Source organism: Doryrhamphus excisus, chromosome 11 (genome assembly GCF_030265055.1).
Source record: "Doryrhamphus excisus isolate RoL2022-K1 chromosome 11, RoL_Dexc_1.0, whole genome shotgun sequence".
Taxonomy (NCBI): domain Eukaryota; kingdom Metazoa; phylum Chordata; class Actinopteri; order Syngnathiformes; family Syngnathidae; genus Doryrhamphus; species Doryrhamphus excisus.
This window is the reverse complement of record NC_080476.1, coordinates 12,324,022-12,574,899: the sequence shown is the minus strand read 5'-3', so window position 1 is coordinate 12,574,899 and position 250,878 is coordinate 12,324,022. Positions and strand designations below refer to the sequence as shown.

Genomic DNA, 250,878 nt, shown 5'->3' with positions numbered 1-250,878 from the left:
GGAGTCGCTAATTAACCTAGCATGTTTTTTTGGAATGTGGGAGGAAACCGGAGTACCCGGAGAAAACCCACGCATGCACGGGGAGAACATGCAAACTCCACACAGAGATGGCCCGAGGGTGGAATTGAACCCTGGTCTCCTAGCTGTGACGTCTACGCGCTAGCCACTTGACCATCCCTAACATATAGTTGTTTTTTAAAGGTGTAATATTATGACAAATATAAACAAAATAAAGACATAATATTAAAAGATCTAGCATGAAGTTGACACGTTTCGTTTCCTCTTGTCGTGACTGCCACCTAGTGGCGCTAATGATGGATGCTTTGATGCAGTTCTTTGGCTGCTCGTCTTACTATGATGCCTTCAGGGACCACTCAACAATGTAAGAAATCTCAACACTTCAGGAAAAATACATGATCTGTCATTATTTGGCTTCTGCTGTGACTCCTCCCTGATTCTGGGATGAGACTCAGCACCTCCAAATCTGAGGCCATGGTTCTCAGTCGGAAAAGAGTTGGGAATGAGATCCTGCCCCAGGCGGGGTCGTGAGTGAGGGGCGGCGGGAGCGTGAGGTCAACAGACAGGCGGTCCCTGTACCGGACCGTTGTTGTGAAAGAGCTGAGCAAAGCTCTAAATTTTACTAGTCGATCTATGTGGTGGCCCGGGACGCCCCCCTGGGGTGGCTGGCCTGGGAACGCCTTGGGGTGCTTTCAGTGGGGCTGGAAAAAAACGAATGAATATTTCTCCTGCGTCCCCTTTGTTGCATCCAGGTTGATTCATATTCCACCAGCCCCCCCACTGTGTGTCCCGTGTGTATTATTTGGATGACAGGGTGAATCGGGGGTCACCCTTTGCATGAGCCCCCCCACCAGAGATCATTGGGGCTTATCTTAGCTTAGCTTATCTCACCTTCCTCCTCCTCTCTGCATCTCATGCCGCCTGGTTGATGTTTTTCACCAGCAAGACCTGAGTGAGACCCGTTCTCTCTTGGAAGTGGGGGTGGGGTTGGGGTGGGGGTGACGGGGGGCATCAAATAAAACAAATGTCCAATCAGAAATCAAATCAATACAATCCTGAGATGTCGGCCCTCCATCTGATCTTTGTCACATGCTCTGCACCCCTCCTGGTTTCATGGGGGGGGGGGGGGGGGGGGCGGACGGATGAGGGCCCCCCCCCCACACACAGATTGCTGCATTATTTATGTGCCGTCACAAACAACGTCAGAGTATTATTTGCAGTGCCGTCTTTACACCCAAGCTTTAAATGTAAATCCCCTCCCCAGGGGGTTGGGGTGGGGTGTGTGTGTGTGTGGGGGGGGGGGGGTTATTTGAGTTGACCCACGGTCACGGCCTTGGAATCCCAAACATGACTCGTTGCTTTACACTCTGCCCACCCAGGAAGTCCTTTTTATTTCTCATTTGTATTGTTTCATTCATGTTTTTATTATTTCTTCCAAGCAGGAAATGGGGAAGAGTTAAAATGCAACACACACAAAGTGTGGGGGAGCCTGCACAATGTGGTAAACACACAGCTAGTATTGATGATATCATTTACTAAAAGTACTAAAAAAACAAACAGCAAAAATTAAAAATAAGCATAGAATAAAGCCCTACAGGAAAAAAAAGCTGGAATCTCATGAGAAATAACGAGAATAACATTATAATAAAAAAGTCTAAATAATAAAGTTGAAATATTAAAAAAAAACATATATGAAAAAAATGCTAATATTATAAGAAACACATAAAAAATAGATTATAAACGTGTAATATTATGATAACAACTCAAACTAAATAAAGCTCGAATTTTCATGGAAAACTAGGTCCTAATATTACAATAATAAAGAAAAAATATTAAACATAAACATCACTTCCTGCCCTACGGGAATATTCACGTCAACACTCCCCTCTAGTGGTCACAATGAGACACAAGCGATACAACAAGACATACTTCAATTATTCAAAAATACTTTTTTTGCTGTAATTTTAGATATTGTTTTAAAACATAATCAAAGTTTTGCAATGATTGACGTTGATAAATGAACTAAAAATAATAACACCACATAATAATTGTGTGGAAGTGCCGAGATTATAACAAGACACCGAATAGCAACAACAACACGACCCCATTCTCTCACGCTCACCTTATCCGGGTGGCAACTACTTCCCCCATTAATAGTTCCGGGGTGAATTATGTACTAACAACCTAGCATTACACGTACTGATTTTTTTTAAATTCACTTTTCTGCGGCTCCGGCTTAGTGGAGTGATTGGCCACTTAATAAAATAAATACAGAAGATAACCGGTAAATTAAATCGTCATCCGAAACCGATCCTAACTTAGTAGGATACTATTTTAGATACTATCGATGCTCGGATCAATCCGTGAACACGGTAAGCAAGTAAGCTAGTAACACAATGGCGGCCAAAATCAGCTCAAAAGCAGCAGGAATATGAGCTTAAATACAAATATATGGTGTATAAAAACACAAACATATCTACGGGATGTAGGTGATCTTGGACCAACTTCTCCAATTTACAGTTTTCCACACAGAGCTTTCCTCTCCCTGCGACACGCCCGGCTATGCCTCCCTCTAGCGGCGCCGCCCGTCACTGCGCCTCCCCTGCCATCCAAAGCAAGAGCAGAGAGCGGCTCTCCGCCAGTTTCTTCCGCAGCTCTTACTGGGCGGCCGGTCTGCGTTGATCAGATGTGAGCGTCGTGTGGGGATCGAGCCCAAGGTAGGAATGCTCAAGCTAGGATTGTTATGATGATGATTGTTATGATGACCCATCTTGGAAGGGGGGGTGTCTGTGGTGTCATTCAATGGTGTTTACATGGAAGCTTCCGCATTGCAGAATGCTACAATCCGTCAAACGGTGTATGGATTCTGTGGGAAAACATCCAGTATTTCTTTTCTTTTACGGGGTTGGATTGGTGCTGATGTGGCATGATGCACATCCGTGCACGGTGCGTGACGTGCATGGCGACGTGTGTTGTTACTATGCGCTCTTGCTTTTGCAAAGTAGCCTTGCTGAGATGGTGGTGGAGTCACACATGACATCTTGGACCGGGAATATTATCAGTGATGTCAATTCTGTATATCATGTTTGCACTAAAACATGCAGAGGTATCATCATGTCAGGGGGTGGCCCTTTGCAGGGGTGTTGGGGGGGGGGGGGGGTGCAGGTGAAAGTGCGGCACCTCCCTAGTGGAGGTTTAAAAACATTGTTATATTTGTTAATTGTTATAATGCACATTTTTCATGTTGAAATAGTTCATTCATTCATTTTCTACCGCTTATCTGGGGGCTTCAGCCCTCCTAAAATGTTATTAAGCCCCCCTGAATAATTTGATATTTTTTATTGATTTTTTACAAATTTATTATTGACAAATACAATCTTGACAAATTTCATATAATAGGGCAAAAGCAGGCTAATAAGCAAGCCAATAAGCAGCCTACTACTACTGGTAGTAGCAGTAGTAATAATCATTTTAGGGGGCTTCATATGTTCTTAAGCCCCCCTAAATAATTTGAAATTTTTTATTGATTAAAAAAATTATTGATGTTTTTTCCCCCCCAAAATTTTTTTCATTAAAATTTATTTAAATGTTCTTAAGCCCCCCTGAATAATTTTATATTTTGTATTGATTTTTAAAATAAAATTTATTGACAAATAAAAAACTTAAAAAACATTATAAAAACATAAAATAAAAAATAAAAACCTGGAAAACAATTTTTTATCTGACAAATTTCATATAATAGGGCAAAAGCAGGCTAATAAGCAAGCCAATAAGCAGGCTAGTACGAGCCTACTACTACTAGTAGTTGCAATAGTAATAATCATTTTAGGGGGCTTCAGCCCCCCTAAAATGTTCTTAAGCCCCCCTGAATAATTTGATATTTTTATTGATTTTTTACAAATTTATTATTGACAAATAAAATCTTGACAAATTTCATATAATAGGGCAAATCAGGCTAATAAGCAAGCCAATAAGCAGCCTACTACTACTGGTAGTAGCAGTAGTAATAATCATTTTAGGGGGCTTCAGCCCCCCTAATATGTTCTTAAGCCCCCTTGAATAATTTGATATTTTTTATTAATTAAAAGAAAAATTTTGATTTTTTTTTCCCCACAAAAATTATCTGACAAATTTCATATAATAGGACAAAAGCAGGCTAATAAGCAAGCCAATAAGCAGGCTAGTACGAGCCTACTACTACTAGTAGTTGCAATAGTAATAATCATTTTAGGGGGCTTCAGCCCCCCTAAAATGTTCTTAAGCCCCCCTGAATAATTTGATATTTTTTATTGATATTTTTACAATTTTTTTATTGACAAATAAAATATTGACAAATTTCATATACTAGGGCAATATACTAGTAGCAGTAGTAATAATAATTTTAGGGGGCTTCATTCCCCCTAATATGCTCTTAAGCCCCCTTGAATAATTTGATATTTTTTATTGATTAAAAAAAAATATTGATTTTTTTTTCTCCAAAAAAAATTATCTGACAAATTTCATATAATAGGACAAAAGCAGGCTAATAAGCAAGCCAATAAGCAGGCTAATACTAGCCTACTACTACTAGTAGTTGCAATAGTAATAATCATTTTAGGGGGCTTTAAGACCCCCTGAATAATTTGATATTTTATTGATTTTTAAATAAAATTTATTGACAAATAAAAACCATGAAAAAAACCAACATAAAAAACAGAGCCTATCCCAGCTGTCTTGGGGCGAGAGGCGGGGTACACCCTGGACTGGTGGCCAGCCAATCACAGGGCACATATAGACAAACAACCATTCACACTCACATTCATACCTATGGACAATTTGGAGTCACTAATTAACCTAGCATGTTGTTGTTTTTTGAATGTGGGAGGAAACCGGAGTACCCGGAAAAACCCACGCATACACGGGAAGAACATGGAAACTCCATACAGAGATGGCCCGAGGGTGGAATTGAACCCTGGTCTTGAAGCTGTGAGGTCTGTGCGCTAACCACTTGACTACCGTGCAGCCCTGCAGTTATAGCATACCGTCATTTTAACTCTAAAAAACAAGCTTACAGTACGACTGGGATACTGTAAACATCCAGCAGCAACACAACTCTGCGTTAGCTGAGGGCGTGTCACATCGAGGAATGGATTATTATTTGATTACATGACATAAAAATAAGCATTTATTTACTGCCAAAAGGGTTATGAATGTCGCTGCTGCCGCTGCCGCTAATGCATCCTCGTCCGTGGCGAGCAAGTGCGCCCCGAGGACAGCCTGAACCTACAAAAGTAGGTTAAAGTAGTCTTTGAATGTTGTAATAAGTTTGTCGGCATGCATGGAAGGCTGCTGCAGGGTGTTGATGCTTTATGAGGTTTCTCTATGGTTGTCACAACAAATGACTCAACAGAACGCCACATTAGGACAATCCCAGAGTGCTTTTAGGTGATTCTATGACTTTCCACATGTTCTTCTCATCCCCGGAGCCAAAGCTTGAGATGAAGAGACAAATAAAGATGCTAACTGTTGTTAGCTGTGCTATGCTTTGGATCGCTTGGCTGGTGAATAGCTGAGTCATCCGTGGTAGCATTTCCATCTCAGGCTGCATGATGGCCAACATGGCGGATACAGGAATATGAAATAATCTCGTCTAAATCGTATGTCACGTGCAGGAAACCAACAGTTATAGATATAATCGTTCCTCGTTTAGGTGCTTCATTGGTTCCAGACCCGACTGTGATATGTACATTTACACCAAGCAGTATTCAATATTAATCAATGGAATATTTTGGTACTGTGTTTACCACACTAATGTTTACCAAATAAATAAATATAAATATAATACAAAATAAATCAAAATTAATATAATATAAATATAGTGTATATATAATATATATATAAATATATAATATATATATTAAATACATTATATATATAAATATAACTTATAATATCTAAATATATTTATATAACATATAAGAAATATAATATAAATATATACATATATTATAATATATTATATATTTATATAATATATAAATATAATATAAATACATATAAATAAGGACAGAAATATATTGTATATATTAAATATATAATATATAAATATACTTATAATATCTAAATATATTTATATATTATCTAAATATAATATAAATACATATCAATAAATATCTAAATATATTATATATAATATATAAATATACTTATAATATCTAAATATATTTTTATATAATATATAAATATACCTATAATATCCAAATATATTTATATAATGTCTAAATATAATATAAATACATATCAATAAATATCTAAATATATTATATATAAATATATAAATACTTATATATCTAAATATATTTATATAATATATGAATATAATATAAATACATATTAAATATATTATATATAAATATATTTAAATAAATACATATTAATAAATATCTAAATATATTTTATATATAATATATAAATATACTTATAATATCTAAACATATTTATATAATATCTAATTATAATACATATCAATAAATATCTAAATATATTTATATAATATATGAATATAATATAAATACATATTAAATATATTATATGTAAATATATAAATATACTTATATATCTAAATATATTTTTATAATATATATATATAATATATAATACAAAAACAAAATTTTTAACATTATTAGAGCCCTCTAGACATGAAATAACAACCCCATAGCCACCTTGCCACTTCTATTACCCAATATAGTATACACAATAAGCTACTGTATTATGACTCACAGGTTAGCACTTCTTGTAGTATCTCAAAGGTAACGTGGGTCAATTGCATGTGATTAATAAATCAAGTGTACATCAGGAGCCGAGCAGCTTGACTCGTGCGCTCCGTCAGACACGGCACGCCCAACCTACTGCTGTCCTCGTGCTGGACAAATGTCTCCACTTTATCCCCATCCTTGTTATAGACGGAGCCTACAGTTTGCAGTCAATAGCGAGATGCACTCATGGTACAGTTGGGAGGCGGAGACGTCACATGACGTCTTTGGCAGCAAACACAACAGACAGAGTCGTCCTGTGTTCAAGCCCGAGGAGGAGAAAGTCCCCGTTTGCACTTTGTCATTCAAACGCTGCTGCTGCTGCTTACACAATGTTGGGAAGAATGCCGACGGTTAGAGCACAGTTGTGTTGTTCAAACCAGCCTGCAAAGCACACAAGAAACAAGAAATCTTGAAATCATACTCTGCTTGCTTATGTCACGGACTGAAATTCCCCTCAGTGAACCACAGCTCACCAGGTGCTGGCAGCACTCATGCAGTCCCAGACCATGACATTACCACCGGCAGGATCCTTGTGTTGTCAAGTCATACTCTGCTTGCTTATGTCACAGACTGAAATTCCCCTCAGTGAACCACAGCTCATTCGGTGCTGGCAGCACTCATGCAGTCCCAAACCATGACAATACCACCGGCAGGACATAATTATTGCTTTGGTTTCGTGTGTTGTCAAGTCATACTCTGCTTGCTTATGTCACAGACTGAAATTCCCCTCAGTGAACCACAGCTCACCCCGTGCTGGCAGCACTCATGCAGTTCCAGACCATGACATTACCACCGGCAGGATCCGTGTGTTGTCAAGTCATAGTCTGCTTGCTTATGTCACAGACTGAAATTCCCCTCAGTGAACCACAGCTCATCCGGTGCTGGCAGCACTCATGCAGTCCCAGACCATGACATTACCACCGGCAGGATCCGTGTGTTGTCAAGTCATACTCTGCTTGCTTATGTCACAGACTGAAATTCCCCTCAGTGAACCACAGCTCATCCGGTGCTGGCAGCACTCATGCAGTCCTAGTCCATGACATTACCATGGCCACTGTTTTTATTTTGTGTATGTCATAGAGCAAAGCACTTGCATACAGGGGGTGGGGTTGCTAGCCGTTTCGCACAACAATTAGTGCTAAAGCTAACGCTAAAATGCTAAAGCTACTTTAGTCTTGAAGTAAAGTCTTTTCTTGAGATGCATCACTGTAGGAGCGGAAAAAAAAGCACTGCCGAAAGTACAGGCAGGAAATGATCTTTAGCATATGCAAAAACGACTCCTAGCACAGGTGAAGCAGGGAACCAGAAAGTAATACGTAGGCAGAAACACAATGCAAGGGAAGCAGGCAAGAATCCGGGAAAACAATCTGGCTCTAAGCTGCTGTGGACGACCAGCCTAAGATGGCTAATTGGCATAACGATGATCCTACAGCGAGCTGAATGCCGCCCATGCGTGCATATGTTGTTGTATTGTAAGATGCAAATGTTATTGAACTGCCCATTCACTGATTCTGTGTTTCTGTTGGTGCCACTTAGTTTTTAAGTGCTTTTAATACCCGCTTTTGTAGGATTAATCATGCAGCCGCTGGAGTAAATCAGCTCTACTGATTTGCAAGCTTTGGTTTTTATGGCGTGATTAAATTATGTTCTTTTGTTGGGGGGGGGGGGGTATGTGGTCAAAGATATTTATAGTTTGGGACATGATATCTCAGATATTGTCATTTCATCTATTTATAGAAAAGGTTGTGTGTTTGGCAAGACTCAAACTCTCTTCATAACAAAATGTATAGTTGTAATAATAATAATAACCTTGTCGTTGCTGAAGGGATGTGTTCAACAAAATAAAGAAAAGATGTTTATGAATATGAAACATAAACATGTGTAAAAAATAGAGCTGGCAATTGATTAAAATATTTGCTCGCGATTAATCACATTTTTCTATAGTTAATCAACAAAATGAGGAAAAGATTCTTATGAATATGAAACATAAACATGTATAAAAAATAGAGCTTGCAATCGATTAAACAATTTGATCGCGATTAATCGCATTTCCCCATAGTTTATCAACAAAACGAAGACAAGATACGTATGAATATGAAACATAAACATGTATAAAAAATAGAGCTGTCCATCGATTAAAATATTTAATTGTGATTAATCGAATTTTTTCCATAGTTAATCAACAAAATGAAGAAAAGATGCTTCTGAATATGAAACATAAACATGTATAAAAAATAGAGCTCACCATTGATTAAAATATTTGCTCGCGATTAATCACATTTTTCTATAGTTAATCAACAAAATGAGGAAAAGATGCTGATCAATATGAAACATAAACATGTATAAAAATACAGATTGCAACCGATATTTGATCGTGATTAATCACATTTTTCCATAGTTAATCAACAAAATGAAGAAAAGATGCTTCTGAATATGAAACATAAACATGTATAAAAAATAGAGCTTGCAATTGATTAAACTATTTGATCGTGATTAATCGCATTTCCCCATAGTTAATCAACAAAATGACGAAAAGATACTTGTGAATATGAAACATAAACATGTATAAAAAATAGAGCTCGCCATTGATTAAAATATTTGCTCATGATTAATCACATATTTTCCATAGTTAATCAACAAAATGAAGAAAATATGCTTATGAATATGAAACATAAACATGTATAAAAAAAGCTCTCAATCGATTAAACTATTTGATCGCAATTAATTGCAGTTGACCATAGTTAACTCACAATTAATTGCATTTAATCGCAGTTTTTATCTACAAAAAGTAGGGGAAACCCCGCCTTCTGACACGGAGCGTTTTGAGCCATCCCAAACTTTTTTCAGGGCTCACTTCCAAATGTGCAAACCTAATTTTTATGAAACTTTGACATTGTTTAACACCAGAATACAACATTCTAACTACTACATTTATAGGTCAGAAAAGTGGAATAAGTCTTTTTTATGCCAGATATGAGTTTCGTGGTTACCATGCAGTGGAAAAGGGGCATTAGTGAAGACGCCCAGGGTATTTTTGTGCATGTCATGCATGGTTAAGTCCTCCTTGACATCACTAACACATGGTGATGACATCATCCGTCACTATTGATATTCTCGCTAATAGCTGGCATTGTTTTGGAGCGCTAATCCCCGTTCAATCTGCGTTCATGGCAGGAGTGTGCAAGCTTTCAGATACACGCTGCTGTCCTTCTGCGATAAAGAACGAGACGGGTGCCCAATTAGATGGAGGAGAAGTCTCAGTGGGCCGAGAGCCACCCCCCCCCCCCAGGCTGTGGAACAACGGCCTGTTGCTATGCCAGCATGTGTGCAAGACAAGCGTCTGCTTGATGAGCATTCAAGACCGCCATGCATGATAATGGTGTCGTTTCACGTGTGTCGTTATGGTGACGGCGACAGAGTTCTCGGGGAGGACGGCGCCCAAAGGCTACGGCCTCCTCCTGGCACCCTGAGTGAATACCGAGGAGGCCGACCTCCCGGGAAGCCTCATTATACTTTTAGGAGCATCTTCTCCGGACAGCGAGACGGCTAAACTGTTTGTGGATCAATAGTTTAGCTTCCTGGTGGAGCAACAGAGTGAGTGAAGTGCATTTAAAGCTTAAGGAATCCTATTAGGCTTGGCAGAGATGGGAAGGATAGCGCTAGGGGCCGTCAGCATTTTACATTCTGCCTGTTGCTTTGCCTGCGCTGCCTCTGGAAGGACCGCCCCTTTAAACAATACATATACATATATATATGTAAATGATTCAATAAATACACTGGCAAATATTTCAACCCCAAGCTCTTTTCCCTCAGTGAACCACAGCTCACCCTGTGCTGGCAGCACTCATGCAGTCGCAGACCGTGTGTTGTTAACTCATACTCTGCTTGCTTATGTAACGGACTGAAATTCCCCTTAGTGAACCACAGCTCACCCTGTGCTGGCAGCACTCATGCAGTCGCAGACCGTGTGTTGTTAACTCATACTCTGCTTGCTTATGTCACGGACTGGAATTCCCCTCAGTGAACCACAGCTCACCCGGTGCTGGCAGCACTCATGCAGCCCCAGACCGTGTGTTGTCAAGTCATACTCTGCTTGCTTATATCACAGACTGAAATTCCCCTCAGTGAACCACAGCTCACCCGGTGCTGGCAGCACTCATGCAGTCCCAGACCGTGTGTTGTCAAGTCATACTCTGCTTGCTTATGTCACGGACTGAAATTCCCCTCAATGAACCACAGCTCACCCGGTGCTGGCAGCACTCATGCAGTCCCAGACCATGACATTACCACTGGCAGGATCCGTGTGTTGTCAAGTCATACTCTGCTTGCTTATGTCATGGACTGAAATGCTCCTCAGTGAACCACAGCTCACCCAGTGCTGGCAGCACTCATGCAGCCATGACAATACTACTGGCAGGACACAATTATCGTTTTGGTTTCGTGTGTTGTCAAGTCATACTTTGCTTATGTCACAGACTGAAATTCCCCTCAGTTAACCACAGCTCACCCTGTGCTGGCAGCACTCATGCAGTCCCAGACCGTGTGTTGTCAAGTCATACTTGGCTTGCTTTTTTCACGGACTGAAATTCCCCTCAGTGAACCACAGCTCACCCTGTACTGGCAGCACTCATGCAGTCCCAGACTGTGTTGTCAAGTCATACTCTGCTTGCTTATGTCACAAACTGAAATTCCCCTCAAGGTACCACAGCTCCCCCAGTGCTGGCAGCACTCGTGCGCACTATCACCCCCAAATATACCACTTGTTTTGCCAGGTTTTGGCTGTGTTTTGGTACTACATAAATGAGAAGGCATATTATCATGAGTGTTGAGGGCTGTAATCACTTTTAGAGACTATAGATGTCAAAGGAACAGGAAGTAATCACAGGAAGTGATGGTACCATTTGCGTTGTCGTCGTTTAGCGACAAACGCCGGGATGGACAAATTATTCATGAGTCGCCGTTCCTTTCGCTCTCCTGGCTCTCGGTGTGGAGCTTTTGTTGCTAATTCATGCTGCGGACATCACCGGGCACACTTTTACTTAGCAACAGCACATTGGCAACCCCCCCCCCAACCCCCCCGGTCAGACCTCCTATTGTGTTCTTGCTTATTGATCGTGTTTTGGAGGAAGCTAGCAGGCTAACGATAATAAGAAAAGAAGAAGAAACCCCACAAACACTTTGCATCTAAGCCAATACCTCCTGTCGATTAGACCATCTCTGACTGGACTACATCCTTAAAAACAGCCGAGCACTCCTGTCACGTACAGAATCTTTGACTGGAATTTTTAAAGTAGGTGAATGTTCCTGTCGCATTGAGGATCTTTGAATCGTGTTTTTGCCAAACACCACAGATCAATCCTCCTAAATAGAGGATCTTTGACTCGTGTTTCCGGAACTGAGTGCTGTGGTAATGAAGATCTTGACTTGTGTTTTTGCTCTTCTGTCATGTAGTCAATAGTCAGTAATAGCAGAGCAATCTTCTTGTATAGAGGATCTTTGACTGGAAGTTTTACCCTTGCCGCTTTAAAACAGCAGAGTGGTCCTGTTACTGTTTGTTGAAGATCTTTGATTGGCATTTCTGAAGTAGCTCTCTGTTTACATGGAGGTTCTTTGACTTGTGTTTTTGCTGTAAACAGTTAAAAACAGTGTAGCGATCCTGTCAAATAGAGGATCTTTGATGATGAGCTGGTTGCTCACGATAGCTAGCTTTGGTATTTCAGTTAATAAGTTAGTATTACATGATGAGATGAGTATTACATTAAAGTGTCTAGGGGGATTGTAGGGGGATGGGGGGGGTGGATTGTAGGGGGATGGCGGGGTGGGGGGGTCGTGTTGTCCTTGGAAATGTGTCAGTGTTACAGTGCAGTGACTGCAGATGGATTATTCATGAAGAACGTACACTGGCACCGAGTGCTGGATTCAAGACAGAGTGAAGGGCAAACTGTGACCATATGTCATTTCTCATCTTTTTATGCTAGAAATGATTGAAAATAAAGCTAATATGTTTGATAATTCTACGTATTGAGTGTGGAAGCTCTGGCATGAATTTGCATATGGCTGCTGCACGCGTCGGAGCCTTTTAAACGGCTTAGAGTTGTGCCACAGAAATGTCTGCTAGACAAATCTGCGTCGGTTAAAAGCTTCCTGTCAGTTACGGCTCCTCCCTTATTTAATGACTTATTCATGAGCAAGATCATAGCATGTTTACAGCCCGCTTGTAGCTCACTTGTAAACAATCATTCACTTTAACAGGAAGGGTATTGGACCAAATGCTCCGTATGGCGTCACAGGGGGCTGCTTGGAGCGTGTGCCCGAATATAGTGCACCCGGCTGGGCCACACTAGGTGGCTCCTCCCCCTCTATACTAGAATATCTATATACGATATATATGTATATCTCAATATTTTTTCCATGAACTGAATTTAGACAAAAGTCGAAGCCATATATGTGTGCAAAGTTTTATTAAAATGTAAACAATCTTATACTAGAAAAAATTTAACCATAATATAATATCATATCATACAATACAATATTATATTAAATGTAAAATTATTTTTTAATTATATATAATATAATACATATATAATAATATAATTATAATATAATTAAATCTTCAGTCCAATCATGCTGGATTAGCACCGTTAGCGCCATTAGCGTTGTTAGCACGTTAGCGCGCTACTCCCGAGTGTAAACAATGGCGTTAGCGGCAAGCTACAAACGTAATAAGATGGACATCCATAGCTGCACACTTACTTAATGGGTATTTAGAAAAATATCGATAAATCACCCAGCCACATACAGTCACTTTTGTTGCAAATGTTGATCTGAAATTAGAGGCAAGGTGAGCAACATCTAAGCTAGTAGGAGGGTTTGGAAGTGTGGTCTCGGAAGGTAACCCACGTCATTGATTTAAAATCCCACAAATATATCATTCATTATTATATGAAAACCGTATTTGTATTATTATATTATATATTATTTTTAATATTATAGAAAAATATTCTTATTGTTTATTTTACTAATTTTAGTGTAATTTTTTTTACTAATTTTACTAACTTTTTTTGCTTAACATTTAGACTTATTCTATTAAAATTACTGCCGATTTTTTTATTCTTGCATTTTTGCTGCTATTGTGTTAAATTTAGATTTATGTGTTATTCACACCTGGCCTACAAATCAGTGGTTTGAACCATTTAATGATGCTCATTTAGGGTGTATTTTCAGTTTCTAATAATAATAATAATATAGCTGGTTTACACGATGCCTAGCATGGGCTTAATAAATGACAATTTTGGCCTGAATTGTTGTTGATATTTCTTCATATTTGCTCTCCTTTCTATACATTGTATGCTCAGTAGGCGTGAACATTGGCCTATTTAATGACACCCTGCAAGATGCAGTAAGGGAATGAAAGCAACATCCGTGTTGACCGCCCCCCCACCCACCACCACCAAACCGAGGCCCCCAACTTCTTTTTCTTTTTTTTTTAAAGAGAGCAACAACGTTTTGGTCTTTTGTTGCCAACATTGTTGCTGTGCACCGATGCTGCAGGCCACAAGCGACTGAGTTCAGTCCCGTCCTAAAAAGAGCAGCAGTGTTCAGTGCCTTGAATGCCACAGCTGACCTACATGCAGGATGAAGACCTGGTCCAAGTCCGGGGGGGTAGGGGGGCATGCCTCGACTACACTCGAATGAGCCTTAACGCATGCATATGTGATTTCTTTATAGCTTCTGAAGGTATTTACTTCAAGCTCGTCAGTTTGCATTAGACTGTACTTGTGTGTCATTTATTGGAGTATTCCACTACTATACTATACTCTACTATTTACACACTAGTTACACACTTTAGATGCAGTTTTATCAGAATCCCTCCTGGGAATACTTCATGTGTGTCTGCAACGATCTATATCTTCCAGCATTGGTTAGCATTTCACTTGGACGTATACACTGTAACTTTGGTTAACATTAGTTCATCACCAGTTCCTCAGTAACTACTCTAAATGTATGTACCAAGGTCATTAGTTCATCACCAGTTCCTCAGTAACTACTCTAAATGTATGTACTTTAGTAGTTAGTCCATCACCAGTTCCCCAGTAACTACTCTAAATGTATGTACTTTAGTAATTAGTCCATCACCAGTTCCTCAGTAACTACTCTAAATGTAGGCACCTTAGTCATTAGTTCACCAACAGTTCCTCAGTAACTACTCTAAATGTATGTGCCTTAGTCATTAGTTCACCAACAGTTCCTCAATAACTACTCTAAATGTATGTAACAAGCTCATTAGTTCATCACTAGTTTGTCAGTAACTACTCTAAATGTATGTGCCTTAGTCATTAGTTCATCATCAGTTCCTCAGTCACTACTCTAAATGTATGTACTGTAGTAATTAGTCCATCACCAGTTCCTCGGTAACTACTCTAAATGTAGGTACCTTACTCATTAGTTCACCAACAGTTCCTCTATAACTACTCTAAATGTATGTAGCAAGCTCATTAGGTCATCATCAGTTCCTCAGTAACTACTCTAAATGTATGTGGCGTAGTCATTTGTTCACTGACAGTTCCTCTGTAACTACTCTAAATGTATGTAACAAGCTCATTAGTTCATCACTAGTTTGTCAGTAACTACTCTAAATGTATGTGCCTTAGTCATTAGTTCATCACAAGTTCCTCAGTCACTACTCTAAATGTATGTGCCTTAGTCATTAGTTCATCACAAGTTCCTCAGTCACTACTCTAAATGTATGTACTGTAGTAATTAGTCCATCACCAGTTCCTCGGTAACTACTCTAAATGTAGGTACCTTACTCATTAGTTCACCAACAGTTCCTCTATAACTACTCTAAATGTATGTAACAAGCTCATTAGTTCATCACTAGTTCCTCAGTAACTACTCTAAATGTATGTGCCTTAGTCATTAGTTAATCATCAGTTCCTCAGTAACTACTCTAAATGTATGTACCTTAGTCATTAGTTCATCATCAGTTCCTCAGTAACTACTCTAAATGTACGTATGTACCTTAGTCATTAGTTCAACATCAGTTCCTCAGTAACTACTCTAAATGTAAGTGCCGAGGTCATAGGCATAATAAAGAAAATACATACATGATACAGAAATATAAAAAATGATGGGAATCATTTATGTGGATATTCTGTTGGATGGGATGGGATGGGATGGGATGGGGGGGGGGGGTGCAGGAAATGCACTACAACCCCAGAGCTGATTATGTTTACCTTGTTGACTCCAGCAGGGATCGATATAGCTCCATCCCAGCCATTAGGAGGTGGATCTCTTCAGTCAGAGCATCCGTTATGGATTTATGGAAAAAAGAAGATGGAGTCTTCATTGTGAAGTGTTGTTATCAATCAGATGTTTACTTTGTGTTTCATGTGTGACATGCTGTAAACAGTAAACAAACATAGCATAGATCACCTGTTTGTTTAAAGGGAAGCTATTATGCTCATTTTGGACCCTTTGTATTGAAATGTAGGCTCCTATAGAGCAGCTATACACAATAAGCTTTCTAGAGCTTCCAGAATCTGCACCTCTTTCTGTTGTGTTTCCATAGATAGAACCTGTGCTGTGTTTTGGTTCACATGTGGGAACATGTGGGAGGAATATACAAATATATAAAAGACAGCTTTCTTTGCTGGGAGGGATTTTTAGATTAGTGGGTCGCACCAAATGACAAATTTAGCAAATTAGTTGGGGGGGTTGTGATGGAGTGATGATGATTTTAGCCTGGACGTTCTGCTGCATGCTATTCTGTTTGCTAAGACTCATTCATTCTAAGATATTAGCCTAAATGCGCCATATATATGAAGGCCTATTGTCCTTATATTAGCCTAAATACGCCATATATATGAGGGCCTATTCTCCATATAATAACATAAATACACCATATGTTAGCCTAAATATGCCATATAGATGAGGGCCAATTGTCCTTATATTAGCCTAAATACGCCATATATGTGAGGGCCTATTCTCCTTATAATGACATAAATACACCATATATTAGCCTAAATACGCCATATAGATGAGGGCCTATTCTCCTTATAATAACATAAATACACCATATATTAGCCTAAATACGCCATATAGATGAGGGCCTATTCTCCTTATAATAACATAAATACACCATATATTAGCCTAAATACGCCATATATATGAGGGCCTATTGTCCTTATATTAGCATACATACTCCATATATATGAGGGCCTATTCTCCTTATAATAACATAAATACACCATATATTAGCCTAAATATGCCATATATATGAGGGCCTATTGTCCTCATATTAGCCTAAATACGCCATATATATGAGGGCCTATTGTCCTTATATTAGCCTAAATACGCCATATGAGGGCCTGTTGTCCTTATATTAGCCTAAATGCGCCATATGAGGGCCTAACATGTCAACAACGTATCAGCTTTTACAATTACATCAGAATTGTTTGTGTTTTGGACTAACATTAGCTTGCTGTGCTAAATAATACACACAGTAATCAGCGCTATCTTCTCCAGTTAGCTTCTATTCCAAATGCTCTAATGCCTCGATTCAATTATGTAAGCACTCAACAGCACTGTAAACATTAAGAATGGTGAATATACGTATGTGCATTGTACGTGGCAAAGACTTCTTTTTCTCAATCCTCTCATCATCATCACCACCATAGTTCTTCCAGAATCTGCACCTATTCCGCTGTATTTCTTTGGATTTGGTGCGAAAACGGTTTGTTTTAATGTATCCCAACCACTGCTCGCCACATTTGTTCACTTCCTACCTTTCTCTTTAATTTAATTTAATTTAATTTAATTTAATTTAATTTAATTTAATTTAATTTAATTTTATTTTATTTTATTTTATTTTATTTTATTTTATTTTATTTTATTTTATTTTATTTTATTTTATTTTATTTTATTTTATTTTATTTTATTTTATTTTATTTTATTTTATTTTATTTTATTTTATTTTATTTTATTTATAGGAGTTGATAAACAGTTTAGGACTTGATAATAAACTGTGATGTATCTTTTTAAAATGTTGGCTTTTAACATCCAGCCGTATGTGTTGGATCCCGAATCCGATCCAGAAGTAGAGACTGGACAGTCCCAAATTTCCCAAGAGAAGAGGTTACTTCAAGATGTCTCTCAGTGGAAAGTAGCTTTAGCATCTTAGCGTTAGCTTGTCTACAGCATGGGTCAAAGTGGCTACTAATTGTGGTGGGAAACGGCTATTAACCCGCTTCCTGTAGACAGTTCGGACACTAATAAACTCTTACTTACTGCTGGCTCTTCCGACTCTTCCAGACCACCAAGTAACATTGGAAAGGTGTCGTTAACAAGCCATAGCATTTCAGTATGTGGAATCAAACTATGGAATGGATTGAGGAAGGAAATCAAACAATGCACAACGATGAGCCAATTCAAGAAACAATACAAGCAGTTGATGTTAAAAGTTGATGCTAAATACAAGGATGAAGAGTCTTGAACCAGTCATGATGTGCTACGTATATATATCACTATATTGACACTTACTATGGTACACATTATGGCATTGGATGCTCATATCACCTTGTACTTCGGGACGTGGCAAAAAATAAAATAAAATAAAATAAAATAAAATAAAATAAAATAAAAAATAAAAAAATAATAAAATAAAATAAAATATCTCGCCCGAAGACAGCTGGGATAGGCTCCAGCACCCCTGCGATCCTCGTGAGGAAAAAGCGGTAGAAAATGAATGAAAATTAAATTAAATTAAATTAAATTACATTAAATATCTCGCCCGAAGACAGCTGGGATAGGCTCCAGCACCCCCGCGACCCTCATGAGGAAAAAGCGGCAGAAAATGAATGAATGTAAATAAAATAAAATAAAATAAAATAAAACAAAATAAAATTAAATTAAATTAAATATCTCGCCCGAAGACAGCTGGGATAGGCTACAGCACCCCCCCCCCCCCCCCCCCGCGACCCTCATGAGGAAAATTTATTAAATTAAAATAAATTAAATTAAATTAAATTAAATTTCTCGCCCGAAGACAGCTGGGATTACAACATTTAGGACATAATGCAGAGGTGTCCAAAGACTTCTTTTTCTCAATCCTCTCATCATCATCATCATCATCATCATCATCACCACCATAGTTCTTCCAGAATCTGCACCTATTCCGCTGTATTTCTTTGGATTTGGTGCGAAAACGGTTTGTTTTAATGTATCCCAACCACTGCCCGCCACATTTGTTCACTTCCTACCTTTCTCATTAATTTAATTTAATTTAATTTAATTTAATTTAATTTAATTTAATTTAATTTAATTTAACTTAACTTAACTTAACTTAACTTAACTTAACTTAACTTAACTTAACTTAACTTAACTTAACTTAACTTAACTTAACTTAACTTAACTTAACTTAACTTAACTTAACTTAACTTAACTTAACTTAACTTAATTTTATTTAATTTTATTTAATTTTATTTAATTTTATTTTAATACATTATACCCCACCTCCTGAATCTGCCCTCAAAGCATGATGGGAACTGTAGTTCTGTAGTTCTTTTAGCCATAAATTAGTCTGGAATTCATGGTTGATACACTCAATGTCAACACTAAAAACTCCATGAACATTGACAAAAGTAGAAATGCTGATTCTGTGTCTGGACCACTTCTTGGCTTACGTGTGTATAAGAAGCTGGGGGGAGGGGGGGGTGTCTTATGACGACGTGTATGTGTGTGTGTGTGTCAGAGGGGAAGAGAGGGGGCTTAAAAGATTAAACAGCAGCCTGGCCACGGACAAGGAGGAGAAAAGACCCCTGACTGTGGGAGGCGTCTTCAGTTGCCATTTGCATGGCTCCTTGTTCCTCTCTGGGAATTATCCTTTTATTTCTACCTCCTCCTAGATGAACATCCATCCGTCCATCCATCCGTCCATCCATCCATCCAGGGGCATTGCTCATCTTACAGTGGCAGACAATGGAGTGCAGTATTTAGGACACTTGGCAGGGTGGGAATGGGCGGGTGGGGCCCGGGGGACGTGCTGCTAAGTAGCTCATCTCGCTTTTGTAGCCACGGGCGAAGGAGCCCTGCACTGGTAAGGTAAGCAAGGCCACCATTGGCCACCCAGATTGTGCAACACGGAAAATTCACTGATTTTTGGTCCAATGGCGAATTTATGAAATGTATAAGTCGGACAATGTATACGTTTTGGCTTTTTTGTGGGGTAATAATGAATAAATGTGATAATAATATAGGTTAAATATACAGCATATGTACACATGCTACATTCTTTGTGCTTCAATTATAATGTTTTTATAATGTGTCCTTGAACACATCATAAATATATTTTTCTAACTAGCGTATAGTAATCCGTTGTTATTCGGTTCCAGGCCCTATCACGTTAATTTCCACGATATACGAGTACAAAGGTCATTATTATATCACCAGTACCTCAGTAACTACTCTACAGGTACATGCCTTAGTCTTTAGTTCATCATCAGTTCCTCAGTAACTACTCTAAAGGTATGTACCTTAGTCATTAGTCCATCACAAGTTCCTCAGTAACTACTCTAAATGTATTTACAGAGGTCATTAGTTCATCAACACTTCCTCAGTAACTACTCTGAATGTATGTATCTTAATCATTAGTTCACCAACAGTTCCTCTGTAACTACTCTAAATGTATGTACCTTAGTCATTAGTTCACCAACAGTTCATCTGTAACTACTCTAAATGTATGTAGCAAACTCATTAGTTCACCAACAGTTCCTCAGTAACTACTCTAAATGTATTTACAGAGGTCATTAGTTCATCAACACTTCCTCAGTAACTACTCTGAATGTATGTACCATAGTCATTAATTCACCAACAGTTCCTCTATAACTACTCTAAATGTATGTAACAAGCTCATTAGTTCACCAACAGTTCCTCAGTAACTACTCTAAGTGCATGTAGCAAGCTCATTAGTTCATCACCAGTTCCTCAGTAACTACTCTAAATGTATTTACAGAGGTCATTAGTTCATCAACACTTCATCAGTAACTACTCTGAATGTATGTACCATAGTCATTAATTCACCAACAGTTCCTCTATAACTACTCTAAATGTATGTAACAAGCTCATCAGTTCACCAACAGTTCCTCAGTAACTACTCTTAAGTGCATGTAGCAAGCTCATTAGTTCATCACCAGTTCCTCAGTAACTACTCTAAATGTATGTATCTTAATCATTAGTTCACCAACAGTTCCTCTGTAACTACTCTAAATGTATGTACCTTAGTCATTAGTTCACCAACAGTTCCTCAGTAAATACTCTAAATGTATGTAGCAAGCTCATTAGTTCATCACCAGTTCTTCAGTAACTACTCTAAATGTATGTACCTTAGTCATTAGTTCACCAACAGTTCATCTGTAACTACTCTAAATGTATGTAGCAAGCTCATTAGTTCACCAACAGTTCCTCAGTAACTACTCTAAATGTACCTGCCTTAGTCATTAGTTCACCAACAGTTCCTCTGTAACTACTCTAAATGTATGTAGCAAGCTCATTAGTTCATCACCAGTTCCTCTGGTGTGATTGGCTGGCCACCAGTCCAAGAAAATGAATGAATGAATCTATCATGATTAGGGATGTCTGATTTTGGCTTTTTTTGCCAAAAATCATTTCCGATACCGATATCAGCTGATACCGATATCGATACACGGTATGTAACATGACACATCTCCTTTGGTGTATACATCATTTTTTCAATATCAGTTTTCATGATCAGGGGGAAAAAATCTGATACCGATATTGACCGATATCACATTTTTACACTGATATCGGATATCTGTAATTATGATATTCATTTTAATACAACAAAAATATGAACTTTTCACAAATACATTTAGCAAGAATGAGTGTTTATGATAAAAAAAATATAACTGCGACAGCGACGGAGCATTCAGGGGTCACATGGTATCACGCTCATGCATGATGAAGTGTTTGAGGAGGGCACAGGTTGCGGGGAAACGTCGGCTCGATTACATTGAGTAACGGGTTTAATTGCCGCACGCCGCATCTGCTCCATTAAGATATGAGATCACGTGTTTCTGGAAAGACATATTTAATACGGCGACAGAGTGAGGTGATACTTTGCAAGGTAATTGACCTTGTATCGTCATTGGGGGGGGGGGGGTCCTGTTTTGCCATTAATAACCATGAGACTTTTTGATAACATTTTATATATTATATACATTTTAATATATCTTGTTTTAATCTATTTTATCTCATTTTTTAAAATCTTTTTTATCTAGTAAGCGTTTTTTTTTTTTTAACGGTGACAGTGAAATTGATATTATGCAACCAGGAGAGGCTGGAATGACGCAGTGGGCTTTTGGATGGTCAATATGGAGGGATGTATTACATCATGAATAGTTCATAGTCTCAAATCCAGAGTTTTCCGAAGTCTAGAGACTTCTGACAAGGTCGGAAATGTTGGAAAAGCGTTTTCCATCTTCATGTGGATCCACACCAAAACCCTGTGGGTTCAAATCCAGTCCATACATAATTCTTCCAGAAAAACAAAGAACTACCGCCTCCGTTCATTCCCATTCCAAGATGGATAGGACTAGGATAGCATAGAGGAGCTTCTTTCCTCCATTTCTGCTTCATTTGGGAATCAATACTTTTCCCATCAATAATTCACCACGCAGACTTAAACACTCGTGGACGACCCAGGAGAGATGATGTCTCCCAACTGGTCTGGGAACTGAAAGTCCAGGCTTCCCCTGCTTAGGCTGCTGCCCCCATGACCACCTCGGATAATCTTGATGTCATCCACGTCTGGAAAAAGCATCCCAAGACAGAAAGTGGTCTTTCCTTCTCCGTCTGATTAGGACCAATCTCGCCTTAACCCCATCCTGGATTATTCTAAGTCTGATGTGAATGTGGATGTTGATCATATGTGAATGAGGGTGGGGGTGGGGGCAGGGTCTTGCTTTTGATCCCCTCTGAAGCCATCTTCAATGGCGCCCCCCACTTCTTACTCTTTAGGACGCAGAATCTGCGGAGTTGATAAGGAATCTTAATGGAGACTCCCGGTTGGGGAGCTGAATGAGGGGACAGACAGGAAGTGACATCGGGGTTCAGAGTTGAGTTTTAGTTTTGCGTGGGTTATGAACTCAACAGTCGCCGGTGTTGGGGATTGAAATACAGTTGTCTCTTGCTAAGTCGGCGTTCGAACATTGGGCCTTCACTATATGGTATTGTTTTCATTTCGTGGTTGACTATGGTAATGGTTTTATTTCATTTGAACATGCATCAGATTACAATTGAATGCATCCCATAATCAGTTCCCAGTTCCACATGTCCAAAAGGAGTAGGAAGAAGCAAAGCTTATTAAATCCTACCACTCCATCTGGTACTTTTACAATCAGTAACTGTTACATTTGTTCACTTCCTGCTTTCCTAATATAGTTTAAGGTTTTAATTTAATTTAATTTAATTTAATTTAATTTAATTTAATTTAATTGTATTTAATTTAATTTAATTTAATTGTATTTAATTGTATTTCATTTTATTTCATTTTATTTCATTTTATTTCATTTTATTTCATTTTATTTCATTTTATTTCATTTTATTTCATTTTATTTGTCATTATGCCATAATGGGTACCATAGTAAGTGTCAATATAGTGATATATATAGCACATCATGACTGGTTCAAGACTCTTCATCCTTGTATTTAGCAAACATCAACTGCTTGTATTGTTTCTTGAATTGGCTCATCGTTGTGCATTGTTTGATTTCCTTACTCAATCCGTTCCAGTATGGACTATGGACTATGATTGGTTCAAAGGCATCAGTATTGTTACATTGATACGATATTACCTTACCGATCTGCTCCCATTCTGTGTGGAAGTGGTTAAATATTTGCCTATTTGCTAACCGCCAAATTCAAAGCACACAGTGGCTAGGGATTACGATCTTGTGTTATTTCCAACGTTCTTACTCCCAACACCGATGACGACTAAAAGGCTTTGTGGCCTTGGTGTGATTAATGGGCGTGGCCATATTTAAGAGGACGTCATTTTATGATTTATGATGACGGGGCGTGATTAGAAAAATGCTGCCTGCCTTCTTCCAATGTATCAACTGACCAGCAGCGCCCCGAGGCGATAGACGGGATTGGCTGCCTTGCCACGCGCTTGTCATCTCCCCTAATCTGTTAAGTGGCAGGGGGGGGGGAACGGAGGACCCAGGAAGGGGTTGTCGGCGCTACGGCAACGGGAATCAAACATTTGCATTGTTGCTCCTTTTTTTTCTTCCCGGATGGATACCGTTGCTAGGACACACGGCACTCCAACACATGGATGGACACGATGAGGTCAAATGACTTTTCACGCTTGTCTTTATACGGCGCGTGGTTGCCATGACGACACAGGACGTCACTGTGTTCACATTATGTTCATTTTCAGCACCTCTCGTTTTGGGGTTAGCTCCTCTGATTAACATTCCATTGTACTGCATAGGGCTTTAAATACAGTAGAATATACATAGATTAGGATGTTAGGATGTTAGGATGTTAGGATGCTAGGATGTTAGGATGTTAGGATGTTAGGATGCTTGGATGTTAGGATGTTAGGCTGCTAGGATGCTAGGATGTTAGGATGTTAGGATGTTAGGATGTTAGGATGCTAGGATGCTAGGATGCTAGGATGCTAGGATGTTAGGATGTTAGGATGTTAGGATGCTAGGATGTTAGGACGTTAGGACGCTAGGATGCTAGGACGCTAGGGCGTTAGGACGTTAGGACGCTAAGACGCTAGGACGTTAGGGCGTTAGGACGCTAGGACGCTAGGACGTTAGGACGCTAGGACGTTAGGACGTTAGGACGTTAGGATGTTAGGATGCTAGGAGGTTAGGAGGTTAGGATGCTAGGAGGTTAGGATGCTAGGATGCTAGGATGCTAGGATGTTAGGATGCTAGGATGCTAGGAGGTTAGGATGTTTGGATGTTTGGATGCTAGGATGTTAGGAGGTTAGGATGCTAGGATGTTAGGATGCTAGGAGGTTAGGATGCTAGGATGCTAGGATGTTAGGATGCTAGGATGTTAGGATGCTAGGATATTAGGATGTTAGGATTTTAGGATGCTAGGATATTAGGATGTTAGGATTTTAGGATGTTAGGATATTAGGATGTTAGGACGTTAGGATATTAGGATGTTAGGATGCTAGGATATAAGGATGTTAGGATGTTAGGACGTTAGGATATTAAGATATTAGGATTTTAGGATGTTGAGAGCTTGGTGGAGGACATAGAGCTTATCTGGCTTACAGCCACGCCCATATAAGGAATTCGGCTCCTCTGTGACATCACAAAGGGACAGTTTTTTGACGCCTCTTGAAAGCGAACGTTTTGAGCCATTGGAAGTCATTATTTTAGTCATTTTTTCTTATCAGAGAATAAAATGTTTTTCCACCTTTCAATGTCCCACGTTTTATGCTCCCTGGCAAAGTATCCTATATATATGCTATATACTATACTATATACAAAGTATACTATATATACGTATATACTTAAATATGCCTGATTGGATCTTTCATTAAATGTCATTTCCTCGTCTTTACCTTTCTTGTCTTGTGTCTCCTTCAGGAGAACCAGGCAGTCCTGCTAATGTTCCACCAGCTGAGCGTCTAGCTGAAGCTTGTGGTTGCCATGGAGACGATGCTGCCCCTCAGCCTGCTCCTTCATCTCCTGCTGCTCTCCGGCTGCCCTGCAGGTGAGTGACGAGATAACGTGCCTTTTCACAAACATCCAAATCTCACAGCCGCTTCTGGATGGCTTTTATTTTACTTTGCTAGCGACCTTGACTATGACCTTCTTGGAATCCCTCATCTTGCCAGTAGCCTGCATAAAGAAAAAAAAATCTGTTAGTAATTTTAGTTGAAGTCGTTGTTCATTTTTTGCATCGATGCAGGATAAACCGTTCTAATGACAGACCACCTAAAAAAAAACAAAACAGAATTTTTCAGGATCTTACTGACTAAGACACAATTTACAACAGGGGTCTCAAACTCAATTTACTTGGGGGCCACTGGAGCTAGGGTCTGGGTGAGACTGGGCCACATCAGGTTTTCCAAAAAAAAACCCCAAAAAACGCATTTATTAAAAACAGAAAAAACAAAATCCTCACGGGGGTGCTGGAGCCTATCCCAGCTGTCTTCGGGCGAGAGGCGGTGTACACCCTGGACTGGTGGCCAGCCAATCACATATAGACAAACAACCATTCACACTCACATTCATACCTATGGACAATTTGGAGTCGCTAATTAACCTAGCATGTTTTTTTGAAATGTGGGAGGAAACCGGAGTACCCGGAGAAAACCCACGCATGCACGGGGAGAACATGCAAACTCCACACAGAGATGGCCGAGGGTGGAATTGAACCCTGGTCTCGTAGCTGTGAGGTCTGCGTGCTAACCACTCGACCACCGTGCCGCCCCAACATGAACCAAAAAAACATTGAATACGTGACTTGTTTTTTATTTCCAACATGCTTCCATCGGAGTACACGTACTCCAAAAAAGGAGAAGGCTTATTTAATCATACCCCCTTTCCGGTACATATCAATTGCTTCTGCCACAACCAAACAAAACAAAAACAAAACAAAAGCTTAAGGTGCCGTAATTGGCCCGCGGGCCGTAGCTTGCCCATGCACGGTCTTGTCCAAAGGCCAAAAGAACATTGGCTTGACGTTTCATGGTGGGTGAAGGATAACGGTTGATGGTCAGCGCCAACGGCTACCGTGCTAGCACCTAGCAAGACAGCCTCAAGTACCGAAAAGGTTGATGCAGTCCCATAGTGTCCCCACATCATGCCATGTGTCTATTTGCCTTTAGAAATGAGAAAATTAGCTAAAATGCTAACATGCTAACAGTCATCATGCTAGCACCTAGCAAGAGGGCCTCAATTTTAGAAAGTGCCAAGTTTGTCCTATAACCTTCCTACATCATGCCATGTGTGTATTTGCCTTTAGACATGAGTAAATTAGCTTAAATGCTAACATGCTAGCAATTAGCATTTAGCCACAGGGAGAGTTGAGAAGTTTATCTCTTATCTTATCTTATAATGAACAGAGGTGTCTTTGCCTGTTACAGGTACATCCATGCTTGGGGAGGAAGCTGACTTCTATGGAGGTAAGAGAACTCACTTGCTCAGTTCCATCACGGTGGCTGAGGGATCTGGGGTGGTCAAAATGCGCCTCGGGGGTGCACGGATTTCTATAATATAGAATATAATAACGGTCACTGGACCATCGTGGGGAAAAGAGAGCTGGGTGGGATTTATGGTCAAGCTGATTGACAGCTTGATGATGCTTTGACCTTCAGATGACGACTCTTTAAGGTCAAGTTTAAGGTCAAGGACACAAGTGTAGACCAATGGAGTGTAGCCAGCGCACTTTGCAAATTTTGTGAGCAGTCTGGCGCAGCGCCGCGCACCCATGCCTCCATCCTTCACACTGGTAAAATTAAATAGTGTTTGCGGACATAGTTTTTTTCACTGAAATGTACGCGGCACAAGTCTGCTTGGGAGGTTTTAGTGACGTATCTGCACTGTGCGCCTCTCAGTCAATTTGCATTACACAGGCTGCGCTTCGCCTGCGCCCTGAATAGACCGGTTCGCAGCTGGCGAGCTTTCTACGCGCCTTTGACGGGCTGTTTCAACAGCTGTGAACTGTTCTATTCAGGGCGCAGGCGAAGCGCAGCCTGTGTAATGGTAAATTGGCTGAGAGGCGCACAGGCAGACTTGTGCTGCGCACATTTCAGTGGGAAAAAAAACAATGACCACAATTTCATTTTACTAGTGGGAGGAATGGAGGCGTGGGTGCGCGGCGCTGCGCCAGAAAATGTCGCTGCGCCAAGCTGAAAATGTGGACTCCTCCCTTTTGGTGCGCCGCCACAGCCATCTCGGCGCAGTCCAGTTTACCAAATTATCTAATTGGCTGCGCACAGTGGTTCACTATGCCACGTTCCACGAAAATTAGAGCCTTCATCTTCAAGAATCTGGCTATATGCTTAACAAATGAGGTGGTGGTTTGATTCCAACGTCTCTCCAAGTGCTTCCAAAGTTCACTGCTGCATTTTTCATAGATTTCCGAAGCTCGTGCAGCTTTGTGTCCTCATTTTTACTGTGACCAAGTATTTACCCCGCGTGTTTCTTTGCAGTCTGCATGAGCCGATGTTTTATGTTTTAGTGTGTGTGAGGAATGCTGCATATTCTGTGGTATTTTTAGCGGATGACACAGTAAGTCGGCACACAAGGTTGGAACGACGTGTAGGTGGTCTCCCCCGCTGAGACGCACGGCCGAGCGCCGTTCTTTTGCTACGAGTGAGATGTTTATCATCTGCTCTCACCCGACGCCCACCTGTAACCATGAAAGTCTGTCCATCGATACGTCGTCTCCTCATCCAATACAAAAACATACTCCCAATTTGTACAGTTCATTTGCAAGTGGTGTCTTTTTCATTAAAAACGTTTCCATGCGAGGTCAACACTAGCATGCTAACAGCTAGCATTGCTGGCATGCTAACATTAACGTGTTAGCATTAAGTGTTATAAACTTATATAGAGTGTTAACATGCTAACAGTTAGTATGCTTGTGTGATTAACAGGCTAATGTTAACATGTTAGCATTTTAGCTATGAGTGGTTAGCGCGCAGACCTCACAGCAAGGAGACCCGGGTTCAATCCCACCCTGTGTGGAGTTTGCATGTTCTCCCCGTGCATGCGTGGGTACTCCGGTTTTCTTCCCACATTCCAAAAACATGCTAAGTTAATTAGCGATTCCAAATTGTCCATAGGTATGAATGTGAGTGTGAATGGTTGTTTGTCTATATGTGCCCTGTGATTGGCTGGTGACCAGTCCAGGGTGTACCCCGCCTCTCGCCCCAAGACAGCTGGGATAGGCTCCAATTTTTTGCTATTTTCTTGAGCATACATATATAAACACCATTATAATGCTATGCATTAGCATGTTAGCGCACTAACATGAGCATACTAGCAATTTTTGAGACATTCATGAATATGAACTTAAACACAAGCGCTATCATGCTAGGTGTTAGCATGCTAATGTTAGCATCCTGGCAGCATTGTAACATTAGCATACTAGCTTTATTGCTATTTTCTTGGGCAGACATATTTAAACACCACTATCATACTAGACATTCGCATGTTAGCATTGCTAGCATGCATAGCATCCTAGCAGCATTGTAACATTAGCATACTAGATTTTTTGCTCCTAATTTGTGCATTGCTAGTTATACAAGTGATGCACTGTACTTTTTTCAGTGTAGGCAGAGAAGATTCACTCTTTGTATCCCAAATAAGCCCTCGCTTGTTCAGTGTTCCCAAAAGAGGAAACCGAGAGATGCCTGATCCGTTAGTCCATTAAAAGAGACTGGCGGTAAATAGAATTATGTGTGCAGCTGCATCCTGTTTTGTACTGTCTCACACTAGAATCAATGGCAACTACATTATGAAACATTCATTCATAGTAATAATAATAATAATAGTTCTTAACAGACTAGTTCCGTGTAAAGCAGGATGAACGTTGTAAAAGCGGTGTTATATGCCAGCATATTAATATGCAAATGAGGGGGCTGTGTGGGTTACAGAGAGGACAGAGGCGAGTTAAACGCAAGTTGGAGACAGACCATGCAGGAGGGCTGTAAGGCCTGGAGAGACCAGCAAACTCCTCCACCATCTGTCATATCCCACATTGCAGCAAAAGTATTGGAACGAAGAATTGAAGCTCTCATCGCTGCTGTTTTATTCTACCTACCAATAATTGATTACCGGCAGGAGGAGGAGGGTCGCTAATGTTCTTTTCGGCTCCTCGTTTCATTCATTCATTTTCTACCGCTTATCCTCACGAGGGTCGCGGGGGGTGCTGGAGCCTACCCCAGCTGTCTTCGGGCGAGATTGGTGGCCAGCCAATCCCAGGGCACATATAGACAAACAACCATTCACACTCACATTCATACCTATGGACAATTTGGAGTCGCTAATTAAGCCAACATGTTTTTGGAATGTGGGAGGAAACCGGAGTACCGGGAGAAAACCCACGCATGCACGGGGAGAACATGTAAACTCCACACAGAGATGGCCGAGGGTGGAATTGAACTCGGGTCTCCTCGCTGTGAGGTCTGCACACTACCACTCAACCGCTGTGCAGCCTTATACCCATGAAAATAGCTAAAATGCTAACATGTAATGCATGTTTAGCACGTCAATGCATTAGCTTGTTAATAACACTAGCATACTAACTGTTAGATGGCCGAGGGTGGGTTTGAACCCGGGTCTCCTAGCTGTGAGGTCTGCGCGCTAACCACTCAACCGCTGTGCAGCCTTTTACCCATGACAATAGCTAAAATGCTAACATGTTATGCATGTTTACCACATCAATGCATTAGCTTGTTAATAACACTAGCATACTAACTGTTAGATGGCCGAGGGTGGGATTGAACCCTGGTCTCCTAGCTGTGAGGGCTGCGCGCTAACCACTCGACCACCATGCAGCCTTATGTAAGGTAATACCCATGAAAATAGCTAAAATGCTAACATGTTATGCATGTCAATGCATTAGCTTGTTAATAACACTAGCATACTAACTGTTAGATGGCCGAGGGTGGGATTGAACCCGGGTCTCCTAGCTGTGAGCTGTGAGCCTTATGTAAGGTAATACCCATGAAAATAGCTCAAATGTTATGCATGTTAGCATTTTTAGCACGTCAATGCATTAGCTTGTTAATAACACTAGCATACTGTTAGCATGTTGGCCAGCCAATCACAGGGCACATATAGACAAACAACCATTCACACTCACATTCATACCTATGGACAATTTGGAGTCGCTAATTAACCTAGCATGTTTTTGGAATGTGGGAGGAAACCGGAGTACCCGGAGAAAACCCACGCATGCACGGGGTTGCGCTATTGTTCAACCCCAAAGTTGGGTTTGACGTGTTTGTCACCAGAACCTGATTGTTCCTCTTCTTCTTGCTTACCTTGTTGGGCCTGCTTTGGTTGTGGCCTGCAGATGAAGCCACAGGTTACGGGCCGGTGTTTGAGGAGCAGCCGGTGGACACCATCTACCCCGAGGAGTCGCCCGAGGACAAAATCACCATGAGCTGCCGTGCACGAGCCAGTCCACCTGCCGCATACAAGTAACATATGTTCCCCCTGTAAACACAACACCATCATTCACACTCTGATCCTTCATGTTCCCATGACGATAACTCATTGTTTTATATGTGCCAAGTCCTGGAGCATGACTGTTATGTCCTTGATGCGCTCTGAGAGTTTACAGGGATCATGTGACCATCTGCGGAGCAAGATGACGTTACAAAGAATAGCAGCATGCTAGTCTCAGAGAAGAACCCTTAACCCTTAAATGCAGAAGTGGGTCAAAAATGACCCGTCAGGTTGTTTTCTTGAAATATCTTCGTCATAAAAATAGTTTTATCATTTCATATTCCAGGTATTCCTATCATACCATTCACATTTTAACTTACCTTTTATGCATTTTAAGAAATTTTTGTTTTTGTGTTACTACCCCAACCTTCCATAAGTGGGTCAAAAATGACCCGGTCAGGTTGTTTTCTTGAAATATCTTTGTAATTAAAATCTAACAGTTAGTATGCTAGTGTTATTAACAAGCTCATGCATTGGCGTGCTTAAAATGCTAATGCTAAAAATGCTAACATGTTAGCATTTTAGCTATTTTCATGGGTATTACCTTACATACGGCTGCACGGCGGTCGAGTGGTTAGCACGCAGACCTCACAGCGAGGAGACCCGGGTTCAATCTCACATCTCAGCCATCTAACAGTTAGTATGCTAGTGTTATTAACAAGCTCATGCATTGGCGTGCTTAAAATGCTAATGCTAAAAATGCTAACATGTTAGCATTTTAGCTATTTTCATGGGTATTACCTTACATACGGCTGCACGGCGGTCGAGTGGTTAGCACGCAGACCTCACAGCGAGGAGACCCGGGTTCAATCTCACATCTCGGCCATCTAACAGTTAGTATGCTAGTGTTATTAACAAGCTCATGCATTGGCGTGCTTAAAATGCTAATGCTAAAAATGCTAACATGTTAGCATTTTAGCTTATTTCATGGGTATTACCTTACATACGGCTGCACGGTGGTCGAGTGGTTAGCACGCAGACCTCGCAGCGAGGAGACCCGGGTTCAATCTCACATCTCGGCTATCTAACAGTTAGTATGCTAGTGTTATTAACAAGCTCATGCATTGGCGTGCTTAAAATGCTAATGCTAAAATGCTAACATGTTAGCATTTAAGCCATTTTCATGGGTATTACCTTACATACGGCTGCACGGTGGTCGAGTGGTTAGCACGCAGACCTCGCAGCGAGGAGACCCGGGTTCAATCTCACATCTCGGCCATCTAACAGTTAGTATGCTAGTGTTATTAACAAGCTCATGCATTGGCGTGCTTAAAATGCTAATGCTAAAAATGCTAACATGTTAGCATTTTAGCTATTTTCATGGGTATTACCTTACATACGGCTGCACGGCGGTCGAGTGGTTAGCACGCAGACCTCACAGCGAGGAGACCCGGGTTCAATCTCACATCTCAGCCATCTAACAGTTAGTATGCTAGTGTTATTAACAAGCTCATGCATTGGCGTGCTTAAAATGCTAATGCTAAAAATGCTAACATGTTAGCATTTTAGCTATTTTCATGGGTATTACCTTACATACGGCTGCACGGCGGTCGAGTGGTTAGCACGCAGACCTCACAGCGAGGAGACCCGGGTTCAATCTCACATCTCGGCCATCTAACAGTTAGTATGCTAGTGTTATTAACAAGCTCATGCATTGGCGTGCTTAAAATGCTAATGCTAAAAATGCTAACATGTTAGCATTTTAGCTTATTTCATGGGTATTACCTTACATACGGCTGCACGGTGGTCGAGTGGTTAGCACGCAGACCTCGCAGCGAGGAGACCCGGGTTCAATCTCACATCTCGGCTATCTAACAGTTAGTATGCTAGTGTTATTAACAAGCTCATGCATTGGCGTGCTTAAAATGCTAATGCTAAAATGCTAACATGTTAGCATTTAAGCCATTTTCATGGGTATTACCTTACATACGGCTGCACGGTGGTCGAGTGGTTAGCACGCAGACCTCGCAGCGAGGAGACCCGGGTTCAATCTCACATCTCGGCCATCTAACAGTTAGTATGCTAGTGTTATTAACAAGCTCATGCATTGGCGTGCTTAAAATGCTAATGCTAAAAATGCTAACATGTTAGCATTTTAGCTATTTTCATGGGTATTACCTTACATACGGCTGCACGGCGGTCGAGTGGTTAGCACGGAGACCTCGCAGCGAGGAGACCCGGGTTCAATCTCACATCTCGGCCATCTAACAGTTAGTATGCTAGTGTTATTAACAAGCTCATGCATTGGCGTGCTTAAAATGCTAATGCTAAAAATGCTAACATGTTAGCATTTTAGCTATTTTCATGGGTATTACCTTACATATGGCTGCACGGCGGTCGAGTGGTTAGCACGCAGACCTCACAGCGAGGAGACCCGGGTTCAATCTCACATCTCGGCTATCTAACAGTTAGTATGCTAGTGTTATTATCAGGTTGTTTTCTTGAAATATCTTTGTAATAAATTTTTTTAAGTATTAGGTATTCCTAAAAAACATATTTTTAATATCATGCCATTCATATTTTTAACTTCACATTTTCTATTGTTGTACGGGTTCATTTTCTTTTTCAAAGATGTAAAAAAAAGTGAAAAATTTATTTCTAACAGGAAATCATTCTTGTGTGGTCCTAAACATAATACTAAATATCATACAAGTGATTATTTCTAAAATAACATAATAATTAAATAATATTAAATTTAATAAATTAATTTTTAATAAATTAAAAATTAAATTTTAAATATTCATAATAATATTATATAATAATAATTAAATGCAAAATGGAATTTTTGACCAACTTATGGAAGAGTATAGGGTCCAGTCACTCGTGCATCTAAAGGGTAAATAATGACGAAATGATCTCCTCATCAGCCAACAACACATGAAGGACATAAATTATGCAATCCATACATAAAACAATGAAATCTAATTGATTGTTTTCATCATTTCCATGTATGTTTATCAGTGGTGCAGCCTGCATTAGCATACTTCCATTATGTCATGTCGGCCTTATTATGCTTTTAAAATCCACTCATGTCCTGCTTTTCCCGGCAGGTGGATGCTGGACGGCGTAGAAATCGACCCGACCACGGTGGAACACAACCATTATGCTTTGTCGGAAGGCAACCTGATCATAAACGAGCCCGTTAAATACCAACACGAGGGGAAGTACTCCTGCTTGGCCAGCAACAATTACGGGACGGTGGTCAGTCGAGAGGCTTGGGTCCAGTTTGGATGTAAGCGCCATTTTGGAGCCTCTGCAGTCTTGCCAGAGAAGGAAACTCATCGTTTTCAACTTCTTCTGCTTAGATTTGGACCTTTTCTCCCCAGAGGAAAGGGAGTCTGTGCATGTGAAAGAAGGCCAAGGGGCGGTGCTTCTCTGTGCCCCTCCTCCACATCATCCAGGTGAGCTTGGAAGGCATATTATTACAGCCGCTTGATGGACAAGTGGTTAGCATGTAGGCCGCACAGTCAAGACATCGGCATCGATCACCGATCTTCAAAATATTGCGAATTGAAAGCCGATCCAGATTTTTTCAAAGTGTTAACATGCTAACAGTTAGTATGCTAGTGTTATCAACAAGCTAATGCATTGACTATTTTCATGGGTATTACCTTACATAAGGCTGCACGGCGGTCGAGTGGTTAGCACGCAGACCTCATAGCGAGGAGACCCGGGTTCAATCCCACCCTCGGCCATCTAACAGTTAGTATGCTAGTGTTATTAACAAGCTAATGCATTGACGTGCTTAAAATGCTAATGCTAAAAATGCTAACATGTTAGCATTTCAGCTATTTTCATGGGTATTACCTTACATAAGGCTGCACGGCGGTCGAGTGGTTAGCATGCAGACCTCACAGCGAGGAGACCCGGGTTCAATCTCACCCTCGGCCATCTAACAGTTAGTATGCTAGTGTTATTAACAAGCTAATGCATTGACATGCTAACATGCATAACATTTTAGCTATTTTCATGGATATTACCTTACATAAGGCTGCACGGCGGTCGAGTGGTTAGCGCACAGACCTCACAGCCAGGAGACCCGGGGTCAATCCCACCCTCGGCTATCTAACAGTTAGTATGATAGTGTTGTTAACAAGCTAATGCATTGACGTGCTAAACATGCATAACATGTTAGCATTTTAGCTATTTTCATGGGTATTACCCTACATAAGGTTGCAGGCGGTTGAGTGGTTAGCGCGCAGACCTCACAGCTAGGAGACCCGGGTTCAATTCCACCCTCGGCCATCTCTGTGTGGAGTTTACATGTTCTCCCTGTGCATGTGTGGGTTTTCTCCGGATACTCCGGTTTCCTCCCACATTCCAAAAACATGCTAGGTTAATTAGCGACTCCAAATTGTCCATAGGTATGAATGTGAGTGTGAATGGTTGTTTGTCTATATGTGCCCTGTGATTGGCTGGCCACCAGTCCAGGGTGTACCCCGCCTCTCGCCCCAAGGCAGCTGGGATAGGCTCCAGCACCCCCCCAGGACCCTTGTGAGGATAAGCGGTAGAATGCTATTAAATCTCATAACCATTTAAACTCAATGGATTTAGTCTAAGTCCCCCATTAGCATCGCTAGCTATAATTCCATCCATCTATATCTTTATTAACCCACCCCCAGCTAGCAGAATTATAGCATTTGCATGTAAAAGGTTGAGAAATGAATAATAAATCTGCATAAATTTGCCGATGATTCACAGACGGTGTTTTCTCATGTCCGTGCAGCCGACCTGTCATTCCGATGGATCCTCAACGAGTTCCCCATCTTCATCCCGCTGGACAAAAGACGCTTTGTCTCACAGATAACGGGCAACCTTTACATCTCCAAAGTGGAGGCCTCAGACAGCGGCAACTACTCCTGCATCGCATCCAGCGCCTCCATCTCCAAGAGCGTCTTCTCCAACTACATCCCCCTGGTGCCCCACAGCGAACGTCAGTACCCAGTTATCTGCCCACTTGCTTGTCTTTTACACCCAAATCCTCCAATTGCCGCATTTTCCGGACTATAAGTCGCAAAAGCCAAGTTATTCAATTACGCAACAGAACATGAAATAGATGAGTCTAACAAGCAAGTTCACCAAACTCACAATCTCATTCCACATCACTGCTCTGCCTGTGAACATTATGATTCATGCAAGGCATTGAATCCATTCAGGCGCTTTTAGGAGGCCTTCTGTTGTCGTCATAGCATTTCAGTATGTGGAATCAAACTATGGAATGGATTGAGTAAGGAAATCAAACAATGCACAACGATGAGCCAATTCAAGAAACAATACAAGCAGTTGATGTTTGCTAAATACAAGGATGAAGAGTCTTGAACCAGTCATGATGTGCTATATATATCACTATATTGACACTTACTATGGTACCCATTATGGCATTGGATGCTCATATCACCGAGTACTTCGGTATGTGACCAAAAAAAAATATATATTTTTTAAATACTTATATTAGGAAAGCAGGAAGTGAACAAATGTACCAGTTACTGATTGTAAAACTGCTATATATCACTATATTGACAGTTACTATGGTACCCATTATGTCATTATATGGTCATAACACCTCTTACTTCGGTACGTGACAAAAAATAAAAATAAAAATAAAAATAAAAATAAAAATAAAAATAAAAATAAAAATAAAAATGAAAATGAAAATGAAAATGAAAATGAAAATGAAAATGAAAATGAAAATAAAATGAAAATGAAAATGAAAAGTTAATTAATATAATTAATAATAATAATATAATATATCACTATATTGACAGTTACTACGGTACCCATTATGTCATTGGATGATCATATCACCTCGTACTTCGGTACGTGACAAAAAATTAATAAAATAAATAAATTTATTTATTTAAAAATTAAACTTAGACTATATTAGGAAAGCAGGAAGTGAACAAATGTAACAGTTACTGATTGTAAAAGTATGAATGAAATAAAACCATTAACATTACCATTACCAAATATTGGCCCAAGCAAAATCGGCCATTGGCTAAGGGTGATGGTAAAAAATCGGTATCTGCATCGGCCTGAAAAAAACCACATCGCTCGATCCCTAATGGGTCTATACGTATCTATATATATATACAAATAGATATGGAGACATGAATCTTACGTTACTGAATTAGCAAGCTAATCCGTTTAAGCATTGGTTCTGTTGCTACCGTCTTGTCCATAAATGAGCATGTGTTCAAATCGAGCTCGGTTTTCCTTCCCACTTTTGTCATGCACTCCACATCATCAATTGTTATTCATACAACTTTGTACATAAAATGAATTTTCACATTTTGGAATAAATGGCTATAATTCTAATTATAAAATTAATTGTTGTTTGCACCCTCACAGGCGCCAACAAGAAGTACCCGGCTGACCTCAGAGTCAAGTTCCCAGACACGACGACTCTGGTGGGGCACAATGTCACTTTGGAATGCTTCGCTTTGGGGAAGTAAGTGAGCGGCGTCTGGTCTTGTTGAGCGACAGTGGATAAGCCCACATAGCGCTTAACTTTGAACAAAACATACATATGACTTCTAGATGACGAGGTTCCTCTTTTAGTATAAATAATAACGCTTTGGTCACAGAACGTTGGTTCCACATCCATCCATTTCCTATGCCGCTTACACTCATTTGGGTTGAGGGGGCATGCTGGAGCCTATCCCAGACGATTTAGAGTCACCAGTTAAGCTAGCATGTTTTTGGAATGGTGTCGGAAACCGGAGTAGACCCAGGCTGTGATAATTTCATTCCCACAAAGTAGGATTCCTTGTTTCTAAATGGAATATTTTGGTAGTTGGAGAATACAAAGTTCTAAATACATTTTTTTAACATGATTAGAGCCCTCTAGACATAAAATAACACCCCTATAGTCACCATGACACATATATTACCCAATATAGTAGACATAATCGGAGAAAATAAGACATAAATAAGTGTGTGTATTGGTGTAAATGTGGTCAGGTGCTATGGGAGCCTTTGGAAAAATAATATATGTATATGTAACATATTAATATATAATATAATATAATATATGTGCGTCTTATATGTCTTTGTATACCACGCAGTAATGCATCATTATGCTATATGTGCGTCCATTGTTGCGTCTTGTCCAGCCCTGTGCCAGAGATCCGCTGGAAAAAGTTGGACGGCGAACTGCCCCCCAACCACGAAGTGCGGACGGCGGGGGCGCACCTGCACCTGTACAACGTGCAGGTAGAAGACGGCGGTCCCTATCAATGCGAGGCGGTCAACTCAAAGGGAAAGGATTACCACAGCGCACTTTTGTCCGTGGAAGGTAATCCGGCACTCGTAGTGCTTTTGCTGTTTGATTGCGTCTTTAACTCTTGTCACGTCCACATTTTCCAGCTTTTCCCGAGTGGGTGGAGCACATCCGGAGCATGGAGAAAGACCTGGGTAGCGACTACACCATGTCCTGCTCGGCCACAGGAAAACCCAAACCGCACATCCGCTGGATTAAGAACGGCGAGCCAGTAACGTTCAATGACTTATTATTTATGCATATGTTTCATAGATACTTTTTTATAAGTAACTACGAATTCTTTTAAGTAGGTTACACAAATCTGCAAAAAGTTCATATTAATCAAAAATTACAAGTTAAATAAACAGAAAATCATTTATAAGTAAGACTTTTAAGAAAATTTTAAGTTAACTATACTTATACCAATTAATTATATGGAGCAATCAGATTTACAGTGTCTTAAGTTGTATGTAAATTATGTTTTTAAGTTAATCTTACTTAATATAGCCATAGTTCTATTTCATCAAAACATATTAGTTAAAAGTACTCAAAATGGAACAACAAGTTAAATGAACTTGACTTAAGTAAGTTATTAGAACTTTTTAAAGAACTTTGAGTATGCATAACTTCATTTATTTAACTAATCTACTTTGAACATTCGGGTTCCCAGTTCCACATGTCCAAAAGGAGTAGGAAGAAGCAAAGCTTATTAAATCCTACCCCTCCATCTGGTACTTTTACAATCAGTAACTCTTACATTTGTTCACTTCCTGCTTTCCTAATATAGTTTAATAAAAAAAAAGAAATTAAATCAAATAATTAATTAATTATTTTTAATTTTTTTTTTGTTTTTTGTTTTTTGTCATTTACAATGACATAATGGGTACCATAGTAACTGTCAATATAGTTATATATTATATTATATTATTATTATATTATATAATTATAATTATAGTGATATATCAGCAAGTTGAAGTATTTGTGATTTTAGAAATAAGGAGTATGTTCTCTGTAGGCGGCATTATGAATTATCCTTACTGACCTTTTTTGCAGTACATTTAGCGAGTGAAGATTGCTTTTATAGTTATTAGCCCATATTTCCACACAATAAGTAAGATATGGTAGAACCAGAGCGCAATAAAGAGTGTAGAGTGATTTATATAAATTTAATTTTTTTTAAAATATTTTTTTAGTTTAGTTATATTTTTATTTATTTTTTTATATATTTTTATATAGTTATATTTTTCGCTTTATTTTTTTTAAACAGCCATGTGCCATAAGTGGTGCCCCTGGACACCCCTGAATTAAAGACCGGTTGTACAATTTAGACTACATGAAAATGGGCCATTGTTGGTGTTGTTCTCCACAGTTGGACAGGAAGGAGATGAGGTTCAGCAGCCTGACGTTTGAGGATTCAGGGATGTACCAGTGTGTGGCCGAGAATCACCATGGAGTCATCTTTGCCAACGCCGAGCTGCGTGTGTTTGGTGAGTCAAACGTCACACTTTTCGTCTTTGTTTAGTTTAGTAGCACGCCATTTGCGCTCCATCCTCCGACATAACTGTTTCAGCCTCCGAGTTTGGGACGAGTCTTATATCTTAAAGGTGCTACGGTATGAAGAGTATTACATAAAACCTTGTTAAAATCATTTATAAGATTGTAAATAGGACCCCTAAACGAGGAGAAGTTGAAGAACTAATGTTAGCATTAGCACTGATTCCAGTCAGAGCGGTGTCATTGGGTTAAAGGTGACCTATGATGCTAATGTTTCAACCATTTTATATTGAGTGGTGGACTCAGATAGAGCAGCTACACACAATAACCCGCACAGAAAACCTTTTAAATTTGGCAGAATCTGCAACCTATGTATCTTGGATTTGTGATTCCTGTCAAAATGGACTGTTTTAATTTATTCCACCCACGGCCCGCCTCCAGGCATGCCCACTCCCTGCGATTGGTCACATGCCCATACAAATACAGTACTTTTCTGACCTCAAGAAATTCAAATACTCAAAGATGCTTTACAGTGAAAATAAAATAAAATAAAATAAAATAAAATAAAATAAAATAAAATAAAATAAAATAAAATAAAATAAAATAAAATAAAATAAAATAAATAGACCTCACAGCTAGGAGACAAGGGTTCAATTCCACCCTCGGCCATCTCTGTGTGGAGTTTGCATGTTCTCCCCCTGCATGCGTGGGTTCTCTCCGGGTACTCTGGTTATGAAAAAATTACAGTTTAAATATTTGTCAAACTGGGAAAAATGACAAAAAAAATTAATAACATCAATATACTGTCATGAAAGAAAGCAAATTTGGACAATTCACAATCTTCACAATAGAAAATAAATAGTAAACATTTTTTGTGGGAAATTATTTTGCAGGATGACTGGAATACTGTGAACATCCGGCAGCAACGCAACATTTTTTGGCATGACTACTATTGGACCGAACCAAGTCCGCCATCAAAATGGAACAGTGTAGACCATAATTACAAACAATATATAACATATATGTTCGATGGCGTTTACATGTTCTCCCCGTGCATGCGTGGGTTTTCTCCGGGTACTCCGGTTTCCTCCCACATTCCAAAAACATGCTAGGTTAATTGGCCACTCCAAATTGTCCATAGGTATGAATGTGAGTGTGAATGGTTGTTTGTCTATATGTGCCCTGTGATTGGCTGGCCACCAGTCCAGGGTGTACCCCGCCTCTCGCCCGAAGACAGCTGGGATAGGCTCCAGCAACCCCCGCAACCCTCGTGAGGATAAGCGATAGAAAATGAATGAATGGGGAAAAAAATGAATTAAATAAATAAATATATAAAATACAATTTAAAAAAAAATAATTAAATTATATTTTTATATATATTTTTTATGTGGAACTGTGAACTGATTATGGGATGCACTCAATTGTAATCTGATGAAATAAAACCATTACCATTACCATATCTATGGGAAAATTTGCTTTGGTTAGTGTCCATTTTGGTTTTAGTCGCAAAGTCATATCACCTCGTACTTCGGTACATGACCAAAAAAAAATACATAAAAAACAAAACAACAACAAAAAAACGTAAACTATATTAGAAAGCAGGAAGTGAACAAATGTAACAGTTACTGATTGTAAAACATCACTATATTGCCAGTTACTATGGTACCCATTATGTCATTATATGGTCATATCACCTCCTACTTCGATACGTGATAAAAAATTTAAAAAAATAGAAATAAATAAAAAAAAGTAAAAAAAAATGTAAAATTAAAAAATTAAAACAAAAAAAACCCCGCAAAACTATTTCAGGAAAGCAGGAAGTGAACAAATGTAACAGTTACTGATTGTAAAAGTACCAGATGGAGGGGTAGGATTTAATAAGCTTTGCTTCTTCCTACTCCTTTTGGACATGTGGAACTGGGAACTGATTATGGGATGCACTCAATTGGAATCTGATGCATGTTCAAATGAAATTAAACCATTACCATTGCCAAAAGTGGATCAGGTACACAATAACACCCACTCTACTGTGCCGGGTGCTCGCACGGGCCTCCGCCCGCTTCTAATAAGCCGTCTCATGTTTAGCAATGTATCAATAATTGATGCTATCTTGCGTGATAACCAATATCCCGTCCTCTTCTCCCAACCAGACTGCGTTCCCACATTTGAACACAACCCCGTCAAACACGTCCTGGCTCCAAGAAACGGGCGGGTGGTGATTGAATGTCGACCCAAAGCCGCCCCCAAGCCGACGGTGTCGTGGAGCAAAGAAACGGAGCTGCTGAGAAACTCCAGCAGGTGAGCGAGACTGTGAATGCGTCGTCGTTCGTAGACAGGACAGGTTTGTTGTGGGTCAACACGGGTCTACTCTATGTGGGCCAAAGGATCAACACGTTAGAATCCCTTCTCCCTGCGTAATGTGCGAGTTTAGGATCCTCAGCTAAGCTGTGGATCGTCTAAATCTTCTAAATGTGCGACAAACGCGTTGTTGATTTGTGTGCAGCGCTTTTGATGACGTTAAGCTCATTCCCTAACTCATCAGACCAGGATGACTGGATGGGTAAACCCCTCGCTGACAAAACAAGCCTAATCTTGGGGGGGGGGGGGGGGGGGGAGGCTTGGAGACCCCCAACCGTCTCCCCACCCCCACAGAAGGGTTTAAAAGGCTTGCGGGGGGGACAGCAGTGGCTGAATTACTATGCAGCATATGCCTCTTCATATGGTGCGGAGCGCTGATGCTATTTTTCATTCATGAGGCTGAAATATGCAAAGAAATGGCTTTTTTATTGCCTTCAGCTCACTTTCATACTCAAATACTATTTTTTTCTAACTTTATTTGATAACAAGCACACAATAGTTTATTATCCAGTGAAACACTGTGGACTTGTTAACCCTTCAATGTACAATAAAACACTACCGGACTTGTATTTGGAATATTTGAATCAGTCTATTGTACTGGTCATGTGACTTTTACAACAATTATTTGTTGTTTTTCTTTCAGGGTTTTCATCTGGGAGGACGGCAGCCTGGAGATCTTGAACGTGACTCACGCGGACGAGGGCAGGTACAGCTGCTTTGCGGAGAACGACCGCGGCAAGGCCAACAGCACGGGATCCCTGCTGGTGACAGGTACACCGACGGGATCGTCATAACGGCTATTTGATGTGGCGGCGGTGCCGCCACGCTCGCGTCGAAGTGAATTATCAGCTGTTGAGAGATAGGATGATGCTTCACTGGTAAGCAGCTCTTTTCTGCCCCCTTGTGGGTGACTGTACACACTGCAGGGATGCCATCTTTTCTACAGTTAACATGGATGGATAGATGTAGATAGATTGCTTTCGGCAGTGGTTTGTTTCGGATCATTACGGTTCATTCAGTAAAAAGATCCGTTCATTTCGGTCAATAGGTCGTTAGCCTTTGATATCCACCTGTGCATAGACCGTGTCAAACGTGTCGAGTCAGTCGGTTCACTCATGTTCACGTTCGTTCCGACTCAACAGTGCAACAACACGTGATAACTAGTGTGTCGGTTATGAACGAACGGGTCAAAAGAACCAGTTCTTTTTTGTGAACGGAATGAACAAGGTCACCGACAGCGTCAGTCAATCTTTGTCTTTCGGTCAGCTAACCCCACCCACCCACAGAGCGAGTCCCGCCCTGCAAAGTGAACTGACTCTGCAGCCAATCAAAGCATAGGACTGAACGGGTATTTTAGAGGCGGTGACCTTCACAATCCATTCACAAAAAAAGACCTAGTTCTTCTGACCCGTTCGTTCACGACCGACACACCACTCGACAAAGTGACACCTTTGCGTGTAACCACCCCCATCTCTTGGCCCCCCGCCCCATCCCCCAGACTCCACCAAGATCACCTTGGCCCCCTCCAATGCTGACGTCAAAGTGGGCGAAAACGCCTGGATGCAGTGTGCCGCGTCACATGACGCCTTGCTGGACATCACCTTCATCTGGTCCTTGGACGGCCACGTCATCGACCTTGACAAGGACAGCCAACACTATGAACGCCCCCTGGTGAGGGAAGTGAAATATGAATGTTAATGGCGCGTTTTATTATTTTATTCCTGCTCAAGCAGTGTGGACACAATCTGGCATTTGATTGGCTGACATAAAGCCAGCTTTCCCCTCCTAAAATGTGTACAAATTGGCATATTTGACTCCTGAAATGAGTTTAACTTGCTAATAAACTCGTATTAAATTATAGCTCTTGTCTTCTAATTGAAAGATGAAGGTCATCACCAAAATTTTGTTGTTTTGTGTAGAACGGAAGCTCAAATGGCGAGCTGATGATCAAGAATGCGCAGTTGAAGCACGCCGGGATTTACACTTGCACCGCACAGACGTCCGTGGACAACATCACCGCCTCGGCAAGCCTGGTTGTACGAGGTGGGCTCAAATTAGCTTCCGGCAAAAGAATAAAGGAGACAAACAAAGACGTAGGCTAACGTTAGCTTTAGCTGTGTAGTACTAGACCAGGGGTGGGCAAACTACGGCCCGGGGGCCACATCCGGCCCGCCAAGTGTTTGAATACGGCCCGCCCAATCTTTCAAAAGTATTTAATTTAAACTCAACATACAACCTGGCATCATGGCCTGAGCCAACCTTTTGATGGTTGTATCAATTTCGTTGTTTGACATGGTCTGTTGTTTACAAAGTGCTCCTGAAAAAAGAGACACAAGCACATAATAATAATAAAAATTAAAATAATAATTATTATATTATCATTATAACTATTATGATTATTATATTTATTATATTAATGCTAATTATTATATTAATTATATATAATAATATTGTTATATTTGCACATTTTACATAATAATAATATAATAATTATTATTTTAATTTTATTTTAATTATTATAATATTTTATTATTTTTAAAATATTTAAATATAAATATAAAATAATAAATAATAATAGCAGATTGCATGACAATTTTACAGATACAATAATACCAGGTGGACTGTTACGTGTAAAATATATAGTCTGCCCCCCCCCCCCCCATCATCTCCTCGTCTGCCACTCACCCCAGGACCCCCTGGCGCCCCGGCCGGGCTGCGAGTGATGGACAAAAGTGACAGGAGCGTAACGCTGCAGTGGAGCCGAGGAGCAGACAACCACAGCCCCATCTCCAAATACACCATCCAGTACCGGGCCGCCTTGTCGCAGGAAGTGTGGAGGAACGCCAGCACATGTGAGAGCACCAAATAAAAGCTGCTGCTGGTCTCGGCCGGAATATCCAACACGTCTTGTCTTTGCAGCTCCATCAGATGTTGAAGGCAACGCCGAGACGGCCACCGTGATGGACTTGGTGCCCTGGACCGAGTACGAGTTCAGGGTGATCGCTACCAACACCCTGGGCACGGGGGATCCCAGCAGTCCATCGCCCAAGGAGAAAACCCTGGCCTCAAGTAAGACCACCAGTTAGTTCTAGTCACGGTCTTTATTTCTTTTTATTGATTCGACATCTCATGTGTCACTCACTCTGCTGGATTCATCATTATGGCATAGAGTGAAAACTGTCAAAAAAAAATACACACAATCAATTGTCTATACACCTTCTAACATGACAATACATAAACTAGTGATGTTACAAGAGGTGCCGGGGCTTCAAAGCGTGTTCCGAGGCTTGATTCATTGGGGGGAGGGGCCAGAATTGATGACATCCGAAGCCTCGCTGCCCGACTATATCACATGACGAATTCGGGCAAAGTTCAGAATTTGCCGCAATGTTTACCTGTTACTCCGCGATATCAACCCCTCAGGCTTCGACATTAAAATGTGATGTTTTGTGGTGAGAGTCAGTCAGTTGAGCGTGTGGAAAGGGAGGGTTTGGTTACTACGGTTACGTTAGTCTGGAGTTCAGAGAGAGACGATATGGACTCAGCTACAAAGAGGAACATTTTTTTCACGAACATAAAGATGAAACTGGTCCTTCACCCATCCATGGTAAGGTTAATAGTACTACATTATAATATTAATATATTACAGTATTACTAACACAACTTATGTTCATTGTGCAAATGAAAGATCAATGTCAAAAATACACAACACTAAATCATAGTGGAGATGTTGTATCAAAAAAAGAGGAATCGCCTCAAACCAAATATTAAGAAAAAATTATCGTTGAATAAAAATCAATTAAATCTCCCATATTCTGTCCAAGGTACACAAGCATACATCTTCCTAGTTACACAAGCACTTTCCCTGAGCCCATGCCAGCTAGGTAACATAAAACCATGATGAAGCTAGCCATATCACATGATACATGGCATTTATGGACAAGAAAACATTCAGTATTTTATATATAATGGATATTTTATCTTACACTTTGTAGATTAATCATTTGGTTATACAATTTTTTGTAGTACATAATCATTTCCAAGAGCCAAAACAGATCAGCATTCAATGCATCACACATGAAGATACAGCCACCTGTAATTGTATCCAAGGCCAGCAGGTGGCTTTGTGTGCACATGAAGCTTCAAGAAATGAATCCAATCTATTATATTGTTTTGTACATTGAATTTGGAATAAAAAAAATTAAAAAACAAACAAAAAAAACGCTCACAGTGAAAAAAATGACTCAATTTTCGAAATAGTTGACTGAAATGGTTTAAAGCCTCATGGGCCATCACTAGCATAAACCCAATGCAGCTTGTATTAGCATTAGCGATTTTAGCATCTTTTTAAAACACAACTTATTGAACATTTTTATAAAATAACAATTCAAACATTCTACTCATTTACTTATTATATCTACTTACAACATTGTTATGTCCGTCCTGAACACCAGAGGCAAACAAATGAACAGGTTCCTGTGGGCTAATGGCTTCCCTGTCTTTTTTAGCTAAAACAGGAAGTGATGTCACGATCCTGAAGCTAGCTTTATTGACAACCGGAACATAACAAAAATAGCATAGCTGAACTAAAGACAGTTTTTAACATTGCTAATTATTTATAAACATGACAGATGGATTTAAAATATTTAAGATTGAAGGAGCTAAAAATGCTCCTCTATCTATAACTGTCAACAATAAAAAAATACACACAATCAATTGTCTATACACCTTCTAACATGACAATGCATAAACCCAATGCAGCTTGTATTAGCATGTCCAATTTTAGCATTAGCGATTTTTGCATCTTTTTAAAACATAATTTATTGAACATTTTTATGAAATAACAATTCAAACATTATCTACTCATTGATTTATTACATCTACTTACAACTTTGTTATGTCCGTCCTGAACACCAGAGGCAAACAAATGAACAGGTTCCTGTGGGCTAATGGCTTCCCTGTCTTTTTTAGCTAACACAAGAAGTGATGTCACGATCCTGAAGCTAGCTTTATTGACAACCGGAACATAACAAAAATAGCATAGCTGAACTAAAGACAGTTTTTAACATTGCTAATTATTTATAAACATGACAGATGGATTTAAAATATTTAAGATTGAAGGAGCTAAAAATGCTCCTCTATCTATAACTGTCAACAATAAAAAAAATACACACAATCAATTGTCTATACACCAGGGGTGGGCAAACTACGGCCCGGGGGCCACATCCGGCCCGCCAAGTGTTTGAATATGGCCCGCCTGTTCTTTCCAAAATATTTCATTGAAACTCAACGTACAACCTGGCATCATGGCTTGAGCCAACTTTTGATGGTCGAAGTAGCTGTTTTATCAATTTCGTTATTTGATGTGGTCTGATGTTAACAAAATGCTCCTGAAAAAAGGGACACAAGCACATAATAATAATAATTAAAATAATAATAATAATAATACATTCATTTTCTACCGCTTATCCTCACGAGGGTCGCGGGGGTGCTGGAGCCTATCCCAGTTGTCTTGGGGCGAGAGGCGGGGTACACCCTGGGCTGGTCGTAATAATAATAATAATAATAATAATAATAATAATAATAATAATAATAATAATAATAATAATAATAATAATAATAATAATAATAATTAATTCATTTTCTACTGCTTATCCTCACGAGGGTCGCGGGGGTGCTGGAGCCTATCATAGCTGTCTTGGGGGGAGAGGCGGGGTACACCCTGGACTGGTCGGAATAATAATAACAATAATAATAATAATAATAATAATGATAAATTTATAACGCACTTTACATCAAATAAATGATCTCAAAGTGCACATATAGCAGACTACATGACACTTTTACGTGTAAAATATGTGTAAAAATATACGTGTACAAATGGACTGTCACATGTAAAATACTAAACCGTCTGCCCCCCCCCCCCCCCCCCCCCCGTCAATTTTATTAAATCAATGTGGCCCGCGAGTCAAAAAGTTTGCCCACCCCTGCTATACACCTTCTAACATGACTAGGGCTAATGGCTTCCATGTCTTTTTTAGCTAACACAGGAAGTGATGTCACGATCCTGAAGCTAGCTTTATTGACAACCGGAAAAGACAGTTTTTAACATTGCTAATTATTTATAAACATGACACATAGATTTATAATATTTAAGATTGAAGGAGCTAAAAATGGGAGCTGTTCTTTGAGTTTGAGTTTCCCGATCCTGAATCTAGCTTTATTGACAACTGGAACATAGCAAAAATAGCTTTACAGTGAGAAAAAAAAATAAAAAATAAAGCTGAATAAAAAACAGAGTAGAAAAGCACAACATTCCGAGCTAAAAATAGGCATGGCAGTCATTCATTCATTAATTAATTTTCTACCGCTGGAGCCTATCCCAGCTATCTTCGGGCGAGAGGCGGGGTACACCCTGGACTGGTGGCAGGAGTGACGAAGTGAACGAGTCAACCCGGTACCCATGAGTCCTGATTCAGTTACAAGCTTGCGAGTTTTAAACGACTGCTTCATGACAAACCTTGAATTTGTGTTTGGTGATGAAGGCTCTGCTTTTTCAATGCTGCTTTCTCCTTGCAGTTCCTGTCGTGGCTCCTTCAGATGTGGGCGGGGGCGGAGGGACCAGCAGGGAGCTGACCATCACGTGGACGGTAAGGTTGGACTTTCCTTTGGGGCATGAAGCTCACAAGTTCTGAAACTTTTACAAAAGAAAAATGGCCAAGTATTAATAATTTTGGCAGCATTTATTTTGAATACACTTTTCAACATTATTAGAGCCCTCCAGACATGAAATAACATTTTCCCTTATGTCTGCTATATAGGGTAATAGGGGTGTAAAGGTGACTATAGGGGTGTTATTTTATGTCTAGAGGGCTTTAATGGTAAAACATTATATTTAGAAGGTGGTATACATGGTTTCTATGTGTTATTTTCTCTTATTATGTCTACTATATTGCGTAATAGGAGTGTAAAGGTGACTATAGGGGTGTTATTTCATTTATAGAGGGCTCTAATCATGTTCCAAAGTGTATTTAGAAGGTGGTAAACAAGTTTTCCGTCTTATTTGCTCTTATTATGTCTACTATATTGGGTAATAGGAGTGTAAAGGTAGCTATAGGGGTGTTATATCATGTGTAGAGGGCTCTAATCATGTTTAAAAGTCTATTTAGAAGGTTGTAAACAAGTTTTCTGTCTTATTTTCTCTTATATCTACTATATTGGAGTGTAAAGGTGACTATAGGGATGTTATTTCATATCTAGAGGGCTCTAATCATGGTAAAAAGTGGATCTAGAAGGTGGTAAAAAGGTAATGCATGTCTCATTTTCCCTTGTTATGTCTACTATATTGGGTAATAGGAGTATAAAGGTGACTATAGGGGTGTTATTTCATGTCGAGAGGGCTTTAATGGTAAAAAAAATATATACATTTAGAAGGTGGTATATGTGGTTTCTATGTGTTATTTTCTCTTATTATGTCTACTATATTGGGTAATAGGAGTGTAAAGGTGACTATAGGGGTGTTATTCCTTGTCAAGAGGGCTCTAATTATGTTACAAAGTGCATTTAGATGTTATAAACATGGTTTCTATGTGTTATTTTCTCTTATTATGTCTACTATATTGAGTAATAGCTAACCCAGCTAGCTGAGTTTCAACGATTTTTTTGCCGATATTTACTGTACCTGTGTCGTCATCATAAGATGTGATTAGGACGCATATAATAATATTTATCATATATAAAATTTTCACATTGTTGTCCCTGCAGCCTGTCCAGGAGCAGTACTACTACGGTCCTGATTTTGGCTACATTGTGGCCTTCAAACCCCGAGGAGGCCTGGAGTGGACACAGGTGACTGTTTCAGACCCCGAGGCCAAGCGCTACGTCCACAAAGATCCCTCCATCCCTCCTTGGATAGAGTTTGACGTCAAAATCAAAGCGTTCAACGTCAAAGGGGAGGGCCCCTACAGTTTGACGGCGGTGGTTTACTCTGCTCAAGACGGTAAGCGCCGGACATCAAACCCGGATTGTAAAACCATATTCACGATATATTTCACAGATATATTTCTGTTGGTTTTGTCCAATGTCCAGGGATGTCCCATAATATTGGCTACCAATAATTATCAGCCCCAAAATCTCCTTTCCTCTTACAATACAAAACAATACAACCAGTCATGATGTGCTATATATATCACTATATTGACACTTACTATGGTACCCATTATGGCATTGGATGCTCATATCACCTCGTACTTTGGTACGTCACAAAAAATAAAATGAAAAAAAAAAATTTATAAAATAAAATCGGAAAGCAGGAAGTGAACAAATGTAACAGTTACTGAATGTAAAACTGCTATATATCACTATATTGACAGTTACTATGGTACCCATTATGTCATTGGATGGTCATATCACCTTTTAATTCGGTACGTGACTAAAAATAAAAATAAAAATAAAAATAAAAATAAAAATAAAAATAAAAATAAAAATAAAAATAAAAATAAAAATAAAAATAAAAATAAAAATAAAAATAAAAATAAAAATAAAAATAAAAATAAAAATAAAGATAAAAATGCCGCATTAAGAAGCCATACAAACATTTGTAAAAAGAAAAATTAAAAATTAAAAGAATTAAAAAAAATTCAACCTTATCAGGAAAGCAGGAAGTGAACAAATGTAACAGTTACTGATTGTAAAACTGCTATATATCACTGACAGTTACTATGGTACCCATTATGTAATTGGATGGTCATATCACCTTCGGTACGTAAAATAAAATAAAATAAAATAAAATAAAATAAAATAAAATAAAATAAAATAAAATAAAATAAAATAAAATAAAATAAAATAAAATAAAATAAAATAAAATAAAATAAAATAAAATAAAATAAAATAAAATAAAATAAAATAAAATAAAATAAAATAAAATAAAATAAAATAAAATAAAATAAAATAAACTTACACCATATTAGAAAGCAGAATTATATTGACAGTTACTATGGTACCCATCATAAAATAAAATAAAATAAAATAACAACCAAAAAACCTAAACTATATTATGAAAGCAGGAAGTGAACAAATGTAACAGTTACTGATTGTAAAAGTACCAGATGGAGGGGTAGGATTTAATAAGCTTTGCTTCTTCCTACTCCTTTTGGACATGTGGAACTGGGAACTGATTATGGGATGCATTCAATTGGAATCTGATGCATGTTCAAATAAAATAAAACCAATACCATTACCATTACCAAAATCTTTTTTGCCTTTCATTTCATGTTATTTTATTTTGCCTGTTATTTCAGCACCCTCCGATGCCCCTGCTAGTATCAACGGCAAAGTTCTCTCGGCCACAGAAGCGATCATATGGTGGTTCCCTATCCTGCAGAGCAACATCGATGGATACCAGGTGAGTGGATGGCGTTACAAGCCCATGAAGATGGGTCCAGATGAAGCAACTTTGGTAGAAATTGTGTGTTAATGCAGAAATGGGACCTATTGTGCTCATTTTTCCATTCTTTGTATCGAGTTATTTAGTCTATGTTCATTTTTATTGTGTGCTGTCAGGTGAAGTATTGGAGAAAGCTGGAGGATGGTGAAGGGGGGGGGCACAGGGTGGTGGTCTCCGGCAGAGAAAACCAAACCAGACTGGACGGAATGAGGCCGGACTCTCTCTACCTGGTTGAGGTCCGGGGCTACAACTCGGCGGGATACGGGCCGGCCAGCGATCGTCTGGAGATGCACACCAAGAGAGCTCGTAAGCTCGTCGTGTAAGTTATGGTTAAAATCTCCATGTAAATATATTCATATTCTTCTATTCCGCAGCGCCGAGTCAAGCCCCAACAATAATCGGTAAGAAGTTCAAGGGCAAGTCAGTCAACATTGTGTGGGAGCAAGTGGAGACGCTGGCCAACGAGTCGCCGGTAGAAGGCTACAAAGTGAGTGCGGTCGTCCTTCACATCGTTTGTTAAACATGAGCAAAGACTTTTTATGGCACGCCGGAAAAACACAACAGCGAGTTTGTGTTCTGTTTACGAATAAATTACGCAATTCATGACCGCATTGGGATGAAATGACCACACTCGAATTATGGTAATGGTAATGGTAATAGTAATGTTTGTATTTCATTTGAACATGCATCAGATTCCAATTGAGTGCATCCCATAATCAGTTCCCAGTTCCACATGTCCAAAAGGAGTAGGAAGAAGCAAAGCTTATTAAATCCTACCCCTCCATCTGGTACTTTTACAATCACTAACTGTTACATTTGTTCACTTCCTGCTTTCCTAATATAGTGTAAGTTTATTTTATTTTATTTTATTTTATTTTATTTTATTTTATTTTATTTTATTTTATTTTATTTTATTTTATTTTATTTTATTTTATTTTATTTTATTTTATTTTATTTTATTTTATTTTATTTTATTTTATTTTATTTTATTTTATTTTATTTTATTTTATTTTATTTTATTTTATTTTATTTTATGATAGGTACCATAGTAACTGTCAATATAATCCTGCTTTCCTAATATAGTGTAAGTTTATTTTATTTTATTTTATTTTATGATGGGTACCATAGTAACTGTCAATATAATCCTGCTTTCCTAATATAGTGTAATTTTATTTTATTTTATTTTATTAATTAAATTTTTTTTTTTTAATTTTTAACACCTTCTCAAGTCATGTTTACATCTCGTGCGCACACTTTTTCAGCATCATGTCAACATGATTGGTCTCTTACTATAAAACATTTACACCATCAAAGTTTACAGGAAGTAGTTGATATCGTTCAGAAATAATTCGCCATGTAACATCATGGACACCAAACATGATCTCTTTTCATGTGCACTTCCATCATCACCTCTTTTTGCCTCTTGCACAAAAAAAAAAACGATGTATGATGTATGAATGGTTGCGAATGTAACATTGTAACATTTTCTGGGACTTAGAAAGCTCAACTTCTATTCTGTTCACAGCTAGCGTCACAACCCGCTTTTATTTTATTTTATTTTATTTTATTTTATTTTATTTTATTTTATTTTATTTTATTTTATTTTATTTTATTTTATTTTATTTTATTTTATTTTATTTTATTTTATTTTATTTTATTTTATTTTATTTTATTTTATTTTATTTTATTTTATTTTATTTTATGTCACGTACCGAAGTAAAAGTTGATATGACTATACAATGACATAATGGGTACCATAGTAACTGTCAATATAGTGATATATAGCTGTTTTACAATCAGTAACTGTTACATTTGTTCACTTCCTGCTTTCTTGATGTAGTTTCTTTTTTTTTATTAAAATTTTTTTTTAATGATAATTTTTTTAATAAATTTTTTTTTTTTTTTTGAATGTTTGAATGTACCCATTATGTCATTGTATCACCTCGTACTTCGGGACGTGACAAAAATAAAATAAAAAGATAAAATTAAACTATAATAGGAAAGCAGGAAGTGAACAAATGTAACAGTTAGTGATTGTAAAAGTACCAGATGGAGGGGTAAGATTTAATAAGCTTTGCTTCTTCCTACTCCTTTTGGACATGTGGAACTGGGAACTGATTATGGGATGCACTCAATTGTAATCTGATGCATGTTCAAATGAAATAAAACCATTACCATTACCATTACCATTACCATTACCATTACCATTACCATTACCATTACCATTACCATACTTTGTGACATTGTACAGGTGCTGTACAGGCCACAGGGCCACTCCACGGGCACGCTATACATGACCAACAGGCGGCACATCGAGCTCCCCCTCTACGAAGACGAGACCTACGTGGTGGAGGTCCGGGCGTACACAGAGGGCGGAGACGGGGCCGTGTCACAGATCTTCATCACAGGTATGACAAAATAACCGGAAAGGCGATCATCATAAGTGGCCTCATGCACGCTGTGTGTCTCCCAGGAGGAAGCGTCATGGCCGCCCGGCCTCTCAGCACAACGGGCCTGCTCCTGACGGCTCTTTTCTGCCTGAACCCCTGAATGTAGCACCATCTTTCTCTTCACCCTCGGACGTGAAGGACACTCTTGATGGGCTTGACGCCTATAAGGACTTTTGGGAGTCTTTCCACGATCGTTTGGTTCCACTCTGTTCCCCATTCCGACTTCTCCCAGCTATGGAAGAACTTAGTGGAAGTAGACAGGAGCGGGCATCCCTCCTTTTTATCCGCGGAACGCCTCCTTGGAGGAGAGTCAACTACTCAAATATGCCTTATGTAAATGTCTGCACGTATCCTTCACAATGACCAGACTTTCATTTTGATACAAATAAAGCCACATACTCACATAAAGTACGCTAATACTTTCAGGCCTGTGAAGGATAAGTGTACACGTTTAGGAGTATCTCTGTATATTCATTTTTATTTACGTGCACTTCTCTTTCTTTTTATTCTTGTTCTTCCAAAAGTGTAGCACAGCCTCGGTTGAGAACCGTGGATACGGTCAAAGCAAAAATTCCTCAACATTCTCATCAGTTTCCACTGCCCGTTGGTGTAATAACCCAAAAAACCTGCGTCCCTGAAGTGTACTTAATGTAGCGCTGGCCTTTAAACAGCAGCTGGACAACAAGGCGACAAAGTGAGGGCAAAGATTTTTTTAATGGCACGCCGGAAAAAACGCAACAACGAGTTTGTGTTCTGTTTACGAATAAATTACACAATTCATGATCGCATTGGGATGAAATGACTACACTCCCTTACGACTTATGGTAATGGTAATGGTTTTATTTCATTTGAACATGCATCAGATTACAATTGAATGCATCCCATAATCAGTTCCCAGTTCCACATGTCCAAAAGGAGTAGGAAGAAGCAAAGCTTATTAAATCCTACCCCTCCATCTGGTACTTTTACAATCACTAACTGTTACATTTGTTCACTGCCTGCTTTCCTCATATAGTTAAAGTTTTTTGTTTTTTTTAATTTTTAAATTTTTTATTTTTAATTTTTTATTTTTTATTTTTTATTTTTTATTTTTTATTTTTTATTTTTTATTTTTTATTTTTTATTTTTTATTTTTTATTTTTTATTTTTTATTTTTTTAATAATAATAATAATAATAATAATAATAATAATAATTATTATTATTATTATTATAATATAATAATAATAATAATTATAATTAATAATATTAATAATTAATAATATTAATAATAATAATTATTATTATTATTATTATTATTATTATTATTATTATTATTATTATTATTATTATGATTATTATGATTATTATGATTATTATTATTATTATTATTATTATTGTTTGTCACGTACCAGGAAGGAAGTAGGAAGTAGGAAGTATTTGATATCGTTCAGAGATAATTTGTCATGTAACACCATGTACACCAAACATGATCTCTTTTCATGTGCACTTCCATCATCACCTCTTTTTGCCTCTTGCACAAAAAAACATAGAAAGCTCAACTTGGAATTCCATTGGCAGCTAGCAGCACAAACTGGAAGTCCTTTTATACACTCGGGAGTGTGACCAACCACAACGCAACCTGGAGGTGCAAATGAAAGGCAAAGAAATACTTGTGAATAGCTGCAGATTCTGGAAGAGCTGGAAAGCTTTGTGTGCTGGTTATTGTGTGTCGCTGCTCGATAGGAGTCAATACAAGTCAATACAAAGAGCATAACGGGCTCCCCTTTAACAGATCATTTTGCACCGCGTTCATGTTGTATTCACCAATAGTTCGATACGATGCAATACGATGCGATACGATGTGATACGATGTGATACGATTCACCCTCTTCACGAAGCGATACAATGCAATACGATGTGATACGATGCGATGCGATACAATGCGATACGATACGATATGATGCGATTCACCCTTTTCACGATGCCATACGATGTGATACGATGCGATATGATGCGATACGATGCGATACAATTGTGATACGATGCGATACGATACAAAACGATTCACCCTCTTCACGAAGCGATATGATGCGATACGATTCGATGTGATACGATGCGATACGATATGATGCGATATGATGCGATACGATGCGATACGATGTGATGCGATGTGATGCGATGTGATACGATGTGATACGATTCACCCTCTTCACGAAGCGATACAATGCGATATGATGCGGTATGATACAATTGCGATACGATGCGATACGATACGATACGATGCGATACGATGCGATACGATACGATACGATACGATACGATGCGATACGATGCGATACGATGCGATACGATGCGATACGATGCGATACGATGCGATACGATGTCATACGAAACGATTCACCCTCTTCACGAAGCGATATGATGCGATATGATGCGATATGATGCGATATGATGCGATATGATGCGATATGATGCGATACGATATGATGCAATATGATGTGATACGATGCGATACGATGCGATACGATGCGATACGATGCGATACGATGCGATACGATGCGATACGATGCGATACGATGCGATACGATGCGATACGATGCGATACGATTCACCCTCTTCACAATGCGATACGATGCGATACGGTGCGATACGGTGCGATGCGATACGATGCGATACGATGCGATACGATGTGATACGATGCGAAACGATGCGATACGATGCGATACGATGCGATATGATGCGATACGATGCGATACGATGCGATACGATGCAAAACGATGTGATACGATGCAAAACGATGCGATACGATTCACCCTCTTCACGATGCGATACAATATGATGCGATGCAATATGATACGATGCGATAATCATTTAGTTCAAATCGATATGATATGATCGATATTCAAACCGATATGATATGGTGCAATTTCTTATGATATGATGCAATTCAACATAATGCAAATAAGCAAAGGGAAAAAATGTAATTCAGTTATGATCCTACCAAAAGTATTTGGCTTTATTCCTTTGAGGTACTTGGCAGGAAATCCAACTAAAGTTCTGTTTGTCTTTTTTTTTTCACCACTTCCTGATTATTTATTTTTAGCACCGTGCAGCTCGTATGTACACAAACGGGCAAAAGAAGACTCAACAGATGGATAGAAGGATGGAATCGCACCCAAAGCATTCCGGCTTAAATTCAAAGGCTGACAGCTAGTCCGCACTGCCAAGGGGGGGGGGGGGGGGATACACAAGCAGCACAAAATGCTGGGACGATGCTGCCGTACAATCCAGTCGCTTACGCACAATCAAACAAAAACAATACCGATACTAATAATATTGTGCTTCCCAGATCCATATATTACACATAACAATAAGGGTAAGAAGGACAGGAAGAAATGCGGATTTGACCGAGTGTCCATCTTCTAATTAAATATCACGACATCACTACTACCAGGAAAACCAGAGTATAGAGGGGGAGGAGCCACCAGCTGTGGCCCAGCAAGGTGCACTGTATTCGGGCACACGCTCCGATCAAGTCCTGTGTGCAAAGCGAATCTACAGTACGGTGTAATGGCTGCTGTTTGCCATATCATATAATACTAATATCTATTGAAATATCATTTTTGCTTTGGCTGTATCAGGGTGGTATGAAATTGGTGTTTCCACCAAGCAATGTTGGGAGCGTTTGATACGGTAAACCCGACCCAGGTGACTTTCTGATATGGTAATGGTATGAATGCATCAATAACTGTTACATTTGTTCACTTCCTGCTTTCCTAATATAGTTTATTTTTATTTTTTTTTCATTCATTCATTTTCTACCACTTATACTCACGAGGGTCGCTGAGGTGCTGGAGCCTATCCCAGCTGTCTTCGGGCGAGAGGCGGGGTACACCCTGGACTGGTGGCCAGCCAATCACAGGGCACATATAGACAAACAACCATTCACACTCACATTCATACCTATGGACAATTTGGAGTCGCTAATTAACCTAGCATGTTTTTGGAATGTGGGAGGAAACCGGAGTATCCGGAGAAACCCCACGCGCTAACCACTCTCCTGTATTTACTTCCTAGCAAAAGGGAAGCATTTTATCCAAGAGGAGACTGAGGGCAGCAAAAAAATTGAATGCTGCATCAAAGATTGGGGACATACATACTATATAGTATCTCACAGTGGCAAAGAACAAACTAATCTGACAATTCTGGCACCCTTTTACCAGTTTGGTAATGGTAATGGTAATGGTAATGGTAATGGTTTTATTTCATTTGAACATGCATCAGATTCCAATTGAATGCATCCCATAATCAGTTCCCAGTTCCACATGTCCAAAAGGAGTAGGAAGAAGCAAAGCTTATTAAATCCTACCCCTCCATCTGGTACTTTTACAATCAGTAACTGTTACATTTGTTCACTTCCTGCTTTCCAAATATAATTTAATTTTTTAAAATTAATTTTAATTTTTTTTAATTAATTTTAATTTTTTTTTGTCACATACCGAAGTAGGAGGTGATATGAGCATCCAATGACATAATGGGTACCATAGTAACTGTCAATATAGTGATATATAGCAGGTTTACAATCAGTAACTGTTACATTTGTTCACTTCCTGCTTTCTGAATATTATTTTATTTTATTTTATTTTATTTTGTTCTGTTATGGCTTTTTAACATAGTATATGGGATAAATCGCCGAAAGTACACTTTTACCACTTTAAAAAAAAAAAGTTTTTACATTTGTTGTTTTGACATTATCTAGCTCCGCCCTACTTGCAAATGAAAAATGTTTATGGAAGTATTCTGCTTGGTGGAAACGCCACTCAAGCCCGTTTGTCTGTGGCTACTGTTGATTTGGATGATATTTCTATAATAAAACAACATGCCTAGCTCGTGTAATGGTGGACTACTATGTCTTCTTTTTACGAGAGAGAAGCTCAGCAAAGCCGTAGTGTCAGAGCCCCCCCCCCCCCCCCCCAAAATAGCTCATTGTGCTGTTTTGGGTTATCATATCAACGCTGTGGTCTGCTGTTGTTTGCCATTAGTTCACCATCCGCGTCCCTCAAACGAAGGACCAAAATGCTGCGTTTTGATGCTTCTTACTGTACGTTGTGAGCATCCACCGCCAAGTGCTTCTCCCGGTTTCCCGTCCATGCAGCAGCAAAAGAAAGGGTTGCCAAATGCATGACTTGCCTTGAAAGTTTTTTTTTGTTTAGTTTTTTGTTCACAGGAAGCTGCAGCTCGCTGCAGTCTCACCTGCATGATATATTGTACATTCCATCCTGTGTGGCATCCCTTTACGGCACAGAAAACTGTGCTTTCGTTACCAAAAGCTTCATTCCGCTAAGAAGGAGACATTTTGTTTTGGTTTTTTCCAGTAAAGTATGAGGTATGGAAACTGGAATGGTGTGTTGGCTGGAGAAGGAACAATAAAAGTCTAGTAAATAGTTACAAGACTGCTTTTGTTTATTGTTGTTTTTTACCATCTCCTGTATTTACTGCTTAGCAAAAGGGAAGCATTTTATCCAAGAGGAGACTGAGGGCAGCAAGAAAATGGAAATGAAAATGGTAATATAATTGTATACTATATATTTTTAATTTTTTATTTTTATTTTTATTTTTATTTTTATTTTTATTTTTATTTTTATTTTTATTTTTATTTTTATTTTTATTTTTATTTTTATTTTTATTTTTATTTTTATTTTTATTTTTATTTTTATTTTTATTTTTATTTTTATTTTTATTTTTTATTTTTTATTTTTTATTTTGTTATTGTGTTATTTTGTTATTTTTATTTTTTTAATTTATTAATTTTTTGTTTTAATATGGTTTTTGTAGGAGGACAAACATGTCACAAACACCCTTAACGTTTTCCAATGCTGTAAAAATGTGTAAAAAAAACATATTTTTTATTATTATTATTTTATATATATATATATATATATATATATATATATATATATATATATATACACACACAAGTATAAATATAAGTATATAAGTATATATAAATAAAATGTTTCAATAAACTAACAATCAGCATCAGGTGATTTGAGTAATGTGATTCTCTGCACCCAATCAGAGTTTCACCTCTTGATCACATGACACCCAATAGCCAATGAATAGCTAACAGGAAGACTCAACAAACACACGGGGAAACACTTGCTGCACAGCTAGTGTAGCAAATGTATTTCATACTAATATAATATATCATAAAATATAATAATATGTTTTAACACTGCTTCATTTAATACGTCGTAGGCACCAACTAGCACTGCCGCGACTGGGAGTACTACCTGGGAGCATTTCATGTACTTTATATTGACCGGAACTGGTAAGTGTTGCTAACATTGGCTTCACTTAGCTTAGTCACCCAGCCTCATTGTGTGGGCTGCTTAGCATGAACAGTGTAACAAGTTTAAAATGTCTTTTCATTTCACAAAATCATTTAAACCATTATTTTTTCTACTTTTTATGTGTAAAAATGTAAATAGGATATGTAGAGTTGTTTTGTGGTGCGAGTGTTGTGTCGGCGTGTGCGACGTGCGGTGACGTCATAGCGTCGCGTCTCGGAAGAGACAGTTTTTAGTTTTTGTAAAATTGCGTGGAACGATTGTTGAGCTGTGTTTGTGTTTAGTGAGAGTGCTTGTTTCTGTAAAGTTTACTGTGTGACTATAACCTGTGGGCGGAGGCTAGCTCCTTTAGCAACTTGCTAACATTGGCTTTACTAAGCTTAGCCACCCAGCCTTATTGTGTGGGCTGGTTAGCATGAACAATGTAACGAGTTTAAAATGTCTTTTCATTGCACAAAATAATTTAAACAATTATTTTTTTCTACTTTTTATGTGTAAATATGTAAATAGGATATGTAGAGTTGTTCTGTGGTGCGAGTGTTGTGTCAGGGTGTGCGAGGTGGGGTGACGTCATAGCGTCGCGTCGCAGAAGAGACAGTTTTTATTATTAGTCTAGATTAGTCTTAATTGTAGAATTGCACTTATGTTCCTGCAATTCTGCTTTTACTAGTTTATACTGTTTTGTAATTGAAGTTTTTAATAAAATATATATTTAAAAAAAACTTAAAAAACAAAAACCATAAACAAATAAGCATTAAAAGAGTTTGTGGGAACCATAATCCATAGAAATACTGCTGAATAGGTGCAGATTCTGGAAGCGCTAGAAAGCTTTCTGTGCTGGTTATGGTTGCTGTATAAATACAAAGGGCCCAAAATGAGCTTAACAGGTCTATCCCTTGAATTGGTAGGCAGGAATTACCCAGAATTCACCACAGCGTAGTGAGCAGAGTACATAAACAACGAGCAATATAGCTTGTTATGTAAATAAATTAAAATGTGTGTCATTGTTCTTATCACAAGCTTAATTATGTTGCACATGTACACGTGGTAAACTTGACATGTACATGTATGTATTGAAGAGGAAGTACAGATGATGGTGGATTTGCAGTGTACTGTAATGATGTATCTGACCAGCAGATGGCAGCAAAGACCCACTATGGACGCATCCCAAAATGCAAAGCATGTTTCATGGATTATAAAAGTGGAAAAAAGTACACACTACTCAGTAAAATTTAGTAATATTTGGGTTTTGGAATGGAATTTTAATGAGGAATTTAAAAAACATCTTAGAACCAATCTTGTGAATGGAGTGTTTTGTGACACCCCTCGGGCTGTTTGGTTTGGTTGGGCCCTGGACAAATATAATATAAATGTATATAAATATGAGTAAAGTATTCGGGAAACACGACAAATCTCTTAGCGAGTCCACTTAGTGAGACACCATGAGGACCTGCCGCTAGCAAGCAATGCGAAGGTACTTTTGTATACTACAAAATTAGTACTGTAATATTGCAGGTATTTTTTTTTTCTTCTTTATTTCGAACATGAAAATCCTCCAAAGCACAACAAACCAACCATAAATCAACACAATAAAAATACCTATGTACATATAAACATGCACATGTTTGAAAGGGAATGTTATGGTATTGTTTCAGTCAGATTGAAAAATAAATGTGAGAGTAAAAAATATATATATTCTTTAAAATACCTCAAATTAAACAATCACACTTGAGTCAAATTGATATCACTATTTAGTTAAATAATGCTTATTTCAAGCATCATAAAAGGACTTTTTACTGATGTTAGTTGCTTTGTTCCACAAGTCAGGGACTGTATACTCATATACTCATACTACATTTTTTCAATAAGCAATAATAAGATAGATCGACTTCCTTTATTGTCATTGCACAATAACACAGCAGTGAAATGTCGTTGCCTGGCTCCCATATATAATAATAATAATAATAATAATGTGGAGAATAGATTACATAAAATATGAACAACAATGTACAGCGTAAACAGTAAATTGCACAAATAATTAAAATAATTTTGAATAAATAATAAAGTTTTACGTGTGTGTGGGCAGGTAGGGGGGCTTATTTGGCATTCAGCAGTCTGATCTCCAGGGGGAAGTATTGGAGAATAAGTATTGGAGTATAGAAGTATAGATATTTAGATGAAAAAAATGATACCGTGCATCTATAAAAAAAAAAAAAGTAATCCTAAACATTGTGAAAAACAACCTTTTAATGAAGAAAACAAAATACTGTATTACGGATGAGCAAACATCCTCAAAGTCGGAATGCTGTATATTCCTTTCTTCATATACAAAGCAATAAAAAAAGCCAGACTCGGTCGTTAGGTTTTTATTTGTTTTGCAGTCTTTTCCCGTTCTTACAGCCCCTCTTTGTCTATTTCCTCCGCCAGACGAATTTAAAATCACAGATGCTTCCTTTGGGTCTTGTTTGGTGCAAAGTGTAGTGGTCAGCATCCTTTTGTTAGCTTTTATTAACTCTTTGCCGCTTAGGGAGCGCTTGGAAAAACATAGTATTTGCCTTGCATATACAGTATAAACCCCCCATTATTTGTGAGTTACTGTATGCGGCTGCCATATTGGAACACATTTGTTCTTGATGTGTTTCTCTAACTTTCTATGCCTTTTTGTGAATTTGCAGTAGTGCATACTATTCTTTGGAATGCTTAAACCTTCAATATCTAGGTCTCCAAAGTGGGGTACTGACCCCTTAGGGGTACGTCAATTGTCACAGATCATGGGTCTTCGATCGAAATTGATGCTACTGAAGCAAAATGGATGCTTCCCAGCAATTTCATTGGCTCATAATGGGTGTGCTGCCATGTTAACTGAAATACCTGAAGTCATTAAACTGCCGCTGTGATCGGCCCGCTAGCATAAATATGTTATTATATTTCCCATATACTTTAGTGTTAGAATAAAATGTAGCTAGAATGAATATAATGTTAGTTATCACCCTTATATCCATTTGCTTAGACAATAGAGTGTTTGAATGTGCTGAAGAAGGAAGGTTCCCGTGACCCTCATCAGAGACCCCCAGGCACCCCCAGAGTTTTTCATGTTAATCCTGAAAGAATGTGTCAAGATAAGAACTCGTAAAACAATAAAAGTAATTACTCTCACATATACACACACACATAAACAAACAATACAGCTCGTGCAAATGCCCCCCCCCCCCCCCCCCCCCCCCCCCCGCCCCTTAGAGGAGTGTGAACATATAGCATATTCAGCATATTCAGAGTGGAGCGGCATGTCACTGGGTATGTGGTTTCACTCTCCTCGCTGCGAGTAACTTTGAATATTGTTGTCTGTCTCTTCTGTGTTTAAGTGTTAAGTGTCACAGGAGTTTGAACCTGACATTTAGTCACACTGTTAGCATTTTTAATTTGTTTTCAACTACAATCTTTAGGTCTTCAGTCATGGCTCCAGTATTGACCCTTGGGGGACGCCACATGAGATATCTAAGCATGTTTTCCTAGCTTCTCATATTGTTTTCTGTTTGCGAAGTAGATTTTTATGTTTTGTTTGCTAAAATCACGTGATTTATTGACCGTATGAATTATTATTTTTTGGAGTTCCATGGAGTTGGAGTTTGTCGATAAATAGTTTTCATATGCACACATCTGTAAATCGATGATTACTTCCTGTTATGTTCTAACGTCCGTCAATAAACGTACCAGGCCTTGCGTTCCGCGTAAAATACAGTAAACCTCGGATATATCGGATTCAATTGTTCCCACTGGTTTTGTCCGATATAAGCGAAATCCGTTATATGCGTATACCGGAAAATGTCCGTTTTACGCATATATCGGATTTATATCCGGTATATGCGTAAATCGGATTTTATCCGTTCTAAAAAGGCACTTCCTTGACTATGTTTCCAATGTACCTGGACGCGCAGGCAACGCTGCAAACGCTGCAAATGACGTCGTATAGCGGCCTGTCACGATTCTGCGAATCGGAGCGCCACGATGCGGCCATCCGATATATGCGAGGGAAATTTAATGGAAATGCATTGGAACGGGACTGGAGATTTTGTCCGAAATAGGCGAAATCCGTTATAAAAAATCCGATATATGCAATGAATTTTTATTGGAAATGCATTACAGAAAAATTGGTTCTTTTTTATCTGTCCGTTGTGAGTGAATTTCCGATATATCCGAGGTTTACTGTATACTAAAGATTTTGGAGTTAGTGATATATTTATTGTGCATAGTGGTTATTAGCTTGATGATGCAGGTTGGCCGCTCGTCCATGAGCAATCGTTCCCATCCTGCAGTGACGACACCTTAGCATTGTGCTTGTAGTTGGATGACTTCAACAAATAAATTGCTGTGTTTCCCCAAAACAAAACCACAATTGAGATTCTGGATGGCAAACACTTAAAAACAAATGATTTTTAGTTTGTTGAAAAAGCTTCCACCCGCCCCCTTTTATACCCTCACGGGGGGAAACCTGGAGACAAATTTGCTTTCCTCCCATTAGTCTGCAGCAGCTGTTGATTAAGTTCCAATAGACCCTCTAGTTGGTTTCCTCCTCTTAGCCGCCTAATGAATGCTGGCCATGATTTGGCTGCCATTGTCTTCTCTCATCACTACAAATAGCCGCTGAGTGCTGCTGCGCTTTGGAATCAATAGTCGTACCAGCAGAGCCTCAGTTGCTAGCAGATTACCGATGAGAACAATTGCAGGTGTTTAGCTACGAGTGTGTTGCTTTTGGATGACAAATGTGTTTGTCCGCTATCATATTCCCTTGCATACATTCCGCAATCAATGGCCGCTTTAAGGAGCTTTACTCTTCATTGTTTGCAGGCTGGTTGTAAGTGGCTTGCAGTAATGCGTGCTGGGACAAATGGGAAGACATTGCACATGAAAATCCACAAAGAGCCAAGCCAACCGGGATGTTGGCCTTTCTCCATGTTGGGCGCTCCCATCATTCGCCATCTTCTCTGTCTTGAGTAAGAATCGACCGATAAATCGTCCGGCCGATATTTGGTAATGGTAATGGTTTTATTTCATTTGAACATGCATCAGATTCCAATTGAGTGCATCCCATAATCAGTTCCCAGTTCCACATGTTCAAAAGGAGTAGGAAGAAGCAAAGCTTATTAAATCCTACCCCGCCATCTGGTACTTTTACAATCAGTAACTGTTACATTTGTTCACTTCCTGCTTTCCTAATTATTTTTATTTTTTTGTCACATACCGAAGTACAAGGTGATATGAGCATCCAATGACATAATGGGTACCATAGTAACTGTCAATATAGTAATATATAGCAGTTTTATAATCAACTGTTACATTTGTTCACTTCTTGCTTTCCTTTTTACATTTTTTGAATTTTTTTTACAATTATTATTTTGTTTTTTTAATAAAAAAAACATATTTTTTTGTCACGTACCGATGTACGAGGTGATATGACCATACAATGACATAATGGGTACCATAGTAACTGTCAATATAGTGATATATAGCAGTTTTACAAACAGTAACTGTTACATTTGTTCACTTCCTGCTTTCCTGAGTTTAATTTTTTGACATTTTTTGACATTTTTTTACAATTATTATTTTTATTATTTAAAAAAAAAAATTTGTCACGTACCGAAGTATGAGGTGTTATGACCATACAATTGTACACTCGTTGGGGACGGACAAATAGCTCCTGGACAATTTAGAAAGCAGCGGAAGATCCACTGACCTGATTTGCTTGGTTTTTCCCCGGTGTCCGACAAAGAACTAGACGGGAGTGGGGGTAGACTTGTCCGTATTGTGGTGCCCCCTTTTTAAGGGGGTCTGCATGTTTATCGTGCTGCCATTGTACGGCTTCTTAACGCGGCATTCTTTGCAAATGACGGACGTTTTGTCTTTTGAGAATCCGTAGTGTTTCCGAACATGCCATTTAAACGTTGCAGGGGGGGATTAAATATAGAAACGTCCTTGCTGCTGCTTGCGTACGAACATCCATGCTGTTTTGCAATCAGTAACTGTTACATTTGTTCAATCCCTGCTTTCTTAATATAGTTGAAGATTTTTATTTTTTGGTCACGTACCGAAGTATATTGACAGTTACTATGGTACCCATTATGTCGTTGTATGGTCATATCATCTCGTACTTCGGTACGTGACTAAAAATAAAAAAAAATAAAAATAAACTATATTAGGAAAGCAGGAAGTGAACAAATGTAACAGTTACTGATTGTAAAAGTACCAGATGGAGGGGTAGGATTTAATAAGCTTTGCTTCTTCTAAAGTTGATAATGCCGCTTAATTGTGTGTTCAAGAAAGCTGAATCGTACTGTGTTCAGTGTTTACATTTCAGTAAATGTTTCTTTAAACTTGAGACCTGTAATATTTGTTATCGTAATTTTTTTTCATGTAAATTGAGGGAGTAAAAGCAATATCGGCCACAAACAAAACACAAACTAAATTTGAAACACTTCTATGCTAGGACTACGTTATGCTAGCCATAGCATTTCAGTATGTGGAATCAAACTATGGAATGGATTGAGGAAGGAAATCAAACAATGCACAACGATGAGCCAATTCAAGAAACAATACAAGCAGTTGATGTTTGCTAAATACAAGGATGAAGAGTCTTGAACCAGTCATGATGTGCTATATATATCACTATATTGACACGCACTATGGTACACATTATGGCATTGGATGCTCATATCACCTCATACTTTGGTATAGGCCACAAAAAAAAATTATTAAAAAAAAACAATTATATTAGGAAAGCAGGAAGTGAACAAATGTAACAGTTACTGATTGTAAAAGTACCAGATGGAGGGGTAGGATTTAATAAGCTTTGCTTCTTCTAAAGTTGATAATACAGTTTAAATGTGTGTTTAAGAAAGCTGAATACTACTGTGTTCAGTGTTTACATTTCAATAAATATTTGTTTAAACTTGAGACCTATAATATTTATCATAGTATTTTTTCATGTAAATTGAGAGAGCAAAAGCAGTATCGACCCAAGCAAAATCGTCCATCGGCTAAGGATGATGGAAAAAAATCTGTATCGGCATCGTCAGCTACCTTTTTGAGGACATGGCATTGTGATTAATCATTTTGCTCATTGAATTTTTATTCCACGTTTTTTTTTTTCCCTCCATTTGCTTTGCATTTGATCGGAAAGATGTCTCCATCTTATCAACGTGTGTGTTTGTACACAAGAAAAAGGCCATGAATCACACCTGCATTTGCACTCTGCATAATGTAGCTCATGTTGGGATGAGAAAATGTGGGGATCTTATGAATAATACAATAATACACGCTTCTCAGTCTGGGATTCCAGTGTAGATGATAATAATAATAATAATAATAATAAAGCCGGCTTCTATTAACGTCGGCCAACCTGGAGAGCCTCGGTGCATTAGCTGCTGGATGCCTGGTGATAAATCAGTGGTTCTCATGGCGGATTGCTGCCTGGCACTGTTGGGGGTGGGTGGGGGGGGGTGTTCTCCCCGCGGAGGCCTCCCGGAGCTGTGCCATATGATGAGGCGAGGCGTTCACAATGCCCTCCTTACCCGGCACCGCAGGTCTCCGGGGTGGCTTTTAATCGCCACAAATGGGCGGCGATAACAACTGGCCGTATTTCACACTCTGTCCGATAGTTACGACCTGCTGTAGGTTTTTTTACGAGGAGATGTCAGGTTCCTGGCATAATTGGCTCTTCTGTGTGGATTTTACGAGTCTGTTTACTCTGTGTAGAGCACTCGTTTCCGGGATGCACTCCTCGGGGCCCCGATGGGTTCTTCATACACTCTCAGCTTCTGTCTGATGGAGGTCTTGGAAGCATATCGTGCTGGATGGCCTACTGATTGATGCGGTGATGCTCAGGGTTAGCCGACAACAACTCGGACTACTCACATTAGCCATGTTTCTCTTTCCGAATGGGATCTTTCCGAAAGCAATGGTATACATGGAAAGGAATATTCCAATCGCGTGTCTACATGCGCCGCTATAATCAACCAGAATAGTCAACGGGGCATGCCCAGTAAAGCGTAAACCAACGTCACGTGATACCGACTTCCTTGAGTTTTTCTTTCACTTGTTGGAATAACTCCGTATTGCCAGTTTTTCCTTCATCCAGTCTTGAAATTTAGTTTGAATCAAAAACAAACTTTCCTTAGCAGTCCAGTGCCGATTTTCCAGTGCTACAGTAAACCTCGGATATATCGGAAATTCGCTCACAACGGACAGATAAAAAAGAACCGATTTTTCTGTAATGCATTTCCAATAAAAATTCATTGCATATGTCGGATTTTTTATAACGGATTTCGCCTATTTCGGACAAAATCTCCAGTCCCGTTCCAATGCATTTCCATTAAATTTCCCTCGCATATATCGGATGGTCGCATCGTGGCGCTCCGATTCGCCGAATCGTGACAGGCCGCTATACGACGTCATTTGCAGCGTTAGCAGCGTTGCCTGCGCGTCCAGGTACATTGGAAACATAGTCAAGGAAGTGCCTTTTTATAACGGATAAAATCCGATTTACGCATATACCGGATATAAATCCGATATATGCGTAAAACGGACATTTTCCGATATACGCATGTAACGGATTTCGCTTATATCTGACAAAACCAGTGGGAACAATTGAATCCGATATATCCGAGGTTTACTGTAGTAGTTGTTGGTGCCTCACGGCTTCCATCCGTTTTCAATACAAAATGCAAAGTAATGATGGTATATGGGGTGTTTAACATTAATAAAACAGCACTTGCATCGGATTTTACCGATACCCACAAACGCATCACGGTTGAATCTAGATTTCACCCGTCAATTGCATCCGTACCCAGTGAATGAGCCGATACACTCACATCGATATATCGATTATTTTCCACACCCTTAATGTGTAGCGCGCAGACCTCACAGCTGGGAGACCAGGGTTCAATTCCACCCTCGGCCATCTCTGTGTGGAGTTTGCATGTTCTCCCCGTGCATGCGTGGGTTTTTTTTCCCCCCCGAGTACTCTGTTTTCCTCCCACATTCCAAAAAAAAACATGCTAGGTTAATTAGCGACTCCAAATTGTCCATAGGTATGAATGTGAGTGTGAATGGTTGTTTGTCTATATGTGCCCTGTGATTGGTTGGCCACCAGTCCAGGGTGTACCCCGCCTCTCAAGACAGCTGGGATAGGCTCCAGCACCCCTCTTGAGGATAAGCGGTCGAAAATGAATGAATGAATGAACCCTTAACGTGCATACGCGCAAGTCGCCAACCCATCCAGAACCAAACGTGTCTTGTGACCTTATCACGTTCTTCTAGTGTTGATACTTCTGGAGGAGCCATTGTTACAGGAAAGAACGATGTGAGGCAATCATTTGATGTTCCCTCCCGTAATCACGCTGCTGCAGACTTGAGACGCCATTGTCTTTTGTTGCTTAAAGGTTAACCAATCCTCTGGAGTAGCGTTGGATTTCTCCCACAAATCCCTCCCACCGCTTTATCTTTGTGGTGGAACGCCGTGATGATTTTATGACTTTGTAGGTTTTTATGTTTGTTTGTTGGCAATAACCTTAAAGACTGAAACGTTTGGAAGTGATAAACGTGAAACAACTCAAGACGACAGTCCAGGCTGGTACTGGTGGATGGTGTCTCTGTATTCGTTTAGTGCTTTTCATTGGATATTGTTGATGTTTATGTTGCGTTGGGAATGACTGGTCGGATGCTGAAGAATCTGAATCTAGAAAAATGAGGAGTGCTGCGCGATCGTCTCGGTGTGACAGAATCTTCAAGGCTCGTCAACCCCCAGGGATGACGTTTGACAGGCGAAAGACGACGCCTCGTTTCCCAGGGATCTGTGCTAGCGAGTGCAGCGCAATAGTAATGGTAATGGTTTTATTTCATTTGAACATGCATCAGATTCCAATTGAGTGCATCCCATAATCAGTTCCCAGTTCCACATGTCCAAAAGGAGTAGGAAGAAGCAAAGCTTATTAAATCCTACCCCTCTATCTGGTACTTAACTGTTAGTAACTGTTACATTTGTTCACTTCCTGCTTTCCTAATAGTTTTTTTTATTTGAAATTAAATTTAATTAATTTGTATTAAATTAAATTAAATTGTATTAAATTAAATTCTTGTATTGAATTAAATTAAATTATTGTATAGAATTGAATTAAATTAAATTCTTGTATAGAATTAAATTGTATTAAATTCTTGTATAGAATTAAATTAAATTGTGTTGTATTGTATTCAATTAAATTGTATTAAATTAAATTCTTGTATTCAATTAAATCAATTTAAATGTTTGTATTGAATTAAATTAAATTCCTGTATATAATTAAATTGTATTAAATTAAATTCTTGTATTGAATTAAATTAAATTATTGTATAGAATTGAATTAAATTAAATTCTTGTATAGAATTAAATTGTATTAAATTCTTGTATAGAATTAAATTAAATTGTGTTGTATTGTATTCAATTAAATTGTATTAAATTAAATTCTTGTATTCAATTAAATCAATTTAAATGTTTGTATTGAATTAAATTAAATTCCTGTATATAATTAAATTGTATTAAATTAAATTATTGTATACAATTAAATTTAATTGTATTGGATTAAATTCTTGTATTAAATTAAATTCTTGTATTGAATTAAATTCTTGTATTGAATTGAATTCTTGTATAGAATTAAATTAAATTCTTGTATAGAATTAAATTAAATTGTATTGTATTGAATTAAATTCTTGTATAGAATTAAATTAAATTGTATTAAATTAAATTCTTGTATAGAATTAAATTAAATTCTTGTATAGAATTAAATCAAATTAAATTTTTGTATTGAATTAAATTCTTGTATATAATTAAATTGTATTAAATTAAATTATTGTATTTAAATTAAATTGAATTAAATTAAATTCTTGTATATAATTAAATTAAATTTTTTGTCACGTACTGAAGTAGGAGGTGATATGAGCATCCAATGCCATAATGGATGCCAATAATTTTATAAATGAGTTAGTATGTTCTCTGTAGGCGGCATTATGAATTATCCTTACTGGCCTTTTTTTGCAGTACATTTAGTGAGTGAAGATTGCTTTTATAGTTATTATCCCATATTTCCACACAATAAGTAAGATATGGTAGAACCAGAGAGCAATAAAGAGTGTGGACTGATTTCTGATTGAGAACAAATTTTGCTTTGTTCAATATTGAAATATTTCTGGTCACCTTATGTTGTATATTTGTAATATGAGGTTATCAGCTCATATTTTCATCTGTCGTGTTTTCATTTCCCTTTTAACGTTGACACACTCCCCTGTGCTTTGGAGTGTACACGTACACGTACATGTGTGTACTGGATGTGTTCGTCATTGTCGGTTTTGGATGCCACCAGCGTGGACTCCTGCTGTGCAGTTCTACACCTGCCACATGTCTTATGATGACAGATTTATGGTGGGGGGGGGTCGGCACACAAAACTCTTTATGATTGTCCCGGTAGAAGGGCTAATTTAAATCAATTATTTTGACGTGAAATGACAGGAATTTTTATTTTCACCTGGTATGCATAAACCATGATCTGTTTATAGCATAAGGAAGACCAAGATGGTTTCCGCAGTGGAAGTTGAACCCCGTCCATGCAAACAAACCTTGTGTGCGGTGAAAATGAAAGACGTGCGTGTTTGCATATCGTCGTAGCGCGTGGTGGGAGTGTAATGGAGGATGCTGCTATCATGGCAGTCAGACCGCTGAGAGCCATTAACGCTCTACTTTTTTTTTTTTTTTTATGACATTCTGGATTATGGATGCTTTGTGCGGGCGGCTTCATCTGAAGTCATAAACGTTGGCCCAGTCAGCAAAGTCGACTCATTATGAGACATTTAAATGTAATTATTTATTGATAACTCTTCTGATCTATTGGTGAGACGTTTGGTCGATGAGATGGGCCAGGTAAGCAATATTGGTCCTTCCTTTGTTAGCTAATGCGTTAAAGACGAGAACTTGTTCTCATATAACAAGCACTTAATATCGGGGTGTCCAAAGTGCAGCCCGGGAACCATTTATGGGCCGTAGCATTTGGGTCCTTCAACAGAACAACGCTGCAGTTCAATGCTGGCTTGACCGAGGACTTCTTCCCCTGATTGACATCCCATAGCGGACATTTGGGGATGGATGGCAAGGGAAGTTGATAAAAATGGCCATCAGTTCCAGACAGTTGATGCCCTTGGTGAAGCCATCTTGGAGCGATGTTCCCATTAGCCTCCTGGAAACACATGCATCCGTTATGGAAGTGATGAACAAGAACGGTGGAACTACTCGTTACTGAGTCCTACTGAGTTATCTTAGCTTTATGCATTATTTTAGCTGTTTTGAAAATGAACTATATCAGCAAGCTTTAGTATTAGTGATTTTAGAATTAAGAAGTTTGTATGTTCTCTATTGGAATCTATCAGATTCCAATTGAGTGCATCCCATAATCAGTTCCCAGTTCCACATGTCCAAAAGGAGTAGGAAGAAGCAAAGCTTATTAAATCCTACCCCTCCATCTGGTACTTTTACAATCAGTAACTGTTACATTTGTTCACTTCCTGCTTTTTTATTTTTATTTTTTATTTTATTGGACCTTTGAACCCAGCTGCCTCAAACAAGAGACCCAATCCGGCAGCCACCCAACCAAAACCCTCCAACGCCTTGGCTGCATTCTGTCCATTAAAGTAATGGTAATGGTCATGGTTTTATTTCATTTGAACATGCATCAGATTACAATTGAGTGCATCCCATAATCAGTTCCCAGTTCCACATGTCCAAAAAGAGTAGGAAAAAGCAAAGCTTATTAAATCCTACCCCGCCATCTGGTACTTTTACAATCAGTAACTGTTACATTTGTTCACTTCCTGCTTTCCTAATATAGTTGAATTTTTTTCGTTTTAATTTAATTTGTATTAATTATATTAATATTAATAATAACATAATTACATAATTATAATTATACTAATTATATTTAAAAATGAAAATTATATTTTAAATTTGTATTTTTATTTATATATTTTTTATTTATTAATTTTTTGTCACGTACCGAAGTAAGAGGTGATATGAGCATCCAATGACATAATGGGTACCATAGTAACTGTCAATATAGTGATATATATAGCACAAATATTTTTGTCAAGAAAGTGAAATGATCTCTCTAACTTAGTATTATTGCAGTCATATTGAATTGTGGAGGCAAAGATAGTTAGTATCTTTAAAGGATGTACATATCCATAATTCATAAAAGATTAAAAAAACATCACACATTTGACTAGTGTATGTACATTTGGGATAAATAGTTGATTTGATGGGGCATGTAAAGTTTTATTGGCCGTGTGATGAGAGACTGATGGAGTACCAATGAAAGTCTCCTGCTTGAACGTGGCCAAGCTGCAGTATAATAAAGCTGGTGAACCGTCACGCTTTATGAAAGACATTTTTGCTCACTTAAGCTTTTATTAGGTGACAGTAGGCTGCAGAGAAGATCTCACAGGCCTGGCAGAGGAAAAGTCATTAGGAGTTCACCGCGGGGGAGTATGGACTGTGGAGTTCTCCATAGCTGTCACCTGACCGTGGAGATTGGGTATGCTGGTTCTCTATCTTCATCTCAGTGGGGTTATTTAGTTCTGCCTGGACAAAACTTCAGTCTTTGTCCGGTACCCATGAGTCTGCGAAACGGGAGTCTTTGTCCGGTACCCATGAGTCTGCGAATCGGGAGTCCTTGTCCGGTATCTGGAGTCTATTAAACGGGAGTCTTTGTCCGGTACCCATGAGTCTGCAAAATGGGAGTCTTTGTCCGCTACCCATGAGTTTGCGAAACAGGAGTCTTTGTCCGGTACCCATGAGTCTGCGAAACGGGAGTCTTTGTCCGGTACCCATGAGTCTGAAAATCGTGAGTCTTTGTCCGGTACCCATGAGTCTGTAAAACTGGAGTCTTTGTCCGGTACCCATGAGTCTGCGAATTGGGAGTCTTTGTCCGGTACCCATGAGTCTGCGAATTGGGAGTCTCTCTCCGGTACCCATGAGTCTATTAAACGGGAGTCTTTGTCTGGTACACATGAGTCTGCAAATCTGGAGTCTTTGTCCGGTACCCATGAGTCTGAAAACCGTGAGTCTTTGTCCGGCTCCACTAAGTCTGCGAAACGGGAGTCTTTGTCCGGTACCCATGAGTCTGCAAAACTGGGGTCTTTGTCCGGTACCCATGAGTCTGTAAAACTGGAGGCTTTGTCCGGTACCCATGAGTCTGTAAAACTGGAGTCTTTGTCCGGTACCCATGAGTCTGAAAATCGTGAGTCTCTGTCCGGTACCCATGAGTCTGCGAATCAGGAGTCTCTGTCCGGCACCCATGAGTCTGCGAATCGTGAGTCTTTGTCCGGTACCCATGAGTCTGCGAATCGTGAGTCTTTGTCCGGCACCCATGAGTCTATTAAACAGGAGTCTTTCTCCGGCACCCATGAGTCTATTAAACTGGAGTCTTTGTCCGGCACCACTAAGTCTGCGAAACGGGAGTCTTTGTCCGGTACCCATGAGTCTGCAAAACTGGAGTCTTTGTCCGTTACCCATGAGTCTGTAAAACTGGAGGCTTTGTCCGGTACCCATGAGTCTGTAAAACTGGAGTCTTTGTTTGGTACCCGTCAGTCTGTGAATTGGGAGTCTTTGTCCGGTACCCATGAGTCTGAAAATTGGGAGTCTTTGTCCGGTACCCATGAGTCTGTAAAACTGGAGGCTTTGTCCGGTACCCATGAGTCTGTAAAACTGGAGGCTTTGTCCGGTACCCATGAGTCTGAAAATCGTGAGTCTTTGTCCGGTACCCATGAGTCTGAAAATCGTAAGTCTCTGTCTGGTACCCATGAGTCTGAGAATCGTGAGTCTCTGTCCGGTACCCATGAGTCTGCGAATCGGGAGTCTCTGTCCGGCACCCATGAGTCTGCGAATCGGGAGTCTCTGTCCGGCACCCATGAGTCTGCGAATCGGGAGTCTCTGTCCGGCACCCATGAGTCTGCGAATCTGGAGTCTTTGTCCGGTACCTATGAGTCAGCGAATCGTGAGTCTTCATTTGGCAAGGTGCTAACCCAGAACTGGATGCCCAAGAGTGTTGCTATACTGTTTACTAAGCTGGAGCCTATCCCAGCTGACTCTGGGCGAGAGGTGGGGCACACTCGGGACTTTGTCACCCAACCAGCCGACAGCACCCCCAAGAGGACCGTAGTTGTTCAACTTGCCTGTTCACAATGCAAGCGGACTGTAACAGCACAGCCTGCTAATTCCGTCAACAAACAAACGGCAGACAGAGCAATACTTTGCATGCTTTTGTGCACGGCGGAGAAATCTAACGAGTCTCTGCAACAGAATGAAGTCAGCCTGTGGAAATGTGTGCCTGGGGCGGCACGCAGGAGCCAAATAAGAGTTAGCGGTATGTGTGTTATGTTAGAATCCTTTTTAATGAGGCTATCAGTGGCAGTTGGAGCCTATTTACCATCTGCAGCGTGTGAGGCTCATTACCTAACATGCCAGCTTTTTTTTTTTTTTTCCCTGTCCTACGTCTGAAAAGAGACGTAGGCATACAAAATTCCTCGCGCGGGATCGTCTTAATGCACCGCCCTAATTGAGATGGATATGTTTTTAACGACCGCTGGCGTTTGCTTGACAGGAAGCAAGAGAGAGAGGGCGAGATAGAGGATGAGAGCGCTAATGCCGATGCTTTAGCTGAAGGTTGCGGTTAAAGTATTTAAATTTCATTGGAAATCTTTGCCATTTTCCTTTTTTAATGATGGCCACCGTAATTGCGAGTCCGACCGAGGAGGCAGCCAGTTAGCCGTGGAGGTTGTAGCCTTAAGGGAGACCAAGGCGGTGCAAGTCCAGACACCACCAGCTAATTTTGCTTAATGCTTCTTTGACAAGGTGCTAACCCAGAACTGGATGCCCAGGAGTGTTGCTACTGTTGACACTTCAAAGGTAAACATAATAAATCCCTGCTAGGTGGATAATTGGCTATATTAATGCTGATGCTACGTGGGGTCGTCCGGGGCCTGGAGTCTTTGTCCGGTACCCATGAGTCTATTAAACTGGAGCCTTTGTCTGGCACCCATAAGTCTGCGAAACTGGAGTCTTTGTCCGGTACCCATGAGTCTGTGAATTGGCAGTCTTTGTCCGGTACCCATGAGTCTGTGAATTGGGAGTCTTTGTCCGGTACCCATGAGTCTGCGAAACAGGAGTCTATTAAATGGGAGTCTTTGTCCGGTACCCATGCGTCTGCGAATCTGGAGTCTTTGTCCGGCACCCATGAGTCTGCGAATCTGGAGTCTTTGTCCGGCACCCATGAGTCTGCAAAACTAGAGTCTTTGTCTGGTACCCATGAGTCTATTAAACGGGAGTCTTTGTCCGGTACCCATGAGTCTATTAAACGGGAGTCTTTGTCCGGTACCCATGAGTCTGTGAAAATTGAGAGTCTTTGTCCGGTACCCATGAGTCTGTGAATTGGGAGTCTTTGTCCAGTACCCATGAGTCTGCGAAACAGGAGTCTATTAAATGGGAGTCTTTGTCCGGTACCCATGCGTCTGCGAATCTGGAGTCTTTGTCCGGCACCCATGAGTCTGCGAATCTGGAGTCTTTGTCCGGCACCCATGAGTCTGCAAAACTAGAGTCTTTGTCCGGTACCCATGAGTCTATTAAACGGGAGTCTTTGTCCGGTACCCATGAGTCTGTGAAAATTGAGTCTTTGTCCGGTACCCATGAGTTTGCGAATTGGGAGTCTTCGTTCGGCACCCATGAGTCTGTGAATTGGGAGTCTTTTTTCGGCACCCATGAGTCTGTGAATTGGGAGTCTTTGTTCGGCACCCGTGAGTCTATTAAACGGTAGTCTGTGTCCGCTACCCATGAGTCTGCAAAACTGGAGTCTTTGGCCGGTACCCATGAGTCTGCGAATCTGGAGTCTATTAAAACGGGAGTTTTTGGCCGGCACCTATGAGTCTGCGAATCGGGAGTCTTTGTTCGGCAAGGTGCTAACCCAGTGTTGCTATACTGTTTACTTTATATTAATGCTGATGCTACGTGGGGTCGTCCGGGGCCTGGAGTCTTTGTCCGGTACCCATGAGTCTATTAAACTGGAGTCTTTGTCCGGTACCCATGAGTCTATTAAACGGGAGTCTTTGTCCGGTACCCATGAGTCTGCGAAACTGGAGTCTTTGTCCGGCACCCATGAGTTTGTGAAAATGGAGTCTTTGTCCGGTACCCATGAGTTTGCGAATTGGGAGTCTTTGTCCGGTACCCATGAGTCTATTAAACGGGAGTCTTTGTCCAGTACCCATGAGTCTGCGAAACTGGAGTCTTTGTCCGGTACCCATGAGTCTGCAAATCTGGAGTCTTTGTCCGGTACCCATGAGTTTGCGAATTGGGAGTCTTTGTCCGGTACCCATGAGTCTGTGAATTGGGAGTCTTTGTCCGGCACCCATGAGTCTGTGAATTGGGAGTCTTTGTCCGGCACCCATGAGTCTGCGAATCGGGAGTCTTTGTTCGGCAGGGTGCTAACCCAGAACTGGATGCCCAGGAGTGTTGCTACTGTTTACTAAGGGAGAGCTCCATTATGAGACTTAAAAGATAAACATAATAAATCCCTGCTAGGTGGCTAATTGGCTATATTAATGCTGATGCTACGTGGGGTCGTCGGGGGCCTGCTGTTGTTATTGCAGGTAGGTGATCAATGTGTCGGCAGAAACACCACAAAATGCTGTTTTTTTTTTCCAGCCACGGTGCTATAATTGTAACCTGGAAAGAAATGGCTGTCCGGTGAACTATGGCGAGGATGTTTCGCAATGGAGCAGGCGTGTGTGTGTGTGTGTGTGTGTGTCACAGGGTCTCATGTAGCACAAGAGATACGGCGGGATGGCGGCAACACATCATTAGGATCCCACTGCTGGGAGAATGGCCTTCAGTCAAGCATTTATCTACGCTTGTCTTTGTCTACTGATGTAAGCCATCCCTTCTTCATGTCCAATGAAAAAAAAAAAGATAATTTAACAAACGTCATATCTTGTTTCACACACGGCTGCATTTAAAACACAACCATACCAGCATACCAGCACGAAAACACAACGTATTCCAGCATACCAGCAGTTACGGAAAACTCTAGTACTCATCAAAGTGCAGGGAAACTTTAGCCCAAGCTAAAACAATAACAGCTAGCTAAGTTTGTTTTAGCTTAGACAGCCTTAGCTAAAACATTAGTAGTTATAGTGCTAGCTGATGCAGTAGCAGTTACATAACATTTAGATAGCCTTAGCTAAAACATTAGTAGTTAGTGCTAGCTGAAACAGTAGCAGTTACATTAACTTTAGATAGCCTTAGCTAAAATATTAGTAGTTAGATAGTGCTAGCTGAAACAGTAGCGGTTACATGAACTTTAGATAGCCTTTGCTAAAACATTAGTAGTTAGATAGTGCTAGCTGAAACAGTAGCAGTTACATGAACTTTAGATAACTTTAGCTAAAACATTAATAGTTGGTGCTAGCTGAAACATTAGCAGTTACTTAACCTTTAGATAGCCTTGGCTAAAATATTAGTAGTTAGTCAGTGCTAGCTGAAACAGTAGCAGTTAAATGAACTTTAGATAGCCTTTGCTAAAACATTAGTAGTTAGTGCTAGCTGAAGCAGTAGCACTTACATAACGTTTAAATAGCCTTAGCTAAAATATTAGTAGTTAGATAGTGCTAGCTGAAACAGTAGCATTTACATGAACTTTAGATAGCCTTAGCTGAAACATTAGCAGTTACTTAACCTTTAGATAGCCTTAGCTAAAACATTAGTAGTTAGTGCTAGCTGAAACAGTAGCGGTTAGATGAACTTTAGATAGCCTCAGCTAAAACATTAGCAATTAGTGCTAGCTGAAACAGTAGCAGTTACTTAACCTTTAGATAGCCTTAGCTAAAACATTATTTAGTGCTAGCTGAAAAAATAGCAGTTACATAAACTTTAAATAGCCTTAGCTAAAATATTAGTAGTTAGATAGTGCTAGCTGAAACAGTAGCATTTACATGAACTTTAGATAGCCTCAACTAAAACATTAGTGGTTAGTGTTAGCTGAAACATTAGCAGTTACTTAACCTTTAGATAGCCTTAGCTAAAACATTAGTGGTTAGTGCTAGCTGAAACAGTAGCAGTTAAATTAACTTTAGATAGCCTTTGCTAAAACATTAGTAGTTAGATAGTGCTAGCTGAAACAGTAGCGGTTAGATAGCCTTAGCTAAAACATTAGTAGTTAGATAGTGCTAGCTGAAACAGTAGCAGTTAGATAAACTTTAGATAGCCTTAGCTAAAACATTAGTAGTTAGATAATGCTAGCTGAAACAGTAGCGGTTAGATAGCCTTAGCTAAAACATTAGTAGTTAGATAGTGCTAGCTGAAACAGTAGCGGTTAGATAGCCTTAGCTAAAGCATCAGTAGTTAGTGCTAGCTGAAACAGTAACAGTCTGCTGTAACACGAGAAACTAAAACGTTAGCAGTTTTGTAAAACACTAGCAGTATGCTAAGGCACTACTAATTCAGGGTAAAATATCAGTTATGTAAAAGACTAGCCTTAGCCGTAAATAGTTCAGTCAAAACGTACGCCGTGAACTAAAACATTAGCACTGTGAGATAATTCAATAGCAGTTTATCAAACACTTGCAGTAGCTAATTTGGTAGAAGTAAAGTCAAATGCTAACCCGTCTTAAAACCATAGCAGTTAGCATAAAAGAGATCGCTCCAGGTTGCCATGGTGGAGACCAACATTGTCTATGCGGGGTTCTCAGGTGGGTGGAAAGGGGATTGGTTGTGTGATGTTACCGGGTCAGAATACGTGGGTGCATGAAGGGTTAGACCAGATTGATTATTTTGGACTGCCATGGCGGAGGAGACAATGTGCTGGTGTCCAGCTGGTTCTACTGGGCTGTGATGACTCGGAATGGAAGGACAATGAGATTCCGGAAACAGGGAAGAGATTGCTTTCATCTAGACAAAAGGGTAATCCATGCCATCTGCTATCATGTGATGGCAGCAAACCCTGTGTTATTGCCAGTTTTTTTTTTTTTTTTTTTAGTTCCACTCAATGCGAAGGTTGGAGTGTGAGGTCAACTGGTGGATCGGCACAGCATCTGCAGTGATGCGTTTGCTGTCCCGGACTGTTTTGGGGAAGACAGAGCTCAGCAGGAAGGCAAGGATGTTCTCCTTTAGGATTTTTTTTGGACAGTAGAAGTCATGCTTCCATTTATCACAGCAAGTCTTCAAGGTCCCGAACCAACAAAATAGCCACAGACCATCACACTACCACCGCAACATTTTACTATGATGTTCTTTTTCTGAAATGTGGCGTTACTTTTACTTCAGATGTAATGGGACATCTTCCAAAAAGTCCAACTTTGTCCGGTCAGTCCACAGGGTATTTTCCCAAAGGGGGATCCTTAATGTTCTATTTGTTCAGCAGTGGTTTTGGTCTTGGACTTGGAACTCTGTTTTTGTCCAGTAATAAACTTTACATTAACTGAGGCAAGTGACCTGCAGTCCTTTGGATGTGTTGTGGGGTCTTTTGTGACCTCTTGGGTGAGTCGTGGCTGCGCTCTTCGGGTCATTTTGGTTGGTCGGCCACTCCTGCGAAGGTTCACCACTGTTCTGTGTTTTCACCATATTGGTAATGGTAATGGTAATGGTTTTATTTCATTTGAACATGCATCAGATTACAATTGAATGCATCCCATAATCAGTTCCCAGTTCCACATGTCCAAAAGGAGTAGGAAGAAGCAAAGCTTATTAAATCCTACCCCTCCATCTGGTACTTTTACAATCACTAACTGTTACATTTGTTCACTTCCTGCTTTCCTAATATAGTTGAATTTTTTTCGTTTGAATTTAATTTGTATTTTTATATTTAAAAATATTAAAAAATGTAAATTATATTTTAAATTTGTAAGTTTTTTAAACTTAAACTATATTAGGAAAGCAACTAAACTTAAACTAAAGTTAAAGTCAAAGCTCTTTAGTTATTAAATGAAATAAATGAAATAAATGAAATAAATTAAAAAAAACAAAAAAATTTTTTTTAAATATGTGATTTTAGAAATAAGGAGTTGGTATGTTCTCTGTAGGCGGCATTATGAATTATCCTTACTGACCTTTTTTGTAGTACATTTAGCAAGTGAAGATTGCTTTTATAGTTATTATCCTATATTTCCACACAATAAGTAAGATATGGTAGAACCAGAGAGCAATAAAGAGTAATAAAGAGTGGAGTGATTTCTGATTGAGAACATTTTTTTCTTTGTTCAATCTTGAAATATTGACTCTCACTGTGGTTTGCTGGAGTCCCAAATCACATTTTCAATCAGTTATTACGGACCTTGAGGAGTTGCGTTCAAAGACAGCAAGAAGCGTAGTTCCGTCGGTGAGACATAAGAATATCCACTGACTTCTTTTTAGAGCACATATATGTGCATTATAAAGATCAGTGACGATTTTCTGTTAACCAATCACATGTTTAGCTCCACCCCTTTATTCCATACTAGGAGCTATAAGATCATAGAATGTCATATCATACACTCGTATATTATGAATGTGTGAAAGTATAAGATGTTTTTCTTTTGAATTGGAGGCTACCTGAGCTGATGTTGTGTAGGATAAAAGCACACATCTGGATATTGAAGTGATATCACCGACAGATATGTATATAATATCCATACTGATGATATCGCACACCGAGGCTTCATTTCCCCGATATGCAAAGACGAGGTGAAACAAACTGCAGCTCACAAAGGTTTCTTTATCCAGCAGCCAGGGGAGTGCATTAGCATGCCCCCCGCCCCCATCTTAGTTAATTGAAGTTAATCAGAGACTGTGTTTCAGTGTGTCGCAGTTGTTACCGTCGCGTCGCTCTTTGTTCCCTTCAAACACCTCCAAGGTTCCTAATTAAGCACCCTGACACCGTGACACCGGGCCTCTCCTCCACGTTGGACTTGACAGTTAATTACACAGCCAGGCAGGGAAGTCGGGGGGGAAGTGCCTCGCTGGTGGCAGTGTCAGGCAGATGCGATAGCGAACGCACCTTTAACCAGAGTGAAATACACCACGGTAGAGAACATTGTTTGTTCTCGTTTGTCTTTTGGATGGGAAGTTGGACAAGGAGAATACGTAATGTAATACGAAATGTAAAATATTTTAGGATAGTTTGCTTTGTGTCACGGCTGCACGGTGGTCGAGTGGTTAGCGTGCAGACCTCACAGCTAGGAAACCGGAGTTCAATTCCACCCTTGGCTATCTCTGTGTGGAGTTTGCATGTTTTCTCCGGGTACTCCGGTTTCCTCCCACATTCCAAAAACATGCTAGGATAATTAGCGACTCCAAATTGTCTATAGAAATTAATGTGTGTGTGAATGGTTGTTTGTCTATATGTGATTGGCTGGCCACCAGTCCAGGGTGTACACCGCCTCTCGCCCGAAGACAGCTGGGATAGGCTCCGGCAACCCCCGCGACCCTCGTGAGGATAAGAATGAATAGAAAGGAGTGCCCTCATTCACCTTTCTCACTCGCTCACATTCAGCTATAGAACCAACACGCTGAGGTGTTGCGACTCTCTAGTCATCCAGTCATTTTGGTGATATAATAAGTATGAATGTGAGTGTGAATGGTTGTTTGTCTATATGTGCCCTGTGATTGGCTGGCCACCAGTCCAGGGTGTACCCCGCCTCTCGCCCCAAGACAGCTGTGATAGGCTCCAGCACCCCCACAACCCTCATGAGGATAAGGGGTAGAAAATGAATGAATGAATGAATGCTTCATGTCACATTAAGCATGGTCATGTGACCAACATTTGCATGTTTTTTGTAATATGACTATTCATAACCCCTTGTTTTCTTTTCTCGTTCACCAGAATCAAGTGGTGTCCCAATTCTCCTTGAACTGAGGAGTAAGTGCTAAGGGTTGTTCACCCCTTAAAACCAAGTGTGCTCGGGGACCAGACTTGAAACGAAGGGGAAGGCGGAGCTAAAACACTTGACGAGAAGATGGAAGTGCGGAGACGGACAGAAACATAAAAATGTAAGTAATTACTCATAATTATTGAGTTGCTACTCTACATAAATATTCTCCATGTTTTGAATAGTTTTGTACCACATCACATTACCACAAGGGGTAAGAGGAAGGGGATGGGAATTGGGATTCAGCCTTATTGTCTGTATGTCCGAGCTGGGACAATGAAGTCCAGCTCACAGTGGCTTTAAACTGATCCAAGATCTCATCTTAAATCTCTGGACGATAGAGCTTTTTCTGTCGCACATCCGAGACTTTGGAATATCCTGGTCCTAAACATTAGATCTTCACAAACACTGCAGTATTTTATTGTAAATCTTTATTGCAATCTTACAAACACCCAACTGCCCAGCAAACCCGACCCCAGGGCTTGTAAAATAGAGAGGGGGGTACTGTTGTAACAAACACAAAGGGCAGAGCAGCACATTTCCTTGTACACATCTCCCATTCCTGCATGTTTTGTTCTGAACCGAACTGCATCAGAGTTCTTGGTGTGCTTGTTTGGTGAGGTGATAGAGAGGGGGGGTACTGTTGTAACACACACACACACAAAGGGCGGAGCAAACACATTTCCTTGTACACATCACCCATTCCTGCATGTTTTGTTGTGAACCGAACTGCATCAGAGTTCTTGGTGTGCTTGTTTGGTGAGGTAATAGAGAGGGGGGTACTGTTGTAACACTCACACACACAAAGGGCGGAGCAAACACATTTCCTTGTACACATCACCCATTCCTGCATGTTTTGTTGTGAATCGAACTGCATCAGAGTTCACTTGTGTGCAGACCAATATCCATTTCTCAAGAGTTCTTGGTGTGCTTGTTTGGTGCACACCAGGGTTGTGATGATTGTGCTCGCACATCCCCAAATGAACCCACACTAGCAGATTTGTGAGAAGCGCTAACACATCCTCAAATGATTGCTAGCTTTTTACATCCAAGACTGGAATGGTTTTTTGGACAAATTCCTGAAGGGAACGCTGCCCCCATTACATTTTTAATGCTTCCACAATCTCTTGCCATGGAATCCCAAAGGACCCAAGATCTTTGAAAATTCCCAAAGGTGAAAACCAGCAGGAAAAGTCAAATAATAGAGAGAGGGGTACTGTTTTAACACGCACTCACACAAAGGGCGGAGCAAACACAGTTCCTTGTACACATCTCCCATCCCATTCCTGCATGTTTCGTTGTGAACCGAACTGCATCAGAGTTCACTTGCGTGTGGACCAATACCCATTTCTCAAGAGTTCTTGGTGTGGATTGCGATGATAAAATGAATCACGCTAGCAGATTTGTGAGAAGCGCTAACACATCCTCAGATGACTGCTAGCTTTTTACATCCAAGACTGGAATGGTTTTTCCAAAGACAGACAAATTCCTGAAGGGAACCCTGCCCCCATTACATTTTTTAATGCTTCCAAAATCTCTTGCGAATCTCTTGAGAAGTCAAATAATACAGATGGGGGTACTGTTGTAACACTCACACACACAAAGGGTGCTAGCTTTTTACATCCAAGACTGGGGTGGTTTTTCCAAAGACGAACAAATTCCTGAAGGGAACCCTGCCCCCATTACATTTTTAATGCTCCCAAAATCTCTTGCCATGGAATCCCAAAGGACCCAAGATCTTAGAAAATTCTCAAAGGTGAAAACCAGCAGGAAAAGTCAAATAATAGAGAGGGGGGGTACTGTTTTAACACTCACACACACAAAGGGTGCTAGCTTTTTACATTCAAGACTAGGGGTGGTTTTTCCAAAGATGGACAAATTCCTGAAGTGAATTCTTCCACAATCCCTTGCTATGGAATCCCAATGGACCTGAGATCTTGGAAAATTCCCAAAAGTGAAAACCAGCAGGAAAAGTCAAAGAACAGAGAGGGGGTACTGTTGTAACACACACAGGAAAAGTCAAAGAATTGAAATGAGTCGTACACACAAATCTGTCACTTCCCAGTGCTTCAAAATTCTGTGTTTATGCTAGCAAACGGACGACAACGACAAAGTGATATGACTTTTATCCTCATATTGAAATATTATGTATGTAAATCATTTAAAGCCAAGCTGCCATTTGTCTTTTATGATGCTTTAATAAGCCTTTATGGTGACATTTAGCAACATATGCCTTATAATAATTACATAAATGTGTATGTAGATGATAGGCGCCAGCATCCCTCCACCACCTCGGTAAAGACAAGCGGTACAGTACATGGATGGATGAGTGTATGGAGGTTTATGAGGTACATAAAAGTTGTAAAAACATGCTTTATGATGAATTGTTCATCATATGAATGCGTCTTATTAAGCACACCCGGGAATAAACACCAAAAATTACATATTTATATGCAGTACTCAACCACAAAGAATACCCGTGTAATGCTTTTTTTATGTGTACAATCCCGTTTTATTATTACATGAAACTAGGGCTGTCAAATGATTCAAAATTGTAATCAAATTAATCCGATTTCCAATGAATTAATCATTATTAATTATAGTGTATGAAATATGCCCATTTTTACTGTATTTTATACAGTATCTGTACAATATAAGGTTTGGAATAGTTGGACAACTGACTGAAGAGGAAGAAACCACAGCGAGCGGCAACAAAAGAGAGAGAGGCCGATGACGTGTGTCACAAAGGAATTATGATGCTGTTTAATTCTGACACAGAAGAGGAAGACTTTATTGTTTTTTATGAACAAAAAGATAAATGAGTCAAAAGATAAGACCGAACAGGATACGTATCTGTAAAGTATGTATTAAAGTACTCATTGTCGGACACACTTTGTCAGAAGCAATGCTGGTGCCGTGGAGCTCAGAACTGCAGACAATCTTGGCTCAACATCTTCAGTGAAAATGTGGTCATTACATGTTTTTTTTTGCGGGATTATCGTTTTCCAGACATCAGTTAGCCCTCTAATTCTCGCCATCTCCGGGGGACGTACAGGGTGTCGAATTTCGAGTTTCGAATAGCTGGACAAGTGACTGATGAAGAGGACGAAACTACCGAGAGCGGCAACAAAAGAGACAGAGAGAGACCGATGACGTGTGTCATGAAGGAATTCTGATACAGAATAGGATTTTAGTTCCCAAGAGGATAATGATGAGTGATCCAAAAGTCAGCTGGGATAGGCTCCAGCATAACCCTGTCCCATTAAAAAAAAAATGAACCAGGTTCCATACATTTTTCAGTTACCGGGCAAACATTTCCTTCACTAAAACAAAAAAAAACTTGCAAAAAACACACACTTCATGCTGGTAAAATATGTGTAAAAGGTTAAAAAAAATTAGAATAAAAAAATAAAAAAAAACATAAAAAAGTGAATTTGGAACAAATAAAACATATTTCATTGGGGCGGGCAACATATTTCAGTTACCGGGCAAACATTTCCTTCACTAAAACAAAAAAACTTGCAAAAAACACACACTTCATGCTGGTAAAATATGTATAAAAGGTTTAAAAAATTAAAATAATAAAAAAAAAAAAAAAACATTAAAAAATAAAAAAGTGAATTTGGAACAAATAAAACATATTTCATGGGTGGGGGGGGCAAAAATTCTAGCGAGCTTGATCAGATATTGTACAGTGAATGGAGTTCCTTCTATAGAAGATGGATGTGACATCCCATTAAAAAAATGAACCAGGTTCCATACATTTTTCAGTTACCGGGCAAACATTTCATTCACTAAAACAAAAAAAAACTTGCAAAAAACACAAACTTCATGCTGGTAAAATATGTGTAAAAGGTTAAAAAAATTTAAATAAAAAAATTAAACAAAACATTAAAAAATAAAAAAGTGAATTTGGAACAAATAAAACATATTTTATTGGGGGGGGGGCAACATATTTCAGTTACCGGGCAAACATTTCCTTCACTAAAACAAAAAAAAAAAAAACTAGCAAAAAACACACATTTCATGCCGGTAAAATATGTGTAAAAGGTTGAAAAAATTAAAATAAAAAAATAAAAAAAACATTAAAAAACAAAGTGAATTTGGAACTAATAAAACATATTTCATTGGGGGGGTAAGATGCATATGACATCCCATTAAAAAAAAATTAACCAGGTTCCATACATTTTTCAGTTACCGGGCAAACATTTCATTCACTAAAACAAAAAGCACACACTCCATGCTGGTAAAATACATATAAAAGGTAATTTTTTTTTTAAATGCAATACATTTTTTAAAAAAGCAATCCAAAAACATAAAAAAATCAAAAATAATAATAATTTTTTAAAAAATTCATTGGGGGGGGGGGCTAAAAATGGCAGCATGCCTAAAAAATAAAATAATAAAAAATAATTAAAAAAAAAAACATTCTGGTATAGAATGTGTAAAAGGTTAAAAAAATTAAAATAAAAAACAAAAAAAACATTAAAAAATAAAAAAGTGACTTTGGAAACAAATAAAACATATTTCATTGTGGGAGGAGGGGCTAAAAATGGCAGCAGACATGCCTTTTTAGAGCCAATGATGCAAAAAATCAACACGGAACAGGCGCCACTGTTCAGTTTCCGGGCATTCACTAAGCTAAAAAGCACACACTCCATGCTGGTAAATTACATATAAAAGGTTAAAAAAATAAAAATGAAAAATACAATAAATTTAAAAAAGCAATCCAAAAACATAAAAAAAAAATAATAAAAAAAAATATAATAATAATTAAAAAAATTTTGCAGCATGCTTAACAAAGCAGAAATGCCTTTTTAGAGCCAATGGTGCAAAAAAATCAACACGGAACAGGCGCCATATGTGGCGTCCTGAGGTGGGATGTTTATGAGCCCAAAGACGAGGATCCCCTAAATCACCTCTTCTAATCAGGGTTGTGGCGCATACCATGACTTATGAGTTATATTCCTAATATCGCTTGGCTGTCAGCCCCCTTCATTCACACACACACACACACACACATACACACACACACAGAGTCAGGCAAGGCTATCAGCAGCGACCTTGCCAACACGCCTGGGTTCCAGGTGGAAGTGATAGATACTCGGCCTCCATGACAGCCAAGCCTTTTCCTATAAGAAAAAGCCGTATTGATTCATGAACCAATAAATAGACGCACAAGCACTTTTGCTTCACTGGCTCCACCCCCTCCTTTTCAAGAACCAAACCAGTAAAATCCCTATCATGACATCAACGGCGTGCCAGGAACAATGGTCAGTCGCCGCGTCCTTATCGCCAGACGCCGATCCCGAAGGCTCAAGCCTCTCTGTTTATTAAATATCGATCATAACCATTGTAGAATGGAGTCATTATTTTCCCGTTATGTGCCCGTTATGGAGGTCGTTGGCACCGCTCCCGTGCCGCCGCATGACCACTTGAAGCAAATTTTGGATTGCTATCATAAGTCACGATGAAGGGAAGAAGAAGAAAATGAATATCTCTTCTGCCTGCTGGCTTTTCTTGCTTTCATTAAAGTCTCATCGATTTTATTGTCTGCTGTTCACACGAAGCCTCAGCTTGGCTTTAAATGCATTTCCTGCGCACATAAATCACGCGTGTGGCGCCCCCGACGGGATGTGCTTACGTTGGTCCGTAGAACAACGGCATGAGTGAGCCCTTTTTGTCAAATACAGTCTCTTTGTCAGATTTCTTGTGATTGGTTACAAAACATTACAGCAGAGTGGGGATGAGGGCAGGCCTACAGTAGTGTACAGTGTACCCAGGCATGCCCATATAAGGAAGATGGGCTAGCTGTGATGTCACAGGAAAAAAATATCCAGCATTTTAGAAAGGTTGCACGGTGGTCGAGTGGTTAGCGCGCAGACCTCACAGCTAGGAGTTCAATCCCACCGTCGGGCATCGGTACTCCGGTTTCCTCCCACATTCCAAAAAAACATGCTAGGTTAATTAGCGACTCCAAATTGTCCATAGGTATGAATGTTGATGTGAATTAGCATATTTGCCTCTTGTTAGCAAGAATATGAGCCAAAGAATGCTCGGTCAATAGCATGGTAAATCATCTGCATTGACGCCTACCGAAGTACGTAGCCAAACCTCAACTAGCTAACGTCATGCTAACATCGTTCTTTTCTGCTCACATATTACATACCTTTCCCACACTTGTCTCAGGACCTCACGTTGCTATTTTTAGCAACATCTACTGTGACGTTTTTTTTAGCCTCCACTGGCTAACTGTGTTAGCTAGTTGGCTAGCGACATGCTAGGTTAATTAGCGACTCCAAATTGTCTATAGGTATGAATGCGAGTGTGAATTAGCTATTTGCGTCTTGTTAGCAAGAATATGAGTCAAAGAATGCTAAAGTAGCTCGGTCAATAGCATGGTCAATCATCTGCATTGACGCCTACCGAAGTACGTAGCCAAACCTCGACTAGCTAACGTCATGCTAACATCGTTCTTTTCTGCTCACATATTACATACCTTTCCCACACTTGTCTCAGGACCTCACGTTGCTATTTTTAGCAACATCTACTGTGACGTTTTTTTTAGCCTCCACTGGCTAGCTGGGTTAGCTAGTTGGCTAGCTGCATGCTAGGTTAATCGGCGACTCCAAATTGTCCATAGGTATGAATGTGAGTGTGAATGGTTGTTTGTCTATATGTGCCCTGTGATTGGCTGGAGACCAGTCCAGGGTGTACCCCGCCTTTCGCCCAAAGTCAGCTGTGATAGGCTCCAGCACCCCCAGCGACCCTCGTGAGGATAAGCGGTAGAAAATGAATGAATAGAAAGGAGTTTCTCACTCGCTCGCATTCAGCTATAGAACCAACACGCCAAGTGAACTGTCTAGTCATCCAGAGGGAAACAAACAGGGATTAATCATCCGATATTTATTTATTTATCATGTGGTTAATTGATTTATTGATTATTGTGACAAACCTACTACGTCTGCGCACTTTCACAATGAAATTATATCTTAGCCACCGCTTTCCTCGACGCAGCCAATCACATTAGCGTGAGGAATGAGAAGGGGCAAATTTTCAATTACATATCAGCATAAAGGGATTGTTGATCCTGCCCCCCCCCCCCCCCCCCTTTGGCTGCCACAAGCTCTTAATGAATTTTTCTCCTCCTTTGAGATAAGTGATACGGGTCGTCTCTGCTGGCTTTGTCTTTGTCCGTTTCGCAGCAAGCGTATGCAAATCTATTCCCAGTAAAATGCTCGCTTTGGCTGATTATGCTTATAGTTATGGCCCCATGATGTCATGCTTGATTGGCTGAAGCGTATGTTGTCATTCTTATTGTTCTGCACAGGTTCTTTACAGTACATTACTCCATAACAGTATGATGATGATAGTCATATCATCTTTTATTGCTCTAAACAATGACCGGGATAAATCAAGTAAAGCTTCATTCATATCGTGCCTGTCATGCATAAACATAATGCAAAGCACTTCCTTTTTTTCCATTTCTTCAGATTTCACAACAGTTATACATACAGTATTGAATTAAATATTGAAAACTTTTTCAATATTTTATTTTCAATATTATTTAATATTTCAGTTTTACATTGAAAAAATAATGCACAAACATGATATGAAATGGAGAAATGAATATTTAATAGACCTGTTTTGTATTTATTTTATTTTATTTCATTTCATTGTATTTTATTTTATTTTATTACATTTTATTTATTTATTATTTAAGAATACAAAAATTAATGCACAAACATGTTATGAAATGGTGAAATGAATATTTAATAGACCTGTTTTGTATTAATTTAATTTAATTTCATTTCATTTCATTTCATAAGCATGAAAGAGCTGTTTGGAAGCTGGACTGAAACGCTGTGGAAGAACGTTAAATGAAAGTAAGAGTAAATTGGTAGTTTGACCTGAAATCGGGAATTGAACCGACTATGACCGACCTATTGTGCACCTATTATTATTTTTTTTTATTTTTTTGTTGAAGTTTGGGATGGCTCAAATGCTCGGTTTCCAAAGGCGTGGTAAAACGGCCCCTTTGTGATGTCACAGAGGGAAGGACTTCCTTATATGGTCGTGTCTGTAACTTCTCATTGAGAGACATCTTGAAGAAACCTCTTTTCTTGAGAAACTTTGGACTATCCAGTCTCTCGGATACTTTCGGATCGGACTGGACTGGAACTGGAAGTGTTTCTATGCACGCAGGAGTATGACCAACCACAGCGGAGTGGGCGTGCCTGGAGGCGGGCTGTGGGTGGAATACATTAAAACAGTCGGTTTTTCCCGGTAACCACAAAATCCAAAGAAAAAACAGTTCAACAAGTGCAGATTCTGGAAGATATAGAAAGCTTTCTGTGGTTATTGTGTGTAGCTGCTCTATAGGAGTCCAAAACTCAATACAAAAGGGCCGGGAAATGAGCATAATAGGTCCCCTTTTATTGTTTCTTGATGTATACATGAATCTTACGTTATAAGATTCACTCAAAGGTTCATCTTCCAGTGACCTAGCGACCTAGCGACCTAGCGTCTGGTCTCGGCCTTAACGCAGACGCTTAATAGCGTATCTGTATTGCCCATTGTGGAAAGCAGTCACCCGGGGAAGCTTAGAATGTTTACATTCAGCCACAGGAAGCCATTCTGTGCAACACAAAGACGAACAAGACACTCTCAGGGGGAATTGTGTCTGAGACTGAAAGGAAAGCCTTACAAAGGTTTTCTTTGACCAGTGAAATGCTTGCTCTGCCATCAATGACCGATGTTTTGCATCAATAGATAGAAAGATTGCGTGTAGTTGAATTAACCTTGGGGGGGTCAATAACATCAAGTTTTTTACTCAAGAAAATACATTAATCTGATTTGTATTCCATAAATAATGTTTATGAATGACACATGACAGATGATACCACTGCTTTTTGTTCTGGAGGGAGAACAGACAAAATCATTAGAAAGGTCAGAGAAGAAATGGTCACACTAATCAGAAATCACTCCACACTCTTTATTGCTCTCTGGTTCTACCATATCTTACTTATTGTGTGGAAATATGGGATAATAATTATAAAAGCAATCTTCACTCGCTAAATGTACTGCAAAAAAGGTCAGTAAGGATAATAAAAAATGAATAAAATTAAATACGTAAAAAAATAAATAAAATTTGAAAAAATAATTAAAACTAAAAAAAGGGAAAGCAGGAAGTGAACAAATGTAGCAGTTACTGATTTGTAAAACTACCAGATGGAAGGGTAGGTTTGCTAAATACAAGGATGAAGAGTCTTGAACCAGTCATGATGTGCTATATATATCACTATATTGACACTTACTATGGTACACATTATGGCATTGGCTGCTCATATCACCGAGTACTGCGGTACGTGACAAAAAAATATATATATATATATAAAATAAAGTTAAAAAAACTTAAATATATTAGGAAAGCAGGAAGTGAACAAATGTAAAATAAATTTTATTTAATTATACACAAGAATTTTATTTTATTTTATTTTAAAACTAAAAAAAACCTTAAACTATATTAGGAAAGCAGGAAGTGAACAAATGTAACAGTTACTGATTGTTATATATATCACTATATTGACAGTTACTATGGTACCCATTATGTCATCATATGGTCATATCACCTCGTACTTCGGCACGTGACAAAAAAATAAATAAATAAATAAAATACAGTTAAAAAAAATACTTAAATTATATTAGGAAAGCAGGAAGTGAACAAATGTAAAATTAATTTTATTTAATTATACACAAGAATTTTATTTTATTTTATTTTATTTTAAAACTAAAAAAAACCTTAAACTATATTAGGAAAGCAGGACGTGAACAAATGTAACAGTTACTGATTGTAAAAGTACCAGATGGAGGGGTAGGATTTAATAAGCTTTGCTTCTTCCTACTCCTTTTGGACATGTGGAACTGGGAACTGATTATGGGATGCACACAATTGTAATCTGATGCAAGTTCAAATGAAATTAAACCATTACCATTGTTATTAACCTCGCAAATTTACGCAGTAATATTCACATCGGCATGCCTACTGATGAAATGGCCACAAAGCGCTTGTCAAGAGGACGTTGCTCACCGGGTGGGAAGAGAGCGGCCTGCAGTGGCCTCAGTCGGCAATCATCCGTATTAATTCCACGTGAGCCGTTACCACAGAAAAAAAAAAAAAATCTGTCCACGGTGACGTATTGATTTCATAAGCCGGCGGCGACGCTCGCTGAGCTTGTCTCTCGGAGCGCGGGACTCGAGCTCAAGCGTGAAAACTTCGGCCGATTCTCATTCCAAATCCAATTTCACAAGGCCGTAATTGAAATGTATTTTGTCACCGCGGCGGAGAGTGGACATCATTTATTGAGGTCTGCTGCTGTCCCGCACGTCACTGCAGCGTTCCGGCCACATGGCGTGTTAATGAATGATCCAACCTGAATGCTGCTCTAAGACCTCCAAGGCCACACCTTTTGTCTGGTGCCTGCCCAACCAAATAGGGGGAGTGAGGGTTTGGGGGTTCGGGCTGCCGATGTCACTCAATGCATCTGATGTACTTCTCCTCTCTTGTAGTATGTATTCTACTACCTTGACATATTTCTTCCTGTTAGCTTGGGAGCTTTTGATTAGGGTTGGGCGATATGGACGTTAGCATATATCGCAATATCACAATATGACGATATAAAACTATATAATTCAGTATTTTTACATTTTACATTATTTTTAACTAGCATAAGTATGTGTATCAATGTGTCGAGAAAATAAGTTTAGGTAGCGTTTTAAATCATCAAAATACGGAAAGATACTGCAACTATGACATGTTGTGGTTTTTTTTTTTAGAGGGCTTCATAGTCCAAAGTATATCCCAATGTTGTGCCTTGTAAGCTAGCTCAAATTAACTAGTTTTCTCGTGTTATAATGCACAAAAAAAGGGTAAGAAATATGTGTTTATGTTTCACATAAGGATCTGCAAAAATTCCCCAAACCTATTATGCTAATTTTAGGCCCATTGTATTGACTTTACCTTGACATATTGCTTCCTGTTAGCTTGGTAGCTTTTGATTAGGGTTGGGCAATATAGACGTTAGCATATATAATATCACGATATAACGATATAAAACTATATAACATTTAAATTTAGTAGTCTACTTTAACTAATATAATGAACCGACACTCTGAAATTTTACAGCACGTTTATGTATTGGTAACAATCTGGCTAACGGGATGTCAGCATCTGCATACATTGCTACAAAATGTTTACTTGCGTGTAGTCACCCATGCAATTCCACGTCTTGTGCTGGAAGACGCAGCCATTCCATTGAGAGCTGCTGTTTTTGTTGTTGTTGACAGAACTAGCATAAATAATAAATTTCGGTAGCGTGTATCCCAACGATGTGCCTTGTAAGCTAGCTCAAATTAACTCAGATTTTTTGTGTTATAATGCACAAAAACGGAACGAAATATGTGTTCATGTTTCACATAAGGATCGGCAAAATTCCCCAAAAAGACCAATTCCCCTTCAAAGGGGACCGATTATGCTAATTTTAGGCCCTTTGTATTGAGTTGTAGACTCCTATAGACCAGCTACACACAATAACCCGCACAGAAAGCTTTCTAGATCTTCCAGAATCTGCACCTATTCAGCTATATTTTCTTAGATTTCCAAAGTGTTCTGTTTTCATTTATTACACCAATGGTCCGCCTCCGGATACGCCCACTCCACCATGATTGGTCAAACTCAGGCTGGGCTCATTTTCCAGGCACGAGAGTCCAACATTCTAACAACATTTATAGGTCAAAAAAGTGGAAAAAAGCATAGTAGGTCTTGGTCTCCTTTCACGGCAGAACCGGTCACATCCATCACCGTCCATCTTGATAAACCAGTAAGGTGGGAGGGGGATGGGGGGGTCACAATGTAGAGGCAACAATTGGATTGGCCTTCATTCCTGGCAGCCATGCCAGGAACATGCAGCATGAAAAGGTCCATTACCTTTACACCCCTCCTCCACCTCCTCCTCCACCTCCTCTACCACCATGGCCTTCACACTTCAGAGACACGGCGGCAGGAATAACCACCACGTACTTCAGCTTTGCTAACAATGAACAGCCACCTTGCGTGGAGCCAAATGAAGCCGCATATTAAACAGCCGGTACACCATTAGCGTGCATCGAAAGCCAAAGCCATCAGTCAAATTAGCGGTTTGGATTTCTCGGAGTTGGATTATACACTTGTCATCACGCGATGATCCATTCATTCAAAGCAGTTTACTGTTGTAGACTACTGTTCACGTACAAAAGACACTTTGACCACACGAACGACTCACCAAAGACGTACGTACCTGGAAAAAAACGTACGTGACACTCGTGTTGCATTCAAGAACCAGATTTGGCCGAAGACCAGGTCTTGGTATTGAGTTGTGGTCTCCTATAGAGCAGCTAATTTTAATTTATTCCACCCACAACCCGCATCCGGGCATGCCGACTTCGCTGTGAATGGTCACAAGTTGTTCCTAACTATGAACCATATAAGGAAGTTTGGCCTCTGTGACATCACAAAGGAACAGTTTGACCACGCCTTTTGAAACCGGGCGTTTTGAGCCATCTCAAATGTCTTTCAGGGCTCACTCTAACTGCATTTATAGGTCAGACCAGACGTACGTACCTGGAAAAAAAACCTACGTGACACTCGTATTGCACTCCAAAAAACAGATTTGGCCGAAGACCAGGTCTTGGTATTCAGTTTTGGTCTCCTTTTGAGCAGCTAATTTTAATTTATTCCCCCCATGACCCGCATCCGGGCATGCCCACTCCGCTGTGAATGGTCACAAGTGGTTCCTAACTATGAACCATATAAGGAAGTCCAGCCTCTGTGACATCACAAAGGAACAGTTTGACCACGCCTTTTGAAACCGGGCGTTTTGAGCCATCTCAAATGTCTTTCAGGGCTCACTCTAACTACATTTATAGGTCAGACCAGACGTACGTACCTGGAAAAAAACGTACGTGACACTCGTGTTGCACTCTAAGAACCAAATTTGGCTGAAGACCAGGTCTTGGTATTCAGTTTTGTTCTCCTATAGAGCAGCCAATTTTAATTTATTTCACCCACGACCCATGCCCACTAAGCTGTGATTGGTCAAATGTTGTTCCTAACTATGAACCATATAAGGAAGTCAGGCCTCTGTGACATCACAAAGGAACAGTTTGACCACGCCTTTTGAAACCGGGCGTTTTGAGCCATCTCAAACTCTTTCAGGGCTCACTCTAACTACATTTATAGGTCAGACCAGACGTAAGTACCTGGAAAAAAAACGTATGTGACATTAGTGTTGCACTCCAAGAACCAGATTTGGCCGAAGACCAGGTCTTGGTGTTGAGTCCTGGTCTCCTATAGAGCAGCTAATTATAATTTCTTCTACCCACAACCTTGATGCCCACTCCGCTGTGATTACGTTTCTGTGATTACATACGTGGTTCCTAACTATGAACCATATAAGGAAGTTCAGCCTCTGTGACATCACAAAGGAACAGTTTGACCACGCCTTTTGAAACCGGGCGTTTTGAGCCATGCCAAACTTTTTTCCGGGCTCACTTATCTGAAACGTTAGCATGGTTTAAAAGGAGAATACTACAGTTTAACGACATTTATAGGTCAGAAAAGTGTAAAAAGCACAATAAGTCCACTTCCTGTCTAAATTGCAGCATGAAGGCTAACACAACTTCGGATATTTACGTAAGCTGCAGCCTCCTGGGCTGACTAATTGAGAGTTACTGCTCACGTGTGCACCCAGCCAGGCGGTGAAAAGACATGCGGGTGCTTGACAGGTGGGCTCATAATGTCTGTTCCCTCAGGGTGTGTGGTGGGGGGGTGGGGGGTGGGGGGGTAGAGACATGAGAAGTTGTTGGTTTAATTGCTGGTGAGCGCCGTGGTCTTTTCTTTGTCTTGTCGTCTTCTGTCCTCGGCGACTTTGCAAGTGGAGCTGTTGTGTTTCGACGATTGTTGTGAGCATTTATTCCGTGTGAATGACAATAGTGTGTGTGTGTGTGTGTGTGTGTGTTTTTCAATGCGGCGTTGTTTGTGTGTTGTTTATGTGCGAGAGTGTGTTTGCGGCGACGCGTGCAGTGCTTCACCTATAACATCTGGCACTCGTGTGATTGGTGCGGCGAGCCCTCCGGCCTTTTCATAGGTGATAGATGACACCTATCACAAGCTGTCAGCAGGGACCCCAGTCGGCCAACTTGCCAGCCAATCACAAGGCGCCTCTCCTCCATTTTTACTCTCCCCCATTTCTTTTTTTATATTTTACTGCCGAGTGAGATGGAGTGAGTGCGGAGAGAAAAGTCGTTGCCTTTTATGGATAGCATGCTACCCGTTTCCACACCGACAAACAAAAAATGTTGTAAAATAGAACGGCCCAAGGGAACCTCGACACATTTGGATTTTTTTTTTTGCATTTTTTTGTAGATATGTGATTTGTGTTTTAGTTTGGATGAATTTTGTAGAATATTTTAGTTGTTTTTTTTTCAAAATGTATTCTTATGATTTTTTATGTTTGGCTGCACCTTGGCTAGTTGGCTGACTGTTCACTCCAGCGCTGGCATTGCAATTGCTTGTATTTACTAATAAAGCATTTGGAGTTTATAATGTTATAGATTTGTGGGACTAATATTATATACTATATATACTATATTAGGAAAGCAGGAAGTGAACAAATGTAAAATTTATTTTATTTTATGTTATTTTATATTAAAATTAAAAAAAAACTTAAACTATATTAGAAAGCAGGAAGTGAACAAATGTAAAATTTATTTTATTTTATGTTATTTTATATTAAAACTAAAAAAAACCTTAAACTATATTAGGAAAGCAGGAAGTGAACAAATGTAAAATTAATTTTATTTAATTATACATAAGAATTTTATTTTATTTTATTTTAAAACTAAAAAAAACCTTAAACTATATTAGGAAAGCAGGAAGTGAACAAATGCAACAGTTACTGATTGTAAAAGTACCAGATGGATGGGTAGGATTTAATAAGTTTTGCTTCTTCCTACTCCTTTTGGACATGTGGAACTGTGAACTGATTATGGGATGCATTCAATTGTAATCTGATGCATGTTTAAAATGAAATAAAACCATTACCATTACCAACTTGTGTATCGTTGCACCCCTAGTGAGAAGATGTCTTGGGTCGAGGTTATCACATGCAAAGCAACATCACAGTGAATAGGAATCAGGCATCCTTAAAAAAAACCTTCTCCAGATGAGATGAGCTGTTTGGTTGGCATTCAGGAGGAAGCTGTGTCGTAACGCAATCCTACAACCTGCCAACCGGCTCCACATTCTGTCCAGCGAGGCTCCATTTAGATGCCATCTGTCATCTGCTTTTCTTCTCTCTACCTTCAGCGGAAGCTTGACAGTAGAACGTTTGAGAGTCATGACTGTCAGCCATGGCGTCCATAACTTGGGATTATTCCAGAGCTGTATCATTTTATTAAATTCGGGCTGTCAATCGATTAAAATATTTGATCGCGATTAATCACATTTTGGTCTGCAGTTAATTCGCAATTAATCACATTTAATCACTGCTAAAGGGGATCTTAAACACACAGCCATTTTCACCCTTGATTACACGTTTAGTTCTTACAGAACGGAATGAACAAGGTCACCGCCCTTAAAATACCCGTTCAGTCCGTTCAGTTTAGAGTCAGTTTAAAGTTCCTTTTGCAGGGCGGGACTATCTGCGTGCTTGCTTGTCTTATCCTATCGTCGCACCTCGCTCTGTGGGTGGGTGGGGTTAGCCGACCGAAAGACCGAGAGATTGACCGACACTGTCGGTGACCTCGTTCATTCCGTTCAAAAAAACGAACTAGTTCTTTTGACCCGTTCGTTCATGACCGACACAACACTAGTCATCACGTGTTGTTGCGCTGTTGAGTCGGAACGAACGTGAACATGAGTGAACGGACTGACTCGACACGGTTGACCGGGTCTATGCACAGGTGGAGATCACAGGCTAACGACCTATTGACCGAAATGAACGGATCTTTTTACTGAATGAACCAGAATGATCCAATTCACTGAAATTAATGGTTTTGCCCACCACTAATTCTGTTAATGCCATTGTTTTATGGAACAAACCATCATTTTAAGATCGACCTGGTCAATCTCTCGGTCTCTAGAGTCTCTTTCCGACTTTCTCAGTCTCTTTCTGATTGGAAAGACAGAGACCGAGAGATTGAAGACCAAGACCCAGACATCGACCAGGTCAATCTCTCGGTCTCAAGAGTCTCTTTCCGACTTTCTCAGTCTCTTTCTGTTTGGAAAGACAGAGACCGAGAGATTGAAAACCGAGACCCAGACATCGACCAGGTCAATCTCTCGGTCTCGAGAGTCTCTTTCTGATTGGAAAGACAGAGACCGAGAGATTGAAGACCAAGACCCAGACATCGACCAGGTCAATCTCTCGGTCTCGAGAGTCTCTGTCCGACTTTCTCAGTCTCTTTCTGATTGGAAAGACAGAGACCGAGAGATTGAAGACCGAGACCCAGACATCGACCAGGTCAATCTCTCGGTCTCGAGAGTCTCTTCCCGACTTTCTCAGTCTCTTTCTGATTGGAAAGAAAGAGACCGGGAGATTGAAGACCGAGACTCAGACATCGACTAGGTCAATCTCTCGGTCTCGAGAGTCTCTTTCCGACTTTCTCAGTCTCTTTCTGATTAGAAAGACAGAGACCAAGAGATTGAAAACCAAGACCCAGACATCGACCAGGTCAATCTCTCGGTCTTGAGAGTCTCTTTCCGACTTTCTCAGTCTCTTTCTGATTGGAAAGACGGAGACCAAGACCCAGACATCGACCAGGTCAATCTCTCGGTCTCGAGAGTCTCTGTCCGACTTTCTCAGTCTCTTTCTGATTGGAAAGACAAAGACTGAGAGATTAAAGACCAAGACCCAGACATCGACCAGGTAAATCTCTCGGTCTCAAGAGTCTCTTTCTGACTTTCTCAGTCTCTTTCTGATTGGAAAGACAGAGACCAAGACCCAGACATCGACCAGGTCAGTCTCTTGGTCTTGAGAGTCTCTTTCCAACTTTCTCAGTCTTTTTCTGATTGGAAAGACAGAGACCGAGCGATTGAAGACCGACACCCAGAGATTGACGTTGTTGGTTGCGTTGTCGAATCAGAACAAACGTGAACATGAGTGAACGAACGGACTCGACACGGCTGACCGGGTCTATGCACAGGGGGGAGATCACAGGCTAACCAACATGACCGAAATGAACGGATCTTTTTACTGAATTTTACCGGAATGATCCGATTCACTGAAATGAACGGTTTTACCTACCGCTATTGTAATGCATGGATTGGGATTGGAACCTCATCCCAACAAAACATATATTATTCCTTATCTACACAGAATAAAAACCCCATATCCAACCACCCTCACCGAGCTTGAGGTACCCAATTACGTACCAAGAGCCATGACTAGTTCATGGAAATTAGGCATGGCACAAATATAAACTTTTTTGGGAGGGGGGTACTGTCATGCAGCCCTGCATAGTTACACATACTTCACACCCGTTTACACCAATTTATTTTTAATTGATGGTGGTTTGTGTTTTAATTTGGATGAATTTTGTCGAATATTTTAGTTTTTTTTTTCCAAATGTATTCTTATGATTTTTTTTTTTATGTTTGGCTGCACCTTGGCTAGTTGGCTGACTGTTCACTCCAGTGCTGGCATTGCAATTGCTTGGGAAATAAAGCATTTGGAGTTTATCATGTTATAGATTTGTGGGACTAAGGCATCCAACCATGTGCCAAGAGCCATGACTAGTTCATGGTAATTAGGCATGGCACAAAAATTTAACTTTTTTGGGAGGGGGGTACTGTCATGCAGCCCCGCATAGTTACACATACTTCACACTTGTTTACACCAATTTATCCAGTGGCACGCACAATTGCTTACCATTGCTTACCACTGCAGTGACAAAGTGTAAACAAGGCTAAAGAAGCGCTATTCGGACCGTAGTGTTTTTCCTTGTGCCTGATGCTAATTGATGGATGACCGGCCTGCTGGATGCTGACAGGCTGGTTGCCTGGCCTTTAGCCTCTGCTAGCTCAAGCCTTACATCTGTGAAATAGCCAATTACTCCAACGTCTATTCAAGGTAATCGGCTGATGAGCAAATGGCCAGCGTGGGACGCCATGGCTGGGGGAGGATCCTCGTAGGAGGGGCGTGAATAACACGGTTCCATCAGATTAGATGAGTAGATTTGGCGGGAATAAGTCAGTTGGGGTTTTTCCTCCACTAACCACACCATCCCCTTTCTTGTATTGACTTAAACTTTATGATCCGTGCCGCACTCGTGTTATACCGGAGTTAATTTGCCGATATAAATCCCTCCTTTTAGGGGCTGTTAAACGGCTAATGGAAACAGGAACAGCAGCGGCGGCGGCGGTGGTGGTGCTCTGGGGGAAATATGAAGCAGTTCTTCAGAACGTAATATTATCGGAAGAATAAGATGAATGAATCAAAATGTTTGTCTTCTTGTTCTGTTGTTTTTTTTTGGAGAATTGTGGCACTAAATTTGGTCGGCGGTTCAGGAATTGGTGTCCAGTTTTAGCTACTGTCATTTAGTTTGGTAATGATAAATTACTCATGTGATTCAAGACCTTCTTTATCCTATTTCACACTCTTTTCTGCATGTAAAAAAATAATATTCTCGACCAAATTGATTTTTTTGTTGATATTTTTGGGTGTGAGGAATTGGATTTGGTAATGGTAATGGTTTTATTTCATTTGAACATGCATCAGATTACCATTGAATGCATCCCATAATCAGTTCCCAGTTCCACATGTCCCAAAGGAGTAGGAAGAAGCAAAGCTTATTAAATCCTACCCCTCCATCTGGTACTTTTACAATCACTAACTGTTACATTTGTTCACTTCCTGCTTTCCTAATATAGTTTTTTTTAGTTTAAATTAAATGAAATGAAATTAAATAAAAAAAATAAATAAATTAAATTTAAAAAATAAATTAAATTAAATTTAAAAAATAAACTAAATTAAATTAAATGAAATTAAAATTTCAAAAATTCAATTAAATTAAAATTTCAAAAATTCAATTAAATTAAAATTTCAAAAATTCAATTAAAATTGAAAAATTAATGTAACTGCTTACATTTGTTCACTTCCTGCTTTCCTAATATAGTTTAAATTAAAATTAAATGCTTAATTTAATTTAAAAATTAAGTTTGTTATTAATTATTTTTATATTTTATTAATTATTTTAATTATTTTTTTATTTTATTTTTGTCACGTACCGAAGTACTCGGTGATATGAGCATCCAATGCCATAATGGGTACCATAGTAAGTGTCAATATAGTGATATATATAGCACATAATGACTGGTTCAAGATTCTTAATTCTTGTATTTAACAAACCTACCCCTCCATATGGTAGTTTTACAATCAGTAACTGTTACATTTGTTCACTTCCTGCTTTTTAAATTTAATTTATTTTAATTTAATTTAATTTATTTTTATTTTTATTTTTATTTTTATTTTTATTTTTATTTTTATTTTTATTTTTATTTTTATTTTTATTTTTATTTTTATTTTTATTTTTATTTTTATTTTTATTTTTATTTTTATTTTTATTTTTATTTTTATTTTTATTTTTATTTTATTTATCCTTGCTGACCTTATTTGCAGTACATTTAGCGAGTGAAGATTGCTTTTATAGTTATTAGCCCATATTTCCACACAATAAGTAAGATATGGTAGAACCAGAGAGTAATAAAGAGTGTGGAGTGATTTCTGACTGAGAACAAATTTTGCTTTGTTCAATATTGAAATATTTCTGGCCACCTTATGTTCTATATTTGTAATATGAGGTTTCATATTTTCATCTATTGTGATCCCCAGAATTGTATTTTCCGTCACCCTTTCAATGTCTACATTATGTCTATTTGTATTTGCTGGTGCGTGTCCTTTCTGCTGTTAGCAAACAGCATGATTTTAGTTTTATTTAGGTTGTGTTAAGTTGTGAGCTTAATTACTTGTTTTGTGTTTTTTTTAGATATATTTTTTTTAAATATGGTTCATGCAGATAATATTTTTAGAGGGAAGAAAAAAATATCGCAATAATATCGTTAGCAAACAGCATGATTTTAGTTTTATTTAGGTTGTGTTAAGTTGTGAGCTTAATTGCTTGTTTTGTGTTTTTTTTAGATAAATATTTTTTTAAATATGGTTCATGCAGATTATATATTTAGAGAGAAGAAAAAATATTGCAATAATATCGTTAGCAAACAGCATGATTTTAGTTTTATTTAGATTCAATGACAATCTGTTATTATGAAAGCATATTTTTCCATTTCTTCTCTGACTAAGGATTCTAATAGGAAAATAGGAAAACGGTGCAGTTTGGAAAACCCGGGTTAGTTTTCAATTTAGCACAGTTGTATTTTTTATTCACCGTGGAAACACTTGTGTACGTAATGGATTGTCGGATATCGGATTCAGATGTGTTTTTCGCTCCGTGGGGGAATAAAAATGGGAATTGTGTGACTTGAGGCATGTGGTGTTCATGCAGCTTCCAAGCCATCTTCATCATCCGTCGCTGCAGCCATCCATCTCTCCCTACCGGAGTCATCTTCAATCGCATCCATTTCACCCCCCCCATCTATTGTTGTTTTTTCAGCCTTCTGCTGCCCTTTAAGCTTTCCATGAGTCCAACAACGTGGGAATGAGAGCAATTGCGTAGACGGCAAACACTGATTGTTCTTCATGTAAGCAAAGGACTGATTCAATTCCGGCGACAAAGGGAACATGTCACCGTGTCTACGCATCGTTTTATTGTCTCGCCGCCTCCGATTGGCTTTTCAAACAAATCTTTTGGAATTTATTTCCCATGAGCTTCCATGAGGAGCCTCGCCGGTCATCATCAAAGCAATGAACTCATCCGGCGGCTACTTCGGTTCCGTAATGAAGCAACAATTGCGACAAAAAGGACTACAGAATTAAGGCTAATTATTTTGGTTTGATCCGCTTGACTTTTTCCGTCTTGTGTTAAAACACTGGTCAAATCTTTGATTAATCTGGCAGATTAATTAGTCATTTAAAGGGATTAGGAAAGCATTTTATGTATGCTGGCGTTCCCGAATTTAGTTTTTTGTCTTGTGGAAAAGAGACGGTTGTGTCTTTGGTGCTTGTTTCACAACCAATCATGTGTCACGTATGGATGGCTTATTGTTATGTATTATTTAATAACTGAAATATTATCTGGCACTGGAGTATAGAGCTGAAGCAATCAATCATCATGAATGTTACCACTAAGGATGGATACTCGTTATGAAGTCGTTACAAGCCGGATACGAGTATCTGGGTGGTTCGGGTCTGGGTCTGGGTGAGACTGGGCCAGGTTTTCAGGTTTTCCAAAAAAAAACCAAAAAAAAAAACGCATTTATTAAAAACAAAAAAAATTTTGGTTCCAATTTTCTACAAGAAAAGCTCTGATAAAACATTCCACTGTTCTCAAATATCTTAATTTTTATTTTTCTACACAAAATAAGATGAAAAATAAATAAACAAATCAAGAATAAAGAAAATTAATCAATCAGTAATAAATAAATAAATATAATAATAATAATAATAAAACGGCAAATAATAAAAACTTAAGAAACCACATGTGGGTAGACAAATTATTTTTTTCAGATTAAAAATAACAAAGCATTATTAGAGCCCTGTAGACATGACAAAACACGACTATAGTCACATTTATACTCTTTTTATTTACAACATATTGCGCAACTGCAGGGTCTTGAGACACATGCTAACTCGCAAACTAGAGAGCTAGCGACCTAAACAGTAGCCTTCAAGTTATTTCCTTTCAACTTAAATAGCCAAAAAACTTACCACTTCCACACGGATAGGGAGGATAACTATTAACAGTTATTTAACCTTTTAACATGAACATTAATCAAACGTAATCATTTTTTCTGGGTACATGACTAGTGTCCTGCGGGCCACATTTGGCCCGCGGGCCGCGTGTTTGAGACCCCTGATTTACAACATATTGTGCAACTGCAGGGTCTTGAGACACATGCTAACTCGCAAACTAGAGAGCCAGCGGCCTAAACGGTAGCCTTGAAGTTATTTCCTTTCAACTTAAATAGTCAAAAACTTACCACTTCCACACGGATAGGGAGGATAACTATTAACAGTTATTTAACCTTTAACATGAACATTAATCAAATGTAATATTTTTTTCCGGGTACATGATACCATACAGCATCCATATCAAACATTAAACTTTCATATCAAGGTGGGGGCCTCAAACTAGTGTCCTGCGGGCCACGTATGGCCCGTGGGCCATGTGTTTGAGACCCCTGATTTACAACATATTGCGCAACTGCAGGGTCTTGAGACACATGCTAACTCGCAAACTAGAGAGCTAGCAACCTAAACGGTAGCCTTGAAGTTATTTCCTTTAAACTTAAATAGCCAAAAACTTACCACTTCCACATGGATAGGGAGGATAACTATTAACAGTTATTTAACCTTTAACATGAACATTAATCAAACGTAATAATTTTTTCGGGGTACATGACTAGTGTCCGGCGGGCCACATTTGGCCCGCGGGCCGCATGTTTGAGACCCTTGATTTACAACATATTGCGCAACTGCAGGGTCTTGAGACACATGCTAACTCGCAAACTAGAGAGCCAGCGACCTAAACGGTAGCCTTCAAGTTATTGCCTTTCAACTTAAATAGCAAAAAACTTACCACTTCCACACGGATAGGGAGGATAACTATTAACAGTTATTTAACCTTTAACATGAACATTAATCAAACGTAATCATTTTTTCTGGGTACATGATACCATACAGCATCCATATCAAGGCGGGGGCCTCAAACTAGTGTCCGGCGGGCCACATTTGGCCCGCGGGCCGCATGTTTGAGACCCCTTGACCTAAACGCAGCTTCAGTGTTCACTAGCTAAAACCTAATTTAGTGTGTCTCTTACGTGATGGTGATTGACAGGTGGAATGCGGTTGTTGTTTCCTTCATTAGAGAGTCCAGAAGGATTCCCTCCGTGACCCCACACTGACCCCTACAAAACAATTACAAACCACGGGCCCGGTTGGTATCGATAGCCGTCACCGACCGCTCTCATTGGCTAATGCAGCTGCCTGAATGATGGACGGGTACGCATTACCAGAAAAGACAAGAGTGGCTTATTGATTTGGAATTTAGATACTCGAGGCTCAGCTGCACGGTGGTCGTGTGGTTAGCGCTGAGGCCTCACAGCTAGGAGACCAGGGTTCAATTCCACCCTCGGCTATCTCTGTGTGGAGTTTGCATGTTCTCCCCGTGCATGCGTGGGTTTTCTCCGGGTTCTCCGGTTTCCTCCCACATTCCAAAAACATGCTAGGTTAATTAGCGACTCCAAATTGTCCATAGGTATGAATGTGAGTGTGAATGGTTGTTTGTAAAAAAACCCAACTAGCTCATACTTTTTTTTTTGTTTCCTTCAGCGAGTTGCCAATAAGCCAGTGCTTTTATTGATTTGTTTTTCTTTTTACTGCCTCATCTTGTAAAATGAAACCTGAAATTGCTCTACTCCTCTACACACACACACACACACACAAGAGTGGACAATGTTTTCACAGCATGTGTCTGCAATCCAGATACTTTCTACCTACCTCTCAGGGGTTCAGAGATACTGATGAGGACCCCCCCGCCCCGCCCCCCATGTCACCTTGCTCAGTAATGGCGGCTGCTCCAGGGAAGTGGCCTCTGTGATTAGTAAATTGTGCTTAATTAGATGAATGAAGGGGCCACCGACAGTGAATGATGATTGGGGGGTTTGGGGGGTTTGGGGGGGGGGGGGGGGGGGGCAGAGTGCTCTGTCGTCGCCTTTAATAGACTCTCATTAAGGGCCATTAAAATTGATCAGACCAAGACAAAGCTCTGTTCAAGTCTTAAAACACTTTCAACACGTTGGTTTTTGCTCTTAAAAAAAAAAAAAATACGGCTTATCCTCATTAGGGTCATGGGGGTAAGCTGGAGCCTATCCCAGCTGACAAGATGACAATAATGATGATAAAATAATAAGAATAAGAACAAAAAGCGGTAGAAAATGAATGAATGAATGTTTCCTATGCATTCATTTACCTGTACGACCTGCCACAAATACATTTGGGTCGCCACAAATACATTTGACTGGAGCTTGTCACTCCTTATGTGTACAGGAGGAGGCATCGTGACTTATTAACACGTCAAATACGCACCTGCTCTGCCAGGGAAGAAGAAGATGTAGAAGGAGGGATGGGTGTCGCCAGTGAAATTGTTATTGGTATTTAATTATTCAGACTCCACAAGAAAAAAACTATTAAAGTCAACTCTTTTTTTGTTCTTTAATATAATTAATTACAGTCAAATACGCACTTGCTCTATCAGGGAATAAGAAGATGTAGCAGGAGGGATGGGTGTTGCCAGTGAAATTGTTATTGTTATTTAAGTATTAAGAGATAAAAAAACTATTAAGAAAGTCAACTCTTTTTTTTGTTCTTTAATATAATTAATTATGGTCAAATACGCACTTGCTCTGCTCTGGAATAAGAAGATGTAGCAGGAGGGATGGGTGTCGCCAGTGAAATTGTTATTGGTATTTAATTATTCAGACTCCACAAGAAAAAAACTATTAAAGTCAACTCTTTTTTTGTTCTTTAATATAATTAATTACGGTCAAATACGCACATGCTCTATCAGGGAATAAGAAGATGTAACAGGAGGGACGGGTGTTGCCAGTGAAATTGTTATTGGTATTTAAGTATTCAGAGATAAATAAAACTATTAAGAAAGTCAACTCATTTTTTGTTCTTTAATATAATTAATTACGGTCAAATACGCACTTGCTCTGCCAGGGAATAAGAAGGTGTAGCAGGAGGGATGGGTGTCGCCAGTGAAATTGTTATTGGTATTTAAGTATTCAGACCCCTTAAGATAAAAAAAAAACTATTAAGAAAGTCAACTCATTTTTCGTTCTCTAATATAATTAATTACGGTCAAATACGCACTTGCTCTGCCAGGGAATAAGAAGATGTAGCAGGAGGGATGGGTGTCACCAGTGAAATTTTTATTGGTATTTAAGTATTAAGAGATAAAAAAAAAAACTATTAAGAAAGTCAACTCTTTTTTGGTTGGCATCAAGTACATTTTTAAAGCATCAAGATGGAGGACCAGTAGAGGCAGAATGCAACCTCTTGTCCCCAAAGATTCATAGGGTAATGAACGTCAAGGCCATCCATCTCCACTATCGCACGTCCGCCTCTTATCTCACTTTCATTTACGGGAGGCAGCACTCAGACGTTGGGACAACATTGATTTAATGTTAGTTCCACTACTAATATTCCTGGATTCAATACACAAATAGTACACAATTTAACATGTTTGGTCACAAATACCCTGGGATTTAACACAATGGTCCAGGTTTTAACACAAATACTCCAGGATTTAACACAAATACTCCAGGATTTAACACAAATACTCCAGGATTTAACACAAATACTCCAGGATTTAACACAATACTCCTGGATTTAACACAATACTCCTGGATTTAACACAAATACTCCAGGATTTAACACAAATACTCCAGGATTTAACACAATACTCCTGGATTTAACACAAATAGTCCAGGATTTAACACAAATACTCCAGGATTTAACACAAATACTCCAGGATTTAACACAAATACTCCAGGATTTAACACAAATACTCCAGGATTTAACACAAATACTCCAGGATTTAACACAATACTCCAGGATTTAACACAAATACTCCAGGATTTAACACAATACTCCTGGATTTAACACAAATAGTCCAGGATTTAACACAAATAGTCCAGGATTTAACATGTTTGTTCACAGATACTCTAGGATTTAACTCAAATACTCCAGGATTTAGCACAAATAGTCCAGGATTTAACACAAATACTCCAGGATTTAGCACAAATACTCCAGGATTTAACACAAATACTTCAGGATTTAACACAATAGTCCAGGATTTAGCACAAATACTCCAGGATTTAACACAAATACTTCAGGATTTAACACAAATAGTCCAGGATTTAACACAAATAGTCCAGGATTTAACACAATAGTCCAGGATTTAACACAAATACGCCAGGATTTAACACATTTGTTCAGAAATACTTATTTAACATGTTTGTTGACAAATATTGCAGGATTTGTTCACAATTAGTCCTGGATTTAACACAGAGTCCAGGATTAAAATGTTTGTTGACAAATACTCCAGGATGTAACACAATACTCCAGGATTTAACAAATTTGTTCAGAAATACTCGGGTATTTAACATGTTTGTTGACAAATACTCCAGGATTTAACACAAATATTCCAGGATTTAACACAAATACTGCAGGATTTAACACAAATACTGCAGGATTTAACATATTTGTCCAGGAATACTGCAGTATTTTACATGTCTGATCACAAATACTCCAGGATTCAACACAAATACTCTAGGATTTACCATATTTGTTCAGAAATACTCTGGTATTTATCATGTTTGTTCACAAATATTCCAGGATTTAACATTTTTGTTCACAAATACTCCAGGATTAACGTTTTTGTTCACAAATACTCCAGGATTTAACACAAATACTCCAGGATTTAACACAAATACTGCAGGATGTAACACAAATAGTCCAGAATTTAACATATTTGTTCAGGAATACTCCAGTATTTATCATGTCTGCTCACAAATACTCCAGGATTTAATGTTTTTGTTCACAGATACTCCAGGATTTAACACAAATACTCCAGGATTTAACACAAATACTCCAGGATTTAACACAAATAGTCCAGAATTTAACATATTTGTTCAGGAATACTCCAGTATTTATCATGTTTGTTCACAAATATTCCAGGATTTAACGTTTTTGTTCACAGATACTGCAGGATTTAACACAAATACTCCAGGATTGAACACAATTACTGCATAATTGAATGTATTTGCTCAGACGTACTCTGGTATTTAACGTGTTTGTGTACAAATACTCCAGGTAGCCATAAGTCTTGGGACTGACCGCAGGTCCGTGTAACGCCACGTTGTCCCGATACTTCAGGTGGTCTGAAGGAGATGAGCGTAGCTTTTGAGGGCCTTTGCCCCGTCTTTGGCCTCACAGGTACACCAACCAGCAACCTTGTTGTCCGTTTGCTGCAATTATTCTACAAAATGTCGGCGTGTACATCTCCTCTCAGGGTCACCGTGACAGGAAGTAGCCTGCGTGGGGCGGGGCCACGGCAAGGAATTAATTAGCGAGGACGCTAGCTGTGTGTGCTGGTGTTGCCTTACCGGCTGCCTCCCTGGTGTCTTTCTACAAAAGTAGTGATGACTCGGCACGGGGGGGTTGCTGAGTTGAGACAAATAAAGCAATTTGCGTGTGATTACCTCCTCCAAGGAAGGCCATTTTTCCCATATGGATGTTCCTCTTACTGTTCCACTTTTACATCCCAGCAGACTTAAGTGAGACTTTGGGATTTGGGGATGATCTACATCAAAGTTGCATTTCTATCCCAGCGTGTTTTTATAAGGGAGGAGCCGGTTACTCGTTAAAATTGAGTATCCGTTACGGATAATGCATTTATTCCGGATACGAGTATGGGACAGGTACATTTCATGGTCCCGGATTTAACGCAAATGGTCCAGGATTTAACACAAATGGTCCAGGATTTAACATGTTTGTTCACAGATACTCCACAATTTAACCAAAAAAATTATTATTATTATTAATAATTAATAATAACAATTATTATAAAATTATTATTATTATTATTATTACTACTATTATTTTTAAAAATTAAAATACATTTATATATAATAAATAAAAAACGTATTAAATATTAAAATATTATATATATTAAAAAAAAAAATCCGAAAAAAAAATGCTAATCTCATGAGGAAAAAGTCCTGAGAATAATACTGTATGAATGGAACATAACATGGAAAAGGACCCAAGTGGAGGAGTGAGGTTACAGGGAGAAGAGATACAGAAGGTGGAGAATTTGAAGTAGTCCAGAAACAATGGAGATTGTGAAAAGGAGGTGAGGTGAGACCAGCCATGTTGTTTGGTCTGGAGACAGGAAGCAGAACTGGAGGTAGCAGACATGGGAGTGACCATGATGGATAGGATCAGGAAGGAGTACATCAGAGGTACATTACATGTTTAGAGGCGTTGGAGATAAAGTCCTTTAGGCCAGACTCCATAGGAGAGAGAGTCAATATATAGGGTTCGTTCATTTTCTACCGCTTGTCCTCACGAGGGTCTCAGGGGTGCTGGAGCCTATCCCAGCTGTCTTAGGGTTCGTTCATTTTCTACCGCTTATCCTCACGAGGGTCGCGGGGGTGCTGGAGCCTATCCCAGCTGTCTTAGGGTTTGTTCATTTTCTACCGCTTGCCCTCACGAGGGTCGAGGTGGTGCTGGAGCCTATCCCAGCTGTCTTAGGGTTTGTTCATTTTCTACCGCTTGTCCTCACGAGGGTTGCGGGGATGCTGGAGCCTATTCCAGCTATCTTAGGGTTCGTTCATTTTCTACCGCTTGTCCTCACGAGGGTCGCGAGGGTGCTGGAGCCTATCCCAGCTGTCGTAGGGTTCGTTCATTTTCTACCGCTAGTGCTGACGAGGGTCACGGGGGTGCTGGAGCCTATCCCAGCTGTCTTAGGGTTCGCTCATTTTCTACCGCTTGTCCTCACGAGGGTCGCGGGGGTGCTGGAGCCTATCCCAGCTGTCTTACGGTTCGTTCATTTTCTACCGCTTGTCCTCATGAGGGTCTTGGGGGTGCTGGAGCCTATCCCAGCTGTCTTCGGGTTTTTTCATTTTTTACCGCTTGTCCCCACGAGGGTTGCGGGGGTGCTGGAGCCTATCCCAGCTGTCTTAGGGTTCATTAATTTTCTACCACTTATCCTCATGGGGTGCTGGAGCCAATCCCAGCTGTCTTAGGGTTCATTCATTTTCTACCGCTTGCCCTCACGAGGGTCGAGGTGGTGCTGGAGCCTATTCCAGTTTTCTTAGGGTTCGTTCATTTCCTACCGCTTGTCTTCACGAGGGTCGCGGGGGTGCTGGAGCCTATCCCAGCTGTCTTAGGGTTCATTCATTTTCTACCGCTTGTCTTCACGAGGGGTGCTGGAGCCTACCCCAGCTGTCTTAGGGTTCGTTCATTTTCTACCGCTTGTCTTCACGAGGGTCGCGGGGGTGCTGGAGCCTATCCCAGCTGTCTTAGGGTTCAAAGTGTTTATGTCCAAAAATCTCTGATTTCATGCGTTTTAATGCACTTTCCAAACAGCATCCGTCACCAGGCTTTGACCGCCGCCAGGGGCTCCTGTATCGGTCTCGCTTGGCAGATGATGAGATGAACCATTTGGGTGACTGATGAGCGTCTTAACCTCGAGGGTCACTGATTGCCGCGTCACAGCCTAACGCTCATTCTTCTGCACCGCCAAGACTTTCACCGCCAATAACCACGACCGTCAGCAGACTCTTTTATTGCTCTTTGTTGTATCCGAGGAGCACAAGAAATCAGCTATAAAATCAATACAAGTTCCCAAAATAAAGTATTATCATGAATGTACCTGCTTTTTGGTTTTGTAATGGTAATGGTAATGGTTTTATTTAATTTGAACATGCATCAGATTACAATTGAGTGCATCCCATAATCAGTTCCCAGTTCTACATGTCCAAAAGGAGTAGGAAGAAGCAAAGCTTATTAAATCCTACCCCTCCATCTGGTACTTTTACAATCACTAACTGTTACATTTGTTCACTTCCTGCTTTCCTAATAGAGTTTACGCTTTTTTTTGGTTTAAATTAAATTAAATTAAAAAAAAATAAATTAAAAAAATAAACTAAATTAAATTAAAATTTCAAAAGTTAAATTAAAATTTCAAAAATTAAATTAAATTAAAATTTCTAAAATTGAATTAAATTAAAATCTCTAAAATTGAATTAAATTAAAATTTCTAAAATTAAATTAAAATTTCTAAAATTAAATTAAATTAAATAAAAATTTCTAAAATTAAATTAAATAAAAATTTCTAAAATTAAAATTTCTAAAATTGAATTAAAATTTCTAAAATTAAATTAAAATTTCTAAAATTAAATTAAAATTTCTAAAATTAAATTAAATTAAAATTTCTAAAATTAAATTAAATTAAATTTTATTAAATTAAATTAAATTAAAATGTCAAAAATTAAATTAAATTAAAATTTAAAAATTTAATTAAAAATTAAATTAAATTTGTCACGTATCGAAGTAGGAGGTGATATGACCACAATTTAATTTAATTTAATTTAATTTATTTTTTTTGTTTTTCGTGTTTTTTTTAATTTTTTGTCCCGTACCGAAGTAGGAGGTTATATAAGCATCCAATGCCATAATGGGTACCATAGTAAGTGTCAATATAGTGATATATATAGCACATCATGACTGGTTCAAGACTCTTCATCCTTGTATTTAGCAAACATCAACTGCTTGTATTGTTTCTTGAATTGGCTCATCGTTGTGCATTGTTTGATTTCCTTACTCAATCCATTTCATAGTTATGCATTATGAATTATCCTTACTGACCTTTTTTTGCAGTACATTGAGCAAGTGAAGATTGCTTTTATAGTTATTATCCCATATTTCCACACAATAAGTAAGATATGGTAGAACCAGAGAGCAATAAAGAGTGTGGAGTGATTTCTCATTGAGAATAGAAATTCTTTTGGGTTGTGGACTTTGCAAAAGAGCTTAGTATCCGTAGCTGCCTGACTTCCAAAGACTCAGGAAGTCCAACATGCAGCATCCCGGCTCCAAACAAAACCCTTTCATGCCAAACAGGCTTCAATGTGGGCTTTGCTATCACCTAGCAACAGCAGAACGCTCCACTTCTTGATTCTTGCTCATTCCCCCACCTTGTTTTCGGATTTTCTTTATTGGGAAAAAAGTTCCTGCACTTGTGGTTTCCTTACCACCAGGAGATCCATCCCAGTTGGGAACTTCTCCGCGTGCTCGTCTCGGTTTTGTTTGGTTTCCTCTTCTGAAGAAACAAATGATGTAGTTTCTCTTCAGATTATATCCTCGTATTTGCTGAAAACAAATACTTTTGGTCCCGCGGGGGGGTTCTGTCATGCCCCCACCAGTTGATGCAGTTATCTGTACAAACCACTGCATGAGTTGCTGCGTTGTTCAAGAATGTTTACTGATAGCTGTTAGCTCAGATAACTGATCCCAGACATTTAGCATGCTAGTTGCACCCCCCCCCCCCAAAAAAAGACCTCCATGGCGTCACACCAGCTTGATTCTTCATTCTTGATTCACTCCTTGATTTTTGAGGATGAGGATATTTTTGAGCATCCACGACCTGGATGGATGCAAATCGCCGGATGTTGGATGCTATTAGCCGGAATGGATCTTTGTGATGTTGCTCAACGTCTCTTGGCTCACCTCCAGGCATTCCCGGGCATCATATCCCGGGAGGACGCTGATGAGCGACGCTCCCGGCGCCGTCGGCTGGGAGGCCAATTTGTTAGCAATTATGGCTTGTTAGCAGGGGCTTCCTGCTCGTCAGACGGGTTTCCACGATGGGGACAATCACAGCAAAGATTATTGCAGTTTGAGGGGAGACAGGAGTGGATGAGGATTATTTTTTATTTTTTGCTGTAAATAAAAAAAAAAAAAAATAAAATAAAATTTATTTAAAAAAAAAAAAAAATTAAAAACTTATTACCATTATTACCATTTTTTAAAACTTCATTTAATTCAATTTAAACTAAAAAAAAACTTTAACTCTATTCCGAAAGCAGGAAGTGAACAAATGTAACAGTTACTGATTGTAAAAGTACCAGATAGAGGGGTAGGATTTAATAAGCTTTGCTTCTTCCTACTCCTTTTGGACATGTGGAACTGGGAACTGATTATGGGATGCATTCAATTGTGTCAAATGAAATAAAACCATTACCATTATAGACAGTGGGCACGATCGTGCATCAGTCACTGAGTGTTTTTTTGCTTGTTTCGGATGGCTTGACTCTGTTGGAAAAGCGCTTGTGGTACTGAATGCAGTACTATTGAGAAAAATACAGTTCCTTTGAAATTAATAAAAAAAATTAAGAGTAAAACCTCTTCCTGCTGGTTTGGAGGAAAACATACACACATGGCAAAATAGATGATCTACCACGGTTGTGCATCGCTGTACAGTGCGAGGGCGGCATCAAGCATTCTGGATTTGTGGCTAGCATAAAATACTACACTCCTCTAAATGCGTTGCAGTACATACCTTGCAATGTTAAAGAAAATGTTTCAGAAAATACATCGTGTTTTTAGCGAGCACGACCGTGCATCGGTCACTGATGAAAACTGTTGTTGCAGGCCCGACACGTTATTGACACATTGTAATGTACCTGATTGCTAATTTGCTGCGTTATGAATATGTTAATGTTAATAATAATAATATGTTAATAATAAGTTGCTTTTCACCCAATTATTTTCAAATCCCCGTCAGCCAAAACAATCAAGGTCAGTTCATGGTGGGTATTTTTTCATTCTTAAAAGTTATGTTAAATTAAATTAAATTAAAATTTCTTAAATTAAATTAAAATTTCAAAAATAAAATAAAATTAAAATATCTTAAATTAAATTAAAATTTCTTAAATAAATTAAAATTTCAAACATTAAATAAAATTAAAATTTCAAAAATTAAATTAAATTAAAATTAAAAAAACGAAATTAAATTAAAATTAAAAAATAAATAAAATTAAAATTTCTTAAATTAAAATTTCTAAAATTAAATTAAATGAAAATATCTTAAATTAAATTAAAATTTCTTAAATTAAATTAAAATTAAAAAATTAAATTAAATGAAAATTTAAAAAACTTAAATAAAATTAAATAAAATAAAAAAATTAAAAATTAAAAATTAAAAATAAACTAAATTAAATTAAAATTTAAACAATTAAATTAAATAAAAAAAATAAATTAAATTAAAATGTAAACAATTAAAGTAAATTAAAAAAAATAAATTAAATTAAAATTAAAAAAAATAAATTAAAATTTAAAAAAATAAATTAAAAATTAAATTAAATTAAATTAAATTTTAATTTAAGTTATGTTAAATTTGCATCTTGACTCCCAATTGTATACCGCCTTGTCATGTAACCCTTATTATCAATAAATACATAATAGAGACTTATGCTATAATGATGCAGGATTGGAATTCAGGATAAATGATGGTTATATAAGGAATATTTATTATGTATGATATGAGCTCACGTCAAGGAGTGAAGCTTCATCATAGAACTGATCCTCGCTTGCAAAGAACCAGCTGTCAGCCAACTAGCTCCTCCCCGCCTTTAGGCCCGCCCCCCCAGCATCGCTTCCTCTCATTATTCATCAATGTAGTCACCGCAAGGAGGGACCAAAAGGGGGGGGTGGAGTGTCTCATCCAGTCACAACTCCTCCGGCGTGCGAGCGTGCGAGAGACGGCAAAGAGGCAAGGAAGGAAGAGGAGCGTGCAACACTGGGGAAGGAGGGGGGGGCGGCGGATGCTGAAGCTGCGAAAGCGCCGTCCAGTCAGGTGGAGAGCGCGCGCCGCCTCCTTCTTGCACCTCGGAGATGCTCGGCGAAGAGGAGTGACGGACGGACGGATGAGAAGCAGGTCTGCGTTGTGCGTGGACCGTGACCCCCTCCCTCCGTCCCGTCGTGTCCGCCACCGCCGAGGATTGGACGCCTGCCGTTTCCACGACAACTAGAATGGGCTGCAATCTGTGCACTTTCCAGAAGCGAGAGGAACACTACAAGCTGCTGTATGAGATTGCACAGGTGAGCCGCTGCTGCTTGTTTAGCGCTATTGGAGGCGACGAAAGTGAAAGTGAAAGTGAAAGTGAAAAGAGGAGGAGCCACTTGGTTCTTTTATGGAAAGTCAGTTCTGAAGAAACAAATCATGTAGTTTCTCTTCAGATCATATCCTCGTATTTGCTGAAAACAGATACTTTTGGTTGGAGGGGGGGGTTCTGTCATGCCCCGACCAGTTGATTCAGTTATCTGTACAAACCACTGCATGAGTTGCTGGCACCAGCGTTGTTCAAGAATGTTTACTGACGTCCCCGTTGCTTCTCGCGCAGCCCCCAGTGGGGCACTGCCCCCAGTGGGGCACTGCCCCCAACTATTTCACTGTTATTGTTATATCCATCCGATGACATCAAAAATAGCGAAAATTTAGCATTAACATTTAGCATGCTAGTTGCACCCCCCTAAAAAAAGACCTCCATGGCGTCGCACCAAAGTTGTTCAAGAATGTTTACTGACGTCCCCGCTGCTTCTCGCGCAGCCCCCAGAGGGGCACCACCCCCAACTATTTCACTGTTATTGTTATATACATCTGTTGACATCAAAAATAGCGAAAATTTAGCATTAACATTTAGCATGCTAGTTGCAGCCCCCTAAAAAAAGACTTAGGGTATTTTTGAGCATCCATGACATGGATGGATGCAAATCGCCGGATGTTTGATGCTATTAGCCGGAATGAATCTGTGTGATGTAGCTCAACGTCTCTTAGCTCACCTCCAGGCATTCCCGGGCATCATATCCCGGGAGAACGCTGACATCAAAAATAGCTCAGATAACTGCACCCCCCCCCCCCCCCCCCCCCAAAATCCATGGCGTCACCCCAGGTGGTTGTAATGTGTGCCCGAATTCAATGCACCTTGCTGGGCTTAGGATTAGTCAACGCTTCCTGTGATCCTGGTGCTTCCCAGCGCTTCCAATGCGCTTGTGAATGAATCCCGTGTGAAGCAGCGTTGGGAGCGGATGCGGCGCCAACCGTTTTAGCCGCTGCCTTTAAAGCATGCAATTTGTCACACTATTCCACAGCGCGGCTACCGCCGGCTCGCGTTTGGAGGTGTAAATGTGTGAATAATGTGTGTCGTTTGGGGTGGTCGCTTGTCGCTGAAGGGTGACGCTGGGTCGAGGAGACTATCGGCACTCGCTAAGAGACAAGAATGTCACTGAGGGGGGGGCAGGAAGTGCCTGGCTACCCGGTGAAAGCAGTTTGATGGAGTTATGAAACAAGATTTAGTAATTATGAAGAATTCTTTTTAGCATGTAGCATTCTATAACAGTGTGTTTACACTGCATACTCAACATACATACGTTTTTGAGTATGCGAGTTCCCGGATAAGCACTGCATTCACCAATACTCAAATTACCCAGAATGCAATGCAACGTGATGTCACCGCGAAAAAAAAACATTGTCTGAACACTGAACAGCAGAATGGACCAAACAGCGATGTCAAGTTTTGGGGGTTTAGTACCCCCAAAAGGGGGGAATATATTGTAAAATGACTACTTTCTTATTGTGATTGGTCACATTCCCAAGCATTCCCGAGGACTTCCAGACTACTGGTATTTACTGGCAGGCAATCTGGGAATGTGGTCGCTTACATGATTCTTGGATGTTATCCCGATATATTTTCAGTTAGGAAATACCACAAGTACAATGACTTCTGGTTACGCTCAATGACTCACACTGAATTCATCACACAGCGACTTAATAAGAATATCAATATGAATTGAAAAAAACTATATTATTTTAAAGTCCCATAATGTAATTGTATTGTATATAGTGTACAGACCTCACAGCTAGGAGACCAGGGTTCAATTCCACCCTTGGCCATCTCTGTGTGGAGTTTGGCACCACAATAACAAAATACAACAATCTGTAAGGACAGATATAAGTGGACAGCAGTGACGACACATAGCCGCAACTTCTTCATCCAGATGGCGTCTGGATGAAGAAGTCCACGCCCCGATGCAATCCTGTAGTAGTAGTAATAATAAAAAATAAAATAATAAAATAATAAGTATTATTTATTTAAAGTTTATTAAAAACAGAAAAAAAGAAGAAAAATAAAATTCAGTTTTTCATTTTTTTACACAAAATAAGGTGGAAAAAAATAAATCAAGAATAAAGAAAATAAATAAATAAATAAATCAGTAATAAATAAATAATAAATAAATACTCATAATAATACTAATAATAAAACAGCAAAGAAAAACAAGAAAAACTTAAGAAACCACACATACTTGTTTGTGGGTAGAGAATTTTTTTATTAAGTTATTTAACCTTTAACATGAACATGAATGAAACTTAATTAGCCAAATTAACCAAATTAGCAAGTTAGCATCGTTAGCATTGGGGTCTCAAATCCGCGGGTTTGAGACCCCTGGTGTAAATTAAATGTAAACTCTGTTTACATTGGCTGACAAACATGTGGCCCAACTCATATACGGCCACATACGGCTCTGGAGCCATGTGTTGATGACCCCTGGTGTAAGTAAACGTACTGAGAAGACTTTACCGTATTGTAACTTCCTCCTTTTCTTATGTTTTGAGGACAAAAATAGCTTTGGATTGTTGGTTTTGTTTGGCTTCATCATTCCCGTGGCGTCCACGCGTGCACGTACCCGCCGAGCACTGGAGCTCAGCGATGCGTAGCTTTTGGGGATCTAATTAGCAGGATGGCAGATGTTGGTGAACGCCGCGACATGCACGGGGGCGTTTCACCGCACATTCAATGGTCGGCCAATGGTCGGCCATGTCTTGGAGGACTCAAACGCACAAGTGGCGTCTTTGTGCTGGGTTTTGCATGTAGCATACCTAATTACGGGGCTGCACGGTGGTCAAGTGGTACTCTCAACCTGTCGTTGAGAGGATCTTTGATCTTTGCTCCTGTCGTTTAGAGGGTTTTTGACCATTACATCCTTAAAAACAGAGAGTGGTCCTGTCGTTTAGAGGATCTTTGAATAGTACATTCTTTAAAAACAGCAGCATGTTGCTGTCGTTTAGAGGATGTTTGACCATTACATCCTTAAAAACAGCAGAGTGCTCCTGTCGTTTAGAGGATCTTTGACCATTACTACCTTAAAAACAGCCGAGTGCTCCTGTCGTTGAGAGGATCTTTGAGTACTACATTCTTAAAAACAGCAGAGTGCTCCTGTCGTTTAGAGGATCTTTGACCACTACATTCTTAAAAACAGCAGAGTGCTCCTGTCGGTTAGAGAATATTTGACCACTACATCCTTAAAAACAGCAGAGTGCTCCTGTCGTTTAGAGGATCTTTGACCATTGCATCCTTAAAAACAGCAGCATGTTGCTGTCGTTTAGAGGATCTTTGACCATTACATCCTTAAAAACAGCAGAGTGCTCATGTCGTTGTGACAATCTTTGACCAATACAGCCTTAAAAACAGCAGAGTGCTCCTGTCATTTAGAGGATCTTTGACCATTACTTCCTTACAAACAGCAGAGTGCTCCTGTCATTTAGAGGATCTTTGACCGTTACATTCTTAAAAACAGCAGAGTGCTCCTGTTGTTTAGAGGACCTTTGAATAGTACATTCTTTAAAAACAGCAGCATGTTGCTGTCGTTTAGAGGATCTTTGACCATTACATCCTTAAAAACAGCAGAGTGCTCCTGTCGTTTAGAGGATCTTTGACCATTACTTCCTTTAAAAACAGCAGAGTGCTCCTGTCATTTAGAGGATCTTTGACCAGTACATCCTTAAAAACAGCAGAGAGCTGTCATTTAAAGGATCTTTGACCATTACTTCCTTAAAAACAGCAGAGTGATCCTGTTGTTTAGAGGATCTTTGAATAGTACATTCTTTAAAAACAGCAGCTTGTTGCTGTCGTTTAGAGGATCTTTGACCATTACTTCCTTAAAAACAGCCGAGTGCTCCTGTCGTTTAGAGGATCTTTGACCATTACATCCTTAAAAACAGCAGAGTGCTCCTGTTGTTTAGAGGATCTTTGACCATTACATCCTTAAAAACAGCAGAGTGCTCCTGTCGTTTAGAGGATCTTTGACTCGTGTTCCTGTAGTAAATGCCTAAAAACAGCAGGGCACTACTGAGATGTTTTTGTATTTCTCTGTTGATTTATGAATACTTGACATTATTACACAAACAAAGTTCATCCAGTAATTCATAAATGGATCTTTTCCTTACTTCTGCAGAGCAGGAACTTGTGACCAACAATTCCGTACTTCCGTACCAAATGCGCATCGGAAAACTGGCCATGCACACACACACACACACAATGTGTAAGGGCGGTTGTTGTTCAGCAGGTCTCAGTGTTTACTTCCTGACTTTGGGTGAGCGTGGAATGTGATTGGTCCACTTAGCAGGCTGAGGATGCTGCAGCGCCGACTGTGTAATTGCGTATTTCATCGTCTAATGGTCTTGGAAAATTGGAAATCACGGCCAAATCCCGGCCAGGCGTGCATATGGAGCTCCTTAGCCGCCTCCTTGCAAACACAAAACCACACATGAGACACGTACTCAATGACTTTATCAGGGAATCTTACGTTGCGGGGGGGTTTGGGGGGGGGGGGGTGAAGAGCAAGCTGATGATGAATTGACCTTTTCCCTTTCATCATTCCCTTATCTCAATAAGAAGCCGGCTGACCTTTTCAGCCACACATCAAGTCCGTAAAGTCCTTTTTATCTCCCGTCTTTCATCCCGCGTACCTGGGAGAGCCGAGCAAGCCGTGACGTACGCGTCCCCCTCAGCTTCTCTGGCGGAAGACACAGATAATATATGATGGCAGCCATGGGGTTACCATCTAAAGAGTAACCCCCCCCCCCCCCGCCCCCCCCGGCCCCCGGCCCCCGGCCGCCTTCCATTTCCCATCACCCCGTTGATTCATGGGGATCAGCCGGGATCTCTTGGGAAGATGACATGGATGACATGGATGACATCAGTACGGCGTCATCTGTGACTAATAGCAGCACCGTTCATATTGTGTTGGTTTATTTGCTTGGTTATTATCAGGGTGTACAGTAGCGGCCTAGCGGCCCTGGACTGGTGGCCAGCCAATCACAGGGCACATATAGACAAACAACCAGTCACACTCACATTCATACCTATGGACAATTTGGAGTCGCTAATTAACCTAGGTTTCACGGTGGTTGAGTGGTTAGCACGCAGACCTCATAGCTTAAAAACAGCAGAGTGCTCCTGTGTTTTAGAGGATCTTTGACCATTACTTTCTTAAAAACAGCAGAGTACTCCTGTCGTTGACCATTACATCCTTAAATAGTGGTTAGCATGCAGACCTCACAGCTAGGAGACCAGGGTTCAATTCCACCCTTGGCCATCTCTGTGTGGAGTTTGCATGTTCTCCCCGTGCATGCGTGGGTTTTTTTCCCGGGTACTCCGTTTTCCTCCCACATTCCAAAAAACATGGTAGGTTAATTAGCGACTCCAAATAGTCCATAGGTATGAATGTGAGTGTGAATGGTGGTTTGTCTATATGTGCCCTGTGATTAGCTGGCCACCAGTCCAGGGTGTACCCCGCCTCTGGTTCGAAGACAGCTGGGATAGGCCCCAGCAACCCTCAAAGACGGCTGGGATAGGCTTCAGCAACCCCTCAAAGACAACTGGGATAGGCTCCAGCAACCCCCGAAGACGACTGGGATAGGCTCCAGCAACCCCTGAAAACGGCTGCGATAGGCTCCAGCAACCCCCGAAGACGGCTGCGATAGGCTCCAGCAACCCCCGAAGATGGCTGCGATAGGCTCCAGCAACCCCTCAAAGACAACTGGGATAGGCTCCAGCAACCTCAAAGACGGCTGGGATAGGCTCCAGCAACCCCCAAAGACGGCTGGGATAGGCTCCCCAACCCCTCAAAGAAAGCTGGGATAGGCTCCCCAACCCCTCAAAGACAGCTGGGATAGGCTCCTGTAAACCCCAAAGATATCTGGGATAGGCTCCAGCAACCTCCAAGTCAGCTACAGCTGGGGTAGGCTCCAGCAACCCCCAAAGACGGCTGGGATAGGCTCCAGCAACCCCTCAAAGACGGCTGGGATAGGCTCCAGCAACCCCTCAAAGACAGCTGGGATAGGTTCCAGCAACCCCCGAAGAAAGCTGGGATAGGCTCCAGCAACCCCCGCGAGGATAAGCAGTAGAAAATGAATGAATGAATGAATCAGGAGTTCTAACAAACATAATTAACAAAAGTAACATAGCTCTTGTACTTCCACGTATCTCCAAACAGCTTGTCATATGCTAATGTGTGTGTGTGTGTGTGTGAACAGACAGTTTGGTGCAAACAAAGCGTTGCGGATGCACACTTGGTGGAAGGAAGCATGGTGGTCTTCACGCTGATTATCATTTGGGTTTAAGCAGACAGAACTAGTCGATCTTTGATGAGTTTTCTTACAGGAAGGAAGGCTAGTTAGGCCGCCTTCGTTGGACGCCGCCTCTTTTTTATCTTGGCCTTGCAACATGTTAGCCCCCCCCACCCCCGAGCTGTAAGATATCAGCTGCGGCATCGGAGCTGACATTTGGAGAAATAGGATGGTGTCAGGCCAGGTGGTGCCTCCATGATGTACACTGTATCAGGAGATAAAGACTTCATGGATGCTGAGGAGGAGGAGAGACTTTCACCTCTCCTCCGTCTCCTCCTTCTCCGTCTCCTCCTCATGCTGTCAAACTCTTCAGGCACTGGGGGGGGGGGTCTGTTTATAGATGAGGTGTTGCACTGGAAGTGTCAGGGTGTCACCCCTCACTCTGCAGGTCCCCGACAGGAGTACTTTGCTGTTTTTAAGAATGTACTGGTCAGAGATCCTCTAAACAACAGGAGCGCTCAGCTGTATTTAAGAATGTAGTACTCAAAGATCATCTAAACGACAGGAGCACTCTGCTGTTTTTAAGGATGTAATGGTTGAAGATCCTCTAAACGACAGGAGAACTCTGCTGTTTTTAAGGATGTAATGGTCAAAGATCCTCTAAACGACAGGAGCACTGTGCTGTTTTTAAGAATGTAGTACTCAAAGATCCTCTAAACGACAGGAGCACTCTGCTGTTTTTAAGGATGTAATGGTCAAAGATCCTCTAAACGAGAGGAACACTCTGCTGTTTTTAAGAATGTAATGTTCAAAGATCCTCTAAACGACAGGAACACTCTGCTGTTTTTAAGAATGTACTGGTCAACAATCCTCTAAACAAGAGGAACACTCTGCTGTTTTTAAGAATGTGCTGGTCAAAGATCCTTTAAACGACTGGAGCACTTTGATGTTTTAAGAATGTACTGGTCATAGAGCCTCTAAACGACAGGAGAACTCTGCTACATTCTTAAAAACAGCAGAGTACTCTTACGTTTAGAGGATCAATGACCATTATGTTCTTAAAATCAGCAGAGTACTCCTGTCGTTTAGAGGATCTTTGACCATTACTTTCTTAAAAACAGGAGTACTTTGATGTTTTAAGAACGTATAGGTCATAGATACTCTAAACGACAGGAGCACTCAGCTGTTTTTAAGGATGTAATGGTCAAAGATCCTCTAAACGACAGGAGTACTCTGCTGTTTTTAAGAATGTAGCAGAGTTCTCTTGTCGTTTAGAGGATCTTTGACCATTACTTTCTTAAAAACTGGAGTACTTTGATGTTTTAAGAACGTACTGGTCAAAGATCCTCTAAATGACAGGAGCACTCTGCTACATTCTTAAAAACAGCCGAGTACTCCTGTCGTTTAGAGGATCTATGACCAGTACATTGTTAAAACATCAAAGTACTCCAGTCTTTAAGAAAGTAGTGGTCAAAGATCCTCTAAACGACTGGAGTACTTTGATGTACTTTGATGATCAATCATTTTCGCCGTGTGCTGGAGCCTATCCCAGCTGTCTTGGGGCGAGAGGCGGGGTACACCCTGGACTGGTGGCCAGCCAATCACAGGGCACATATAGACAAACAACCATTCACACTCACATTCATACCTATGGACAATTTGGAGTGGCTAATTAACCTAGCATGTTTTTGGAATGTGGGAGAAAACTCGGAATCGAACTCGGGTCTCTTAGCTTGCACAGGGAGAACATGCAAACTCCACACAGAGATGGCCGCGGGTGGAATTGAACTTTGGTCTCCTAGCTGTGAGGTCTGTGTGCTAACCACTCGACCACCGTGCAGCCACCAAAAAAATGACATCTGTTAAACATTAGCAGCACTTCCATTTGTGTTTGTTGCTCTTTTTAGTAAACTGCAGTTTCTTGAGCGTTTAAATCAAGCGTAAAGGTCGGCTTTTATAACAAGGCGTTTGCAATGCGAGCATCACGCCGGCTTCCTGAGCACTCCGATGTCGCCCGCAGATCAATGCCGAGGTGTCACGACGCTACACTCGCCCACATCGACGCCACACTAATTTAATATCGTCAGTCTGCATGTTAATTGATTTGAAGACACTCACGGAAAATCGCTTTCCAATCGCGGTGCCACTTGTCATGTGACGGCGAGCACGCGTATACGAGAGCGAAGTATTTTGACGGCATTATGCAGTGTTGTGGTACACAAGTTCACAGTAGCAAGTAGGAAGGAAGCTTGGCGAAGGTTGGAATGGCGACCGTGTTTTCTCCCCTCGCGGCAAGCATCAGACCCGGCACCTCCTACGCAAGTCCATCCTCCCACGGAGAGACACTGGGAGGGGCTATGCTACCCCCACGGGCTCCCTTAGAGGTCCAGAAGTGAACTAGTTTGACGGTTCAGTACATACGTCGCTTTAAAGGTCACAGTTGCCGAAGACACAATATGGCAATGAGATCAACAGCAGGAATTACAATATTTTTTTGGCCTTAACTGTGTTAGCTAGCTAGCAAGATCTAAAGAGTCAACCGCTGATGACTTCAAGGGTGACCTGACTGGAGGTACAATGACTTCTGGTAACGAAACTAACTAATATGAAATACTGTCCCGCTCAATGACAAAGAACACTTAATTCATCACACAGCGACTGAATTAGAATATCAATATGAATTCATTCATTCATTCATTTTCTACCGCTTATCCTCACGAGGGTCGTGGGGGGTGCTGGAGCCTATCCCAGCTGTCTTCGGGCAAGAGGTGGGGTACACCCTGGACTGGTGGCCAGCCAATCACAGGGCACATATAGACAAACAACCATTCACACTCACATCTCAATATGAATCGTATCGTATTGTATCGCATTGTGAAGAGGGTGAATTGTATCGCACGTGAAGAGGGTGAATCGTATTGCATCATATCGTATTGTATCAAAATGTATTGCATCGTATCATCGCATTGTATTGTATTGCGTTGTATCGTATCGTGAAGAGGGTGAATCGTATCGCATCGCATTGTATCGTATCATATCGTATCATATCGCATCGTGAGGAGGGTGAATCGTATCACATTATATCACATTGTATTGCATCGTATCGCATCGTATCGAATCGTATCGTATTGCATTGTATCGTATTGCATTGTATCATATCGTATCGTATTGTGAAGAGGGTGAATCGTATCGCATTGTATCGTATCGCATCGTGAGGAGGGTGAATTGTATCGCATCATATCACATTGTATTGCATCGTATCGCATAGCATCATGTCATATCGCAGCGTATCGGTATTGCATTGTATTGTATTGCATTGTGAAGAGGGTGAATCGCATCGCATTGTATCGTATCGCATCGTGAGGAGCGTGAATTGTATCGCATCATATCACATTGTATTGCATCGTATTGCATAGCATCATGTCATATCGCATCGTATCGTATTGCATTGTATCGTATCATATTGCATTGTATCGCATCGTGAGGAGGGTGAATCGTATGGCATCATATCACATTATATCGCATCGTATCGCCTAGTATCATGTCATATTGCATCGCATCATATCGCATCATATCGCATCGTATTGCATCGTATGTATCGTGAACAGGGTGAGTCATATCGCATCGTATGGCATCGTATCATATTGTAACGTATCGTGAAGAGGGTGAATCATATCGCATCGTATCGTATTGTATCGCATCGTATTGTATTACATTGTATCGCATTGTGAAGAGGGTGAATCGTATCACATCACATTGTATCGTATCGTATGATATCGCATCGTGAGGAGGGTGAATCGTATGACATATCACATTGTATCGCATCGTATCGCATTGCATCATGTCATATAGCATCGCATCGTATCGTACTGCATTGTATCGTATTGTATCATATCGTATCGCATCGTGAAGAGGGTGAATCGTATCGCATCATATCACTTTGTATCGCATTGTATCGCATAGCATCATGTCATATCGCATCGTCTCGTATCGTATTGCATTGTATCGTATCGCATCGTGAGGAGGGTGAATCGTATCGCATCATATCACATTATATCGCATCGTATCGCATAGTATCATGTCATATCGCATTGTATCATATCGCATCATACCGCATTGTATCGTATTGTATCGTGAAGAGAGTGAATCATATCGCATTGTGTCATATCGCATCGCGTCGTATCGTATCATAACGTATCATGAAGAGTGTGAATTGCATCGTATCGCATTGTATCGTATCGTGAAGAGGGTGAATGGTATCGCATCACATCACATCATATCGTATCGTAACGTATCGTGAAGAGGGTGAATCGTATTGCATCGTATCGCATTGTATCGTATCGTGAAGAGGGTGAATGGTATCGCATCACATCACATCATATCGTATCGTAACGTATCGTGAAGAGGGTGAATCGTATTGCATCGTATCGCATTGTATCGCATCGTGAAGAGGGTGAATCGTATCACATCGCATTGTATCGTATCGTATGATATCGCATCGTGAGGAGGGTGAATCGTATGACATTATATCACATTGTATCGCATCGTATCGCATTGTATCATGTCATATAGCATCGCATCGTATCGTACTGCATTGTATCGTATTGTATTGTATCATATCGTATCGCATCGTGAAGAGGGTGAATCGTATCGCATCGTGAGGAGGGTGAATTGTATCGCATCATATCACTTTGAATCGCATTGTATCGCATAGCATCATGTCATATCGTATTGCATTGTATCGTATCGCATCGTGAGGAGGGTGAATCGTATCGCATCATATCACATTATATCGCATCGTATCGCATAGTATCATGTCATATCGCATTGTATCATATCGCATCATACCGCATTGTATCGTATTGTATCGTGAAGAGGGTGAATCATATCGCATTGTGTCATATCGCATCGCGTCGGATCGTATCATAACGTATCATGAAGAGTGTGAATTGCATCATATCGCATTGTATTGTATCGTATCGTGAAGAGGGTGAATCGTATCGCATCACATCGTATTGTAACGTATCGAGAAGAGGGTGAATCGTATCGCATTGTATCGCATTGTATCGCATTGTATCGCATTGTATCGCATTGTATCGCATTGTATCGCATTGTATCACATTGTATCGCATTGTATCGCATCGTGAAGAGGGTGAATCGTATCACATCGCATTGTATCGTATCGTATGATATCGCATCGTGAGGAGGGTGAATCGTATGACATTATATCACATTGTATCGCATCGTATCGCATTGCATCATGTCATATAGCATCGCATCGCATCGTATCGTACTGCATTGTATCGTACTGTATTGTATCATATTGTATCGCATCGTGAAGAGGGTGAATCGTATCGCATCGTGAGGAGGGTGAATTGTATCGCATCATATCACTTTGTATCGCATAGCATCATGTCGTATCGTATCGTATTGCATTGTATCGTATCGCATCGTGAGGAGGGTGAATCATATCGCATCATATCACATTATATCGCATCGTATCGCATAGTATCATGTCATATGGCATTGTATTGTATCGCATCGTACCGCATTGTACCGCATTGTATCGTATTGTATCGTGAAGAGGGTGAATCATATCGCATTGTGTCATATCGCATCGCGTCGTATCGTATCATAACGTATCATGAAGAGTGTCAATTGCATCGTATCGCATTGTATTGTATCGTATCGTGAAGAGGGTGAATCGCATCACATCATATCGTATCGTAACGTATCGTGAAGAGGGTGAATCGTATCGCATCATATCGTATCATAACGTATCGTGAAGAGGGTGAATCGTATCGCATCGTATTGCATCGTATCGCATCGTATCGTATCGCATCGTATCGTATCGTATCGTATCATATCGTGAAGAGGGTGAATCGTATCGCATCGTATTGCATCGTATCGTATCGTGAAGAGGGTGAATCATATCGCATCGTATCGCATCGTATCGCATCGTATCGCATCGCATCGTATCGCATCGTATCGTATTGTAACGTATTGTGAAGAGGGTGAATCGTATTGCATTGTATTACATCGTATTGCATCGTATCGCATCGTATCGCATCATATTGCATTGTATTGTATCGCATCATATCGCATCGTATCGTGAAGAGGGTGAATCATATCGCATCATATCATCAGAAAATTCCATGTATCGTTAAAGTATGGTATTGCTGGCAGTGCATCCTGATGTGTATCAAATGGTCCTCAGTGAGAGATTCCCACCCTTAGTAGTACGTATATTTCCATCCATTCTGCCATCCTAGTAGTACGTATATTTCCATTCATTCTGCCTGAAATCTTCCTTTGTGATTAGAATTGCTGCAAATGATAAACAAAGCAAGCTATTAAAAAATCCACAGTGATGCTAATGAACGGCGCAGCCAACTGACAAGCGAAGGTCTTTGTTGTGCCGGCGAGGCCTCGGCTGACGACCTCCTCCATCGATTGCAACGTCCTCTGGGGTAATGCAGCGAGCGGGCGACGGCGGTGCGAATCAAGAATGACGAGAGTGGATAATGTCAGCGCAGTGGCGAAGTGTTAGTCCATTAATGTCACCAGCGCGTCACCATCTATTGACTGGCCGTGCTCCATGGTGCTTTCTCCTCATTTAGACTCCAGGCTGCGGATCATGTCTTCCTCCACCTGATTTATGGGCCTTTTATGTGATTGGCTGCACTAAAAGGTCTGGTATTGACCTGGAGCTGACACGGTTCAGGGTAGTTAAACGGGTACATTTCGATGGAGACGACGGAATTGGAAGAGGAAGTAGTGCTGATGCGGTCAATAGCACCGATGTCTGTTTTTAGACAATGACTACATTGAATTGAATTCATCAATAGTAGTATATGTCGGGGGTGACTACTTCCTGGAGGCATTGACACTACACAAAGCAAGCTGTATTTTCCTTTGTGTCTGGGGAGGGTGTGACCAGAAATAGCTCAATGTCCGTGAATGCACCACGCTTTCTTGTCGCCATGAGGTTCACGCCACATTTAAGGGCGACTCTGTCACACGAGCGCCCCCAAAGCGTGCGACCATTAAGAGCTCAGCTTGTGTCGTGTGGGAGAATTTGTCCCACAATGAAGACTTGAGCTCTATCTGTATCCGTCCTCGAGGTGGGCGGGGTATAAACCGGAAGTGGGTGTGGTTTAACCGGAAATGGGCATAGATTTAAGCTGGGCTTAAAGGCACATTATTTCAAGTGTAAAAATCGATCGGTTTTCCAACAGAGTCAAGTCACCGGAAACAAGCAGAAAAACACTCAGTGACTGATGCACGATCGTGCCCACTGTCTATAATGGTTATGGTTAATGGTAATGGTTTTATTTCATTTGAACATGCATCAGATTACAATTGAATGCATCCCATAATCAGTTCACACTTCCACATGTCCAAAAGGAGTAGGAAGAAGCAAAGCTTATTAAATCCTACCCACAATCGTGCAAGATAATACATTTCATGTGATGGAATTTCATTGATTTCATTGCATGAAATAACACAATAATTTGTTGTGGCTTTTGTTTACAGGGTGTGAAGAAACAAGCTAAAAAAAAACATAGTCAGTGACTGATGCACGTTCGTGCCAGCTGTCTTGTTAAAAACCCTGTGTATTTTACGAAACAAGTTAATATATTAGCCATGCGTGCGAAATGCTTGATGCCACTCTTGTGCGACATCTTGAAAGAGGCAAGCTGAAAAAAAGCAAAGAGCAAAAAAAACAGTCAGTGACTGATGCACGATCGTGCCCGCTGTTTTGTTAAAAACAAGTGTTTTATGAAACAAGTTAATCGTGAACAAGTGAACTGTAGTACAATTCCCCAAATTTCTCAGAGGCACTACAACGCTGAGAGAGAACAGCTGAGAGCTGAGCTCCCGATTTAATGATCGATGTACATGGAACCGAATGCAACGTATTTGTAAATAAAGAACTTGAACGTATCAGCGGCATCACAGTTATTGTCACTACTACACAACACAAAGTACTCGACTTGCTTCACACCGCATAACCCTCGAAGCATTGGGCATACTAGCATAACAAACCAAGAAACAAGCAAAAAAAAAGTCAGTGACTGATGCACGATCGTGCCAGCTGTCTTGATAAAAACACTGTGTATTTTATGAAACAAGTTAATATTTTAGCCATGCGTGCGGAATGCTTGATGCCGCACTTGTGCGACATCTTTAAAGAGGCGAGCTGAAAAAAAGCAAAGAGCAAAAAAAACACAGTTAATGACTGATGCACTATCGTGCCCGTTGTCTTGTTAAAAACATTGTGTATTTTATGAAACAAGTTAATATTTTAGCCATGCGTGCGAAATGCTTGATGACGCTCTTGTGCGACATCTTGAAAGAGGCGAGCTGAAGAAAAGCAGAGAGCAAAAAAAACACAGTCAGTGACTGATGCACGATCGTGCCAGCTGTCTTGTTAAAAACACTGTGTATTTTATGAAACAAGTTAATATTTTAGCCATGCGCGCGAAATGCTTGATGCCGCCCTTGTGCGACATCTTGAAAGAGGCGAGCTGAAGAAAAGCAGAGAGCAAAAAAACACCCTCAGTGATTGATGCATGATCGTGCCTGCTGACAGTTTTGCATAGTTAGCAAAGAAATATTTCTCGGAATATTGTATAACTGCAATAACAAGGAAACACTTCCAAGGATTTGTATCCAATCTGTGTGAAATCTTCATTCTTTGGAATGCTTGTGACTCTCCGTCCCTCAGGTGTCCGTCTGGACTCCCTCGTGACTCGAACGCCTCTCAATCACGGGGTGAAGAGCTCCGCAGAGAGACGGCTAATTATATCCTGAAACTCATCATACCGTGTCCATATGGACTCCCCCCCCCCCCCCCCCCCCTTTTTTTTTTCCCCGCCCACTGAGCTGTCACACTCCGGGTGCTAAATGTTGCAGTTTGGCAGAGAATTAAATGTGCAAAACAGCGAGTGAGAAAAGCCGGGGTTGCCAGATGTGAGCGGGGTTGCTAACAGGTTGCTACCCTCTGCTGTTTGGGACCAATTAGCGCTTGTCAGGGCTGCGCTACTTTTGCCTGTTTGTAAGTGCTGGTATTGTTGTCAAAGAATCACGCGGTGTTGCCAAATAATTGAGAGAACCTGATGCCCTCCATGGGGGCACCGCGAGAGCCATTTGGTGTCATTCCAGTCAGCGTTCCGTGGGCTCCACATGGCGCCGTCATCCCTGTCAAACCGACCCCTGACCAAGTGGAATCTGTTGCCAAACCTGTGCTAAAGCGGTTAGCCGCTTCAACCTTTCTCGGCACTGCAGACACCATGGAGGAAGGTAGTGGTGGTCAAAACAGTTCATTTCAGTAAAGAGATCCGTTCATTTGTCGAGTCAGTTCGTTCATGTTGGTTCCGACGACTCGTAGTGTATCGGTCATGAACAAACGGGTCTGTATTTTTCTCAATAGCACTGCATTCAGTACTACAAGTGTTTTTCCAATAGAGTCAAGCCATCTGAAACAAACAGAAAAACACTCAGTGACTGATGCATGATCGTGCCCATTGTTTATAATGGTTATGGTTTTATTGAAGATGAAAATGTTGACATAAAACTAGCATCTTTTTGAATCTTGGCAGTGGAAGGAAGAACTCGATGTCCACTCTTGCATCTGTCCCGTTGACTGATGCCGAAAATAGCGGTTAGCGCAGATTTGCTAAGGCGGCCAATTGCTTCTCTCATTGTGATGGCTGTATCTTCCAGCACAAAAATATTTTCTCCAGTCCTCAGGTGAAAATGTTGACATAAAACCAGCCGGGGAATTTTGCCCTTCATCCAGGATCCTATTTATATTTATTTCCCTTTTCCGTGCCGAGACTTCCAATTGCTTCTGTTATTGTGATGGCTGTATCTTCTAGCACAAAAATATTTTCTCCAGTCCTCACGTGAAAATGTTGACATAAAACCAGAATCCTTATGTGAAGGATGAATATATATTTATTTCTCTTTTCCGTGACGAAACTTCCAATTGCTTCTCTCATTGTGATGGCTGTATCTTCCAGCACAGAAATATTTTCTCCAGTCCTCCGGTGAAAATGTTGACATAAAACTAGCATCTTTTTGAATCTTGGCAGTGGAAGGAAAAGCTCGATGTTCACTTTTGCGTCTGTCCCGTTGACTGATGCCGAAAATAGCGCGAGGAGTTGCTAAGGCGGCCAGATGAATAAAGGAACGTGCACTTTGAGGGGAATATTCATCCACAATATGTATGTGAAACATGAATGTTGGAAGGGGGGAATCCAATTAGCGTGGGGGTGGGGGGGTGGGGGGCTCTTGGGTGCTAACTGCTAATTGGTTAAGGGGAGACGGGTGCAGATGTGCCTATCAGCATTGTGAGGACTAATGGAGCCGTCCGTATGCTGAGTGGACCACCTTCTAAAGTGCTGAGAGCGAGGCCTCAAGATATAAACAAATTCCTTCTTAATTCCACTAATCCTTCTTTTCCCGTGAAATAATCCCATGAGGATTCGCATTGAGGGATGACACAGGTGGCGGATGGTTCCCGGGATGGTCCCCTCATGGTGGCCTCGGGAAAGCATTGTTTGTCCATTCTAGCAGATGAGGCAATTAAGAAAGCATACACAGTATTTAAACAATTGCTGTTAGCGCTATAACGAGCTAGCTATAATGAGCGCCATCGGGGGGGGGGGGTTGGCTCCGTCCTGATCCCTGCTGAGGTCACTGGCGTTAATGTTCACCTGTCAGCTACGGTTATGTACGGTTATCCATATTGATGCGTCACAGGTGATACTATACTACTTCCTGATCCTATCCATCCTGGTCACTCCCAATGAGAACCTCAGCACCCTCATCTCTGCTACCTCCAGTTCTGCTTCCTGTCTTTCCCTCAGTGGCACTGTCTCTTGACCAAACATGGCTGGTCTCACTACAGTTTTTGTACCTTTCATTTTAGCTGTAGAGGCTAAACCGAAGTTGATAGAGCACAGTTCCCTGTGGTGCTCCCATGCTGTAAGTGGGTTTCGAATAGAGGATAAGGGAATCTTAAAGAACCGAATCATAGAATGAGAACCAGATTGTTTATTCCTGGCAATAATTACAAATACAGACATCTGGGCTTATTTGCAGTCCCTGTAAGCCTACAAGTAAGCGGGTCTTATTACTAGATTACTTATTACTATTAGAAGAATGTGTAAGAGGCTGGAGTCCTGGACCAATCAGCTTTCGCCACACGTATACCAAGTATCTTTAGTTTGTATTTGTGAGACTATGTGTTTGTGTTAGCTTTTATGTTTAGCTAGCAAAATTTAGCAAATAGCTTCAGGCCTGCATTTCCCCATTGAGGTCTGCCAGTCAGGTGGTCTGTTAGCCAAACTAGTCCGATCTGTCTCCTATCTGTGTCCGTTTGTCCCTGAGGATCTGAGGGCCGATGGTGTTCTTCTTGGGGTTCAGAAGGTCTTCCATCATCCACCTAGCATCCATCCATCATCCACCCTTCCTCCCAACATCCATCCATCTTTCCATCATCCATCCATCCATCCATCCTCCCAACATCCATCCATCCTTCCATCATCCATCCATCCTCCGTACATCCTTCCATCATCCATCCATCCATCCTCCCAACATCCATCCGTCCATCCTTCCACCGGTCATCTATCCATCGTCCCAACATCCATCCATCCTTCCAACATCCATCCATCCATCCATCCATCCATTCAACATCCTTCCTCCCAAAATCCATCCATCCTTCCACCATCCTTCCATCATCCATCCAAGCTTCCACCATCCTTCCATCATCCATCCAACATCCGTCCATCCTTCCAACATCCAGCCACCATCCTTCTACCATCCATCCTTCCTTCTATCATCCATCCAGCATCCATCCATTTGTCCAGCATCCATCCATCCAAGAAGGTCTGTGACGTGACTCGTTATCCGGGGCTTTGTTGTGAGCCTTGATGGCGTCGGTTGATGAAGCCGCTGTCACCGAAGGTCTCCTTGTAACAAGTCGTGGCACAAAGCCCGATTAAGAGCCAAGATGTTCTTCAGACAGTAATCACAAGTAGAATCAATCTGCCCCCAGGCCCCCCGTGGGGTGGATGGTGGAAAAGCGTCTGCAAGGGAAGAGCCTGCCAGAGTGGATGTTACTTTTTTTTTTCTTCCCTCTCAACACTTGAATCTCAGCACATTCTTGTCAGGCTGCCACAGTCAATAAACAAAAGAAAGGAAAGAGGAAATTGGAGGCAACTGAGGGCTTCATGCTGAAGATGCTTCATGCTGAAGATGCTTCATGCTGAGTCCTGATTGCACAGTTGGAGGAAATGATGAGTAAAAGGAGTTTTAATAAATAGGCTTCATGATTGCATCACTGCTGAGACGCATTGATTGGAACGTCAACAATATGGACGCCTCGGCTTTTTGGCTTTGATTGCTGCTGAGGACGTGGATCCTTGCACTCTGGGAACGTTGCTGGAAGCGTATGGAAGATAATAGGACAGGCATCCATCCAACATCCATCCAGCATCCATCCATCCTTCCATCATCCATCCAGCATCCATCCATCCTTCCATCATCCATCCAGCATCCATCCATCCATCATCCAACCATCCATCCTCCCAACATCCATCATCCTTCCATCATCCTTCTATCATCCACCATCCATCCTTCCAACATCCACCATCCATCCATCCATCCCTCCATCATCCACCATCCAGCCTTCCATCATCCTTCTATCATCCACCATCCATCCATCCATTCACCCATCCTTCCAACATCCATCCATCCTTCCATCATCCATCCAGCATCCAACCATCCTTCCATCATCCACCATCCATCCATCCTTCCATCATCCACCATCCATCCTTCCATCACCCTTCTATCATCCACCATCCATCCATTCATCCATCCTTCCAACATCCATCCATTCTTCCATCATCCACCCATCCATCCTCCCAACATCCATCCTTCCATCATCCATACATCCTTCCATCATCCATCCTTCCATCATCCATCCTTCCATCATCCATCCAGCATCCATTCATCCATCCTTCCAACATCCATCCTCCAACATCCATCCATCCTTCCATCATCCACCCATCCATCCTCCCAGCATCCATCCTTCCATCATCCATCCATCCATCATCCATACATCCTTCCAGCATCCATCCATCCATCCTCCCAACATCCATCATCCACCCATCCATCCTCCCAACATCCATCCGTCCATCCTTCCACCGGTCATCCATCCTTCCATCATCTATCCATCGTTTCAACATCCATCCATCCTTCCAACATCCATCCATCCAGCATCCATCCATCCAACAGCCTTCCTCCCAACATCCATCCATCCTTCCACCATCCTTCCATCATCCATCATCCATCCAAGCTTCCACCATCCTTCCATCATCCATCCATCCAACATCCTTCCATCCTTACAACATCCAGCCACCATCCTTCGACCATCCATCCTTCCTTCCACCATCCTTCTACCATCCATCCATCCTTCTATCATCCATCCAACATCCATCCATTTGTCCAGCATCCATCCTTCCAACGTCCATCAATCCTTCCAACATCCATCCATCCAACATCCATCAATCCTTCCACCATCCATCCACCATCCTTCCACCATCCATCCTTCCATCATCCATCCAACATCAATCCATTGTTGGTGCTCTACTGCAGAAGTAGTTGCATCTTCCATGAAAGATGACCTGCAGTGCGATCGGGTGTTGCCATCTTGTTTACGGGTCAACACGCCGCCGACGCGGAGAACAAACGGGCTCCTTTCTTAACAGCCGTCCTTGCTCTACGGGATTGGACAGTACACGCCAAGCTGATGCACGTTAGAACCCAGCTAGATTGCTGCTGGGGGAAGAACATCGGCAGAATTCATCAAATCTCCTGCTGGTTTAAAACCATGGCGGCAGAGACTTTAAAAGTGGAAGGAAGCCAGACGCCCTGTGGGGGCCATATATTGGTTTGTGTAGAGATGTCAAAGGGGTTTGTCAGGTTTCCCCCAGTGGCACGTTCCTCTCTCTCTCTCTCTCTCTCTCTCGCTCGCTCTAAGCCGCTGAAGGAGTGATTTATGCAGTCAGAAGAGCCGGCGGCCCGTCTTTCATCCTGACACCTATTATTAAAATCAGACATTTGAGTGTGAAGTGGAAACAAAGCAGGGAAAGACGGAAAAAGACGCAAAAGATCCACACAAAAAATACGTCAACACAAGAACTGCATGTCGATGTGCCTTCACTCAGAATTCATGGTGGGCAAAACCGTTCATTTCAGTGAACAGGATTATACCGCTTCATTCAGTAAAAAGAGCCGTTCATTTCGGTCAAATGGTTGTTAGCCTGTGATCTCCCCCCTGTGCATAGACCCGATCAGTCGTGTCGAGTCAGTCCGTTCACTCATGTTCACGTTGGTTCCGACTCAACAGCTCATCAACTAGTGCTGTGTCATTCATGAACAAAATGGCCGTTAGACTGAACGGGTACTTTATGAGCGGTTCATTTGTTCACAAAAAATAACTAGTTCTTTTAAACAGTTTGTTCACGAACGCCACACCACAACTCAGAATCAAAACATGGCGGCGGCCGCAGCAAAACTTGATTACCACCTTTTAAATCCACTTTTTACCATGATTAGAGCCCTCTAGACATGAAATAGCACCCCTATAGTCACCTTTACACTCCTATTACCCAATATAGTAAAAATAGTAAGGCAAAATGAGACATGTATTACCTGTTTACCACCTTCTAGATCCACTTTTTACCATGATTAGAGCCCTCTAGATATGAAATAACACCCCTATAGTCACCTCTACATTCCTATTGCCCAATATAGTAGACATAATAAGGGAAAATAACACATAGAAACCATGTATACCACCTTCTAAATATACTTTTTTTTTTACCATTAAAGCCCTCTAGACATGAAATAACACCCCTATAGTCACCTTTATACTCCTATTACCCAATATAGTAGACATAGTAAGGGAAAATGAGACATACATTACCACTTTGTAACACAATTAGAGCCCTCTTGACATGGAATAACATCCCTATAGTCACCTTTACACTCCTATTACCCAATATAGTAAGAGGAAATAAGACATAGATACATGTTTACAACATCTAAATGCACTTTGTAACATAATTAGAGCCCTCCTGACATGGAATAACACCCCTATATTCACCTTTACACTCCTATTACCCAATATAGTAGACATAGTAAGGGAAAATGAGACATGCATTACCTGTTTACCACCTTCTAGATCCACTTTTTACCATGATTAGAGCCCTCCAGATATGAAATAACATCCCTATAGTCACCTTTACACTCCTATTTTCCAATATAGTAGACAAATAAGAGAAAATAACACATAGAAACCACGTATACCACCTTCTAAATACACTTTTTTTTTACCATTAAAGCCCTCTAGACATGAAATAACACCCCTATAGTCACTTTTATACTCCTATTACCCAATATAGTAGACATAGTAAGGGAAAATGAGACATGCATTACCTGTTTACCACCTTCTAGATCCATTTTTTACCATGATTAGAGCCCTCTAGATATGAAATAACACCCCTATAGTCACCTTTACACTCTTATTACCCAATATAGTAGACATAATAATAGCGCATAAGACGGAAAACTTGTTTACCACCTTCTAAATACACTTTGGAACATGATTAGAGCCCTCTAGAATGAAATAACACCCCTATAGTCACCTTTATACTCCTATTACCCAATATAGTCGACATAGTAATGGAAAATGAGACATGCATTACCTGTTTACCACCTTCTAGATCCACTTTTTACCATGATTAGAGCCCTCTAGATATGAAATAACACCCCTATAGTCACCTTTACACTCCTATTACCCAATATAGTAGACATAATAAGAGGAAATAAGACATAGAAAACATGTCTACAACATCTAAATACACTTTGTAACATAATTAGAGCCCTCTTGACATGGAATAACACCCCTATAGTCACCTTTATACTCCCATTACCCAATATAGTAGACATAGTAAGGGAAAATAACACATAGAAACCACGTATACCACCTTCTAAATACACTTTGGAACATGAATAGAGCCCTCTAGACATGAAATAACACCCCTATAGTCACCTTTATACTCATATTACCCAATATAGAAGACATAGTAAGGGAAAATAAGACATGCATTATCTTTTTACCACCTTCTAGATCCACTTTTTACCATGATTAGAGCCCTCTAGATATGAAATAACACCCCTATAGTTTCCTTTTACACTCCTATTACCCAATATAGTAGACATAACAAGAGGAAATAACACATAGGAAACATGTTTACAACATCTAAATGCACTTTGTAACATAATTAGAGCCCTCTAGACATGAAATAACACCCCTATAGTCACCTTTATACTCCCATTACCCAATATAGTAGACATAGTAAGGGAAAATGAGACAAGCATTACCATGCATTTACCAGGATTATTTTCATTATTAGTATTGTTATTAGTATTATTCATGTTATTATACTTTATTGATATGGGCAGATCATTTAGAAATATATATTTTTATTAACCTGTGCATGTGTTTGTGGTTTATGTTTTCAGGGACTAATCAGGGACTTTCAATGATTAATCGATGCATCGAAAAACTATTTTCTAGATTAATCAATTACAGAAATAATCGTTTAACTCAGCCCTAGTTTTAGCTTGCTGAAGTGCAGATTACGGGTTGATTTTATTCCTCTTTCCATAAGGAACGGGATCCGATGAATGGAATATTTGTCACATCAAGTGACTTGAAGAAGCCGACGTTGGAACGGTAAATCGTGAAGTGTCACATTCCCGAGGCCGCATGACCGACATGTACCACTTCCTCCATCGTATTTAGCTCTATCAACAATCTTTCTTATTTATTTATTATTATTTATTATCATTTTACTCAAATACAAATGTGCTTTTATTTTTTATAAATCCATAAACGATCCTCCTTCAGCACGTGCCTGGAAATGGAAAACAATTAATTAGTATTCCACACCGTCAAGTAATATATGCAGTTCATTGGCAAGGCATTAAAAGCTAATGGACTCGCTGAGTCTTCCGCCTGGGGAGCGCCGTGTTGAATAAGTCCATCAATCACGTACATCAGCGAGCCTTCGCCAGCTGGCGGCGGCACGTCATGGCGCCCAAAAGGGGGAAAGACCCTCGCATCGACATCCTAAGAGATAAAGCGGACCTGCTTTGGACCTTAAACGCTCATACCTTTAAGCTTGTGGAACATATTCCAGCATTTATTATTATTAATTATTTATTATTATATTTATTTATTAATATTTACTTCTAGAATTCCTGGGCTGATATAATAGAATTATGTAAGCATACTCATAAATTTTTAAAAAATTGCATTAAAAAGTGCAAAAGGTGAGCCACAGACCTCCATGGCGTCACGCCGGCTACTCAGAACATGTGCCCGAATATAGTGCACCTTGCTGGGCCACAGCAGGAGGCTCACCCCCCTCTATACTCTGGTTCTCCTGATTGTAGTGATGTGCTAGTACTGTTGTGATATTTAATTAGGACTAATCAACAAATGAATGGAAATACAATTCATCAGTTCCAGTGTCAAACTATCACCCTCTATTTTTCTCTTAACTGTTATTGAGTATTAGCATTATGCCATGCTGTACTGTGCTTCTGTCCACATTTACTTCCATTTCCTGTTCTATGGTCATCATCACCCTTTGCTATCACTCATACATCTTTTGTTGGCTGTCCTGCAACGCAGTTCACTCAATTTCCTGTTCTATGGTCATCATCACACTTTAGTGGCGGCACCTGTATGAGTCTCTTTTATTATTATTATAGCAGGCTTGGCCATTTTGTACTGAGCAGCCAAGACAGAACAGACCTCCGTGGCATCATGCTGTCTACTCAGAACGTGTGCCCGAAAACAGTGCACTTTACTGGGCCACAGCCGGAGCATAACCCCCCTAGATACTCTGGTTCTCCTGATAGTAGTGATGTGCTAGTACTGTCGTGATATTTCATTAGGATTAATCAACAAATGAATGGAAATACAATTCATCAGTTCCAGGGTCAAACTATCACCCTCCATTTTTGTCTTAACTGTCTTTACTGAGTATTTACTGAGTATTACTATTGAATGGAAAGCAGCAATCTGAAGTCATCTACTGTACTGTGCTTCTGTCAACATTTACTTCCATTTCCTGTTCTATGGTCATCATCACACTTTGCTATCGCTCATACATCTTTTGTTGGCTGGACAGAGACGCAAATACAGCTGTCCTGCAACGCAGTTCATTAAATTTCCTGTTCTATGGTTGTCATCACACTTTAGTGGCGGCACCTGTGTGAGTCTCTATTATTATTATTATTGCTAGCCATTTTGTACTGAGCAGCCAAGACAGAGACATGGATACCGCTATACTGCTTCAGTTTCTGGTTCTATGGTCGTCATCACACTTTCCCCGACTTGCTCGGGTGACATCATAAAAAAGCCCCCCAAAAACGCGGAAATCATGTGGTTGCTGTCCGTGGTGCTGAACTAGTGTTGTTTAATGATTAGCGAGTGTGTCTCCGAATGGTTTTGTTGTTGTTTTGGTTTGTCATACTTCATGTCTGTGATGGGGTGATAGGGGGGGGGTCATATGTACGTTTCACCCAAAATGAACTGCTGGCAGCACTCGTGCAGCCCATTATGCAGGCCATGACGTCATCACCACTGAGACACAATGATCGTCTGTAATAATGATGTACAAGCTGTACACTGACTACTCTAAAGCATATCAGAGATGACTGAAAATGCATGTTTAGCTCTGTTAGCTGACGGTTGCTGGGGGGGTACAGCTGGAGGTTCCAAGCCCCGGCTTCCCATGTGTCCCAGGTTGGATCCGACAGTGCAGGACTTAAGTCCACTTATTATTCATGTGTTGATTGAAGAGCAATTACTCCGTCTGGCTCGCCTGAAAAGCGATAAAGAAGGCGGAGGAGGAGCCAGGGCAGGACCAGGGGTTGGAAGGGGGGGGGGGTGATTTTTCTGCAGGAAAAACCCACCCCCAACCCCCCCATGGAGGATTATGCTGCATTGGTGACCCACTTTATGTTTACAACCACGAACAAACTGATTTTTAATTACATACACTATGTCTGATTTGTCGTTTTTTGGGGTCGATCTGGTCCAGGTTCAAACTGTGGCTATGAAGGAAGCATAGGAGTTGTTATAAAGTTACATATGCTAATATTCATAGCTTGTGTAGCATCTGTCTCATAAAAAAACAATATAGTAGACATAGTAAGGGAAAATGAGATGTGCATTACCTGTTTACCACCTTCTAGATCAACTTTTTAGCATGATTAGAGCCCTCTAGACATGAAATAACACCCCTATAGTCACCTTTACACTCCTATTACCCAATATAGTAGACATAATAAGAGAAAACAACACATAAAAACCACTTAAACCACCTTATAAAAATATAATTTTTTATCATTAAAGACCTCTAGACATGAAATAACACCCCTATAGTCACCCTTATACTCCTATTACCAAATATAGTAGACATAGTAAGGGAAAATGAGACATGCATTACCTGTTTACCACCTTCTCGATCCACTTTTTAGCATAATTAGAGCCCTCTACATTTGAAATAACACCCCTATAGTCACCTCTACATTCATATTACCCAATATAGTAGACATAATAAGAGCAAATAATACTGAAAACTTGTTTACCACCTTCTAAATATACACTTTGGAACATGATTAGAGACCTCTAGAAATGAAATAACACCCCTATAGTCACCTTTACACTCCTATTACCCAATATAGTAGACATAATAAGAGAAATTAACACATAAAAAACACGTATACCACCTTATAAAAATATTATTTTTCCAGGGTGTACCCCGCCTCTTGCCCCAAGACAGCTGGGATAGGCTCCAGCACCCCCGGTGACCCTTGTGAGGAAGAAGTTGCTGGATGTTCAATATTTGTGTTTCTGTCTTCCTCAGGTCAATGGCAAAGAGTTATCCAAGCCCAGCCATGAGGAGTCCATGCTGGACTCCATCCGACCCGCCAAGGACCCCGTCGTGGTTCAGGTCGTCCGTCAGACCCCCGGCGGTCCGCCTCAGGAAATCCATGTGGTGGACGTGTGCACGCAGACCGACATCACCTTTGAACACATCATGGCGCTGGCTAAGCTGCGGCCTTCCACCCCTCCTGTGCCCGACGTCTGCCCCCTTCTGCTGTCCGACAGGTGGGCGGAGTTCTCATCCAATACGCCACCTGGTGGACACGTCATCTCTTCCTGACCGTTATATTAAACACAGTTGATGTTTGTTACATTAAACACAGCAGCAGGCTAATCCAACAAGCCTTTTACTTGTTTTCCAGCAGCATTCCTGCTTTCTCATAATTATGACTTTTATCCTGCAATTTGGACTTTTTATCTCATTTTTTTTTTGACATTTTTCTCATCATATTGACTTTATCACATAATTATGATTTTTATGTTGTCATTTTTACTTTTCTTTTGATCTTGGAATTCTGACATTTTTCTACTTCCTTGATGTTGCTGTGTTGTTGTTTGTCATATATGACATAGTTTACATTGGACTATGCTAGCTATGCTAGTTCCTTGATGTTGCCGTGCTGTTGTTTGTCATATATTACATAGTTTATATTGGACTATACTAGCTATGCGAGTTTGTTGATGTCCTTGTGCTGTTGTTTGTCATTTATGACATAGTTTACGTTAGACTATGCTAGCTATGCTAGTTCCTTGATGTTGCAGTGCTGTTGTTTGTCATATATGACATAGTTTACATTGGACTATGCTAGCTATGCAAGTTCCTTGATGTTGCAGTGCTGTTGTTTGTCATATATGACATAGTTTACATTGGACTGTACTAGCTATGCTAGTAACTTGATGTTGCAGTGCTGTTGTTTGTCATGTATGACATAGTTTACGTTAGACTATGCTAGCCATGCTAGTTCCTTGATGTCGCTGTGCTGTTGTTTGTCATATATAACATAATTTACATTGGACTATGCTAGCTATGCTAGTTCCTTAATGTTGCTGTGCTGTTGTTTGTCATATATATGACATAGTTTATGTTAGACTATGCTAGCTATGCTGGTTCCTTGATGTTGCTGTGCTGTTGTTTGTCAAATATGACATAGTTTACATTGGACTATACTAGCTATGCTAGTTCCTTGATGTTGCAGCGCCGTTGTTTGTCATATGGGACATAGTTTACATTGGACTATGCTAGCTATGCGAGTTTGTTGATTTTGCAGTGCTGTTGTTTGTCATATATGGCATAGTTTACGTTGACTATGCTAGCTATGCTAGTTCCTTGATGTTGCAGTGCTGTTGTTTGTCATATATATGACATGGTTTACGTTAGACTATGCTAGCTATACTAGTTCCATGATTTCGCTGTGCTGTTGTTTGTCTTATATGACATAGTTTACATTGGACTATACTAGCTATGCTAGTTGCTTGATGTTGCAGTGCTGTTGTTTGTCATATATAACATAGTTTACATTGGACTATGCTAGTAACTTGATGTTGCAGTGCTGTTGTTTGTCATGTATGACATAGTTTATGTTGGACTATGCTAGCTATGCTAGTTCCTTGATGTTGCTGTGCTGTTGTTTGTCATATATGACATAGTTTACATTGGACTATCATTGGACTACATTTCTTTTCATTTGATCTTGGAATTCTGACATTTTCCTCATCATTTTGACTTTTTATGTTGTCATTTTTACTTTTCTTTTGATCGTGGAATTCTGACTTTTTAATTTATTCCTGCTCACACATGCACATCGGAGAGGCGGGAAGCAGGACTGGGCTTTGGCCACCCCGAGAATAAGACATTATAAGTACATAAGTATACAGTGTACTGCAAGTATAAAGTATAAATGGCTGTGTGCTTGCATGAAGAGGAGAATTATTGGAGATCATCCCCCCAGGATGTTGGGGCCACTGATAGCAAAGATAGCAAGATGGCCCCCTCAGGTCTCACGGCAGGTTTACTAGGTGATTAAAGCAAATGGGCTAGTAAAAGGTGGGCAACACATCGGAGCGGGCCGCTTACAGCCTGCGGGCTCGGCCCAAATGTAATCAATACACCCCATAAAAGTCCCATTTCCCGCCACTTCGTAGGCAATCAGGTGCTGATTTGATAGCGATGGCACACGTTTGTCACACGTTGTGTTTGTGATGCTAGCTGATAGAAAGATAGCGTTTAGCTTGTGTGGTCCTGATGCTGCCTCTCACTGAGTGATGGAATAATAATAGAGTGGCAGTTTGAGTTTGAGGAGTGGGGGGGGGGGGAGGGGGGGGATGAGCTTGTTATTCGCAATCGGCTTTACTTTTATCGCACGCACTCAAGCTGTGTGAGCCAAAGCCCTCGACACTCCGCCACCAAGACGAACCCGTCACTCGGAGGAATTGAAAGAAAAGAGAAGGATGCTACTTACTCCGCTTCTTTGTGTCGCCCCGTCTCTCCTGACAGCTGTCATTCCCTTCACACTACGGAGCAGGAGTTCTTCCACGAGACCGACTACCTCTCACCGCTTCCAGTCGACGCTGAAAGGACGGAAGAGTTGGAATATGAGGTAAGATTCCCACTACTCCCACTACCACGAGTCACTCCTAAACACAGCTCTACAAAGACTCCATTTATTTATCATCAAAAACTGTACATACAAAATTAGAATGTGAGGTTCGGCAGTCGTCCGGAAGTCCTCTGGAGCGTAGGTGGAATAAATGAAAACAGAGCGTTTTGGACATCAAAGAAAAATACAGCTGGAATAGGTGCAGATTCTGGAAGATCTACAAAGCTTTCTAGGCTATGCTAGCCATGCTAGTTACTTGATGTTGCTTTGTTGTTTGTCATATATGACATAGTTTATGTTGGACTATGCCAGTTCCTTGATGTTGCAGTGCTGTTGTTTGTCATATAGGACATAGTTTACTTTGGACTATGCTAGCCATGCTAGTTACTTGATGTCGCTGTGCTGTTGTTTGTCATATATGACATAGTTTATGTTGGACTATGCCAGTTCCTTGATGTTGCAGTGCTGTTGTTTGTCATATACGACATCGATTACGTCGGACTATGCTAGCCATGCTGGTTACTTGATGTCGCTGTGCTGTTGTTTGTCATATATGACACAGTTTATGTTGGACTATGCTAGTTCCTTGATGTTGCAGTGCTGTTGTTTGTCATATATGACATAGTTTACATTGGACTATGCTGGCTATGCAAGTATATTGATGTTGCGGTGCTGTTGTTTGTCATATATATGACAAAATTAGAATGTGGGGTTCGGCAGTCGTCCGGAAGTCCTCTGGAGCGTAGGTGGAATAAATGAAAACAGAGCGTTTGGAAATCAAAGAAAAATACAGCTGGAATAGGTGCAGATTCTGGAAGATCTAGAAAGCTTTCTAGGCGATGCTAGCCATGCTAGTTACTTGATGTCGCTTTGCTGTTGTTTGTCATATATGACATAGTTTACGTTGGACTATGCTAGCCATGCTAGTTACTTGATGTCGCTGTGCTGTTGTTTGTCGTATATGACATAGTTTACATTGGACTATGCTGGCTATGCAAGTATATTGATGTTGCTGTGCTGTTGTTTGTCATATATATGACAAAATTAGAATGTGGGGTTCGGCAGTAGTCCGGAAGTCCTCTGGAGCGTAGGTGGAATAAATGAAAACAGAGCGTTTTGGAAATCAAAGAAAATACAGCTGGAATAGGTGCAGATTCTGGAAGATCTAGAAAGCTTTCTGTGGTTATTGTGTGTAGCTGCTCTATAGGAGTCCGCAACTCAATATAAAGGGCCCAAAATTTGCGTAATAGGATGCAATTGTTATGGTTTTATTAATGTAAGCTACTTCTGAAACATCGCAATACCCCTAAAAATCGATTATTTCACCCATGTGGTATCTCCCCTGTAGAGTTTTTGATTCCTTGTTGTAGTAGTTGTTGACAAAAATGGCATTTTCCATGCATGGCGGATTTTTTCTAGATTTAGCACCATAGCTTTTCAAATTACAACAAATCTCTTGGCTATATATCCTGCTTTTGCATGTTAGCTTATTTAGCTTCATTTCATAGTCTTGCTATGACGATAATATTTTCCTGCTGGAAATGTTGAGTGAAAAAACTTGAATGAATTATTTACAACTTAAAGTAGTGAAGTAGTTGTTGTTGTTGTTGTTGTTGTTTTCATCCTGGATTGATTCAACGTTCTATGAACTTGTACTTTAATGCCAAACGTCCTTGAAAACAATGATAAAACATGGCTGCCATGCTGTGTCGGCATGGTACATTTTTAATGATGTTTACCAATTGGGAGACGGGTCCAAACACTAATTGGCTCCACCAGCGAGCAGATCCTTCCAAGGGGGGGGGACTGTGTGTGTGTGTGTTTGTTTGGGGGGGGGGGCAAATACATAACCAAGCGTAATGCTGTGTGAAGTACAGCGGTAACTGAAGTCTAGGGAAATGCAATGTGAGGTAAGTAACTCTGCTAACTCAACTAACTCGTACTCAATCCCATCATTTCTTCTTGTCCGTACTTATTTTCAACCAAATAAAGCCAAATTCATCACAACATATTAATTACAAATTTTAAAGGTATGTATGTATGTAAAGTTAGCCTGCAAGTTTAAATATTACATGTGGAGAACCCCAGGGGTCAATACCGGGACCAAAGCTGTTCAACTTTTATATCTGTAAAGTGACAAAAAACCTAAAGTTGGCAATATTTGCGGATGACATAGTTTATGTTGGACTATGCTAGCTATGCTAGTTTCTTGATGTTGCAGTGATGTTGTTTAGTTTAGTTGGCCCATGCTAGCCATGCTAGTTACTTGATGTCGCTGTGCTGTTGTTTGTTATATACGACATAATTTATGTTGGACTATGCTAGCTATGCTAGTTCCTTGATGTTGCAGTGCTGTTGTTTAGTTTAGTTGGCCCATGCTAGCCATTGTTACTTGATGTCGCTGTGCTGTTGTTTGTCATATATGACATGTTTATGTTGGACTATGCTAGCCATGCTAGTTACTTGATGTCGCTTTGCTGTTGTTTGTCATATATGACATACTTTACGTTGGACTATGCTAGCCATGCTAGTTACTTGATGTTGCTGTGTTGTTGTTTGTCATATATGACACAGTTTATGTTGGACTATGCTAGCCATGCTAGTTACTTGATGTCGCTGTGCTGTTGTTTGTCATATATGACACAGTTTATGTTGGACTATGCTAGTTCCTTGATGTTGCAGTGCTGTTGTTTGTCATATACAGTGAAGAAAATAAGTATTTGAACACCCTGCTATTTTGCTATTTCTCCCACTTAGAAATCATGGAGGGGTCTGAAATTTTCATCGTAGGTGCATGTCCACTGTGAGAGAGATAAACTAAAAAGAAAAATCCAGAAATCACAATGCATGATTTTTTAACAATTTATTTGTGTGATACAGCTGCAAATAAGTATTTGAACACCTGTGTATCATCTAGAATTCTGACCCTGAAAGACCTGTTAGTCTGCCCATTAGAAGTCCACCTGCACTCCATGTATCATCCTGAATCAGATGCACCTGTTTGAGGTCGTTAGCTGCATAAAGACACCTGTCCACCCCATACAATCAGTAAGACTTTAACTTGTAACATGGCGAAGACCAAAGAGCTGTCCAAAGACACCAGAGACAAAATTGTACACCTCCACAAGGCTGGAAAGGGCTACGGAGCAATTACCAAGCAGCTTGGTGAAAAAAGGTCCACTGTTGGAGCTATCATTAGAAAATGGAAGAAGCTAAACATGACGGTCAATCTCAATCGGAGTGGAGCCCCATGCAAGATATCACCTCGTGGGGTCTCAATGATTCTAAGAAAGGTGAGGAATCAGCCCAGAACTACACGACAGGACTTGGTCAATGACCTGAAAAGAGCTGGGACCACCGTTTCCAAGGTTACTGTAGGTAATACACTAAGACGTCATGATGTGAAATCATGCATGGCACGAAAGGTTCCCCTGCTTAAACCAGCACATGTCAAGGCCCGTCTTAAGTTTGCATATGACCATTTGGATGATACAGAGGAGTCATGGGAGAAAGTTTTATGGTCAGATGAGACCAAAATAGAACTTTTTGGTCATAATTCCAATAAGCGTGTTTGGAGGAAGAAGAATGAAGAGTACAATCCGAAGAACACCATCCCTACTGTGAAGCATGGGGGTGGTAGCATCATGCTTTGGGGGTGTTTTTCTGCACATGGGACAGGACGAGTGCACTGCATTAAAGAGAGGATGACTGGGGCCGTGTATTGTGAGATTTTGGGGAACAACCTCCTTCCCTCTGTCAGAGCATTGAAGATGGGTCGTGGCTGGGTCTTCCAACACGACAACGACCCGAAGCACACAGCCAGGAAAACCAAGGAGTGGCTCCGTAAGAAGCATATCAAGGTTCTAGCATGGCCCAGCCAGTCTCCAGACCTGAACCCAATCGAAAATCTTTGGAGGGAGCTCAAACTCCGTGTTTCTCAGCGACAGCCCAGAAACCTGACTGATCTAGAGAAGATCTGTGTGGAGGAGTGGGCCAAGATCCCTCCTGCAGTGTGTGCAAACCTGGTGAAAAACTACAGGAAACGTTTGACCTCTGTAATAGCAAACAAAGGCTACTGTACCAAATATTAACATTCATTTTCTCAGGTGTTCAAATACTTATTAGCAGCTGTATCACACAAATAAATTGTTAAAAAATCATGCATTGTGATTTCTGGATTTTTCTTTTTAGTTTATCTCTCTCACAGTGGACATGCACCTACGATGAAAATTTCAGACCCCTCCATGATTTCTAAGTGGGAGAAATAGCAAAATAGCAGGGTGTTCAAATACTTATTTTCTTCACTGTATGACATAGTTTGCGTATGACTATGCTAGCCTTGCTAGTTTCTTGATGTTGCTGTGCTGTTATTTGTCATATATGACAGTTTATGTTGGACTATACTAGCCATGGTACTTCCTTGATGTTGCTCTGCTGTTGTTTGTCATATATGACATACTTTACATTGGACTATGCTAGCTACGCTAGTTCCTTAATGTTGCTGTGCTGTTGTTTGTCATATATGACATACTTTACTTTTGACTATGCTAGTTTCTTGATGTTGCAGTGCTGTTGTTTGTCATATATGACATACTTTACGTTAGACTATGCTAGCTATGCTAGTTCCTTGGTGTCGCTGTGCTGTTGTTTGTCATATATGACACAGTTTATATCGGACTATGCTAGCTATGCTAGTTCCTTGATGTTGCACTGCTGTTGTTTGTCATATATGACATACTTTATGTTAGACTATGCTAGCTATGCTAGTCCCTTGATGTTGCAGTGCTGTTGTTTGTCATATATATGACATAGTTTATGTTGGACTATGCTAGCTATGCTGGTTCCTTGATGTTGCTGTGTTGTTGTTTGTCATATATGACATAGTTTACGTTGGACTATGCTAGCTATGCTAGTTCCTTGATGTTGCTGTGCTGTTGTTTGTCATATATGACATAGTTTATCTTGGACTATGCTAGCTATGCTAGTTCCTTGAAGTCTCTGTGCTGTTGTTTGTCATATATTACATTGTTTACGTTGGACTATGCTAGCTTTGTGAGTTTGTTGACATTGCTGTGTTGTTGTTTGCCATATATGAAGTAGCTTACATTGGACTATGCTAGCTATGCTGGCTCCTTGATGTCGCTGTGCTGTTGTTTGTCATACAGTATCTGACATAGTTTATGTTGGACAAGTGCAGAGTTCCAGTGTGTATGTCTTTATGTTGCACATCAGCTGGCGACTTCGCTCCTGCTAACATTTGTCAGGTGGAAGGAAGGAGGCCATTTCACACTTGGTTCCCTCCAGCATGTGTGATGTTTGAGGGCGGAGCCACTGGGGCGTGTTGGGGGGTGTTGTTCAAGTTTGTCAGGGGGGAGATGAGGAATTATTTTCATCCAGCAATCATTAGCATATTTGTCTGTTATAAACGTGGATATTCTATTTTTAGCACCAAGTGGAAAAACACTGCAGGTCCTCTGACATTTAAATTCTCCTGGATGAACGTCTCTTATGATCAAAAGTTTTCTACTCATAAATGTACTTTTGGAAAGTTACTTTTCCTGCTTGGGGAAGATACAGTATTTGTATTTTTTTCACTTTATCGTTTCACTTCCACAGGAAGTGGAATTGTGCCGACTCGGCAGCCAAGAAAAGCTGGGGCTGACTTTGTGCTACAGAACAGACGAGGAGGAGGACGTGGCCATCTACGTCAGCGAGGTGAGGACACGCCCTCAGGAAATGCGTTTACATACAGTACATATCCAAGTACATATTCAAGATACTTTGACAGATGTGTTACAGTAATGTTGGCTTCGACACACAAGCACCAGACTCGATCACCAGAACAACAGCTCTTTTTGTTACTTTCAATGACGCAAAGGCCAAATAATATCATCTAATCTAATCTAATCTAACACATGCTAACCCATGCTAAGCTAACACTCAACTCGGAACTCCAGCACACATTTAAAGCAACACACACAAGCATAAGTACTATTTATATCGGGTAATAGGAGTGTACAGGTGACTATAGGGGTGTTATTTTCATGTCTAGAGGGCTCTAATCATGTTAAAAAGTGTATTTAGAAGGTGATAGACAGGTTTTCTATGCTCTAACTACCTAAATATTTTATTAAAAAATTAGGAATTCTACTCCTAATAGTTGGAATCAATAAACCCGCATAAACGAGGGATTACTGTATTGTAGAATTAATTTTTTAAAATATTTTTGACTTTTTTTTTTTGGCCTTTTCTGTGCATTGTAGCATGAGAAAACAAGTTAATATGAGCTAGCTAACAAAGACGTCATGGGAAGTATCTATTTCAATGCTAAAGCCTACACAAAAAAAATATATATATACATATATTAACCAAGCTACAGCGATATTATATTATTGTAGCACCCCCCACCCCCACCCCCCAAATGACTCGGCAACATCTCTGTCTCTCTTTCCAGATCTGCCCCAACAGCATCGCCGCTAAAGATGGTCGCATCCGAGAAGGGGACCGCATACTGCAGGTATCAGCCGGACTCGAACACCCGTTTACAATTTAACCCTGAAATTTTTCATTTTACTTTTGTCTCAGAACATTCCAACTTCATTCATCCTAATTTTCCCTTCCCTTTTCTAATGCTTGTGCTCTTCAGGGTCCAACCTCTCCAACATTATCAGACTATAGGGGTGTTATTTCATGTCGAGAGGGCTCTAATAATGTTAAAACGCGTATTTAGAAGATGGTAAACAGTTTTTTCTGCTTTTACGACCAAAATAAGTAAGGATAATTCATAATGCGGGTGGCACGGCGGTCGAGTGGTTAGCGCGCAGACCTCACAGCTAGGAGACCAGGGTTCAATTCCATCCTCGGCCATCTCTGTGTGGAGTTTGCATGTTCTCCCCGTGCATGCGTGGGTTTTCTCCGGGTACTCCGGTTTCCTCCCACATTCCAAAAACCATGCTAGGTTAATTAGCGACTCCAAATTGTCCATAGGTATGAATGTGAGTGTGAATGGTTGTTTGTCTATATGTGCCCTGTGATTGGCTGGCCACCAGTCCAGAGTGTACCCCGCCACAATTTTATTTATTTATTTTTTAATTAATTTTGTTTTTAATGTTTTACATTTTTTGTCATGTACCGAAGTACGTGGCAATATGACCCTTTTTTGCAGTACATTTAGTGAGTGAAGATTGCTTTTATAGTTATTACCCCATATTTCCACACAGTAAGTAAAATATGGTAGAACCATACTACATATGTACGTGACAAAAAATTAAAAATATATATATTAAATAAATAAATAAAAAACAAAATAACAACAAAAAACAAAGTATATTTGGAAAGCAGGAAGTGAACAAATGTAACAGTTACTTATTGATAAAAAATTAAAAAATAAAAACATTAAAATAAAAAAACTTAAACTACATAAGGAAAGCAGGAAGTGAACAAATGTAACAGTTACTGATTGATAAAAAAATTAAATAAAAACATTAAAATGAAAAAAAACTAAACTAAAAAAACTTAAACTACATTAGAAAAGCAGGAAGTGAACAAATGTAACAGTTACTGATTGATAAAAAATAAGAAAAAAATAAAAACATTAAAATAAAAACAACTAAACTAAAAAAAACTTAAACTACATTAGGAAAGCAGGAAGTGAACAAATGTAACAGTTACTGATTGATGAAAAAAACATTAAAATAAAAAAAGAACTAAACTAAAAAAACTTAAAATATTAGGAAAGCAGGAAGTGAACAAATGTAACAGTTACTGATTGATAAAAAAAATAATAAAAACATTAAAATAAAATAAAAAACTAAACTAAAAAAACTTAAACTACATTAGGAAAGCAGGAAGTGAACAAATGTAACAGTTAGTGATTGTAAAAGTACCAGATGGAGGGGTAGGATTTAATAAGCTTTGCTTCTTCCTACTCCTTTTGGACATGTGGAACTGTGAACTGATTATGGGATGCACTCCATCTGGTACTTTTACAATCAGTAACTGTTACATTTGTTCACTTTCTGTTTTCCTGATATGGTTGAAGTTATTTTTATTTTTATTTTTCATTGTAATCTGATGCATGTTCAAATGAAATAAAACCATTACCAAAATCTTCCATTACTAATAAATGAATCCAACATGGCGTCGCCAATTAAGCACAATAAAGGAGGGATTGCTGTAATTGTGTGTTGGGGTGTTGGGGGAGTCGGCCAGAAGAATGGGGTTGGGGGGGTGGTGGTGGGGAGTAGTTGTTTACGTGTACAGTGGTGCTATTATCCAGCGGTGACGGCACCATTAATCTGGCCAGCAAAAAGATGGACGCTGGCTGTCACGGACCGGTTAATTGTACGGAGAGCTGTATCTACACGGCGTCCTCCACCGGGATCCGACCTCCTTTTCATGTAGCGACTGTACGCACCTGGCGCTGATCCACTTTACATGTCTTGCAGATTAATGGTCGAGATGTTCAAGACCGAGAGGAGGCCATGGCTGTGTTCTCCAGCGACGAGTGGCACAGCGTTCTGTTGCTGGTGGCCAGGCCGGAGCTCCAAGTACGTGCATGCGTGGGCATCATGTGACCTGATGTGCTCCATCTTCAATGTGGACTCATGGATGCTCACGTGACTTTGTTCATCCTCAGCTGGAGGAGGCCTGGCTGGACGACGAGCACAGCGAGTTCCTGGAGCAGCTGAAGATGGAAATGTTGGAGGAACAGCAGCGTGAGGAGATGGACCTCGACGCCTTCCAGGAGGAGCAGGACAGCGAGCAGGTCGGACTTTTGGAATTCTTTGGAAAACTGTTAAATTAAATTAAATTAAATTAAATTAAATTAAATTAAATTAAATTAAATTAAATTAAATTAAATTAAATTAAATTACATTAAATTAAATTAAATTAAATTAAATTAAATTAAATTAAATTAAATTAAATTAAATTAAATTAAATTAAATTAAATTAAATTAAATTAAATTAAATTAAATTAAATTAAATTAAATTAAAAAATTTTCTTTTATAATTTTTTTCAAATTTGTCATTCTGTATTTTTCCACTAATATTAAGCGAGGCCGGCGAGAGCCTCGTAGTCATGAAATAACACCCCTATAGTCACCTTTACACTCCTAAATTAAATTAAATTAAATTAAATTAAATTAAATTAAATTAAATTAAATTAAATTAAATTAAATTAAATTAAATTAAATTAAATTAAATTAAATTAAATTTTTTATTATTTTCTTATTTATTTATTATTTTTTTCAAATTTGCCATTCTATATTTTTCCACTAATAATTAAGCCTTGTAGGTGAGAGTAGGTGAGAGCCTTGTAGACATGAAATAACACCCCTATAGTCACCTTTACACTCAAATTAAATTAAATTAAATTAAATTAATTTTTTTATTCATTTTTTTAATTTATTATATTTTTCAAATTTGTCATTCTATATTTTTCCACTAATATTAAGCTAGGCCGGCAAGAGCCTTGTAGACATGAAATAACACCCCTATAGTCACCTTTACACTCCTATTTTTTTGTTTACGTCACATGGGACGTCACTACGGGATCACCGGATGTAATGTAATGTAATGTAATGTACAACCCAGCGCTAGCATAGCAAAATAATTAGCCTCTTTACCGTGCCTACAAATTCTGTTACTAATTTTAGGCTAGGTTCAATTCCACCCACGGGCATCTCTGTGTGGAGTTGGAATGCGTGGGTTTTCTCCATGGACAATAAATTAATTTCTGTGATATATTAGCCAACGTTTATAAATTGAATATTTGAATAAAATGTTATCTTATTTTATTTTTGATTTTTTTTTTAATTTTGAAGATTGTTTTTATAGTTATTATCCCATATTTCCACACAATAAGTAAGATATGGTAGAACCAGAGAGCAATAAAGAGTGTGGAGTGATTTCTGATTGAAAACAAATTTTGCTTTGTTCAATATTGAAATATTTCTGGCCACCTTATGTTGTATATTTGGAATATGAGGTTTCTTATTTTCATATTTTCATCTATTGTGATCCCCAGAAATGTATTTTCCTTCACCCTTTCAATGTCTACATTACGTCTATTTGTATTTGTAACGTAAACAAAAAAAATAGGAGTGTAAAGGTGACTATAGGGGTGTTATTTCATGTCTACAAGGCTCTCGCCAGCCTAGCTTAATATTAGTGGAAAAATATAGAATGACAAATTTGAAAAAAAATAATAAATACAAATTTTTTTTAATTTAATTGTGTAAAGGTGACTATAGGGGTGTTATTTAATGTCTGCAAGGCTCTTGCCGGCCTAGCTTAATATTAGTGGAAAAATATAGAATGACAAATTTGAAAAAAATACTAAAAAATAAATAAAAATTTAATTTAATTTAATTTAATTTAATTTAATTTAATTTAATTTTAATTTAATTTAATTTAATTTAATTTAATTTAATTTAATTTAATTTAATTTAATTTAATTTAATTTAATTTAATTTAATTTAATTTAATTTAATTTAATTTAATTTAATTTAATAACATGGTGCATCTTCTTTCTGCTGTTAGCAAACAGCATGATTTTAGTTTTATTTAAGTTCAAGAATTATTATTATGAAAGCATATTTTTCATGTGAAGCGAATTACCGTTGAATTAAACTTTCTTTGCAAAAACAAGTCAGTGTGAATCCTGATGAAGGATGCTGAATATTTATAGCAGATGAAGCATTTATAACCCAAACATCATCATAATCATCATTTGGAATTCTGTTTGCTTGCGGAAGATGAAGAGTCTGCAGAGAGGAAAGAATTCAAGAAGCATTCCAGTATTCCCAGGATTCATTTTGCATATGAAAAGCATTGTTTCATATATTCATAAACAGGAAATGTTTTGTTTGCAGAGAACAGATGAAGACCGGCCCACCTGCTCCACACGGACCCTCAAAGACGGAACAGCGGACTCGGAGCACAACGTCCTGGCGTCCATCCTCTGGGATACTCGCTGCCCCGAGGGCCGGGAAGACGAGGAATCGGAAGTGGAGCGATTCCAGCAACTCCTGGAGCTCAAGTGTCAAATCCGCAACAGCGGCGAATACGACGTTTTCTACAGCCGGCGTAGCGTGTGTAGCATCGCCGAGCAAAGCGGCGTCCAGCACGAGTTGCGAATGCTCAATGAGGAGCTGCGTAGCATCGAGCTGGAATGTCAGAACATCATGGAAGCGCACAAACTCGGCAAGGGAAAGCAGTCGCGGTGCTCGACGCCCTCGATGCCCGGAAACCGAAACCGAAACGAGAGACTGGAAAAATGGGATAAGGACAGCTCCAGTGCTTACAACACCGCAGAGAGCTCCCGTAGCACTCCGTTGACCATGGATCGTTCTCCGGAACATTCCCTCCAGAGGATGGTGAGCGTCACTAACCAGAAGAACCTCAGCAGCAGCCTCATGAGTTCGATTCCAGGATCCAGGGCTCCCGTTCTGGGAAAGAGCAGCAGCCCGGACCACAGCAATCCGTCAGACCAATCGGATCAGACGCTGCTTCCCGAGGACCAACACAAATTCAAGCATCGACTTTCCCAAATTCCTTACTTTTCCCCGTCGCTTAGTTCACAAAGCTACATGCAGCTAATCCAGCAGCGCTCGGAATACGCACAGAGTCAGTTTTTGCCGCTTGATGAACCCAAAATGGAGTGGAAAGTGAAAATCCGCAGCGACGGCACCCGTTATATCACAAAGCGTCCCATACGGGATAAAATCCTTCGTGAGCGCGCCTTGAAGATCAAAGAGGAACGCAGCGGCGGCATGACCACAGACGACGACGCCATAAGCGAAATGAAAATGGGCCGCTACTGGAGCAAAGAGGAAAGGAAGCAGCATCTGCTCCGAGCTAAGGAACACAGGAAGAGGCGGGAATTCATGCAGAGGAGCCGACTGGAGAGCTTGAAGGAGAACCCTCAGAGCGAGGACATCAACATCATCGAGCTGAGCCACAAGAAGATGATGAAGAAGCGGAACAAGAAGATCCTGGATAACTGGATGACCATCCAGGAACTCATGACTCACGGCGCCAAGGCTCCCGACGGAGCGCAGGTCCACTTCCTGTCCGTCACGACTGTCTGAGAAGCAACGTATGTTCTACCCGTGTGGTATGAGATCATTGCCTCGTTAATGCGGCCTTTTTATGATGACATTTTTCACACTTTATAAACATAAACACCATTTTGGAAAAATTCCATGGCCTTCCTTCATCTTTTTTACATCACTTTTTTATTGGACGGATGACATTTTGGGATTTTGTGGACCCGGTTTAGCACTCACTGTACCACTTAAAGGTTTGGAGACGCTTGTTGTAATCCCTCCTTGGTTCCGCAATAAATTCATTTCCGTGATATATCAGCCAAACGTTAATAAATTGAATATTTTGGTCATTAGACAGGTTGTAACATTATTACAGCCTTGTAGACATGAAATAGCACCCCTATAGTCACCTTTACACTCCTATTTTTTTTTTACATTCACCGGAAACAGGCAAATTATGCCTATGTTTTTCCACTAATATTAGGCTAGGCTGGTTAGCGCGCAGGCCTCATAGCGAGGTGACCCCGAGTTCAATTCCACCCACTGGCATCTCTGTATGGAGTTGGCATGTTAATGTTAATAAATTGAATATTTTAGTAATTATAGCATATAAAACCTGTACGGGTTGTAACATTATTAGAGCCTTGTAGACATGAAATAACACCCCTATAGTCACCTTTACACTCCTATTTCATTTTAGGTCCACCGGAAACAGGCAACTTATGCTATATTTTTCCACTAATATTAGGCTAGGCTGGTTAGCGCAGAGGCCTCACAGCGAGGTGACCCCGAGTTCAATTCCACCCACTGGCATCTCTGTTATATCCGTGATATATCAGCCAATGTTAATAAATGGAATATTTTGGTAATTATAGCATACAAAACCTGTACAGGTTGTAACATTATTAGAGCCTTGTAGACATGAAATAACACCCCTATAGTCACCTTTACACTCCTATTTCATTTTAGGTTCACCGGAAACAGGCAACTTATGCCTATATTTTTCCACTAATATTAGGCTAGGCTGGTTAGCGCAGAGGCCTCACAGCGAGGAGACCCAAGTTCAATTCCACCCACTGGCATCTCTGTTATATCCGTGATATATCAGCCAATGTTAATAAATGGAATATTTTGGTAATTATAGCATACAAAACCTGTACGGGTTGTAACATTATTAGAGCCTTGTAGACATGAAATAACACCCCTATAGTCACCTTTACACTCCTTTTTTTTTACTGGAGGCCAACGTTCAACGTTTACTACTTCAAACTTGTCGTTATTTATTTTTCCACTAATATTAAGCTAGGCCGGCGAGAGCCTTGTAGACATGAAATAACACCCCTATAGTCACTTTTACACCCCTATTTTTTTTTGTTTACATCACATATCCCAGGCTATGGGATCACCAGACATAATGTAATGTAATGTACAACCCGGCGCTAGCATAGCAAAATAATTAGCCTCTTTACCGCGCGTACAAATTCTGTCCATGACCTTATTGGAGGTACTTACTAGTGACCACAATACTACTTCGAATTTGTCGTTCTATATTTTTCCGCTAATATTAAGCTAGCGATTGGTTAGCACGCAGGCCTCACAGCGAGGAGATTTATCCAGGCTTGGGACTTGTCTTGTAGCTTATTAGCTACATGAAGCTCCTATCCCAGAAAAGTGGGTTTCGGCAGTAGTCCTGAAGTCTTCGGGAATGCTTGGGTGTGTACACCAATCACAGTGGAGTGCACGTACCCGAAAGCGAGCCGTGGGTGGAATAAAACCATTTTGGAAATGTAAAAAAAAAAATACAGCTGGAATAGGTGCAGATTCTGGAAGATCTAGAAAGCTTTCAGTATAGCTGCTATGCATACACAATATTGCAATAAAGGTATAAGACCAGTAACCATCAACCATCAGAGAAGAAACATCTAAAAAGGCCTTCAAGGCACCAAAATATGGGACATTGAAAGGTGGAAAAAAGTCTTGATGGTCCAGATGGCTTCCAACAAGGAGATACCACCTCAGATCATTATCATTGCTCGGTGCTTGAGGTGGTGCAGGGGCGTCAAACTATGTGGAGATGTTGCAGGTGGGCATCCATCATGATTTTCAAACTCTACTTAGAACCTCCTTAAGATCAAATATGATTGACATTTCAGTGCAAAAGGTTTACCAGAGACCTCCATGGTGTAAAACCAGCTATTTGAAACATGTGCCCGAATACAGTGCACCTTGCTGGGCCACAGCAGGTGTCTCCCCCCCCTCTATTCTCTGGTTCTCCTGATACTAGTGATGTGCTCATAGTAATGCCATAATATTTCATTAGGACTAATCAAAAGTATGTTTGGTCACATCGTAATTTCTCCCAGTCCTTCTTACCCCCCAGTACAAAGTACACAACAAAATTGCAAAAAAAAGCAATTTTTTTTACTGATTCAATACAACGGAAGGCTAATCATTTTTTTTCTTTTTTTTTTTCATTTCAAGACAAATATTGTAAATTTCACTGTTCCAGCCTGTCTTTGTTTTGCAGTGGCTGTCTCATGATAGTAGGCAGCACATTTGTAGCCTGTTGAAAAAATATGTGATGATTGTAATCTTTGCAAAAAAATAAATAAATTACAACAAATTTCATGTTTTGATTTTTTTTAAACGCACATTTCTTTGCATGTATTTTTTCTAATTTATTTGTACTCATAATATTTGGAATTTATTTCCAACCTAAAATTTGGTTTATTTGTCATAATATTAATAATGTACTTTTCTCGATTATTTAAATTTTATACTACTAAATTGGCATTAATTTTCCTAATAATATTATGAGTTTATTTTTGTAAAATTTTGATTTTTTTCTAGTAAGAATACAACTTTTTCTCTAAATATTTTGACTTTATTCATGTAAAAAAATAATTTTAATTGTACAATTATATACACTTTCTTTTGTATTTTCTCCCTTGGAATTATGACTTTTATTGTGTTATTTTCAAAGCATTATAACTTTTTCTTTTCAGTTTTATTTATTGTAATTTTTTTTTACTTAAAAAATATATATTTTTCCTTTAATATTGCAACTCTTCTACGAATATGATATTATGTCCCTCAAAATATGACAATATTTTGTCATTTTATTTGGACTTCATTCTTGTAAAATTACTGCTGGATTGTTAATTTTTGCAAATTTTTTTTCGGGTCAAGCTTAAACAAAGGGTAGCGTTAGCTCTTGGTTAGCATTGGGTACTTTTCCGGCCTTTTGTACTCTAGTCTTTTAATTTTTTGGCCAGAGATTCGTCAAGATATGATGGAAAAAAATCTGTCACAGGAAAAGAAGAGCATACAAGAGTCAAATTGCATGTCAGGTACTATAAATGAGTACATGTTGGCAGGTCTGTGATAAAATGTGGACAGTCTTCTCTACCGAACACAAAGCTGATTAAAACCCCCCAAACAGAATGTGATATTGCTGACTGTCGCTGCCGTCATGTGCATGAAGTCAGGGGACCTCACGAACGTGGCAATAATATTTTCCCGCCGCTTCCAGATTGCATCTCCACAGCAGATTTGCTCTGCGTGATGGGGTTCACGGCGTGGTGAAATAAAATGCAAGCGGCAAATAAAGGCAATGAACCCCCCCCCCCCCCATCGCTGCAATAACACAAACATAACAAAAGGATGAAGACCTTCAGCGACGTGGAGACGGAGCGCGACATTCCCGCGCATCATCCCAATGGCGCCAGATGCTCTGCTTTGGTTTTGTGCTCAAATTCCTAAGATGCTTTGGCACCATAATGATGTCATGAAGGTCCCAGAAATATTTTATTTTAATTCTTGGTACATTTTAAAGATGTATGAAAAGTATGAAAAAAAAAACTTTTTGGAAAAAAGTTATAGCGCGGCGCACCAACACCTCCGTTCCTCCCACCGACGCAAGTGGCAAAGAGGGACTAGAGAAGGCGTGAGAGTTTTTAACACAGTTGAGTGTAAAATCTTAACCAATCACATGAACGCCTCCCATTGTGTCATCTGCTCCTGACAGTTAGATTAAACACAGCAGCAGGCTAATCCAGGCATTGTGATTGTGAGCCCCCTGCCACCTGATCATATACACATGTGTTCATTCATTTTCTGCCGCTTATCCTTGAGGGTCGTGGGGGGTGCTGGAGCCTATCCCAGCCATATATCCCAATCCCGGGGCACATATAGAAGAACACTTAATTTGGAGTCGCTAATTAAGCTAGCATGTTTTTGGAATGTGGAAACCGGAGTACCCGGAGAAAACCCACACATGCACGGGGAGAACATGCAAACTCCACACAGAGAGAGCCGAGGGAGGAATTGAACTGGGGTCTCCAAGCTGTGAGGCCTACACTCTAAACACTCGACCACTGTGCAGCCCATCTACATGTGTTACTAAATATCAAAATACCAAACTTACATCCATTTTCCACTATGTGGCCCCCACTGGAGGACAATAATCCCCCCCCCCCCCCCCCCCCCCCCCCGGAAACAAAGACATGGCTTCCAAAGACAAATAAATGAGATGACTCAGCAGGAGCAGCAGAAACAGGAGGAAGTGTCATTCCTACGTGAACACACGGACTAATTAACATGCAAAAATATGCAGGCTTTATTTAACAGTCAGTCCAGATTGGCTTCATCCGGTGTTGCTGTCAACGTGTCGACAGTCTTTGACGTCTCATCGGAAGACGACGGAATGACAGGCGAGTTTGCACTCAATTACACACAAAACGCTGTGAAATCCACTTTGGTTCGTACTGTTAAAATCACAGGAAAAATCCCCTTTTTTGTTCTACACACAAAGTCTACAACTAATCATCATGTCATGGCTATCAGTCCAGCTTCAAGTTTAGGGTGCTAACTATGAAATGGTGTCAGCAGTGGGATTCCGCTCTTGGACTCTGGAGTTGGGAACACCGCTGTCAAAGACTTGGGAAACCCTGAGTGAAGCATTAGGATCTCTGGAATAGATGTTGTGGGTCTTCTCCAACGAATGGTGTGAGAAGTGGGATTCCGCGTTGGGCACACCGGTGTCAAAGACTTGGGAAACCCTGAGTGAAGCATTAGGATCTCTGGAATCTAGGATTCTAGGATTTCCCAAGTCTTTGACACCGGTGTTCCTAACGCGGAATCCCACTTCTCACACCATTTGTTGAAGACTCACAACATCTATTCCAGAGATCCTTATTAAGTCTTTGACGCCGGTATTCCCAACGCGGAATCCCACTTCTCACACCAAAGGAATTGGGAAACCCTGAGTGAAGCATTAGGATCTCTGGAATAGATGTTGTGGGTCTTCTCCAACAAATGGTGTGAGAAGCGGGATTCCTTGTCTGGAAAACCGATGTCAAAGACTTGGGAAACTCTGAGTGAAGCATTGGGATCTCTGGAATAGATGTTGTGGGTCTTCTCCCACTTCTCCCACACAATCCCACTTCTCACACCATTTGTTGGAGAAGACCCACAACATCTATTCCAGAGATCCTAATGCTTCACTCAGGGTTTCCCAAGTTTTTGACAGAGGTGTTCCCAACGCAGAATCCCGCTTCTCACACCATTTGTTGGAGAAGAGCCACAACATCTATTCCAAAGAACTCAGGGTTTTCCAAGTCTTTGACATCGGTGTTCCCGACGCAGAATCCCACTTCTCCCACACAATCCCACTTCCCACACCATTTGTTGGAGAAGACCCACAACATCTATTCCAAAGATCCCAATGCTTCACTCAGGGTTTCCCAAGTCTTTGACACCGGTGTTCCCAATGCAAAATCCCACTTCTCACACCAAAGGAATTGGGAAACCCTGAGTGACGCATGAGGATCTCTGGAATAGATGTTGTGGGTCTTCTCCCACTTCTCCCACACAATCCCACTTCTCATACCATTTTTTGGAGAAGGCCCACAACATCTATTCCAGAGATCCTAATGCTTCACTCAGGGTTTCCCAAGTTTTTGACAGCGGTGTTCCCAACAAACAATCCTGCTTCTCACACCATTTGTTGGAGAAGAGCCACAACATCTATTCCAAAGAACTCAGGGTTTCCCAAGTCTTTGACACCGGTTTTCCCAATGCAGAATCCCACTTCTCACACCAAAGGAATTGGGAAACCCTGAGTGAAGCATTAGGATCTCTGGAATATATGTTGTGGGTCTGCTCCAACAAATTGTGTGAGAAGCGGGATTCTGGATTGGGAACACCGCTGTCAAAGACTTGGGAACATCCGGAGTGAAGCATTAGGATCTCTGGAATAGATGTTGTGGGTCTTCTCCAACAAATGGTGTGAGAAGTGGGATTCCGCGTTGGGAACACCGGTGTCAAAGACTTGGGGAAATCCTAGAATCCTAGATTCCAGAGATCAGTAGGCGCAGTAGGATCTCTGGAACCAACAAATGGTGTGAGAAGTGGGATTGTGTGGGAGAAGTGGGAGAAGACCCCCAACATCTATTCCAGAGATCCCAATGCTTCACTCAGAGTTTCCCAAGTCTTTGACACCGGTGTTCCTGATGCAGAATCCCACTTCTCACACCAAAGGAATTGGGAAACCCTGAGTGATGCATTAGGATCTCTGGAATAGATGTTGTGGGTCTTCTCCCACTTCTCCCACACAATCCCACTTCGCACACCATTTGTTGGTTCCAGAGATCCTACTGCTTCACTCAGGGTTTCCTAAGTCTTTGACACCGGTGTTCCCAACGCAGAATTCCACTTCTCACACCATTTGTTGGAGAAGACCCACAACATCTATTCCAGCAGTCTTAATGCTTCACTCAGGGTTTCCCAAGTCTTTGACACCGGTGTTCCCAACGCGGAATCCCACTTCTTAAACCATTTGTTGGAGAAGACCCACAACATCTATTCCAGAGATCCTAATGCTTCATTCAGAGTTTCCCAAGTCTTTGACACAGATGTTCCCAATACGGAATCCCACTTCTCACACCATTTGTTGGAGAAGACCCACAACATCTATTCCAGAGATCCTTATGCTTCACTCAGGGTTTCCCAAGTCTTTGACAGCGGTGTTCCCGATACAGAATCCCACTTCTCACAACATTTGTTGAAGACTCACAAAATCTATTCCAGAGATCCTTATGCTTCACTCAGGGTTTCCCGAGCCTTTGACACCGGTGTTCCCAACGCGGAATCCCACTTCTCACACCATTTGTGGGAGAAGACCAACAACATCTATTCCAGAGATCTTGAAAAAAAAACGACATACTAACCCCTTATGTTTTTTGTCAAAAATGACTAAAATTCAAACACTGCATTTTATGTCATTTTTGGGTGCTTCTGGGGCCCCTAATGCGTGTGTGTGAGGTTTCACGTGTTTATTTCACCAGAAAAGTGCATTGGCAGCAAGTTGAAAGAAATGAAAAAAAAAACGACACACTAACCCCTTACGTTTTTTGTCAAAAATCATCAAATTCAAACACTGCATTTTATGTCGTTTTTGGGTGCTTCTGGGGCCCCTAATGCGTGTGTGTGAGGTTTCCCGTGTTTTTTTCACTAGAAAAGTGCATTAGCAGCAAGTTGAAAAAAAAAGAAAAAAAACGACATACTAACCCCTTACATTTTTTGTCAAAAATCATCCAATTCAAACACTGCATTTTTTGTCGTTTTATGCCATTTCTGGATGCTCCTGGGGCCCCTGTTGAGTGTGTGTGAGGTGTCCCGTGTTTATTTTAACAGAAAAGTGCATTTTGAGCAAGTTGAAAAAACTGAAAAAAACGACATACTAACCCCTTACGTTTTTTGTCAAAAATGACCAAATTCAATCACTGCATTTTATTTCATTTTTGGGTGCTTCTCAGGCCCCTAATGCACGTGTGTGAGGTTTCCCGTGTTTATTTCACCAGAAAAGTACATTAGCAGCAAGTTGAAAAAAATGAAAAAAAACGACATACTAACCCCTTACGTTTTTTGTCAAAAATGACCAAATTAAAACACTGCAATTTATGTCATTTTTGGGTGCTTCTCAGTCCCCTAATGAGTGTGTGTGAGGTTTCCCGTGTTTATTTAACCAGAAAAGTACATTAGCAGGAAGTTGAAAAAAAATGAAAAAAAAACGACATACTTACCTTTTACGTTTTTTGTCAAAAATCATCAAATTCAAACACTGCATTTTTTGTCGTTTTTGGGTGCTTCTGGGGCCCCTAATGAGTGTGTGTGAGGTTTCCCGTGTTTTTTTCACCAGAAAAGTGTATTAGCAGCAAGTTGAAAAAATGAAAAAAAAACGACATACTAACCCCTTACGTTTTTTGTCAAATTCATCAAATTCAAACACTGCATTTTTTGTCGTTTTTGGGTGCTTCTGGGGCCCCTAATGAGTGTGTGTGAGGTTTCCCGTGTATTTTTCACCAGAAAAGTGTATTAGCAGCAAGTTGAAAAAATGACAAAAAACGACATACTAACCCCTTACGTTTTTTGTCAAAAATCATCAAATTCAAACACTGCATTTTTTGTCGTTTTTGGGTGCTTCTGGGGCCCCTAATGCGTGTGTGTGAGGTGTCCCGTGTTTATTTCACCAGAAAAGTACATTAGCAGGAAGTTGAAAAAAATGAAAAAAAAAAAAAAACGACATACTAACCCCTTACGTATTTTGTCAAAAATGACCAAATTAAAAAAATGCAATTTATGTCATTTTTGGGTGCTTCTCGGTCCCCTAATGAGTGTGTGTGAGGTTTCCCGTGTTTATTTAACCAGAAAAGTACATTAGCAGGAAGTTGAAAAAAAATGGAAAAAAAAACGACATACTTACCCCTTACGTTTTTTGTCAAAAATCATCAAATTCAAACACTGCATTTTTTGTCGTTTTTGGGTGCTTCTGGGGCCCCTAATGAGTGTGTGTGAGGTTTCCCGTGTTTTTTTCACCAGAAAAGTGTATTAGCAGCAAGTTGAAAAAATGAAAAAAAAACGACATACTAACCCCTTACGTTTTTTGTCAAAAATGACCAAATTAAAACACTGCATTTTATGTCATTTTTGGGTGCTGCTGGGGCCCCTAATGTGTGTGTGTGAGGTTTCCCGTGTTTATTTCACCAGAAAAGTGCATTAGCAGCAAGTTGAAAAAAATGAAAAAAACGACATACTTACCCCTTACGTTTTTTGTCAAAAATGACCAAATTAAAACACTGCATTTTATGTCATTTTTGGGTGCTGCTGGGGCCCCTAATGCGTGTGTGTGAGGTTTCCCGCGTTTTTTTCACCAGAAAAGTGTATTAGCAGCAAGTTGAAAAAATGACAAAAAATGACATACTAACCCCTTACGTTTTTTGTCAAAAAATGACCAAGTTCCAACACTGCATTTTATGTCATTTTTGGGTGCTTCTCAGGCCCCTAATGCGCGTGTGTGAGGTTTCCCGTGTTTATTTCACCAGAAAAGTGCATTGGCAGCAAGTTGAAGAAAATGGAAAAAAAAACGACATAATAACCACTTACGTTTTTTGTCAAATTCATCAAATTCAAACACTGCATTTTTTGTCGTTTTTGGGTGCTTCTGGGGCCCCTAATGAGTGTGTGTGAGGTTTCCCGTGTATTTTTCACCAGAAAAGTGTATTAGCAGCAAGTTGAAAAAATGACAAAAAACGACATACTAACCCCTTACGTTTTTTGTCAAAAATCATCAAATTCAAACACTGCATTTTTTGTCGTTTTTGGGTGCTTCTGGGGCCCCTAATGCGTGTGTGTGAGGTGTCCCGTGTTTATTTCACCAGAAAAGTACATTAGCAGGAAGTTGAAAAAAATGAAAAAAAAAAAAAACGACATACTAACCCCTTACGTATTTTGTCAAAAATGACCAAATTCAATCACTGCATTTTATGTCATTTTTGGGTGCTTATCAGGCCCCTAATGCGCGTGTGTGAGGTTTCCCGTGTTTATTTCACCAGAAAAGTTCATTCGCAGCAAGTTGAAAAAAATGAAAAAAAACGACATACTAACCCCTTACGTTTTTTGTCAAAAATGACCAAATTAAAACACTGCAATTTATGTCATTTTTGGGTGCTTCTCAGTCCCCTAATGAGTGTGTGTGAGGTTTCCCGTGTTTATTTAACCAGAAAGGTACATTAGCAGGAAGTTGAAAAAAAATGGGAAAAAAACGACATACTTACCCCTTACGTTTTTTGTCAAAAATCATCAAATTCAAACACTGCATTTTTTGTCGTTTTTGGGTGCTTCTGGGGCCCCTAATGAGTGTGTGTGAGGTTTCCCGTGTATTTTTCACCAGAAAAGTGTATTAGCAGCAAGTTGAAAAAATGACAAAAAACGACATACTAACCCCTTACGTTTTTTGTCAAAAATCATCAAATTCAAACACTGCATTTTTTGTCGTTTTTGGGTGCTTCTGGGGCCCCTAATGCGTGTGTGTGAGGTTTCCCGTGTTTATTTCACCAGAAAAGTGCATTAGCAGCAAGTAGAAAAAAATGAAAAAAACGACATACTAACCCCTTACATTTTTTGTCAAAAATCATCCAATTCAAACACTGCATTTTTTGTCGTTTTGACGCCCTAAAATTTGGGCATTTTATGCCATTTTTGGATGCTCCTGGGGCCCCTGTTGAGTGTGTGTGAGGTTTCCCGTGTTTATTTTAACAGAAAAGTGCATTTTGAGCAAGTTGAAAAAAATGAAAAAAACGACATACTAACCCCTTACGTTTTTTTTCAAAAATTGACGCCCTAAAATTTGGGCATTTTATGCCATTTTTGGATGCTCCTGGGGCTCCTGTTGAGTGTGTGTGAGGTTTCCCGTGTTTATTTTAACAGAAAAGTGCATTTTGAGCAAGTTGAAAAAACTGAAAAAAAACACATACTAACCCCTTACGTTTTTTTTCAAAAATTGACGCCCTAAAATTTGGGCATTTTATGCCATTTTTGGATGCTCCTGGGGCCCCTGTTGAGTGTGTGTGAGGTTTCCCGTGTTTATTTTACCAGAAAAGTACATTTTGAGCAAGTTGAAAAAACTGAAAAAAACAACATACTAACCCCTTACGTTTTTTTTCAAAAATTGACGCCCTAAAATTTTGGCATTTTATGCCATTTTTGGATGCTCCTGGGGCCCCTGTTGAGTGTGTGTGAGGTTTCCCGTGTTTATTTTAACAGAAAAGTGCATTTTGAGCAAGTTGAAAAAACTGAAAAAAAACACATACTAACCCCTTACGTTTTTTTTCAAAAATTGACGCCCTAAAATTTGGGCTTTTGATGCCATTTCTGGATGCTCCTGGGGCCCCTGTTGAGTGTGTGTGAGGTTTCCCGTGTTTATTTTAACAGAAAAGTGCATTTTGAGCAAGTTGAAAAAACTGAAAAAAACGACATACTAACCCCTTACGTTTTTTTTCAAAAATTGACGCCCTAAAATTTGGGCATTTTATGCCATTTCTGGATGCTCCTGGGGCCCCTGTTGAGTGTGTGTGAGGTTTCCCGTGTTTATTTTAACAGAAAAGTGCATTTTGAGCAAGTTGAAAAAACTGAAAAAAACGACATACTAACCCCTTACGTTTTTTTCAAAAATTGACGCCCGAAAATTTGGGCATTTTATGCCATTTTTGGATGCTCCTGGGGCCCCTGTTGAGTGTGTGTGAGGTTTCCCGTGTTTATTTTAACAGAAAAGTGCATTTTGAGCAAGTTGAAAAAACTGAAAAAAACGACATACTAACCCCTTACGTTTTTTTTCAAAAATTGACGCCCTAAAATTTGGGCATTTTATGCCATTTTTGGATGCTCCTGGGGCCCCTGTTGAGTGTGTGAAAGTGCATTAGTAGCAAGTTGAAAAAAATGAAAAAAACGACATACTAACCCCTTACGTTTTTTGTCAAAAATCATCAAATTCAAACACTGCATTTTTTGTCGTTTCGGGGTGCTTCTGGGGCCCCTAATGCGTGTGTGTGAGGTTTCCCGTGTTTTTTTCACCAGAAAAGTGCATTGGCAGCAGGTTGAAAAAATGAAAAAAAAAAACGACATACTAACCCCTTACGTTTTTTGTCAAAAATGACCAAATTCCAACACTGCATTTTATGTCATTTTTGGGTGCTTCTCAGGCCCCTAATGAGTGTGTGTGAGGTTTCCCGTGTTTTTTTCACCAGAAAAGTGCATTAGCAGCAAGTTGAAAAAATGAAAAAAAAAAAAAGACATACTAACCCCTTACGTTTTTTGTCAAAAATGACCAAATTTAAACACTGCATTTTATGTCATTTTTGGGTGCTTCTCAGGCCCCTAATGAGTGTGTGTGAGGTTTCCCGTGTTTATTTCACCAGAAAAGTGCATTGGCAGCAAGTTGAAAAAAATGAAAAAAAACGACATACTAACCCCTTACGTTTTTTGTCAAAAATCATCAAATTCCAACACTGCATTTTATGTCGTTTTTGGGTGCTTCTGGGGCCCCTAATGAGTGTGTGTGAGGTTTCCCGTGTTTTTTTCACCAGAAAAGTGCATTAGCAGCAAGTTGAAAAAAATGAAAAAAAACGACATACTAACCCCTTACGTTTTTTGTCAAAAATCATCAAATTCAAACACTGCAGTTTTTGTCGTTTCGGGGTGCTTCTGGGGCCCCTAATGCGTGTGTGTGAGGTTTCCCGTGTTTTTTTCACCAGAAAAGTGCATTAGCAGCAAGTTGAAAAAAATGAGAAAAAAAAAACGACATACTAACCCCTTACGTTTTTTGTCAAAAATGACCAAATTCCAACACTGCATTTTATGTCATTTTTGGGTGCTTCTCAGGCCCCTAATGCGTGTGTGTGAGGTTTCCCGTGTTTATTTCACCAGAAAAGTGCATTGGCAGCAGGTTGGAAAAAAATGAAAAAAAACGACATACTAACCCTGTACGTTTTTGGTCAAAAATCATCAAATTTCAACGCAGCATTTTATGTCGTTTTTGGGTGCTTCTGGGGCCCCTAATGAGTGTGTGTGAGGTTTCCCGTGTTTTTTTCACCAGAAAAGTGCATTAGCAGCAAGTTGAAAAAAATGAAAAAAACGACATACTAACCCCTTACGTTTTTTGTCAAAAATCATCAAATTCCAACACTGCATTTTATGTCGTTTTTGGGTGCTTCTGGGGCCCCTAATGACTGTGTGTGAGGTTTCCCGTGTTTTTTTCACCAGAAAAGTGCATTAGCAGCAAGTTGAAAAAAAATGAAAAAAACGACATACTAACCCCTTACGTTTTTTGTCAAAAATCATCAAATTTCAACGCAGCATTTTATGTCGTTTTTGGGTGCTTCTCAGGCCCCTAATGAGTGTGTGTGAGGTTTCCCGTGTTTTTTTCACCAGAAAAGTGCATTAGCAGCAAGTTGAAAAAAATGGAAAAAACGACATATTAACCCCTTACGTTTTTTGTCAAAATTGACCAAATTCCAACACTGCATTTTATGTCATTTTGGGGTGCTTCTCAGGCCCATAATGCATGTGTGTGAGGTTTCCCGTGTTTTTTTTCACCAGAAAAGTGCATTGGCAGCAAGTAGAAAAAAATGAAAAAAAAACGACATACTAACCCCTTACGTTTTTTGTCAAAAATCATCAAATTCCAACACTGCATTTTATGTCGTTTTTGGGTGCTTCTGGGGCCCCTAATGAGTGTGTGTGAGGTTTCCCGTGTTTTTTTCACCAGAAAAGTGCATTAGCAGCAAGTTGAAAAAAATGAAAAAAAAACAACATACTAACCCCTTACGTTTTTTGTCAAAAATGACCAAATTCAAACACTGCATTTTTGTCGTTTTGGGGTGCTTCTGGGGCCCCTAATGCATGTGTGTGAGGTTTCCCGTGTTTTTTTCACCAGAAAAGTGCATTAGCAGCAAGTTGAAAAAAATGAAAAAAAAAAAACGACATACTAACCCCTTACGTTTTTTGTCAAAAATGACCAAATTCCAACACTGCATTTTATGTCATTTTTGGGTGCTTCTCAGGCCCCTAATGCGTGTGTGTGAGGTTTCCCGTGTTTATTTCACCAGAAAAGTGCATTGGCAGCAAGTTGAAAAAACTGAAAAAAAACGACATACTAACCCCTTACGTTTTTTGTCAAAAATCATCAAATTTCAACGCAGCATTTTATGTCGTTTTTGGGTGCTTCTGGGGCCCCTAATGAGTGTGTGTAAGGTTTCCCGTGTTTTTTTCACCAGAAAAGTGCATTAGCAGCAAGTTGAAAAAAATGAAAAAAATGACATACTAACCCCTTACGTTTTTTGTCAAAAATGACCATATTCAAACACTGCATTTTATGTCATTTTTGGGTGCTTCTCAGGCCCCTAATGCATGTGTGTGAGGTTTCTCGTGTTTTTTTTCACCAGAAAAGTGCATTGGCAGCAAGTTGAAAAAAATGAAAAAAAAAACGACATACTAACCCCTTACGTTTTTTGTCAAAAATGACCAAATTCCAACACTGCATTTTATGTCATTTTTGGGTGCTTCTCAGGCCCATAATGCATGTGTGTGAGGTTTCCCGTGTTTTTTTTCACCAGAAAAGTGCATTGGCAGCAAGTAGAAAAAAATGAAAAAAAACGACATACTAACCCCTTACGTTTTTTGTCAAAAATCATCAAATTCCAACACTGCATTTTATGTCGTTTTTGGGTGCTTCTGGGGCCCCTAATGAGTGTGTGTGAGGTTTCCCGTGTTTTTTTCACCAGAAAAGTGCATTAGCAGCAAGTTGAAAAAAATGAAAAAAACGACATACTAACCCCTTACGTTTTTTGTCAAAAATGACCAAATTCAAACACTGCATTTTTTGTCGTTTTGGGGTGCTTCTGGGGCCCCTAATGCATGTGTGTGAGGTTTCCCGTGTTTTTTTCACCAGAAAAGTGCATTAGCAGCAAGTTGAAAAAAATGAAAAAAAAAAAACGACATACTAACCCCTTACGTTTTTTATCAAAAATGACCAAATTCCAACACTGCATTTTATGTCATTTTTGGGTGCTTCTCAGGCCCCTAATGCGTGTGTGTGAGGTTTCCCGTGTTTATTTCACCAGAAAAGTGCATTGGCAGCAAGTTGAAAAAAATGAAAAAAAAACGACATACTAACCCCTTACGTTTTTTGTCAAAAATCATCAAATTTCAACGCAGCATTTTATGTCGTTTTTGGGTGCTTCTGGGGCCCCTAATGAGTGTGTGTGAGGTTTCCCGTGTTTTTTTCACCAGAAAAGTGCATTAGCAGCAAGTTGAAAAAAATGAAAAAAACGACATACTAACCCCTTACGTTTTTTGTCAAAAATGACCAAATTCAAACACTGCATTTTATGTCATTTTTGGGTGCTTCTCAGGCCCCTAATAAGTGTGTGTGAGGTTTCCCGTGTTTATTTCACCAGAAAAGTGCATTAGCAGCAAGTTGAAAAAAATGAAAAAAAACGACATACTAACCCCTTACGTTTTTTGTCAAAAATCATCAAAATCCAACACTGCATTTTATGTCGTTTTTGGGTGCTTCTCAGGCCCCTAATGCATGTGTGTGAGGTTTCCCGTGTTTTTTTCACCAGAAAAGTGCATTGGCAGCAAGTTGAAAAAAATGAAAAAAAAACGACATACGTTTTTTGTCAAAAATGACCAAATTCAAACACTGCATTTTATGTCATTTTTGGGTGCTTCTCAGGCCCCTAATAAGTGTGTGTGAGGTTTCCCGTGTTTATTTCACCAGAAAAGTGCATTAGCAGCAAGTTGAAAAAAATGAAAAAAAACGACATACTAACCCCTTACGTTTTTTGTCAAAAATCATCAAAATCCAACACTGCATTTTATGTCGTTTTTGGGTGCTTCTCAGGCCCCTAATGCATGTGTGTGAGGTTTCCCGTGTTTTTTTCACCAGAAAAGTGCATTGGCAGCAAGTTGAAAAAAATGAAAAAAAAACGACATACGTTTTTTGTCAAAAATGACCAAATTCAAACACTGCATTTTATGTCATTTTTGGGTGCTTCTCAGGCCCCTAATAAGTGTGTGTGAGGTTTCCCGTGTTTATTTCACCAGAAAAGTGCATTAGCAGCAAGTTGAAAAAAATGAAAAAAAACGACATACTAACCCCTTACGTTTTTTGTCAAAAATCATCAAAATCCAACACTGCATTTTATGTCGTTTTTGGGTGCTTCTCAGGCCCCTAATGCATGTGTGTGAGGTTTCCCGTGTTTTTTTCACCAGAAAAGTGCATTGGCAGCAAGTTGAAAAAAATGAAAAAAAAACGACATACGTTTTTTGTCAAAAATGACCAAATTCAAACACTGCATTTTATGTCATTTTTGGGTGCTTCTCAGGCCCCTAATGCGTGTGTGTGAGGTTTCCCGTGTTTATTTCACCAGAAAAGTGCATTGGCAGCAAGTTGGGAAACCCTGGAAACCCTGAGTGAAGCTTTAGGATCTCTGGAATAGATGTTGTGGGTCTTCTCCAACAAATGGTGTGAGAAGTGGGATCGCCGATTGAGTGGGTACCTTCTACAGATTGTAAACGGTCCAAACAGTTCAAGTCCCCTTTGCGGAGCAGTGGAACGATAATCGTAGTTCTGTAGTTATAAAATTCAGTTTTCCTCCAAACAATAATCTTCCCAGGATTTGTCTTGCGTGTCCCCGTGGAGGTGCCTTTCATCTGCTTCTATTCCCGACGACACGGAGAGATGAACATAAAAGTATACCTCTGCAAGCTGGTGGCATGATTTACGTCTTGTTTACCACTTTTCCACCCGCATCAACCCCAGTGGAGCCGCCCACTCCTGCCACAGTTCTTGCACCCCCCCCAACCCCCTTTCAAGAATAGTTGCTTTTATTCTGTCATGAGACACGGAATGTATACCGACATCTAAAGTCTTCTTCCCGACGCAAACCCCTTGGATGATTGCACCTGTTTGTTTGAAGATATGGCACCTCGACACCCACCCGCCCGCCCCAACCACCCACCCCATGAGGAAGCTGATTTTACCCTCTGGTTGGGTGTCCTACATAACGGCAGCCTTCCACAGGATGGTGTACCTGGCCAAAACTCCGCCCACTGTTTGTGTTTGGGTGGAATTGTGGGATTTCTGTCACCGCGTTCTTGCCACCACATTTGGGAATATGTGACAAAAAGGCGCATTTATCCGAACGGCATTGTGTAACAGTCAAGCACTCGCTGTTTCTTTGAAAAATATCACTACTGTGCCTTCAATCGTAGGCCGCGCTATGAACCCAGCATTAGCATTTGGGAGGAAAGGACTAATTCTATGCCGGTGTTTACCACACAAGTGAGATGTTTCAGTGGGCTCGTAGATGAGAAACTCTTTAGCGGATCGGTGGGGGAAGACCAGAGGCACATGGAAACAGGATGTATGAACCTTTCACACAGCAAAGCCTGCCATTGCAGAAAGCAGAAAGGACACGCACCAGCTAAAAAGATGCTTTGATAATAATAGATTGTCCTTGAACCTAGTAAATAAAACTAAAATCATGCTGTTTGCTAACAGCAGAAAGGACACGCACTGTTAACTGTTAACAAGTCAAAAATTTAAAAAAAATAAAAATAAATTAGGAAAGCAGGAAGTGAACAAATGTAACAGTTACTGATTGTAAAACTATGTATACTGACTAAACTATATTGACACTTACTATGGTACCCATTATGTCATTATATGGTCATATCACCTCTTACTTCGGTATGTGACTAAAAATAAAAATAAAAATAAAAATAAAAATAAAAATAAAAATAAAAATAAAAATAAAAATAAAAATAAAAATAAAAATAAAAATAAAAATAAAAATAAAAATAAAAATAAAAATAAAAATAAATTAGGAAAGCAGGAAGTGAACAAATGTAACAGTTACTGATTGTAAAACTATACTGACTAAACTATATTGACAGTTACTATGGTACCCATTATGTCATTGGATGGTCATATCACCTCGTACTTCGGACAAAAAAAATAATTAAAAATATATATATTATTAACTGTATTAATTACATTAATTTAAATTAATTATTAGTTATTTAAATTAAAGTATTATTATTTATTGTTATTATTAAATTTATTTATTAAAACTATATTACAAAAGCAGGAAGTGAACAAATGCCAACTCCACACAGAGATGCCCGTGGGTGGAATTGAACCTAGCCTAAAATTAGTAACAGAATTTGTAGGCACGGTAAAGAGGCTAATTATTTTGCTATGCTAGCGCTGGGTTGTACATTACATTACATCCGGTGATCCCGTAGTGACGTCCCATGTGACGTAAACAAAAAAAATAGGAGTGTAAAGGTGACTATAGGGGTGTTATTTCATGTCTACAAGGCTCTCGCTGGCCTAGCTTAATATTAGTGGGAAAAATATAGAACGACAAATTTGAAGTATTATTGTGGTCACTAGGCATAAGTCGCCGGTGAACGTTGGCCTCCAGTAAAAAAAAAAAAATAGGAGTGTAAAGGTGACTATAGGGGTGTTATTTCACATCTACAAGGCTCTAATAATGTTACAAACCGTACAGGTTTTGTATGCTATAATTACCAAAATATTCCATTTATTAACATTGGCTGATATATAACAGATATAACATGCCAACTCCACACAGAGATGCCAGTGGGTGGAATTGAACTCGGGTCTCCTCGCTGTGAGGCCTGTGCGCTAACCACTCGCCGGCATAGCTTAATATTAGTGGAAAAATATATAACGACAAATTTGAAGTAGTAAACGTTGAATGTTGGCCTCCAGTAAAAAAAAAAAAAAATAGGAGTGTAAAGGTGACTATAGGGGTGTTATTTCACTTCTACAAGGCTCTAATAGAATGACAAATTGGAAAAATAAAAATAAATAAAAATAAATATTTTATTTAAATAAAATAAAATAACAACAAAAAAAACTTAAAACTATATTAGGAAAGCAGGAAGTGAACAAATGTAAGAGTTACTGATTGTAAAAGTACCAGATGGAGGGGTAGGATTTAATAAGCTTTGCTTCTTCCTACTCCTTTTGGACATGTGGAACTGGGAACTGATTATGGGATGCATTCAATTGGAATCTGATGCATGTTCAAATGAAATAAAACCATTACCATTACCATTACCATTAGGAGAAACATTACGGGTCAAAGAGAACATGATTATAATAGAAGGCACGTCTGGATTGTATGTAAATATTCCTAGTAGGGAGCACTCGTGCTGCTAAACAAACTCCACCGTGCACTTTATTACGCCGCCATTATCCCATCAGCTAGACCTCAGAAAATCTCTTTATGTGCAATGAATGAAAGAGAAATATTAAAGGAGCACAATGAATGCGGTGGAGAGCAATGAGGATCTTGGATGGACGAGATACGTTCTCGGTTGCCCCGAGACGGTGGCGCTACGCACAGATATCATCATGTCATTCAACCTGTCTATTCATATTCACCCGTCAAAGCGAGAACACGCACGTCCGTTAGAGGTGCTTTTTTTTTTTTTTTTTCATTTCACCAGCAAATATGACTCCGATATGACGACGTAATGAGACTGACAGCCAGAGCAATAACACCCCCATCACTTGGCCAAGGAGGAATAAAGGCTGTGATTTGGAGAGATGTGAAAAGCCTGGAGAGAAATATTAATACAGCTTATGAAAATAAAAGGCCAAGTCCGCCAGGCTTTATCAATATGCCAAATAGCGACGCAAATAAGCACAGATTTCATTCATTTCACCAAGATAATCACCTGCTTTTTTTCACGCTGCTCTGTACTTATTAAAAATACTAAGAATCGACCGATATGGGTTTTTTCAGGCCGATACCGATACCGATTTTTTTCCATCACCCCTACCCGATGGCCAACTTTGCTCAATTTCCCTCAATTTACATGAAAAAATTAACAAATTAAACACTAGCATGCTAACAGCGATTAACATTAAAGTTCACTTTGTTGCTATTTTTAAAGTATAAACTTACATAGAATGTTAACATGCTAACCATTAGTATGCTTATGTTATTAACAAGCATGTTAGCATTTTAGCTATTTTCATGGGTATTACCTTACATAAGGCTGCACAGCGGTCGTGTGGTTAGCGCGCAGACCAGACAGCTAGGAGACCCGGGTTCAATTCCACCCTCGGCGATCTCCTTGTGGAGTTTGCATGTTCTCCCCGGTTTCCTCCCCCAAACTTACATAGAGTGTTAACATGCTAACAGTTAGTATGCTAGTGTTATTAACAAGCTAATGTTAACATGTTAGCATTTTAGCTATTTTCATGGATATTACGTTACATAAGGCGGCACGGCGGTCGTGTGGTTAGCGCGCAGACCAGACAGCTAGGAGACCCGGGTTCAATTCCACCCTCAGCCATCTCTGTGTGGAGTTTGCATGTTCTCCCCGTGCACGCGTGGGTTTTTTTCCGGGTACTCCGGTTTCCTCCCACATTCCAAAAAAAAACATGCTAGGTTAATTAGCGACTCCAAATTGTCCATAGGTATGAATGTGAGTGTGAATGGTTGTTTGTCTATATGTGCCCTGTGATTGGCTATGCACCGGCACACTGCAGGTGAACGCCACTGATGGAGGTCATTGTTAACCCGGGCCTCGACATCAGATGCTCTTCCTGGCAACTTGTTGGCACAACAGCTCTTGTAGCTTATTAGCTACAAGAAGCTCCTAACCCAGAAAAGTGAGTTTCGGCAGTAGTCCTGAAGTCTTCGGGAATGCTTGGGAATGTGACCAATCACAGTGGAGTGCGCATAACCGAAAGCGAGCCGTGGGTGGACTAAAACCATTTTGGAAATGTAAAAGAAATACAGCTGAATAGGTGCAGATTCTGGAAGATCTAGAAAGCTTTCAGTGTAGCTGCTATGCATATGGTATGAATGTGAGTGTGAATGGTTGTTTGTCTATATGTGCCCTGTGATTGGCTGGCCACCAGTCCAGGGTGTACCCCGCCTCTAGACTAGCCACACGACCGCCGTGCAGCCCCAGTGTTTAGTGTAATCTTAACCAATCACATGAACGCCTCCCACTGCCTTGTCATCTGCTCCTGACAGTTAGATTAAACACAGCAGCAGGCTAATCCAGGCATCGTGATTGTGAGCCACCTGCCACCTGATCATATCTACATGTGTTCATTCATTCATACATTTTCTACCGCTTATCCTCACGAGGGTCGCGAAGGGTGCTGGAGACTAGCCCAACTGTCTTCGGGCAAGAGGCGGGGTACATCCTGGACTGGTGGCCAGCCAATCACAGGGCACATATAGACAAACAACCATTCACACTCACATTCATACCTATGGACAATTTGGAGTCGCTAATTAATCTAGCATGTTTTTTTTGGAATGTGGGAGGAAACTGGAGTACCCGGAGAAAACCCGGGGAGAACATGCAAACTCCACACAGAGATGGCCGAGGGTGGAATTGAACCCTGGTCTCCTAGCTGTAAGGTCTGCGCCGTGCAGCCCCAGTGTTTAGTGTAATCTTAACCAATCACATGAACGCCTCTGATTGCCTCGTTATTTGCTCCTGACAGTTAGATTAAACACAGCAGCAGGCTAATCCAGGCATCGTGATTGTGAGCCACCGATTGTGAGGCACATCTAGACAAACAACCATTCACACTCACATTCATACCAATGGAGTCGCCAACCGTTGGTGTACTTTCCAAAGAAAATGAACAAAATTCTTACATTGTGAGTAGCACACCTGTTTTATGACGACAATATGGAATAAGCCAAAAATGCATTTCACCAGAAACACCAGAAAAAGTCTCATTAGCGCTTGTGGCAGCCAAGCACTGCTAATCATTTAACCACAAAGACCCACAGAAACATGGCAAAGCAAACTTATTCATTTGCATTTAGATTGTCTTTTCATAATAAAATGTGCATGGAAGGAGTAACAAATCTGGGGGGGGATAATGGAAATTTCTGAGCTCAACTGAGCCTGAAGTACAAGAAATCATCAGAAAAGATTTTTTTTGTGGTTGGAAAAACAGCAGATTCAACGTTGGAATGGAACAATCCAAATGCATTGAGAGCTTGCTAGCATTCTAGAAGGATTAACCAAATAAGGGCATTGCCCCCAGTGACCACCGACTACCTAACAACGACAGACTCCGACAATGATGAGAGGGAACCCGGCATGTTTGATGGCGATATTGGCGCTGCCAGGACTACCTAACAACAACAGACTCTGACAATGATGAGAGGGAACCTTGGCAAACACTTCTTGATCCGGTTCCATATGGAGCAACCAAGATGATGAAATATGGAACAAGTGCTCATCTGTTACAAGGTTACCCAATTTGCCCACATTATTATGTCTACTCTATTGGCTAATAGGAGTGTAAATGTGACTATAGGGGTGTTATTCCATGTCTAGAGGACTCTAAAAATGTTAAAAAACATATTTAGAAGGTGGTAAACAGGTTTTCTATGTCTTATACTGAATGTCTTTTTTCTTATGTCTGGGTAATTGCGTCTAATAGGAGTGTAAAAGTGACTATAGGGGTGTTAGTTCATGTCTAGTGGACTCTAATCATGTTAAAAGGTGTATTTTGAAGGTGGCAGACAGGATTTCTATGTCTTATTTTTCAGTTATTATGTCTACTATATTGGGTAATAGGAGTGTAAAGGTGACTATAGGGGTGTTATTCCATGTCTAGAGGACTCTAAAAATGTTAAAAAACATATTTAGAAGGTGGTAAACAGGTTTTCTATGTCTTATGCTGAATGTCTTTTTTCTTATGTCTGGGTAATTGCGTCTAATAGGAGTGTAAAAGTGACTATAGGGGTGTTAGTTCATGTCTAGTGGACTCTAATCATGTTAAAAGGTGTATTTTGAAGGTGGTAAACAGGATTTATATGTCTTATTTTCAGTTATTATGTCTACTATATTGGATGATGCGAGTGCCACGGTGACTATAGGGGTGTTATTTCATGTCTAGAGGGCTCTAAAAATCTTCAAAAGCATATTTAGAAGGTGGTAAACAGGTTTTCCATGTCTTATACTGAATGTGTTTTTTCTCATGTCTGGGTAACAGTCTCTAATAGGAGTGTAAAAGTGACTATAGGGGTGTTATTTCATGTCTAGTGGACTCTAATCATGTTAAAAGGTGTATTTTGAAGGTGGTAAACAGGATTTATATGTCTTATTTTCAGTTATTATGTCTACTATATTGGATGATGCGAGTGCCACAGTGACTATAGGGGTGTTATTTCATGTCTAGAGGGCTCTAAAAATCTTCAAAAGCATATTTAGAAGGTGGTAAACAGGTTTTCTATGTCTTATACTGAATGTGTTTTTTCTCATGGCTGGGTAAAAGTCTCTAATAGGAGTGTAAAAGTGACTATAGGGGTGTTATTTCATGTCTAGTGTACTCTAATTATGTTAAAAGGTGTATTTTGAAGGTGGTAAACAGGATTTCTATGTCTTATTTTCCCTTATTATGTCTACTATATTGGGTAATATGAGTGTAAAGGTGACTATAGGGGTGTTATTTCATGTCTAGAGGGCTCTAATCATGTTAAAAGGTGCATTTTGAAGGTGGTAAACAGGATTTCTATGTCTTATTTTCAGTTATTGTGTCTACTATATTGGATGATGCGAGTGCCACAGTGACTATAGGGGTGTTATTTCATGTTTCATGTGTAGTGAGCTCTAATCATGTAAGAGGTGGCTGGCTGGATAGACGTCCTTTATTGTCATTGCACAATAACACAGCAGTGAAATTGCCAACAAAATGTCGGTGCCTGGCGCCCGTATAATAAATAATAATAATAATAAGCAACTGGCGGGCCGGATTCAAACGCTTGGTGGGCCGCATGTGGCACCCGGGCCGTAATTGTGATTATTAGGTGTTTAATATGTCTTTAACAAATGTCATGTTTGAAAAGTAAATGTTCTACGATACATACTCAAAAGAAGAAAAGAGCAAATGATAAATTTCAGGTGAGTATATTGTCTCCGAGTAGAGCACAAACACCCCCAGGTGCTTGGTTTTGTCTTGTTTCAGATACAAAGATGAAACAAGGAGAATGAGACTCAATCAGGACAGCGTTGGCGTAGTTTTCGTGGAGTTAAAAACCCCGTCAGGAGTCAGCGGAACCATTTAGAATACCTGATTTCACAAAGCGTTCCAGTGATGGTGGAGCCAGGAAGAGGAGTGAAGCATCACCTGAGGGTGTCGATGCTTCAGGTGGGTCCCTCTGGTGGAGGAGGAGCAACACGGGATCTGGTCCAGGGACTATAATATCATTTATGTGCAATAATTTGTTATTGTTGCGACAGGAAATAAGGAAACGTGTTTTTGCACGTGCAATTGAAGAGAGAAGGGGAGAGTTCTGGAGCTACGGCTGAGCCCGAAACTTGAGTGATGATATACTTTGTTTCAGCCGCTTGGTGAACAGCCGGCTCACCCGTCCGCAGTAGGAATGGCTGCTGGTCTGCAGGGACGCTTCCAGAGGCTGAAGCAGTGAGCTCTCCATGTTGTCGCCGAAGGAGAACTGTTGATGGGAAGGTGAACATGTGACATATTGTGTTACAATTAGGCCTGTCAAATGATTACAGATTTTAATCACCATTAATCAGATTTTTAACTGATTAATCATGATTAATCACAAGGGTCTGAAATATGCCCTTGTTTACTGTATCTAAACAATAATAATACATTTTATTTGTAAAGGCCTTTCAGAGTACTCAAAGACGCTTTACAGTAGAGAAAAAATAAAGAATTGAGTAAAAAATGCATTAAAATACAATATCACTACAATATAATACAATAATAGGAGAAGCAAAATTTGTTCTTAATCAGAAATCACTCCACACTCTTTATTGCTCTCTGGTTCTACCATATCTTACTTATTGTGTGGAAATATGGGCTAATAACTATAAAAGCAGTCTTCACTCGCTAAATGTACTGCAAAAAAGGTCAGTAAGGATAATTCATAATGCCGCCTACAGAGAACATACTAACTCCTTATTTCTAAAATCACAAATACTTCAACTTGCTGATATAGTTCATCTTCAAACAGCTAAAATAATGCATAAGGCTAAAAATAACCAATTACCTACAAATAAAATAAAATAAAATAAAATAAAATATATTGACACTTACTATGGTACCCATTATGTCATTGGATGGTCATATCACCTCGTACTTCAGTACGTAACAAAAATAAAATAAAAAACAAATAAATAAATTAATTTAAAAAATTAAAATTAAAATGGAATAAAACAGAAAGGACACACACCAGCAAATACAACATTGAAAGGGTGAAGGAAATAAAATAAAATAAAATAAAATAAAATAAAATAAAATAAAATAAAATAAAATAAAATAAAATAAAATAAAATAAAATAAAATAAAATAAAATAAAATAAAATAAAATAAAATAAAATAAAATAAAATAAAATAAAATAAAATAAAATAAAATAAAATCATAATGCCAAAATACAAGGATGAAGAGTCTTGAACCAGTCATGATGTGCTATATATATCACTATATTGACACTTATTATGGTACACATTATGGCATTGGATGCTCATATCACCGAGTACTTCGTTATGTGACAAAAAAAAAAAATGTAAAAAATAAATTAAAAAAATATTGTAAAAGTGAAAAATAAAAATAAAAAACTTTACTTTTAAAAATAAAAATAAATAAAAATATAAATTAAATTAAAAAATTTAAAATGAAAAAAAATTCAACTATATTAGGAAAGCAGGAGGTGAACAAATGTAACAGTTACTGATTGTAAAAGTACCAGATGGAGGGGTAGGATTTAATAAGCTTTGCTTCTTCCTACTCCTTTTGGACATGTGGAACTGGGAACTGATTATGGGATGCACTCAATTGTAATCTGATGCATGTTCAAATGAAATAAAACCATTACCATTACCAATATAATAACAACTGATTATGTTGGTCTTATTGTGTGTCGGCTGTTAAGAGACAGGACAGACTCCAAGAGCAAGAAGTGTGATGATGAGAGCAGTCACCTCGCCGTGGTGGCCTGTGGGCCCAGGCTGGAGGAGACGCTCACCATGCTGAAGTCTGCCGTCCTGTTCAGCAAAAAGCCTGTTGAATTTTACATCTTTGCCGAAGACCAGCTTCACGACAGCTTCAGAGATGTGGTGAGCATCATCGCCATACACAAAATGTTAGCGTTTGCAGCGAAAACAATATTCGCGATGGACATTATTGGCTGTAAATACGGTGGCCGAAAGTCCCAAGGCACCTGACACAGAAATGGTAATGGTAATGGTTTTATTTCATTTGAACATGCATCAGATTACAATTGAATGCATCCCATAATCAGTTCCCAGTTCCACATGTCCAAAAGGAGTAGGAAGAAGCAAAGCTTATTAAATCCTACCCCTCCATCTGGTACTTTTACAATCAGTAACTGTTACATTTGTTCACTTCCTGCTTTCCTAATATAGTTTTATTTTATTTTATTTATTTTTATTTTATTTTATTTTATTTTATTTTATTTTATTTTATTTTATTTTATTTTATTTTATTTTATTTTATTTTATTTTATTTTATTTTATTTTATTTTATTTTATTTTATTTTATTTTATTTTATTTTATTTTATTTTATTTTATTTTATTTTATTTTATTTTATTTTATTTTATTTTATTTTATTTTATTTTATTTTATTTTATTTTATTTTATTTTATTTTATTTCCTTCACCCTTTCAATGTCTACACTGTCTATTTGTATTTGCTGGTGCGTGTCCTTTCTGCTGTTAGCAAACATTTACTTTTATTTAGGTTCAAGGACAATCTATTGTCATATATATTTTTTTAATGGGTTTTTTTTGTTTTTTTTTGTCACGTACCGAAGTACGAGGGGATATGAGCATCCAATGACATAATGGGTACTATAGTAACTGTCAATATAGTGATATATATATCGTATATCACATCACATATCATATATATATACACATTTGTATGTATGAAGAGCTCCAAATGAACCAATTGTGTCACCACTCTCGTCTCTTCAATAATACTTCAATCACACTTGAAATGGTGTTATTATGAGCGATGGGGGGGTCGTGTTCACCACCACCACCACCACCACTGCAGTCAGAAGTGCAGTCATTGTCTGTATGATGAGCCCCAGTGGGAGAGAATGTCCACTTTTCTTTCCAATTGCAAGGAAAAAAGGTCCTAGCAAAGCAGTCGTAATGACAGCTGCCAACTAGTACTCCATATATGTTGACGTTCTTATTGGACGACAACACTTTTACTGCTCTATCGCAAGTAGGCCGCAATATTACTTTTATGGCACCCGTATTTGACTCCGGTTTGTGCAGGCGTTAGCTTACTCCTTTATGATGTTTGATAGAGTGGCGCAGGCTGTAAAGCAGCATTAATAACCCCTGCATTGATTTTAATGGGAGTGAGTGGTCCTCTCTAAGTAGCATCAGCAGTAAAGATTTTACTGCACTTTTGGGCTAACGGTGGCGTCCTTTATTGCAAAGCTGCGTGAGGCCGACGGGAGACTCGGGTCGGATAAGGAAAAAGAAAAGTTTCTTTCAGAATGGCCTCCTGGAGGCGTTCCGATCCGACGCTCCGAGGATGGGGTGGGAACAGATCGGAAGCGTAAGCAATAGGAATGGGGGCGCCAATAAAACAGCTTGCGACTCAAGTCTCGGCAGTTTTGTCTCGTAGTGGCTGATGATCATTTTTTAACTAATCACGATTAATCACATTAGTGATGATGTGTGGAATATTCATAGTTTTGTATTATGTTAAGTATTACTGATACTTTAGTCTATACAGTGTACTTTTATGAGGTATTACTCATATTTTAGTCTATACGGTGTACTTTTATGTGGTATTACTGATACTTTAGTCTATACAGTGTACTTTTATGTCATATTACTGATACTTTAGTCTATACGGTGTACTTGCATGTCATATTACTGATACTTTAGTCTATACGGTGTACTTTTATGTGGTATTACTGATACTTTAGTCTATACAGTGTACTTGTATGTCATATTACTGATACTTTAGTCTATACGGTGTACTTTTATGTGGTATTACTGATACTTTAGTCTATACGGTGTACTTGTATGTCATATTACTGATACTTTAGTCTATACAGTGTACTTGTATGTGGTATTACTGATACTTTAGTCTATATGGTGTACTTGTATGTCGTATTACAGTACTACTGTACTTTTATGTCATATTACTGATACTTTAGTCTATACGGTGTACTTGTATGTCATATTACTGATACTTTAGTGTATACCGTGTACTTTTATGTGGTATTACTGATACTTTAGTCTATACGGTGCACTTGTATGTCATATTACCGATACTTTAGTCTATGCGGTGTACTTTTATGTGGTATTACTGATACTTTAGTCTATATGGTGTACTTGTATGTGGTATTACTGATACTTTAGTCTATATGGTGTACTTGTATGTCATATTACTGATACTTTAGTCTATATGGTGTACTTTTATGTGGCATTACTGATACTTTAGTGTATACGGTGTACTTGTATGTCATATTACTGATACTTTAGTCTATACGGTGTACTTGTATGTCGTATTACTGATACTTTAGTCTATACGGTGTACTTTTATGTGGTATTACTGATACTTTAGTCTATACGGTGTACTTTTATGTCATATTACTGATACTTTAGTGTATGCGGTGTACTTGCATGTGATATTACTGATACTTTAGTCTATACAGTGTACTTCTATGTGGTATTACTGATACTTTAGTCTATATGGTGTACTTTTATGTGGTATTACTGATACTTTAGCCTATATGGTGTACTTGTATGTCATATTACTGATACTTTAGTCTATATGGTGTACTTTTATGTCATATTACTGATACTTTAGTCTATATGGTGTACTTGTATGTCATATTACTGATACTTTAGTCTATATGGTGTACTTTTATGTGGTATTACTGATACTTTAGCCTATATGGTGTACTTGTATGTCATATTACTGATACTTTAGTCTATATGGTGTACTTTTATGTCATATTACTGATACTTTAGTCTATACGGTGTACTTTTATGTGCTATTACTGATACTTTAGTCTATACAGTGTACTTGTATGTGGTATCACTGATACTTTAGTCTATATGGTGTGCTTTTATGTGGTATTACTGATACTTTAGTGTATACGGTGTACTTGTATGTGGTATTACTGATACTTTAGCATATGCCTGCCTTGTGTCTTGCACGTTTTCCCTGTCAGAGAGAGGGATGAGGAGGGATGAGGAGGGATGCGGAGGAAAGATGAGAGGGGAGCGCTCCATCCCGAAGCCCACTTGTTTACTTAATGGCCGAGCACGCTGGCCCCGCCCTGACGGCCGCCAACCGGAGCCTGTGGCAGTAATGGATGGAGACCAGCTAATGAAGCGCCCCCGCTTTCCTTCATGTTGACCAGTGTGCAGGAATCAGCACACGCGATCGAAGGAGACCCCCGAGGGCGGCCGGGAGGGGGATAGAGAGCTGGCTAATGATGGCGGAGGTTGGCTTCCCTGAAATATGACGTGGGGCTCACGGACGACCAAGATACGCCCTCAGGTGGCTCATACCTGTTGGATGGCCTGGTAGACGGCTTTAAAAGATGGCTGCTTTTCGTTGTGGTACACCCCCCTGTTACCATGAAGAATAAACACGCCCACTTCCTCTGCCCGCTGACAGTTGCTGCCGTATACGCAGTGGTCCGGGCGGTAGTTCCACTGGCACGGGAACACATAAAGGCTTTCTGCAACCACACACGAAGTACTTAACTTTACCAAGCAGTCACTGGGAATAGTACCGTAAAATGTATATGCACACACACCCGGGTTATGATGAAATATGATATTAAGAAGGTCCTGGTCCCCCCAAGTGATGTTGAGTTTGTACTTTTGAAGAAGCGGCATCAGCATTTCACTCCACTTGAGTGCAACGTCTGTTATGTCATTCTAGAAGAAGACATCAGCAAATGTTTAGAAAAGGCACAAGCAACACCGCCAACAACATCAGGAATGACAATAGCGGCATCAAGTGGTGAACCTTGGTATTGCAGCTAGTCCTCAAAATCCGTTAGGTTAACTGCTTGTAGACTCGACTGCCACGAGTCAATTTCTGCGATGTAAGATAACAATATTATGGCAGAATATTGTTTTAACCGTTGTTCGAGTCCCAAAGACATGAAACAGGACCCTTATAGTCACGTTTACGCTCATATTATTCTTTGTTTGCACCACATTGCTAACGCACAGGCTTAAAGGATCAGTACAGAGGCCCATGAGACAGCTGCGGCTCGTAGCATATAGCTCGAAAAATAAAAATAAAAATGAAAATGAAAATGAAAATGAAAATGAAAATGAAAATGAAAATAAAAATAAAAATAAAAATAAAAATAAAAATAAAAATAAAAATAAAAATAAAAATAAAAATAAAAATAAAAATAAAAATAAAAATAAAAATAAAAATAAAAATAAAAATAAAAATAAAAATAAAAATAAAAATAAAAATAAAAATAAAAAAAAAATAAAAAATAAAAATAAAAATAAAAATAAAAATAAAAATTAAAATTAAAATTAAAATAAAAATAAAAATAAAAATAAAAATAAAAATAAAAATAAAAATAAAAATAAAAATAAAAATAAAAATAAAAATAAAAATAAAAATAAAAATAAAAATAAAAATAAAAATAAAAATAAAAATAAAAATAAAAATAAAAATAAAAATAAAAATAAAAATAAAAATAAAAATAAAAATAAAAATAAAAATAAAAATAAAAATAAAAATAAATTAGGTCTATATTGACACTTACTATGGTACCCATTATGTCATTGTATGGTCATATCACCTCGTACTTCGGTACGTGACATAAACTAAACTAAACTAAACTAAACTAAACTAAACTAAACTAAACTAAACTAAACTAAAATAAAATAAAATAAAATAAAATAAAATAAAATAAAATAAAATAAAATAAAATAAAATAAAATAAAATAAAATAAAATAAAATAGGAAAGCAGGAAGTGAACAAATGTAACAGTTACTGATTGTAAAAGTACCAGATGGAGGGGTAGGATTTAATAAGCTTTGCTTCTTCCTCGTCCTTTTGGACATGTGGAACTGGGAACTGATTATGTTCTGATTATCAATTGTAATCTGATGCATGTTCAAATGAAATAAAACCATTACCATTACCATCCTTATGTGAGACATGAACTTTGTATTTTCTGTGTGGTCTAAGATCTAAAAAGGTCAAATAAATAAAAAATAATGCAAGTAATGAATGCATGTAATGTAACAATGTTACCAATTTTTTTTCATTTGAAATTCTACCTTATAAAGAATGACTAATTTTAATTTCATACCTCATTCACTTCACCACTCCAAATATTAAAGACGTTAAAGCAGATTTTAGATGGGAAAATGACAAGACAAAAGCGGTGATCCACATAAGTACAACCTTAATTTAGCTAACAAACATATACCAATGTAAATACGCCCTATATTGTATGAAAACAATGCATTTTTTAATTTTTTTTTTCATCGTTTTGTGGTTTTCTATCCATTTCTGTGAGCCAGAGTGTGCTGAAGCTAGTCGTTAGCCGGCTAGCTGCTGCCACGTGGTAAGGTGTCACTAATCTGTAACATAATTCTTGGGCGTAACAACATTCATAACAATAATATAACATAACATAACAATTGGTGTGTCCCATTAGCCACAACAAAGCAGCTGAAGAGCCGCGGGTTGCCGACCCCTGACCAAATCCGACCTACCTTAAAAAAAGTTTCCCTGAGGCGTGTCATGTTCATGAGCATCACCCCCGAGTTGACACCAGTCTGGCCGTAGTAAGGGTGGCGAGCGAAGCGATTATACCACCCGATACGCGGTTCCTCGTGCTCTGGAGCCATGGCGGCCAGCTGGCTGGCATTGAACTCAGCAAGGAGGGCCCAAATGTCCTCCACTGGCTGCAGAAAGAGAACATCCGTGTCCACGTACAACAAGGAGTCCACCTCCTTCAGGATCAACTAGGACAATAAAGCAAAGGTTTCAGTTTTTAGCATTAATTCTGCACATTGATGGGAATATGGGAATATGGGAATATATTGGATGAACGAACTGGCAAGAAGAGTCTTTGAGAGGCGCAGGGTTTGAAAAGTTTCTTCCACTCCTTCTCGTTCTCCGTAGGGAACATGATGGGGTAGATGGTGAAGTTAAACCTGGTCTGAACATCTTGAGGCCAGGAGTGCAGCTTCAAAGAAAAATGAAAATAAAAAATAAAAAACTCCAATATTGGTGCCACTATCACAGGGGAACTGCAATCTTTATGTGAAACATGAACAGTAGTCGAGTGTTTAGTGCAGGGGTGCTCATTAAGTCGATCGCGAGCTACCGGTCGATCGCGGAGGTGGTACTGGTCGATCGCTGGTCGAAAAATATCAAAAAAATATCATCCCAGCATCAATGCCGTCACTTGATTGATATACAGGGCAGCCATTCAGATGACAACAGAATGTTGCCCTTCGGGCGACCAATCAAATCAAACAACGTCTCTAAGTGCAGCAGAACTTACGATGTCAGCCTATCATCCATCCCCGTTACTTGATTGACATACAGGACAACCAATCAGATGACAACTGAATTTTGACCTTTAGGTCACCGCTCATGCGTAAACAACGATGCAAAGTGCTAAGCTAGTCGGCGAATTGCGAGATTTTAAAGCCCTCGCTAAAGTTTATGGTCACTAAAATGAGTGAAGGAGCTGGACCAAGTAAAAAGGCAAAAAACATATCACTTCCATACGGATATGGAATATTATACGGATATTATGATACGGATATTATCCATGACTGAAACATTTGGAAGTGTGCTTGAGGCTGGCTATCAGCAGCTACTGTCCGGACTATGTATCCCTGGCTGGTTCAATTCAGTGCAAGTCATCAAAGTAAACTCAGGTAATTACAAAAAATGTTAATAGTTAATTATGTGTGTTTTGCAATATTGGCTCATTTGGTTATGTAAGGTACATCAACATACATTGTACGTACAAATAATCCTCAATACATTTGAAAATAAATAGATGTTTTGCATTTTTGTAGTGGGTAGATCATTTTGACTCGGTCATTTTAAAAGTAGCTCGCATGCTGAAAAAGTGTGAGCACCCCTGGTTTAGTGCATAGACCTCACAGTTAGGAGACTCAATCCCACCCTCGGCCAAAAACATGCTAGGTTAATTAGCGACTCCAAATTGTCCATAGGTATGAATGCGAGTGTGAATGGTTGTTTGTCTATATGTGCCCCGTGATTGGCTGGCCACCAATATCCGGGGATAGGCTCCAGCACCCCCCGCGACCCTCGTGAGGATAAGCGGTAGAAAATGAATGAATGAATGAACACACGTTATGTGCAGTTGCCCTTTAAAAGCTAAATAGTGATGACAGAAGTAGGGATCGACTGATGTGTTTTTTTTTCAGGCCAATATTTGTGTTCTTTACTTGAATCGGTAACGGACGATATGTGCATGGGTTCGCCGATTAGCTTCGCCGATTAATGACCGATTTTGCTTGGGCCGATATTTGTGGCCGATACTGCTTTTGCTGCCTCAATTTACATGAAAAAATGACAATGATATCAAATATTACAGGTCTCAAGTTCATTCATTCATTCATTTTCTACCGCTTATCCTCATGAGGGTCGCGGGGGTGCTGGAGCCTGTCCCTAAAAATTAAAAATAAAATAAAATAAAATAACTTTAACTATATTATGAAAGCAGGAAGTGAACAAATGTAACAGTTAGTGATTGTAAAAGTACCAGATGGAGGGGTAGGATTTAATAAGCTTTGCTTCTTCCTACTCCTTTTGGACATGTGGAACTGGGAACTGATTATGGGATGCACTCAATTGTAATCTGATGCATGTTCAAATGAAATAAAACCATTACCATTACCGTGTCAGGTGCATTGGGACTTTCGGCCACCGTATTTACAGCCAATAATGTCCATCGCGAGTATTGTTTTCGCTGCTAACGTTTTGTGTACGGCGATGATGCTCACCACATCTCTGAAGCTGTCGTGAAGCTGGTCTTCGGCAAAGATGTAAAATTCAACAGGCTTTTTGCTGAACAGGACGGCAGACTTCAGCATGGTGAGCGTCTCCTCCAGCCTGGGCCCACAGGCCACCACGGCGAGGTGACTGCTCTCATCATCACACTTCTTGCTCTTGGAGTCTGTCCTGTCTCTTAACAGCCGACACACAATAAGACCAACATAATCAGTTGTTATTATATTGGTAATGGTAATGGTAATGGTTTTATTTCATTTGAACATGCATCAGATTACAATTGAATGCATCCCATAATCAGTTCCCAGTTCCACATGTCCAAAAGGAGGAGGAAGAAGCAAAGCTTATTAAATCCTACCCCTCCATCTGGTACTTTTACAATCACTAACTGTCACATTTGTTCACTTCCTGCTTTCCTAATATAGTTGAATTTTTTTTCATTAAATTTTTTTTATTTAATTTATATTTTTATTTATTTTTATTTTTAAAAGTAAAGTTTTTTATTTTTATTTTTCACTTTTACAATATTTTTTTAATTTATTTTTTACATTTTTATTTTTTTTATTTTTTGTCACATAACGAAGTAGGAGGTGATATGAGCATCCAATGACATAATGGGTACCATAGTAAGTGTCAATATAGTGATATATATAGCACATCATGACTGGTTCAAGACTCTTCATCCTTGTATTTTGGCATCATGAATTTATTTTTTTGTATTATTTTATTTTATTTTATTTTATTTTATTAAAATTTCCTTCACCCTTTCAATGTTGTATTTGCTGGTGCGTGTCCTTTCTGCTGTTAGCAAACAGCATGATTTTAGTTTTACTTAGGTTCAAGGACAATCTATTATCATATTTTTTTTAATAAAAGTTTTTTATTTATATTTTTTACTTTTTAAATATTTTTTAATTTTTTTTTTTTTCATGTAACGAAGTACAAGGTGATATGAGCATCCAATGACATAATGGGTACCATTTACCAAAAAGTAAAGTTTTTTATTTTTTACTTTTTAAAATATTTTTTAAAATTTTAAAATTTATTTTTTACATTTTTTAATTTTTTTATATGACATAATGGGTACCATAGTAAGTGTCAATATAGTGAGATAAATAGCACATCACGACTGGTTCAAGACTCTTCATCCTTGTATTATGGCATTATGAATTATCCTTACTGACCTTTTTTGCAGTACATTTAGTGAGTAAAGATTGCTTTTATAGTTATTATCCCATATTTCCACACAATAAGTAAGATATGGTAGAACCAGACAGCAATAAAGAGTGTGGAGTGATTTCTGATTGAGAACAAATTTTGCTTTGTTCAATATTGAAATATTTCTGGCTACCTTATGTTGTATATTTGTAATATGAGGTTTCCAGCTCATATTTTCATCTATTGTGATCCCCAGAAATTAATTTTCCTTCACCCTTTCAATGTCTACATTATGTCTATTTGTATTTGCTGGTGCGTGTCCTTTCTGCTGTTAGCAAACAGCATGATTTTAGTTTTATTTAGGTTCAAGGACAATCTATTATCATCATATTTGTACTCTATATGCACTGAAGCCATGAGCAGAGTCATTAGGCTTCATATGAAGAATTATGGATTGCAGATACGGACATTTATCGTCAAATTATTTTTAGAGAGATGCACAAAATCAGTCATACCTCAATGAGGATTCCAAGAAGTTGAGTCCACAAACATCATCAGGTGGTCTCCAATATGGATCCCAGTAGGACCCTGACTGTGATTTACACCTGACAGGATAAATAAAGACCAGTTTTTGCATACTTTTTTACTCCCTTAAACGTTATGTGTATGGGGATTATGGTTGTTAGTTTTGCTAGCTGTAACAGATGGCGTTTGCTTCATTTAGAAGCTATAAACTAAGGCAGGTGATCAGCTAATTAACTACACGGCAATAAAGTAAACAAATGGCAGCACAAAAACATACGTAAAAATAGTAATAATAGTAAATACCTCCATGCTGAGTTTTAAATGTTACAGTAGTAATGTTGTTTTTCTAAATAAAACTGTATAAAAGCAATTAACATTAGCTATGTAGCACTAGCCACCTGTCAAGCACGGAGCTCGGCTCGCGGCCTGCCAAGCCACGGCTTTTCTTGACATCGTCCCCGACGTCACGACTCCCTCCGTCGGGTACCGTCAGCTCGCTGAGGCGGCTCCCCTGGATGTCCTCCGGGGTGAACACGCACAGCCACGACACGAAGGCGAACGCCGTGCACTGGAGAAATGCACGCAGATAACATGGCATCTTGCGTTCTGTGCGCTACGGAGACATCTTGGTGTATGTTCCGTCCACATAGACACTGACTTAAGTCAACAAAGTTAATCTTTCTTAACCGGACACAACTTAAGCAGGGATGCCGCTTGACTCGATTGTTGTGTTGACATATGTAGCCCCGCCCAGTCCTGTTGGACACGTGCTCTGTTGCAGAGTAGTGGGAGGATCGATACAGATATCAATAATATCGATCCCATTGATCCCATATATTAGAAATACCAGAGAAGAAATGGTCACACTAAAAAGATGCTTTGATAATAATAGATTGTCCTTGAACCTAAATAAAACTAAAATCATGCTGTTTGCTAACAGCAGAAAGGACACGCACCAGCAAATACAAATAGACGTAATGTAGACATTGAAAGGGTGAAGGAAAATACATTTCTGGATGGAAATATGAAAATATGAAACCTCATATTACAAATATACAACATAAGGTGGCCAGAAATATTTCAATATTGAACAAAGCAAAATTTGTTCTCAATCAGAAATCACTCCACACTCTTTATTGCTCTCTGGTTCTACCATATCTTACTTATTGTGTGGAAATATGGGCTAATAATTGTGTATAGTATCTAGTAGTATTTAAATATATATCTTATGTTTATATTATTAAAAAATTAAAAAATTAAAAAAATTAAAAAATTAAAAAATTAAAAAATTTAAAATTTAAAATTTAAAATTTAAAATTTAAAATTTAAAATTTAAATTTTTAATTAAAAAAAAATGAAATAAAATAAATTAAAATAACTTAAACTGGTCTCTGAAGGTAACCATCTAATCAATACATATATCTTTTATATATATATATCTATTTTATATATTACATAAAAAAAATTAAAAAAAACAAAAACTTAAACTATATTACGAAAGCAGGAAGTGAATGTGTGGAAATATGGGCTAATAACTATAAAAGCAATCTTCACTCGCTAAATGTACTGCAAAAAAAGGTCAGTAAGGATGATTCATAATGCCATAATACAAGGATGAAGAGTCTTGAACCAGTCATGATGTGCTATATATATCACTATATTGACACTTACTATGGTACCCATTATGGCATTGGATGCTCATATCACCTCCTACTTCGGTACGTGACAAAAATTTTAAAAAAAAATTAAAATTTATAAATTTAAAAAAATGTAAAAAATAAATTATTTTTTTAAATATTTAAAAAGTAAAAAAATAAAAAACTTTACTTTTTTACTTTTAAAAATAAAATTAAATAAAAAAAATTAAAATTAAAAAATTTAACTATTAGGAAAGCAGGAAGTGAACAAATGTAACAGTTAGTGATTGTAAAAGTACCAGATGGAGGGGTAGGATTTAATAAGCTTTGCTTCTTCCTACTCCTTTTGGACATGTGGAACTGGGAACTGATTATGGGATGCATTCAATTGTAATCTGATGCATGTTCAAATGAAATAAAACCATTACTGGTATCAATTACTGGTATCAATATAGTAGATACTTTCATCCATGCTACTCGAACAAAGAATTTGTTCGGAAAAAGCATCATAAGTCCCCTTTAAGAAGAAAACAGAAGTGCACTTGTCCAAGTACGTTGACGGTTCTTGAACGCACCATGTAAGTTTGTTCCTTTACTGTATGTAACTTCAGCCTTTTTCTTTAACCTCATATTTGTGTTGCCTTGCTTTGTTTACAGGGATATCACAAATACAAGTATCAACAAAGTTTTATTTTACAATATAAACAATTCCATAGATTAAATCATGCTCAGATATGGAGTGTATCAACTGTATGCTGTTGACTATTTTGACTCGATACACATCTGAAACAAAAACAACGTGTTAGGTTGACCAATAAGAAATAAAACCCAAACAATAAGATACCACTTAAGTGCAAATAATAAATTTTTAAAGTAAACTACAATGTGTTATTAACATCACATTGCATCATTTAATGCTACTTGTTGCTCAGTTGACAACCCACAATGATTTAGTGAGCGTCGCCGCTGACCGATGAGCCCCCTCCCCGCGGCGAGGAACATCGGGATACCCCTCGTTCGGTGTTATCGGAGCTGGAGCTGTTTTGACTGTGAAATTCCGCCGAGGTGGCGTTTGTTGAAGTCGACGTGGGCGTGGCTTTTTCCTTAAAGTCTGTGATTATTACGGTTAGGTCGCCAACGGTAACCTCAAGATGCTGAGCGCTGCTCCTGTCCACGTTTTTTAACCTTGGCCTGCGAAGGAGAGGAATAGAATCGGGAAATGAGTTCTTGATGTGACATCATCAAAGAGAAAAAATTATTTAGTAGTTGACACTCGCATACCTCATCTTTTTTAGGCTTTTCTTCCTCGGCGAAGGATCTTTATCGTTCTTGTCTCGCTCTTTCTTGTCTTTTTTCAAGTGTGCGGGCGGAGCAAATTGCTGATTTACTTGATGGACAACCAGTTGAGAAACAGGACGTGGTTTCCTACAAGAGACGTGCGTGGCCGGGTACAATGGGACATTATTCCATAGGAATACTGTTACAGTTCAGTTACAGTTACCGGATCTGACTACAAATAATACTACAAATAATACTGTGAGCAGACAGCATGTAGACCTGGGGGTCTGCCCCCCCCCCCCAAGTGAGCGTCGCCGCTTACTAGATTATGTCCCAATATGCCAGACTATGAAGCAGAATACGTTGCCACTAGGGATGTCATGAGACGACATTTTAACTACAGATCCACCGATATGTTTTTTTTCTATTAGGAAAACTATTAGGAAAGCAGGAAGTGAACAAATGTATACATGTGGAACTGTGAACTGATTATGGGATGCATTCAATTGTAATCTGATGCATGTTCAAATGAAATACAACCATTACCATCAGTAACTGTTACATTTGTTCACTTCCTGCTTTCCTAATATAGTTTAAGTTTTTATTTTTTTATTTATTTTTATTTTTTATCACGTACCGAAGTATGAGGTGATCAATTTAGCATCTACTAAATTGGCCGTATTTCGCCGCATTAAAAATTTAAGACCAGAGGCTCAAAATTCTAATTTTCCGCCAGGCATTTACACGGTCATGCCCTCCTGATGGATAAAAATAAGAAGCTTTCTCTTCTTGGACTTGGTGGGATGGTGGAGCTCCATAATCATGGCCTCTTTTTCACTCTATGATGTGGGACATGCCATGGCAGTGTCGAGGTAATGTCATGTAAGGTAATGTCTCAATGTTCTGTGTCATTAATGCTGCCCTATTTTGGCTAATAATAGACACCATAAACAGCTATCACTATTACGTGATTTACGCAAAAAAAGCTATTGAATTAGGGGGCCATAATCAAACCGCAATATTGCGAAGGATGACTGTGTTGGTTTCTCATAAATAAAAAAATCTACATGCGTTAGTTGAATAAACACACTGCATATTCGGAATTGCACTGAAGACTTAATGCCAACAAACAACTGTGACAACAAGCTACACGTTGTTGCCATGGAAACAAACTTCAAATAAAACTTTTTGCTAAACTTGTTTGTAAATAATAGTTAATATTAATGGCAGCCGGACATTGTGTGTGCATGATGTGTTCACTGTCATATACTAAATCAGAGCTCGAACTATCCGGACGGATACACAACGAAATAAGTGATACAAATTGACGCCACAAAGCGGAAAAATTATACAAAATCTCAACAATACTGTATACCTGTACATGTTATTTATTTGTAAATACTTGGACAAATCCTTACCGAGTTGACGTTCCTTTCCTGACATCGCACATCATGCATTTGAACGCCTCTGCGGTGTTCCTGAAGGTGCAGACGCTACAGTCCCAGCAGCCATCGTCGGCGGGCGGCTTCAGTTGCCGCTTCTGCCTTCAAACAACACAAAACAACAGCTCGCTTTGAACACTGGCCTCTGCGAATAAAGTTCAACCCGAAACGGTTCGCTTACTGTATGTGCAACTCCGAAGAAGTCCACAAACAGAGGGTACTTCTACCAACAAGCTAACAAGCTAGCCGCCATGAAACATTGAAAACAGATCCGTCAATTTACGAAGCCTTGTCTTGTTTTCTGTGAATGACCTACACAGGCCTCTTCACTCGTTGGTTTTTATTTTTATTTTTACCTTGTGGGACTCTTCTTGTCGCCCATAACACACAAGTTGGCGTCCGCGGAATTATAAGGGATCCGCGGGTATCAATCCCCCCCATCCCCGAAAAAAAATCGCATTTCAGATGTGGAAACTCCAGTTAGAGGAGAGTCACGTGACTAGGGTTCAACCAATCACATTCAGTGTTATGACAACAGCCCCGGTGCTATGATGTGACCGAGGCGTTTATGTTAAATCGAGGGTCTTTGACACGTGCTTTTGCTGTTGATGTATTTTTAAAGACATTTTAGCGCCTCTTTCATGTATACACCATTTTTAAAAATAAGTTTCAGTGTAACGTGACTTCAATATAAATACAGTGTCCTCGAGCCTTTGTCCACCAGGTGGCGGAAGCGCTTAGTTGAGATTCACCAAAGAAGAAGAGCGGATGCGGAAATACAACAGCAGTACACATAGTACATCTTGTGTTACTGCGAGGATTAAACATTCTTTAGGTAAATACCAAGTGCACTTTGCGTGAGCGATTGTAATATATATATTATCATATATAACATATTGTACTTTTTAATTTGGGGTAAAGGAAGTGTACTGTGCTGCACGTTTAGCAAACATGAATGTGAATTTGAGGCAGCATGAATGTCGTGGTGATGGAGTCAACGACAAAATGTTAAATTTTAAACTTCTTGCAGGTTCTTCACCACATACCGATACTACATCCAGGGCATCCACCCTCTAAAAAGTAAGAGAACATGTTTGAATTATTTTTTTGTTGGGGTAGGCATTGCATTCCTAATCGCAAAGTTAGTTTTGTAGCTAATATATGTAATAGCAGTGTTACAAAACCCGTATTTTAATTAGCAATTAAACATTTTTTTCATATGATATGGAATGTATTTTGATTCGTATACATGTTTGATCGGAAGATTACTTCATCAACTTCAATTTCGTATCGGATTTATTTTGAGTGTTGGACTACATCAAGTTAATTCCTGCTTGAAACCCTTTCAAAATAATAGACCGGAAGAAGATAAAATGTATATGTAATATTAATTGACTTTAATAATTACCTTTATTTATGAGATTTCATTCAATAACATTTTTATTTGCCTGAAAATACTACATGTAATATTTGCATGAAAAGGAATACAAAACGTGCTGTGACAATGTCACAAATCGTACATGTCGGGATATTTTTGGGATGTAACGCCATTTAACCATTTAAAATACAAATTCAACAGTCTTGTATAAAAAGTTACAAACCTTAGTTGCTATTTTAGATGGCTAATTTGTGGAATGGCTAATTTGTGGAATGTTTTTGCAGTGGCATTCCGACATCAGTGGCATTCTGTGCGAGAGCAGTACGAGCAGCACTTCTCACCGATGGACACAAGAGAGGTAAAGTAGTGTATGTGGTCATCAGGGCAAAACCTTTCTTGTATTAAAGCCTTAAAACACAACCTGATGAAAATATACTTAACCACACGAGCGTGCTAAACTAAACTAAGCTAAACTTGATCTTTTCCCAAATTTTTGCTTCTTTTAATTCTTCCATTTTTAAAACTTACTTCTTAAATCATCTTTTTAAATGTTGCAAGGGTAGTTTAAGAATATTTTGACATTATTTTGACATAATAGAACCTTTTCTTATACCCTGCTTCTTTATTTTGTTTTAACAAAATTGTGGCCTTTTTTTCCCCTCGAATATTTCGACTTTTTTCAAATAATTTTCCATGTGAAATGAATAGAAATATTTCAATATAGAACATAGCAAAAATTTGTTCTCAGTCAGAAATCACTCCACACTCTTTATTGCTCTCTGGTTCTACCATATCTTACTTATTATGGGGAAATATGGGATAATAACTATACGTGTTCAGTTATTGTGTATAGTATCTAGTAGTATTTAAATATATATTTTATGTTTATATTATTTAAAACATTAAAAATTAAAACATTAAAACATTTTAAAAATTAAAAAAAAAATAAAAAATTAAAAACATTAAAAACATTAAAAACATTAAAAAATTTACAAATTTAAAAATTTAATAAATAAATAACTAAATAAATTACAAATAAATTAAAATAACTTAAAGTGGTCCCTGAAGGTGTGTGTATATATATATATATATATATATATATATATATATATATATATATATATATATATATATATATATATATATATATATATATATATATATATATATATATATATATATATATATATATATATATATATATATATAACTGTTACATTTGATCACTTCCTGCTTTCCTAATATAGTTTAAGTTTTGTTTTTTTTTATATTTGTATTTTTTATATATAAAAAAATAAAAATAAACTATAGTTTAAGTTTTGTTTTTTTATATTTTTATTTTTTATATATAAAAAAAATATATATATATATAAAAAACTTAAACTATATTAGGAAAGCAGGAAGTGAACAAATGTAACAGTTACTGAAAAGTACCAGATAAAGGGGTAGGATTTAATAAGCTTTGCCTCACCTCAAAGTCTCGCTAAATTTAAATAAATAAATACATAAATAAATAAAAATAATTTAAAAATAATTTAAAAAATATTTTTTTAAAAAACAACAAATTTAAACGATATTATAAAAATAAAAATATTTTTTTAATAAAATAAAGTTTAAAAAAAACGTAAACTATATTAGGAAAGCAGGAAGTGAACAAATGTAACAGTTACTGATTGTAAAAGTACCAGATGGAGAGGTAGGATTTAATAAGCTTTGCTTCTTCCTACTCCTTTTGGACACGTGGAACTGTGAACTGATTATGGGATGCATTCAATTGTAATCTGATGCATGTTCAAATGAAATAAAAACATTACTATATCTATTTCAATTTTTTTCCGGTAAATTTTCTTCTCACATTTCTGAATTTATTCCCACATTTCGATGTATTTTCTCATAACACGATGAGCATTTTTTGGCATTCTTCTTCTACTAAAAATAGCAGCACGCCCGCCAAGTGAAAAGTGCTGTATGTGGATGGTGATGTCATAAGCTGTGTCTTACCGCCTCGTGTAACGTCAGGTGACGGTGCATCGAGTGGTCAACATCGTCGACAGGAGAAACGCCCACCCTTCATCCGGGGGTGCGATGAGCTACGACAGATCATTCAATGAGGACCAGTGGTACAACGACGCTCCGAACTATCCCGGTGAAGCGTGCCGCATGGAAGACGACTACATGCCAAACCGCTACTACGAAGAAAACCCCAACTACGGCAATGGCCGCCGAGACTCACCACCCCGCCATCAGGTCAAAAACATGTCGATAATCTTGGCTTTACAGATGTCACCTCCTGTGTAAACTTGGTTGTTTTGTACCAAAATAATTTTTCCCTCTCTTTTCAGGAGCTGCCTTACCAGCGTCCACGTTACGGCAGAGATGATCTGAGGCATCAGTTGCGTTCAAGGTGTGTGTGTGAAATGTTATTTGTCTTTATGTGCCCTGTGATTGGCTGGCCACCAGTCCAGGGTTTACCCCGCCTCTCACCCTAAATAAACTGGGATAGGCTCCAGTGGACGGATGGATGGAGTATCTATGAAGATAAACTGTTCAGCTTGTGGTCCATTGGGTTTATTCTTGGTGTAGTGAAGCACATTGACCACTAGAGGGAGGCAGAATACCAATAACAACATTCATTATTTTATCATTATGTTATCAATTTTATCAACAGTTAAAGATGGGAAGATTTATTTATACATTAATAATAATAATAACAACAATAAATTGATAAACAATAAAATAAATAAATAATGATAAAATATTAATAATAATAATACTAACGTAACAGTTATAAATGGAAAGATTTATTTACACAAAAATAATAATAATAATAATAATAATAAATTGATAAACAATAAATACATAAATAAAATAGTAATTAAATAATAATAATAAAATAAATAAATAGATAAATAAAGGGGTCCACATAATAAAAAATAAATAAATAAAATAAATAAATAAAATGAATAAATAAATAAAAAATAATAATGAAATAAATAAATGAATAAATAGATAAATAGAGGGGTCCACATAATAATAATAATAAATAAAATAAATAAATAATAATAAAATAATAATAATAATGTAACAGTTATAGATGGGAAGATTTATTTATACAATAATAATAATAATAATAATAATAATAATAATAAATTGATAAACAATACACAAATAAATATAATAATAATAATGAAATAAATAAATAAATAGATAAATAGAGGGGTCCACATAATAAAATAATAATAAATAAATAAATAAAAATAATAATAATAAAATAGATAAATAGAGGGGTCCACATAATAAAATAATAATAATAAATTGATAACTTAAATTAATTAAATTAATTAAATGATAATAATGAAATAAATAAATAAATAGAGGGGTCCACATAATAAAATAATAATAATAATAGAAAAATTGATAAACAAATAAATAAAACAATAAAATAAATAAATAAAATAATGATAATTAAATAAATAAATAGATAGATAAATAGAGGGGTCCACATAATAAAATAATAATAATAATAATAATAATAATAAATTGATAAGCAATAAAATAATGATAATAATAAAAGTATATATAAATAGAGTTGTCCACAAGACGATACAAAGGGCCAAAAAATGAGCAGAATATGTCCCCTTTAACTGGAGGAAAGGGTTTAAATCCCGTTTTCTACACAAGTGCCACTTATTCCCACTTCAACATGTGGACACAGACGTACCTTACCGTACTGTACCTTACCGTACCGTACCGTACTGTACCGTACCATACCGTATGACTGTTGTGCAACAGACGTTGGTTGAATGACTTCATCTCCATATTTACTGTCGTCATTTAAAAAGCATTGAAGCCCAACCAGGACCCATTTTGTGTCCTAAACCGGGTTTGATGACAGGGTGGAGAATTTATATTTACTCTCTTGTCTTTTACAGGCAAAATGGCCGCCCCGGTCCGTATTTCAAAACCAGAGGCCGAGGCCAGTCTCATGAGTAAGTCAACTCCTTCTTCACATTCTAGTCATTGGACTACAAAAAACAGATATCAGATATCATATATATATGAACAGGTTTTCGAGTTCTTGTTCTCTTATGACTACTATATTGGGTAATAGGAGTGTAAAGGTGACTATAGGGGTGTTATGTTAGTCTAGAGAGCTCTAATAATGCTAAAAGGCATATTTAGAAGGTGATTAACAGGTTTTTTCTAGTTCTTACTTGCTCTTCTGACCACTATATTGGGTAATAGGAGTGTAAAGGTGACCATAGGGGTGTTATGTTAGTCTAGAGGGCTCTAATAATGCTAAAAGGCATATTTAGAAGGTGATGAACAGGTTTTCTAGTTCTTATTTTCTCTTATGATTACTATATTGGGTAATATGAGTGTAAAGGGGACTATAGGGGTGTTATGTTATGTCCCAAGGGCTCTAATAATGTGAAAAGGCATATTTAGAAGGTGATGAACAGGTTTTCTAGTTCTTACTTGTTCTTATGTCTACTATATTGGGTAATAGGAGTGTAAAGGTGACTATAGGGGTGTTATGTTATGTCTAGAGGGCTCTAATAATGTGAAAAGGCATATTTAGAAGGTGATGAACAGGTTTTCTAGTTCTTACTTGCTCTTATGTCTACTATATTGGGTAATAGGAGTGTAAAGGTGACTATAGGGGTGTTATGTTATGTCTAGAGGGCTCTAATAATGTGAAAAGGCATATTTAGAAGGTGATAAGCAGGTTTTTCTCGTTCTTACTTGCTCTTCTGACCACTATATTGGGTAATAGGACTGTAAAGTTGACTATAGGGGTGTTATGTTATGTCCCAAGGGCTCTAATAATGTGAAAAGGCATATTTTGAAGGTGATGGACAGGTTTTCTCGTTCTTATTTTTCTCTTATGTTTACTATATTGGGGTAATAGAAGTGTAAAGGTGACTATAGGGGTGGTTATTTCATGTCTACAAGGCTCTGTTAGTGTTAAAAGGCATATTTAGAAGGTGATGATCAGGTTTTCTAGTTCTTATTTTCTCTTATGACTACTATATTGGGTAATAGAAGTGTAAAGGTGACTATAGGGCTGTTATGTTATATCTAGACGGCTCTAATATTGCTAAAAGGCATATTTAGAAGGTGATGATCAGGTTTTCTAGTTCTTATTTTCTCTTATTACTACTATATTGGGTAGTAGGAGTGTAGAGGTGACTATAGGGTGTTATGTTATGTCCCAAGGGCTCTAAATAATGTTAAAAAGTGTATTTGGAAGGTGATGGACAGGTCTTTTGCGTTCTATTTACCAAAAATATCGTATGCATCATTGCCTGAATGACTGTACATTTCTAACTCGTGTGTTGTGCCCTGCTTTCAGCCGAGACGAGCGGAATCACTTCAGGCACAGCCAGAATGCGGAGTGGGAGCGTCTGCCCGGGAAGAAGAAAGGGCCGCCAGCTGCCAAAAAGAACAGCTCCTCGGAGTCCGAGAAAGGCTCAGGGCAGTCTCCAAAGAGTACGTTTGTTTACATCCATCTGAGCCACCTCTTTTTTTATCTGTTTTTATATCTTTAGAACACACAGAAAAGAGACATGTTTATGTTTACATTAGGATGCTATAAAATTGGCCTGTGTGTGATCACAATGGCTTACAAAGGATGGATGGATGGAAATAACAACAGAAATGGAAAAACACAGCCGTCATATTACCAGTGATTACCAGTGATTACCAGTACGGGATATATGGACTTGTGTACATTAGTCCCAGCAACCTGGAGACCTGGTTTTGGTCCTACAGGACTTCCAGAGAGGTTTCCTCTCACTTCCCTGAGCAGATTCATCCTGCCTTTTTTATCCATAATACCTTATCCTTTTTTTTTCTTTCTTTCTTTCTTTCTTTCTTTCTTTCTTTCTTCTCTTTCTTTCTCTTCTTTCTTTCTTTCTTTCTTTCTTTTCTTCTTTCTTTCTTTCTTTCTTTCTTTCTTTCTCTTTCTTTCTTTCTTTCTTTCTTTCTTTCTTTCTTTCTTTCTTTCTTTCTTTCTCTTTCTTCTTTCTTTCTTTCTTTCTTTTCTTTCTTTCTTTCTTTCTTTCTTTCTTTCTTCTTCTTTCTTTCTATCTTCTTTCTTTCTTTCTATCCTTCTTTCTTTCTTTTCTATCCTCTTTCTTTCTTTCTTTCTTTCTATCCTCTTTCTTTCTATCCTCTTTCTTTCGTTCTTTCGTTCTTTCTTTCTCTCCTCTTTCTTTCGTTCTTTCGTTCTTTCTTTCTCTCTTTCTTTCCTCTTTCTTTCTATCCTCTTTCTTTCGTTCTTTCGTTCTTTCTTTCTCACCTCTTTCTTTCTTTCTTTCTTTCTATCCTCTTTCTTTCTATCCTCTTTCTTTCGTTCTTTCGTTCTTTCTTTCTCTCCTCTTTCTTTCGTTCTTTCGTTCTTTCTTTCTCTCCTCTTTCTTTCTTCTTCTTTCTCTCCTCTCCTCTTTCTTTCTTTCTTCTTTCCCCTCTTTCTTTCTTTCTTTCATTCTTTCTTTCTTTCTATCCTCTTTCTTTATTTCTATTCCCTTTCTTTCTCTCCTCTTTCTTTCTTTCTATTCCCTTTCTTTCTCTCCTCTTTCTTTCTTTCTATTCCCTTTCTTTATTTCTCTCCTCTTTCTTTCTTTCTATTCTCTTCTATTCTCTTTCTTTATTTCTATTCTCTTTCTTTATTCTTTTCTCTCTATTCTCTTTTTATCCATAATACCTTATCCTTTTTTTTTCTTTCTTTCTTTCTTTCGTTCTTTCTTTCTTTCGTTCTTTCTTTCTTTCGTTCTTTCTTTCGTTCTTTCGTTCTTTCTTTCTTTCTTTCTTTCTATCCTCTTTCTTTCTATCCTCTTTCGTTCTTTCTATCCTCTTTCGTTCTTTCTATCCTCTTTCGTTCTTTCTATCCTCTTTCTTTCTCTCCACTTTCTTTTCGTTCTTTCTTTCTTTCTTTCTTTCTTTCTATCCTCTTTCTTTATTTCTATTCCCTTTCTTTATTTCTATTCCCTTTCTTTATTTCTATTCCCTTTCTTTCTCTCCTCTTTCTTTATTTCTATTCCCTTTCTTTATTTCTATTCCCTTTCTTTCTCTCCTCTTTCTTTATTTCTATTCCCTTTCTTTATTTCTATTCCCTTTCTTTCTCTCCTCTTTCTTTATTTCTATTCCCTTTCTTTATTTCTATTCCCTTTCTTTCTCTCCTCTTTCTTTATTTCTATTCCCTTTCTTTATTTCTCTCCTCTTTCTTTATTTCTATTCTCTTTCTTTATTTCTATTCTCTTTCTTTATTTCTATTCTCTTTCTTTATTTCTATTCTCTTTCTTTATTTCTATCTTCTTTCTTTCTATCCTCTTTCTTTATTTCTATCTTCTTTCTTTCTATCCTCTTTCTTTATTTCTATCTTCTTTCTTTCTATCCTCTTTCTTTATTTCTATCTTATTTCTTTCTATCCTCTTTCTTTCTTTCTTTCTTTCTTTCTTTCTTTCTTTCTATCCTCTTTCTTTCTTTCTTTCTTTCTTTCTTTCTTTCTTTCTTTCTTTCTTTCTTTCTTTCTTTCTATCCTTTCTTTCTTTCTTTCTATCCTTTCTTTCTATCCTTTCTTTCTATCCTCTTTCTTTATTTATTTACTTCTTTCTTTCTTTATTTACTTCATTTACTTTCATTCAATAGCTAAAAGCCTTGCTGTGACAGTCCACACTCCCAGCGTCTCACTGGTAGAATCCCCTCAAACGTCTTCATCATTAAAGGTAAGGCCAGAGTTCATTCTAGACAGTAGAGATGTCAAACGTGTCAACCTGCTGACTCTCGGCCTTTCTGCTCCTCAGCAGGAAAAAGCTTCCGACTCTGAAACGGGGGCGGAGGACAAGGAGGCGGTGCAGGAGGTGCTGGAGGTGCCTCCTCTCACCCTGGAGCCCAAGGCCGCTCAAGACGAAGGCGTGAAGGCACGGCGGTCGGAAGCCATTAAAGCCAAAGTGCTGGATATTGAGAAGGTAGATAGCGAGTACTTTTCCATCCCCTTGTATATGAATATGTTAGTAAATGTCTGGCAGCCTCGTAGTAGAAAATACCACTACTACACTGACATTTGTTGATGAGTCCCAATGAAATATGACATCACTACTACCAGGAGAAGTATATATATATATATATATATATATATATATATATATATACATTCATTCATTCATTTTCTACTGCTTATCCTCACGAGGGTTGCAGGGGTGCTGGAGCCTATCCCAGCTGTCTTGGGGCGAGAGGCGGGGTCCACCCTGGACTGGTGGCCAGCCAATCACAGGGCACATATAGGCCGTGCAGCCTTATGTAAGGTAATACCCATTAAAATAGCTAAAATTATATATATTAATATTATATGATATACAAATATGAATTAATATTTGAATTAATATTATGTATATTAAATTATATTGTATATATTAATATTAACTAATATTTTAATATGTTAATATCCTACATCTTGGGTAGGATATATATATATTTATATATATATATATATATTTATATTAATTAATATTTATATGTAATACAATATTAATATATATATATATATTAATATTGTATTATATATAAATATTAATTAATATTTTAATTAATATATTATATATATTAAATTATATATATTAATATTAATTAATATTTTAATATGTTAATATCCTACCCAAGACCCAGTTAGTATGCTTTATAATATATATATTACATATACATAAAATTATATATATAATATATATTATAATATATATTAAATTATATAAAATATATACTATAATATATATTGGATTATATTATATATATTAATATTAATTAATATTTTAATATGTACATATCCTACCCAAGGCCCTTGTGAGGATAAGTGGGATTAATATTAATTAATATCACGAGGGTCTTGGGTAGGATATTTACATATTAAAATATTAATTTATATTAATATTAATTATATATATAAATATTAAATTATATAATCTATATTAATTCATATTATATATATAATATATTATACTATATATTATTTTATATAAATTAATATTAATTAATATTTTAATATGGACTTATCCTACCCAAGACCCTTGTGAGGATAAGTGGGATTAATATTAATATTGATATTAATTAATATTATATATATGATGACATATATATTACATTTTATTATATTATATATATTAATATTAATTAATATTAATATTAGTATTAATTAATATTAATTTATATAAAAAAGAAACATTGATCGCTTACCAAAGCTGTCCTATCTAGTCGTTGAGCATGAAGTGGTGACAGGTGGAATGTAACCCAGAGAATAGAAGGACCCCCCCATGACGGACAATACCCATTCTCATTCATCCTCCCCAATATGGTCTCAACTTTGGACCTCCACAAACATCTCGCTGTAAGGCTCCTCCTCCCCAAGGAACTTCATGTTGCATGCAGCTCCTCTCGGGGGTTTCCGACCCGTGTGGCCCCCTAGCATCAGGTTTGACGGGCCTATAAAGAACACTTTCCCACACCAGTCAAAACGCACAAACCTCCTGTTCCACGGGTTCAAACCCATTAAGGAAAAACCTTTGAGGTCATTTTTTATCATAAGGACCATTTTCTGAAGCTGTGTCAGCACCATCAACAAACGTCTCAAAATTAGTCGGAAACCAAATTTGAGTGTTTTCTATGTGTGACGGAGGTGATGGTGTGAAACCGTTGCCTGTCACATTGAGCAGTGTCAGCATGACAAACACGCCTACGGAGGAACTGCCTGTCATGTTCTTGGGCACCGAGGACTGTCATTAGGCGGATTTGATGCAGACTTGAAAGCATCTCCATGTCTGGGGTATTTTCTTTTGACTTGTCTGCGAGTATTCTAAGTATTTACTTCAATAGCTGTAATAATAAAGTGGATCCTACCATTATTTCCCCATTCTGTAGTTTCCCTTCTGCTGGAGGCGTAAAAGCTAATAGTGAGCTGAGGATGGCGGACTGAACCAAGTCAAGGACTTTAGCATGCTGGAGCTAAAGTTGGGGGCATCGCCATGTTCTTTGGTGTTCAATTAGCTTTGTGTGCTGGTTATTGTGTGTAACTACTCTATAGGAGTCCATGACTCAATACAAAGGGCCCAGAAATTAGCATAATAGGTCCCCTTTAACTGTTTACCAAATAAGTGTTTATATATTTTTAATACGTTTGTTATTTTGGTGGGCTGCATGGTGGTCGAGTGGTTAGCGCGCAGACCTCACAGCTAGGAGACCCGCGTTCAATTCCACCCTTGGCGATCTCTGTGTGGAGTTTGCATGTTCTCCCCGGTTTCCTCTCCAAACTTACATAGAATGTTAACATGCTAACAGTTAGTAATCTTGTGTTATTAACAAGCTAATGTTAACATGTTAGCATTTTAGCTATTTCCATGGGTATTACCTTACATAAGGCTGCACGGCGGTTGAGTGGTTAACGCGCAGACCTCACAGCTAGGAGACCCGCGTTCAATTCCACCCTTGGCGATCTCTGTGTGGAGTTTGCATGTTCTCCCCGGTTTCCTCCCCCAAACTTACATAGGGTGTTAACATGCTAACAGTTAGTATGCTTGTGTTATTAACAAGCTAATGTTAACATGCTAGCTATTTTCATGGATATTACCTTACATAAAGCTATACGGCGGTCAAGTGGTTAGCGCGCAGACCTCACAGCTAGGAGACCCGTGTTCAATTCCACCCTCGGCCATCTCTGTGTGGAGTTAGCATGTTCTCCCCGGTTTCCTCCCCCAAACCTACATAGGGTGTTAACATGCTAACAGTTAGTATGCTAGTGTTATTAACAAGTTAATGTTAACATGTTAGCCTTTTAGCTATTTTCATGGGTATTACCTTACATAAGGCTGCACGACCTTATGTAATCCCTTCCAGAAGGTCAAACTCAAACCAAAACAGACTCTAACCAAAGCAAATGTTCCCATAGAAATTATGTAAATCCAATTCATCCCTTCCGGAGACACATTTTGTAGACAATAATTATGTCATTAAATCATGACGAATGAATGGAGAAGTGAACGTCACAGCGAATGTAAACCAAGGTAAAATGTGTGAACTGAAAAATGTGTGCCCCGCCTCGCACCCCGAAGCTCCAGCACCGCCTATGATCCTCATGAGGATAAGCGGTAGAAAATAAATAAATGAAAGAAATTCATAAAAGTGGTGCCTTGGTTAACATCATGAATCCCTTCCAGAAGGTCAAACTCAAACCAAAACGGACTCTAACCAAAGCAAATGTTCCCATAGAAAATAATGTAAATCCAATTCATCCCTTCCGGAGACACATTTTGTCGACAATAATTATGTCATTAAATAATGGCGAATGAATGGACAAGTGAACGTCACAGCGAATGTAAACCAAGGTAAAATGTGTGAACTGAAAAATGTGTGCCCCGCCTCGCACCCCCCGCGACCCTCGTGAGGATAAGCGGTAAAAAATGAATGAATGAAAGATATTCATGAAGAAATTCATAAAAGTGGTGCCTTGGTTAACATCATGAATCCCTTCCAGAAGGTCAAACTCAAACCAAAACGGACTCTAACCAAAGCAAATGTTCCCATAGAAAATAATGTAAATCCAATTAATCTTTTCCGGAGACACATTTTGTAGACAATAATTATGTCATTAAATAATGACGAATGAATGGAAAAGTGAACGTCACAGCGAATGTAAACCAAGGTAAAATGTGTGAACTGAAAAATGTGTGCCCCGCCTCGCGCCCCGGAGCTCCAGCACCGCCCATGATCCTCATGAGGATAAGCGGTAGAAAATAAATAAATGAAAGAAATTCATAAAAGTGGTGCCTTGGTTAACATCATGAATCCCTTCCAGAAGGTCAAACTCAAACCAAAACGGACTCTAACCAAAGCAAATGTTCCCATAGAAAATAATGTAAATCCAATTCATCCCTTCCGGAGACACATTTTGTCGACAATAATTATGTCATTAAATAATGACGAATGAATGGACAAGTGAACGTCACAGCGAATGTAAACCAAAGAAAAATGTGCTAACCGAAAAATGTGCTAACCGGGGCATGTTGACCAAGGTACCACTGTATTTCTAAAGAATTAGAAAAAAAACTGCCTCACTAACCATGAACCTCGGTAAGGTAAGGGTAAAAGTGTTTGGGGCTGCATTCACCCTGGAGGACCTGGCTGTCCCGGCCTGCCCCCCTTGAGTAACTGGTCCCTGTTGTGAGGCCCCCGACCTGGGACGCCTACAAAGAAAAAACTTAACAGCCGCTTGAGCTTAGCAGTAAAGTCTGTGAGCGATGCACAAGCTTGTTAGGATGCCGTGCCAAAGAATGCCGCAATGCACTCAAAGACTTTTGACACCTTGCCTTTTGAAGTATGCTCACATAAACACACACACACATAAACACACACATGAACACACAAACACACACACACACCTGTTTGGTGGAATGCAGCAGTTTAGCAGGAAAGGGTTGATGAAGTTCACGCTTAGTAACAGCTGCCAGGCTCTAGAGTAGAGCAGAGAGACAGCACTTTATATCTGAGTACCCCCCCCGACCCCCGGGCCCCCACTTCCCACCCCGTATCTGTGACCGTAGCCCATGGATGGTGAATATTGTTGTTACCCTTGTGCAGCATTATAGACAGGTTTGACGGACGTCCGCCCCGGCCCCCCGGGCCCCCGCGCCCCCGGGCCCCCACCCCACCCCGCATCTGTGACAGCAGCCCATGAGTGGTGAATATCGTTGTTACCCTTGTGCAGCATTATAGGCAGGTTTGCCGGACGTCCGCCCCTCCGCAGCCCCCACACCCACCCACCCCGCATCTGTGACAGCAGCCCATGAGTGGTGAATATTGTTGTTACCCTTGTGCAGCATTATAGGCAGGTTTGCCGGACGTCCGCCCCCCGCCCGGCCCCCACTCCACATTTGAGACAGCAGCCCATGGATGGTGAATATCGTTGTTACCCTTGTGCAGCATTATAGGCAGGATTGACAGACGTCCGCCCCCAGTCCCCTGGCCCCCACCCTACATCTGTGACAGCAGCCCATGAGTGGTGAATATTGTTGTTACCCTTGTGCAGCATTATAGGCAGTTTTGCCGGACGTCCGCCCCTGGTCCCCTGGCCCCCACCCTACATCTGTGACAGCAGCCCATGAGTGGTGAATATCGTTGTTACCCTTGTGCAGCATTATAAGCAGGTTTGCCGGATGTCCCCCCCCCACCCCGGCCCCCACCCTGCATCTGTGACAGCAGCCCATGAGTGGTGAATATCGTTGTTACCCTTGTGCAGCATTATAGGCAGGTTTGCCGGACCTCCGCCCCTCCGCAGCCCCCACACCCACCCACCCCGCATCTGTGAAAGTAGCCCATGGATGGTGAATATCGTTGTTACCCTTGTGCAGCATTATAAGCAGGTTTGCCGGACGTCCGCCCCCCCGCCCCGGCCCCCACCCCACATCTGTAACAGCAGCCCATGGTTGATGAATATCCTTGTTACCCTTGTGCAGCATTATAGGCAGGATTGCCAGACGTTCTCCACGGTGGTGAAGATGCTGGTGACCAAGGAGCCGGCGTTGGAGACGCTACTCAACGGGGCTCTCGACGCCAACTTGGATGAAATGAGAGGGCGCTGCCTAGCTGCCATCAGGCACTATGTGAAAGAACTGGATGAGTCCCTGGAGTTGTCAGGAACCCCGAGCTAGTATGGAAAAAATTTATTTTATCAATACATTTCACATTCTTCCGGGCACATAAAGTAGAAGCCTTGATTTTTATGTTTTTAATATACCCCGTGTAGGTGTACAACGTATTTACCATCCTCTAATCACCAAAATACTCACTGGTTGACCTTCTTGTCATTTTATTTGTCAAATTCAAATTTTTTTTTTTTACTTTTTACTGATGGTTGCAATGTTGCACTGCAGTTGATAGAAAACTGCCATACATGCTACGCTATGCTATGCTATATGTACAGTAACATGTATATATACTAGCATATATATGTCATATCATGTTTATATATGTATGCTATTTCCAGTAGTCCCTCATTTATTGCGGTTAAATTAATTTCTCCAATATATATGAGTCAATGTTAAATCAAATATTTTGGTAGTTAGCATAGAAAACCTGTTTCTGATTATTGAATAATTACTGTAATTTCCGGCGTATAAACGACACTGGTGATTAAGCCGGCCTGATTACATATCATGGCGTGCGTTTGTCCGTGACAACCAGGAAGTATGGAAAAAAACTCGTGAACCCATCGGATATTGCAGGTCATTACTCAAAATAACAGTCCAGTCATCTTTGATAGAACGCTAAAAAACATTACACAGAAACGTAATACTCAAAAGCTAGCTCGTATATATATACAATACAAGAACCGCTTCCCAGTATGCATTGCTTCTAAGATGGGAAGCAATTAAGATTACGCTACACTCGTGTTTGTACATGTTTGTATATTTCTGAGCTACCTTTTCAGTGTCAAGTCGCTGTGTGATGATTGTAGCGTTCTTTGTACGATGACGTCTGTTATACTGAGTGACTTCCTGTGATTTCCGGTGACTCTGCATGTCGCCTGGGATAGGCTCCAGCGTACAGCCTCCCCCAGCTAGCCTAGCGAACACAAGCCGCATAGAGAATGAATGAGTGAGTATTTTAAATGGGTGCTAGCGATGCCTTTTAGCAGTATTCTTGGACCAATATAAACAATATTTAACTGTTTGCTAACTTATCCAATTTTAAACTACACAATCATATTGGCTTTCAAATAAAAATTGACCTAAAATGAAATTATTTGCATTTTTGTCCATGTTGGCGGGAGTGGGGTCAAGTACACACAAATGACATTTTTATTAAAATAACCTTATACTCCAGTTTATACATTTATACATGTTACAATAGAAATGAGTTTATTACAAACACTTGAAGAAAGCGTGATTCTGAATGCCAGTTTAAGACCGCCTGGACTGGGAGGAAACCAGTTAGTTGATGGTCTTCTGTTGCTCATCAATGTACTGTACTTGGCTATGTTTGTATTGTAATATGTAAATACTAGGGATTTCCGATACTGGCGTTTTTTCCGAAAAACGATATACCGATATTGTTGAACTTTCAATTTCCGATACCGATATCAGCCGATATCGATATGTATAAAATGACATATCTCCCGTGGCGGAATGATATCCGTTTTCATGATCCGGAAAAATCTGATACCGATATCAACTGTTGCAGATAATTATTATTATTATTAGTACCGATATCGGACATCTCTAGGAAATACAGTGTTCCCTCGTTTATTGCGGGTATAGGTTCCCAATATAGCCCTGGGGATAAAATTGCCAACATACAAAGACTGCAAGCTAGCAAGCTAGCTGGTTCCGCTTACTGGTTATACGTTGGGTGGTGGTGATATTACTCCTGATATTACTCACCACAACTATGTTCTTAAAATCGCACGGAAAAAAGATCATACGTGCGATTGTGACCTCGGTTTAAGTCGAGAGTAAAAAAAATTTGCCACATTTTATCTTATTGCAGTATTTACATGTAATATATATATATATATACATTAGAGAATCGCACTTTATTATCAAATCCTATAAAGTTGGTTTTGCAGCTCGGGGTACAAACAGGAAGTCCATGTAATGTGACCAACCACAGCAGAGTGGGTGTGCCTGTGGGTGGAATACGTTAAAACAGCGTTTTTGCAGGAACCACAAAACCCAAAGAAATACAGCTGAATAGGTGCAGATTCTGGAAGAACTAGATGTTATTGTGTGTAACTGCTCTATAGGAGTCCACAACTCAATACAAATGGCCCAGAAATTAGCATCATAGGTCCCCTTTAACTGTTTACTAAATAAGTGTTTATATATTAATATTAATATTAATAAATTAATTAATACGTTTGTTATTTTGACGGGCTGCAAGGCGGTCGAGTGGTTAGCATGCAGACCTCACAGCTAGGAGACTCGGGTTCAATCCCACCCTTGGCCATCTCTGTGTGGAGTTTGCATGTTCTCCCCGGTTTCCTCCCCCAAACGTACATAGAGTGTTAACATGCTAACAGTTAGTATGTTGTGTTATTAACAAGCTAATGTAAACATGTTAGCATTTTAGCTATTTTCATGGGTATTACCTTACATAAGGCTGCACGGTGGACGAGTAGTTAGTGCACAGACCTCACAGCTAGGAGACCCGCGTTCAATTCCACCCTCGGCCATCTCTGTGTGGAGTTTGCATGTTCTCCCCGGTTTCCTCCCCCAAACTTACATAGAGTGTTAACATGCTAACAGTTAGTATTCTTGTGTTATTAACAAGCTAATGTTAACATGTTAGCATTTTAGCTATTTTCATGGATATTACCTTACATAAGGCTGCACGGCAGTCGAGTGGTTAGCGTGCAGACCTCACAACTAGGAGACCTGGGTTCAATTCCACCCTCGGCCATCTCTGTGTGGAGTTTCCATGTTCTCCCCGGTTTCCTCCCCCAAACTTACATAGAGTTTTAACATGCTAACAGTTAGTATGCTTGTGTAATTAACAAGCTAATGTTAACATGTTAGCATTTTAGCTATTTTCATGGGTATTACCTTACATGTGTGGCGTTTGCATGTTCTCCCCGTGCATGCGTTGGTTTTCTCCGGGTACTCCGGTTTCCTCCCACATTCCAAAAAAAAACATGCTAGGTTAATTAGCGACTCCAAATTGTCCATAGGTATGAATGTGAGTGTGAATGGTTGTTTGTCTATATGTGCCCTGTGATTGGCTGGCCACCAGTCCAGCATGTACCCCGCCTCTCTCGCCCCAAGACAGCTGGGATAGGCTCCAGCACCCTTTGCGACTCTCGTTAGGATAAACGTTAGAAAATGAATGAATGAATGAATATTTACATTTTTAATTATAAATATGCATTACTCTGAAGTTACTCAATATTGTATTAATTTACCAGCCACAGAAGTTCATATTGAAATATGATATATTTATCATATCATATCATGTTACTGAAGAAGAACCCAACTGTGAGACCAAAGCCTAAGATATGATGCAGTTTTTACTCTTATGTCCTTTGTTTTTGAATTTAGTCCATTGGTCATACGAAGGGGAGGACAGGTCTGGAACCGGGCCTGGTAGACCTTCATCATAGTAATGTCTAAGCGGTCTCGGTTGAGGGATAGGCTGACCCAGGAAGAAACCCTCCTCCTCTGAATCAGAGGAAGAGGATGAACATGTAGAGCACCAGTCGTCATGGTCCCTGCACAGATCTAAGAACCTCCCCATGGCCGAGCCGTTAAGCCTGTAGTCTGACCCGGTAGCAGCAGGTGGGTGTCTGTGGAAAACCGGTTCTTTCCGATGCCCACTGTGGTCCGCTTTGTAGCCCCTCTGTTTGGGTAGAAGATTAAGAGCGTTATCCGAGCGAGACTTGCGGCTGTGACGCCTCCTGTGATGGCGACAGTGTCCCCTGGAGTCAACTTCCTGGCCCTGCTCCTCAAAATGGAACGCTCTCCGGCGAGTCCGTTCACTCATGGGGGGTTGCCGCATCGGGAGGTCGTCGTAACGGTCGATAATGTCATCTGAAAATTTCACCTGCTGGTTCCTAGACTGTGAACGTGACCTCCTCAGGGTGGGTACATGTGGTTTGGGTGTGTCCTCCATTGCTGGAACTTCTGGAACATTTCCATCCACTTCCTCTTCCTGCTCAGATTCAAGACTCTTCAGGGAATTTGAACTCCTGTGTAACATGGAGGAGTTAAGGGTCCCCATGTTGCTTGTGTTCTCACAGTCCTCAGTCTCCAGATCGTGGAAGCCATGCATGGAGAAAACCAAAGACCGGTCTTTCGTATCACCATCAACCGAAGTACCTAAGAAAGGAGAACGCATTCAGAATACTTCTACATACTCGTGGAATGAAATGATTATTATGTCGTGACGCTTCTCACCGGTAATATTCGAGAGAGCCAATGAGTCCATGGAGTCTCGGACACTCTGATCCGTCTTCTTGAACCGGTCTGGAATGCACTCCAAAGATCCAGCCCCATGGTCTAGCTCCAACTCTTGGATCTTTCTGTTGCTAGCCGGGCCCGGATGACTACCGTAAGCTGAGTCCCCCAATCCGTCCTGAGACTGGGCCCAGTACATGTCAGCCTGGTACTTCTTACTGGCTAGACTTCCTCTTCCTTCTCCGTCGCTGTTAGCATCTTTGAAGGACTCCGGTTTTAGCTTTGCTTCCCTTTCCACCACCCAAACATTCGTAGGTGTGCGGTCACTGTCTTGTCTGAAGACCCCGTTTTCCCCGAATTTCAACAGTAGCTGAGTCATGTAGTCTTCATGCTCCGCCCACTCCTCCTTCTCGGTTTCCTCACCACTCCCCCTCCAGAAATGCTCATCAGATAAGTTCAAATGTGTGAACTTGTCGGTCATGGTGTCCTCAAAGTTTCCGCTGAATCCAGGAAACCTGTAGTTAACCGCCGGCGAAAAGAGAAGCGACTGTCGGCATTGATCACCTGATCGGCTGCTTTTGCCCATACGTATGTTACGACGCGACTCCCGGGAACGCGCCGACTGGAAGGCCGAGTCCGAGGAATCGGATGCTTGTGTGTCTTCTCCCAGACTGCAGGCTTTGGAGCAGTAGATGCGACCTTGGTGTGGCAGGAAGGGGCACCCCATAAGGGAGCTCTTACACTGGGCGCAGCTGAAACAGGTCTCGGTGGCATGCCAGTGGAGACCGTCGTAAGTCATCTGGGCATTATCAACACCTGAAAAGTAGGAAATTATCGAGAAAAATCGAAGCTAGAATCGTACATTCCTGGCAGATACCGAAGAAAAAGATCATTGCGCGAATGCTAAACTTACCGATATGTTCTCCGCAAGCCTCACAGAATTCCGCGTAGAGCGACTCGAAGCATCCACAGCAGTAGGGTCTGCCGTTCTTCATGATGTAGCGCTGTCCCCCCAGAACCGTCTCGCATTCAAAACAGGAGAAGTGCTTCATGTGCCAGTGGCGCCCCTCAGCCTCCGTGCACTCGTCAGCAAATATAATCTGAAGGCAAAAGATACGCAGTAGTTGACCACGTTTATGTAGTACACTTCGTGTACAGTTCCCACTTCCACATGTCCAAAAGGAGTACGAAGAAGCAAAGCTTATTAAATCCTACCCCTCCATCTGGTACTTTTACAATCAGTAACTCTTACATTTGTTCAATTCCTGCTTTCTTTATTTAATTTTATTTAATTTTTATTTTATTTTATTTTATTTTTATTAATTTTAATTTAATTTAAGTTTAATTTTGATTTTAGTTTCATTTAATTTAATTTTGATTTTAGTTTTATTTAGGTTCAAGGACAATCTATTATCATCAAACCATATTTTTAGTGTGACCATTTCTTCTCTGACATTCTAATGATCAGTAACTGTTGCATTTGTTCACTTCCTGCTTTCCTAATATAATTTAAGTTTTTTTTTAAAAACATTTTTTAATTAATTTTTTTAATGATTTCTATTTATTTATTTATGTATATATTTGTGTATTTATGTATTTATTTAAATTTTGCGGGACTTTGAGGTGAAGCAAAGCTTATTAAATCCTACCCCTCCATCTGGTACTTTTACAATCAGTAACTGTTACATTTGTTCACTTCCTGCTTTCCAAATATAGTTTAAAGTTTTTTTTATAAATTAAGTGTAAGTTTTTTAATTTAATTTAATTTTAATACATTTTTTTATTAATTTTAAATTTTTTATTTATTTATTTATATAAATTTAGCGGGACTTAGAGGTGAAGCAAAGCTTATTAAATCCTACCCCTCCATCTGGTACTTTTACAATCAGTAACTGTTACATTTGTTCACTTCCTGCTTTCCTAATATAATTTAAATTAAAAATGTATTTTTAATTTAATTTAAAAATTAAGTTTATTTTAAATGTATTTTATTAATTTTTTAAAATATTTTATTAATTATTATTCACTTCCATAAAAAGGCAATTAAAAGTCTACTACAGAAATGTCCAGAATCGTGCTTTACCTCATCGCAGGCTGTGCACCGAGGTTTGAGGAGCTCGGCATGATGCCTTCCACAGTGTATCTTCCCGTTGTGGTAGAAGTAGATCAAATCCACCAGCAGCTCGCTACACGTGGAGCAGGTGAAGCAAGCCGGGTGCCAACACATCCCAGGGACCGATCTGGATGCCAACACCACCATTTCGCCGCCATTGATGTTCTTGCCACACTGAACGATGATCACGGGGGTGATTAGTGACAGAATAGACAACTTTTTTTTTTGTTGTCAAGATGAGACTGATGGAAAATGTTAGTGAGTGGTCTACCATAGTGGTCCCACATGATAGACCACCCACACCCACATGGACCCACAAACCTCCGGAAAAGATGATAATGTGGTTGATTATGTGGCAGGCAGTGTGCTAGCATGAATTATTAGCAACCCTAACCATAATCCTAAACCCAGCCCGAACCCCTAAACCTAAACTCAACCCTAACCATAATCCTAAACCCAGCCCGAACCCCTAAACCTAACCCAACACTAACCACCAACCCTAAGCACTAACTCTAAACTCAACCATCATCCTAAACTCAAGCCTTACCACTAACCCTAAACTCAACCCTAACCATAATCCTAAACCCAACCCTAACACCTAACCCTTAACTCAACTCTAATTCTAAACTCAAGTCTAACCATTAACCCTAAACTCAACCTTAACCACTAACCCTAAACTCAACCCTAACCATAATCCTAAACCCAGCCCTAAACCCTAAACCTATACTCAACCCTAACCATAATCCTAAACCCAGCCCGAACCCCTAAACCTAACCCAACACTAACCACCAACCCTAAGCATTAACCCTAAACTCAACCATCATCCTAAACTCAACCCTAATCATAATCCTAAACCCAACACTAACCACTACCGCTAAACTTAAACCTAATCCTAAACTCAGTTCTAAAAACTAACCCTAAACTCAGCCCTAACCCCTAACTCATCCCTAACCATAATCCTAAACTCAACCCTAACACCTAACGCTTAACTCAACTCTAATCCTAAACTCAAGTCTAACCACTAACCCTAAAACCCAACACTAACCACTACCGCTAAACTTGAACCTAATCCTAAACTCAGTTCTAAAAACTAACCCTAAACCCAGCCCTAACCCCGAAACCCATCCCTAACCATAATCCTAAACCCAGGCCGAACCCCTAAACCTAAACTCATCCCTAACCATAATCCTAAACCCAACCCTTAACTCAACTCTTATCCTAAACTCAAGTCTAACCACTAACCCTAAACCCAACACTAACCACTACTGCTAAACTTAAACCTAATCCTAAACTCAGTTCTAAAAACTAACCCTAAACCCAGCCCTAACCCCTAAACTCATCCCTAACCATAATCCCAAACCCAACCCTATCCTAATATCCTAATATCATAATATCCTAATATCATAATATCAGTATCATAATTCCAAGTGAAAGCAAACTGACGCTGTGGAAACGTACCTGCTCACAAACGCTGTCCATCCGATGGCAGGGCAGCATTTTGGGTGTGCCCCTCCCCAGGGCCTCCTTCTTCCTCTGGATGCTGAACATCTGGAGCTCCTTCTTCTCCTCCTCACTGAGGGCCTGGCAATAACGGACCTGCCAATGAAGGACATGATTGTGACTTGTACTCCACCAATCAGTGGACTGAAGGAGTACAAGGTTGTAAATTTGGGCTTGAGAAAGGGGAACAAAGGCGACTCTTGACCCCGGCTTGCCCTTCCTCATCCCCTAGCAAGTGCCCCCCCCCCCCCCCCCCCCAACCTCCACCCCCGGCCCTGATTGAGAACCTGATTTTTTACAACAAGCCCCCTTGGCGTTTCACAAAGACTTAACAAGAAGCAAAGCAGACTTTGACAACAACAAAAACATATTCCTGAGAAACGGAGAAGAAGGGCAAAGTGGGACCGTAGTTCCACAGTGGCATCACATCACATAAAGACCCCTTCAATCCTCAATCGAACCCTTGACCCCCCACTAAATGCTCCACGATGACAGGAATCCAACTACAGTAGAACCTTGGTTAGTCTCATTCATTTGGTTCAGGAGGGCCGATCCCAGCCCTAAACTCAACCCTAACCATTAACCCTAGACTCAATCCTAGGGGATAAACTCTAAACGCAACACTAACCCCTAATCCTAAAACCTACCCTAACCCTAAACACGAGCCTAACCACAACATGAACCACTAACCCTAACCCAACACTAACCACCAACCCTAAACTCAACCATCATCCTAACCTCAAGCCTAACTACTAATCCTAAACTCAACTTTAACTACTAACCCTAAACTCAACCCTAACACTAATCCTAAAGCCAACCCTAACACCTAACCCTAAACTCAAGTCTAACTATTAACCCTAAACTCAACCATAACAACTAGCCCTAGACTCAATCTTAATCACTAACTCTAAACCCAACACTAACCCCTAATCCTAAAACATACCCTAAACCTAAACTCAAGCCTAACCACTAATCCTAACCACAACATGAACCACTAACTCTAACCCAACACTAACCACTAACCCTAAACTCAACCATAATCCTAAGCTCAAGCCAAACCATTAACCCTAAACTCAACCCTAACCATAATCACAAACCCAACCCTAACACCTAACCCTTAACTCTAATTCTAAACTCAAGCCAAACCATTAACCCTAAACTCAACCCTAACCATAATCGTAAACCCAACCCTAACACCTAACCCTTAACTCAACTCTAATCCTAACCTCAAGTCTAACCATTAACCCTAAAGTCAACCTTAACCACTAACCGTTAACCCAACACTTGCCACTATCTCTAAATTTAAACCTAAACTCAGTTCTAAAAACAAACCCTAAACTCAACCTTAACCACAAACCCTTAACCCAACACTAACCACAACCTCTAAACTTAAACATAACCCTAAACTCAACCTTAACCACAAACCCTAAACCCAACACTAACCACTTAGTCATAAACCTAAACCCAGCCTTAACCCCTAAACTCATCCCTAACATAATCCTAAACCCAACCCTAACACCTAACCCTAAACTCAACCCTAATCCTAACGTCAACCTTAACCACTAACCATTAACCCAACACTAACCACTACCTCTAAATTTTAACCTAAACTCAGTTCTAAAAACTAACCCTAAACTCAACCTTAACCACAAACCCTTAACCCAATGTTAACCACAACCTCTAAACTTAAACATAACCCTAATCTCAACCTTAACCACAAACCCTAAACCCAGCCCTAACCCCTAAACTCAATTCTAACCACTAACCCAACCGTAACCACTAACCCTAAACTCAACCATAATCCTAAAACCAACCCTAACACCTAACCCTTAACTCAACTCTAATCTAAACTCAAGTCTAACCATTGACCTTAAACTCAACCTTAACCATAAACCCTAAACCCAACACTAACCACAACCTCTAAACTTAAACCTAATTCTAAACTCAGTTCTAAAAACTAACCCTAAACCCAACACTTAGTCGTAAGCCTAAAGCCAACCCTAAAGCCAAGCCTAACTAGCAGCCACGGGAATCCATAAAGAGTGTTTGTGAAAAGGATCCAAGGATCCCAACCTTCTCCTCCATACCTGGTTGTCGTGTGGTGGAAGTTGATGGAGGAGCTGCTTGATTCTGAGCTTCTCAGCTGGACTGTTGACGTATGGGATGTTCTCCTCAGGCAGGCAGGAGAAGTACAACTGGACCTGAGGAAGGACGACCAAAACACGTGAGCTTCATTCTAAGTCCATGATAGCCAAGGACGGACTTCTCCATAAATCAGCACTTAAAACTTAGACCGGGTCAACAGGTCGGATCAGTTTGATGGTTTAGTTTTTCCAATCATGAGCTCGTCTCTATAGGGACCTTTGACCACTTTGACCTTTTGGGGTCCACCGTTTGGAGAGTAAACTTTATGAGGGAGGGGGCCATTACATTACAAGCGGTCTGATAAAGAGGTGGGACGGTCTGGTCCCCGTGTCTGGGGACTTCCTGCAGCTCGAGCCGTCTAAAGAAGGGGAGCGACAGCAATTTAGCCTGACAATCAAACCCCATTACCCCCCCCCCCCCTTATAAATTATGCACATTTTGCTGTCTCTATTACCCCCTCATCCAGCTCCCCGGGGGCTGGGGTGTAGTCGGCTATGTGTTTCTTTACCATACTGATGACCCCGAACGCCCCATTCAAGGCAAATGGGTGCAGTAAAGACATTATAGTTGACCCCTACAAAAGCCCCCACATGGTTGGGCTCTAAGGTTTTGTGTCCATGCGTGTGTGTCGACTCTGGGATCAGGATTTGGGGAGGAAAAGGCTTGTTAAAAAGTCACCCCCCCCTCCCCCCGCCCCCCAGTTCCCAATCCAAGTCCTCCAAAACTAATAATAATAATAATAATAATCACTAGCAGACTTTACCATAGAACAGTTTGCAAAGAAAACCTCCACAACGTTGCCTTCAGGTGGACTTGCTGAGTACGTCTTATCTGGGCCAAGCGCTAGCCTAGTCCGGAATGAGAACGAGGTCAGTGCTGTTTTTATTCCCTATCAAGAGGATCTATTTTTATTCCTGGTATATGGGGAACGCTCCTTTTCCCGAGCAGTTCACAGGAATGGAGTTCGGAACCAAAAAATGCATCCCATAATCAGTTCCCAGTTACACATGTCCAAAAGGAGTAGGAAGAAGCAAAGCTTATTAAATCCTACCCCTCCATCTGGTACTTTTACAATCACTAACTGTTACATTTGTTCACTTCCTGCTTTCCTGTTTTATTTTATTAAAAAAAACTTTATTAAACTTTATTTTATAAAAAAAATTATAAACTATTTTTATTTGTATTTTTATTTTATTTTTGTTTTACTTTTTTATTTTTATTATTTTTTTTAATTATTTATTTATTTCTTTACTTTTTTATTTTTTAATTGTTTTATTTTTATTTTATTTTATTATTTTATTTTATTTTTTTATTTATTTTTTATTTTATTTTATTTAAATTTTTTTTTATTTTATTTTTTTTTTGTATCTGGATTAGACTGGATTAGATGGATGCCTCATCTTCGCTCACCTGCTCGGGGCGAAGACCGGGCGGTACCCAAGCGTACTCTTCCAGTGCGCAGCCGGAGTCGTCATCCGAGGTGGAACTGCGCTGGAAGCCAGACATCAGTTTGCCGACTTTCTGCTCCATGATCAAGTCTCGTTGGCGCGTCCTCCCACCTTGGGGGCCACCCGCTGCTGCCACTGGTGGACCCGCCCGGCTCATCAGGATCTCCTTTTTACTGGACGGAAGGTAGGAAGGAAATGTTGGTCAGTTCATATCATCATTGATTGCATTTTTATCACATCTTCACCTTTTCCATCTCCAAAAGTTCTACCAAACCTTCTTGGTGTCTTATCGGTTTTGGTACAAGTTCATCCATCATGAAAAAAGTGCTGGGGGTGCTGGAGCCTATCCCAGCTGTCTTGGGGCGAGAGGCGGGGTACACCCTGGACTGGTGGCCAGCCAATCACAGGGCACATATAGACAAACAACCATTCACACTCACATTCATACCTATGGACAATTTGGAGTCGGGTTATGGAATGTGGGAGGAAACCGGAGTACGCGGAGAAAACCCATGCATGAACGGGCAGAACATGCAAACTCCACACAGAGATGGCCGAGGGTGGGATTGAACCCAGGTCTCCTAGCTGTGAGGTCTGTGCGCTAACCACTCGACCGCCGCACAGCCTTATGTAAGGTATTACCCATGAAAATAGCTAAAATGCTAACATGTTAGCATGTCAATGCATTAGCTTGTTAATAACACTAGCATACTAACTGTTAGATAGCCGAGGGTGGGATTGAACCCCGGTCTCCTAACTGTGAGGTCTGCGCGCTAACCACTCGTCCGCCGTGCAGCCTTATGTAAGGTAATACCCATGAAAAAAGCTAAAATGCCAACATGTTAGCATGTCAATGCATTAGCTTGTTAATAACACTAGCATACTAACTGTTAATTAGCCGAGGGTGGGATTGAACCCAGGTCTCCTAGCTGTGAGGTCTGTGCGCTAACCACTTGAACACTGCGCAGCCTTATGTAAGGTAATACCCATGAAAAAAGCTAAAATGCTAACATGTTAACATTAGCTTGTTAATAACACTAGCATACTAACTGTTAGCATGTTAACACTCTATGTACTACTAAGTTTATACTTTGAAAATAGCAACAAAGTGAATGTTAATGTTAGCATGCAAGCAATGCTAGCTGTTAGCATGCTAGTGTTTAATTTTTTAATGTAAAAGACACCACTTGCAACATACAAACTCCACACAGAGATGGCCGAGGGTGGAATTGAACGCAGGTGTCCTAGCTGTGAGGTCTGCGTGCTAACCACTCATCCACCGTGCAGCCAGTTCATCATTACATTACTGGTTGGTTTTCTGCTCCAAATCCTCATCAGTCTATTTTTGTTGGCCCTCCAGCTCACCCGTGCTTGAAAAAATAGTACCCCCCCCCCGCAGTAAACACAGTAAGCATGTGATCTCCCTTGACGACATTGTCGCTATCTGTCGACCCCCCCCCCGCTGCCTCACGTGTCTCCCATCGCTGTGTCGGAGCGCTAGATGAAAGGCCGCACCAGGCAGCGGCGGCAGGTTGGAAAACAAACAATCCCTGGCAAAAGGAGACATGAAGGGAAAGAAACCAGCCTTGCCGACATTCCCTATGACATTCCCTATGACATTCCCCATGACATTCCCCATGTGGCGGTCTGGTCCTATTGTGTCAGGCCGGTGTTTACACAGACCTCGGCTTGAGCGGATCAAGCCAGTGCCGGATCACTTTGAAGTCACGGTATTCCGAGGGACCCGGAACACGGGCTAGACTTTCTCAGGGCATTGAACCCCCCCATGGATCATTAAGCCTTGAATTTCCCGGGTAGATGAATCCAATCATCCAATCATCATCCATTCTTCCTACTCCTTTTTTGTTCAATCAATTAAAAAAAATAAAAATAAAAAAATAAATTAAATAAAGTTAAAAAAAAAATTAAAATTAATTATATATTTCTGTGAACTGAATATTATTACTGATATTAAACCTATACTCAACCCTAAACATAATCCTAAACCCAGCCTGAACCCCTAAACACTAACCACCAACCCTAACCATAATCCTAAACCCAACCCTAACACCTACCCTTAACTCAACTCTAATCCTAAACTCAAGTCTAACCATTAATCCTAAACTCAACCTCAACCACTAGGCCTAAACCCAACACTAACCACTACCTCTAAACTTAAACCTAATCCTAAACTCAGTTCTAAAAACTAACCCTAAACCCAGCCCTAACCCCTAAACCTATACTCAACCCCAACCATAATCCTAAACCCAACCCTAACACCTAACCCTTAACTCAACTCTAATCCTAAACTCAAGTCTAACCACTAACCCTAAACCCAACACTAACCACTACCTCTAAACTTAAACCTAATCCTAAAGGGAGTCTATCTATCTATCTAAACTCAGTTCTAAAAACTAACCCTAAACCCAGCCCTAACCCTAAAACCTATACTCAACCCTAACCTATAACCAACCCTAATCCTAAACCCCTAAACCTAAACTCAATCCTAAACTCAACCCTAACACCTAACCCTTAACTCAACTCTAATCCTAAACTCAAGTCTCACCATTAACCCTAAACTCAACCTCAACCACTAGCCCTAAACCCAACACTAACCACTACCTCTAAACTTAAACCTAATCCTAAACTCAGTTCTAAAAACTAACCCTAAACCCAGCCCTAACCCCTAAACCTATACTCAACCTTAACCATAATTCTAAACCTAGCCCAAACCCCTAAACCTAACCCAACACTAACCACTAACCCTAAACTCAACCATCATCCTAAACTCAAGCCTAACCACTAACCCTAAACTCAACCCTAACCATAATCCTAAAACCAACCCTAACACCTAACCATTAACTCAACTCTAATCCTAAACTCAAGTCTAACCATTAACCCTAAACCCAACACTAACCACTACCGCTAAACTTAAACCTAATCCTTAACTCAGTTCTAAAAACTAACCCTAAACCCAGCCCTAACTCCTAAACCTAAACTCATCCCTAACCATAATCCTATACCCAACCCTAACATTCATTCATTCATTTTCTACTGCTTATCCTCATGAGGGTTGTGGGGTTGCTGGAGCAGGGGTCCACCCTGGACTGGTGGCCAGCCAATCACAGGGCACATATAGACAAACAACCATTCACACTCACATTCATACCTATGGACAATTTGCCGTGCAGCCCACTTACTATTTCATTATTTTTTTTATGGATAATGGCTCTCACTGTGGTTGGCTGGAGTCCTAAAGTCCACACTAATAGACCTCAATTTCATCTTAGTTTTATTTCAAAACGGCATAAAGTGGAGAGGGTGGGAATGGTTGTTTGTCAATATGGGCCCTGTGATTGGTTGGCCACCAGTCCAGGGTGTACCCCACCTCTCGCCCCAAGACAGCTGTGATAGGCTCCAGCGGTAGAAAATGAATGAATGAATGAATGAATGAATGAGACGAACGGATGACAGCAATGGCAAGTTAAGGTCTGGTGTTCCCTGCTTCGTACTACTTTGTATGTCCAGTTGTGCTCATTTCTCAAAGACCAATGGACTCCAGCTGAGATCAAATAAGAGTCCAACCAGCGTCCAGCAGCATTCCCCCGTGACCCCCCCCCCCCTTCCCCATATGGTGGACGAGGGCACCCGGGGCCACGGGGAGACAGCTGAGAAAACCAGCCTTTGAACACAGACGTCATACTGAAAGCACCTGAAGATCTGAGGATGTTCACGCACGACTTATATTTCTACTCAAGCACCAGAAACAACCAATCACTTTACCCAGGCTCCGCTTTACCCAATTCCTGGTGGGATTATGCAAAAAGGAATTTACTTCCGAAATTTTTGCTTGTTTTTCAGCATATTTTTTAAAACTTTTTAAATATTATATTTATATTTTAAATATTTCAACTCTTCACGCAACATTTTTTTGTCATGTCTTTATTCTCATAATATTTTGACTTTATTATCATAATATTAGAGTTTTTACCCAATCTAATTTTCTTAAAATTGCAAATTTATTCTTTCTGTTTGTTTTGCAGAATATTAGAATATTGTGCCTATAAATGTATTTTCCCTCTAAATTTTATGACTTTATTTTTTTTTATATTTTGCCTTTATTCTCATAAAATTATGATTCTTTTTTCCATTTTTGCTGTTTTTTTTTCATTCGGTTGTAGAATTTTATTTTGTAAATTTTTCTTATGTGCTTTTTCTGCATTTAATAGGCTATCTTTATACTCATTATATTTTGACTTTATTATCATAATATTCAAATTTTTACCCAACCTCATTTTTTCTAAAATTGCAACTTTATTATTTTTGTTTGTTTTGCACAATATTGTGCCTTTAAAAAACATATAAAATACATTTTACTCCTTAATATGTAAGTTTTTCCTCTAAATTTTAAGACTTTATTTGTGAAAAATAATATTTTTGCTAAAAAATGAAAGAAAAATGGAAAAAAAGAACAGTAATTTTATGAAAATAAAGGCGAAATATTAGGAAAAATAAAGTCATAAAATTTAGAGGAAAACAATACATATTAAGGAGTAAAATATATATATTTTTTCATTTGTTTGTTGAATGAAAAAAAACAACAGCAAAAATGGAAAAAAGAACAGTAATTTTATGAAAATAAAGGCAAAATATTAGGAAAAATAAAGTCATAAAATTTAGAGGAAAAAATTACATATTAAGGAGTAATTTATATTTATATATATGCCTTTAAAAACATAAAGTAAAATATATTTATATATATGCCTTTAAAAACATATATATAAAATATATTTATATATATGTTTTAAAGGCATATATATAAATATATTTTACTACTTAATATGTCATTTTTTCCTTACATATTACATATTAAGGAGTAAAATATATTTATATATATGCCTTTAAAAAAACATATATATAAATATATTTGTAATTTTTTCCTTACATATTAATATATGTATATAGTCAAATATATTTATATATATGTTTTTAAAGGCATATATATAAATATATTTTATATATAATAAATTAATAAAATAAATAAATATATTTATGTTTTTTAAAGTCATATATATATGTATATAATATATTTTATATATAATAAATAAATAAAATAAATAAATATATTTATATATATGTTTTTTAAAGGCATATATATAAATATTTTCTACTCCTTAATATGTTATATATATTTTTTTCTCTAAATTTTATGACTTTATTATTCCTAATATTTTGCCTTTATTCTCATAAAATGACTGTTCTTTTTTCCATTTTTGCTTTTGTTTTTTTCATTCACTTGTTGAATTTTATTTTGTAATTTTTTATGTGCTTTTTCTACATTTAATAGGCTTTCTGTGCCAAAAACAAGTTCAGTTGATTTAAGTTAAATGAGTTAAGTTAACTTTCAAGCTAGCTAGCAGCTAAACTAGTTTGGTCAAACTAATGAGGGCCAATGGCAGTCGTGAATACCTGCCCCAAATGTCAAGTGGAGCCCCTTGGCTTTATGACATGTCCCATGAATCACCCATCCGTCATGTCCCAAACAATGGGGTCTTTGTTGAGGAACCCACTGGTAGCTTGTCCCACCAAGAGCTCTTTTATCTCACGTTTAGTCTGCTTTTGGGTTTTATCTCATACGTGTCACTTAAAGCCACAAATCCAGATAACTTGTCGTCAGAGGAGAGAAGGAAGATAGAAGAACCTGCGACAATGCGCCCTTGTCGAGGACATAGCTAGCAAGGGGGGGGTTCAGACCAACAAGACTTTCATGGATCTTCCTGGTGTTGGTCCGAAAACCTTTTTTTTATTATTATTATTTTTTATCTTATTTTTTTTTATTTTTCAAATTTTTTTAATGTTTTTTTAATTTTTTGTAATTTTTTTTAAAAAAAATTATTTTATTTTATTTTTTATTTTTTCTCCTCTCTTGACAGTTGACAGTACCCATTATGTCATTAGATGGTCATATCACCTCGTAACTACAAAAATACAATGTAAAAAATAAATAAATTAAAATAAAATAAAATAAAATAAAATAAAATAAAATAAAATAAAATAAAATAAAATAAAATAAAAAAATAATAAATAAATTGGAATTCAATTAAAAAAATAAAATAAATAATTTAAAATACAATTAAAAAATAACAATTAAATAAAAAACAAAAAATAAATGAAAATTAAATTGAAAAATTCAAATAAAAAACTTGAACTATATTAGTAAAGCAGGAAGTGAACAAATATAACAATTACTGATTGTAAAAGTACCAGATGGAGGGGTAGGATTTGATAAGCTTTGCTTCTTCCTACTCCTTTTGGACATGTGGAACTGGGAACTGATTATGGGATGCATTCAATTGGAATCTGATGCATGTTCAAATGAAATTAAACCATTACCATTACCATTGTCGTATTTCCTCGTGACAAAAATAAAATTTAAAAATAAAAATAAATTTAAAAAAAAATATTATATTTTATTTAAAAAAAATTAAAATAAAAAAAATTATATTAGGAAAGCAGGAAGTGAACAAATGTAACAGTTAGTAATTGTAAAAGTACCAGATGGAGGGGTAGGATTTAATAAGCTTTGCTTCTTCCTACTCCTTTTCAGACGTGTAGTAATGAGGTGTTGTATATGTATATATATATGTGTGTGTATATATATATGTAAGTATATAACTAGATATTGTAAGTCTATATGTGAACTACATTAATAAGTAATAAGTAACATTGTATGAATGTCTGAAATAAATTAAGAAGAAGAAGACCGAATAAATGGGAATAAATGGGAGTGCCACCCCCACCAAGATTTACACGGGACCACCTGCAAGTCCATGGAAACCCTGACATCTTCAAGATGTTCCTCTGCTATCAAGAAGCTTCTCTGTCATTCTTACCTCAGCTGGGACCAGTTCTCCTGGGGGGAGCAGGAACGCTTGTCCTAGTTCTTTCTGCGACTCCTCTCCTGAATATGGACTACACATGATCCTTAGCGCTCTTAGTCCAGGGTCTAAGTCTAATCAGTCAGCCGTCTAGGAGCTATGGAAGCTATGGGAGCTGTGTGTATGCACAGGAGCACAACCAGATAGCCACAACAAACTCTTGTCTTTCCCTCTTACACAAGGCCGCCGCCCACTTATCCTGAGCCCGCCCCTCTTAACCTCAATGGCAGCCAATCACAGCAGGGGAATGCATTGGTAGAACCCTCCCCCTTGGACTTCAAACAGCAAATGAGAAGAACTGATAGGAGTCGGGTCTCTTATGGCGTCCACACATGAGGACATTTGGACCTTGAAAGAACGGTGGATGAGTGGTTAGCGCGCAGCTTTCACAGCTCGGAGACCAGGGTTCAATTCCTCCCACATTCCAAAAACATGCTAGGTTAATTAGCGACTCCAAATTGTCCATAGGTATGAATGTGAGTGTGAATGGTTGTTTGTCTATATGTGCCCTGTGATTGGCTGGCCACCAGTCCAGGGTGGACCCCGCCTCTCGCCCCAAGACAGCTGGGATAGGCTCCAGCACCCCCCGCGACCCTCATGAGAATAAGCGATAGAAAATGAATGAATTAAACACTAGCATGCTAACAGCTAGCATTGCTTGCATGCTAACATTAACATTCACTTTGTTGCTATTTTCAAAGTATAAACTTAGTACATAGAGTGTTGACATGCTAACAGTTAGTATGCTAATGTTATTAACAAGCTAATGTTAACATGTTAGCATTTTAGCTATTTTAATGGGTATTACCTTACATAAGGCTGCACGGCGGTCGTGTGGTTAGCGCACAGACCTCACAGCTAGGAGACCCGGGTTCAATTCCACCCTCGGCTATCTCTGTGTGGAGTTTGCATGTTCTCCCTGGTTTCCTCCCCCAAACTTACATAGAGTGCTAACAGTTAGTATGCTTGTGTTATTAACAAGCTAATGTTAGCATTTTAGCTATTTTCATGGGTATTACTTTACATAATGCTGCACGGTGGTCGAGTTGTTAGCGCGCAGACCTCGCAGCTAGGAGACCCGGGTTCAATTCCACCCTCGACCATCTCTGCGTGGAGTTTGCATGTTCTCCCCGGTTTCCTCCCCCCAAACTTACATAGAGTGTTAACATGCTAACAGTTAGTATGCTTGTGTTATTAACAAGCTAATGTTAACATGTTAGCATTTTAGCTATTTTCATGGGTATTACCTTACATAAGGCTGCACGGCGGTCGAGTGGTTAGCGCGCAGACCTCACAGCTAGGAGACCTGGGTTCAATTCCACCCTCGGCCATCTCTGTGTGGAGTTTGCATGTTCTCCCTGGTTTCCTCCCCCAAACTTACATAGAGTGTTAACATGCTAACAGTTAGTATGCTTGTGTTATTAACTGGGATAGGCTCCAGCACCCCTTGTGACATTATTTTAGCTGTTTTAAAATGAACTATATCAGCAAGTTTATTTGTGATTTTAGAAATAAGGTTAATTTAGGTGTAGACCAGAGTATCGGACCACAAGTTTGAGTCAACCTAAGATCCAGTTTTTGGTTGACCTCTGAGATAATTGACCTTTGTAAAGTTGCAAAAGTCCTGCATCCTGATGCTTGGCTTTTCTGAGAGCAGCAGATGAGCAATAAATCCACGGCCCCTAGGGTTTTACGACCCATCCCCCCCTTTTCAGAACCACAACGACCTGAACGGCACTTAACACCTGGTCTGCACCTTGTCATTGGTGTAAAAAAAAAAATAAAAGCTATGATGAGCATTCCCTGACAATGACACCATCGTCACCAAATCCGCGCTAAATCCGCATTCCTCTCCGGTCCAAACATGTCCGTCCGTTATGAATAGGAAGCATCCGGTCAAGGGTCCCGACGCTAATGTCGTCTCTTTCAATGAAAGTCCAAGACAGGTCATAAATCCGAACCAGAGGGGCAAAGGGAAGGTCAGTCTTTAACCTGAATGCCTCTCACTTGTGTGTCGGCTACCTTATAAAAAGTCGGAATTCTCCAGCTTTCCAATGACCATCGCCAACGGGTATTAGCAGGACACAGGCGGGACAAAAGCGGGGCAATAAAGGCCCATAAAAGTCTATCACTCTACTGTAACAACAATCCACTTTTATGCCTCGGAAGCGGGAGGAAAAGGTCAACTGCCGGGGCAGCCGACGTCTTGATATTGACTTAGCTGCTTTGTGGATGACAAACTCGGGTCAGACTTGGAGGCTTGTTAGCCCCTTAACCCTCATGTAAACTTTTTACACCCCCCCACCCCCCTTTTTGTTCTGTTCCAGTTTCACTGCTGACAAGCTGCAGACAGATGATTCTTATTTTTTTTTTCACCTTCAGCAGGTTCTGTAATGTTAGCGACATGTACGACATTATTGAATTAATGGATGTCCCATAAATTTGGACCTCGGGTTCCTGTATTTTTCCATCTTTCTTTTGCAACCATTTCAAATGTACTTCTACTACTTTTTTAATTTAATTTAATTTAATTTAATTTAATTTAATTTAATTTAATTTAATTTAATTTAATTTAATTTAATTTAATTTAATTTAATTTAATTTAATTTAATTTTGGTGACTAATTTAATTTTTGGTGACTAATTTTATTTTATTTTATTTTATTTTGGTGACTAATTTAATTTAATTTAATTTAATTTTGGTGACTAATTTAATTTTTGGTGACTAATTTAATTTAATTTATTTATATTTAATTTAATTTAATTTAATTTTTGGTGACTAATTTAATTTTTGGTGACTAATTTAATTTATTTATATTTAATTTTAATTTTAATTTTAATTTTAATTTTAATTTTAATTTTAATTTTAATTTTAATTTTAATTTAATTTAATTTAATTTAATTTAATTTAATTTAATTTAATTTAATTTAATTTAATTTAATTTTTGGTGACTAATTTAATTTAATTTTTGGTGACTAATTTCATTTTATTTTATTTTATTTTATTTTTGGTGACTAATTTAATTTAATTTAATTTAAACAAAAACTTAATTTATAAGAAAATATATATGTATATATATTAGGAAAGCAGGAAGTGAACAAATGTAAGAGTTACTGATTGTAAAAGTACCAGATGGAGGGGTAGGATTTAATAAGCTTTGCTTCTTCCTACTCCTTTTGGACATGTGGAACTGGGAACTGATTATGGGATGCATTCAATTGTAATCTGATGCATGTTCAAATGAAATAAAACCATTTCCATTACCATTACCAATACCAATACCAATACCAATACCATTACCATTTCCCTCGTGTCTTTTGGTTCTGGGTAGTATTTACCAGTACTAGGAGGAACACTGTGAGTGTTCTAAAGCCCCGTTGTCATGTTGGTTTTAATTCTGTCATCAATGATCCCCTCATCTACGACGGCCATCATGAGTTTCATTTCTATTATTGGATGACATCCAAAAAAAGGTGCCAGATTGTTGCCGTTGTTCTCTCTAGCTGCTCTCACTAGTAAGCATTGTGGGTTGTCTATATGTGCCCTGTGATTGGCTGGCCACCAGTCCAGGGTGTACCCCGCCTCTCGCCCCAAGACAGCTGGGATAGGCTCCAGCAACCCCACCACCCTCGTGAGGATAAGCGATAGAAAATGAATGGATGAAGGAATGTTTAGTTTTTTGTTTCTGGATGACCTGCTAGACCCGATAGCTATGGTACTAGTGTATAGTGTATGGTACTGGTGTATGGTACTGGTGTATGGTACTAGTGTATGGTGTATAGTACTAGTATATGGTAATTGTGTATGGTGTATGGTACTAGAGTACGGTACTAGTGTATGGTACTAGTGTATGGTACTAGTGTATGGTGTATAGTACTAGTATACGGTACTTGTGTATGGTGTATGGTACTAGAGTATGGTACTAGTGTATGGTACTAGTGTATGGTACTAGTGTATGGTGTATAGTACTAGTATATGGTACTTGTGTATGGTGTATGGTACTAGAGTATGGTACTAGTGTATGGTGTATGGTACTAGTGTATGGTACTAGAGTATGGTACTAGAGTATGGTACTAGAGTATGGTACTAGTGTATGGTGTATGGTACTAGTGCATGGTACTAGTGTATGGTACTAGAGTATGGTACTAGTGTATGGTATTAGTGTATGGTACTAGTGTATGGTGTATAGTACTAGTATATGGTACTTGTGTATGGTGTATGGTACTAGAGTATGGTACTAGTGTATGGTGTATGGTACTAGTGTATGGTGTATAGTACTAGTATATGGTACTTGTGTATGGTGTATGGTACTAGAGTATGGTACTAGTGTATGGTGTATGGTACTAGTGTATGGTGCTAGAGTATGGTACTAGTGTATGGTATTAGTGTATGGTACTAGTGTATGGTACTAGAGTATGGTACTAGAGTATGGTACTAGAGTATGGTACTAGTGTATGGTACTAGAGTATGGTACTAGTGTATGGTACTAGTGTTGAATGTATGGTACTAGTTAATGGTACTGGTGTATGGTACTGGTGTATGGTACTGGTGTATAGTACTGGTGTATGGTATTGGTGTACCGTACTGGTGTACGGTACTGGTGTATGGTATTGGTGTACCGTACTGGTGTACGGTACTGGTGTATGGTACTGGTGTATGGTATTGGTGTACCGTACTGGTGTATGGTACTGGTGTACCGTACTGGTGTATGGTATTGGTGTACCGTACTGGTGTATGGTATTGGTGTATGGTACTGGTGTATGGTATTGGTGTACCGTACTGGTGTATAGTACTGGTGTATGGTACTGGTGTACCGTACTGGTGTATGGTATTGGTGTACCGTACTGGTGTATGGTATTGGTGTATGGTACTGGTGTATGGTATTGGTGTACCGTACTGGTGTATAGTACTGGTGTAGCGTACCGGTGTATGGTCTACACTGACTCTGATCTTCAATTATCATGATGGACATGATGGGCGTGTAATCACGTGGATAACAAGATGATGTCATCCACCATGAAGGACGTATAAGATGCGGGATGATGAGCTGGCCGTATTTCACCCTCGGTTATGGCCCCCTCTCACCAAAGTTGTAAAAGTGGGACCTCATTGGGGAACAATGGGAAGTGGAGCACCATGGCTCTTGGGGCTGTTAAAGGGAGGAAGCCATTTTATTTCAGGACACTAGAAGTCAACAAAAGCCTGTGGCTGTCGGAGGGGACGCAGGATGAATGGGCCGCAGTGCAACATGACCTACGCTGGTCCCGAGTAGGGGGGGCGATTTGGGGGGGGCACCCTGCCATGTGTGGTCTCCCTGGGCCAAAGTGTGCCAGGGAACCCCGGAGCCCCAGGGTAAGAGTTTGTTTCAATGCCCCCCTCGCCATGCAGCTCGTATGGCGGCCATATTGAACCGTCAAACACACGTGGAAGCATTTTGACCACCAGGACCCGCAGGATTTCGGAATTTTAAGTGCGGAATGGGGCAATAGTCCGGAAGAGTATCGGGCTGCGCAGTCGGGATCCCACTAATGATCCACATTCCTGGAGAAAGACCTCACTTTCAAGTGTAAAAAGAAGCCGAGTCACTTTGTAACAGAGGGGGGGAGGCAGAACAGCCAGGGGGGCTGCCCTGGGAACGCCGCTCCATAAATAAAACAACTGGAATACTTCCAAAGAAGTTTTGGAACAATTCGCTCATAAACATGGCCGCTGTAATGGCGTGTGTGTGTGCATGTGTGGCGGGGCCCACTTTCATCAACGTGGTGGTCCGACAGTTAGCACCACCATGACGACGTGTGGTTAGCATCCCCCCCCCCCCATTCCCAGCTACTATCATCCTGCAGACGTGTGCCTGGAAGCGCTAAATCACTACTTTGAAACACAATAATGCGTCGCATATGTACATGTGGTCTGTACTCAGTACTCAGTACTACTACTACTACTACTACGTCACCAAAACTAATACTTTGACCACCTGGGCTGTCCTTGCTTAAAGTAGCGATGTCACTATTAAGAAGTGAGTAGTGGTTCTTTTAGAGTTGGGACACCATGGATAGATTCCAGTCAGATCCCGGACACTTGGTACTAAATAAGTAGCAACAAAACTAGCAGCAGTGTACTACTACAATGTACTAGTTTCATTCTCGTATCTATCCGCTTGAGGTTCTCAGCCATGGCATGTTTATCTAAGCCATGGCATGTTTATCTAAGCCATGGCATGTTCGTCTCAGCCATGTCATGTTTGTCTCAGCCATGGTATGTTCGTCTCTGTCATGGTGTGTTTATCTGAGCCATGGCATGTTCGCCTCAACCATGTCATGTCCGTCTCAGCCATGGCATGTTCATCTCAGCCATGGTTTGAAGTTCTCAGCCATGGCATATCTGTCTCAGCCATGGCATGTTTATCTAAACCATGGCATGTTCGTCTCAGCCATGGCATGTTCTTCTCAGCCATGTCACGTTTGTCTTAGCCATGTCATATCCATCTCAGCCATTGCATGTTCGTCTCAGCCATATCATTTCTGTCTCAGCCATGGCATGTTTATCTCAGCCATGGCATGTTTATCTCAGCCATGGCATGTTCGTCTCAGCCATGGCATGTTCGTCTCAGCCATGTCATGTTCGTCTCAGCCATGGCTTGAGGTTCTCAGCCATGGCATGTTCGTCTTAGTCATGGCATGTTTATCTCAGTCATGGCATGTTCGTCTCAGCCATGGTATGTTCGTCTCAGCCATGTTATGTTCGTCTCAGCCATGGCATGTCCGTCTCAGTCATGTCATGTCCATCTCAGCCATGGCATGTTCGTCTTAGTCATGGCATGTTTATCTCAGTCATGGCATGTTCGTCTCAGCCATGGCATGTTCATCTCAGCTATGGCTTGAGGTTCTCAGTCATGGCATGTTCATCTCAGCCATATCATGTTTGTCTCAGCCATGGCATGTTTATCTCAGCTATGGCTTGAGGTTCTCAGTCATGGCATGTTCGTCTCAGCCATGTCATGTTTGTCTCAGCCGTGGCATGTTCGTCTCAGCCATGGCTTGACGTTCTCAGCCGTGGCTTGACGTTCTGAGCCGTGGCATGTCAGTCTCAGCCATGGCATGTCTGTCTAAGCCATGTCATGTCCGTCTAAGCCATGGCTTGAGGTTCTCAGCCATGGCATGTCTGTCTCAGCCATGGCATGTCCGTCTAAGCCATGTCATGTCCGTCTAAGCCATGGCATGTCCGTCTAAGCCATGGCATGTCCGTCTCAGTCATGGCATGTCCGTCTAAGCCATGGCATGTCCGTCTAAGCCATGGCATGTCCGTCTCAGTCATGGCATGTCCGTCTAAGCCATGTCATGTCCGTCTAAGCCATGGCATGTCCGTCTAAGCCATGGCATGTCCGTCTAAGCCATGGCATGTCCGTCTAAGCCATGGCATGTCCGTCTAAGCCATGTCATGTCCGTCTAAGCCATGGCATGTCCGTCTAAGCCTGGTTCAGTCGCCAGTCTCCATGCAGTGTGAAGGGTAACGTAATCCAACATCATGTTTCCTAACATTACTGATGCCGAGTGACATCAATACTTCATATAGTATATATAGTATATGTTATAGTTGTATTTCTATATTTCTGACTATTGGCTACAGTCAGCCATCAAACAGACATCATTTAATAATTACATTTGAAAAACTGCAATATAGTAAGGGAGTCATATTCGAACTGTGTTATAGCGAAGAATATAATATATATGAATGAGCTTATTATAGATTGTAGTTTATGTAGTTTACTTTACTATACTTTATATTTGATATAGTATAAAGGAGTAAAACTGCCTCTTAAATAATATTGAAGAATGTGAATATATTTACAATGTTTCCTTTCCACACTCCTTTAACACACTGATCCATTTCTAGAGTGACTTCTGATCCGGTGCCACGGCTCCTGGGAATGTGTGTGTGTGTGTGTGTGTACGCGCGCTCGTGTGTGCACATTCCTCCTCCACACAATTCCACAGCGTCCTTCTTTGACATCCACGCAGTGGCGCGCAAGCAGCGGCCAGCAGTTGTCACCAAAGTGACAGGCGACAGCTGAGTCCATACATCTGGAACCCCGTGGGGGTGTTGGGGGGGGGGGGGGGTCCATGCACACTTCCGCACCACCCTGAAAAAGCTTTTCCAGCCTCTAAATCTCGGAGAGAATTGAAAGTGAAAAGAGGCTCCTGTGCGTAAAAGCGCACGCCGCTGGTTGTATTTGGTTGAACATGAGCGCTTTGTTCGTGGTGCTTATGTTGAATATGATTGAAATAATGCCCCCCCCCCCCCCCCCCGTTAAATGAGCGATAAATGTCTCAAAATCTCCACTCACCTCCAACGCCCTCAAAGAGACAGCATCCAAAGTCAATAGTTCCAAAAATCGTTCCAAAAAGTAGCACCGAAGAGGAGTCCCCCGCCCCCCGGCTGCACTCTCACATCTCCCGCACTTGAGCGGCACACGCTGCGGCTGGAGCTCCGCTCTGGTGGAAAAGTCTACATGGCCGCTGCCTGCTGGCCTTCCTATTGGCTGAAACGAGCATGCCCCCCCCCCCCCCCCCCCCCACCTTCCGCCCACCACCAGAGTGTGCTCGCTCTGTTGGAGAATCCGTGCGGTCGTCTTTAAAATATTTTTTTATATGATATGACGTATTTTCATTGGTATACATGTTTTTTTAGATTATTATTTTTCATTATTATTATCTATTATATATAATATTATTATAATATATATTAATATAACATATATAAAATATTATTATTATTATATATGATAATTATTTTAATAATTATAAAATATATAATATTATATATCTATTATTATTATTATTTGATGGATTAGATGGACATAGCATGACTGAGATGAATGGGACATGGCTGAGACGGACATGCCATGACTGAGACGAACATGCCATGGCTGAGACAAACATGACATGGCTGAGACAAACATGACATGGCTGAGACAAACATGACATGGCTGAGACGAACATGCCATGGCTGAGACGAACATGCCATGGCTGAGACGAACATGACATGGCTGAGACGGACATGCCATGGCTGAGACGGACATGCCATGGCTGAGACAAACATGCCATGGCTGAGAGTTTTTATTATTATTATTATTATTATTATTATTATTTATTTATTTATTTATTCAAAATGATTCAAATTATTTGTGCAATTTACTGTTTAGGCTGTACATTGTTGTTCATATTTGATGTCATCTATTTATTCTACATATTTTTATTTTTATTTTTATTTTTATTTTTATTTTTATTTTTATTTTTATTTTTATTTTTATTTTTATTTTTATTTTTATTTTTATTTTTATTTTTATTTTTATTTTTATTTTTATTTTTATTTTTATTTTTATTTTTATTTTTATTTTTATTTTTATACGGGAGCCAGGCAACGACATTTCTATCATCCGTCTATTACGTCTTCATTGCCGATTTCATATCATATTTATATTCAGTTTTGGCCAGACCACATCAAGCGGGTCCCTGTGACATCAGAACTGACAAGGCACACAAAACAACTCCTGATTAGAAGGTTGGAGGGGGGGGGGGCGATTCCATTACCTGACTTACCCTTTGACCTTTACCTCTCTGAGACGCTTCATCTGACCTGGGCGTGACCCGGTGCGTGCAAATTATACGCTCATGTCTGGAGTCCACCACAATTGGTACCTGAGTTTTGTTAAGGGTTAGGCAGTAGACTAGAAGTCCTGGGAGCGCTTCGGAGTGTGACCAATCACAGCGAAGTGGGCGTCCCTGGAGGCGGACTGTGGGTGTAATAAATGAAAAGGAAATATAGCTGAATAGGTGCAGATTGTGGAAGATCTAGAAAGCTTTCTGTGCTGGTTATTGTGCGTAGTTGCTCTATAGGAGTCCACAACTCAATACTAAAAAGTGTTCCCCTTTAAAATCATATTTCTCTTCTCTTGTATAAAAGTATTGTATAGGATTTTGGCTAATAAGTTATTGTTAGCTTTATGTTAGCTTTATGATATATATATATATATATATATATATATATATATATATATATATATATATATATATATATATATATATATATATATATATATATATATATATATATATATCACTATATTGACAGTTACTATGGTACCCATTATGTCATTGGATGCTTATATCTCCTCCTACTTCGGTACATGACAAAAAAAAAGCTTAAACTATATTAGGAAAGCAGGAAGTGAACAAATGTAACAGTTACTGATTGTAAAAGTACCAGATGGAGGGGTAGGATTTAATAAGCTTTGCTTCTTTCTGTCATGGCATGTCCGCCTCTGCCATGGCATGTTCGTCTCAGCCATGGCATGTTCGTCTCAGTCATGTCATGTCCGTCTCAGCCATGGCATGTTCGTCTCAACCATGTCATGTTCGTCTCAGCCATGGCAGGCTCGTCTCAGCCATGGCTTGACGTTCTCAGCCATGGCATATTCGTCTCAGTTATGGCATGTCCGTCTCAACCATGGCATGTTTGTCTCAGTCATGGCATGTTCGTCTCAGCCATGTCATGTCCGTCTCAGTCATGTCATGTTCGTCTCAGCCATGGCATGTTCGTCTCAGTCATGTCATGTCCGTCTCAGCCATGGCATGTTCGTCTCAACCATGTCATGTTCGTCTCAGCCATGGCAGGCTCGTCTCAGCCATGGCTTGACGTTCTCAGCCATGGCATATTCGTCTCAGTTATGGCATGTCCATCTCAACCATGGCATGTTTGTCTCAGTTATGGCATGTCTGTGTCAGTCATGTCTTGTCCGTCTCAGCCATGGCATGTCCGTCTCAGCCACGGCATGTCTGTCTCAGTCATGTCCGTCTCAGCCATGGCATGCTCGTCTCAGCCATGGCATGAGGTTCTCAGCCAAAAAAAACCTTAAACTATATTATGAAAGCAGGAAGTGAACAAATGTAACAGTTAGTGATTGTAAAAGTACCAGATGGAGAGGTAGGATTTAATAAGCTTTGCTTCTTCCTACTCCTTTTGGACATGTGGAACTGGGAACTGATTATTGGATGCACTCAATTGGAATCTGATGCATGTTCAAATGAAATAAAACCATTACCATTACCATTACCATTACCATTACCATGATCACACAAGCCGAACTCAAGCCTGTCAGATATGATACTGACAATTTCACAATTAGTGCCACAGGAAGTGAACAAAAGTCCTCCTCTTGTTTCCTTTGTGGTTATTTTGGGAGCGCTACTGCGAGCCGAGCAGCGACTGCTAGTTGTGCTAATAATAGCAAGCAGTAGCATATCAGATATAATGCCTCGTAATTTGACACAATTCCTGACACGCTTTGTGCTGATTGTTGTTTCAGGAGACGTCTGCAGTAAATGGCAACCTAAGAAGAAGAAGCAGGACCAAGCTATGTTGCTTAGAAGGTCCATTCATCATGTCGATACGGCATAGTTTCACTTTTTCTTTGAAATGTCCAACATTCCATCCATTCATCCATTTTCTTCCATTAATCCGGGTCCAGGTTGTAGGACCAGCAGTCTCAGTCGGGAAGCCCAGACTTCCTGGTCTATGGCCAACTCTTCAAGTTCCACCACCGAAGTGGTCCCAGGCCAGGTGGGAGACATAATCCCTCAAGTGTGTCCAAGTTCCACTCAGCGCGCCCTCTGGAGAATAACAAAATATTAGCACCTCCATTTGTGTGTCCAAGTGATGAATTTGCATTAAGGTCCAAATTTTTGATGTCTTCGTTAGATCAGCAACTCAGGTTCCTGGTAACCCAAGAATCAAAGGTAACAGGACATCTTAGTTGCTGAAGTTTTCAGGCTTGTCCTTCCTTGGAAGGACACATGACATGGCTGAGATGGACATGGCATGCCTGAGACGAATGTGACGTGACTGAGATGGACATAACATGACTGAGATGAACGTGACATGGCTGAGACGAACATGCCATGGCTGAGACAGACATGACATGCCTGAGAACCTCAAGCCATAGCTGCGACGGACATGACATGGCTGAGACGAACATGCCATGGCTGAGACGAACATGACATGACTGAGACAAACATGCCATGACTGAGACGAACATGCCATGACTGAGACAAACATGCCATGACTGAGACAAACATGCCATGCTGAGACGGACATGACATGGCTGAGACGGACATGCCATGGCTGAGACGGACATGCCATGGCTGAGACGAACATGCCGTGGCTGAGACGAACATGCCGTGGCTGAGACGAACATGCCATGGCTGAGACGAACATGCCATGGCTGAGACGAACATGACATGACTGAGACAAACATGCCATGCTGAGACGGACATGCCATGGCTGAGACGGACATGCCATGGCTGAGACGGACATGCCGTGGCTGAGAACCTCAAGCCATGGCTGAGACAAACATGCCATGGCTGAGACAAACATGCCATGCCTGAGAACCTCAAGCCATGGCTGAGACAAACATGTCATGACTTAGATAAACATGCCATGGCTGAGATGAACATGCCATGGCTGAGACAAACATGACATGACTTAGACAAACATGCCATGGCTGAGAGTTTTCAGGCTTGTCCTTCCTTGGAAAGGATCCAGATCCTAGAACTGATGAGGACTTTTAAAATCAATGTGAAATGTCTTAAATCCAACCTTTGTGTGTCGCCATGACACGATCCACTCAAGGGTCTGTTGTTTTTACTAACATGTAAGGCCAGTTGTCTAATTCGGTTTGGGGGACGACCCGCAAGTCCCTAATTGGCTACTTGTTTGTTGGTTTTAGTGCCTTTGTTTGCACTGCAGACTTCACCAGTACACTCAAAGAAACAATAAGACCCCGCCCGATTTTGCAAACGGCATCCATTGACTTTTCATGTAATCGTCCCCATCGGTGAGTTAGACAGCGTTTCCAATCCTCAGTTCCAGTTTTTTAGACTCGTTTTGTAACTTCCTGCCTTGCCTTGTTTCACGTTCCTTGTGTTTTTCCGTGAATCATTGTCACCTGTTTCCAGTTTAGTCACTTCCCTATTTAGTTCAGGTCCTTTGCCAGGAAAACCAGTCCATTCCGGGCCCACTTGGAGGCCACTTCATAGATGTGGGGACGAGTTGTAAATTGTTTCTATATTGTCATTAGACATTGGGATTTAGCGCTTTGGAGATATCATTGATGTACAAGTTGGTCCCAACAGTTTTGGTCCCAGTATTGACCCCTGTGGAACTCCGCATGTAATATATGAACTTGAAGATATGTATTCTCCTAGCTTAACGTATTGCTTCCTGTCAGCTAAGTAGCTTTTGGTAATGGTAATGGTTTTATTTCATTTGAACATGCATCAGATAAAATAAAATAAAATAAAATAAAATAAAATAAAATAAAATAAAATAAAATAAAATAAAATAAAATAAAATAAAATAAAATAAAATAAAATAAAATAAAATAAAATAAAATAAAATCAAATCAAATCAAATCAAATCAAATCAAATCAAATCAAATCAAATCAAATTAAATTAAATTAAATTAAATTAAATTAAATTAAATTAAATTAAATTAAATCAAAGTAAATTAAATCTAATTAAATCAAAGTAAATTAAATCTAATTAAATTAAATTAAATTTTATATAAAATATATTAAATATATTAAATATATTAAATATATTAAATATATTAAATATATTAAATTTTATATCAAATATTAATTTAATTTAATTTAATTTAATTTAATTTAATTTAATTTAATTTAATTTAATTTAATTTTATTTTATTTTATTTTATTTTATTTTATTTTATTTTATTTTATTTTATTTTATTTTATTTTATTTTATTTTATTTTATTTTATTTTATTTTATTTTATTTTATTTTATTTTATTTTATTTTATTTTATTTTATTTTAAATATATTAAATTACATATTAAATATATTAAATATATTAAATTATACATCAAATATATATTTAATTTAATTTAATCTGATGCATCATCATGCTGTTTGCTAACAGCAGAATTTAATTTAATTTAATTTAATTTAATTTAGCAATCAGCATGATTTTAGTTTTATTTAGGTTCAAGGACAATCTATTATTATCAAAGCATCTTTTTAGTGTGACCATTTCTTCTCTGACATTTCTAATGATTTTGTCTGTACTCCCTCCAGAACAAAAAGCAGTGGTATCATCCACAAATAATACCAGCTTTAAGTCTTTCGTGACAATGAAAACTTCAAATACCATCAATCTGTCTTCAGGAAGCTTTTTCTATTGACGTTCCATCCAGTCTTCTTCCAAAACATCAAGTGAAGAACGTAGCCTGATGTTGCCTGTGAGACATTTTCTCGGAATTCCTCCTATAGATAATCCCTTGTCTGGATTATCCTCCTATTTATGTGGCAATGGGAACGATTTGCAATGGGTCAACCCAGCGATGTTGCACAATTTAAATTTTAAGTCACACTGCTTCAATGAAAGGACCATCTCCCCAAAAATACTTCCTCATAAAAATGAGGTCAAGCGTACTCCCGGTCCAGACTCTTAAAAGACCTGCAAAATCTTCAATCCTTTTTTCTGTGACTTGCAATCATGGGATGTTTTTCCATGTTCTCCGGGACTATCGACATGGATCCGTGCCAGCACACTTCTTTCCATGCCTGTGATGGAGCAACACAATGCTATTTTGGAAAGACTCCCAAATGTCATTCCCGAAATTCCTTTTTCCGGTAATGTGCTTTTGGAAAGTCAGCAGAAAACCCGGGGGTCCGGGACTGGCATGTCAGCATCGTTGAAGCGGACCTGTGGACATTGAGGTCATTGACAAAACAAACATCAAGCAAATCATCGAAAGTACACGGTAACTGACAGATTTTGTACTTTTGTAGTACATCACAGCAGCTCTTACTAATGAGATATTATGATTAATATACTGGTCTTTATGGCAAACATAGGGTCTACATCACAGCACCTCCTACTAACAATAAGTTACATAAGGTTATGATTTTTGATCAAGAACATTTTTTTTGTGTTCCATATTTCTCCCCATCTAATGTTGTATATTTTTAATATCACATTTCCAGCTCATTTTTTCATCTATTATGATCCCCAGAAATATATTCTTCCAATATCTAATGCGTCTATTGTATTGTATCGTATGTATCTTTTCTACTGTTAGCAAACAGCATGATTTTAGTTTTATTTAGGTTCAAGGACAATTTATTATTATCAAATCATCTTTTTAATTATTTGTTACTGAAAATGGTGAATATTTCTCGTTAATATAACACACCGCTAGCTTAGGTAAGCTAAGCTAAGCTAAGTTAAACTAAACTAAACTAAACTAAAATAAAATAAAATAAAATAAAATAAAATAAAATAAAATAAAATAAAATAAAATAAAATAAAATAAAATAAAATAAAATAAAATAAAATAAAATAAAATAAAATAAAATAAAATAAAATAAACTAGAGACTTGAATTACTGTTTCCCCAACAAATAAACACAATAGAATTATACAACAACATAGCTTACCTAAGCTAGGTGAGCTAGCTAGCTTACTTAGTTTAGTTTAGTTAGCTTACCTAAGCTAGCGGTGTGTTGTTGTATAATTCTATTGTGTTTTTTTGTTGAGGAAAGAGTGATTCTTGTTTAGTTTAGTTTAGTTTAGTTTAGTTTAGTTTAGTTTAGTTTAGTTTAGTTTAGTTTAGTTTAGTTTAGTTTAGTTTAGTGTTGTTGTATAATTCTATTGTGTTTTTGATGGGGAAAGAGTGATTTTATTTTATTTTATTTTATTTTATTTTATTTTATTTTATTTTATTTTATTTTATTTTATTTTATTTTATTTTATTTTATTTTATTTTATTTTATTTTATTTTATTTTATTTTATTTTATTTTATTTTATTTTATTTTATTTTATTTTATTTTATTTTGGTTTGGTTTGGTTTGGTTTGGTTTGGTTTGGTTTGGTTTGGTTTGGTTTGGTTTGGTTTGGTTTGGTTTGGTTTGGTTGAGTTGAGTTTAGTGATCGACAACACAAGCTAGCGGTGTGTTGTTGATCACACCTAAGCTTACCTAAGCTAGTGGTGTGTTGTTGATCACTAAACTAAAGTAAACTAAACTAGAGACTTGAATCACTGTTTCCCCAACAAATAAACACAATAGAATTATACAACAACATAGCTTACCTAAGCTAGGTGAGCTAGCTAGCTTACTTAGTTTAGCTTACCTAAGCTAGCGGTGTGTTGTTGTATAATTCTATTGTGTTTTTTTGTTGAGGAAAGAGTGGTTTAGTTTAGTTTAGTTTAGTTTAGTTTAGTTTAGTTTAGTTTAGTTTAGTTTAGTTTAGTTTAGTTAGCTTACCTAAGCTAGCAGTGTGTTGTTGTATAATTCTATTGTGTGTTTTTGTTGGGGAAAGAGTGATTCTTGTTTAGTTTAGTTTAGTTTAGTTTAGTTTAGTTTAGTTTAGTTTAGTTTAGTTTAGTTTAGTTTAGTGTTGTTGTATAATTCTATTGTGTTTTTGATGGGGAAAGAGTGATTTTATTTTATTTTATTTTATTTTATTTTATTTTATTTTATTTTATTTTATTTTATTTTATTTTATTTTATTTTATTTTATTTTATTTTGGTTTGGTTTGGTTTGGTTTGGTTTGGTTTGGTTTGGTTTGGTTTGGTTTGGTTTGGTTGAGTTGAGTTTAGTGATCGACAACACAAGCTAGCGGTGTGTTGTTGATCACACCTAAGCTTACCTAAGCTAGTGGTGTGTTGTTGATCACTAAACTAAAGTAAACTAAACTAGAGACTTGAATCACTGTTTCCCCAACAAATAAACACAATAGAATTATACAACAACATAGCTTACCTAAGCTAGGTGAGCTAGCTAGCTTACTTAGTTTAGCTTACCTAAGCTAGCGGTGTGTTGTTGTATAATTCTATTGTGTTTTTTTGTTGAGGAAAGAGTGGTTTAGTTTAGTTTAGTTTAGTTTAGTTTAGTTTAGTTTAGTTTAGTTTAGTTTAGTTTAGTTTAGTTTAGTTTAGTTTAGTTTAGTTTAGTTTAGTTTAGTTAGCTTACCTAAGCTAGCAGTGTGTTGTTGTATAATTCTATTGTGTGTTTTTGTTGGGGAAAGAGTGATTCTTGTTTAGTTTAGTTTAGTTTAGTTTAGTTTAGTTTAGTTTAGTTTAGTTTAGTTTAGTTTAGTTTAGTTTAGTTTAGTTTAGTTTAGTTTAGTTTAGTTTAGTTTAGTTTAGTGTTGTTGTATAATTCTATTGTGTTTTTGATGGGGAAAGAGTGATTCAAGTCTCTTGTTAATTTAATTTAATTTAATTTAATTTAATTTAATTTAATTTTATTTTATTTTATTTTATTTTATTTTATTTTATTTTATTTTATTTTATTTTATTTTATTTTATTTTATTTTATTTTATTTTATTTTATTTTGGTTTGGTTTGGTTTGGTTTGGTTTGGTTTGGTTTGGTTTGGTTTGGTTGAGTTTAGTTTAGTTTAGTGATCGACAACACAAGCTAGTGGTGTGTTGTTGATCACACCTAAGCTTACCTAAGCTAGTGGTGTGTTGTTGATCACTAAACTAAACCAAACCAAACTAAACTAAACTAAACTAAACTAAACTAAACTAAACTAAACTAAACTAAACTAAACTAAACTAAACTAAACTAAACTAAACTAAACTAAACTAAACTAAACTAAACTAAACTAAACTAAACTAAACTAAACTAAACTAAACAAGAGACTTGAATCACTCTTTACCCATCAAAAAAACACAATAGAAGTATACAACAACACACAACTAAAGTAAACTAAAGTAAACTAAAGACTTGAATCAGTCTTTCCCCATCAAAAAAAACACAATAGAATTATCCACCAACACACGGCTAGCTAAGGTATTACCATTCCAAACCCTACCATGACAAGCTAAACTGATGTTGGAAACATTCGGAACGCCGTCTCCCAACCGTGTGTCCTGTGGAAATGCTGTGACTGCCAGATTGTTATCAACTTGGGCCCCTCCTTTGCTGTTTGCTTTTGTTTTATATCACAGAACCAGCATGGATGGACTAAGCTAAGCCAGGATGACATATTTAGGCCTCGTGCCAAACTTGTAAAAAATGTTGTCCGTCATCCACAATCCTTATGTGGCACATGAACACAACATCTTATGTTGGCATCAAACGTTTGTGTGAGGGTTTTTATGCCCACTTCTCACTTCTCTTTTTTTTTAAACTGATGGAATGATTGCTGTGTCCTACTTCTGATAACCACACGTGTGATTTTTATGGAGTGGGCTGAGAAAGCTGGCATACTGCGGCCTGTCAATCATCACCTTCCTGATGTGGGAGTGTCATCTGGCTGCATATTCATGGTTTTTCATAGAATCGTCATTTATAGGAAAAATTATAAAAATGAGTTTGAGGCTCGGTATTGCGTTATTACCGTTAAAAGCCTCACTAGAGAACAACCAGTCGAGACAGATGGCCGCCCCACAGAACCTGAGGGAGTTTATCCTTGCCTTTGTCGCTAAGTGCTTACTCATGTGGGTTTATTTGGTTCCTTCTTGTGTAAAGTACCTTGAGACAACTGCTGTGAATTATACAATATAAATAAAGTTGAATTTAACGTAGCATAAAAGTGCTGTGTTTATATATGTCAATATGAAAATAGATAAAAATGCTAGTATGCTAATGTTAGCATTCCTAGCACCCTAAGGTTTACTAGCATTAGCAAAATGCTAGTATGCTAACCTTAGGGTGCTAGGAATGCTAATGTTAGCATATGAAAATTGGTAAAAATGCTAGTATGCTAGGGTGCTAGGAATGCTAACGTTAGCATACTAGCATTTTTACCTATTACTATACTATACTTACTATATTATTTACCTATATTCATACGTTAAATACGTTTCATAATGTTAGCATTATCAAAATGCTAGTATGCTAATGTTAGCATTAGCAAAATGCTTGTATGTTAACCTTAGGGTGCTAGGAATGCTAACGTTAGCATATGAAAATAGGTAAAAATGCTAGTATGCTAACGTGCTAACGTTAGCATTCCTAGCACCCTAAGGTTAGCATACTAGCATTTTTACCTATTTTCATATGCTAACGTTAGCATTCTTAGCACCCTAAGGTTAACATACTAGTATTTTGCTAATGCTGGGTTTTCTCCGGGTACTCCGGTTTCCTCTCACATTCCAAAAAAACAT

General features: G+C 39.2%; 6 protein-coding genes across 16 annotated transcripts; 3 read left to right on the top strand and 3 right to left on the bottom strand.

The window, feature by feature from the left end:
- Positions 1–2,216: 2,216 nt before the first annotated feature.
- Positions 2,217–55,068, top strand: cntn1a (contactin 1a). Its single transcript, XM_058087291.1, has 25 exons — positions 2,217–2,390; positions 2,539–2,735; positions 25,448–25,574; positions 26,953–26,991; positions 30,894–31,020; positions 34,099–34,280; positions 34,354–34,449; positions 35,775–35,981; positions 37,397–37,496; positions 38,161–38,342; positions 38,414–38,538; positions 39,676–39,793; positions 41,951–42,098; positions 42,802–42,929; positions 43,657–43,829; positions 44,078–44,201; positions 44,849–45,010; positions 45,078–45,227; positions 48,738–48,808; positions 49,923–50,157; positions 51,458–51,561; positions 51,720–51,909; positions 51,978–52,090; positions 53,855–54,011; positions 54,077–55,068. The coding sequence occupies exons 3-25, from the start codon at positions 25,511–25,513 to the stop codon at positions 54,151–54,153; spliced, it is 3,072 nt and encodes a 1,023-aa protein (XP_057943274.1). The 5' UTR covers positions 2,217–2,390; positions 2,539–2,735; positions 25,448–25,510; the 3' UTR covers positions 54,154–55,068.
- Positions 55,069–60,167: 5,099 nt separating this feature from the next.
- Positions 60,168–160,839, top strand: LOC131137799 (PDZ domain-containing RING finger protein 4-like). Of its 5 annotated transcripts, XM_058086112.1 has the most exons (10): positions 60,168–60,217; positions 60,292–60,364; positions 83,297–83,463; positions 143,561–143,805; positions 146,075–146,177; positions 151,794–151,892; positions 152,632–152,694; positions 154,625–154,726; positions 154,816–154,944; positions 157,055–160,839. In XM_058086112.1, the coding sequence occupies exons 4-10, from the start codon at positions 143,603–143,605 to the stop codon at positions 158,270–158,272; spliced, it is 1,917 nt and encodes a 638-aa protein (XP_057942095.1). In that variant the 5' UTR covers positions 60,168–60,217; positions 60,292–60,364; positions 83,297–83,463; positions 143,561–143,602; the 3' UTR covers positions 158,273–160,839. The 5 variants fall into 5 exon arrangements, with proteins under 5 accessions (XP_057942095.1, XP_057942094.1, XP_057942097.1 ...); XM_058086111.1 differs by having other exon boundaries at positions 60,169–60,364; XM_058086114.1 differs by lacking the exons at positions 60,168–60,217; positions 60,292–60,364 and adding an exon at positions 65,271–65,374.
- LOC131137800 (glucoside xylosyltransferase 1-like) lies at positions 143,417–194,605 on the bottom strand. 5 transcript variants are annotated; one of them, XR_009131977.1, is made up of 10 exons: positions 194,264–194,605; positions 193,856–193,945; positions 192,176–192,359; positions 190,243–190,374; positions 189,899–190,150; positions 187,956–188,079; positions 187,705–187,877; positions 182,232–182,616; positions 146,040–146,148; positions 143,417–143,856 (listed from the first exon to the last, which is right to left on the bottom strand). XR_009131977.1 is itself a non-coding variant. In XM_058086115.1 (8 exons), the coding sequence occupies exons 1-8, from the start codon at positions 194,461–194,463 to the stop codon at positions 182,461–182,463; spliced, it is 1,311 nt and encodes a 436-aa protein (XP_057942098.1). In that variant the 5' UTR covers positions 194,464–194,605; the 3' UTR covers positions 179,523–182,460. The 5 variants fall into 5 exon arrangements, 3 of the variants coding, with proteins under 3 accessions (XP_057942098.1, XP_057942099.1, XP_057942100.1); XR_009131976.1 differs by having other exon boundaries at positions 143,418–143,834; XM_058086115.1 differs by lacking the exons at positions 143,417–143,856; positions 146,040–146,148 and having other exon boundaries at positions 179,523–182,616.
- A 1,572-nt stretch (positions 194,606–196,177) lies between these two features.
- On the bottom strand, positions 196,178–198,735 carry LOC131138353 (YY1-associated factor 2-like). The gene is made up of 4 exons (XM_058087194.1): positions 198,579–198,735; positions 198,199–198,324; positions 196,784–196,927; positions 196,178–196,693 (listed from the first exon to the last, which is right to left on the bottom strand). Exons 1-4 carry the CDS (start codon positions 198,602–198,604, stop codon positions 196,453–196,455), a joined length of 537 nt encoding a protein of 178 aa, XP_057943177.1. The 5' UTR covers positions 198,605–198,735; the 3' UTR covers positions 196,178–196,452.
- Positions 198,736–198,950: 215 nt separating this feature from the next.
- LOC131138515 (periphilin-1-like) lies at positions 198,951–219,245 on the top strand. 2 transcript variants are annotated; one of them, XM_058087486.1, is made up of 10 exons: positions 198,951–199,057; positions 199,253–199,302; positions 199,885–199,958; positions 201,620–201,847; positions 201,943–202,004; positions 203,533–203,589; positions 204,957–205,093; positions 207,254–207,330; positions 207,412–207,573; positions 213,100–219,245. In XM_058087486.1, coding segments are annotated over exons 2-10 (993 nt in total). In that variant the 5' UTR covers positions 198,951–199,057; positions 199,253–199,301; the 3' UTR covers positions 213,295–219,245. The 2 variants fall into 2 exon arrangements, with proteins under 2 accessions (XP_057943469.1, XP_057943468.1); XM_058087485.1 differs by having other exon boundaries at positions 207,409–207,573; positions 213,100–219,243.
- prickle1a (prickle homolog 1a) lies at positions 214,278–240,145 on the bottom strand. 2 transcript variants are annotated; one of them, XM_058087483.1, is made up of 8 exons: positions 240,022–240,145; positions 224,702–224,912; positions 223,234–223,347; positions 221,105–221,242; positions 219,617–219,820; positions 218,447–218,633; positions 217,534–218,349; positions 214,278–217,455 (listed from the first exon to the last, which is right to left on the bottom strand). In XM_058087483.1, the coding sequence occupies exons 2-8, from the start codon at positions 224,894–224,896 to the stop codon at positions 216,629–216,631; spliced, it is 2,481 nt and encodes an 826-aa protein (XP_057943466.1). In that variant the 5' UTR covers positions 224,897–224,912; positions 240,022–240,145; the 3' UTR covers positions 214,278–216,628. The 2 variants fall into 2 exon arrangements, with proteins under 2 accessions (XP_057943466.1, XP_057943467.1); XM_058087484.1 differs by lacking the exon at positions 240,022–240,145 and adding an exon at positions 231,633–232,009.
- Between the last annotated feature and the right edge of the window lie 10,733 nt (positions 240,146–250,878).

What these genes read in the sequence shown, in the direction of transcription:
- LOC131137799 (XM_058086110.1), top strand. Translation starts at nt 117,161, where the DNA reads ATGGGCTGCAATCTGTGCACTTTCCAGAAGCGAGAGGAACACTACAAG. An exon ending in CCCCTTCTGCTGTCCGACAG is followed by an intron (nt 143,806 to 146,074) that starts GTGGGCGGAGTT and finishes CTCTCCTGACAG; the next exon opens with CTGTCATTCCCTTCACACTA. An exon ending in TGGCCAGGCCGGAGCTCCAA is followed by an intron (nt 154,727 to 154,815) that starts GTACGTGCATGC and finishes GTTCATCCTCAG; the next exon opens with CTGGAGGAGGCCTGGCTGGA.
- cntn1a (XM_058087291.1), top strand. Translation starts at nt 25,511, where the DNA reads ATGGAGACGATGCTGCCCCTCAGCCTGCTCCTTCATCTCCTGCTGCTC. An exon ending in GGAAGCTGACTTCTATGGAG is followed by an intron (nt 26,992 to 30,893) that starts GTAAGAGAACTC and finishes TGTGGCCTGCAG; the next exon opens with ATGAAGCCACAGGTTACGGG. An exon ending in GGCAAGCCTGGTTGTACGAG is followed by an intron (nt 44,202 to 44,848) that starts GTGGGCTCAAAT and finishes CACTCACCCCAG; the next exon opens with GACCCCCTGGCGCCCCGGCC.
- prickle1a (XM_058087483.1), bottom strand. Translation starts at nt 224,896, where the DNA reads ATGAGCCGGGCGGGTCCACCAGTGGCAGCAGCGGGTGGCCCCCAAGGT. An exon ending in TTCCACCACACGACAACCAG is followed by an intron (nt 221,243 to 223,233) that starts GTATGGAGGAGA and finishes CTTCATTGGCAG; the next exon opens with GTCCGTTATTGCCAGGCCCT. An exon ending in GGCTCTCTCGAATATTACCG is followed by an intron (nt 217,456 to 217,533) that starts GTGAGAAGCGTC and finishes CTCCTTTCTTAG; the next exon opens with GTACTTCGGTTGATGGTGAT.
- LOC131137800 (XM_058086115.1), bottom strand. Translation starts at nt 194,463, where the DNA reads ATGCCATGTTATCTGCGTGCATTTCTCCAGTGCACGGCGTTCGCCTTC. An exon ending in CTCAAAGACTCTTCTTGCCA is followed by an intron (nt 190,151 to 190,242) that starts GTTCGTTCATCC and finishes TTATTGTCCTAG; the next exon opens with TTGATCCTGAAGGAGGTGGA. An exon ending in TCTACCAGGCCATCCAACAG is followed by an intron (nt 182,617 to 187,704) that starts GTATGAGCCACC and finishes TCCCATCAACAG; the next exon opens with TTCTCCTTCGGCGACAACAT.
- LOC131138515 (XM_058087485.1), top strand. An exon ending in ACTCACCACCCCGCCATCAG is followed by an intron (nt 201,848 to 201,942) that starts GTCAAAAACATG and finishes CTCTCTTTTCAG; the next exon opens with GAGCTGCCTTACCAGCGTCC. An exon ending in AGGCATCAGTTGCGTTCAAG is followed by an intron (nt 202,005 to 203,532) that starts GTGTGTGTGTGA and finishes TGTCTTTTACAG; the next exon opens with GCAAAATGGCCGCCCCGGTC.
- LOC131138353 (XM_058087194.1), bottom strand. Translation starts at nt 198,604, where the DNA reads ATGGGCGACAAGAAGAGTCCCACAAG. An exon ending in GACAAGAAGAGTCCCACAAG is followed by an intron (nt 198,325 to 198,578) that starts GTAAAAATAAAA and finishes TGTTGTTTGAAG; the next exon opens with GCAGAAGCGGCAACTGAAGC. An exon ending in AAAAGCCTAAAAAAGATGAG is followed by an intron (nt 196,694 to 196,783) that starts GTATGCGAGTGT and finishes TCTCCTTCGCAG; the next exon opens with GCCAAGGTTAAAAAACGTGG.